The following is a 257,174-nucleotide window of genomic DNA, read 5'->3' as shown; positions in this document are numbered from 1 at the left end:
AAAATTTTACAATCAGAATGGTCCTACACAGGTACCTGTTCAGGCTTTTCCTTTATGGGTGCAAATTCGAGATTTATTAGTTGATACTACGGAAGCGGATTTGTGGAGGGGTGAAATCTCTGACGAAGGTAGTGATCAGGAAGCTATCCCTTTCGCTAGTACCTCTAGAACATATTTGGGTGCCGTTCCTTCCGCACCTGTTTTAGATGAAGAACTTGTGACTGAGCACCCTAGGGAACCTGAATATGCAGAAGTCGGCACTGAGGAAGATGAGAGTGATTTTGAGGATGCCATTGCTGATATCTATAGGAGTACAGAAATTAGACAAAATCCAGTGCCACAAAACACTCTTATGGCTCCAAATAATTTGCTTTGATCTCCCCGCCGCTGCTGGGCTAGTCCGCGGCAGAGATTGCAGCGCCCCCTCATTTCCAGTGGATGGGGGGACTGTCTATTCTGAGAAGCGGTGAGTTGACAGGCCCAGGACCAGAATCCAAGTCTTTGACCCCCCCCATTTCTAGTGTTCTCCTTTAATAGACCTTTCCCTGCAGCCCCCACAAGCCCCCCATCCCTGCCTATTCCCTGAGAGACAACAAGGAAGACAAATGAGTGTGACCCCTGTCCTGACTTTCTTCTGCATGCCTGGTGGGAAGATTATGGTCCAAGTTATTATCAAAAATAATAAAAATAATAGCAAATGGAAGTATTGTGAAGTATTTATTAAGTGCAAAGCAGATCGCCAAGAAATATCTCTGTTCATATTACGCATGTGTGCGTATGCGTGTATTGATTGACTGATATATTTATTGAGCACCTAATATCTCTGGGCCCTGGGAACACAGCGATGAACACAGCAGACAAAAATCCCTGCCTCGTGGAGCTGACCTTCTTGTGGAACATTTTGATATTGGCTAATTTAGGATCCTTCCAATTTTCAGTTGCAAAAATCCAGAGACAAATATCTCTGGTTCCTCCTCTGTCTGCACCTCTGATTGTTTATCTAGGAAAAAGTTTGGAACTATCCTAGGACAGTAACCGCCAGTCACGTGTGGCTTTCGACCATTTGAAATGTCGCTGATCCAAATTGAGGTTTGGGGCAAGTGTGAAATACCTCAGGGGTTTCAAAGATTTAGCAAAGGAATTGTCCACACTCTTGGCATAATCTTCTAGGCGGATTGCATGACTATTTTGTAAATATTGAGTTAAATCAATGGGCTGTAACAGGACTCTTACACCCAGGAACCCAAGGGGAGGTACTGGTCATGGGGGGGGTGGGTAGCCCTGACACTCCAGGGGCCACTGAAATGACCCAAACTGGCCAATCCTCAGCCTGCATCCCGTGCCTTGCCTCTCATTCAGAGACCCCAATAAAGCTGGTCGTCAGTAGTATATTTTTTGATTACAGCATTATGGATGCTACTTGTCTAAATTTTCTGATTTTGTTCACCTTTTGAGTCAACTTGTGTTACTTGTATGACCATGAGAAACAACAAAGCAGTATTTCTCTTTTTCTTTTTTAAAGATTTATTTATTTATGCATACAAGGGCTGGGGTGTAGGCCAGAGGTGTGGGGGTGAGAGGATTCACCAGAGACAGTGGGGAGCAGAACAGATGGATCTACTGAAACACTCTGCTGTGGGGAGCAGCCGGGAGACAGGAGAGGTCTGCTGCGCCATGTGGGTAGCTCCCTGGCTGGGGATCGAACTTGTGCTGCAGTGGCTGGTGATAGCTTGATAGTGCTGAGACTTTAACCCCTGCACCACTGGGGAAGCCCCCCAAAGCGGTATTTCTTGCAAACACTTTCCCCATAAGCGTTTCTCCCAGCTGAGCTCTGCTAAGGTCGGCAGAGCCTGCAGCCCCAGGTTATACACAAGAAGCTAAGGCTGTGGGTTTGGAGGTGCTGTTCAAGGACAGATTCTTGACTTCTGGACACAGGGAGCTGGCGTGGGAGGGGGGTGGGTGTTACTGTATGAGAATTGAAGCATCTGAGACAGGCAGGTATGAGTCACCAGAGATAAGGCCCCATTATGGGCAACTTCCTGCTGAGGAAACGAAACCTAAGGCGTAGCAGAGACGCAGAGACGAGGGTGGAGGGCACAGCCAGCATGAACAACGCTTACTCCACTACAACAAAGCAGTGATTAGCAGGAAGGAAGGGTGATTGCGGAAAGGAGCCGGTGTACGGTTGCGAGGGCGGAACAAGGCTTGGCGGCGAGCAAGCCGTAGTAGACGCAGATGTTGCCGCACGCAGGTCTACACCTGAAAACTTCACCATGTTATAAACCAGTGTGACTTCAGTTTTAAAAAAAAGGAAATGGGTGATGTGAAGTTGGAGGTCCAGCATTGATGGGGGAACCCCAGTGTCCTCAGCTTCGTGCAGAGGTCCCCCAGCTGAACCAGAGGTGAATCTTAGTGTACAGTTGACCTTGAACAAGGCTTTGACTGCAAGGTGCTCTTACAGGAGGATTCTTTTCTGTCCCTGGGCTCCGCCTTCCAGATTCCACCGACCAGCTGTGTGAGCCAGGGGTGCGGGGGGCCGGCTGCTGCAGGACCTGGGCTTGGGTGGATTTGGGGGAAGGGTTGAGGGGACACAGGAGGGGTGTCCAGAAACCAACTCCTTTTTGGACACCAAGGGATGACTGTAATTAAGTTGGGGGGTCAAAAGTTATTTGTGAATTCTCGACTGCCTGGGGTCCAGGTGTCTAACCCCCAAGGTGTTCAAGAGTCAGCTGCATGGCCATCTTGAAGCAGTGGGTGAGTGCTCCCCGGTGCCTCTCCCTGCACGTCCTGCACCATTGTTTGTGGGTGCCACCTCCCACCCCACCAGCTGCAAGCCCCAGGCCCCTCCCAAGCCTTCCTTCAGGTAGGCAGATGCTCAGGCTCTGGAGTCTGACAGCTTGGGCTTGCGCACCTGACTGATGTGGTGGCCCTGGGCAAGTCACTTAATGCCCGGGTAAGCAGCTCTCCTCTGTCAAGTGAGGCCACCACAATAGCTTGTGGGTCTGGGGAGGGTTTGATAAGCTAAAGCGGGGTGGGTACAGGCCAGCACTTGGCATCCAGCTCATCCTAAAAGAAGCTAGAACTGGGCCTCCCCGGTGGCGCAGTAGTTGAGTTCTGGGTTGCGAAGCTGGTTTGATCCCCGGCTGCTCCCCGGCCACCGGAGGAGGGTCCCGCAGGCCGCGCAGACCTCTCCTGCCGCCCACTGCGCCCCTCAGCAGTGTACTTCGGTCCTTCTGCCTGCTCTGCTCCCCGCTCTGGCTCTGGTGAATTCTCTCACCCTCCCGCACTTCTGACTGTACCCAGTGCATGTATAAATAAATAAATAAATCTTTTAAAAACGAAGAAGAAGAAGAAGAAACTCTTTAAAAAAAGAAGAAGAAGGGCCTCCCTGGTGGCGCAGTGGTTGAGCGTTGGGTTGCGAAGCTGCCCGCGGCCTCTGCAGCACCGGTTCGATCCCCGGCTGCTCCCCGGCCACCAGAGGAGGGTCCCACATGGCGCACAGACCTCTCCTGCCGCCCGCTGCTCCCCTCAGCAGTGTACCTCGGTCCTTCTGCCTGCTCTGCTCCCCGCTCTGGCTCTGGTGAATTCTCTCACCCTCCCGTGCTTCTGACTGTACCCAGTGCATGTATAAACAAAACAAAACAAACAAATAAATAAATAAAACATGCCTCTATATAAAAAAAAAAAAGAAGAAGAAGCAGCTAGAACTTATTTTGATGAGTGAAAAACATTGATGGGGTGGGGCGTTCCCTGGCCCCACCCTGGACTTGGGGCTGTGAGGTGGCAGGAGAGGGCCTCTCTCTGAGGTTTATTTGTAACGTGATGGGAGCCTGTGGGCTACCACCCCAGCCCGGGAGATCTGTCAGCAGTCCCTCGAGGAACGGGCCTCTCAACCATGGGCAGAGGAGTTTGTGAGCCTCAGCCCAGGGGACCCGGACATTCCTGGCATTCCATGCAAGGGCCCAGGAGTGAGAATGACTTGTGCCTTGGGGAACCCAGAAGAAATTCAGCCAGCAGCAGTGTGGAGGGGAGAGACATTACCGGGAAGCTGGAGAGGGTGTTGTCAACAAGGAGCTGTGGGTGTGCCCAAGCAGCCGCAGCTGGGGGTGTCTAAGCTTCCCTGCAGCCCCCACATCAGTGTGACCCTCAAGAGCCTGGTTCTGGCCTCTTACGGAATTAATTTGAACAAAATCAGAGCATATTAGCAGGAGACAGGCCTTTGCCACAGGCCTCATCCGATGGCATTTCCTCACACAGCACAGGCCTTGGGGTGCCCCAAAAAACTCACACTCACATACACTCACTTGGTAAGACCCACTTTCATTTGGGGTTCTCTCTCTCACACACACACCCCCCCACACACACTCCTGGTCAACCAGCTGGTCCCCAGCATCTCTGAAGATGCTAGTGAGCTTGACAAGATGGGGGGCAGCTCTCACCTCCAGACTCAGACCAGGCGCTTTGCCTGACAGGTCCCCTATTTACACGGTCTTGGCAAAGGCTGTGGGTTGTCACTCCCACACAGAGACCACACAGTGAGTGTGGAAGGATCACCTGCTCGCCCTGGGCCTCTCTCCATGAGGCCCGCTAGCCACAGGATTTGAGTTGGGCTTGGCCAGCTCCGGGCAGCTCATTGCACCCCCAGCACCATCACGAGCTCCGGGGCTTCTCCAGGCTCATGCTAAGGACCTTCTGTTCATGGGCTCGGCCCTCCCCGGGGGGGGGGGGGGGGGGGGGGGGGAGCAGCAGAGCAGAGTGGGAGGGGTGAGGAGTTAAAGGTGAGGAGGAAGCAGGTTCTGGTCTCCTGGGTGGGAGAGTGAGGGGAAGCAGCCGAAAAGGCAGGACAGGCCCTGTGAAGGTGGACGCCAAAGGGCCACTGCTGGACTCACGTGTCCCCTCTGCAGCTCCGCATGCGCCGGGGTGGGAGGAGACCGAGCTGCCGTAGCTCTGTGATGATGCAGGTGTACCCGAGGTGCCCTTCCAAGCTGATTTCCCTTCTCATGTCTCCTGCTTAAAAAAAAAAAATTCTTAATTCTTGCAGACAGAGTTTATTTCAGCCTGATGGGTTTGGAGTTTTTACAAAGGAATTTTACTGGCATTGCACTGAGTACAGAGGGGACTTCGGAAGAGCTGACTCCTGTGAGGACAGAGAAAGTCCTGAGCTTGGGCTCGCGTTGAGCCCAGCCGGACCACTGGCCAGCTTGTGGCCTTGGACTGGATGCTCAGGTTCTCTGTCCCTTCACATCCTCCCCTGTCAGGTGGGGGTGATGGTGACAGCCTCCCCCGCAGGGGCAGGGAGGATTCCGGGCCATGGTAAGTGACAAGCCAGTGTCCCTTGTGCCGGCGCAGCCTGCGCCAGGGAGCAGGCAGGGGCCACTCGCTGTGGCCATGGCCACTTTTCCCCGAAAATCCTGCTCCTTTACTAAATGCTCAGGGAGCGTCACCCCTGCCAGGGCTTGTGTCTGCGGACCTGCGGCGCTAGAGGCCTTTTGCTGGGTTGCGATGAGCCCCAGGGGGCTGGAGGTGGAAGGTAAACCTGACGCTTGCCACAGACAGAAGGGGGCAGGGCGCTGGGAGCAAAGGCCCAGAGCCCAGAAGGAACGAAACTGAAAGCGGGAAGGGCTGGCGCAGGAGGCTGGCCCGGCAGGACACTCCCTCTCCCGCCCGCTGGGGCCCGAGGAAGGCTCTGGGGTCCCAGAGCAGCCGGACTCCCAGGCGCGCGGGCGCCTCGGCCCCTCCCGGGACATGGATGTGTACAGCACCCCCGCCGCCGCGCTGGACCGCCTGGTGGCCGGCAGCCTGCAGCCGCCCCCCGAGTTCCTGCAGGACGCCCGGCGCGCGCTGGGCACCCTGGACGCGGTGCTGAGAGCGCACGGGGGCCGCCCGGGAGCCGCCGCCCGGACCTGGAAGGTGCTGAAAACCGTCAAGGTGGGCGCCCCGGGGCACAGGGCCCGTAGGGGGCCGGGTTGACCTCAGAGTCTCCATCTGTACCTGGAGCAGTCCGCGGAGAGGGCTGGAGACATGGAAATGAAGTCAGCGGGATGGGGAGGGTTTTATTGGCTCTTCTCGCTCATGCCTTTAACACTTCCCCGGCACACTTGCCCTGCCCCAGTGCTGCTCCAAGTGCCCTGAAAACTTACTGCTCCCAGAGGCACATGGGGAAACTGAGGCACGGAGAAAGTGTCATGTCCAAACTGGTAAGAGGTCCACCTGCGTCTGTGCTTGTAGTGACCGCCTCTCATCCATCCACTCATTGACTCACTCACTCACTCAAGCAAACAGACTGTGGGCCTTGCACTGTGCCTGACCCTGAAGGATGCGAAAGTAATAGCACTTGCTCTGTAGTAGCCAGGATGGCCAGTTTACTGAGGAATTACCCACAAATAATGGACAAGAGCTCATTACGCAGTATGCTCTCCCTTGGTCCTCACATTGAGCAAAATAGGATTGTTGTCCCTGTTTTATAGATGGGGAAACTGAGGCTGAGTGTGATGAAGTCATGGCCCCAGGCCCTTTTGGCTGGGCCAGTCTGTCATTTGAATATCTCACTGCCTCTGTGACCTCAGGATGCCCAGTGTCTCAGGGAGGAGACAAATCCTCAGCTACCGTGTCCCCAGGGCAAACCAAACTCGATGAGGGAGCCTGGTGGGGCAGGGGAACTTGGAGCTTATTGGGGAAGGGATGAAACCCCAGCATGGCAGAGTGCCAAAGGGCAGCTGGTGGGTGCCCAGAGCTGACCTGAGCTGGAGAGGGGGCCAGGAGGGCACACGTGTAACCCAGGCTACGTGGAAGCAGATTTCTGCCTTTGAGACGGACGGGGAATTTCTGCAGAGCAAGCATTTACGGGTCTCTAAAACCTCGGCATCCTTAGCTTCCCTAGAAACCTGCAACAGATGCCACGGTTGAATTTAGCTGATGGCCATCTGACCACTTGGGGCTTGGAAGGAAGACTGGCTAAGTGGGGAGATCTGTGGGTTCACATCCAGTCTGGAGGCGCTAGTCCCCCTGAAAGGACACTTGGAGCAATGGCTGAGTCCAGGGCTGCAGTGAAATCTCTGAGAAGAGCCTGCGGCTCTGGTTGGATCAGAAAGCAAAGAAGGGGTGACGGGAGTTATGGCCTAAGGACCTCCCTGGGGCTGGCGTGAATGGGCCCCAGTGTTGACCGCCAGTAATGTCGGTCAAGTGGGACAAGTAGGGGGTTCTTGGATTCCATCAAATATGAATTCAAGAGTCACCTTAGCCAGCACACCACAGGCTTATTAAGAAAAAGAGACACTTGCCTAGACACAGAGGGTGAAGGCTGCCTTCGTGAGGGGCTGGGGTGGTCTTTTATATTGTTCTTTCATGGAATTTCTCACTCTGTGGAATGTCTCACTCTGGGGTGGGGTTGGGTTGCTGTAAGGACCTTTAGTCATCTCTGCTTCCTCCTCACTCCCCACATTCTGGTTCCAGCCTTTTGAAATTTGCATGGTCAGTTACAGGACTGTTTACTCATCGGACCCTCACCTGGACCCTCACCTTGCTCGTCGTGGGGTGGGTAGTCCAGCCTGCAGGAGACAAGGTGTCTGGCTTTCCCAGCAGGGGGTTCCCTTCCACAACCTGTAGGTGTTTCTGATGCCACTGTCAACCCCAGGGGCACACAAAGAATCTTACCAGGGATGCAGCATAATTTTTAAAATTTCCAAGAATGTACTTGGAGCCAGTTTTGGTTGATCACGAAGAGAGGGTGTAGGGCATGCGATTCAGTGAATTAAGAATTAATCCTAAAGAGGGGATACAGTTTGGGGGTCAGGGTTTAATTCTGCCTATTCCTAAACTTTTAGGGTTTGTCTTTGTTATTTAAAAACTAGAGGGAATCCTACTACACAGACACTGTCAAGTGTTCTCTGGGGGGAAATCGCCCTTCACTTCACCATGTATGGGGGTGAAATGACATGTAGGCTGGAATTTCTGTTAAAACTACAGAAAGAGGAGACAGGGGAGTCAAACAACTGGAGCACAGGGGGAAAAAAACTTTAAAATTTCCTCTTCCTAGAAATTTTCATAATAGGGTTAGAAACTTTCATAATAAAAACTATTTTAAGTGAATTAATGGATGGGGAGAAAGCTAGAATATGGGTTTGGAAGCTGATCCCTGCGTTCAAATCCTTCTCCTGGGGTGACTTCTGCTGGGGTGGGTGGGGCCAGGAAGCGTGAGCAACCTCCTTGCCCTTGCCTGGTCAATTTGGTCAGAGCCTGGCTAGGAAAGCTAAGATGATTGTGTGCAAAGCCTCCGTCTCTGATCTTCCTCTGTGCTCTGGCCTGCCCGCCCCCCCACCCCTGCCTTGTTGGCAGCTCATAACGTGAAAGTGTCGGAGTCAAAGAACCAATTTGGAGTAATTGCCAAGCCCAGTTTGGTAGCAAGTGGCCTCTGCAGGGTTAATCCCATTTCTTCTCACTGGTTAAGCTACTGGGTTCACCCCTCTGAGCCTCACCCACATGTAACCGATGCAACCAGGAGATCTTGCCTACTGGAAGGGGATTACAGGTCTCAGACACTTGCCAGAGTGCCAGGCACAAAGCAGAAGTTCTGATAATGAGTTTTCTTCCCAAGTGCCCAGGCTAGAAGTGTTGCAGAAAGAAACACACAAGTTCATCGAATCTTATCAAGGTTGTGTCCTGATCCCAGGCAAAGGTCACAACGTGTTTTGCAAACCAGAATTTGTTTCACCCGCAATTTTTTTTAGTTAATTGCCAACCTTTAAAAGTCATGGGTTTATATCTGAAAATTGCCTTTCTCAAAAAGTCGGGCCCAGCCGTTCTGGGCCCACTTTCCTGCCTGGCTCCAAATCCCTGGAGTTGTGTGACCATACTCTCCACCCAGCCCATCTGCCTCAATCAAGTTGCCTGCCAGGCAGTGTGGGCACCAGGATTGGAGTGTGCAGGATTCTGAGTTTTGTTTTGTTTTGTTTTTTTGTTTGTTTCACAGGGAGGCTCCTCTGGCCGGGGCACAGCTCTGAGGGGCAGCTGTGATTCTGAACTTGTCATCTTCCTCGACTGCTTTAAGAGTTATGAGGACCAGGGGATTCACCGTGCAGAGATCCTCAATGAGATGCGGGCCCTGCTGGAATCCTGGTCGCAGGACCCCATCCCCGGTCTGAGCCTTGAGCTTCCTGATCAGGACATGCCCGGAGTCTTACAGTTCTGTCTCGCATCCACAAACTGTGAAAACCGGATGGATGTGAGCCTGGTGCTTGCTTTTGATGCCCTGGGTAAGGGGTGTCTGGCCCATTCCAGAATTGAGGGCCAGATCATTGGGAGAAAGACAGGGCTCCCACTTCTAAACCTGCCACCGACTTGCTGTGTGACCTGGCAACCCTCTCTGAGCTTCAGTTTCTTGTCAAAAACATACTGGGTTTGGATCAGACAAGGGCCAGGAAGGCCTGTGGTCCCACTGCCAAGGTGTTTGGCCCTGGTTTAAACACCCCTGGAGAATTGCCTTCAACCTCCTCCTCAAGCAGGGCTGCTCAGCCCTTCTGCGGATACCCCAAAAGCAAAGGCAACTAACTAAAAAAAAAAAAAAATGCAGGCAGCAGTGATCTGGAAACAAACCAGAATTCTGCAAAATCTTCTCTTATCTCAAAAACATTAATGTGGTGTTTGCATTCTCTGTTATAGACTCGTGCTTGATTGAATGCAATAATATGCCTCTGTGTCCTCATCTGTCCAATGAGTATAATCATAACAGGACAATAGAAATCTGTCTATACTGTTGAGTTGTTGGAAAGACTGTGTGTTAATACATGTAATGACGTTAGAACAGTGCCTGATAGGGCTATAGGAGTATTTGCTTTTCTCATTTCTGTTATTACTATTACCATTTTTCTATTATTATTATTATTAGTTACCATGATGCCCTCGGAGATAGCTATCTTGAGTTTATCCAGGGTTACAATATCCTAGCAGACAGCCCCACACCTGCAATCCCACCCTCTGGTTATGGATATCCAAATCATAATTTCTGCTACTGATTAGATAGTAACTATCCCAAACACTGGACATGTTTTAAATCATTAACTCCTAAAAGCAAACCTATGAGCTCTATACTATTTTATCTTCTGTTTTACCAACAGGGACACTAAGGCACATGCAGTCACTCTCCTGCAGTCACACAGCAAGTGATGTCAGGGACCTTCAAATAATAGAATTCACTTTCCCCAAGCCCTGCTGTGGGACGTGATGAAGGACACGTGTAATCTCAGCCAGTCCTGAGTTCTGCTTCTGCCCCTTCGTTGGCCAGCCTTGGGCAGAGCACCTTCATTTCCCCTGCTGTAAACTCCCAGGGTTTTGGCTGGAAGACACTGAGGGGGCTTGTGTGAAATGGCAGCATGGTGCCCGGCATGGATTAGAACTCAGAAAATCTGAGCAGCCACAGCACAGGAAGCAGAACCGCTTCCCTTGCAGTCCTCCAGCTTTGTCTTCTTCTCACGGGGCGGCGGTTCAGAAGTACCGTAGAACTGGCCGGAGGGAGGACTGGGGAGCAGAGAATGACCAGGTCCTCCCAACTCAGGAGGGAGCCTCTTTCCTGTTGAGCCGCCTTGGAACCTAGCGGGGCTTCTTTGGCCCAGTCCTGGGGCTGCCTGGCCTTTCAGGAGGAAGGGGCCCCCTGCAGACTGGAGCACAACCTTCCTCCCTGCCTCCTGACAAGCTCCAGGCTCTTCTCCCAGCCCCCAGTCCCAGGCTGGCAGAGTCCACTCTCCGAATCCCCCCGCTCCCTCCCAACGCCCCCAGCTGAGTCCAGCACCAACACTGCCCCCCATCCTGTGTGCTCAGCACCCTTCCTGACTCGCGGCTTCACACCCACAGGGCAGCTCAGCTCTGGTGCCAAACCTGAGCCCCGGGTCTACTCCCGCCTCCTCCTCAGTGGCTGCCAGGAAGGCGAGCACGCGGCCTGTTTCGCAGAGCTGAGGAGGAACTTCGTGAACACCCGCCCAGTCAAGCTGAAGGCCCTGATCCTGCTGGTGAAGCACTGGTACCGCCAGGTGAGGCCGCCAGAGGGTTTTGCTTTCAGGTATTTGGGACAGACAGAAGACACATGTGTCAAGGTAGAGGCACCAGGGGCTAATAGGGACGACAGAGCAAGAATCCACTGTGCTGCCTCCTCTTGGACCACCTGATGCCCTTCTCCTTGGGTACCAAACTGCTCATCTTTGCCAATCAGCCCTTCGACTGGGACCCCAGATCTGCCTTGCTTGTATCTGGGGGGTCGGTGACAGTCTCAGACAATGCCTGATTTCTCCCTGTCTGCTTCCCCGTCCTGGATGCTTTAATCTCATACCTCGCTTCGCTACACTACCCCCCCCCCAATTAGGAGCCAAGCACTTGCTGAACCTGGCACATGCAACACCAGATTGCTCTTGGAATACTAGGAACACAGCACCTCGTCCCAGGCTCAGCCTGTGGGTCCCTACGCTGGAGACTGAGCAATCCCGCAAAGTTCTTCAGAGACCTCGGGCTCTCCCCACCACCTTCATCCTCTGAGTTCCCTGCTCTGCCATCCTACAGGTGTGCCCGCCGGGGACAAGGAAGGAGCTGCTGCCCCCGGCCTATGCCCTGGAGCTGCTGACCATCTTTGCCTGGGAGCAGGGCTGCGGGAAAGACGCCTTCAGCCTGGCCCAAGGCTTCCGGACTGTCCTGGGCCTGATCCAGCAGTATCAGCACCTGTGTGTTTTCTGGACCCTCAACTATGGCTTTGAGGACCCAGCCATCAAGCAGTTCTTGCAGCGCCAGCTTGAGAGACCCAGGTGCCCCCTGGTACCCCGCCCCCCGGCCCCTGCCACTCTCCCATCCCTGGGCCATGGAGAGAATCTGCAATGACATGGTCATATCTACTGAGGGCTTGCACATGGGCCAAAGCCAAATCTTGCATGAGCACTTTCTAAATGGGTGGATTTAGCCCCAGATGCAAATTAAGATCACTGGGAGAGTTTTAAACATACAGCACTGTGGGTGTGAACATTTCAATGACATCTAACTAGTCTGAAGTGCACATTTTGGTGACTTTCTACAAAGTGAGAAGACACCTATGAAACCACAGCACATCAAGGCAGGGTACTGCCAGCCCCCGGGAGCTTCCCTTTTGCCTCTCCCAGTCAGTGGCATCCCACAGGTAGCCCAGCCTGATGATCAACATTATAGTTGGTCTGTTTTTAAATATTATTTAAATAGAATCACACCGTGTGTACATTTCTGTCTGGATGCTCCTCAACATTAGGTTCTTGAGATCTTTCCATGGAGTAGGGTGTCATTGACTCTCATTCTTTTTCATTGCTGAATAGTATTCCCTCGTGTGAATTTATCACGATATGTTTTCCATCACACTGCTGATGGACATCTGCGTTATTTCTACTCTGAGGCTATTACAGATAGGGTGGTTGTTGTGTGCGATGGTACACACATCATCTGAGGGTGTAACTCAGCATTCCCAGGGGTGGAGCCAGGTAGCTTGTGATTCTGATATGCAGCCAGAGCTGAGGACCCTTGCTCCAGTGTAATCTCCATAACAGTCCACCAGGCAGGCATTGAGTTTATCCCCATGTTGAAGATGAGAAAACTGAGGCTCACGTCACACAGCTGAAAAGTAACAGAGTTGGGACTGGACTTGACTCCAGCGTCCCTGAACTTGACCTTCTTGCTAACTGGAATCTTCTTGTCCTCTGGATTTTCAGGCCTGTGATCCTGGACCCAGCTGACCCCACGTGGGATGTGGGGAATGGGGTGACCTGGCACTGGCATGTGCTGGCCCAGGAGGCAGAGTCCTGCTGTGAGCTTCCAGGCTTTCTGCAGGCGGCTGGGGAACCCGTGCAGCCCTGGGAGGGGCCAGTGAGTGAGCCTTGGATTTTACGCCAGATGTGTATGCTCAGTGTTTCCTGAGCACCTACTATGTGCCGGGGCTGGGAGGTGTGGAACAGAAAGGGAAAAGTGGGGGCAGCAGGCATGCGGAACATCTGATCACCAATCCAGTCGCCTGCCTGGAGGAAGGAACACCTCTGTCTTTGTGCAGCTATTGTCTGCTTACCAAGCTGTTTCTGCACCACAGGGGACTTGGTCATCACTTAGCCCCGCTGCAGGGCCCCTTATCCTAGGGCGCCACTGGGCTAGCAGTGACCTTCCCATTTCTCTCTCTGAGCCTCGTCACCCTGACTGCACAGTGGGTGAGGTGTCAGGAGAGCAGACATGGAAATCTCTGCACTGTTTGTAGAAGACAGCGATTTCTAAAAACTTCCAGGGCCTCCCATCAGCCAGCCATCTGGGTTTGGACCACCCCATCCAGCGAGACCCAGCCCAGAGAATCCCTGAGGACAGCAGGAGCCTCAATGCTGTGTGCCCAAGGTCAGTGAGCCCGCAGCCTCCACGCCCAGCTCCCTGCCCCTTAGGGGCCTCCAGCATCACCCCTTCTCTGCCGGGGAGGGTCTTGGATCTTTCTCAAATCTCCGCCAAGGAGCTGGACCACTTTATCCAGGAACACCTGAAACCCAACCCCCAGTTCCAGAAACAGGTGGGCCAGGCCATTGATGTCATCTTACGTTGCCTCCAGAACTGTGCCCACAAGCCCTCGAGAGTCAGCAAGGTGAGTCGGGCAGGTGGGGACACTGATGGGACCCTGCGGGAGCCCCTGTGGGGAGGGAACAGGCCACAACAATGCAGCTGAGCTGAGGGCTGGCAGGGAAGTGGACACCACACAGGGATGATTTGCAGGCCAGAAGGTATATATTTAAGTGCCACCATTTTTTTAATGGTATAATCTTTTAAAATCACTATTACCAGGGCCTCCCCGGTGGCACAGTGGTTGAGCGCTGGGTTGCAAAGCTGCCCGCAGCCTCTGCAGTGCCAGTTTGATCCCCGGCGACCGGGTGGGGGGTCCCACATGGCACGCAGACCTCTCCTGCTGCCCGCTGCTCCCCTCAGCAGTGTACTTCCTCACTCTGCCTGTTCTACTCTCTGCTCTGGCTCTGGTGAATTCTCTCGCCCTCCCGCGCTTCTGACTGTACCCAGTGCTTGTATGAATAAATAAATAAATCTTTAAAAAAAAATCACTATTACCATAAGCACATCACCTTCCTCCTGGGCTTAAAATCCTCTGTGGTTTCATGGCTGGCCTTAAGGCCATGCGATTTTGACTCTGGTCTCTCAGACCTTGACCTATTCCACACTGGCCTCCAGGCTTCTTGAGCTGCCCAGCACACATCTGCCTTCAAGCCTCTCTTTCTGGAATGTTCTGCCCCCTTACACTTGGCTCTCCCCTCCCCTCCTTTAAGTCTGTGACCCACATCCCAAGCCCCTCAAGGCTCATCCTGGCTTGGAGGCCATCTCTACCGTGGACTTTCCATTCCCTGGCTCCCACCCCACCCCCAGACTAAACACACGCGTGCATGTGATGGGCTCACAGAGGCCTGACTGCTCAATTAAATTCACAAACTCCACTCCCCTCCCAGTCCCCTTATGGATCTGTTGGCCTCCTAGCACTTTCTGAGGGCCATTGCTTGCTAACCATCCCTCCCTCTGCTCCCCCTACCAGAATATAAGTTCCAGGAGAGCTTGTTACTTTCATCCACTGGCATATCTGGTACATGTAAGAGCTCCATGAATTCAGTTGAATGAATGAATGAGTGAATGAATGAATGGATTGAGAACCTATGCAGGTCCCATTTGGCCCTGGACTCTTAATCAGCAGTCTGTGTCCAGATGTGTGGTGAGTAGGTGCTGTAGATATTTGGCTGAAATCTTTGATCTCCACCCCCACCCCCAGCGCCGTCACCTGGGCTGCTGGTTGGTGTGACCAGCAGGCTGCCCAGGCCAGCTTGGGTCAGGAGGCAGGTGCAGGCTCTGTCTCTGCCTGCTTCTCCGGGTCAGAGGTCACAGGGCTCAAGAATCCTGACTCCCTGGTGCTCCCAGACAGGATATCAGCAAGAAAGCAGTGTCAAGGCTGCAGCTGGGGCAGGGTTGGGGGTGCTCAGAGCCCGACTCCTGGGCTCAGAGAGAGCCGGTGGTCTGAGATGTTCTTCCCTCTGCAGGGGGGCTCCTTCGGCCGGGGCACCGACCTCAGGGGTGGCTGTGATGCTGAACTCATCATCTTCCTCAACTGCTTCAAGGACTATAAGGATCAGGGCACCCATGGTGCAAAGATCCTGGCTGAGATGCGGGCACAGCTGGAATCTTGCTGGCAGGACCCAGTCCCGGGGCTGAGCCTCCAGTTCCCCGAGCAGAATGCACCCGAGGCTCTGCAGTTGCAGCTGGTGTCCTCCACCCTCGACAGCTGGGTGGATGTGAGCCTGCTGCCCGTCTTCGATGCCGTGGGTAAGGGCTGCCCAGCCTGTGCCGTGGACAGTAACAGGGACCCCAGGGAACCAGGGGCAATGAACGGGGTGCCTGCCATCTTCTCGGTGGTCCTAATTCCCCTACTTCCCCAAGCACTGAAAACTCTTGATTCACCAAAGTCGTCACCAACTCCTAACCATTCAGTGATTTTAACGTTATGGAAGTTTTAATTATGAAATGTTTCAATCATACAGAAAACCATCGACAGCATGCATACACCCGTGTACCCCAATCACAATTTAACCAATTTTAAGTGTTCTCCGTGTCTGCTTGGGATTTGTTTTTAAATTGTATGGCCCAATGTCCTTATTTCGAGAGGTTTACTTTTAGGTTAACTTTTTTAGTTAGCCAATCACACTTTTTGAGCTAAATCTCAGCGTAGTGATAATCTTCATAAATGCTGTGTACGTTTCTCCCTAAACGTACACAGGTCTAAATATTTTGTACTTTAAATTGCGACCGTATGGTATATTCTTTCATCCATAAATATTTGGAAGTGGGCTTCCAAAGGGGTGTTCTGGGATCTTGTTCCCTTGTTTGCTTTTGTCTTACTTCTCTTTTTCTATTTTGAATTGTAATCCGAAAATATACCGTATGTGGTGTCAGTTCTTTAGAATTGCTGAGCACTCCCCCGGGTGCTAATGACTGAAGAGATGTTGGCTGTCCCTTGCCCAACGTGGGTTTCTGCTTCCAGCCTTTCCATCTAGTTTGCTGCCTTCACATCTGCACCGCTGATTTTTTGCTTGCCTGATCTATCAGTTCTGAATGGGAAACCTGACAAACTCCCGCTTTGAATGGAGATGCGTCAGTTTCTCTCTGTAAAGTTTTGCTTTTAATGCTTTGAGGCTCCGTGATGGGGAACACGTCAGCACCTGGGGTGGGGAATGCTGCTGCTGTCTTCGACTGGAATTGTGCGCCAAGAGTGTTTCAATGTCCACAGGGCAGCTCAGGTCTGGCGCCAAACCTGAGCCCCGGGTCTACTCCCGCCTCCTCCTCAGCGGCTGCCAGGAAGGCGAGCACGCGGCCTGTTTCGCAGAGCTGCGGAGGAACTTCGTGAACACCCGCCCAGTCAAGCTGAAGGCCCTGATCCTGCTGGTGAAGCACTGGTACCGCCAGGTGAGGCTGCCATATCTGTGCTCCTCCCTGGATGCAGCTGTTATGGCGACTGCCTCGCCCAACGGCTCCTCCCCTGAGCAGATATCTTCCCTCGTTGGCATCTCATTGGCCATCCCAAGTGGAACGACTACCTCCTCCAGCTTCCATGTCTTTTCCAGACCAGCGAGAGCAGCTTTGCTCCTTCAAGTCCAAACTCTGCATTTCTTGTGGTTAAGCCTCACATTCCTCTCCAGCCAATGTGTTTCTCCGCTCTTCATACTGCTAATGCTCTGCCTGTCTTTTCCTTTGCTTGTGCTGTTCCTCCCAGCCACCATCTTCTTAATCCTGAGCATCCTTCGCCGTGCCCTCACTAAGCGCTCTGAATGCTGACGTGCTTTCATTCCTATTCCACAAACATCTGTCGGCTGGGCGCCCACTATTGCCGGCTGTTATGCTGGGTGTTAGGGTACCAAGATGAGCATATTGCCACCCCCGTTCCCATGCAGTGACCCTCATATAACATTTGGGATGAGACCCCAGGCAAAGGCCAAGTCTGAACTTCTTAGCCTCCTGTGCAACCTTAGGCAAGTCACGAACTCCTCTGGACCTCAGTTTATCTCCCCATAAAGTGAGAAGTATGAGCCAGGCCATCTCCAAGTTTTTGTTCTGTGGTTTTGCATCTTCTTCCTCCTCCAAGTGCTTAGTGCCACGTTTAGCACACAGTAGGTGTTCACCTCCACTGATTCTGTGCTTGGCCTCGGGTCACCTAGGTGGAAGCGCAGATCGGAGAGCAGCCGGCCTGTGCCACTCTGCCCCCCGCCTACGCCCTGGAGCTCCTGACCATCTTTGCCTGGGAGCAGGGCTGCAAGGAGAACGGTTTCAACATGGCCCAAGGCCTGAGGACCGTCCTGGGACTTATTCAGCAGCACCAGCAGCTCTGTGTCTACTGGACGGTCAACTATGGCTTTGAGGACCCAGCTCTGAGAACGAACCTCCTCGGCCAGCTTCGGAAACCCAGGTGCACACCTGCGTCCCCATCACCGCCTGCATCTCCTGGTCCCCCTGGATCACTGTGTCCAGGGGGTGTCCAGGGCGAGGTCTGGTCCTCCAACCCCCCTTTAACACTGCTTCCTCTGGACTCTTGCTAAGGAAGTGTGGGAGCAGCAGTCCCAAAGGCCAAGGCCAGTTTTATTAACACAATAAAAACCTTTTCTAGAATTATGAGATCACCCAAGAGCTTCCTGACCAAGGCAGCCAGGAGTTGGGGGGAGGGGGGCGTGGAAGGGAGGTGTCGTGCTGTGCCTGGGTGAGATCAGGCCGGCTAGAGGTTCTTTCCCAGCCTCCACACCCCTTCCCTGTCCCTCCCAAATCCCTGCCTCTTCACTGACCCCCACTTTCCCACCTGCCTGCCCATCCATTCTGCCTGCAGGCCGCTGATCCTGGACCCTGCCGACCCCACCTGGAACGTGGGGCAGGGGAACTGGGAGCGGCTGGCCCAGGAAGCGGCCACCCTGGAGACACAGGCCTGCGTTTTGAGTGGAGAGGGGATGCCCCTGCAGCCCTGGGACGTGCTGGTAAGAGCCGGGCAAAGGCCGCATCGTTGCGAGTCAGGACCAGCTCTGTGGGGCAAATCGCGTTCCAGAGCTGCCGGTGGGGTCCGGAAGTAGTGTTGTCCAGCTGAGGGAGGCCCTGATCTTGTTTGGCTCCCTCTCCTGCCCCCTTCGCCTGTAAACACTGCCCCAGCTCACCGCATACACACAAACCCCTGTCACAGGCCCTTCTTTAAGGGAACCCCACTTAAGACAATAGTCATTTGCAGCCCCAAAGGGGTATGATTTTACTGCCTTTGCTGTTTTGCAACAGCAGCTCATAACCAGTGTCTAACACTCAAGTCTATCTAGTGAGGCTTGGGCCTCGCCATCATCCCCATTCAAGAGGGGAAACTGAGGCTGTGTGTTGGTGGAGGAACTTGAACTGAGGTCTCTCTAATGCTGCCTACCTCAAGGACCTGCCAACCAGCTGAGCAGGAAGAGAGAGGGGAGATGGTGGGCATCTTGGCCTCGTAGCCTATCAAGAGCCAGGCCTGGACGCTCATAGGGAATCCCGTCTCGAGCTGGTCCCACCTGAATTCTCTCTGCAGCCGGCTCTTCTTTACCAAACCCCAGCCGGACACCTGGACAAGTTCATCTGTGAGTTTCTCCAGCCTAACCGCCAGTTCCTGACTCAGGTGAGCAAGGCTGTCGATACCATCTGCTCGTTCCTGCGGGAAAACTGCTTCCAGAATTCTCCCATCAAGGTGCTCAAGGTGGTCAAGGTGAGTCCCCAGAGGGATTGGGAGAGGTGGGTGGTGATCTCTCCCATGCCAGGCCCAGGCCTGACCCACTTCTGTGGCCTTTGCCATCACCAGCACGGGGCAAGCATGGAGGACCCACAGAATGTGGCTGTGGGTGGATGGCAGAGGGAGGGCCCAGTTGTGCCCAACAAGTCTCTTTGGGTCACGACAGTCAACTCAAAAGAAGCAACAAAATATTGCTATGTATTGGCTAACCTAAATGGAAAACCCTGGAATAAGGTCACCTTCAGGCACAGCTACATTCAGGAGCCCAAGCAGCATCATCAGGACCCAGCTTTCCCCCCCCAGCTCCTGGCTCTGCCTTCTGCCTAGGACAGGTCCTTTCCATATGATAGTCCTTGGCAATTCCAGGCTTCCAACAAGGGGAATTCTCTTTTCTCAAAATTCAAATACTAATCTGGGAATAGAGTCTCTTTGGCCTGTTTGGGTAACATACCCAGCCCTGAACCAATCACTGGGGCTAGTAGACAGCAAGCTCTAGCTGGCCAAGCCTGGGTTTTAGGGTACATTCAACCCTACATGGACTTCATTCCCCAAAGACCAGAATGCTGATTTCAGAAGGTGGAGAGGTGCTGAGCTTTACGAAAACTCACATTCTCCTCTCACCAGGTATGACCAGTCCCTGATTGGAGAGTCACAAGCAAGACCCACATCAGTTCTAGAAAGCATCAGCATAGTGGCAGCCAATGAGAAGCCCCAGGCCTGATGGTTTGCTGTGTGCCCCCAGGCTGATTCCCGACCCTCAGTGACCCTCGCCTGCCTCTTCCATAACACTTAGGGGGGTAGCCTGGCTCAACCATGGCTTCCCTTAGCATCACAGAGAGGCTTTAAAATAATAAATTGTTGCCCAAATCCCTCCCCAGGCTTATTAAATTATAATCTCAGGATTATATGAGCTGGGTCATTTTTTAAAAACTCTGGTGCAGACAGGCTTGAGAACCTCAGGCCTCAAAGAAACCTCTCAAATCCCCCCCAAACATGATGGAAGGAGAACTTTTGCGTTTGGCATGCCTTTTCCTCACTGTCATGCTATGTACTGGTTACACATGAAAGATGTAAGACAGCGAGGTTAGGTGACTGGCCCAAGGTCACACAGCAGGTTCCTAACCCAGAGCACGGACTCTGGTAGGAGGACAGCAGGCAGCGCTTCCAGGGTCACCCACCGCCTCGTCCTCCCCAGGGTGGGTCTTCAGCCAAAGGCACGGCTCTGCGAGGCCGCTCGGACGCCGACCTGGTGGTGTTCCTCAGCTGCTTCAGCAGCTACACTGAGCAAGGCGACAAGCGGGCGGAGGTCATCTCGGAGATCCGCACCCAGCTGGAGGCGTGTCAGCGGGAGCTGCAGTTGGAGGTGAAGTTCGAGATCTCCAAGTGGGAGAATCCCCGCGTGCTGAGCTTCTCGCTGACGTCCCGCACGCTGCTGGACCAGAGCGTGGACTTCGACGTGCTGCCGGCCTTTGACGCCCTCGGTGAGCCGCCCAGAGCCGGCCTGAGCCGGGGGAAGCAGGGGAGGCCGTGGGGACAGCTGGGCAGAGCTCCTGCAGCGCACGCCCAAGCACTGGCTCGCACTCTCGGCTGTGCCGGTGTGTTTCCGTGCTCCTTTCCTGCCAAGCGTCTGCAGCAAACGGCACATTTCCAGTTTACGCAAAGGTGCTGTTTGGGCGAGCAGTACCGCCGGGCTGGGCTCGAGTCACGTTCCCACCAGCACACGCGATGACCTCAAATGAGGGTCAAGGTCACTTCCCTGCCTAGCGCCCCAGTGTCTGGGGAGATGTGCCTTAATGCCCCTCCCCCAGCTCTGAGTACTTGGGGACCACCTCCCCCACCTGCCACAGATCCATCCCAATCATCCATTCAATAAACATACCTACCCTGTGCCCAGAGCTCTGCAGGCACCTGAGGCAAATGCTCTGGAACCACAGACACATCCCCTGGGAGGTACGCAGGCCTGGGTTGGGCCGGGAGAGTTTGCAGGGTGAGGAAATCCCATCTCTGAATGTGCTTGGTTCCTGGGTTCTGGAAAACAAGGAGCAAGAGAGACCTGAATCTGCAGTCGGGGGGTCAGCGAGTGTAGGGGGGCTGGGGGGAGGGTCACCCTTGAGCTGGATCCCACCAGGATGGCGATGGTGGTTCCCGCCACATACAGGCCCACTCCCTGGTGGACATGAGGACACCGGCTCCCCCTTTGTCAGAGATGAGTGCGGGTGGGGAGCGCTAGAGACAGGCCAGCTCCCTGCAGCCACTTTCTCCGCGATGGGTGAGCAGGTGGGTTGAAAGGGGGGAGGAGAATAAGATTCTCACCAGGGACCTCTCTGGTCTTGCATTCCACCCACAAACTCCTGTGCCCGCCTCCCCCCGCCCTGTACCCCGGGGTCCCAGGCCTCTGGAAAGGCCCAGGTAGGAGGGCTCAAGGCCCTTCTCAGTGGGCCCCGCGGCATTCTGGGAAAGGAAGCGCTGGTGACCTCCCCCTTTCGTCCCCAGGCCAGCTGCCCTCGGGCGCCAGGCCCAGCCCTCGCGTCTACGTGGACCTCATCCACAGCTACAACAACGCGGGCGAGTACTCCTGCTGCTTCACGGAGCTGCAGCGCGACTTCATCAGCTCCCGCCCCACCAAGCTCAAGAGTCTGATCCGGCTGGTCAAGCACTGGTACCGGCAGGTGGGCACCGGGATGGGCCACCCCACCAGTGGCCCGGGGCTCCGTCTCAAGCACTTTCCTGTCCAGGCTGTGGTGCTGGAGCAGAGAGAGGGCTGACTCCCGGCTGTGGGGCTTAGCTTTTCTTCTCTGTAAACGGAGTTGACATCACTACATCCAGGGAACGTGCCGGGCAAGGCCTCCAGTGGATGCTGGGGGTGGGCTTGCTGACTCCAGAAGGGTCCCTCCCGTGCCTCTTCATTGCCCATCTGGACCAACCTTCTTTCCGTTCTCCAGTGCAACAAGATGCCCAAAGGGAAGGGCTCCCTGCCGCCCCAGCATGGGCTGGAGCTCCTGACAGTGTACACCTGGGAGCAGGGCGGCCAGGACCCCCAGTTCAACATGGCTAAGGGCTTCCGCACAGTCCTGGAGCTGGTCAGCCAGTACCGCCAGCTCTGTGTCTACTGGACCGTCAACTACTCCGACGAGGACAAAACCATTGGAGATTTCCTGAAACAGCAGCTTCAGAAACCCAGGTTCGGGCCCACCCTCAAGGCCCTGGAGTCTCAGATCCAGTCACTCACCCCCTCCTGAGAGTATGGAGAGAGCAGAGACAGGAAAATCCTCTTTCTAGAACTGGGCTCCTTTCTAGAAGTGGTATCCCTAGCACCTGAGGGACAGGTACTCAGGTTCCCGGTCACTTATAAATAGGGTCACCAGATGAAATGCAAGACTCCGAGTTAAATTGAATGTCAGATAAATAATGAGCAATATTTTGGTATAAGTATGTCTCGTGCAGTATTTTGGATATACTTATGCTAAAAAAAAAAAAAACCTTACTCATTGTTTATCTGAAGTGCAGGTTTAACTGGGCATTCTCTATTTGTGTTTGTTCAATCTGGCAACCCTACCTGCCATCCCACCCCACCCCCACCCCCAGGTAATTAAGCGTGTCTCATTCTTTGGGATCCTGCCTATTTCTGCAAGGGTACAGAGATGACAGAGGTGCTTTGACAAGTTCCTAAGGCATCGCCACTTCTTATTATGGGTATTCTGGGAGCTATTATAGGTAGTAGCTCCTGAGGGTGATACGTTGGAAAAGACACTGACTCTTCTTGGCTCAGATGAAAAAAGTAGTCTAATCAGTTAGTGACATCTGTGGATGCTGGAGGTAGGGTGATTGAACTGGTGCTGTGATCAATTAACCATACCTGGACTGAGTTCTGTGGCTGATTAGTAACGTCTACCTTGGATGCAAGAGGGAGACATGTCCATGTGTGACTTATTTTCTATCCCTCACCTTGAGGGTGTGCCTGGAGCACAGAGGAGCCTCTCAGCCCTGCCCTGCCTCCTGTAGTGTTGCGTGAGGGAAGAGAAAGCGCCAACTGACCCCATAGGTGGATACCTAGAAGTTATCTGGGAAAGACTGACCCTGGTTGGAAATTGCAGGCCCATCATCCTGGATCCGGCTGACCCAACAGGCAACCTGGGCCACAACGCCCGCTGGGACCTGCTGGCCAAGGAAGCTGCAGTCTGCGCCTCTGCCCTGTGCTGCATGGACAGGGATGGCACCCCCATTGAGCCATGGCCAGTGAAGGTGAGAGACTTGTGTTACAACAGGGAGTACCTTTTGGGAGTGTCGGGGCAAAGTGTGATCAGGGGAGGGCCTGGTTCATCTCACAAGGGCAGGGCCCAACCATGGCCCCTGATGTGCTTCCATACTTCCTTGTGGCCTCAGCTTCTCCAGCTTAGGAGTAACCAGCATCTTCTATACCCCTCCCCCAGGCTGCTGTGTGAAGCCCAGAAAATCAACAGTCACACCAGATGAACAGATGGACATATGGACACCAGCCCTCATCATGGGGAGACTCAGGGTCACCTGCCGTGTGTGTGTGCACATGTATGTTTGTGGGGGGCTGAGCAAGAGAGATTCAGGGGACCTGCTTTCCTCCTCAATCCATTCTCCCAACTGCTGTCCCTACTACCCAGGCCTGCCCTCTCCTCCAGGCAGTCCACTCTGTTTACCTGGCCTGGATGAGCTTCACTGAACACCCTTTGTGTCAGATGGGCACTCCCCAGCCCACATACTCCCCTGCTCTCTGAGGTCTCTGAGGTCTGCACACTGGAGTCCAGACTCCCGAGGTTGACAGCCGCCTGCATTTTCAGCTTCTCCTATCATGCATGTGACTCTCTCTCTCTCTCTCTCTCTCTCTCTCTCTCTCGGAGATGACTCCTACCTCCCACATGGCACCCAAAACCCTGGCGAGAATGTCCTCCTCATCCTCACCTCTCCCTCCCACACCAACACACACCCTCCCTTCTGCTGAAACCCATCCCCACCTCCCAGTGGCCTCTTCCCCAATTGAAGAGCTTTTTACAGGATGGTAGAGTTTCCATCTCATTTGTCAGCCACAATCAGTTGGTGTGGCTGCTGGAGCCCTGTGTTCTGAAGGATTCCAAAGAATGGAGGCTTAGTTGAGAAGCGCAACCTAATCAGTTGGTGACGTCTGCCATGGATGCAGGAAAGGACATTGATGGTCTGAGTGCCATGATCGACTATCAGTGGCTGGCCTGGATGCAGAAGGAGTGCTCACCAGTCTACAGTGTATGTCTAGATTACTGAGGACCACGCTGAGCTAAGCCACAAGCAGAAAAGCATGCCCAGAGCAGTAGCTTGGTCTGCCTTGAACAGACAGGGATTGGGGACATACATGCTACGTGAACCCTCTCCTTGCACACCTAATCAGATGCCGTTAGGTTGGAGACCTCCTTCCCTCCACCCTTCCTGTTGCACCCAGTCTGCACATTTTGATGCCTGGCCCTTTTCACCTTCCTGAATTTTTACTGCATTCCTGCCTTCTCTCCAACCTGCAGGAATGCCATGTGATTCTGCAGTCCTGAAGTCTAAACCTCAGCCAATGGCCAAATGCCAGTATTCAGCTTGTTTCTCTCTGCCCTCCAGAGGAAACCCACCAGGCCCATGCAGGCAGTGCTGCTGGCCTCCAGTCCAGCAGCAGTGCCCGTCTTAGCCAAGGCTCAGCACAGAGAGCAGAAGGTGCTCAAGGACAGACCAGAGGAGCACAAGGTGGGGGCCACTCGGGACTCTTGGTTTCAAGATTAGAGCACAGTGGCCCAATCAGAAGTCAGGAGGCTGCTGCTGCTTCTGCTAACACCCCTGCAGCTGCCCCTACTCCCTCACACCCACGAAGCTGGGGTCCAGACCTTGGCACATGCACTCCAGTGGCCACCAACATCTCAGGATTTGCCAGCTGCCAGCACTGCAGGACAGTGACAATTGCTGCCCTCCCTCAGCACTACCCAATGGCAGCTGGGAATCTGGCTAGTCTGGGAGTGGACAGTGCATCTCCCAGTCCCTGCAGCATAGGGGGGAGTAGATGTCCAGTGAGCACCGTGAGTACCTCTTGGGCAGAGGTATGCCCAGCAGCAGATCGGGCTCTGACCTGGGCATCGTGAGCCTTCGGTTCTCATGCCATGGGGACCAGGTGGCCTGTGCCCATTTGGTAACACCCATCCCCAACCCATGGACTCTAGGCCTTCCCTGGAAATGGCTGGAGGATTAGGATAAATGTGAAATGGTGGACAGCAGGATGGCTCAGGGTGTAGGGGTGAGGGGCGCTCGTCATGTGGGCGGGTAGACAGGAGGTTGTGCTGATCCCAGCAAGCCCCTCGATCTTTGACATCAGCCCCCTGAAGTGAGCAGAGGTGTTCCACTGTCACTTAGGGCCTCCTGATGTAGCCACACCCTTAGCTAGACGTCGGCTCCCCTAAGTTGTGTATGTGTAAGTCCATTATAGATTTCACAATTGCCCTAAAAATACCCACATGTGCTTTCCTCTGGAACGAGGCATAGGGAGGCTAAAATTCCTATGGAAAAATTTACGGATAAGAAAAACTAGGAAAATATGGCAAGGGGAGCCCCAGGGAGGGACCAGTCCTTAGCAGTGTTACGAAGAGCTAGGATGCCTCTGTGTTTGAGCAACGAGGCAGTGTCTCCTACACTGGCCAGGGGGTCAGCTAGTGCCCGACTCCAGGAGGAGAAATAACAAAGAATTAAATGAGACCAGAAACAGAGGGCCTTCCTGGGAGCAGGGGGCAAGGCAGTGTGTGGTCCCTCAACCAGCAGGCCGAGAAAAGTGAGCACCTCCTCCAGGATTGTGGCAAGACATAGAACTCCAAAGAAAGTGTGGACATAAATTTTTTTAATATAATTTTTTTAAGTCTTTTTGAGATATAATTCATGTGCCAGGAACATGACCCTTTCCAAGTGCACAAACTTGAGTGTTGTCAGCCTATCTCAAGGTTTCTATTTCATCTACTCACAAGACAAGCCACCCACAAGGTGCATCACCATGCTCATTCTAGAACATTTTCAGCACCCCCAAAAGAAACCTGAAACCCATCAGCAGTATCTCCATTCCCTCCAGCCCCCACTCCCCCTAATCCCTGGCAACCATATTTCTGTTTTCCCTAATAAAGTCATTTCATGTGATGGGATCACAGGCTAAGGAAGCCTTTGTGTCTGCTTCCATCACTCAGCTTCATGTTGTCAAGTTTCATCCGTGGTATAGCTGGTGCCAGGGCTTTGTTCCTTTTCATGACTGAGTAATATTCCATTGCATGGGTAGACTTCTTTCTATTTATCTATTCCTCCATTGACCAGCATTTGGGTTATTGCCACTTTTTGGCAATTGTAAATAATGCTGCTAGGATTTTGTGTGGGCTTATATTTTCATTGCCTTTGTCTTGGGTCTGTACCTAGGAGTGGACTTGCTGGGTCAGATGGCAACTCTCTGTTGAGCCTTTTTAGGCCCACCTCACTGCTTTTCACTGCACCCTTTGCACGCCTACCTGCAATGCATGGCCTTCCAGTTTCTCCCATCCTTGCAACACTCTATTTATTGTCCATCATTTTCATTATGGCTGTAGTGGGTGTGGAAGAAAGTTATATACTCTCAGAGGAATCAGGTCTGCTAAACACGGTCAGGAAAGAATGGGCCTTAGGAAGAAAGGGACTCTGACTCCCAGCCTGCGGGCTTAAGGGTTGAAGTTCCTGAAAATCTCCAATTCCCACATCCTCCCAAGCCTTCATTGCTGCAGAAATAGCCCTCCCACCTCATCCCTGCTAGAAGCTAGTGCCTGCCCCTTGTGCAAAGACCCTCTTGAGGCCTCTTTTCATGAGACCCCGCAAGATCTGAGCCTGCCTTTCCTCCCACCCACTAGGCCCGTGACTGGGGTTAAGTCCCGGCACCACCCAGCTGGGAATATGCTGGGCAATGGTTGGGGGAAGGAAGGGCCTGTGTCCCAAGTAGGCATAGGAGGCAGTCACGCATCCCAGCAGAAACCAGGGGGCGTGTGTAGATGTGGATATCAGGGCGCTGGTCTAGAGGCTGTGTGCAAGATCAGATGTGAGGGGCTCATTGACTGGGGAGCTCTCTCCTGGAATTTGGGGCTTCACACCTGAAAAAGTCCCCAGAAGACACAAGCCTGCAGCTAGGCAGGCTCTTTAAAGAATGGGTGCTGTGAGAGCTGAATGCACGGATCGCAGGGAGGCGGGAGTGCGAGGCAGGGGAGTGGCATGCTGGGTGGTCATGGTGCCCAGGGCCAGGAAGGTCACCAGTGATGCTGTCCCCTGGGAGAGCAGGGAGGCCCAGTCACAAGGAAGTTGCCAGTGGGAGACCTGCCTTGTGATCTCAGGTGGCCTCCGCCTTAGGAGACGTATCCCGGGGCTCCCTAGTAGCCCTGGGTGGTCAAACCACAAAGCAAATCATGGCGCACGAGACCAGGACCGGTCAGGCGGACACACGCTTCTTAAGGAGTTCTGACCAGCTCGGGGGCCGGTGTCCCTGGGGACAGACGTGCTGGGCCACCAGCCGGGAGCCACCTGAGCTGCCCCAGCAAAATACTTCGAGGACACTGGGGAACTTCCCCAAATCCAAAGTCCCTTTTCCAGCAGCTTCCCAGGAAACGGCCTATAACGCGTGACGGGGGAAAGGCTGGAAGAGCATCGTTAGCAGAACTGGATCCTGCCCAGCCCTTGCTGTGTGTCGCTGAGCAAGTCCCTGCCCTCTCTGGGTCTCTTTCCCTCCCTGTTCTCGCTGAGTCTGAGTTCCCCGCCTGCCTGGAAGTGGGGATGGGGAAAGAGCCCTTGAAGATGACCTCTGCCCTCTGCGCCCGGAAAATGCTACTTATGCATGAAATACGTTTGTAGCGCCTGCCCCCTGCTAAGCCCTTTGGGGGACCTTTTCATCTCCCTATCAACCCTCCAGGGTTGTCCTAACTACTGCTGGGGACATCGAGGCACCAAAAGGGCAGCTGGCATGCTCGAGGACACGGGTCTGGCACATGCCCGAAGGCTGCATATCTAATCCCGGGTCCCTTGGCATCAACCCAGCAATCAGATGAGCCACACCTTAGATGAGGAAGTCAGCTGGGAGCCCTTGAGTTTCAGTTTCTCGGCTCTCAGCTCGGGTTGCTCAATTCTCTTCCTCCTGCTCTGCCACCCACGGACACTCAGCAGCCCACGGAGCTATGGCATCCTGGGGGCTCCAGGAGATCTCAATGCCTACTTACGAACTAGATCAGTTCATCCGCTTTGTCCTGAGGCCTCACAAAAACTGTGAGACAAAGCTCGACTTGATTGTGGAAAGACTCTGCACCTTCCTGCAGGAAGCCAAGGAGCTGCGCCTGGAGAGACATGTAGCCACAGTGAGTGGTGGGCTGGGCCGGGCTTGTGGGGCCCAGGAGATCATTATGCCGCTGGAAGGCAGAGCTATTTGGTGCAAAGCGCCCACTGTGTGTGGGCCCTGGGCATACGAGACGTCAGCTCATCCTCCCCATGCCGGAGCAGATGACAGCATGTGGTGTAGCTTAGGAGCACCGGCTGGGGAGCCGGTCTGCCCCGAGGACTGTGTGACCTGGGGCAGGCTGCTCAACCTCTCTGTGCCTCAGCCTCTGAATCCATAAAACGGCAGAGGAATAACACCCCCTCAGAGCACTATGAGACAGGCATGTAATGTTCTTAGCACAGGGCCTGGTACCTAGTGCTCCACAGATGGGCTCTAATAACTCACTATTAGGGTTTTTGTCCTTTGCATATTACAAAGGAGTAAACTGAGGCCAGAGGATTTCTGTAAAACTCCCTAAGTCTGCTCTGTGGTTTCTCAACAGCAGTTAGAAGGTTTTGGTGCTATGCGCACAATCCCAAGATTGAGATGGAAGATTCTAGAGCTTTGGGGAGGCCAGGGCGCCAGGAAGGTGCCAGGACCCTAGGGAGGGGAGGGCATCGAGATCCCTACCCACACCCCATGTTCTCCAGCGCTGGTGCCCCACTTCTCTGCAGTCACTGTGCTTTCTGATGTCTGCCTTACACACACTCTTTGCCCCAGAGCCTCGCCTACAGACACCCGGACACTGGGCAGCCCCTGTCCCAGCCCCGATGGGGAAACTGAGGCCTGGGGAAACTATTTAGTAGCTGGCACCAGACCTGGCACTGAGGCCCAGGGAAGCTGCTGGGAGTACACACCCCTACTTGCTGCACCACCTGGCTCTCCTATTAACTACTTTTTTCTAGTTAAAGTAAAAAATACAGAAAGAAAAGTGGACAGAAGTAATCAGCTAGCCTGATAGGTTACCATGAAGGACAAATTGTGTACCTCACACCCGAACTAAGAAACAAAACGTTCCCCGTCCCCAAGGAGAGTCCCCGTGGCCGCCTCCAGTCACTGTCACAGCCCCAGGCAGCCACTCTCCTGGCCTCTAACAGTAGAGATGATTCGTTTCATCTGTTCTTTAAACTTGATATAAATATAAAGTGACCAACTATCCCGGTTCCCTCAGGACCAGAGAGTTTTCAGGACAAGGGGCCTTCAGTGCAAAAACTGGTTATGCCCCAGGTAAACCAGAGGGTTGTTCGCCCGATATGCACGAAATTATACACCTTGTGAGTTTAGTATGATTCCTGTGACTCATCACACCCCTACCCTTGTTGTTAGTGTGAACACACTCTGGTTGTGTAGCATTGTGTGTTGTGAACACACTCTAGTTTGTGTTGCATTGCATGGTGTGAATATATTCTGATTGTGTAGCATTGCATTGTATCAACACATTCTGGCTGTGTAGCATTGTGTGGTGTGAACACACTCTGGTTGTGTTGTGTTGTGTTGTGTGGTGTGGTGTGAACACATTCTGATTGTGTATCATTGCATTGTATCAACACATTCTGGCTGTGTAGCATTGTGTGGTGTGAACACACTCTGGCTGTGTTGTGTTGTGTGGTGTGGTGTGAACACATTCTGATTGTGTAGCATTGCATTGTATCAACACATTCTGCTGTGTAGCATTTTGTGGCATGAGCACATTGGTTGTGTTGCATTGTGTGATGTGAATACACCACACTTGTCCATGCTCTTGTTGATGGCCATTTCAGTTGCCTCCAGCTTGAAGCTTGTATGGAAAATGCTGCTAGGAGCACCCAATTTGGGTCTTCGGGTAGACAAATTGATACCTGCCAAGACTGGTGACACTTGTGACCTTTGTTTGCATTGAGAATGCTACCACCTGCCCAGGTACCCTGTGACCCTAGGCGTCCAGAGTCTCACATCTGCGTCTCTGTTGCTGGCAGGGCGGTTCCTATGGCCGGAAAACAGTCTTGAGGGGCAACTCCGATGGCACCCTTGTCATCTTTGCCAGTGATTTTACACAATTCCAGGATCTGAAGAAAAATCAAAATGAAATCCTTAACAAAATCCAGAAGCAGCTGGAAATATGTCTATTAGACAAGCTGCTGGCAGCTAACATGATGATCCAGAGACGCTACAACAGACTCACCATCCAGCTGTCCACAGAACACCAGGATATCACTTTTGAGGTGCTGCCTGCCTTTAACCCTTTAGGTGAGCACTCCTGGGTAAGTGCAATGGGTAGAGAGCTGGCAGGAAGCAAAGCCAAAGAAAGAGGTGGAGGCCTCCATGTGGGTCCTCTGGGCTGGGGCCGGTAGTGCCACTGTGCTTTCCGGAGTGGATGACCCTAGACCTCATGAGAGGAGGCCTCTGCTACCCTGGGCTTCCTCTTTTCTCCACAACGTCTCCCTCCTCTCTTAATTGGCTTTGGAAGGATTGCTCTAGACTCTAGCGCAGAGCCTCTCAAACTGTGACACGCACAAGAATCACCTGGGAAACTTGTACGTGCAAGTGCTGATTCAGAGGTGGGAGCAGGACCCAAGATTCTGTATTTCTAACCAGACCCATGATAATGATGATGTTGGCCCATGCACCACACTTGAGGATGAAGACCAGGTTGGTTAGAGGGAGAGAATGGGGCAAAATCTGGGAAAAGTTCAGCGAGGTTAGGTATTCGGAGTCTACCTACTACCAAGGTCAATGTCAAGGCAAGGACCCTTCATGAGTGATTGTCACCAGAGTTTGAAGGGTGCCTCACCCACTTTCTATCTCTCCAAGGCCTCCCCACCGCCTGGGCTCCCTGTCTTAGCAAAAATCCCCACCATCCCATCTATTACTTAAAGCTGGCTCAGATGTCTTACACCCCATCTCCTTGCCCAGCAACCTGTCACTAAGACCTGCCAGTTCTGCCTAATATAACAGGTGCCTTGGCTTTCTTGTTCTTTTTCTTCTGCAGTCCCTAGTACTATGTTCATGGTCAATAATAGTTGTTGATAGATGGATGGACGGATGGATGGATGGACGGACTGACAGATGGGTGGATGATTGGCTGTCTGGCTGGATGGTTGGATAGATTGATAAGATTCAGTATAGTTACAACTTAGTTTCAAGCGCAGATACTCATATATCACAAACTTAAATTCTAGAGCCGAAATTCAAGCCTTTGTTAAACAAATGGGCAAACTAAAGAAAAGGAACATTCCTGGGCCCACAGCCAATTCCTGACATAAATAAAATAAATTCCTGACAGGCCAGAGTTCTCCAAGGCAGACACACACACACATACCTTCAGGAGTCTCGTTCACAGAAAGGTGACCCAATTCAGAGGAAAATGCGCCTGTTCACAAAGCAGGCAACCCTGAGGTCTTATCCTGGTCCCATTACTCATGCACTTCTGCTAGCTATAAGATTAGACTAGAAAAAGTTATCTAGCAGGGTCTTTAGGACACTAAGGGTTGAGGGTGCAGGCTTGTCGCAAACAAGGGGAAAATCAAGGCGAAGAGACACAGTGTCACGCAGAATTAGAAAATCCTCTTCTCTCCTGTCCTCCAGCACACGGGCCAGAGTGCCCTCTGCTGGGGTGACCCCATTATGCCAGGATGGTGTGAGAACAAATCAGCCGCACATTCCAAACTAAGATTCCTTTTCTAAAAGAAACAATGATGAGCACTTCCTGAGAAAAAGCCGTCTCCCAGGGATATCTCAAGTTGTTTTCCACAGGAAATATTAGCCTCCCTAACCTGGACTTTCTGCAATGGGTCCAAGCTGACCTCCTTCAACTCTCCCTGTGTCTCTCTCTATGGCTATCTGCCCCCACTGCTTCCTCTCCGGGGTCTTCCACCAAAGCGGGATGCTTCTGTTTTCCCAGATTTCCTGGCATTTCAGTTTCCTTGTCTATAAATTAGCGATGACAATCACCCTAAGCGCAGAAGTGTCCAGTGAGGCTCACGTATTTCTCTGGACCTGCAGAGATTAAACAGTGCCTGGCAGAGAGTAAGCACTGAGTAAAAGTTGGCTGTATCGTTACCATTACTGAGGAAGCTAGAATGTTCCCTCAACCTTCCTGCACGCCAAGTGCCCAGAACCGTGCCTGGCTGATAGCAGGAAGTCAGTAAATACTCGTCAGTTAAATGAAAGGTAAGGTGGCTGCTGTCTCCTGGCTGTTTGTCTAAATGTGTTTCTAAACGGAGCTCAGCTAGCAAAGGTAGAGGCCCTTTGATTGAATTCTATAAACTTGATGTCTTTTTCCTCACCCCACACCAGCCATTCTTGCACTGAAAGGGTATCAGAATCACCTGAGGAACTTAGTAAAAACTACAGACACCCAAGTTCTCTCTACTTGGGGACCAGATCTCCTACGAGTTAATCTGGAACTCGGAGGCCCAGGCTCACAGGCATGAGGCCTCCTGGGCTGTGTGCAGCAGGATCCAATAGGCACCCCAGTGTGAGAACCACTGCTCTGCATTACCTGCCCCCTCCAAGGGGGGGTGCCCCTGCCCACTGGCCTCCATCCAGCCTCCAACGCCATGTCTGCACCTGGCTTCTATGCCTCCAAGAGCCCGTCTCCCTGACTTGAAATAGGTTGTTCACTGGGTGGGCTCAACAGCAGACTCGATAGCATATAACACATAAACTTCAGTTTCTTCCGGATGTCTGCCAGTCGCGCTTTTTAAAAAGCCATTTTCTCCCTACTGACCCCTTTTTCATCTGTAATTGTGTTTTCACCTCCACACTGGGTCCTGTGATCCCGTCTGAGGCTGTCCCGATCCTGTAACTGCCACGCTTATGACCTATAGGGCAAGCTACCCGCAGCCTTTATGTCAACACACCAAGCCTCTTACAGCTAGGCCGCTGACGTGTGCAGTCCAGCCATGATCACCGTCACGACCGGCTTCCCCAGGCCAGGTGACACGACACCCAAAGTTCTGGCTTCTCCTTCACACCAGGCGCCAGTGACAAGCCCAGCCCTGGGATCTACAGAGACCTCATACGTTCCTTGAATGAGACGAGAGCCAGCCCAGGGGAGTTCTCCGCCTGTTTCACAGAACTCCAGCGGAAGTTTTTTGACAACCGTCCTCAAAAACTGAAGGACCTCATCCTCTTGATAAAGCACTGGTGGCATCAAAAGGTGATTTGCAAATTGTCCGTCTAGTCTGTTGCCCTGTCCTTTCCCTGGAGGTCATTTACACCTAGTCAAGTGCAACAGGTTAACTGTACAGCTCGACACATTTTTGTTAAAGGTTTATTTTATTTATCCATGCATACAAGAACTGGGGTATAGGCCAGAGGTGTTGGGGCGAGGAGGGTGTGGGTAAGAGGATTCACCAGAGACAGGGCAGGGAGCAGAAGAGGCAGATGGACTGGAATCCACTGCTGAGGGGAGCAGCGGGGAGACAGCAGAGGTCTGCTGCGCCATGTGGGTAGCTCCCTGGCCATGTGGGTCAGCTCCCTGCCTGGAGAGCAAACTTGTGCTGTGGTATCTGGTGATAGCTTCATAGTGCTGAGACTTAACCCCTGCGCCACCAGGGAGGCCCTCAATGTATTTTTTTTATATCTTCTCAAGCAACACCCAGATCAAGTCTGGCCACATTTCCTGCATGAAACCCACTTCTAGGTGATACTCCCTCAAACAAACCACTGTCCTCACGTCCATCACCTCGAATTAGTTTTGCAAGTTTTTAAATGTAACGTCAGTGGTTCCATACTGTTTGTAGTTATGTCTGTCATCTTTTGCTTGACAGTATATCTGAAATGTTTGTCCATGTGATTTTTTAATTTGTTTTGTTATATCCTTTGTATTAATATGCCTTGTATTTATCTGTTCCAAGGCTGATGGACATTCAGGTCATTTCCAAATTGGACTATTATGAATCAGGTTCCTCTGGTTAGTGTCCTTTTTTGATGAATTTGAGCATCGTTTCTCTGGGATAAATAGACTGGCATGGAACTACAGGGTGTAAGGTACATGAACATGTATGTATATATACACACACACGGCACATATAGTCTATGTGTTTTTGTGTAACATAATGAATATACATGGAATATGCATTTTTTTTAACTTTGGCAAACATTGCCAAACGGTTTCTCCAAAGAACTGTTCTAAATGACACTCCCGTCTGCAACTTACAAGCGTTTGGGATGCTCCAAGCCTTGCAAGTGGTAGGGGGTCAACTTTCAGGTCTGGTGCCATGTTAATTGCTGGTGGGGGACATCGGCTTCCTATAGACTTCTGGATTCTTGATTTCAGATCCCTGGCACGGGGGAAGCTGGGTCCTCAAATCAACCATCGCCTTTTTCTTTTCTCATAGTGCCAGAAAAAGTTAAATAATTCATCCCTGCAGCCCATATATGCGCTGGAGCTGCTTACGATCTACACCTGGGAACAGGGGAGCGGAGCAGAGAACTTTAGCATAGAGGAAGGACTCAGAAGTGTGCTGAGGCTCATGGAGCAGCAGGAGAAGCTGTGTGTCTACTGGACGGTCAACTACAACTTCGAGGATGAGACTGTCCGGAACATGCTGCTGAGGCAGCTCCACTCGCCGAGGTACCAAGCTTCCCACAGCCCTTTCTCTACATAGCCCTTCATCAGCGGACCCCCAAGAACAGGATGAGAATGAGAGCTCACCCTGGCTTCCCCAGCCGGGGCGCGCCAGCAGAGGTGTGCCTGGAAGGCGGGAAGCCTGCTGGGCCCCTTCCCATTCCCAAGCACGGCACATTTTGTCCCCCAAACAAACACTCAAGAAGTGCTTCCTCTTGAATACTAGTTAAGAATTAAAAAGTATCACTTACTAATATCTAATGAAACATGAATAGATTCCAAATGACTGGAAGAAATTAGAATCAAAAGTCTACATACTATATAACTTCTTTATTTGACATTCTGGAAAATGTAAAACTATCTGAATAAAAAGAAAGTAGGTCTGACTACAAGGTGGCAGCCTGAGGACTTTTGGGGGAGGGTAATGGACTTGATAAAATTGTTCTGTATCTTGATGATGGTAATGGTTACATGACTTAATACATTTGTCAAATCTCATAGAATTATGCAACATAAAGATTGAATTTTGTTGTTAACAAATTTAAAGTAAATTTGAAAAAAATTAAAATATCTTCCAAAATTTAAAAAAAAAAAAAAAGAAGTGCTTCCTCTTAAGGAAGGAAGGGGCTACCAGAGAAGGAGGTGAGACTTAACCAAGGCTCTTACAGTTAGCCCGCTAATGTGTGCTGTCTGTGTAGCAGGGAGACACTATTTTATTCCATTAGTCACGGGACATCTCTGCGAAGCACAGAACACAGGGCCCCGGGACCAGGGAGGCGAGAGGCTTAGACAAAGCTCCTCAGCCATCGGGAGGAACCACAGCAGCTAAAATCCAGGTTGCCTAGTCTAGACCCCAAAACTGATTTCTTCTCCCGCAAGCTGCCCTACTGATCTGCTTTTGAACTGAATGGAACCCACAGGCCAGTCATCTTGGATCCAACTGACCCAACCAATAATTTGAGCCAAGATAAGACATGCTGGCAACTGCTAAAAACAGAAGCCCAGTGCTGGTTGTCTTCTCTCACCCCGCATGAGTCCCATGGGTCATCTTGGAATGTTCTGGTGAGTGGGCTTTCCCAATATTGCGGTGATGCTGCAGGGAGGGCCCTCCTGATGCCCAGACTACCATCTCCCCACGATCACCGTGTGTTTCCCGTGGCTGCTGCGGGCACGTATCATGCACTGGGTGACTTAAAGTGAGGGGATTTTTATTCGCTCACAGTTCTGGGGAATAGAAGTCCAAGATCAAGATGTCTACAGGGATCTCCATCCCCTGATGTAGTGGGTTGAATAGTGTCTCCACAAATTCATGTCCACCTGAATCCTCCAAACATGACCTCTTCTGGAAGAAGGTTCTCGCAGGCATACTAAGTTAAGATGGGATCATTCTGAATTAGCATGAACCCTGCATCCAGCGACGAGTGTCATGATAAAAAGACACCCAGGGGAGTGCCTGTGGTTGCAGGGGTGCAGTGCCTCTCAGCCAAGGCCAGCCCAGGAATACTGGAGCCACCAGGAACTGGAAGAGCAGGGAAGATCCTCTGCCAGCCCCTTCAGAGAGAGCAGGCCCTGCTGACACCCTGGCTTTGAACTTCTAGTCTCCAGAACAGGGAGATAATGAATGTCAGTTACAATTTGCTGTGATAGTTCTGAGAGACCAGCGTCTCTGGGCATGGTGTGATTGACCTTGAGAAAGGGGTGGATGTGACACTCCGCAATCTAAAATACTTAGGGGAAAATAAGGAAGGAACGGATGAGCAGGAGAAGCTGAAGGGAAGGGGCTGATGATGCTGTGACTGGAAGCAGAAATCAGAAAGCAGCTTGGAGTCTGGGCATTTTATGAACCCATTGGGAGAAGCCAGGTGGAGAGTAGGAGGGTGGAGAGTAGGGAGGGAGGGGTGGAGAGCAGGAGAGAGAGGCTAGAGAGGGCCAGGCAGGGATCGTTCACCTTGGAGTTCTTCCTCCTCCCCAGCCAGGAGCCCTCTCCGAGACCCCAGGCCACCTTCTAGATCGCTACATCAAGGACTTTCTCCAGCCCAACAAAGATTTCATTGAACAGCTCCATAAAGCTGTTATGATCATCTGTACATTCCTTAAAGAAAACTGCTTTCGACATTCAACTACAAAGGTTCTGAAGGCCGTCAAGGTAAGCACTGGCACCTGACCCGCTGTCAGGGAGCCTGCGGTCACTATGCCTCTAGGACGCTCACCTCCCTCAGAAGCTTGAGGCAGGGTCTCTCCACATCACCTTCTCCTCCGGGTCTTCTCATCTAAGGACACTAGTCACTGGATTTAGAGCCCTCTGATCCCTGACTTAATTAAACCAACAAAGATACTTTTTCCAAATAAAGTGGCATTCCCATGTTCCTGGAGGACATCCTTCTAGGGGTCACCATCCGCAGCTCTTCAGAGTCTAGGCCCAGTGTGCACACTGGACCCACGAGTGACCTCTTTCTCTTTTCAATGACTGGAGCCAGAGGCAGCCCAGCCCCGAGGTAGCAACTGGGTCATCCTGGTCCATGACTCAGCAGACGTGCTTCCCTTTACCCGCGGGTCATCAACCAGATAACCTGTGCCCACCCTCACAGGATCAGGGGAGGACCACGCTGACAGGTGTGCAGAAACATCGGCCCTGACGCCAGCCCAGCCCCATGAGCGTGCTGTGCTGAGATGGGGCTGGGGGTGGTCCCGACACCCCACAGCAATCTGCAAAAGGAAAACAAGGTTGAGCTCTTGGCTGTGGTGGAAGCCATGTCCTCTCCTTCCTGAGACTCCTGTTAACAAGATAATAACTAGGAAAAGGCACAACGACACTCGGAGAAGAAAATCGGGAGAGAGATGTCTCCAAGCTGCTGTGGCCCTGGCGCAGGCTGCAAGCTGGAGAGGGCGGTCTCCTGGGGAAGGTGCCAGCTCGGGGCTCGGGGCTCTAGACCAGCACTCACAGACCAGCTGCAGATGGACTGGGCTGAGCGGGGAGGCCTGGAGGATCTGCACACAGCAGGCCCTTAAACGACTCAGTTTTGTGCAACATCACTTCATTTTAACATTGATGAAAAATAAGAAATCCCGACCAACATTGACTGAAACCAGATTGGTTATTCGATTTCTTGGTTTCCTTCTATGGCGTTTGGCTTAAAGTCAGTTTCCAAGACCATATGGATGAGCTAAGCGAGGATTCCTGTGCAGGAGACAAGCCCTCCCCTTGCCGCCAGCCCTTGTAGGCAGGCATTTACCGCGTGGTCAGCGTTCTCTCCACAGTAGCTCGGTGAGCTTTCTAGGGGGTGGCCATGGCAACAAGAGTGAGGGTTGGTACCCAGGGCAAAGCCCCCCCATTGCAGGGACTTGGGGGGCTGGTGGGCAGAGCACAGGTGCCAGAGGCTCGAGTCTACGAAATGCTCATCTCAGCTTTGCTTTCTCCCCTAGGGTGGCTCCGCGGCCAAAGGCACAGCTCTGAAAAATGGCTCTGATGCCGACCTGGTGGTGTTCCTCAGTTCACTCCGAAGCTACACTGCCCAAAAACACCAGAGAAGGGACATCATCGATGAAATCCGTAAACAGCTGGAAATCTGTAAGGAGGAGAAGCAGTTGGAAGTGAAATTTGAGATTTCAAAATGGCAGTTTCCCCGGGTGCTGAGCTTTTCTCTGAAATCCAAAGAACTCAAGGAAAGTGTTGACTTCGATGTGCTGCCTGCATTTAACCCACTAGGTAAGGCTCCCCAGACCTTTGATTCTGGAGGAGGAAGGGCTTAGGAGCACGACTTAGTCAGGGGCCGTGGGTCCAGGGTCCCAGCAGGCGGCCTGACACCTGTATGCTTTTCATTCTCATGTCCGGGTCCTGCGGCTGGCCCCTGCATCTTCCACTCCCATGGGATCATTATAATACCTGTTAAAGAATGGGGTACCCTGAGTTCCGTCCACGTCTATAAATTAAATGTCTTAAGGATTAAGGGAGGAAATTCAAGAACATATTCTGGGAAGAACTCTGAGACAAAGACAGGAAATCAGGTGTTTACTTACAAACATAGGCAAATAATCTCTTTTAAAAATTTAATTCGTGGGGCCTCCCTGGTGGCACAGCGGTTGAGCACTGGGTTGTGAAGCTGCCCGCAGCCTCTGTAGCGCCGGTTTGATCCCCCACTGCTCCCCAGCCACCAGAGGAGGGTCCCACATGGCGCACAGACCTCTCCTGCCGCCCGCTGCTCCCCTCAGCAGTGTACTTCGGTCCTTCTGCCTGCTCTGCTCCCCGCTCTGGCTCTGGTGAATTCTCTCACCCTCCTGCGCTTCTCACTGTACCTAGTGCTTGTATAAATAAATAAATAAATCTTTAAAAAATAAATAAATAAAATAAATAAAGATTTAATTCATGGGCGGTAGCTACATGATTCTCATTAGGAGAAATCAAGGCTATGGGAATTTTCCAAATCAAATCAAGAAGACTGGCACCTTTCCTCGGAATGGTTCTGTCTCTGGGAGAGGAAGTAACAGTATATAGATTGGAGGTTGGCTAAGCTTTTTGGTAAAAGGCAAGATGGTAATTTTTTTCAGCTTTGAGAACCACAATTTCTCTGTCACACCTGCTCAATTCTGCCAATGTAAGCTAAAAGCGACTATAGATAATACATTGACAAATGGGCATGATTGTGTTCTGATAAAACTTTATTTACAAAAACAAGCAGTGGGCCAGATTTAGCTTGGGAGGCCATAGTATACAAACTCCAGGTTAGCTCTAACCAAAAAGTCTTTCCGTGATAAATGGAAGTGTATCACATCTGTGTCCTGTGTCTATGGAGAGCTAGAAATGCAGCTAATGTAACAGAAGTAAATTTCAAATTTTACTTCCTTTTAATTAACTTGAATGCAAATAGCCATATTAACAGGTGGCTACCACCTGCCAGTTACACGTCCATGTTACAGTATAGTTCTACAGAATACTTTAGTAATACCGGCGGTACTCACATAACCCATACATCTTTCAACATTGCTTACTCTGGAGATGTTCCCAGCATCTTAGATATCAGTATTTCAAATACTGATAGAATTCAAAGTAATGCCCCAGAGTTAAATGAGAGTTGTCCAAAATGTCTTGAAATCTGTTGCTTTCTATGCATATTAAGCCATAAAGTAAAGGGGCTCCCTGGTGGTGCAAGGGGTTAAGGACAGCACTGTGAAGCTATCCGCAGCCTCTGTAGCATGAGTTCAATCCCCAGCTGGCCAGGGAGCTACCCACATGGCACAGCAGACTTCTCCTGTCTCCCCTCAGTAGTGTATTTCAGTCAATCTGCATGTTCTGTTCCCCACTCTGTCTTTGGTGAATTCTCTCACCCCCCGTACCTCTTGCCTATACCCCAGTTCTTGTATGCATAAATAAATAAATCTTTAAAAAATAGACATAATGTAAATATCTCCCTCTTGCTAGGTCAAGTGAAATCTGGGTGGAGACCTGACCCCAGCATCTATGCTGAGCTCATTCGCCTGTGTGAATCCTCGAAAGTCCCAGGGGGTGAATTTTCCACCTGTTTCACAGAGCTGCAGCGTGACTTTATTGCACAGCGGCCCATCAAACTGAAAGATTTAGTACGTCTGGTGAAGCACTGGTACAAGCTGGTATGTTGACTCTTGGCCTAGCTATCCAGGAAGTATTTTTATCAATGTTCTGTGACCATCACTTACTGAGTGCAGAGCTCTGCATGCCCACACCCTCCCATGCCAGGGCCTGGGTCACCATCGGGCATGTGCTGCTCCCCCATCCTGCGTATCTCTGTGCAGTTCCCCTCACAAACCCCATTAAGTTGGGACAGGTGTAGAGTGCCCTATTGTTAAAGCACCTTTTTGAGATTTTTTTTTTTTTTTGACTTTGCTCTAACACCCAAAGAATTCTGCAGAATTCAAATAGTCCTGCCTACCCAGGGCAGGTGAGGTTGAGATTTATGTGCCCAGCGTTGCCGTTATGGCTGGTCTGCTGCTCGGGGGCTACAGTGAACAGGCCCTGCACTCTCCCAAAAAGCAGGTAGAATCTGCAGGCTTCCAGTGGGGCAGGCTGGCATTTCCCAGATCGGCTTGTCTCACTTCACTTCTGTCAACTGTCTCGCACTTGGGGTAGTTTCTGAGTATCTTCTTCATTACAAATACCCAGAGCAGTTTCAGCTCTTTCCTCAGATTTTCCTTTCTGAGTCTTGCTCCGAAGCCTGAGTAGGAGACAGAGCATGTGGTTTCCTGGCCAGGGAAATTGCTCTACCTCAGTCCCAGGGGGCCGGATGGCACAACCTCGAGGAAGTCACTGCAACCCCAAATCCTCAGGTCTTCCTCTAGAATGGTGAACTCTGGATGTTGGGAGAATCAAGAATGATAGGGGTGAGATGCTTGGCCCTGCAGCTGCAATAGCATGCAGAGGGATTTTAGTATAGTCACGTGCTGGCTTACAGCATCCCTTCAATGACAGATCATGTCTGTGAGGACAGTCCCCAAACTCCTGTTGCCTGTTGAGGCCATGGCCCTTGCAATGTGGCAGTAGCTTTCCACAGCTTATATTTCCCGCCTCTGTGGCCAACATCATTTTCCTTTTGCTGGATTTAATCTTGTGTGGCTTTGTTCCCTGTGGCCCTAAGGAGGGTATAAGCACACGAGAGCTAATGTCTGCACGGTGACAAAATTGCATAAGGAACGCATTTCCCCAAACCTGTCTCAGATACATGAGCAGTGTCATCTGACGTCCCCCTCTTCCCTCAGTGTGAGAGAAAGCTGAAGCGAATGGGATCCCTGCCCCCAAAGTATGCCTTGGAGCTGCTCACCATCTATGCCTGGGAGCACGGCAGTGGGGAGGACAATTTTGACACCGCTGAAGGTTTCCGGACGGTCCTGGAGTTGGTCATGAAATATCGGGAGCTCTGCATCTTCTGGACTGTCAATTACAACTTCCAGAATGAGACTGTGAGGAACTTCCTGCTGGCCCAGATCCAGAAAACCAGGTGCTCCAACCCCAGACCCCTCCCCTTCACCTGATTCCCTCCAGCACCACCTCAGCGACCTGGATTCTCCTCCCTTGGGCATGATTCATTATCCTTGTGTGAAGATGAGGGAGGGACGTGCTCGCCCACAGAACTTCCCACAGCCTCGGGAGGCAGGAAAAAATGTCATCCAGAAGCAACAGAGAAGGAGGGAGCCCGGGATCAGGCCTCTGAGTTGCTTTCATTTTTCTGGGTTGGGAAGAAAAGTGGATTTGTTAGCAGGTCTAGGAGTGAGAGTGGGAAGTGGGTCCCTGAGAAAGATCTACCATTCATGGTTGGTTTATCCTGCAGGGGTTATTATCTCCCTGTCAGGCCTCAACCCCACAAAACCTTTATCCTTCAAGAATACGCAGGAATCTAGTGTATCTGCTCAGCATCACAGGCAGGGGACAAAAGCTACAGACAGAAAGAAAAGGGAAGCGAGGGGCCTCCCTGGAGGGCTGGGGGTTAAGTCTCAGCGTTGTCTCCTCTAGGGCCTGAGTTTGATCCCCAGCCAGGGAGCTGACCCACATGGCGCGGCAGACCTCTCCTGTCTCGCCCGCTGCTCCCCTCAGCAGTGTATTTCCTCTGTCTGCCTGTTCTGCTCCCCACTCTGTCTCTGGTGAATCCTCTCACCCCACACCTCTGGCCTACACCCCAGATCTTCTATGCAAAAATATACCCAGTTGCTCTCAGCTGGAGAAGCTGACCCCACTATGCCTCCGGGTGTGCTATAAGTAACAGCTTTCAAACATTTTTTTGACAAATATAATTTGGCTCTAGGAAGTTACTTCAAACTGCACTAGTACATTGGAATGACTGGCGCCTAAGGAATAAGGCCATGTCTTATTGCTGAGAGTAGGGGTCCCCCAATCTGAAGCCGTTGGTTGTGAAAGGCATGCCTCTAATGCCTCTAACCACTCCTTTAGGCCTGTGATCTTGGACCCAGCTGAACCCACCGGCGACGTGGGTGGAGGAAATCGCTGGTGTTGGCGTCTCTTGGCACAAGAAGCTAAGGAATGGCTGTCCTTTCTCTGCTTCAAAGATGGGACTGGAAACACAATACGCCCCTGGCTCATACCAGTAAGAGTCACTTGAAGGAGGGGTCTTCGGGAGAGGGCCCCGGGACAGGCTTCAATCAAAGCGCTTCCCCAGCTGGAGCAACTTGAAATTCGTTCAGTCACAAACTGAAGAAAGTCTAATTCACAGGAGCCTAAAGGGTTGTTTTCTCCTGCCAATTGCAAGCCGATTGGGGGGCCAGACCTCCCACAACAGCTGCCCCATAGTGCTTTCCTGGAGCAGGTGTCTCCACCCCGGGGGCTAGTGACGCATGGGGCTGGAGCCCACGGGCTTGCCATAAGATCCGGTGTTCATGACCCCTGGATCTCCCCCTGCTGTTCTTTCTGCCTGGACTGTGACCTCCCCCTGGAGACATGCTAGTTGCTTTCAGTTTCACGAGGACTGAAGTCAGTGACTGAAGAGGGTGGAGCCTCATCAGAAGGACCTGGGGTGGGGAGGGGGGGTGCCCTCCTTGGCGAACAATCTCTGGGGGTGTTTTTCTGGCTGTCTCCTGGGGAGGGGTGTGACTGGCACCTGGTGGGCAGAGATCAGGGACGCTGCTCAACATCCTCAGTGCCCAGGGCAACCTCACCACCATGCGCTGCTGTCCTGCCCAGAACTGTCATGTTGCCATGGTTACTAAAAGGGGCTCCAGAAAGGAAGGGCGTGGAGGAGACAAGTGTGGACCAGTGGGTCAGCAGCCGAGAGCGTCTGCCCACCTGGCCAGGCTCCTCATCCCTCCTCCTTGATCTTATGACAAGCCTGCTCTTTAGGTACCTGAGGGTACCTCCAGGTACCTGCCACCAGGCACCCCTGGCTCTCCTTCGAGGCTCTGTGGAAACTGGGCTCCTCAGATCTCGCACTAGTGACTTTGGGGGTCAGATCGTCTTAAGCGTGGGGGGCTGTCCCAGCCCTTCAGGATGCTGAGGGGGTGCCCAGTCGAGACAATTAAAAACCTCTCAAGACATTGATTGCTTCATGTCCCATGAGGGCAAAATGGTCCCAAGGGTGAGAATCCCTGCTTTAAAGCACCCCCCAGCCACCCCCACACAAACCCACACAATGTGGGATTGCCTCAAATTATCAAGGTCTGTACTACCAACAAGTACCAAAAATCGTCTCTGGTAATAGTTACTCTCCCAAATACACTTATTCCCTTTAAATTTTCCCTGAGCCTTTCAGCCAATAGTCTGAACTGCTCAGGGAATGTCTTGTTCTCACACGAATCTCTCTTTCCAGACAGTGCAGACACCAGGAAGTTGTGGAGCTCAGATGCAGCCTGTTGTCCACGAGATGGTGTCATTCAGAAGCAGGTCCCTGGTGTGAGACGGCCGGAGGACGCTGCTCCATGTCTTCGGCAGGTGCCTTCGAAGAGCCATAGGCCGTGCGAAGAGGGACCCTGGCCCATTCTTCCCGGCCAGTCCCTGCGACTCCTTCTTTGACTCCTCTTCTACCAGGACTGCCAAGTCCTTCATAAAGTCTGGCCGTGTTGAGCTCACCCCCTGCAAGTGACCTTGTGAAATGCCTTCACTCCCACCCAGCCTGCCGAGCCCACGGCGCTGCCAACCTTACTGAATGTTTCCTGCTTCCTTTCAGCTTCCTTTTCCTTCACTCCCAGCAGAAGGCTCTCTCCACAGTGCCCCAGTGAAGCCTTTTGCCTGCTCCTGGGCTCCCCAAATTCTGCGATCTTGCTCCCCCAACCCTCCACCTCTCCCTCTTTTCTCTTTCTGTCCGTACACAAAACTCAGTCTGCCCCTGCAGAGTGGACGGTCTCCCAAGCCAGTGGGAGCCAACCCCTTCTCACACCTTCAAAGCTCTCCGAAGCCAGACCTGCTAACCCTCCAGCGGCTCGGATTAGGCTCCTCTGTGTTACCCTTTTCCTGCTGAGCCTACTTTACCCCCCTCTGCGCATGAGTATCTTCTCCCCCATTCTGAAGGCTTTGTCCTCCGACTTGAAGGTCTAAGCATTTTAACCTCAAATGTCCACTTGCTGTTTTATTGCTGTGCATAGACCACTTGCCGCATAATAAAGATGATCGCTGGTGTTTGTCTCCAGTTCCTAACACAGAGATTCAATTCCCCACTGGCGTGCCTTTGTATGCCTGCGCCCTTGGATTGTCTCAAGGGAGGGGTTGGTGATGCCAGAAAGACAAAGAGAGATGGCGAGCATGTGATTAAAGGCTTGAAACTTGCAGCCTCATCCCTCAACCTCCCATGAAAAGAGGAGGCAAGAGATTGAGTTTCAAACCGTATTTTATTTTATTTTAGATTTATTTATTTATTTATACAAGCACTGGGTACAGTCAGAAGCGCGGGAGGGGGAGAGGATTCACCAGAGCCAGAGCGGGAAACAGAACAGGAAGAGTGATGAAGTACACTGCTGAGGGGAGCAGTGGGCGCAACAGGAGAGTTCTGCGCGCCATGTGGGATCCTCACTGGTGGCCGGGGATCAAACCGGTGCTGCAGAGGCTGTGGGCAGCTTCACAGCCCAGCACTCAACCGCTGCGCCACCAGAGGAGGCCCTCAAACCATATTTTAAATGAAATGGGTGTATGCTCACTGTGCAAGCAGGTCAACCCACTTGCAGTGGGGTAGCTCCCCACCCATGGTCTGTGCCCCGTGCCCACCCCATGGGCGCTCTGGGGCACCACCCACACAAGGCTCTGTTTTCCTGCTCACACCCTCCTGCTTCTTCTCCCCACATCTCCCTCATTCTGTGCCTCATCTGTTCTCCTGTCTTTGCAGCCCTGCTCTGGCTGCCACCTTGTGGCACTCAAGAGAATCAACCAGCTCGAGCAAGAAGTGGGAGATGGTGAGATGGGCTGATGCGGGTTATGGGAGGGAGGTTTGTTTTGAATCGTGATCCCTGCACAAAGCCTCTTGGAGCAATCCATTGTTCCCATGCTCTTCTCTAACTACTCCTAGGAGGAGAGAAGGAAAAGCCAACAAATGACTGACAAAAATTCTTTTAATTTGGCTTCCCACACTGTAGGCACAGGTAGATCGCTGAACTGGTCCGCTGTAGTATTTCCGAAATCATTCTATGCTCTGTATTCAAGAAACAAATCTTTCTCATTAGATTTCACCACTAGGAACTCAAGTCTTTGCGTTCTGTGGGCATCCCCACTTCCAAGAAGACCCTATTAAGTGGTTAATGCAGGGAATCTCAAAAATAAATGGAACCGTGTTCGTGCATCCCAGCACAACATTGTTATGAGAATAACGCTACCCAAAGCGATGGATGGGATGATTACAACCCCTAGCAAAATCCCAATGGAATTTTTACAGAAATGAAAAATTCATCTTAAATTTCTATGGAATTTGGAGGAACTCAGAATAACCAACATAAAGTTTAAAAAAGAATGGAGTTGGAGAATTCACATTTGCCAATTCTGAAACTTGGTACAAAGCCACAATAATCACCAAGTGTGGTATGTGCACAAGAATAAACATAGAGACCCATAGACTGACGTTGAGAGCGCAGGCATAAACCTTCACCTCTACCGTCAAAGGACTTTCATCAGGGTGCCAGGCTCACCTGTGGGGGGAATGGTCAATAAGTGGTGCTGAGAAAATTAGATATTCACATAAAGGGATGAAGTTGGACTCTTTATGCCATATGCAAAGATGAACTCAACATGGAGCTAAAATGTCCGCACCACAACTATAAAACTGTTATAAGAAAGTAGGGAGAAATCTGCATGACCTTGGATTTAGCAAATTTTTTTTTATAATGAAACCAAAAGCACAGGAAACAAAAGACAAAATAGATAAATTGGACTTCATTAAGACTGAAAAGTACAGAGCATAGAATGATTTTGGCGTGCAAGGACACTTGCAAGCAAGGGCAAAGGAAACCCACAGAAACCTCTGGCCAGCCATATATCTGATGAGAGCTGAAAAACCAGAATAGACTCCTACAACTCAACACCAGAAAGACCAAGCCAAGGGGGAATAGGCAACGGTCAAAAACAGACATTTCTCCAAAGAAAGTATAAGCACATGACCAGATGCTCAACATCATTCATCATTAGAGAAATGCAAATCAGAATTAGATGAGATACCACTTACACCCCCATCCGGGGAGCTGGCATTTTTTTTTATAGAAAGTAGCAGCTGTTGGATAGGATGTGAAGAAATGAGAACTCCCCTTCACAGGTGGATGGTAAGGGGGGGCAGCCACAGTGGAAAGTCTGGCAGTTCCTCAAGACGTTGCACATGGGATTTCCACGTAACTCAGCACCCCCACTTCTGGGGACAGGCCCAAGAGAGCTGAAAGCAGGTGCGCAAACAAATACTTGTTTGTGAGTATTCATAGGGGTACAATTCACCTTGGCCAGAAGGTGGGAAGAACCTAAGGTCATGAGCAGTGATCTGGGTCCAAGACCTTTGGATTAGGCCAAAAAGTAATTAAGAAATCATCGAACAATCGAGAACTTGTCCTGATAACAGGATCCGATGATTACAGTGTTTTTTGCCCAAGAATAGAATCGGTAATTAATTATGTATCTCCAAGAGTGGTTTAAGTTTTTTTTTAACACTTATTAACTCTTTTCTTTAACTATTTACTTTGTCTTTCTTCTTTGTTGCTATAAAAAGCCCTCACCTTGTCTCTCCTGCTCAGGACATATTGTAGATTTCTACCTGAATCTGTATACTCCAAATTGCAATTCTTTGATCCCACACAAACACACCTCTGAATGGCCTCCTGAATCCTTAGGTTAACAAAGTTTACGAGGGCTGAGGAAAGAAATGTTGAGCAGTTGTTATAGGACAGGGAGAGGGGCAGCCCAAACCCCGCAACCCTGCCTATTCTACATGGGTTCTGCCATCCGCCGCATCAACACAAAACATAGGACACTTTAATGGGAAGGAACTTTAATAAAACTAGGAAACAATACAGGTAAGGCAAAGAATCTAGTTTCTAAATGAAGCACCCAAAGTTACCCATCCCCTCGTGGGTAAAACTCCATCCAAATGGGATTGGCCCAGAACAAGGCCCCAAAGCCTGCCACAAGTCTAAAGCATCTTCCAGTGGGGACCCACAGAAAAGGGTCACAAACAACCGGACAAGCTCGGAAGCAAAAGAGCAAAATCAACATCAAGATAAAAGCTGCCATGGTCACCTCCCCACGGGTCTCACCCACATCTGTGTCACCCAGTCCACGACCAAAAGACAAGCGCAGTTTCTTCACGTGTCTCTAGGCTCCATGCGCCTCCTCCAGGTCTCCTTCTGGCTCCATCCTGCTTCCTTCCTTCCTCAGTCTCTTCTGCAGCTTCTCCTCTTCCTGCTCAGCTCCACCCTCCCTTGGGTGGGGCAGGGAACCTCCCCCTTTCCTGGGGACCACCCTGTTACACAGTGACTGCGTATTACACAGAATGTGATGACGAAGAAGGTTTGGAAGCAGAGGTGAGGGCTCCACCATATTGTGAGTGTAATTACGTGTAATTGCACACTTACAACAACCTATTAACCCAGCCCTTGGGTGCCAGTTAAAATGAAGATTGCAGTCTCCTTCTATCATGATTTCGAAGCAGTGATGAGTGAAAGTGGTATTTTTTGAAGTAGCTCCAACATGCAAAATGTGATCCAATCTGTGACTTCTCGTGATGCCACAGTCACACACACACACACACACACACTCACACACTTACCCCTGTGGTTGGTTACCTGTGAGAACAGTGAAAGGAAACCCCACATTTCAGTAAAGGGGTAATGAGAAGATAATTGCCATCCACCCCCCACCCAAGTCCAAGGAGTCTGCAGACCCCAGGTGAAGAACCACTGTTTAGAGTCCCCGGGCCCACCCAATATTCAACGAAGCACTCACCTATGCCCCTCCTTCTTTCTCCAGACCCAGCTTCACTTTGCCACAGAATGTTGAAACCTTTGCCTCCGTCGAGATTTCTCCAGTGAAGATCACTGTCATCGGCAAGTTTCTGTTTAAGCCTCGAGTTGGTGGTCACCTCCTCCCTGAAGCACCCCCTGGCTGGTGGGCCTGTACCTGATGCCTCCCCTGTCTTCCCTCCCTGCACTGACCTTCCCACCCTGGGCTGCACCAGCCTTCCTCCAGGCAGTGGGCTGTGGTAAAATTTGTCACTTCCAAGTTGAGGCCACAGGAGTTGGTGGTGAGAGGCAGAGAGAACTGCTCCACCGCCTCTTCCCCACAGCGACCCTGGGGCCACCTGCTCTAAATGCAGAAGGACTCCCCAAACCCCCCCAAAAAAAGCCTCCAGGTGGGTGAGAAGCAAGACTGTGGGTTTAGCCACTGCAACTCCAGCGTGTCTGCTGTGACACCTGGTGCAGGTTCCCTGACACGCTCACATCCAAATGAGAAGACAGCAACGCACCTGGTAGAAGGTAAACTGTTGGGAAAACTAAAAAAGTCTCTCGATCAAAAAAAGAAAAAAAGCAGCTGACAGTTACTGGATTGTTTGAACCAGGTGCTGTCCTAGGGACTCAGCATCCGTCCAGTCACTCAGTCCTCGTGCTCCACCCCTGTGGACAGGCAGCTAGTAGCCTCATTCCTGTTTTAAAATGGAGAAAATGGAGGCACAGAGACATGAAGTAACGTGGCGACAATCGCACAGCGAGGATGGGGTGAAGCCGGATTTCGACTCAAGCAGCCAGACTTCAGGCCCCACCTGTCCCTCCCTTACCTGAAACGGGCACGTGCAGGAGCCACTGAAATGCTGCCACTGAAGCGCGCAAGGCACAGTGAGTGTTCCCAGGGGAAGGGCACAGGGGCGTGTCGGGGCACAGAGAGTCCCACCACCCCTCAGCCGGGTAACTGTCATACACAGAACAGTGGTGCCCAGCGAGGCCACACCCTGCTGCCCACACGCTGTAACTATGACACCTTCTGTGGCAAAAGGAGTTTTGGAGATGTGCTTGAGTTCAGGATCTCGAGGTGGGGAGATGATGATGCCCATGTGTGCCCAAAGTCAACACAAGGGTCCTGAGGAGAGGAGGCCGGAGGGCCGGGGGAGGGAACATGAGGCAATGCCCGCCGAGAGGTTGGAAGCTGCTGGCTTTGAAGATGGAGGACGGGCCCCCAGCCCGTGGCCTTTAGAAGGTGGAAAAGGTCAGGGGACAGAGTCCACCTTGAAGGCTCCAAAATGAAGGCAGACCCCCCCCAACCCCTGGATTCTAGAAGTTCTGATCTTCAGTGCTGTAGATTAGTCAGCCTCTGTTGTTGGAGCCACCAGTTTACGGTAATTATCACAGTGGCCAGAGGAGACCCCTGCAGTGGCCCTGGGCCGTTTTCTTCTGGGCTTCTGTTGCTTCTTCTATAGAATGAGGAAATGATCCATTTTTCCCTTGCCTGTGGGGAGACTTAAACAAGAGAAAGAATGTGAAAAGACTTTCAGATTAACCTAGAGATAAGGATTGGATTATCAGTCCATTTTGGCAATGCCTTGACCTCTTTCACTGCCTGTAAGCTTTGGAGGCAAGAGCTGCCCCTCCCCCTCCCTCCTGTCCCTCCCCTCTGTACTGCAGGTCTCCCTGTATGTCCTCTCTGGCCTCCCCCTGCACCTAGGTTCTCGATGAACAACAGATGGCTGGCAGGTGTCAGTGGGTTGGCCAGAACCCAGGCTGGGAGGCTGGAGATAGAACCAGAAAGTCGCATCAGGAAAGACAACAGCTGGTGCTGACCACTTCCTCATCGCAGGGGTACCCTGTCTACCTGGCCAGATGGAGTCCCCCAAATAGGCTGTTAACCATTAAGGGCACAGGGAAAGCTTTGAAAGCTAAGGTGACCCAAGTCAACTCTCCCCCAGCTCACCTTCCTTTATAGAACTCTTGCATGTTGATATTGATTAATGTTAACTCTTGATGTTGCTTACATGCTTGAGGAACCAACACAAGGATGATTGACAGGTGCAATCATCCCTGTGTTGGTTCCTCAAGCATTTTAAGCAACATTAAGGAGATGCCTGCACTACTGGCGGCCTGCCCCTTCCCCTTGTTCCCACAACCCACCCAACCCCAGGGAATGGGCCTGGGTTGGTCTAAATCAATCCCAGCATCCTGTACCCTCTTGCCAATGATTGGTTCAAGGTGGGTATGTGACCCAGTTCTGGCCAATAAAGCATAAAGGGACGTCTACGAAAGGATTCTGGGAAGACTGTCTTCCTATTAAGAGTCAGATGGGCAAGGAAAACACCTCCTTTTCTCTTCTTTCTCCCCTCCTGCTCTGTGCACTCTTGTCTGCTACTGTGATTTCTGAAACATCGGCTGTCATCTCGTGATCTTGGGCTGACAATGCTAAAGTTGTAATATCAACATGTCTAGGGAGAGAAAAGAGGAGGCTAGAAGAGACTCGATAGCTGGGATGGCTAATTTTATGTTCCTTGAGACATTTGGTCAAATACCACATTGCTGTGAAAGTATATTTAGATGTGGATTAGGATTTAAATTAGTGGGTTTCAAGTATGCGGATTGACCTCCATGATGAGGATGGGCCTCATCTAATCAGTTGAAGGCCTCAGAGAAAAAGACTGACATCTCCTAAGGAAGAAGGAATTCCATCTCCAGGCTGGCTTCCAACTTAAGCTGCAACATCAACCCTTCTTTAGTCTTTCGCTTGCCCTGCAGATTTCACCCTTGCCAGCCTTCACTATCACATGAGCCAATTTCTTAAAATAAACGGATTGAGTAATAAACTAATTAAATCTACACACACACACACACTCACTCACACACACACACACACACACACAATTGGTTCCATTTCCCAGAAGACTCCTAACCCAATGGCTTTAATGGACTGCTGACCTAGGAACTTCTCCTTAATGAAAGCCTAAATCATTGGTGAAACCACTCTTAGTTGGATTTTCTGTTACTTGCAGCCCAAAGCACCCTAACCTGCTTATCCATTCTATTGCTGCATGAAAATCCACCAAAACACGATGACTAAATGCAACAGCCAGGTATTATTTCTTATAAATCTCTGGGTCAGGTGAGCAGTCTGCAGATCGTGGCTGAGTCCTCTCAGGCACCTGCCTGGGTCGGTGAGGTTTGGCTAAGCTGATGACCTGAGATCACCTCCCCTCCCTACTACATGCAGGATTTTTTTCCTTTGAGATCTATGGAGGATACTGGGGGAACAGTCATCAAAATCTGCACAAGGTTTGTAGATTTATGATATATTTTTAATATCCTGATTTTGATCATTGTACCATAGTTAGGCAGAGGAATTCCTTTGTATTGGGAAAGTATTGACATTTTTAGGAAGAATGTATGTATGTGCTTGGCGCAAGAGAGAGAAGGATAAAGCCAATATGGTAAAGTGTTAACATTTGCAGAATCTGGGAAAAGGTATACAGGAATTCACTGCATTCTTGGCAACTTCTCTTGAAGCCCTAAATTAATTTAAAATAAAAAATTAAACAAAAAAAAAAAAAAAGGAAAAAGGAGCCAGGATTCAAGCTGGTTTTGGCTGATGCAAATGCCTGACGTGTTTGGGAGCCCAGGGTTGGAATACCCGTTCCCAGGAGCCCAAGGTCATCTCAGGCCAGTCACGGCCCCTAGTACAGGGACCAGTGCCTCCCCCACTCAGGTGGGTGGGGATTTATCCGAAAGTCCCTGTAACCCCACACCCTCCGGCACCCACCCAGAGAACCCGGTGCTAGTGCCCTTATTCAGCAAACACTCCCTCCTCTTTGTAACTTTGGGGGAATTTGGGTTTTCATGGGCAGGATTTTCTTGAAGCTGTGTGCCCACGTGAAGGCAAAACAGGACATGGCTCTGCCCAGCTGCACCATTTAGTAGCTGTATGACCTTGAGCCTGTGACTTGGGTGTTCTGTGCCCCGGTTTCCTCGCCTGCAAAAGAAGAATGACAATAATGTGTATTAAAAAAACACACTATTTAAATGATTGAAATATGTATAAAGAGGGGAGCACAGGGCCTGGCACAGGGACAATGCTCTGGGCCCCAACTCTCCTCATGACACCATCATCACCAAGATGAACAGGATTTCTGCCAAGAGAGTCACATCAAGTCCAGTTTGAGCCCTTGCAGTACCGAGCACTTAGTAGCTGCTTAAGTTAGTTACTTGTCCTTCCCATCTCAGGGTGTGCAGTGCTAACGGCCACATCCTGCATCAGGTGAATGCAAGGGTAACAGGAGGAAGGCAGGTGACACATTTGGGCTCCTGCTGGCCACAGTGACCAGCTGAATGGCCAGGGAAAAAATTACCTGGAAAACACATCAAGAATGACTACCATTAAAAAAAAGAATAGAAAATGACAAGAGTTGGTGAGGAAGCAGAGAAATTGGAGCCCTTGAGCATGGTTGGTAGGAATGCAAATGTGCAGCTGCTGTAGAAATAGTCTGCCCCCTCTAAACCTTAAGGGCTGAACCCCCAGATTGTGTGAGCCAGCCCAGCCATAACAGGATGCCCAAGTCTGGGTGGTGCAAGCAGCAGAACTTCATTCTCTCAGTGCAACGGCTGGAAGTCTGAGACCACGGTGCCAGCCTGGTTGTGCTCTGGTGAGGGCTCTCTTCCTGCCTTTCAGACATCCACCTGCTCCCTGTGTCCTCCGTGGAGCTTCCTCAATGTGTGAGGGAAGCAAGGGAGGTGAGAGACACCCTGTCTCTTCCCTGCTTTGAAGCCACCGGTCCTGTCTGGTGAAGACTTCAGCTTATGGACTGGAGGGGGACAAAATTCTGTCCATAGCACCATGAGGCTCGCATTTTCATATCTGGGTCTATTCAGGAAAGTCCAGAAAGCAGGGTCTTGAAGAGGTATTTGCACACTCGCGTCCATAGCGGCACCAGGCACAACAGCCAAGAGGAAGAAGCAACCTGAGTGTCTGCTGCTGGATGAATGGATCAACACAATGTGGTCTGTGCATACAATGGAGTCTTTCTCAGCCTTAAAAAGAAAGGACATTCTGACCCGTGCTGCCACTTAGGTGTACTTTGAGTATATTAGGCTAAGTGAAATAAACAAACCACAAAAATGCAAACGCTGTACAATTCCATTTATATGAGGCTCTTAGAGAAGTCAGATTCATAGAAACAGAAAGTAGGAGGGGGAATTGCCCAGCACTGAGGCGAAAGGGAATAAGGAGTTCTGTGCAATGCGCACAGTGTTTTACAAGAAGAGCGAGCCCTGGAGGTTGGCTGCACAACGGTGTGATTATACTTAACACTGCTGAACTGTACACTGTAAATGGCAACTTCTATAGGATGTGTTTTTACTCCAATAAAAGTAATAAACAAATAAAAATGAATTACCGCCAATATTAGAGCAATGGTGCCAATAGGCCACCAGGGGGCGATGTGCACCTGCTCCCATTTTATTCGGCGCTTCCCGCCTCCTGCCGCCAGGGATGGCTCCTAGAGGGTGAGCCCCAGAGCGGCCCCGCACTGCCTCCCCCCATGTCCGACCCTGAGTTCCCTCTCTGGGTCCTGCCCTCAGAGTTGGAGCCAGTGAGGCGCTCCCAGGGGGAGTGTGTCCACCCCCCCTCCTGGCACCCCTTGGCCTCGGGATCACCCAGGGGCTGCAGACGAGGGAAAGCTGGCAAGGGCCCTCTGCCCTGCCACCCAGAGACAAGAGGGCACCACCACGCAAATGGGTCAGAAACCTCTCACCCGAGCACAGGGGCTTCAAGGCGCGCCAGACCTGCCGTTCTCCATCTTAGCCACTCCGTGTTCATTCTGACCTCCCGAGCCTCCGTTTCCTCATCTGTCAAATCTGTAACTATACTCGGAAGCATCGGAATGGCTTCATAAAGTCCCTGACTCCTAGGGAGCCCTCACTAAAGGGGCTACCATTCCAAGCAGGCCCGGGGTGCCCCCACCTCCTGTGCTTTCTGCTCAGCATCCACTCCCCACCTTGCACTTTCTCTTAGGAATCCTCTTTTGAAGACCCCCATGATCATCTGGCCCCGGGGTCAGTGATTAAACCAGGTAGGCTGTCCTGGCTTGCAGGTAACAGAAACACAGTCACGCCACCTCGAGGGGATGTGTCCCGTGGAATCCCCGGGAAAATTGAACAGAGATGGCCGAGATGATGAAGCTCAGGTACAGGGGGGGGATTTAAAATCAGGAGGATCACAGAGCTGAGAAAATCCCCGTGAGCCTCACACACAGCTTAAATCAGTGTGCTCGGGCCCAGATTTGATGTGTAACTCAGAGATCTAGCAAGAGGCGGAATCATCTGCTCCAAGCTCCACTTAATTTCGTTGCACTGATGGACTCTGCTGGTGTGCTCTCCGGCGGCAGGGCAGAGCACGGGCGCACACATCCTGGGATTCTTTTTCTATGGCTTGTGCTGGCATCTGAGACAGGGCCCCAGAGAAATGGGGGGGGGGATTCCTTAAAGGACAAAGGTCTTCCCCCTCCTTGGGGTCCCTTTCTCCCAGGATGCCTCGAGGGCAGAGCTGTGCACTCCCCTGTGTCCCAGCCTCGTTGAGAGGGGTCCTTGGGGCCACAGCCCGGGATGCCTTTCGTTATCCCTGAACCAGCACCAAGGCCACCTGGAGCAGGGGGAGGTGCAAAGAATCTGGGGTTCAAATCCCACCCCTGCCACTGACCCCCTATGGGAACTCGGGCACGCTGCTTAACCTCTTTGAGTTTCAGGAGTTTTTTCCCATCTGTAAAATGAGGACAACATTACCTGCCGTGTGAGGCAGCTGTGAAGAGTAGTATTATGTAAGTGACTGGCCCACGCCGGGCCAAGACACGATAACCATTATTCAGTAGGTAGAAGTCACAGCACACAGCAGCGAATCAGACACAGCCCTGACCCCAGGCTGTCTCACTCTAGCAGGGACAATTCCCCTGACGTGGCTCATCATAGACAGGGGGTCACAGCAATTGTGGGCGAAGAAGCGTAAAGACGGGATGGAGTTCAGGGAAGGCTTCCCAGAGGAGGTGCCATTTAGGCAGCCCTTAAATAGCCTGGAGTCTTGGATTCTTCTTTCCAACTGGCCGTTCGCGTCCCTCATAACCTTGAGCCAGCGTCTTCCCCACCCCCGGGCCCCAGATCTCCTGCAGCAAGGTTGTTCACTCCCAGCGCTGAATCTTTGGGGTCACTGCCTCCTTTGAAAAGCAGCTGCAGAAAGCAGGAGCTCTTCTTCCCAGAAAGATGCACAGACACGTAAGTTTGTCTGTGATGGGCAGGAGGGTTCGCCGTCGGCGGACCCCGGCCTGAAACGGGGAGCTTAGTGATCCAACTGGATCCCATCTTCGGCGTCTCTCTCTGTAGCCCGCCGCAGGCAGGCGCGAGCAAGCAGAACGTTGACCCAGTCTGGAAGAGTCCACCCGGCTGCAGGCGGCAGGACGGGGCGGGGGCCGGAGGCGAGGTTGCTCCAGCTGGCTGGGGCACCGCAGTTCGGTTCTGGAAAAGCGCTGCTGAGCAGGCTGCCCTGACCCCTCTAGTTCGTCACCATCTGCCCTGGGAGGAAAGAGAGCGTGGGCCGCTGTGGGCAGCCTCCCAAGCAGACCGCTGACCCCCGCCGGCCGCCCAGGCTGGAGTGTCTGGGCTCATCCCTCATCTTCCCTAATCTAAACACCACGGGCCCGGGTGGTCCATCCCCCGCCCAGCTGCGTGTCCTCAGCTGTTCAGCCTGCGAGGGGGGGAGAGCAGCCCCCCATTAACACTTGAGCTGCTGCCACCCCCTGCCTCCTTTCCATCCACCAACCCTCACCCAGCATCTATTGAGCACCTACTGTTTGCAGACATCTGCAGACGAGATGGCAAGGACCTACCCGTACCCTCCTCCAGGGTCTCAGTCTCCAGGCCCAAGCCCCTGGGAAGCAGAATGTTGTCAGGGGCTCCCTCACCTGGAGCCTGGGCCCTGGGGGGAGTGGGCTCTGGGCGGGACACTGCTCTAAGCTGCTGTGCCAGCCGGGGCCCACTTATCCTCGCTGGGCCTCTGCCTTCCCATAGGTAGACTTCAGACTCTAATTTCATGTTGGTTCTGGCACGGGCCTTGCCAGTGTCACCTCGCCCGACAGAATGGCGGGAGGCGGAAAGAAGAGGACCACAGAGTCCTTTAAGGTTTTCTTGAGACAATCTCTGGATTTCATTCAAGCATTTATTGAGCACCTACTGCGCGCTGGCCTGGAACGGACAGCTGAAAAGGTGTCTGGGATTCAAAGATGACTGGGATGCAAGCAGGCGACGCCGCGCTCCACGCCTGGCGTCCAGTTTGGGGTCTGGAGACCTCGTGGGGTCCCAGGAGGGCCTAGCTGAGGGTTTGGGGGAGCCGGGGCTCGCGCGCCCGCGCCAGGCAGCGCCGCTTCGGGCGATGAGTCTCCTCCTCTTCCTTCCCCGCCCCTCCCCCTCCCGAGCGTGGCGCGGCCGCCTCCCCCCGCGGGATCCCGGGCCGCCTGCTCGCGCGGCCGTCGGTCGGGGGGGCGGTCTGTCCGGCGCGCGGAGCCCGGCTGCGGGCGGGTGGCGGGGCCCGGAGGGAAGGGCGCGGAGGCGGGACCGCGGCTCCCTCCCACTCCGGGGGGGCCGAGAGGCGGCGGCGCCGAGGCTTGAGCCCGAGAAGGAGCCGAGCGGAGGAGAGGCGGTGAGCGAGCGGGGCGCAGGGGGACCCCACCCCCGGCTGCCTGGGAGGGGGGTGGGCGCCGCGCGCCCTGGGGAGGTCTGCGCTGGCGAGGGCGGCGCTCGCCCCGGGCCGGAGGCGGGAGGGTCCCGCTCCCCTCCGCCTCTCCGCGACGCGACCCCCGAGGGGCCGCAGAGCCGCGCATCCGCGCCCGCCGGCGCATCCCTGCGCCCCGCATCCCCCCGCGCGCGGGCCGGGGAAGCGCCGGGGTCGCCGAGGAGCGGCTGGCGCGGAGTCTCGGGGAGCCGCGTCCCCAGCCCCGGCCCTGCCTCCAGGCCGGCCCGAGGGATCGCGGCGGGGGGACCCCCCGCAGCCCCCCTGCCTGCCCCCCCTTCGGTTCCCCATTGTTCTCCACGCTCGCTCTCCCGGGAAGGGGGAGGGGGTGCTGCGCTCTCCTCTTAAAGGGCCCTCTCCCCTCTGTCTCCCGCAGGTCTCGAGCACGGGTGGGGTGGGGCGTGCCCGCGGGCCCCCGCCCCTCTCGGCCCCCGCCCGGCTCCGCAGCCGCAGCCCGCGCCGGCCGGCCGGGGACACCGCCGCGCCCTCCCCCGGCGCGCTCCGGCCCCCCAGGCCTTCCAGGACCCCGCGGAGCAGGGAGGAGCGGGCCGCGGGGCACCGGGACGCCCCCTTCTGCAGGAGCCGTCGGGGGGCGGACCCGCGGCCCGCGAGCGCCCCGCTGGAGCCAAGCTCTGGGTCCAGGACGCAGCAGCCGGGGCGCAGAGGGCCGCGGGGCGCCGCAGAGGGCGGCAGGCGCGGGCGGCCCTGGGTGACAGGCCCGCCCCGCTGGGAAGGACAGCGGCCAAGAGCTGACCCAGAGTGGGGGGCCGCCTGGACTCCCGCACCTGCACGAGGGAACCCAGGAATTTAGAGCAACACTAGCCGGGTCGGAAGACAGACAGCGCCTTCCCAGACCAGCGCCCTTCGTCTGAGACAGCTCTGCGGGAGGGTCCCTGAAGACGCCAGCCAGGCTCCTGGGCTGAGGCCTCTGGGCCGCCCGAGACTAAGTGGGACCTGGAGGAGGCCCTGCGGGCCCGCGCCTCTGGGGAGAGAGGAAGTTCCCTGCCTGCCTCCAGGCCCAGGACGGGGCTGGGCCCCGCCGCTGGGCCCTGGCTCCCGGGGCAGCCGCGGCCATGTCTCGGCCGGGCCAGGGGGTGATGCTGCCAGGGAGCGGGCTGGGCTTCCCGCCGCAGAACGTGGCCCGGGTGGTGGTGTGGGAGTGGCTGAACGAGCACAGCCGCTGGCGGCCCTACACGGCCACCGTGTGCCACCACATCGAGAACGTGCTCAAGGAGGACGCCCGCGGCTCGGTGGTCCTGGGGCAGGTGGATGCCCAGCTGGTGCCCTACATCATCGACCTGCAGTCCATGCACCAGTTTCGCCAGGACACAGGTGAGCAGACTTGGCACACACACCCCCACAACCCCACGCCCCGCCTTGCCCCGGACTTGGCCAGCCAGACACCCCTGCTCACCACTGCACCTGCACCTCCTGTGGGGTGCAGAAACCCCCCGTCTCCCTGAGGAGGGAGCCTGAATGGCAGGAAGGCCGGTCTGCTTTCAGCCAGCCTCCCTCTCCTCTAGCCCCCACTCCCGAAAGGGCTGGTCTAGACTCCAGTTCAGGACTCGAGTTCCAGTCCAGCCTCCTATTCATGCAGGATCCTGGGCAAGATTCACCCCCTCTCCAATCCTCAGTTTCCTCATCTGTACAACGGGCGGATCAGGGCCTCTCGCAGATGGGAAAGGATTGGCTGAAAGTGCGCCCGCTCAGCCCAGGAGCCGGAAAAGCCTTAGCCCTCGCTTACCTTACTCCAAGGGTTTTCCGTGCACTTCCTCCTTTGATTTTCTCCTAGCAGTCCCTGGCAACCTGGCTTTTTATTGCATGGTTGTGACTAGCCCCGTTTCACAGATGAAGAAGCTGAGTCTCCCAGCAGCTGAGTGTTTTAAACTCAGAGCTGGGATTCAAGTCCAGGCCCTTGAATTCCAGAGCCAGAGCTCTCCATGGCATCCAATACTGACTCCAAGTGTCGGTGGTGTTGGGGTGGTGTGTGGGGGTGCTAAAGACGGGGGTGGGGTGTCGGTGGTGTTGATGGTGGGGGCGGGGTGGTGATGATGGAAAGTGTCAGTGGTGACTTGTCGGTGGTGGTACTGACTGGGATTAGTTGGGGGTGCTGCTGATCGTTGAGGCCTTGGGGGTGTGGTGATGCGACAGTGGTGATGTAGAGAGTGATGGTGGTTGTGTGATAGGTGAGGACGGTGTTAAACATGGTGAGGTCCATGCTCAGCACTTTTGTTCTGGAGTTTGGCAGTTGGGGGTGCTGCTGATCGTTGCGGCCTTGGGGGTGTGGTGATGCGATGGTGGTGTGTAGAGAATGATGGTGGTTGTGCGATAGGTGAGGACGGTGTTAAATATGGTGAGGTCCATGCTCAGCACTTTTGTTCTGGGGTTTGGACACCCCCCAGAGTCGTTGTTGACTAGTGGTCTCTGTGGCAAGCATGGTGGGCAGTGGGGGAGGATGAGGCCCAGTCTCATGGAAGCTGCCAGAAAGTCCTTGGCATGTCCGATGATGGGGATTTGGGGAGCCCCCCAAATCTGGGGCAGAACACTTTCCTTCTCTCCAGAGCAGTGCTATCCAGTATGGTAGCCACTGACTCCATGTGGCTATTTACATCTACGTTAAAATTTAAGTAAAATGTACAGTTCAGTTCCATAGTCCCTCCAGCCACATTCAGGTGCTCTGTGGCCACCTGTGTTTCTGGCTACCACACTGGACAGGGTAGAACCAGAACATTGCCATCCATGCAGAAAGATCTAGCCGATAGCTCTGCTCTCGACTATTGCTGGCCCCTACAGAGATGTCACCAAGGGTGGAAGCTTGAGCAAATTTGAAACAAATGGTTTGTTGATGGTACTTCTCTGTCCATCTATGTTTTCATAACTCTGGGCATTGACTGTACTCATGGGAGGTGTCTGTCACTCACGCGCGCCATCACATCACCTCCTGTTAACCCCGCGCTGAGTGTCAGATCCTGTGCAAAGATACTACAAAGGGCAAGACAGATGGGGCCATAGTAGAGTCCTCCCCCAGGGGTACGCCGGGAGTCCTGGTGTAGCTAGGGAGCAAGAAGACACATAACCACACGTCAGAGAACATGAACCACACCTGGCCTGGGGGTGGTCATGGGAGGCTCATTCAAGGAAGTGATGTTTAAACCCAGATCTGAAGGCTGCTGGAGGGTGGAATGGAGTTCCAAGCAGAGGAGCAGCCAGTGCAAAGGCCCTGTGGTGGAAAATAGCAGAGTACATTCAAGTCTGTTGTGTTTGAGTGCAATGAACAAAGGGAAGGCAGTGCAAGGTGAATTTGGAGTGGGGGCCTGACATACAGGCTTAGGCAGTCCTGAAAAGGGCTTTGGAGTATATCATAAGCGTAGATGTCCTCACCGCGCCCGTGCGCCTTCTCCCAGAGAGGCGTGCGTCCCCGAGAGCGGGCTGAGGAGGTTAGGCTTCCTCCAGCCCCTCTGGTTTATCCCAGATCTTCTCTGGTGGAAGGCAGGGGTCCAATAGCAGAAGGAGGTGGGGGCCCTCCTTGGTTTCACATTCGCCATCCTGCAGGTTGGGATAGTGCTGGGTGGTGCCCAGCTTGGGGGGCCCTTCGGAGCTGGGGCAGCCCTACCCAAGACCACCACACTGACCACCTTGCCTCCCTTTGCTCTTCCTAGCATGCCCACTTGGGTTCCTTGCTCTCCACACTCCCTCTACCCCTCCCTTTCAGCAGGTTCCTAACTCCCCATGGTACCATCTTTATGGTTCAGCCTCCCTAGATCGCCCAGTTCAGCTTCAGCCACCCCCTTCACCCTCCCCTGAGCTACTCACTCCACACTTGCCTATTTGCCGGCAAAGGGAAAAAACACTCATTTCCCATTGGACTCCTGAGGGCCTGCCAAGACCCCCCAGTGGGAGCTGAGGACTGGAAACCCATGGGGCTGGGGGAGAGTAGACCTGGATGCCAGGAAACTGCAGGAGGGAGGAGGCTAGAAGCTTCCCACTAGACACTCCATACTGCGTCCCCCTCTGCTCCCGGGGGCAGTACAGTGTCAAGAAAGGACAGCTCGTTCTCACTGTGATGGCCCAGGCGGTGTCCTTACCTCTCCAGGCCTCAGTTTCCACATTTATGAAATGGGCGTGAGAACATCACCTGCAGCAGGGTTGTCCCTCTGATGGAGAGAACCAAGTCGGTGATTTTAATCCCACCAGCCTTGAGCAGTCATCCACCATGTGCCTGGCATGTGCCTAACTCTGCCGGTACAGGAGAGATGAGCAGCAGATCTCAACTCTTGAAAAAAGTAAGACACAGACACACACACACACACAACACTAAAAACAATATAAAACTGTAAAACCCAAAACTCTCCTGTATGTCCTGAAATGAACACTTCACGTAGATTTTCTAGTTGTAAAATTCTCGGTAAGTTCATCAAAGTTGAACTCTCATTTGGGGGGGAGGGGAGGTAGCAGCGTGCCCCCGCTATACTGGTGCCCTCACAGAGGAGCTGGCAGTGCAGTCAGAGAGTAACTACTTCAGCTCTGGGCCCTGAGTTCTCTGTTGTAACTGCTGGCGGAAGCAGCCACAGACCATAGGCCATGAGTGAACGAGACTGAGCTCTGATGGCACTTGTGGGACTGAGCTGAATTTCATACCATTTTCCGGGGTCATGAGATAGTCTTTTTTTCCCAACTACTTAAAAATGTGAATGTAAACTGTAAAAACCCTTCTGCGCTGGTGAGCTGTGCAAGCTCAGGCAGTGGGTGGGTTGGGCGACCCTCGCCCTGCCAGGTTGTCAGCCTGCCCACGGGGAAGCGCTGGCGCCACACACACCCGGCCTGGCAACACCGGGAACACCCACGTGTGGCGTATGCAAGGCGCGGTGTGGTATGTACACACGGCCCGGCCCCACACCCACCGCTGGCACCAAATGCCCCAGGTGCCGGCCACAGAAGCAGCTCAGACCCCAGGCAGAGGCCAGGCCCCGTCCCCTGGGGGCTGCTGTTTGTTCAGCCGGTGCCTGCTCCCCTCCCGCTGCTGGGCTATTTGCACGGATCCCCACAGGGGGCCAGGTCCTCTTTGAAGTCCAGAGTGTGGACTGGAAACTGGAGCTGCCCTATGTGGAGGGGGGCTGCTGTGACCCTGAACCCCTGAACCCCGTGATGTCAGACAGTGGTATCCCAGGTCAGGCTGAGGGCAGGGGAAGGGCTAGAGGTAGGCAAGGGACAACGGGGTACGCTCTGCACAGCCTCTGCGCTGTATTTTCGGGACCCTTCTTGCCACACCACATGCTGTTTCCTTTTTCTCGAGCTGTCCCCACCACAAGCAAATCAGGATCTCACAAAGGGGAAGCCAAGCCTAAGGGGTGGCCCAGGTAGGCACAGCAGCTGGGCCAGGAACCCTCAGGGGCCTTGGGGGCAAAGGGTCAGCTCCCAGCAGCAGAGAGGGATAGGTCTGGGAAATGCTTTTTGCCCCCCCCAACCCCCGCCAGGCCACAACTTCCCTGGGGTCATGTGACCACCCTGCCTTTGCCTCACCTAATTATCCCCACTGTCCCCAGAGCTGCAGAGAGATGGGACACAATGTCACTTCTCAGGCACTTCCAGATTCTTCCTTGGATGCCCGTGGCGGGGGGCAGAGGTGAGGGCTACTTTCTGATCGTCTGGTGTCCCCCAGGTTCCTCCCCCTGGACTGCCAGGGGAGACTCTGGCTGCCCTTTGCCCATTCTGTAGATGGGACACAGATGCACGCCAGGCTGACACTAACCACAACTGCTGTCCCCAGGCCGAAGCTTGGCTGTGCCTGGCGCTACCAAACTGGCAGGCTGGAGTGACAGGTGGCGACTAGTTCCAGCATCTCCCAAGCCTGTATCCCTTCTCTGGGCAACAGGAATGCATCCATGGTGCCCTCCTACTGGGAAGGTCCTGTCTGAGCCTCTCTTAGGCTCCTGGAGGTTGGGGGGGCCACCCAGAGGGAGCAGCAGCCCCCTCCAGGGAGAGCACTTCCAGAATTTAGGCTGCCAAGCAGGTCACTGCGCAGGCCCAGAGAGGGTGAGTGACTTGCTCAAGATCACACAGCCAGTTACTCCCAAGCAGGAAGCCAGTCCTCCAGATGGGTCTAGGAGATGGAGAACACAGTGACGGTCGAGGCCCAGAGAGCATCCCCTCCCCCTTCTCCCTCATGAGCCGTGATGAGGCTCCTTGTCAGAGTCTGTAGCATGGAGGGAACAGCTCGTGCAACCCCAGAGGCCTCCAGGGCCAGCTCCCCGGTTACAGGACCCGTTGGGACCCTCTCCTAGCCAACCTGGGAGGCCCCTGGGGCTGATGCAGGTGTGAGAAGAGGAAATGTGTTTGGGAAGGGCGGGGTCCATCCAAGATGGCAGCCGGTCCCCCACTACCGCGGTCGCGCTGCCCGCATTTCCACCATCCAGACCACCCCTTTGGCCTCTGGCAACTGGTCCGGCTCCATGAGCGTCTTCAGATACCATAAATTCATCACCGCTTTTATATGATGGTCAATGGTGCCGCACAGTACTAGGCCCTGGACTGGGTCCTGGGGACTCAGAGAGAAGGACCAGATCCTTGCCAAATTGGTTTCTGAGTCCAGAGGAGTTAAAAGGCAAATATAGATCATGGGAATAGTCGTTGAACCCTTGAACTTCATGGCCTCATGAAGCCAGCAAATATAGATCTGAATTCTAGCTCGGTCCTCTTCTGGCTGTGTGACCATGGGCAAGCCCCTTAACCTCTCTGAGCCTCAGATTCCTGCTCTGTAAAATGGGAATAAGAACTGTCCCTCCTGAGCAGGTTGTTGGGAGGATTCAATGAGACAGTGCAGGTAAAAGCATGAATATTCCTTCGCACATAGTTAGCACTCATGCTATGCAAATAAGAAAAAGATGTGACTGCCTCATAGGGAAGTACAGGCTGCCTTCAGTGAGGTGAGGTGGGCAGTGTGTGCCTGTGGGGTCTGAGAGGGAGGACTTCCTGGAGGAGGGGTCCTCCTAGAGTCCGCATGGTTTGGAGAAAGAGAACAGTGGGAGGAACGCTACTAGGTGGAAGGAACAGCATCAGCCAAGGCCTGGAATAGAAGTATATGCCGAGACCCCAGGCCTGGGTGGGAAAGGAAGGTTGTGACAGGAAGGGGGAGGTAGGGAGGGGTATGGAAGTCTCTTGGGGCCCACCAGACCTGGTTGGGCTGCCAGCTGCTACCCTTTAGCAGCTGGCCCCCAGGGGACCCAGAACCATGCTGCAGGACCAACCTCATTAATCTTAGGTCCTCAGAGGCCAGAGCTGGAGCAGGCACGGTGGCTGGGTGGTTGCTGATACAGGCACTTCCTTACAGCCTGTCTGTGCTCCCTCCAGCCAGCCAGCCAGCATCCCCCCTTGCTACACACAGCAAAACCAAGGCTCAGAGTGTGGGTGCCACTTGCCCAAGCTGGGGAAAGATGGCTCAGTGTTCAGATCCGCTCTGAGCTCTAGCCTGCCTCCTGCCTCCAGGTCTCGAGGCCCAGCACCTTGGACAGTACCACTGCGCCTCCCCTGCGGGGCTGGGGGGATCCTCCCCACACCCTGTTGCCCACCTCCCATCTCCTGCCCCTTCTCCGCTCTCCACCTTTCCTGCTCCCTCCCAGCCCCCCAGCCTCCTCCTCCCTAGGGATGCGGGAGGTGGCAGTAGCTGTGAGGGGGGAGGGGTGGGGGTTGCAATGGGGGAGGTGACAGGGAGGGTGATGAGAACTGCGGCAAGGGAGGGGCGTGGGGAGACGGGGGTGGGGGGACCATCAGAGCTCTGCAGAAGGGTGGAGAGGGGCATCACCAAAAGGGCCGTGACGGGGAGGGTCGTAACTGCTATCATGGGGAAGGGGAGGGGAGCAGTGATGGGCGTGGGGGGGCTTTGAGGGAGGGGACGAAGAAGGTGATAAGGGGTGAAGGGGGAGTCATGGGGTTCAATGGGGCAGTCACAGAGGCAGCTGGAGGATAATGAGTGGCCAGGATAGAAGGTGCGGTGATGGGGCAGGACCAGTCACATTTAGGTCGTGAGCACTGGCCCTGCGTCCCTCCTCAGTGTGGAGCTCTCAGGGTAAGGAGGAAGCCCAGGGCCCCTCCCACCTCCCACCCACTCATCTGGGTCTCCCCTGGCCTCCCCCTTGCAGCACACCCCAGGGGGTCCTTTCGGGACAGGCTCCATGCCTGCCAGCCTCGAAGTTGACATAGATACCCCCACTCGACCCTGCTGCCTTCCTGATTCCGCCTGAGGACATGGGACCCAAAACCTGGAAACAGGGGAGCCTGGTGGGTGAGGCCCAGGCTTCAGGTTCCTTCCTAGCATCTCTCTGGTAATTGTGGGGGCAGGAGGCTGCCATGTGATCTTGGGTAAACGACACTCCCTCTCTGAGCTTCAGTGTTCTTCTCTGGAATTTGTCCACACCAACAGTACCTGTCTGCTGGGCCTGCGATCAATAGTCGTGCATTCATTCAGCAGGAATTTGATGAACACCTACTGTGTGCCAGGTGCTCTCTTGGGCACTAGGGAAGGAGCAGTGACCAGGACTGACACAAACCCCTGCCTCAAGGCCCTTCTATTCTGGTGGGGCGTGATGGGAGGCCAGGCACCAAGGAGGCCCCGATATAGGGCTGTTTCTGACCTTGATGCCCCAGGAGCTGCCAGGCTGGGGGGCTGAGTCTCTGCCCTGTCCTGGGTGGCTGTGTCCTTACTCTGCCATCCTGGCCAAGAGCCTCTCCCACTCTGGGCACCTCCTCTCGTTCCTCTGGCGCTGCTCCAGGCTGCCACCTCCACCTGCCTGGGCAGTAGTGGCAGCCAGTGTCAGGGTACGGGAGGGAGTCTGGCATGGGGCCCAGGAGCTGAACACCCTGAAATGCAGAACAAAGGACGAGACAATCAAAGGAGGCAGCGCTGGCCGCCAGGATCGTCCTGCCAGCAGCCGCGGCCTGGCCACCTCTCTGATGACAGGCCGGGCCACCGCCGTGCCCAGCCTTTGTCCTCGCTTCCTCCCTCTGCACCAAGGGAAGCTTAGAGTTCACCTGAAATTGCACCATTATGGAGTCTGCCCCAGCTTCCTCTCTTCTAGGGAACAAAGGTTCATTCATCCAAGGTGCGGTCACCTGGTGCTATGGAAATTAAGTCTAGGGGACCAGGGTCTCAGCCTCTAACTTGAGGGTGATCTAAGACAAGTCCCTGTCTCTCTCTGGGGCCCAGGTTCTCCTCCCTAGACAGAGGCTGGAAAGTCAGATGCTTACAGGACCTGGGCGGTTAGGAGACGTGTGTGCAGTGACTGGGGAGGCAAAGGGTTTTAACTGTCCTGTTCTCTAGCACCTGGGACCCAGTAGGTGCTCAATAAGTGCTTGAAAGCATGAGTTGAGGGGCTTTTGCTTCTGCTAACTGTGGTCAAGGAGGCCAGTCCTTCCACATCTTTGGCTATTTAGGGGTTTTTGAAATCCAGACTTGAGTGAGTCCACTCCAGTTTTTATTTGTCATTTTTGGTCCAATAGTTTGTTTGCTTTGTATAGTTCATCTGTGTGTTTGCCTTCTTTAAATACTACGTATGACCGCTTCAATTTTTAAATTTTCATCTACTTCTTTAATGATTTCATTCTACTTCTTTAATGTAAGCAGCATGTGAACCAAACAAAATCACATCTACCACTAATCTGCCGTCTCCGACCTTGTCATTTGTCACAGTTAGTGAGGTTCATGTGCATGTGGCCGTTCATTCATTCGTTCATTCATTCATTCATTCATTCATTCAGCTAGCATTTTTTAAGTGCCTGCCCTCTGTGCTCCTGGCTGTGGAGAGTTGCGAAGGTGGCTGAAAGCAAGCTGAACCTTTGAGAAACACTCAGGCTGTAGGGAGCAGACACTGAGCGAGCTATGATGTGCTTCCTTGGGGGTACCCCCGCTGCAAGGGGGTATATAGAGGTGAGCCCATGCGTGGTCTGTTCAGAGAATAGAAGTTTGGTGTGGCTTGAGTCTGAGCTGTGCAGACAGCTTGTGATGGGCCCCAAAGATGAGTTAAAGAGCTTGGACTGCTTCCTGCAGCCACCAGGGAGCTACTGGCAGGTGTTGAACAGGGAACTGATGTGGTTCGCGAGAGGGCTGCCGTGTGAGAATACGCTACAGAACACAAAGTGTGGGTGCTGGGACAGGGGACCGGGCAGCAGAAAAGGTGGCTTTGACCTGTGTGGTGGTGGTGGAAATTGGGAGTTCAAATCTGACTGGGTTAAATCCAGACTTAGTAGGTTAGAGGCTGTGTGACTTGGGCACATCACTCTCCCTCTGCGCCTCAGCATTGCACGAGGCAATGGTAACCACATCTGCTCTCGAATATTGTGTGCACTGAGAGCTGCAGATGTGCGGCACGTAGAGCAGCTCTGTGGGCATCTACCTTGATCACACCCACTTCACAGGTGAGGACGGAGAGGCCTGCAAAGGCCAGGTCAGTTGTCCCAGCCAACCCAGGGCTCCAGGAGAGGAGAGACTGTCTTTCTCTTCTGCTCCCTAGCTGCCCCCACCCTGCCACGGACCAGCACAGCAGTAGACGATGAGGCCACCTCAGGGTTGAGAGAAGCGTGCAGGGTGGTCAGGGCGTCGGCGAAAGAAATGACAAACAGACACACTTCAAGAGTGAAAATCTGAGTGTAATTTTGTTTGAGTTTGTGACCAGTATATGTATGTTTTCCAAAAGCACAGGAATGAATATCAAAGAAATTAGCTTGCTCCTGGGCTCAGTCTATCACCATCAGGGAGGTGATCTACATAACAAGCAATGACCATTATAGAAGAAAGGAGGAAGTTTAGAAAGACAGATAAGGGATTAAAGTTTGTAGTTCTAGAAAGACGGGATAAGATTTTTAGCATTCTTGTAGTGGTTCTTGGTGGTCGTTCTCTTTTGATAAGCTTCTGCCTTTTCAGGGAACTTCCGCTGCACTTCCTCTGCTTCAGGCTGTTCTCCCGCCGCGCGCTGGTTGCCCAGCCGGATCTAGGGACCTTGGCGAAAGCCATTCCTAAAGATCACTGCGGGGGGAGGTGCAGCAGGTAGGGTTTTGCTGTTCTTCCCCTGCGCGCTGGTTGCCCAGCCGGACCTAGGGCCGGTTAGCCCTAAAGGTCACTGCAGGGGGAGGTGCAGCACCACCCCAGCATTTCCCACTCTTGCTGCTGTGCCCTGGGATCTGAACCCCAGTGTGCTGGAAGCCAGGGGACCGGGAAGCCCCCAATCGCAGCCCATACAGTGGCCCAGCCAGCCGCCAGCTGCGGGAGCTCCCGGGAAAGGGCCTTTCAGAGCCCATTCAAAGGTGCGAGCCTCTCTGAGAGCCGAGCAAGCCTCAGCCTTCCTCAGGCCTGGAGACCCCCTCCCTCCCTCCCTCTCTCCACAGCCCTGGCTGCCCACAGGCCCAGGAGAGCTTGGGCCGGCCTCAAACGTGCAGAAACCGCTAATGGGGCTGCGGCTTAGCTTGACGAGTCCCCGGGGAGAGTTTGGAGGGAAACAAAACACTGCAGGATGGTTGATCCAGGGCAGGAGGGGCAGGCGCCCGAGTTCACAGCTGCAGTGGGGGATGCTGGCCCATTGCTCCCTCTGCCAGACCTCACGTCATCCCAAGGAGCCTCAGTTTCCCCATCTGCCCATCAGGGCTAATAATAGTGCTTAGAACCCCTAGGGCTGCAGCGTGGACCAGAGTATGTGGGTAAGCCCTGCTTGTGGCAGCTGGCACCCCGAGGCAGGCATTTGATGAATGCAGGGGGTGGGTATTGCTACAGCCCATGGATCAGCCAGACAATCAGAAGAAGGGAGTGGGTCAGGTTAAGGGAGGGGGCTGCCATTCTGGAAGGTCTGAGGTTTGAACCGTGTTCTGTGCCTGTGTAACCTCCATGTCTCAGTTTCCTCGGGAACGTGGGTTGGAATCCAGGTAGCCTGGGGTGGGTCAGACTGGACCGCTTACTTGCAGATGGCCGTGGAGCTGATCCTGAACTGATCCCCGCCTCATGGGGCTGTTGTGGGGTTCACATGAGCCTGGGGCTTGGAAGTGTATTCTCTGAGTGTGAACCACCTTGTTTTTATGGTGACCTCTGGATGGGGGGGAGTTAGTGAAGGCCCTCAGGGGGCCTGGCGTTCCATGGGCTCTCGACTCGTGCTCGGCCCACCGCCCAACCCAGTCACAGGACAGTGGGGCACCCCCACCTACAGGATGTCCCATGACTGCCTCTCATGGCCCCCCTTCCTGTCTGGGTGCCCCCAACTGAGATCACTTCCCTCCGGGAAGCCACCCCCAGAGGGGGCCCGGCCCAGCCCAGGGAGGAAACTTTTGGAGGCTGAAGGGCAGGTAGGGGCTCAGGGTCCTGTCCTCTCTGCATGGGGTCAGCTTCGTCAGGCCCCAAACTGGGGGCTGAGACACCCACACAACTCACCACCAGGCCAAAGGGAGAAGGAGAGGTCAGGTCAATACCACCTTCTCGGGGTGGAAAACTCGCGGTGAAGCAACAGAGGGTAGTGAGTTCCCCGTCACTGGAGGCATCCAACACGGCATCACCACTTGGCTGAGTTGAATCCATTAGGATCAGCCCACCTGACCTTTCCTTTACTCCACTAATGGAGCCTTCTGTTCCCAGCCCCCCAAGATTTCACTTCTCTGGGTCTCAGTTGCCTCATCAGTAAAGTGGGAATAAACCCGGTGCCCCTGGGAGAAAGCAAGCGCGGATAAAGTGAGCCAGTGTCAGGAATGTGCAGCGTGCAGCCCCGGCTCGCGGGTGCTCCCCAAACGCATCTCCGCTCCTATTGCTGCTGCCGTGTCCCCGCTTTCTCCTCTCGGCTCAGGCCTGTCTGCCAGACTCACTTCTCGGTCTTGAGGTCTCTAGGTCTTGTTTCTTTGTGTCTCTCCAGCTCTTTGTCTCTGCCCGAGCTCTCCGTCCATCTGCCTCAGATTTCCCATTTTGACCTTGGCCTCTCTGACCGTCTCTGTGCCTCCCGCCCCCTCGCCTCCAGCCCTCTCTCCCATCGTCTCTGCCCCAGGCCTGAACCGGTCATCACATCACCGGCTGCAGTGGCTGTGGCCGCCCCACACCAGGTTTCAGCCCCCTCCCGCCCTCCTGCTGACATTTGGCCGATCCCCTTAACTCAGCTGGAACAACATTGGAATTTTTCAACCAAACCTTCTTAAGCAACTAAAAGGGCGGGCGGGCGGGGTGGGGGCAGACAACAAAAGCAGACACACAGAAACAGACCCGGCGACGGTATGTGCTTGACACAGGTCCCCAGCTGCCATGGGGACGCAGACTGGTGGCCGGGGCAGCTGGGTGCCCTGGAGTCGGCGAGGGGGCGGCCCACCAAGGACACCCGGCAGCATGGGCTGATGAGAAAGACCAGCCGTATCTCGGGGCACCAGTCTGAGTTCTTTCCCATCTCCCAGGCTGAAGAACCTCCAGCCCCATCTTAGACCCATTGTTCTGGCTGAAAATCTAGGCCAAGGCCGCTGGAGAGAGGGAGTGTTTCCGTTGTGGCGCCCTTAGAAATCTCGAGATCGCAGCTCAGGCAAGTCACCAGGGAACCAGCTGGTCCCCCTCGGCCTGGTCCACTGCCAGCGTGAGCCAGAGGGGTGGACAAACGGGCAGGCGGGCAGTGGCAGCGCTGCGGGGTGCAGGCCCCAGCAGGGAGGACGGCCGCTGCCCTAATTACTCCGGCTCTCCAGGTTCCAATCTCGTTTGAAAAGGACTCCAGGGACGCAGCCTTTAATAACTACCAGTAAACAGGCAGGAAAATCGATACCTGGTAAATAGAGCCCTGGAGAGAGGGATGCCTGGGCTGGCTGGCCCTGACCTGGCTGGAAGACGGTCCCAGAGTCCTTTGCTGCAAAACTGGCCAACACTGACCTTTGGAGTCCTATACCCTGCTCCCCGGACCCCGAGCACACTCTGGCTCCTGCTGCAGTCCCCACGCCCGCTCCATCAAGACTGACCCCTCCTCTCTGCCTCCCTGCTCTGAGCCCTGGCCTGTGCCAAGTAGGTTGCAGTTTCAGTTGCAGGCTCTGTGCCTGGTGCTGGGAACAGACATGACTCTGACCTGGTCCTTGTCTACTTGAAAGTCATCAACTAATGAGGGAGACGGAGAACAAAAGCAAATAATGTAATGACAGTCAAGGGTAGATTTGCAATAAAAAGCTGCTATGTCCGCCATAGCAAAGAATAGAAAAAGCCCTTCCTGGAAGAGGTGGGCATATGGAGGGTTTTGTTGGATGAGTAGGAGTTTGCCAGTTGAAGAAGGGCTAGGAGAGAGTGCATGTGGGTCACGTATGTAATAGTAACAATCGTCTTGGCTAACCGTCCTCGAACACTTACTATGGACAAGTCCTCTGCTAAGCACCTATGACACACATTACCTTGCTTGGTTCCACAATAACTGGGGGGCAGGGGTAGGTTTTAATAGTCCCATTTCACAGATGAAGACACTGAGGCTATGTGTGGAGCCAGAATTTGCCCATGACCTGTGAGGCTTCTGAGTTGTCTCTCTCAGCCTCTTTACACCTCCCACTCGACCACTCGACCCTGCCCTGCCCGGCACAGGACTTGGCTCGCAGGGGTGGGTAAATGAAACGGGTCCTCCGACCCCACCCCTTCCCAGCCAGGGATTGCACCTGCCAGGTAACACTGCGCTTTAGCTTCATCAGGAGGCCAGTGGCACATCAGACCTGAAGACCATCAAGCCCTCATTTTGCAGAAGGGGAAACTGAGGTCCAGGGGAGAGGAAAGCCGCGCTCCGGGGCAGAGCAGAAACAGGATCTGAGATTTCCCTCAACCTCGTCCCCTCTCAGGGCTGCCATGAAGAACACTGTTGTCAGGGAAAAAAATCAATATGCACACACTCAATTAAAATGATAAATCAGGCATCAGAATGAGGCCGCCCCGGAGACCCCGGGGGGAGTCTTCACATGATTGACGGAGCATGACGGGAGCCCAGGGCCCAGCCACTCTGCTCTCTCACATCACAGCAACAGCAACCCTGACTTCCCTGTCTCGGGGTCTTGCACTGACCAGGCGGAGGTGGCCTGCAGCCAGTGGGTCTGTGACACAGAGCCGGCAGGGGACAGACTCCTTGAGCCCTAAAGAGGAGCCCAAGTAAAGAACAGTCAGGTGTGTGGTCAGGGAGAGGAGTCCAGGGTTGGGGGGGCCACCCATGGCAGGTCCCTACCCATCTTGCTGCTGATCCCTGGGCTGGGCACCCTGGCGGGGGCGGGGGGACAAAGTGCCACAAAGTGACGGGGGTGGGGCACAGGGGGCCAAGCAGTAAGGGACACAGCAGGAAGGAAGGGCCCGCATTCCTGGGCCGGTGGGCTGGCAGCCCCAATGGCAGGGGGCAGAGAATAAGAAAGTGGCAGATTAGTTTAGCATGTCAGGGAGCTTCGAGCACCAAGATGGGAACTAAAGCCAGGGAAGAGGATGGCACTGGAGGGTGGCACCTTAGACGGGGGGTCTGAGAAGATTCCAAAGAGGTGGCATTGCAGAGACCGGGGAGAGAGGCTGAGACGGTGAGAACCTAATTCTCATCCTGTGTTCTGGGAGAGGCATGGTGGCTTCCAGGTGAGGAAACTGCCCGTGCAAGGCCTGGAGGCGGGGATGTCTGGGGTGGTGAGGGGCGGCCGGAGGTCAGGCTGGCTGAGCACAGGGAGTGGTGGGGACTGTGTAGACGACGTGGAAAGTTGGGCTGAGGATGTTGGCTTTTCCTCCAGGTGAGCAGGGCACCCTGGGAGGATTCTGAGCAGCAGGATGTGATGGGACTTGCTCTGAATAGGCTCCTCTGGCCGGGGAACAGACTGAGGGCAGGGGTGGGAGCAGAGACCAGTCAGGAGTTTCCTGCAACGGGCCCGGCGGGAGAGGTGCCGTGGACCCATGGCTTAGACCAGCAGAACAGTGCGGGGGGGAGGGGAAAGGTGTGGAGTGTATACCTTACCGAGAGATTGGCATTGGGTCTGAAGGGCTGGACGCGAGCATCTGGAAGGGTGGCACCCCGGGGTGGGAAGGGCTCTGGCAGGGGCAGGTGTGGCTGGGAAGAGGAGGCTTGCTTGGGCAGAGCTGAGTGTGAGCCGCCCGTGAGATCTCCGGGGCAGGTGCCTGATACCGCTGGAGTCACGAGTCTGGCTCTGGGCGGAGAAGACTCCCCACCCTGGAGGATGGGCAGGGGAGCCCAGCGAACCCAGCAAAAGAATCCCCGCACCCCGTCCCACGCAGAGCTGGCCAAGCCTCTGAGAAGTCCTGAAACCTTGGCCATGGGTTGTCCTGATTACCCGGAGTTGCCTGGAGCCTTGCTGTTGGGGGGCGGCTAGAACCTGGGGGATCGCGCAGCCGCAGGGGCAAGCAGAGCCTCCGTGTCCTTGTTTTCACAACACGGGCATGACCCCCACCTGGCTGGGGTCACCACATGGCTCTGAACTTGATGTTTAATGAGCGCTCAGCGTGGAGCCCCCCACAGGGCAGCCGGCCAGCAGATGTCCGTCAGGAAGGAGCCTCCACCAGGTGAATGAGGAAGCGAATAAGTGGGCGGAGGCGCGGGCCGTGTGGGGGATAAGCAAGAGGCGTGGAAGAGTTTTAAAAAGCCCGATCCCACATGGGTCAGCGTCTGTTGCATCCACTCACGCTGGAGCAAACATGTGTTGAACACCGACTGTGTGCAGGCGCCGGGGCTGTGGCAGTGAATGAAACAGAGCCCCTGCCTCGCGGCGGTGACAGTCCAGTGGGGGAGCCAGGCAGACAACAAGAGGCGCAGGTGAATTATCAAACACGCCAGCCGGAGGAGGCAGAGCGGGGAAGGAGCGCAGGTCAAGGAGGGCTCGGGGGCGGGAGCACATCTTTAGACAGTGTGGTCGCGAAAGGAGTGACTGGGTGCACGAGTAAAGGAGTCAGTGCGGAGCAAGAAGAAGTAAAGGCATGAATGAATGAACGAAAAGCCCCAGTGGAGGCTGCAGGCCCTGGTGGGCGAGCTGAGCGGAGACGCTGGCGTGCATGAGGAGGGGTGGCTGAAGGCGTGAGCTGAGGGTTCACTACCCGGGTGAAGTGGTGAATGGCTGCGCCGTGGAACTAGTGCACGATTAAGATCCTCGGTAATGGGCTGATGCAGGAATTAGCGACGGGGCGACCTCCGGACAGTCGGCGGGAGACTGCATGCTGCCCTGTCACGGTCCCCCGTCCCCCAGGGCCCTCCTGACCCCTGCGCAGTGGCAGCGCCTGCCTCGCCTGCGCCCGGGCTCCCGGCCACCTCGGTGCGCCCCCGCCTTGGCTGACCCTCCAGCCCCTCCCCACCCTCACCCCGGCCTGCGCTGACCCTCGCCTGTCCCGCCCCGGGGCCCCCTCCCGCGTGCACCCCTCGGGGCTGACCCTCTGCCCTTGTGCCCGCAGGCACCATGCGGCCCGTGCGGCGCAACTTCTACGACCCGTCGTCGGCGCCCGGCAAGGGCATCGTGTGGGAGTGGGAGAGTGACGGGGGCGCGTGGACGGCCTACGACATGGACATCTGCATCACCATCCAGAACGCCTACGAGAAGCAGCACCCGTGGCTCGACCTCTCGTCGCTGGGCTTCTGCTACCTCATCTACTTCAACAGCATGTCCCAGATGAACCGCCAGACGCGCCGGCGGCGCCGCCTGCGCCGGCGCCTGGACCTCGCCTACCCGCTCACGGTCGGCTCCATCCCCAAGTCGCAGTCGTGGCCCGTGGGCGCCAACTCGGGCCAGCCCTGCTCGTGCCAGCAGTGCCTGCTGGTCAACAGCACGCGCGCCGCCTCCAACGCCATCCTGGCCTCGCAGCGCCGCAAGGCGCCCCCCGCGCCCGCGCAGCCGCTCCCGCCGCCGCCCGGGGGGCCCCCCGGGGCGCTGGCCGTGCGCCCCAGCGCCACCTTCGCGGGCACCGCGCTCTGGGCGGCGCCCGCCGCCGTGGGCCCCGCCGAGCCTGCGCCGCCCGCCGGGGCGCCCCCGCGGAGCTCGAGCAACCCCAGCGGCGCGCCCACCCCCGGGCAGAACAACCTCAACCGGCCGGGACCCCAGCGCACCACCACCGGGAGCGCACGCGCCGCCATCCCGCCGGGGTAAGAAGGGCCGGGGGCGCAGGGGTGGCTGCCCCGCAGCGGAGAATGAGAATCCTGTCTAGTCTCCATTAAGCCTCACTCTGTGCCATACACTAAGCACCTTGGCGCGTGCCGGTCTTGTAGATCCCGGCTAAGGCCCCTGTGGTCCACCGGCACCCTCCCCAATGCACGGGCGAGGAGACTGGTCAGGGAGGTTGGCCGAGCCCCGCATCACACAGTCCACAAGTGGTGGGGCCGCTGCATCTGTTGCCATGGAGGGGGGTCATGTTGATTTGCTCGACTCTGCCTGCGGCACCTCATTCCTCACCCTAACTAATTCTAGAGTGCCTCTGGCACAGGTGGGGAGGCTGAGGTTGGGAGAGGTTGCCCTGGGGGAGAACAGGGATCAGAACCCCCACCTGTAGGATTCCAGAGGCTGAGCTGGGTTGCCTTTGGGTCTTTAGCGGGTTTTTCAGTCCGCCTCTGCGCGGGCTGGACAGGAGCGCTGGTCCACAGGAATCCCCCCATCGGCCGTGCCCCAGCCGTCACCCCCGCGGCCCTCCCGGGGTGAGCTGGCATAGTGGCAAGAGGGTGGCAGCAGAGAGGTCAGCACGCATGAGCCAGCCCCTGTGTGCACTGGAGCCGCCCTTCTTGGAATTTCTTTGATGAAGGGATTTTCCCAGCAGGACTTCATGGGGCAGGGGACCTGGTCACACAGATTTTGAAAATCCCTCAGGGAGGATGTAGGCCCCAGGACAGGGCCCCTGTCGCTGCCTGCCCTGGAGCCCAGGCTCAACAGAGGACCAGAGAGCAGCCACGAGGGGGAGGGGCAAAGACCGGGACCTTGGGCTAGACCAGAAGGGAAAAATCCAGGTGGGCATGTGCCAGGACCTGGGAGTGATTGTGATGACCTGAGACCAGCCCAGGTTAGAGCTGACACGGCTTTTGAGGGCCCCCTCCGGGAAGGATGGGAAGGGCCCCTGAACGAGGCTGTCTGCCTTCTGTTCCTTTGAGAGGCTGAGTCCCCTTCACTGAGCCTCAGTTTTGTCACCTGTCAGACAGGAATAGACACCCATTGCGGTGACGTCGTGCATGTCCCAGGGGTCATCAGTAGCAGTTAGGACTATGTCCTCCAGGAGGACGTTGGTGTGGGGTTTGGCATTCTGGAATTTTCCATGGAAAGGACTACGGAGGCCGCCACCTGCCTGCCTTCCCCACCCTTCCCCCTTTCCGCAGGCCCTTCCTCTCAGGGGGGCCCAGTGCCAGCATAGACGAGACCCCAGGGGTCCAGGAAGGCTCTGGGGCACGGGGCGTGTTCATTGTGGCTCCTTGCAGACAGAACCTGGCTGTGGCTCCCCGGTGAAGAGGGAGGGTAGAGGGCTCAGGAGTGACAGGAAGAGTTGAACGTCAAGCTGGAGTGGAGGGCGCAGGGCCAGGAAAGCTCCAGTGACCTCTGCAGTGAGAATTCCAGAACCTTCTGTCTGGGCTGTATTATTGTAACCCGATAATGAATTATGAAATCAGGAGCTTGTAACCAGAATTTTCTTGGCATGGGGTGGGATGGGATGGGATGGGATGGACTGGAACACATTGTAATAGAATGGAATGAAATGGCTGGAATAGGAAAGAAAATATTGGCGCGTATAAGACATGGGAATGGTCAGAACTGTTCCGCGAACTGTTAGAGCATTTCGATGTGTGTTTAATAGGTTGCCAGATGAAATGAATTTCTTAGTCACTGATAACATTTGTGGGAGCCTTTTTCGGGCAGACGGAATTACTCAGCTTTTATTGCTCAATGTGATTCCCCAAATACATACTGTGGGTGCGTGGTCACAGAGCAGTCGGGCCCAGACTGCTGGGGAGACAGACATTAAGCAAGGCGGCGAGTCAATGAGCATGACCTGGAGCATGGGACGCACTGGGTGCTGGTCAGGGCAGCATGGCCAGGAGGGAGTCGGGTGTCAGGACAGACCCCTCTGGGGGGCGTCTAAAAAAAAGGTTGTTTCCGGCAGAGAGAACAGCATGTGCAACTTCAGTGAGACTCGAAGGACATGGCACTTTCAGGGAAGGGCTGGGGGTGAGGAAGGCTGGAGCATGAGGGCCAGTGGAGCGTAGTAGGATGAGGGGACGGGTGCCCAAGTGCCAGGGGTGGAGGTGGGAAGGCCCAGCGGGTCCTGGAGACCACCCAGGGATGGAAGTTCCTGCTGGAACCCTAGGGGCTGAGGCGTTTCCAGGTAGGAGTAGGGAACCAGATTGTGGGCCCCCGGGGTGCCTGGCTTGGTGCAGCTGGCAGTGGGGAGCTATAGAGTGTGTCTGAGCTCAAGCGGGCTGTGGGGAGAAGAAGGACTTCTCCCTGGGGTGTTGAGCATGAAGCACGTTGTCCTCTGACCGGCCCCAGCCGCTTCTTCCCAGGCAGGTGCCCCCTCCTGGTTTATAGCGTTTTCCCTGGAAGCCATATCGGCCCCTCTCTGAGTCCAGGCATTGGTTGTGAGTCTCTGAGTCCAGGCATTGGTCTGGAAAGGGGGTTTGGGAGACTGACAAGGACTCTTTCACCCCCTCCCCAGCCACGCAGACTCTGCCCCGTCTCAGCTCTCAAGTCTCCCCACCAGACAGGCCTGTGTGGAAGCCCCCGATACACCCCTCCAAGGAACCCCACCAAAAATATCACAGGCTCAGAGCAGGGTGGGCTCAGGACCCCGGATGCTGCTGCAAGGTTAGGAGGCTGGAGGAAGAAGAGATGGGGTGGCCAGCCCCACGTCCTCCAGGCTGAAGCTCCCCACCGCTGAGACAGCAGCCAGGCAGCCAGGCCCCCCTGCCTTGGTCCACTGCTCCGGCCCTCTTGGAGTCTTCTGCTCTGGGTGCAGGCCTGTCGGCCTGCTCGGGCGGCCCCGCACTGGCGGCTTAGACAGCAAACGTTTATTCTCTCAGAGTTTCGAGACTGGGAGTCCGAGACCAAGGTCGGCAGGGCTGGTGTCTGCTGAGGCCGCCACCTCCTCCCCCTGAGGCTCGCCAGCTGCCCTGGGTGCCGGTGTCACCACTTCCTCTTTCCAAGGACACCTGTCACCTTGGGCAGGGCCCACCCTCATGACCTCGCTGTAATGTGGTCGCCTCTGCAGAGATGCTGTCTCCGAGCTGTCTGAGCGCTGGGCTTGACACCTGCCACCTGTGAGTCCCGGGGGACACAGCTCACCCCCTGCAGAGTCTGTTTCTTGCTTTCCATCCCCCTCCCTCTGGGGTCTCTCGGGCTGTCCCTCCTGCCTTCCCCTTTCCCTCTCTCTTCCCAGACCCCTTCTCTCCACGGGCGCTCTGTCCCTGCGGGGCGCAGCCGGACTCACGGTCCATCCTGCCTCTGCTCCAGTTGGGCCGCCTTGGGTGCCCTGCTTCTTCCTGCCTCAGTCTACCCATCCACCAAACGGAGCTAAAACCACCCCCACTCCTGCAGGCCTCAGGCCTGATGGGGTCTCAGATGATCAGTCAGGGGGGAGCAGTCTCTGCAGCCCGCTCCCACCTCCCTCCTCCCATCCTCATCTCTGCCCCGACCGGGAAGAGCAGGGAGGCCGAGAGAGGGCCACAGAGCTGCCCAAGGTCACACAGCCTCTGGGCCAGAGTGGCCTCTGGCCGGGGATTTTTTCCACCCGCCCCTGTGACCGAGCGGGGAGCCAGCTGGCAGCCCGGGCCCGGGGACATGCAGGGGTGGGGAGGACCCACCCCGTCTCCCGAGAGGTCAGCGTCCAGGACTTGGGAACACAGCTGTGGGGCAGATGAGCCAGTCTGAGAGTTTCCACCCTGCGTGGTGGGGGCGGGTGGGGTGACTGCAGGCGGGTTCCATCGCTGAGAGCTCGCTCTGCCCTCGGGCTCCGTTCCCAGCTTGTGCAGCGTGGCCTCAATTCTCAGAAGCCCAAGGTGGCAGGGCCTATTGCCCCATTGTTCACTGGAGGAAACTGAGGCCCTGAAGTACGGACACTTGCTCAAGGCCACACAACTGAAGCTGATTCAAAACCCCCAATCCACCCGCACGTTGGGGCGTCCCACCCCATGCCTGCCATGCTGTTGCACAGCCCCAGAGACCCAGCCCTGTTTCCAAAGGGTGTCGGGAGCCAGGGAGCAGACGGGCCAGCACAGGCTGAGCTCAGGCCCAGTGTAGGGAGCCGCCATCTCCTCTCCCTGTGTGACCCCGGCAGAGCTCATTGGGAGCTCCGGTCCTCAGTTTCTGCACCTCTGAAGTGGAGCTGGCCCCACAGGTCACAATCCAGCATCAGGTCAGATAGTATCATGTCTGCATATTCAAGCACCATCGACCCCCAGCAGTCACCCGGGGTGGGGGGGTGAGTAGGGGGTGGGCACCTGCCACCCCTCCTGTCCCAGGCAGCTTTGCCCATTGCAGTCGAGGTGCATCTCTCTGAGTTTCCTATGTCTGGTCCCTGGTGCGCCTGACAGCCCCTTCCTGTTTACTGGCACTAGTTGGTTCCTGCTTTTGCCAACTTCTTGTTTATTTCTTTGGCTTCCATTCTCTCGGGCTGTTAGTGCTCCCTTCTGGGCTCGTGGGCGCTCTTTTTGCACTGAGGGTGTTAACCTTCATCGGCCATGTTTCCCCAGCTTGCTGCGCCCTTCACCTCAGAGCCCGCGTTCGTCTGTTTCTTTCATCCATGAATCCATAGATATTAAAAAACTGCTGTGTGCCAAGGACTGTGTGGGGACCTGGGCAGAGAGCAATGAACAAAACAGGTCACCCCTGGTCCCAGACCCCAGACCCCCAGCCCAGCTCCCCCCTGGAGCGCCCATTCTAGCCAGAGACCCACAGTAAAGGAAGAAATCCATTCTAGAATGTGAATGTGAGTCGTCACGGCTGTGGATGAAACCTAAAGCAGGAAGGGGTTTTAGGGCGTGAGGAGAAGGCTGTCGTTTTAAATAAAGAGGTCAGAAAGGCCGCTGAGAATAGGACATGTGAGCCAAGATGGAAGGAGCTGGAGAAGTAAGCCGCACGGGGAGCTGGGGAGCAGCTTTCCAGGCAGAGGGAACAGCTTGTGCTAAGGCCCTGCGGCAGGAGTGGGGCTGGGGTGTTAGAGGAGGCAGGTGTGGCTGGGGGTGTAGGGGTGAGTGCAGGGAGAGGAGGCCAGGAATGAAACGGGGCCAGTCCTCCAGGGCCCGGGGCTGTGCGGAGGACTCTGGCTTCACGCTGAGTGAGCTGGGAACCCGTGGGACTGTGGGCTGGAGAGAGGCTGGTGTGACTCTGTTTTAACAGGTTTGCCCTGGAATTTAGAACTGGCTGCAGGTGGGACTGAGGCCGAGGACGGGGTGGCGGGGGGGGGGGGGGGGGTGCTCAGCTTTGATGTGGTGACAGTGTTAGGGTGTTTTCCTTCGTTGTTTTAATTTCTAGCAGTGATTTTACATTTTTACTATAAAGAATCCACATTTTGTTTCTCCAGTTCTTGAATAGGCATCACATTTAAAGGCTCCAAGAATAATAGAGTGCTGAGTCTCCCCCTCGCCGTGTCCCGGCCCTGGCCGCTGGCCTGCCACCCCTTTCCTGGCCTGGCCTGTGTGCGTTGCCCCACACCACCCTCCTCGCTGCAAGGTCAAACCAAACACCCCACCCCCACCCCTCAGAGCCCAAGCACTTCCTGCCCTGCTCCCTGGGAGGCCGCGCCGCACACTCCTGCCTGCACGTGGCTGCCCAGGCGTGGGAACACAGCCCGGCCCTCGCCTGACAGAGTGGGCTGGGGGACTGGGGTGTCGGGGGTGGAGGAGAGTGATGCTGGGCCCCAAATGGCAAGCCCCCCTCAAAATGTCTCTCTAGGGGATTGTGTACCCTTTGATCCCGTGGAGTGGGTGGGGCAGGGGCGAGAGGTTCCATCTGACAAAGGAAGAAAACTGAGGCCCAGAGAACCCAGTGGCTTGCCCAGACGGATGGGGGTGCTGGAGCCAGGAGAGGGGAAGTGAGAGGGCCCCCCTGGGCAGTGCCCGTGAGGGGCTGTGGGTTCTGCCGAGGCCCGGGGGCACCAGTCTCCTGGAGCAGGTTGCAGTGTCCTCCGCCTTTGGGGTTCCACTGAGGGGACAGGGATGGGAGTTGGTTGGCCCCGGACTGGTTCCTCAGGCTGTGTGGGCCTGGGGCTCAGATCCAGGTGCATGGGCACTGAAAGTCGGGGAGGGGAACTTGCCCAGGGAGCACTCCCCTCCCCCCCCCCACCGTTCCACTTCCTCCCCCTGTGACTGGGCACCCTCACTTCTGCCCCCTCACCCACTTGGACTCACTCAAATGAGTGAGGCTTGAGGTCTCCCAAGGGGCTGCTGGGTAGCTGCCAGGTGTCCTGAGGGGACCTGAGGCTAGTGGGGGACTTGGAATACCTTGTGAGAGCATGTGACCTGCCTGGGGCTATTGGGGGGATGATTAGGGCCCCCCAAGGGGAAACTCAGCAGCCCTAAGGGGAGGGTCAGTGTGGCTTCCTGCTCCTCTGGGGTCCTGAGTCCCCTTGATGCCAGCACAGAAAGGACTCCCAGAGCCAGCAAACCAGCCCCTGGCACAAGCTGCCCAGGGCTGAGGCCTCCTCAGAGCAGAGAGGCCTTGAAGGTTGGTTCCACTTCAGGTGGCTCCACAGATCCGCCTGGTGGGGCCTGCCCAGCCTCTGACTCAGAAACTCCAGGACCCGGTGCCAGCTGCCCTCTCGGCTCCTGAGCACCTTGAATGAAGTCACTTCCCCTCTGTGGGGCCTCAGTCCCGCCATCTGCAAAAGAAGTGACAAATAAATTTCATCTCATGGGCCATCTCTGCTTGGATGATAGGAACTTCGTGCAGCACTGTGTTGAGGAGGATTCTGAAGTTGCATCTTGGCTTAGTCGAGGGAGCACTGGGATTGATTGAACATGCCTGCCCTGGGCGCTGGGCCGTAGGACAACATGCGTGCCAGGTATTTGCCATCCCGCTCCATCCTCAGGTCCTGGAGCTCATTTGGCGTCAGAAACGCCGTTCTGAGGACACCAGGCCCCCTCTGAGGAGACACAGGGCGGGTAAACCAGCTTCTTATTTGGTTCAGCTTCATCCAGACTGAGAACCCATGTGCACCGTCTCACTCTCAAACCTAAGGTCAGGAGGCTGGGTCAGACTTATTTCCAGAAGTTCACAATCTGGTGGAAAAGATAGGAGTGCAACCACGCAACTAGAAAGCAAAACAGAAAATGCCTGTGTTCTCATAAAAAAAAAAACCAAAGATAAACAGTCCCTTGGAAGTGAAAAGGACTGGATATGAATTCACTTGAGATAAATCAGAAAAGACTGGATGGAGAAGTGACCTTTGAATCTCGCTTCAAAGGGCGGAATAGACAGTATGGGCTGGCAGGGGGAAGAGTGTGGCAAAGGTACCCAGGACAGGAAAGGGCAGGGAACAGTGTGAGGAACAACAAATAGGAAAATCAACAAAAACAACAAATAGGAAAATCTCTCCTATGTTACCTCCACCTGCCTTCCAGCAGGTGAACACGGCCTTCCAGCCAGAGCGGGTACAGGGTGTCTTGGTTTGCCCCTCTTTGTCAGGAAGGAGAGCTCAAGACTCCATCCCTCTTCCTCAGACTAAAGCTGGGGAGTTTTTTCTGTCAGAGCCTCCTGCCTCAGCCTCCAAACCACAGTGGGGGAACACGGTTTAGCGTGGAATGAAATGGCCAAGAGCACAAACTCTGGAATCCAACTATCTGGGCATATATCCTGGCTCCATTATTCCTTGGCAAGTGACTTCACCTCTCTGTGCCTCAGTTTCCCTCCCCAAAGATGGGCCATTAGGGACTTGCTGGGGGTCCCCTGGCATACCGCGAGCAGCAGGAGTGACTGACCACCGAGAGAGCATGTCTCGGCTCTCTGTGGTACATGTCACAGGACAGCTTCCAGGAAACGTGGGGACCCCAAAACCCTGCTGTGCAACTGCTGCCTCCAGTTGGATGGAGAACATTTCTGGGGCATCTCTTTGAGAACATTTGCTGGGGCCATTCCCACAGGATGCCCAGTTAGTATGCTCACTTGGGAATGGATACCTGCACCGTGGGAGGCCAGGGGCCCTGTCTTCCTGCCTGCATTCCCACACCCGTGTCTGTTTGGCGTCTACTGTGTGTATACTCGTGTTGATGTTGGTGGTCAAGGAAGGTCTCTATGGAGAGGTGACATTGCAGTAGGGATCTAAATGGGCCATTCTGCATTTGCGGGGGAAAGACTTTGGGGCAGAGGGCACAGCAGGTGCAAAGGTCTAGAAAGGAGGCCATACTCAGCATGTAAGAGCAACAGCAGATGTGTCCGGTTTAGAGAGATGGAGGGGGAAGGAGATGAGGTCACAGGGGCAGGAAGGACCAGATTGCACAGGACCTAGTCATGCCAAAGACTTAATGCTATTAGGTCATAATGTGTGCTTTGACCAAAAAAAAATAATAGGGGCAAAGGCAGAGCCTTCGCTAGAGCAAAGGTAGGGAAGGTCTCTCTGATAAGGTAAATAACCTTTGAGCAGAGGCCTGTGCTAAGTGAGGGTGTAGAACATAAGGATATTTGGGAAAGGCATTAGCAGGTGCAAAGGCCCTGGGGTAGGAATGTGCCTGGCATGTTTGAGGAACATCAGGGGCAGAATGGTGGGGGGTGAGCACAGGGGAAAGGAAGTTCAAGGGCTGGAGCCGCTATCCCACAGGGTAAGGAGGTGGGGTTCTATTCTGAGTGAGGTGGAAGTCATGGGTCTGAGGGCAGAGGGGAAGGTGGTCTGAGGTGGGGGTGCGAAAGGCAGCAGAAAGAACAGCATTGCAGTGGGCCCATCCTTGCACTGAGGTTGCAAGGCCTGGCTTCTGGTCCGAGAGGGCTTCAAGGATTCCTTAGACATGCTGCCAGGCTGGGCCCTGAGAAGGCTGAGCAGAGGGTAAAGGCCGGCCCCCCTTCCGGGAGGTCTGCGGGCAGCAGCCGCTTGTCCAGGGCAGGAGGATGTTCTCACTGATTCGGAGGAAACAGCATGAGCCACATCAAAAGGGGGCCTGGGTGGCTCCCACGCTCAGGCATCGTGAGAACCCTGCTACCCCAGGTTCTCGCAGGGGGCCTGCAGGTTGAAAGAAGCTGTCCCCCAGCTCCCGGATAAATAGAAAACAAGCCCAGTCACACCCCCTGCAAACCCCCCCCCCCCAGGTGTGAGTCTGACTTTTGTAATACAAGACTCTGTGGCTTCTAAAGGGTGCCAGAAATTAAAAAGAACAGAGATCTAAAATCTTCCTTTTCTGAGGTTCCCCCAGAGTCATGAGCTGGAGCAGACTTTGGACACCATATATACCCGGGGTAGCATCTGTCCTTACTGATAGGTAGAGGGAATCTGGAGAGAGCTATGCTGAGGATCCTGCTCGGCTTGAGGGTGCTGTGATGGATTAGTGATGTCTGAACAGGTAGGCGACAAAAAGTGGTGGTATGCACACTGAATATTCTTCTTTCCACCCATTTTACAAGGAGCCCTGGAGAGAAGGAGGAACATTTTCTTCTTGTGAGAGAGAAGGGAAGGAAAGGGATAGGGGAGACCTAAGTATGTGAAGACCTTCCCAGTGTGTCTGCACCAGAGGTGGTGGGAGGAGGAGAAGCTTGAGCTACAGACCTCTAGCTTTCCAATAAAATTGTGGGGAAGGTGATATTTGTGTGGTGATGCCACCCAGAAAGTTCCTGGAGGCTTATGACTGACCCCAAGAAGGCTCAGCCCCCATCTCTTGGGTCCCAGCAGACTGCTAGGAGAAACTCAAGACATCTGCACCCATACCCCTGCACCAACTGTGGGTTTTGATCCTTGAATTCCTTCAACCTTCACAAGACTTTATCCCTGTTAGAGATGGGGAAACCGAGGCACAACACCCTTCCCCCCACACCTCACCTGATTGGTCTGGGGGACCCCATGGTACCTCCCTCTTGTGGCATTTCCCTAGGAGCAGTGTTCAGTGACTCCAAGTCACCAAGAGTTTAAGGAACCCCAGTATCTGCTCCAGACACCTTGTCCCCAGGGCCTCAAAGTGGTTTGGGGCGGTGTCCTGGGTGGCCTGGTGTGAGTCAGCATGTCTGCCTGTGTCCCTGCCTGAGGGTGGCTGGGTGCCTGTGAGGGCCGGGGTGCATTTCCGAGTTTGCATGCTGCCCCGCCACGGCACTATGTCTGGGAGGGGCAGCTGTGGCCAGGCCATCACTCTGCATGAACTGGTGCCTCTTGACCACATGAGTGTCCTTACACAGCGTGTGCGTGCATGTGTGTGTGTTCCCTGGAGTGTGTGCACGTTTGTGTTTTGCACAAACGCAGCATGCTCCCCGAGCGTCATGTGTCTCCACCTGTATCAGTGTAAGGACTTCCTGGTGGTATTGTGGGTACATGTGCTGCTGCATGTTCCCAGGCGAGGGTGTCTGTGTGTCTGTGCAGTGAGTGTGTTGGGGGAGGGGTGTGCCTACTCGTGCATGCTCTCCGTGCCTGTTCGTGTGTATCTGTGTACTTGTGTGTGTGCATATCCACACGGCACATATTCTGGGAGTGGGGTAGTTCTGCACCCAGAGCAGCAGCACCCAAGCCTGTCAAGTGTACCATTTGCTTGACGGCACCTCTCAGCCAGCTCCCTGGGCCAGGTGTGACCGCCAGATCAGGTGACCAGCTGCCCTGGCCCATCTCCGAACTTAGCAGCCAGCACGGAGGCTGTTGCAGCTCCTCTCCTGCGGTCATTGTCCCAGCCCTTCCTGCACCCCCTCCTGGTACGCCCCAGGTGCCTCAGTTTCCCCAGGCACCAGCATAAGCACGCCCTGAAGTCACACAAGCTCGGGCGGGGTAGGGGGGGTTGCAGGGAGCCAGACAGACCACAGCCTCTCCAGCGCTCCCACCAGCCCCGGGCGAGGGGCGCCATCCCCGTTTTGCAGACGAGGAACGGATGGGGACAGGCTGGCAGGCTCACCGGAGCTTCGCATGCAGCAGTTACCTGGTTCCCTCTCCACGAGGGAGAGACGTCCACCCCGACCCCATGAGCTGGGGGGGAGAATACTCAGCCAGGACGATGGATAGTGCTGACAGTGGATAGGGTCTTTACTGAGTACCAGGACCTGCACTGCCCCCTGGACGTGCAGAAGCTCACTGACTCCTCACAGCACACAAGGGAGGTGCCGCGTGACCCCCATTTTACAGATGGGGAGCAGGCTGTGATGATGAGCCCACTGCTGATGCTTGAGCTGGGATGAGAAAGCAGCTCCACTGAGCCCAAAGGCCAGAGCTCTTTGGGGGCTGAAGCGGGGGAAGGGAAACCAGGGCAGATTTTCCTGGGTCTCTGGCTTTGGAAAGCCGGGATGTAACACCACGAGCCCGATTCCTCCTGCCGAGCTGGTCAGAGGCTGTACGTGCTGGTTTATGTCCTGAACTTCCAAGCGGGAGTGTTTATAACATTTGATTCCTGGCTGCTTCTTCCCCGGGGTCCCTTCTGGGGGTGCGTCCTCTTCACCCGGGTGCAGGGCGTAAACTCTGAGAATGGCTGAGCGGCTAAGGTTTGGGTTCAGGCACAGTGGCCCCTGAAAGGGAGCAGCTGGGTGGGTGTGCTCACTAGGGGGTGGGGAGGGTCACGACTCAGTCTAGGGGTCCATTCGTCTTAACCAGGATGGGGTCCGGTCATACCCCTCAATCGAAGGATGTCACAGGAGGACAGCTCCCTGTGATGACGGAGACGAGGGGTCATTCTAGATGACAGAGATGGACACAAGGTCCGAGTATGCCCAGGAACCAGAGCCAGAAGGCCAACCAGCGTCCCCCAATCTTCTGGTTGGGGGGCTGGCGTCCAGCTGCAGCCTCTTCTCTTCTCCCCTCAGGGTCCCCGCACTTCCGGTGAAGAACTTGAGTGGGACGGGGCCGGTGCATCCCGCCCTGGCAGGTGAGGTCCAGTTCGGGACAGGGAGAAGGGCGGCTGCCGCAGGCCGGCTACTGGGCTTCAGCCGCGGTGGGGCTGAGTGGGAGGACCAGGAGCACCTGAGGGTCCCTGGATTCCAGGCTCCAGGTGCCAGGTGGGCACCCCGACCCCTGACTGCCGCCTCGCCCACAGGGATGACCGGGATCCTGCTGTGCGCGGCGGGTCTACCCGTGTGCCTCACGCGGGCCCCCAAGCCCATCCTGCACCCGCCGCCCGTCAGCAAGAGTGACGTCAAACCCGTGCCAGGCGTGCCTGGGGTGTGCCGCAAGACCAAGAAGAAGCACCTCAAGAAGAGTAGGCCCTCAGCACCCCGCCCCGCCCCTAACCCCCTGACCTCTGACCCCAGCGCCTCAGACCCCTCAGCTCATTTCTTCTTTAGGACTTAGGACCCCACCTTCTCCTGCTCTCAGCTCCCCAGCACCCTTGACCCCACGGCCCCCAACCCTCTGACCCCTGACCCCCTCCTACATCGCATCCCCAGGGGTATCCTCTGAGTGCCCTCAAGCCCGCCCCGCGTTGTCCTTGCAGGTAAGAACCCCGAGGATGTGGTTCGAAGGTACATGCAGAAGGTGAAGAACCCCCCGGATGAGGTGAGCGGGAGGGCGGGTGCAGACGGCCCCTCCGCGCCCGCGCCCCTCCCAGCCTGCTCCGGCTCTTCTCCCCTTTGTGACTTGGCCTTTCCGCGTCCTTTTTGATGCTCAGAAAGGCTGCCTTGAGTGGAGCCGGGCGCATCCATCTTTTGATGATGGGCGGCGTTTGGACCTTATTTCACCCATGCTTTGCACCCGCTGGGTTTAAGTTTGGCTTTTGATGGTGAAGCCTTTAATCCCTCTGGAGCGGGTGTGAGGGAGCAGCTCTTCCCTGCCTTGCACCTGGATTCCGAATATGGGGTGGTCTGCTCCCCTAGGGGGCCTGGCGACCCCTCGTCCCAGGCCCTCAGTCTCCCCTGTGTGCCCCCAGGACTGCACCATCTGCATGGAGCGGCTGGTCACCGCCTCGGGCTACGAGGGTGTGCTTCGGCACAAGGGCGTGCGGCCTGAGCTCGTGGGGCGCCTGGGCCGCTGCGGCCACATGTACCACCTGCTGTGCCTCGTGGCCATGTACTCCAATGGCAACAAGGTGGGTCAGGTGGGGGGGAGCAGGCAGGGGCACTGGGCAGGGCGGGGACCCCTGGGGACCTCACTGTGGGCCACCCCTGCCCCAGGACGGCAGCCTGCAATGCCCCACGTGCAAGGCCATCTACGGGGAGAAGACGGGCACTCAGCCCCCCGGGAAGATGGAGTTCCACCTCATCCCCCACTCGCTGCCCGGCTTCGCCGACACCCAGACCATCCGCATCGTCTACGACATCCCCACAGGCATCCAGGTGGGCCTCCGACCCCAGAACGCCTCTGAAACCTCCAGAGCCTCCCCCCACCCGTTTGTGACTCACGCTCCTGCTGCCCCTCCTCCTAGGGCCCAGAGCACCCCAATCCAGGCAAGAAGTTCACCGCAAGAGGCTTCCCACGCCACTGCTATCTACCCAACAACGAGAAGGGCCGGAAGGTGGGTGCCCGACCCTGTGGGCACTTGGGGTGCGGGAGCCCCAGCCACTGTAGCCTAGCCTTGTGGTCCCCCGGGCCCCCAATCCCCGCTCTCCCCTCCCTCCCAACACCCGCATGGACTATAACCCCCTAACCCTGCCCGCGGGGCTGAGGTCAAGATCTTGATCCCATTGTATAAAGAAGCAAAGCCTCAGAGAGGGCAGGTAACTTGTGCCGGGTCACACACGAGTGTGTGGGGCATGGACTGAATCCAAGCAGCCCGGCCGCTCACCACCACGCTGGATTTTGTTTGGCTTTTTGTTTTTTCAAGAAAAGTCAGACATCCAGATTCTCATGTGAAATTTCAAATTTTTGAATATTGCCAAGGAAGTTGCAAAGTGGCCATTCAGAGCGGGTTGCCTTCCAAAGGCAACACTATCCAGGGCCACGAGTTTGAGAACCCTTTTTACACCCCAAAAGAAACAGGCAGCTAACTTGGAAAGGTCTGGGGGAACCCCCAGGGCGTCAGTATAGGGAAGAAAATGACAGAGCCTCAGGAAAGCCTGCCCCACTTAGCAGGTACCTCAGACCCACTTGGCCGGAAGTGAGTGGAGGGTTCAGGTGTGGGCGGGGCGGAGGGCTCAGGTGTGGGCGGGGCTGCCAGTGACCCCGCCCCCCCACAGGTGCTGAGGCTGCTCATCACGGCCTGGGAGCGGAGACTCATCTTCACCATAGGCACGTCCAACACCACGGGCGAGTCGGACACCGTGGTGTGGAACGAGATCCACCACAAGACCGAGTTTGGCTCCAACCTCACGGGCCACGGCTACCCGGACGCTAGCTACCTGGACAACGTGCTGGCGGAGCTCACAGCCCAGGGCGTGTCCGAGGCCTCCGCCAAGGCCTGAGAGGCCCCAGGCCGCCCGCCTTCCCTCCTGCTTTGCCCCTGGTCCGGCACACGCGTCCCTCTGCCAGGCGTGCCCTGGTGGCCCAGGTTCAGGCCTGAGGAGGATCCTGCAGAAAGAGCCAGAAGCAATCCGGGATTCGGCTGGTGGCAGCTGGGCGGCGGCGGGACAGCAGGAGAGCAGCACGGCCGGCTCCGACCATCGCTCCCTGACAGGGCCGCAGAGGGCACCGGAAACCACAGCAACCTCCCTACAAAAGACAGAGCCCCACCCCTCACACAAACACACGTGTCCTGTTGAACACATGCACGCACACCCACGTGCCTCTACTTACCCCCAACTGGGGGGAAGAGACAGAAGGACCCTGCGAGCTCTGTGTGGATCCCCATCTGTGTCTCTCTCCCCTCTGCACAGGCTTGTCTGCAGCAGGAGGATTCGGGTCAAGCACTTAGGAGCCTGCCGGGGCTGCGGGGGTGAAGGGGGCACTTGGGAAGCTCAGTCTGCTCCCATCTCTGCCACCCTTCTCTGCACCCACTGCTGGGTCGCTGTGGGGTGGATTATTCATTTGGCAGTTTTGCAAAGGGGTGGGCCAGAAAGAGGAGGTCCCCCTCATGTCTATCTTATTTTGTGCTTGTATCTTCATCTTTCTGGGACCCTGACCTCCTTCTTCCCCCTCCCATCCCCAGCCTTAAGTCTGCCCCAGCTAAAGGCACTGTTCTCCTTTCTGCCCACTCCATCCTCTCTACCGAACTGCTCTGTGTCCAGGTCCGGAGATGAGCTCCTGGCTCCGGGGCCACGGAGGAGGCCTAGCTCCGGCCAGCAGGTGTAAAAAGCAGACTGGACAGCAAAGAGTCCACTTCCCTCTCCTTGCAGGGGGCAGTGGGGTGGCTGCGAGCTTGGCCAACCAGGGGCCTGTTGCCCAGGCAACTCACCAGCTCCGCCTCTGTTGATTGGCTGCAGTGGTAGAAGTCAGCCAAGATTTAAAGGGATGCCAGCGATTGCTCTTTTTGAAAACCTACCAGTCCCACTGTGGGTGGAGAAATAAACGGTCTTTCTCCTCCTCACTCGGTTTTTCCTGCCGGTGGGGGGCGGGGGCTGCTGGTGGCTCAGTGCTGGGAGGGGAGCCTTCATTTTGCCTGGAATGAATGGACATTTTGCAACAAAATGACACCTCGGGACCCCTGCACCCCTCAGCCTTGGACCGCTATACGAGGAGGGTCCTCATCATTCTCTTATCCCAAGACAGACCCATCCTGGTCCCCAAGAGGGAAGAGGTAGGACCTTTCCAGCATGGCCACAGGGCAATGCCCATAGCCACTCCCTGGTACAGTGAATAGGAAAGAGGAATTCAGGCTGGGAGTTGAGCCTGCAGGAAAATATGGAGGAACTGGGAGGCACCGTGACCACTTTCTGGAAACTTCGGAGCCCCAGCCTGACCTCAGTGGGGAGGACCAGGGTCTGTCTAGGGAGAGATGGAGCTGGAGACAGGTCCCAGGATCCGCCACAAGCCCTACATCACCCTCTGCATCTCCCCAGAATGCGCGGGCATGTGGCGGATGCTGCGGCTCCAGGCGACCCCTGCTGGCCATGCTCGGGGTAGCTCCGTGTCCTCCGTCCACCTTCTCCACAGCCAGGCCAACTTCAGCCTCCCTCCCACCCTCTCTAGTCACACAAAGCCGGAAATGAGTGCTTGGAGGCCCTTCTAGTTCTGCCAGTGGGTGTTCCCCAACTTTGTATCCTCTGTGATTCATTCTCAAAAATCTCACCTCAAACCCTGACATGAAATCGCCCCGCCTGGTGACCCTCATATTGCTCCACATCCGCTGAGGAACTTGTTGAAAACCCTAACCCCTGCCCCCAATTCCCTCAGACTCTGATTCAGTAGCTCTGGGTGGGCCCAGGAATCTTTGCTTCTAGCGGAAACCCCAGGGCAGGGGCTCTGGACCACAGTCTAAGAAACCCCACCCTGGCTCCCAGAGCGACCTGTGGAACCCAGCTTGAAAACCACACATCCATCTAGACGCACTCCTTCCTCATTTTATACAGGGGAAACCGAGATCCAAAGAAAGGGAAGGAGCCTTGCCCAAAGTCTCCAGGCTTCAAGGGCCTGAGTCGGGCACACAGGCCTCCCAGCCTCAATTCTTCCTAAAGGCATCTGATTCTGGGCGCTTGTGGCTGGGGCCCTGGGCCAAAGGGTTCAGAAGATTCAGTGAGGTTACAGGATTGGCAGACATGACAACAGGAAGGGCCGAGACTGTCTAGTGCCTATGGGCAACAAGGACACGTGGACATCAGAGATTCAGGTACAGCTGTATCCAGCAGCTCAGAGCCTGGCCAGCTCCTTGGTGTGGGTAGAGGTGTGAGGCAGAGGCCTCACCCTGAGCTCCATGAGGTGGGTTCCTTAACCCATCCTTTCCAGTCTGCCTCTGCCTAGATAGCGTGGCTTGTTCAGTGCAAGACTGGCTTCCTGCGGAAAGGTTTCCATGCCCCCAGTTCTGGGATTTCTCCAGACGCCTCCAAGCCATAGTATCAATGAGGTACAGGAAAGTCACGAGGAGACTTCTGGGCCAGGGTACACTGAAAAAGGCCCACAGCCTTTTAACTCCTTCCAGGTTGATGCTGGCATGTTCTCAGGGCCTGAGGGGGCCTGGGGCTGCCTTCCTCAGCTCCTGCTTCTGGAATTCCTCGTGGGCTCTATCCAAGTCCTCAAGCACCTCCAACAGGCGGGCAGCTGCCTCTCTCTGCCGGGCCAGGACTTCAGGACAGACCCCTGCGAGGGAGACAAAGAGGGTGGCAGGGTCAGCAAGGCCAGGCCAGGCTCCAGATCTGCCTTGTGCCCTAAGAACCCTAAAATGTACCCCGGGTCCCCCCGGACACACACACCCTCTGGCCTGCTGGTGGACTGGAGATGAGGTGGGAAGCCAGAGGGGCAGGGTTGGCACGTGGTGGGGAGGTGTCAGAGAGGGTCCGTCTGCACCCCTTACCTTCCACGGCACTGCTGCCCTGCCCTGGGTCTGCCTCCAGAGTGTCCAGGCTGGAATCCTCTAGGAATTTCATCCTGGAAGTTAAGAGGGGAAGAGGCAAAGGCGGCCCCTGATTCCTAATCAGGGGCCCCTGCTCCTTGCCCCAGAGATTTTGCTCCTTGCAGTTTCCTGCTAGCCACTCCTGTCATGGTCAAACGTTTATTAAGTGCAAGGCACTATTCTAAGCCACTTACATGCATTTTCATCACAAAAAAACAACAACTTATCTGAGGGAGATACTTACTAGCTCCATTATACAGATGATCATCAAGACACAGAGAGGTAAAGCAACTTGCCTAAGGTCACACAGCATAATAGCAACCATTATCTTCGGTGGAAAGCTAACGATGTGGCCAAGCATCTACGCAGTGCTTTACCTGTGTTAGTTCATTTCATCCTCAGGACAAGCCCATGAGGTAGCTACCATTGTTACCCCCTTTTCCAGACAAGAAAACTGAGGTACAGAGAAGGGAAGCAACTTGCCCAAGATCACACAGCCACTAAGTGGCCAAACCAGGATTTGAACCCAGGCAGGCGGTTTCAGAACGGAAACTAGTCTGTCACCGAATGATGGTGATCCTAAGGCCAGGGGAGGGGGGGGATATGTCCGAGGTCTATGCCCGTGTCTCTGGAGTATTAAAAGAGTTACCAGGTATTAAAAGAACCCAAAATCCAGGTCTGGAGTAGGGCTCACCCAAGAAAGCGTTCCAGTCCTCGCCTTGGCCCGGGCTGGGCAGCTCAGCTAATGTGCTTGGGTAAAATGCACGTGGACACAGGAGCGGAGAAGAAGCGGGTGGGAGGTGGGAACCCACCTGATCTGATCGCGTCCCAGGAGCAGCTGCCGATACACCATCTGGGTCTCAGCATCAGGATCCAGTGGGTCACTCCAGTCCCCCAGCGTGACGGCTGAGTGTGTGCGGCTGCAGCCGGCAGCTGAGGGGGACACAGCCTCATCAGTGATCCCCCACTCCCCTTCCAGAGCCCCCTGCAACCACCAAGCCCTGCCCCATGCCTCCACCGTCACCTGACACTTTCATCGCTCCCTTCCATCCAGCAGGAGCCCCACCTCTTTCTCCCCGCCTCCCACAGTCCTAGATCCGACCCTCAGCCCTCTCCGTCTCACCTCCACGACTGCTTAGTCCAGTTGCTCTGCCTGAAACCCTTCCTTACCCCATTCCTGTCTCCAGCTTCAATAAAGCTTAACTCCCACTTATCTCAGGTCACATTTAAGCAGCACCTCCTCCAGGGAGCCCTCCTTGCTCTCCTACCCTAGGATGGAGTCAGAAGCATTCTCTGGAGCTTCAAAGGCTTCATCTTGGCACTCACAGCTCTGTATTACAATCGTCTGGCTATTCATTTGTCTCCCGTGAGAGCGAGCCTGCTAGCTGGCTGTGGACCCACAGATGCTTTAAAAAGAATCCCTCACACTAAACAGCACGGGGTGTGAGCAGGGCTCTGAAGACTGTGCAGCTCAACCCCCTTCATCCTCACAGCCACCCTCTTGCACAGTGGCCGAGGCAGTGGCACGGAGAGGTTGGCTGACTTGCCGGAGTTGCTCAGCCAGCCCCAGCAGGGCTGGGACACCCGCTGATGGACAGGTGGGGCGGGCGGAGCCTGACCCGGCCCTGCCCGCTCACCTGAGCGCTCCGCCCGGAGGCAGCAGGTCCAGCGCGCGCCTCGGAAGGCTCCGGGGTGACAGGCGGCCAGTTTGTCCGGGTTGGGGGCGCTGGCCTTGCGCAGGGCCGACAGCCACTGGTTGAGCTCGTTCACATTCTGCAGGGCGTGGGGGACGGTCAGGGTGGGGTGGAAGCCAGGGGACGCCCTCCGCCGCCCATCCTGGCGGCCTCACCTTGCACTGGAGGTAGGTGGTGTGCTGCACCCCCGCGCCGTCGCGCGTCACCACCTGCATCACATGCGGCAGCTGGAAGGCGCCCTCGTCCACGCGCTCCACGGCGCGGATGTTTGCCACCGGGATGAGGCAGCGCGTCTGGGAGAGAGGACTGTAGCTGCAGGGTGGCCTGGGGGGGCTGAGGCCTGGGGGGCGAGGGCGGAGGTGGGGACCATTCAACCCTGATGCTCTGTGCGCAGGCCCCTCCGCTGTCCCGCCCCGTCACCCAGCGAGTGCAGATTCCCTGGCATCGGTTCTGTCTTGGCAGCCACACCCCTTGGCGCTTGGGATGTGGCTCCCAGTCCTTCCCATTTCTCAACTTATTTACACATCACGACAAGTTCCTGGGGCCGGGCCTATTAGTCCTCCCAGTGTGCAGATAAGGAAACAGGCACCAGAGGACGAGCCGCTCTCCTGAGGTCCTCCTGCCGGCGGGGCCAGGCGGCTGCACTCCAGAAAATGAGTCCACACACCGTCTCCAGGGCCAGCTGGTGGTGTTACTGCTTATGGAGGCGCACGCCCAGAAGCAGGCAGGCCCCCCAGGAGTGCCTCAGTTTGTACCTTGGATGGCAGGCTGGCCAGAGCGGGTGAGCAGCGCCCGGCCCAGTGTTCTACTCTATAAATGTGTGACCAATGAATGCCCGGTGGTGCGGGCCTGTGCCATGAGCCTGCGGGCAGAACTGAGTTTTGTTTGCCTGCACAGGACACACCCAGGAAGTGGGCATGGCTCATGCCCTGGGCACATCTTCATACGGGGAAGGAGGGAGACTCCTTGCCCGTCCTGAAGGACATCTGATGGTCAGAGTGTGGGGGTGTCATCCTGGCCCCATTCTGAGCCCACACTGGCCCACAGTGTGGCTGGAGAGCTTGGACATGCTAAGTCCTTGCCCTGTCCTGGGCCTGGGTTCCTCCCGCGGATACACAGACACAGCGCCACGAGGGGGCCCCCACTGGGAGCCCCCCTCGGTGGGCTGAGCCCCACCTGACACTCAGGACTCTTGGAGTAGGTGAGGGTCTCCCCACTGAGCCAGAAGTAGCACTTCTTGAAGGCAAAGCGGGTGGCCAGGGTGGTGGGCTCCTCCTTGCGCTTCAGCAGGTAACCTTCTCGAACAGCCACTGAGGGTGGGACCAGGACCCTGGCTGGGCCCCCAGGCTCTGGGAAGAGGGGAGAGGGTAAAGTGAAGGCCTGCCATCCAGGCTCTGCCAGCCCTGCGGCGTGCCCGGCCTCTGGATGAGCATGACTCTCTGCTGCCCTAGAGGCAGGTGGAAGAGGAGGCAGCTTTGGACTTGACTCCCCCTTGGGGAATGGTATTGTTGAGGCCCCGAGGGAGGGGCACAGTGGGCACAAAGTGGACCCTGATCCCTCCCTCCAAGGTGGGATGTGCAGGCAGGGCAGCCAGCCAGCAGGGGGCACCACACCTTGACGTCAGTGCAGAGATAGTCCTGAATCTTGTAGCCCTCGGGGAGCCTGACAGTGCCCCTCCCCAGCACCCCTCGCCCCAAGACATGCCAGGGCTCCACATTTCAACAGGTCGCTCCTATGTGACTTGGACCCAGTTATCTCTACCTGGAGTTCAGGTGTGGTGGACTCAACCCCAACTTTAAATGGTCCCGTGGGCTCCACTGCACTCCAAATAGAAGTTAAAACCCTTCTAGGGGTCTAGAAGCCCCACACAATCCAACCCTCTCGCCTCTCCTCTGCTCCCCTTCATTCACTCTTCTTCACGTCCCCCCTTGCTGTTATTCTCTGTCCCCTCCCCAGCATATAATGTTTCTCTTCCCCGGGAGCCTCATGACTTGCTCTCTGTCCTCCTGCAGATCTTTAATGTCACCCTAGTGAGGCCATTCCTAGCCACCCTATCTAAGAATTTAACCTGCCACCCCACCCCTTTTTCTCCTTTGCACTTATCAGTCCCTAACACACTTCATGATTTGCTAATCATCTTGTTCCCACTAGAATAAAACGTTCTTGAGCATTTCTATCTGGCTCATTGCTGTTCCCCCTACACCTGGAACAGCACCTGTCAGTATTACACAGTAAGCATGTAACAGGTGTTTGCAGATTGCATTCACACCTTGCTACACTTCCACCCATATCCCCATGTTGACTGGATGGGGCCTGCAGGGCAGGGCCTGAGTCTTCTATCTCTGGGACCTAGCCAGGAGGCGTGAGGACATGTGAGCTGATTGACTAGCTGGCCCACAGGTCCAAAGTCTCAGTGCCAAGAGTGGGGGAGAGGCAGTGGAAGGTCAGGTTCTGAGAGCATAAACCAGGTGTGGCAGGGCCGAAGGAACTCACCCTCCTCCCCATCCAAGTCCACCAGCTGGTCCAGGAAGTCTCTCACCCGTGAGATACTCTGCAGCAGGAAAGGGTGGAGGGGAGCCATCCACAGCTCCTTGCCCTGGCCTAGCTGCTGGCCCAGGTTTCCAATGGTCTGCACGGCCTGCAGCAAAGGAGTGGGGAGTGCCAGAACCAAGGTTACTGCAGAGTGGGGAGAACTGGAACAGAGCCCCAGAATCCTGGCTTCCAGGTCAGTGCTCAACGCAAGAAAACTCCAAAGAGCACCTGCTTTGGCACCTCCCTGGTGGCACAAGGGGTTAAGCACAGCACTGTGTAGCTATCCGCAGCCACTGCAGCACAAGCTCAATCCCCCAGCTGGCCAGGGAGCTACACACAGGGCACAGCAGACCTCTCCTGTCTCACCCGCTGTTCCCCTCAGCAGTGAATTTCAGTCAGTCTGCCTGTTCTGCTCCCCACTCTGTCTCTGGTGGATCCTCTCACCCCCTGCACCTCTGGCCTGTATCCCAGTTCTTGTATGCATAAATAAATACATCTTAAACAGAAAAAGCAAATAGCACCTGCTTTGGCCAATCTTCCCTGTGGCCAGATCTGCAGTCCCAGTGTCCTTATTCTGTTCCCTTCCAAGCTCAATTCCCTGACTCGGTACCACCCAATCCCATCATGCACACTGGAAACCCACTTTACAAAGGATGGTCTAATTCAAACTGAAGCGTGCATGACTACTAGACTGCTTTCCTGACAGGCTAAGGATGTATTGAGGACCAAGGTTTCTCTGGGCCTCTCATTTGGTCTCTGGCGGGTCTAACACTCCTGCTCTGTTCCTACCACACTGTTCCCTGGCTAAGGGCCCCAGGACGTGAGCCTCCACGGCTGGCACCTTGGCAAGCAGAAGCAGTGAGCGACTGGTCTGGGGGTCTGCGTGCTGCTCCCGGAGGTCAAACAGCTTCGGCGTGAGGATGGCAGGCGCGAAGAACCGCAGAAAGAGAAAGCCACTGATGGCCAGGTACTTCACATCCTGTGAGAAGAGCAGCAAGTGAGAGGGGTCCCCAAGGCTCTCGCCAGAGAACCCCAGGGCGTGGGACTGTAGATTGGTGGTGCCAGGGGGAAAAAGGAAAGGGATGGGCGTGGCCCCTTGTTCCATCTGGAAAGCAGAGTAACAGTATCAACCCTAAGTCCACAACCAGATTTTAGCCAAACATCCTCAGAGTCTGCCTGGTGCCAAGCACTTGTTAAGAGCAGAGGCCGGGCCTCCCCGGTGGCTCAAGGGTTGAGCGCTGGGCTGCGAAGCTGCCCACAGCCTCTGCAGTGCCGGTTTGATACCCGGCCGCTGGCGAGGGTCCCACATGGCACAACAGATCTTCTCTGCCACGCCCACTGCTCCCCTCAGCAGTGTATTTCGTCAGTCTGCCTGTTCTGTTCCCCGCTCTGGCTCTGGTGAATCCTCTCACCCTCCTGCGCTTCTGACTGTACCCAGTGCTTGTATAAATAAATAAATAAATATTTAAAAAAAAAAAAAAAGAGCAGAGGCCTTAGAGGGAGACACCATCACTATCCCCATTTTACAGATGAGGAGGCAGAAGATCAGAGATGTTACTCAGCTGATGAGTGGAGGAAGCAGGATCCAAAGCCAGATCTATGATTCCTGATAATAACAACAGGCCGGATGCTTCTCTAGACTTTACTTATTTCATACTCACCCTAGGAGGTATATTTTCATTTTACAGAGGAGACAACCAAAGCCCAGAGAGGGAAGATCACTTGCTCCAGGTCACACAGCCATTACTGGCAGGGCCAAGATTTGAACCCAAGCAGTATTTGAACTCTGCTCTTTGCCACACTCTCCTGCATTCACCACCAGCCACCGTGTATCATCCATGGACTGTCGGGAACTCAGCCTGAACTATCACATTTGATTCTCAAACAATCCCAGAGGATAGGAGTTGTTATTCCCATTTTCCAGATGAGGAAACTGAGGCCCAGGCCCTGCCCTCAACAAGTTGTAGAGCACGATCCTTGCCCGGCGGGGCCCGGGCCGTGCCCAGCTGTAGGTAAGGCTGCCTTGCTCAGTTCTAGCTGAGGGGCCTCAGGGAGAGGGGTGCCTCCATCCAGGATGTAGCCAACTCCCCCACCAAACCACTCCCCACCCACCTTTCACACTCCTCTGGCTCTATTTAGCCGAGAACGCGCCACAGAGTTTATTTAGGATTGTGTTCACACATGAGACACTACCCTCCTCGGGGATGTGCCATCTTCCTAGGGCACCTCAGCCTTGACAGCGAGCCCTGCCAGCAGCATGCGCCTGGAATGGCCCAGAGGGAGGATGTCCATCCCCAGCCCTCCGGAAACTGAACGGCTCCCAGACCTTTGCCCCCTCATCCACCAGGCTCTGGATGATTTTGGCTTTCAGTGTGAGCTCATCCACTTCCTCCTTTCTTGAGGAGGAGGAACAGGTGTCAGAGAAAGGGGCTCCCCTGGCTTCCCCTGACCCCGCCTGACTTCCTGGGCCGAGAAAGTCCCTTCTTCCTCCCTGTGGCCTCTGACACTGTGGGGGCTGAGAACTGGGGCTCACCCCCACGGACCAGGCTATCTGGGAGCTGGCCTCCTCCTCCCTGCCACAGCTGTGTCCCACTTAACACCTCCGCCTGAGCCCGGGGTGAGAGCCCGGCGAAGTGGAGCAGAAATCAAGCCACTTCCCAGTTTGGCACCCAAGTTCACTCCCAGGAGGGAACTGAGGGGCAAAAGGACAGACCCCTGCTGGCAGCCTGGAGGCCACAACCCTCAGTCAAGGCTCTTTACCTTCCCTGGGCCTCAGTTTCCCAAATGGAAACAGAAAGCAGGGAGAGATGTGGCATAAATCAAGAGTTCTTGACCTGGGCTCTAGGGACCGGGCCACTAAACCTCCAACATTGAACAGGTCTTAGATCTTTCTGCAAAGTGCACCTCAACTGTGTATTTCTAGCATATCAGCGCTGTAACATTTAGCTTCACTTGTCACTTGTAAGCAAGGGCAACAGCCACATCAGAAAGTGTGTTCAGTGTTCAACCAGGATGTCTCAAACTAGTAACCCACAGGCCAGACTAGCCACAAATGTGTAGGGATTGGCTCAAAGTGTTGCGTTGGGTATTTTGGTGGGTTGGCTTTTTTTGGTGAACGTGTACCAAATTTTAAATATGAGCGACTTCACATAAACTCTGAAATGTTGATTTGAAAGAAAAAGATCTGGCAATACAGGGGCCCTCATTCCTGCATGGTATACTTGATAGCCTGGAGCTGCCCCCTTTAGCTGAGTTGTGGGAGTTCCAATTTGCCACAGTCCCCACCACTCCCTACTGCCCCACACCTCACCTGCTTTGTTCATTTCTCCACCTGCCTAAACCCTGCAGCACCCAAGTTTTTAACTTTTGAACCAATACTGATGAAGCACCAGCACATGCGGGGATTTATTTTTAGATTTTATTTTGGATGTCTAGTAGTAAGCACCTACTGTGTACCCCTACCTCTTTAGCTGGAATTTAAGAAGCATTCACTTTGTGCCAGACTCTATCATTTGGTGATGATCAGCATAGACGCAGGAGCCAGTCTACCTGGATGGCTACCTATCCTAGCACCACTTCTTGGGATCTAAGTTTCCTCCTCTACAATGGAATAATGCCAATTCCTATCTTATGGGGTGGATATGAAGACTAGATGAGAAGATAAATACCTCAAACTTTTAAAGTCATCCATGAACAGGGCTGATGTGCTATTAGCTTCTGCTGCCATGATTACTGTTACTGTTTTTAAAAAGATGATGGTGGGGCCTCCCTGGTGGCGTAGGTGGTTGAGCGCAGCACTGTGAAGCTGTCTGCAGCCTCTGCAGTGCCAGTTCGATCCCGGCCGGCTGCAGAGCAACCCACATGGCGTGACAGACCTCTCCTGTCTCGCCCGCTGCTCCCCTCAGCAGAGTATTTCATCAGCCTGCCTGTTCCGTTCCCTGCTCTGTCTCTGGTGAATCCCCTCACCCTCCCGCACATCTGGCCTGTATCCCGGTTCTTGTATAAATAAAATAAATCTTAAAAAAAATAAAAAAATTAAAAGATGATGATGATGATGATGATGATGATGATGATGATGATGACGATTATCATGGCACGGCCACTGGGTCCCAAACCCTGCCAGGAATGCTCTCTGCCAGCACACAGAGCACTTTAGCATGGGCAGCGCTGTCCTGCCTCTGCCCTCTCTGTATGACCTTGGACAACCCACTGCCCCCCCAGTCTTGGTTTCCCCACGCGCCCAGTGGGAGGGCCTGGCCCACCTTGTGCTCTGCCTGGGGGAAGCGCTCTGCCACGCGCTGGTGCAGCTGCTTGAAGATGAGGCGCATGGCGGGCGGGCAGCGCTCCACGGAGTCCACGATGGCATCCACAATGGGCTTCAGGTAGCCCGTCAGCAGCTCCAGGCTGGTCTCCCTCACGTGCTCCTCTGAGGGCGCGCCCTTGAAGGAGATTCTCCTGGAGGAGCCAGCAGAGCGGCTGTCTCAGAGCACGACAGCTGCCTGCTCGGAACCGCCACTGTCCCCCACGGAGCTCGGGCTCAGGTCTGTCCCACCCCCTCAAGCTCTCCTGCTGCCATTTCCAGGCTTCTTGCTGCCGCTGAAACCCCCCGAGCTTGCTCTCATCTCAGAGATTTTACACATACTGTTCCCTCTGCCTGGGACACTACTGTCCCTGCTGTCCCTACACGACAGCACCAATGTCACCTCTTCAAAGAGGTTGTCCTTCCCCAGTGGCTCATCATCACAGACCCCGGTTCAGTGCATGTTCAGCACAGACATGCCAGACGCACGCCCCTGCCTCCGGACCGCGCACCTGCTGCTCCCGCCGCCTGGGCCACTCTTCCACCAGAGTTCCGCACAACTCCCTCTCACCACCTTCAAATTTTTGCATACATGTCCTCTTCTCAGGGAGGCTGTCCCTTTGGCCACCCCAAGGCATAGTGCAAGCCCCTCCCCTGCTCCCGGCACTTTCCACACCTTCCCTTGCGTCACGCCACTGGCCACCTGCAATAACCTCTTCTTAATTCAGTGCATGTTCTTTTATTCCCTGCGCCACTTAGCGCTGCTGTCCGTGCCAGCCCCGCAGGACGTGCTCGGCCATTGTTTTGCTGAGTGGAGGATGAAATAGCACTTTTCCCTCTGCAGCTGTCTTGCTCCCCTTTTCTTGCTCCCATACAGAGCAAGGGTCTGGCTGGCCAGGCGCGGGGTGCCCGCCCCTTGCTCACCTGCTGCGGCCCAGGTCCATCTTGCACGGATCCAGCTCCATGTACTTCTTCTCCTCGAACACTCGGTTAATCACCGGCTTCAGGACCTCATGCAGGTAGGGCATGCCCACGAGCTGGGGGCAAAGGCACCACACAGGTCAGGGCCGAGGGTGAGGCCAGGTGTGCCCGTGAGCTGGGAGCAGGAGCACCACCCAGGGAGAGACGCCAGGGTGTGCCCGAGCACTGGGGTGGCGGGTCACTGCCGGGGTGCAAGTCAGGACAAGGCCAGTCCCCAGCACCCCAGCTTGGCGCCCCAGTGTTGCCTGAGGCCAGACAAGCTCCAGGGCCTGGAAGTCCAGAGAAGCAGTGGGAAGGACTCCCCCAAAGGAAGCGTCTGCCGGGCCCACCGCCACTTCCCTACTCACCTTCATAAACTGCTCCATTGACTTGGAGGCCAGGGAGTTCGAACGGAAGAGGGTGTTGGGGTCGGCTGGGAGGACAGAAGAAAGTGTTCGCTGCGATTTGACAGAGGAGGGGGGAGGGGGTGTGGTGCTGGATCCACTTCTCCCCACCCAGCGTGATTCTTCCAGCCTCAGGAAGCCAGGAGACCTGCAACCTCAAGTCTTTTCACAGTAGAGGCCCAGAGTGGTTAAGGGAGCTACCTGAGGTCACACGGCTCACAAGTAGCCAAACCAGGGCCTGACCTCAAGACTGAGTTCCCAGCCAGGTAGCGTTTCGTCCATGGGGACTCGCCCACCCACCGCACCCTCCCCCCGCACAGATGCTTGAGTCCCTGCCCTCTGCCTGAAACCATTTCTCCATTTCTCCCCACTTCTGCAGACCCATCCCTGGGGAGTGAGGTCTGGGGTCATGCAGGAGATGCTAGCAACTCACTGGTCCGTGCCACCTCACGCCGGGTGAGATAGTCCAGAAAGGGCAGGGTGAGGCCCTGGCCGAGAAAGAGCTTCACCAGCTTGGTGGCGAGGTCCTGGCGGCAGTCCCCCAAGGTCAGCTCCTCCAGCACTGCCAGGGGGCTCACAGCATCCTCCTGGATGAGGACAGGAGGTAGGAGAGGTGGCCTGGGGCCCTGGGACCCTAAAGCAGGGCTCCCCAAGGCAGGGGAGGCCATGATCCAGACACCCACACATCCAATGGTATCACCCGTCGCACACACCCACCTCTGCTGGCCCCAGCACGGACTCCGTGAGCAGCGCCCTGAGCGGCTGGTAGTACTGGGAGGGCAGGACTTGGTCCTCACTGAGACGCACCTTCAGCCGCAGGGCACCCAGGTTCCCCCTGGCGGGTCAGACCCCAGATGAAGAGCGTGAGTATGTATGGGCCCATGCAGATCTCCAAGGAACAGAGCATGAATGTTTGCAACATAAGATAGGTGTGGACAGGTGTGGACAGGTATGGGCAGGTGTGGACAGGTATGGCCAGAATGAACAGGTGCGTTCAGATGTTGACAGGTTTAAATGGAAATGGACAAGTGTAGACAGTGTAAAGCAGATGTGACCAGTGCGGAAAGACACAGCCGGGGTAAACAGACATGTGCAGGAACGGGCAGTGTGGACAGGTGTGGGAGCGGCGAGCTTGCCAACAAGTGTCAGCCAGCGTTACCTGCCGTGTTAGCACATGAATAAGGTGAGCGAGTTTGGAATCTGTAAAACCACACCGTGCGGTGGCACGTGGTAGCTTGCAGGCTAAGGGGAGCGCCCATGAGGACCTGCCCCCCAGGGGAAGACTGTACCCCACGGGCTCTAGCCTGACCTCCTCCCTCTGCACCCACATTTACCTTGAATCCTCCTCGGCTCTGGGGAAGGGCAGGAGGCGGAACCAGCCACTGGGGGGATTCTGCTGCAGGACCTGCGGGGAAAACTCCACCTGTGGGGAGCCGGGGGACACACAGCCTCAGCTGAGCCCTGCCCTGCTGGGCCGGGAGCTCAGACTGTCCAGGCACGGAAGAGTGGCAGAGGCCACCAGGCACCACGCATCCTCCCCCCCATGCCATGGCCACGATGGGATGCCACTCCCCCATCCCAAATTCTTAGCTCCTACGGGAGCACTGAGGACCTCCAAGGTTCATGGAGGTCGTAGCCTTTGTCACTGCTTTGTCCCTTTTGACAGCTGTATTGTATTCCACTGTCTGGATCGACACATTGTGTTTATTCATCTGTCGGGCATTTGGGTTGTTTCCTCTTTGGGCTATTATGGACGATGCTGCTGTGAACATACATGTAAATTTTTTCATATGAGCATTTTCACTTCTCTTGGGTACAAACCAGGGAGTGGAATGGCTGAGTCAAGTGGAAACCATTTGAGAAACTGCTAGGCTGTTTTCCAAAGCGGCCATTTTGCATCCCCAGCAGCCGTGAATAACCAAGCCTCCCTCTTTGTGCTCTAATCGTGCCTCATTTTAAAACAGTCAGCCCGAGTATACATCCGCTGCTGCTGAGAAACAGGAACAATCACACCTATTTTACCGATGGGGAAATTGAGGCTCCAAGAGAAAGCTCTTGAGCCCAGCACTTCCAGGAATAGGAGCTGAGGGAGTCTCTAGATTTGGAAAGACCATCACCCACATCCTGGCTCTGCCGCTTCTTAATGGCAGAGCCTTGGGAAAGCCACTTCCCCTCCTGAACCTGTTCACCTGTCTATAAAATGGAGCGAACAGCCCCACCCTCAAAGGGCGTCCACAAGGGTCATGTAAATGAGGCCAAGCTGGAGAAGTGCTCAGCTCATGGGCGTCCCGCCCCGGGCACTCTCATCCAAAAAGAAGAATCCAGGGCCTCCCCTGGTGGCGCAGGCGGTGGCGCACGGCACTGTGAAGCCTCTGCAGCGCGGGTTCGATCTGGGCTGGCCGGCAAGAACCCACCATGACGCGGCAGACCTCTCCTGTCTCGCCTGCTGCTCCCCTCAGCAGTGTGTTTCTGCTCCCCACTCTGTCTCCAGTGAATCCTCTCAACCCCCCCACCTTTGGCCTGCACCCCAGTTCTTTCATGCATAAATGACTAAAATAAATCTTTAAAAAATAATAAAATCAAAAAGAAGAATCCAGGTTTACCCCGTGACCTGAGGCAGGCTCCTGCGCCCTCGAGAGCCTCAGTGGCCGCAATGCACCCATGGGAGATGACACCCTCCCCTCGCCTGGCCGAGGGGCCTGACGAGGAAACCTCACATCCAGCTTCTAAGGTGGTGCCACCATCCCCCACTTGGAGGCAGCGGGAGCCAGAGGGGACGTGGGGACGCGCTCACCATGCCCAGGAAGTCGTTCTTGCCCACCATGTCCCAGTCCCAGAGCTCCACGCGCAGTGGACCCGCGCCGCCCGGCGCCTCCCGCAGCTCCAGCACCTCGTCCCAGTGTGGGAAGCGGGTCTTCTTGATGGTCTGGGGGAAAAGGGAAAGAGAGTGAGCGATGTTGGGGACCCCTACCCCTGGGCCCCCCGCTGCCCCACAGCTCTACTCCCGGCCACTCACCGAAGTGTCCAAGCTCTGGTTGCCCCAAAAGACACGGGCAAACGGGTCCGATGTGCCCGAGAGGTCGCGGGGGGCCAGGTCCCTAGAGACAGGGGAGGAAAGGAGTAGGGGGACACTGGACTCTCAAGGACCAAGACCCAAGGGGGCGAGGGTCATCCACTCGAATGATGCTGGTTCCCAAAGCAATGAACTCCACTGGGGGGGCCAGCAAGGGGTGCCCCTCCCCTCCCCATGCCCACGCAGACCCAATATCTTCCTTTTGACAAACTTCCCTGTGAGGAGCCACCCTGTTCTCCAGATAAGGAGACTGAGGCCGAGAAAGGTCAACCCTGCATCACAAAGACAGCAGATGAAGGTGCAGTGAGGGGGGGGGGTCCTTGGGTTCCCTGTAACCCCTGGATGGGACACAGGAAGCCTGGCTCTTCATTCATTGGTTGGGTGACGCGGAAGTCACCTCAAATCCCCGAGCCTCAGCTTCCTCATGTGGAAAACGGGAGTAGTAACAGACCAACCTCGCAGAGCCAAGCGTCAAATGAGACGATATGTGCAAATGGCTGAACAGAGCAGCCGGTGAGTGCTCGGCTCATTCATTCATTCATTCAACAAACACTCATGTCTACTCCCTGTCTAAGTAAAGGCATGCAGGGAGCCCCTGCCTCCGGTTGTCATGACAACCCAGAAGTCTTACTCCAATTAGCCCACATTTCCCTCCTTCCTGAGGTCCCCCAAATCCAGGGACACCTCCCCTAGGGATGCTTACTTCCTTCTCCTGCTCCTCTCCCACCCCTGCTGGCATCCAAAACCTTCTTTGGTTTCCTAGGAGTCAACCCAGTTGCTAAGCGACAGCAATCAGTTCCTCTCCTGCTTAAAAGGATCCAGCATAGCCTTGTGGCTGGGGAGAAGCTCATGAGGAGCCCCTGTCCCTTTTGCTGAGTCCTTTCACCTGTCCCCTGTTTCCCTGGGACTCCTTCATGTAGACTCCAGGAAGCCCCAGCTGAAGTCAAGACTGGGGGACAGAAATCTGGAAGTGGTGGGAGAAGCACAGAGAGGGTAAGAAAGAGTTTTAAGGTCACACAGCAAGCTGGAAAAAGAGGTCCTCTGCCTAAAAATGATGGTCAGAGAAGTAAGGTATGACAAAATGGCGGAAAGTCAAGATGGGAAATGAGCAGGAAAGAAGAGATGAAGTATTTAAGGGAGCAGAAGGATGAGGGAGCTGAGGAAATGAGGATTGCAGAGTGATAATCAGACAGGAGAGAAGAGCAACATCTCTCTCCAGGAGCAGGTGCCCCTGGAGGGTTATTTTTTCTGGCCCTGCATCTGACTTCCTTCTGATGTTTCTTTGGAGTAGGACGTACCACACACACCCCACTCCCACTGAGTCATGAGTCCACCTGACTCAGGTCATGACCCTCCCCCACTCCAGGAATGGCATGTGGATCCAGTCTGACCAAGTAGTCAACACAGTTGGTTCAGAGATGGACATGTGCCCCAGACTGAGCCAGTAAGAGTTGGTCCCAGAACATTGGTTAGAAATGGTAAGAGACAGAAATTCTTTTTCAGTTGGAGCTGCCATGTAGGCAGGATAGCACCCTGAGCCTGCTGGGGCCATTTTGCCTCCAACTGGGGAAAGATCACCTGAGAATAAAGCTAGCAAAATAGACAGCCAAGGAATCTATTTCAATAGATTTCTGATGTCACTGTTTGAGCACCTAGATCCAGCCATACCTGAAACCACTGTCATTCATATGAACCAATCTACTTGAGCCCGTGTTAACTGGGTATCCACTAGCTATAATTTGATTGCTACTTCTCCATACTCATCTGTCTGGCCATCCTGAGTGTGGTTTTTGGTTGCTTGTCACTGGGGACCTCACAAGAATTTTACTTGTGCTTTGCCCTCCCTCCCCACTGCCTGAATTTGCAAATGGATGAGTTTGAACTGTTTGCCTACAAGGAATTCTGGTGGTGAATCCAGAAGTGCCTCAGGAGTGAGGAGGCCCCTATGGCCAAGGCAGCTGGGGGTACCCAGATGATTCCTGCTTACTCAGACCACCCTCCACACCACCCTCAGGCTGACATACCTGGCCTGAAGCACATGGCAGCGAAGGCAACGGCCCCGCCCATCCTCCAGCATCTGCACAGACAGACAGATCTCACCCTGCACCTCTGCATCTGGGTCCACACGGCTCAGGTTGATCCAGCTATCAATTCCTGGAGGGCACAGGTGCCAACATTTAAACACCTACCATATACTAGGTGTTGTGTTAGCTTGAAAATTCAGTTAACATTAAAAATGTATTAAGTTTTATGCTAACTTTTCATGGTAGGCTTCTGAGGTAAGTACTAATAATTATCCCCATTTCCAAATGAGAAAAATGAGGCACGGCCAGGGAAGAAATTTGCCCAGTAAATGGCAGAAAAAGGATTTGAACACAGGGAGTCCAGTTTCAGGGTCAATGCCTCTAACCACATGCTATCACCCCCCTCACCTGACACCCTGATATATAAAATAGTCCATCACTTAGGCCCTCCAATCTCTCCCCCCGCCCTTTTAAGGACTATGTCCTTGATCTTCTGCAATTTCACCACACTGTGTCCACATAAGGATATTTGTTTATCCTTCTTAATACAGAAATACAGGTTGTGTTTCTATTTATGGAATCATGTCCTTTCTTGAGTTTTGAAAAATTCCCAGTTATCAATTTTTTAAAGCATTTCCTCTTCCCAATACTTATTATTTTGTCTCTCCAATTTTTCCTATTCTCTCCTTCCAGGGCACCAGTTAAATGGCCGTAAGACCTTATCAATTTTATTGTACATCTCTAAACTTCTGTTTCATATGTTCCTTCTTTTAAGTCTGAATAATTTCTTCAGATCTCTCCTCCAGTTCACTAATTCGCACTTCAGCTCTGCTAAATGGCATGCTGTTGATCTCAGCTACTTAGTTTTCAATTTCGACAAGAATACTTTGTATCTGTAAGTGTTTGATTTGGTCATTTTCCAGGTCTGTCTATTTTTTTAACACATAGCTTTAACTCATTCTGGTTATTTCTGGCTCTTTCGAAAAACTACTTCTTTTATTTATTTTAACTATTTCATTCTTTTTTGAAAATCCTATGTTTATTGCCATGCTATTTACAATAGCCAAGACATGGAAACAACCCAAATGCCCCAAAATAAACGAATGGTATATTTACACAATGGAATATTACTCAGCGATCAAAACCGACAAATTCATGACATTTGTGGCAACATGGGTGGAGCTGCAAGGGATTATGCTAGCCAAAATAAGTCAGGAGGAAAAAGATAAATATCAGATGGTCTCACTTATATGCGGAATATAGAGAAGCCAAACAAAAAGTCAAGAAAAAGTAAAAACTTGCAAGCCGACCATAGGCCTGAGGTTTACAGCAAGGGAGGGGTAGGGAGGGGAGTCAAAACAGAGGAGGGATGAACACAAGGGACTATGGTGATGGTTCCCTGGTGGCAAGGTGGTTAGGGAACTATGAGGACTACAATGATGTAAGAAAAAATATTTAATAATAAAAAAATCTGTATAATACAATTACAAAATCTAACATCTTTGTGGGTCTAAATCTGATTGATGGTTATTGTTTCTGCTCATGGTGGCTGGTTTCCTTGTGTGTGTGGTTACCTTTGTGAAGTCAGGTTTGTTTAATCTTACTCCGTGGGGAATATATTGCTAATAGGAGAATGTGTACCCCTAGGGAGGAGTTGGGGTGCTTATTCTGGGACCCTTTGAGAGGCTTAGCCTAATGAGGTATTCTCAGGTTCAGTGATACCTCCCCAGCCCCTGCACCAAGACAGTCTCTCTCGGTGAACTGTAAAATGGATATTAACACTCTTCTCAGGGAAATCCTTCCTCATTTCTGGCAGGGTGGTGCTCACCTGTTAGGTTTGAGTTCATGATTGTTGGGTGGAGGGAAGAATATTGAGGGAATTTCCTTAACTACAGCAACTTTAACCATGTATTAGAAATTCCATCTAATTCAGGATCTTTCTCATGGCAAGAAGACTTCATAAGGATCTAGTCCCCCTGCTGCTGGCAAGGGAGGTTCTCTCTTAATCTCCTCTTTTATCCCCAAGTCCAGGATGCCTGATTATTCCAACAGATTCCTGATTAATCTCCCGCATCTACTCCTGTCCACTGTGATCCAGTATCCACAAGGGTCTTCTGAAAATTCATCTAATCTCCCTGTAGGGTAAGGAAAAATATCAGGCTTTTCTGCCCTCCCGCCATCAGGATAGATGAGGGAACCCTGTGATCCTGAATGCATGCCTGATGGCGGGCACCTGAAGTGGGTACACCTGGGCTAAGACTGGGCTTTTTAAGGGCGGCGTTACGGGGACACCAATAGAAGCCAAGAAGCCGAAAAAGAAGCCGATGAGAGAAGCCAAGAAGCAGAAGCAGAGAACGCCAGAGAGCCCAGAGAGAGTGAGGATTTGCTGGGGGCCGGGAGGATTGCCAGCCTCCTGGCCCCCCAGCACCCCTGCCTGCCATATGCCTGGTGAACCCCAATAAAAGACCTGCAAAAGCCACTGAGGACTCTGACTCCTCCTTTACCTGGTCTGCATGGGATCAGAAAACCTGCACTGTGCCCATTCCTGTCCCTACACTCCCCAATAATATGGCTCCAGTCTCTTCACTGTTTTGCTAAGGAACAATCAGTGGCTCCCCAGTGCTTCCAGAACAAAGTCCAGATTCTGCCCCGACATCTACAACCCTATCTAGTCAACCCCTACCAAGTGCTTCATCTGGATTGGCCCACGGCTGACCCAGGAAGAGAATCCATTTGGGCACGCCTTCAAGGATCAGTTCACCCTCCTCCCTCCAGGAGACCTTCCTTGGCCACACTAGTCCTCACTGCCCTCTTCTCATCCACTGTCATGCCAGTGACATTCCACACACCTCCATCCCCACATTTCTGTCCTCTTTAAAGAAAAATAGAAAGGAGCTGAATGGCGTTAGTAAAAACAATTAAAAATAGAAAGAAGGCACATGATCAGTTTCCTTCTTTGCTTGCTCTCTCCTGTGTGAGTATGTTTTGCTTTTCCATCTAGTCCATAAGCTCCTTGAAGCAGGGCCTCCAACTTCACTTAATCCATCCCTGTGGGTGGATGTTTGAGGTGTTTTGGGTACAGTCCAGACAGGTTAAGAATACAGACCTCAGAGGCAGGCACAGTTGGGCTTGACTCTTCAGCTTCTAAAAAGGACAAGTCACCTTACCTCTCCCAGCCTCACTTCCCATGAGCAGTAAATTTGATGTCATCCTAGTACACACTTCACTTGGGATTGGGAAGACCAAATGCAAAGCCCCGTAGCATCACACCTGGCACTTAGTGAGCCCTCACCAAATGGAAGTGATAGTTACAATGATTAGCACGTAGTAGGTTTTCAACAAATTCCCACTGATGAAGAAATATATTATTTAGTAGATGCTGTGGAGACAATAAATAGCTATCTACACAAAAAGTTCAATCCCTACTCCATGTCTTGTATCTGGAAAAATTGCAAAAATATCAAAGACTTAAATGTCTTAACTCCTTGTACCACCAGGGAGACCCATCAAAGACTTAAATGTAAAAAAAAAAAAAAAAAAAAAAGCCTATTTAATTGCTAGAAGGAATCGTGAAAAAAAAATTGTCTTGCCCTTAGAATTGGGAAGGTCTTTAGGTGTCACATAAAATCAAGAGCCAAAATAATTAAATACATAAAGATGAAGTTAACTACAGAAAAATAAGCAAATGCATACATGCAGACATGATAAGCAACTTCAAAATATAAGTGAGAAAGGGAGAAAAATAAATATTTGCAGTTTATATAGCAAAGGTAATTTCTCTAACATGTAAAGAGCTTTTACAAATCAATAAAAAGACCCCAAAAAGGGAGGGGGGAATGTATATAGAATATAAATAGACAACAGACAAAAAAGGTATGAAATAACTCTTAATTATATGAACTAAATCTCACTCAGAGAGAAATACAAAGTGACCTATACCTATCAGATCAAGATCAAACAGTTTAGTAATGTGGGTCAACTGTTACCTCCTTCGTGGAGGACGTTCTTGCAGTAACTATCAAGTGTGCTAATCTGGGTACTCTGTGATCCCGGAAAACCACCTCTAGGAATTTATTGGACAGATTGATATAACTTGCATGTGTGTAAAAGCACAATCACATAAGTGCAGCATTGTTCAAACTAGAAAAAGTTGCAAACAAACCCAGGTGCCCACCATTAGGGAACTCGCCAAATAACTGGTGGTGCATCCACACAATGGAGGGCCATGAAGTATGACAGAGATCAAAGAACATGGAAACAGTTAGGGCACCAAGATGGAAAGCGCTGCAAGATCTGTGGTGAAATAAAAAACAAAACAAAACAGGGAACAGAAAGGCACATGCAACAGGCTGTTGTTCCTGCAGGTGGATAAAAGCACATGTCGTTGCCAGGCTAAGAGCTCACGTTCTGGGGTGACAGCATCTCGGTTCAAATCCTGGTGGCTCCACTGAATAATTGCATAATCCTGGACAGGTCATTGAACCCCGTAGCCCCAGTGTGCTCACCCACAGAGTGAGCATAACAAGAGCACCTTCCCCATGGGGTTATTAGAATACGTGAGCTGATACACATAAATGTTCACCATAGCAACACTATATAAAGTGTTTGCACTATCACTGTTGTTATTTGCTTGCTCAAGTCTGAAGTGTCTCTAGAAAAATAAACAGACAACCTAGGGGCAAGTATGAAGCAGCTGGGGGAAGCGGAAGCCGGTGCCTCTGGAACGAGGCAGATGAATTAACTGCTCAATAAATGAACTAATAAAAATAAAAAACGGGGCCTCCCTGGTGGCGCAGGTGGTTGAGCACAGCACCTTGAAGCTGTCTGCAGCCTCTGCAGCGCGGGTTCCATCCCTGCTGGCCAGGGAGATTCCCACATGGCGCGGCAGACCTCTCCTGTCTTCCCGCTGCTCCCCTCAGCAGTGTACTTCAGTCAGTCTGCCTGTTCTGTCCCCCGCTCTGTCTCTAGTGAATCCTCTCATCCCCCACACCTCTGGCCTGTACCCCAGTTCTTGTATGAATGAATAAATCAATCTTTAGGAAAAAAATTATAATGAGGGCCTCCCCGGTGGCACAGCGGTTGAGCACTGGGTTGCGAAGCTGCCCGCAGCCTCTGCAGCACTGGTTCGTTCCCCAGCTGCTCCCCGGCCACCGGAGGAGGGTCCCACATGGCGCGCAGACCTCTCCTGCCGCCCGCTGCTCCCCTCAGCAGTGTACTTCGGTCCTTCTGCCTGCTCTGCTCCCCGCTCTGGCTCTGGTGAATTCTCTCTCGCTCCCGTGCTTCTGACTGTACCCAGTGCTTGTATAAATAAATAAATAAGTAATCTTTTTAAAAAAATGAAAATTGAAAATGAAAACCACCACCCAAGCTGGGGCTCTGGGTCCCCCATGTGCCTCCTGCACGCCACACCCCACCTCCACCCGCTTGGGAGCTGGCGCCCCTCACCCACCTCTGGGGTCTGCGGTAATTGCCTCCCTGCTCAGCGAGATCTTGCCGATGACGTCATCGTGCCTGCAGGAGGTGGGCAGGTGAGGCAGCAGGTGAGCGTGCAAGTCCGGGTGCTCTGGCCCCCCGTGGAGTAGGGGGGCAGGCATCCGGGGCTGGCTGGGCGCAGGCCTTTCCCCACCTCCCCTCAGGTGCCCGGGCTGGGGTCCTCAGCACACACACCCCACCGTATCCTGGTCCAGCACGTAGAGGGTCAGATGGTGGAAGCCCAGCTCCAGGTGCACCGTGTACTCCTCCCCCCAGAAGGGACTCAGGCTCCGCCAGACGGTTGCCGTCCTGCAGAAGGGGGGACGGGGGTGGGGGGCTGAGGCCACACAGGCGGGTGACAGACACACCCAGATGCAGACACACACACACCCAGAGGCCCCCATCAAGCATGGCGACACACACAAGCAGGAACAGGAAATCCACACTGAGAGCACATACAGCCAGGGACACCCCCCCCCCCAGGAACCCGGGACACAGACACACAAGTACCTTGACACTTATACAACCAGGACACAGACACACACAGGGGCCTCCATGCTCCCTCTTCCTGAGGGAGACACCCCAAGACAGGGACACTCACAGACCCACCAGGGAAAGCCGAGACACAGAGACACTGTCACCAATGCACAGGCACCCTCAGAAGCTTCTAGAAACACACACCTATGTTTTTGTATATCTGGTCATGTGCAGACACACACTGGGAAACAGGCATGTCCACACAGACTGAAAAATGCCTGGAACACGGTGACACACAGGAAGACCCAGGGACACTCACGTACACAAACGGCTGATATGCACGTGCGTGCACACACATAGAGAGTAACTGACAGCACACACGACTCCTTTCATTCATTCATTCACTCCATAAACACACCCCAACTATGTGCTGAACCTGCCGGCTGCGGGGAATCCAAGAGGAAGTCCCCCTCAGCAGATGTGCCCGGTGGGAGAAGTCCACCCTGGGGTGGGTCAGGCGCCCCTGTGGGGGCAGGGGCGGGGTAAGAGGGGAGAGGGGAGGCTTCTAGCAGGGCCTGCCAAGGCAAAGCGGGGGAGGCTGAGGGCAGGTGTTCCCGATGGCTGCAACAGCCTGTGTCCAGGCCTGGAGCAGGGAGAAGTTGGGGAGGTTGAGGAGCAGGAAAGCGCTGGGTGGGGAGGGGGCATGTGAGGGGACCATGAGGTCAGCAGGGGTCAGAGCTCCCAGTGAGTTGGGGTGAGTTAGGGGCCAGGACAAGCCCAGAATCAGGGTCTCCATCCGGACACCCTGCAGAGGCACCTCCTGTTACCCACAGGAAACAAAGCACCTGCTCTGCCCGGAGAAGACACACCCAAGTAGGTGGCTGCAAAATTTGGTTCGCACACCAGCTACTCTTCCTCTTTCCTTTCACCACGCTCCTCCCCAGCAAAGAGCGTGCGCACACACACCCCCATGCACACACGCTGTCCTCTCCAGCCAGCCCAGGACGCACCCCCAGATTTCTTACCAAACACCACGACCTCCCACCCCAGCCTCTCCCCACTGGAAGCCCCAACAGATTCCCCAACCCCCAAGATGCTCCGAGCCCAGACAGGGGGAGACGGCAGCCTGGGGTCACACAGAAAATGAACCTGCAGGTTGGGGGCAGCATTTCAGACATGGTGGGGGCAGCACGGGCACAGGAGACAATCGGGAGGGAGGGAGGCGGTGGGAATGCTGCAGGCTGACCCTCCCCCAGGCGGGCTCCCGGCGCCCAGCCCCCAGCCCATCTGGACCAGAACCATCACTGGGAGGATCCGCCATCACGCCGTCGCCATGGGAACAAGGCTTTAGCTGCCCGCCCACTAGCCCCCTCCGGCCTGCGGGGGCTGAGAGCTGTCCCTGGGTCTGTGGGGGCGGGAGCCAAGTGCGGCCAGCCCAGGGTGCCCCCCCGGAGACTCAAACACCAAACATCCTCATATGTGTTCATGAGTCTCTGTGGGCCCAAATAAGCAGTTACGGGGGCACACGCATGTTCAGGGTAGCCCATGTGCATACACACACACACACACACACACACACACACACGCTCCCCTGGTACACGTGGTGAGTCCGGGGGCCTGCACACCCACAGGGACATGCACATATGGTCACAGCCACTCACACAGCCTCCCAGCACCCCTAAGCACACTCACAAGCAGACCTAGTCTGCACAGTGCGCGCACACGCGCACACACACACACACACACACACACACACACACACACCGGTGCCCGCAGCACCCAGCAGGCCTGGAGGCAGCCAGCCCAGCCAAGCGTGAGATGCCTGCCCCCGGGGAGGCCACTGTGGGTGGCACGGGCTGGCAGCCGCTGAGTCAGCCACAGGGACATCAGGGGGCACTAGGTAGGGCTGGATGGGAGAGGCGCACAGCCCGGCCGTCCCTCCCCAGAGAGGCCAGGACACAGCGCCCGGCTAGGACCACAAGTCCACCCTCAGGACAGCCCCCCCACAGCTCCTCTCGAGCCTGGACTCCCCAGGCCTCGAAGGAGCCCCTCCCCTTCCGTTGGCCGCCCCCTCCTCACCTGGCCACCACCTCGTCGTCCACTTTCATTATGCAGTAGGGGTCACTGCTCCCTGACCTGCGGAAGGAGGAGGTTTGGGAGGGAGTTGGGAGGGCAGCCGTGGGTGGGGGTCATTATACAAATCAGAGCAACTGAGGCCCAGAGATGGGAGGGGACGTGCCGGGGTCCCGGGGCAAGCCCAGCTCAGCAGGCTGTGGGGGACCAGCAGGGAGTGTCCCGGCTGCAGGCCTGACCCACCACACTTTGGGCGTCTGTCCAGAAACAGAACCTGGAGGCAGGAAGCTCAGTCCTGGCCCCAAGGGGCTTGGCAGGAGCAAGCAGAGCACGCATGGGGGTCACTCTGGCTTTGTACTGTTTAGCACTCGCCACTCTCTCTGGGCCTCAGTTTCTCTGCTTGTGAACTGGGCAGAAACCCCCACCGCAGTGGGAGACTAGACCTCAAAACTCAGCCAAGAGGGGCGAGGAGCTGCATCCCCTTCAGCGGCCAAGTGCCTACAGCTCCATCCCCCACTTCCTGAAAAGAGCCCCTCTCAAGCCCCGGCTGGCGGCTAGACCCCCTTCCTCTGTCCCTGGCACGGGCCTCCCGGTCTTACACCCATCTCAGCCCAGCCTCAGGGCATTTGCACTCGCTGTTGTAGCTGCCTGAGACACTCTGTCCCTCCCCGTGTTATTACTGGCTTCCTCCTGTCATTCCACCGTCAGCGTGAAAGTCACCCTCCGCGAGGAGGTCCTGACTAGCGCATGCTCAGTCCTCTGAGCACCCCGAATGCTCCCAGTTTCCCCCTGTGTTTAACATGTCTTCCCCGGTAAGCTCCTTGGTGAAGGAACGGAATCCCCCACTGCCCCCCGAATCTGGCAGTCAAGATCCGTGTCGATGGGGCTCAGCACACATGCTCTTACCCGGTGCCACCTCCGTCCCAGCTCACCTCCCTCCCAGTGCCCCCAGCACCCCCGCCCCCACCTCTCCCCACCACCCCCTCTCAATTCAACTTCTCACCAACCACAAAAGCCTCGGAGCCTCCAGGAAGGGGGTCGTCGGCGCCGCAGCTGACTCCAGCCTGAGGCTTGTCTGTGGGATGAGCCCTCCCTTGTGCCTCAGTTTCCACTCTGGATCCCCCCCTCCATCCCCTGTGTCTGCTGCTCTGATGCCTCCATTTTCCCCTTGGGCTCCACTCCCCAGCACTTCAGACCGTGGTGTCCTGCATCCCCACGCTACCGCCTGGATGCCCCTCTGAGCCTCCTCTTCTAGTGTCCTCTTCAGTTTCCCCTTAGGGAGCCACCCCAAACCCTTTGGGTAACCCTGGGGCTTCGGTTTCCCCCTCCAGACCATACCCCCCCCCGATGCCTGTGGCTGGGCACCCCCCTTCATAGTCTCATTTCTCTCTCTGAATTCTCTGTCCCTGTGCTTTTAGGTCAACCGCCCATCTTCAGTATCCCCAACTGCAGATGTGGGGGCGGTTGGCTGGGATCCCATCAGCCAAGGGCGGGAGAGACACCCTCTCCTGCTGCCCCTGCCTGACCCCCTGGCCCCTCCAGGGAGCCACACTCAGCACATTGGCGCTGGGCTCTGACGCACAAGCGCCTTATCAGGCTCCTATCAGGTAGGGGCGGCAGTGGCAGGGGGTGGGGGGCAGGTGGGGCGGGGTGGGGGGGTGGCCCCTGCACATGCTTGATCTCGCCGGGCCTGTGGCCTCTCCCACGGCCCCTGCCCCAACTCAAGCATGGGAGAGCAGGTCCTCTGGTCATCGCCTGCCCAGTCTGGGCTTTGCATGGGAGCACCAGGGTTCAAGCCCGGTGGTGTGACCTTGGGCAGGTGGCTCTGCCTCTCTGGCTTCAGTTTTCCCATCTGTGGAAGGGAACTGCTCCTAGAACCATGTCAAGCGGTGAGCGCAGGCCCTGGCCCATAGTCAGCCGTCAGTGACTTACAGCTGCTATTATTACTAACAGCAACAACTCTAAAGCGGTTGGCTGCCGCCACTGAGCCCGGTCAAAAGCCCCTCCAACCCGGCAAGGCATCAGGAGGACTGTGGGTCCTTTTCTTTAGGAGAGGGGAGAGAACACACACCGCGTGAGAGCCCTCAAAGAAGAGAGCCAACTGCTAGGGAAACTGAGGCAGGGTGGCTGGCTCCCCAGCTGGGCTTTCACCCTCGCACTCACACGTGGTCCACCTCCGAGCTCACCCAGGCTGGGGATGGACGAGGAGGAGGGTGGCCAAGAGACACGGGAGCCAGGCAAGACTCAACGCCCTCCTAGGAGAGGGGTGTCCGGGCCCAGGGGCACAGCTGCCAGTCCCTCAGGGCCTCACCCAGGACCCAGGGCCGGGCAGTGACACGGAAACAGGGTTTCCAGAAGGATCCCAATCAAGCCTCCAGCAGCTGCCGGGACAGTGCACTCCTTGCCCCGAACTCTCACCCTGGGGGCTCTGAGAGGCCATCGCAGCAGAGGGAGCCGGGGCTCGCCAGCGCGGGTGCTGCCGGAGCACCGTAAACCCTCCGCTTTCAGTCTAGGTGCATGGTTGCAGGGACCTGATGAGGTGGGGGGGGGGTTTCACTGCCCTGAGCAGCTCCCCCAGCCCAGCTGCAGCGTTGTGGGGTGGGGGGGCTCATGACATCAAAGGCAGGATACTCCGCACACTCCTCGCTGGAGCCCACGGTGGGGGGAGAGGCAATGCTAAGCCCAACCTCAACCTGAGCAGAGGCTCAGTCTGTTCCTGCTCACCTGGGCCCAGGGGAAACCCTAACAGGTTCTCCACCCTCACGGCTGCAGGGGGCGTGGAGACTCCTGTCCAGAGTTCCCAGTGCCCAGACGGGAAATCGTACCCCACGAGGACCAGGTTCAAGGTCACGCAGCTGATGTTCTGCCAAGGATCCCATACCTGCCCCAGGTGCTGATGCCCTCAGAGCCCCTGTGGGCTCTAGGCCAAGCAGAAGGACCCCTCCCACCATCCTGCAGAGTCAGCAACTGCTGACTCAGCGTTGGGGAGGTTGTGGGGGGGGGACACAGCAAGGACCTGTACCCAGGGGTGCCCAAGGCTTCTCTGGTAACAGCTCACCTGGCTGAGGAGGGGGCTGCTGGGGGCAGTGGGCTCTTCAAGAAGCTCAGAGTCCAGGGAACACCCAAACTGGGGAGCTCAAGTTCTAGGTCAACAGAATCTTGGTCTCCCCTTGGGCTGATGGGTGCACAGTTAAATGCCAGCTGCACACAGAGAGATGCTGAGGCTACCGGGATACCCCTGGCCCTGGGTGTTGGGGGTTCCTACTGGGGTTCTCTTGACAGGCACCCACACAGGCCTGAATAAACCCCACCTCCAACACCTGCCAGGACTAAGAAAAGCCCTCCCCCATCACAGCCCCTCCCCAGCTCTGACACAATCCCCCCCTCCAAGGCCAGCTTCAGCCCCGGAGGACCCCTTTGGGCACCTCCCAGGAACAAAGACCTCCCCCTGGGCGCCCCCTCCCACCAGGGCAGCGGTGGACTTGGGGCCTCTCTCCCGTGAAGACGGATCTGCTCCAGCGGCGGATCTTGAATGAGCCCCCCCAGCCCACTTCATCCTCAGGGAATGGGAGACCCGCGCCCATCCCACCCGGCTCCCCCTCGCTCGCCCCGGGGGTACTCACACGTCCTTAGCCGGCAGCGCCCGGGCCTCCACCACGCGGACATTCAGGGAGCTGCTCTTGGCCATGGCGCCCGGCCCCAAACTTTCGGAACAGGAGGGCGCCCCGGCTCCGAGGCTGGACCGCAGGGCGGGGGGACCTCTACATGTCACCAGCTGCGAGCCCCGCGCCCTGCCCGGCGTCCCGGCTCCGGCCCCAGACGCGGGTCGCTGGGCTGGAGGTTTCCGAAGGAGGCGAAAGGAGGTGTCCGGGCAGGGGGTGCGCGCTCGGGCTCCACAGGTAGGAGCGCGCGGAGCGGGCAGAGCGCGCCGGGGACGCAGCCACCCTCGCTCCCGCCTGGAGGTCCCGGTGGGCGGGCGGGGCGGGCCGGGGCGGGAGGGACGGCCCAGGGCCCTCCCCACAATCCCGCCTCCCGGGGGGTCCCCCGCCCCCCGCCCGGGGCCGCCTCGCGCGCCCCTGCCGGCACCCCAACCTCGCGCGCGGGAGCGCCCGGCCGCGGGGACCCGGGCGCGGCTGGGACGGCCGGCCGGGGGCGGCCCCGGCCAGGCTGGGCGTGGCCGCTGGCGCCGGGTGAGTTGGCACCGGGCTCGGCGTGTCACCTGCCGGCGCTTCTCCAACACCTGCGCGCGCTCCGGCGCTCCCGCCCGTCCCGGGCGCGGTCTCCCGGGGGCCGGAGGGGCGTCGCTGGAGGGTCCCGCACCCCCGGGGGGCTGCTCCGCTTGAAGGGAGGGGCCCCGAACATCCCCTTCCACCTCCTTTTGGTTTCCAATTCAACCCAGACTGTGCGCGCGGCGGCGCCCACGTCACGGGCTGGCACTGCGGGGGAGGAAGCCGGGCGCGGGGGCGGGGAAGGCGGGGAGACAGCAGCACCCCGAGATCCGTCATCCGCAGGGCCTGAGCACCCCCTGCGCGCCGCCCGGATCGTCGCCCTCATGGTCACAGGCTCAGTGCTACATAGTATTGGGGCGCTATCCCCATCTGGTGGATACAGAAACTGAGGCCAGAGCAGCCTGATGGCTGGAGGAGGCCTCGCAGCCAAGCGCGGGCTCCCCTTCCTGGGGGGAAGCTCGGCTCTGCGCTGGTAGCTGTGTGGCACGGGCCAGTCGCTTACCCTCTCTGGGCCTCTGTTCTCCTCTGTTCGGTGGGAATAACTAGAATCTCACAGGGTTGTGTGAGACCAGGTGAGCTAACCTGGATACCAGGGAGCAGATACAGGTCTCTGGACAGTGACAGGCATGTAAGAAGCTTTCAAAACCGGTTTGATATGATTTGTGTCCTTCAAGGCATAGCTCAAATGTCCCTTCTCCCAGGAAGTCTTTCAGGATGCCCTCCTAGCCCAGGCAAAGGGTTTTTTCTCCTTTTTCTCTGCTCCTGCAGCTCCAGGTTTGTACATTTTATTTTTATTTTAAATGAGATAATGTGACCGGAAGGAAGATACTTACAGGGAAGATACTTACGTGTGCTGTTTCTCCTCTTAGGCTCCTTGTTTACCTACCTATGAGTTCTTAGAAGGGCTGGTGCCTTGCCTGACTCACCCTGGTCAGCCCGGGTCAGCACCAATGGGAAGGCCCCTGCCGGATGAGCAGGGGACCAACACCCAGACTGGCAGGACAGGGAGGGCCCAACCCAGGGTTAAGCCCATGATCTGCTTCCCAGTATCCCTCGACTTCCCACCCAGCACCCAGCCAGGCTGGGGAAAGATCCAGAACCCTGGAATTCTCTCCCCGACTCATCCCTACCTGGTGAGTCTTCCAGTTTCCAAAGAATGGGCCTCGGTTACCCCATCTGGGAAATAGGTCTAGCAGAACTGGCCCCAAGACTTAGCAGTACTATGGGCTCCTTCAGGGGGAATTGAGGGGTGATTCAGCATTGGATCCAGAACAGCGGTAACTCCAAAGGAAAAAAGTCCCCTCTAGTCAGCCCAGATTCTTGCTAGATCAGTCACCCTGATCCACCTGGATTTCTACAGCTGTCCAGGCCTCTCCCCTCCCCCCAACGCACCTGGATGGAGCTTTTGACTGGACTTTTTCTTCTGAGATCCTACAGAGACCTCAAATAGGCTATCCAGTCTCCCAGAGTCCCTTAATGGAATCCGGGGGGAGTGGGGGACCAGTCCGCAGGCCACCTGGGATGCCAGCCAAGCAGCCACCTAGCCTTCTCAGCCAATCTTCTGGAGCTGAGCAGGAAGTCACATTCCCAGACAGCCCTTCCCAGGCCCCCGGGGAGGTACAGAGGTTGTTGACTTTGCCAGCCAAGCCTCAAGGGAGCCAGGTCTGTCACCTGTCCAATATCCGGTGTCTGACCCCACAATTCACACAAGGCTGTGATCATAGTCCCCAAACTTTCCAAATGCCTTGGCCGCTTCCTGTTGTTCTGAGAAGTTTTGACCTGAAACTGGCAAAAGGTATAGGTCTCCCAGGACAACCCCCATCAAAGGGGGAAGGTGACCCAGTGAGGAGTACGACAGGCTGGCCACCAGCTAGAAGGGAGGCTTGTGGGGCCTGGGCTCTCATGGGGGAGGGCTCTCACCCTTGCCTGGGGTTGTGAGAATTAACCAGAACAGTCTGTGAGGCACGGACATCATTCCTGGCACATAGTAGGTGCTCATGAATGGTTTGCTCCTTCTCCTCTCACTTACTCTGAGCTCCTTAAAGATCATCTTGGGCCTCCCCGGTGGCGCAGCGGTTGAGGGCTGGGCTGCGAAGCTGCCCGAAAGCCTCTGCTGGTTCGATCCCCGGCCACCGGGGGGAGTATCCCACATGGCACGCAGACCTCTCTTGCCACCCGCTGCTCCCCTCAGCAGTGTACTTCGTCAGTCTGCCTGCTCTGCTCTCCCCTCTGGCTCTGGTGAATTCTCTCACCCTCCCGCACTTCTGACTATACCTAGTGCTTGTATAAATAAATAAATAAATCTTAAAAAAAAAAAAAAAGATCATCTTGCTGACTTCCTGCATGGTCTAACAGCCATGGGATGCACACAGCAGGTGTTTTATAAGTGGGAGGGGATGTTGACCTCAGAGTTTAAAAGCAGAGGTTTTAGAATCCAGCCAACCTGAGACTGAATCCTGGCACATACACTTACTGTTGGGTAATCCTGGGCAAGTGAATTATCCCATCTGTGCCTCCGTTACCACCTCTGTAAACTGGGGATAATAATAGCACCCACCTCATAAGATGGGTGTGAGAATGGGATGCAATAAATATTAGGCACTGGCAGACTGGCACAGCAAGCACTCAGTAAGTGTAGTGGCCATCACAAGACACCCCAGACCTACCATTGGGCCTGACGCTGAACCCCACTGGCAGGTTTAGCCCTGAGACTGGGTCCTGAGGACCGGCGTGGAGTGCCAGGCCCAGCCCTGAATTCCAGGCATGGATGAAATGATCACACGTCAGCGGCCAGTGCCGCTCCGGATTGCTGAGCTGGAGGAATCCGGGAGTTCACATCCCCACTGAGAAATCTGATAGGGAGATTTTAAGATCGGGCCCCACTGACCAAGATTGGTTGTGTCCCTCTTTCTTCAGAGAAGCCTGGTCCTGGGGCCTGGGGGAGCTCACAAGCCCAGAGTCGAGTCTGCTTCTGCAGGCTCCCAAGAGCCCGTCGTGCCCTTTCCAGCTCCCTGCCCAGCAGTGTCCCTGGGGAACTTGAAATCAACTGCGGTGGGAAAATTAAACTCTGGGAATTGGCGAGCATTACAAATCGGGGTTGGGGTCATCAGTTAACAGCACACCTCTGGACCAGGGGCTCCCTGGCCACATAGCCCTCTGACCCACTCCTGAATTCAACGCTCTTTGCCCTCTCGGTTCCTTCCCTCTGGAAAGTCTATTTCTTTTTTTTTTTTTTAAGATTTATTTATTTATGCATACAAGAGCCAGGGTACAGGCTAGCGGTGCAGGGGGTGAGAGGATCCACCAGAGGCAGAGTGGGGAACAGAAGTACACTGCTGAGGCGAGCAGCGGGCAAGACAGGAGAGGTCTGCATTGCCACGTGGGTTGCTCCCTGGCCGGCCAGGGATCGAACTCGTGCTGCAGAGGCTGCGGATTTCTTCATAGTGCGGTACTTAACCCCTTGCACCACCAGGGAGGCCCGAAAGTCTGTTTCTTTTCCCATCTATTTACTTGTTTGAGTCCTACTGATACAATTAAATAAAGATGGTGAGGGGAGGGGTGCAGTGAAATAGCTAATGAAAAGGATGCTCACAAAAACTAGGTACAGGTAGGAAAAAATGCCAAAAAAAAAAAAAAAAAAAGATGGGAAAAACACCATATGCTAATACAACCGTATGTACACATGACCTGCTATCATAGCATATTATGCATGGGTTTTTTTATGCAGCAGCTATGTATTGGGCACCTACTGTGTACCAGTCAGTGGGCATCCAGTGAAGTATAACACACCCCAGCCTGCTCTTATGGGGCTTTCAGTAGGTGGGGAAACAGACGTAAGTAACGCGCAGTTAAAGAACATATTCTCAGAGGTAGGAAGTGACAGGAAGACGGGAAAGCGGGCATGGGGAGAGCTGGAGCTGGAAAGCTTTCTCAGACACAACGTGATGTGATTCTCCTCAAATCAGAAAATAATCCGCGCTTCCTCTGGCCTCCTGAAGTACCGCTGCCCGCGCCCTCCCAGCCTCCCAGAAGCCCTGGAAGACAGCTGGGCAGACAAAGACAGCCCCCACCCCCCCACCCGCCCCGTGGCACTGCCTGGTGACCTTGGGCTCTTGTTCTCTTGTTTTGTGGTGATTTACATGCTCGTCTTATCTCCTAAATGTCAGGGACAATGTCTGATTCATGCCGCCCTCCCACACTGCTTGGCACATAAGACAGATTCAAAACACACTCTCGGGTTAAATAGAATCCAGTTCCCCGAGAGGGCTGGGAGCCGGCCTCGCTCTTGTGATAAGTCGAATTACTTCTGACTTCCCTTCTCCCGCTGGTGCCTAGGACAGCAGCTTAATCACAGCGACTTCTCATCTCCCCAATACATCTCTGCCCCCAAACCAGAGGTGAGCACCAGCTCATTCCTCAGACTGGTGGGTTTAGACCTCAGTTTCCCCTGCTGGAAAGGAAGAGGCAACAACATCCCTTCAGGGGCCAAGACTGGGGCAAAGCAGACAGGTCTGGCCCAGGTTGGGACTAGGGAGCATGTTCTTTGTCTCGGGGAACACAAAGCCCTATTTGTACCGCTGGGCACGATTCTGGGCAGGGAGCCACGTGGGACAGGAGGCAGCGGTGGGAGGATCGGGCAGGATTTCCAAAAACCCCCTCTTGCAGGCTGGCTGCCGAGGAAGCAGGACCTGATAAGTCCCCTCCTCCTGTGGCCTGCAAACAAGGCGTCCATCTGTTTGTCCACACCCCTACTTCCTCCTTCCTCAGCCTTACTCCCCCAGACGCCCCACCTCCCGCCCCACCTGGGAATGGAGAAGTAGGAAAAGGGAAGTCGCCAGAGTGTGCAACGTGGAGAGAGTGGATATTTCCAGACCTGTGGGTTTGTGGCCAGGGGCAAGCCTACCTGAGATGTATGCCCGGCTGATCTCAGCAGTTTCAGGGTGTGGGGACTGAGATAGGCAGAGACTGGGCCCTCTGCCTCAGCAGCATGGCAGAGGGTCCGAGAGCAGCACCCCCATTTAACACAGGAACACTGAGTCCTGCGGGTGGGCTGGCTGGCCACAACTTTCTGGAGACCAGTGCTGGTGTAGAACTTCCCAGCCGTGAGTAGCTCCAGGGCAGGGCTGGGTTGAGTTCTCACCATGTAAAGAAACCCCAGGGCCCATCATTTCTCAGCCTGTGTCCACAGAAGAGTCACTTAACTCCCCTGGGCCTCGGTTTCCTCCTCTTCAAGTTGCAGCAAGGAGAACTTTGACCCCATGCAGTCCTGACCTACCCCATGATACTTGAACACTGCACAACCTACAAACCTTTGTTCTCTTCTTGGAAGAGAGGCCTCAGGGCCTTTGCACATGCTGTTCCCACTACTTGGAATACTGCTCTGCTCGCCCCTCCTCATCTTTTGGATGTAGACTCACATGTCTCTTCCTCAGAAAGGCATCTCTCCCCCATCCTTGCTTCCCAAACCTTTCCTCCTATCAGCATGGAATGACATTTACAGGGTTATGCGATTTCTCTGGTTTTCCCTTTAGCCTGCAAACCTGGGTCTTCAGCATCTAGATTAGCACCTGGCACATAATAAGTGCTCAATAAATACTTGCAAGAAAGATCCCTGGGTTAGCAACTAAGAGGAGAAAGATGCACACCAGCTTCAAAATGATGGTATCTCTGGGGAGGAGACCTAATGGCTTGACGATATCTGGAGCAGTGTGGTTAAGAGGGTAGGAACTGGGCCTCCCCGGTGGCGCAGCGGTTGAGCGCTGGGTTGCGAAGCTGCCCGCAGTCTCTGCAGCGCCGGTTCGCTCCCCGGCCGCCTGGAGAGGGTCCCACATGGCGTGCAGACCTCTCCTGCTGTCCGCAGCTTCTCCTCAGCAGTGTACTTCGTCACTCTGCCTGTTCTACTCTCTGCTCTGTCTCTGGTGAATTCTCTCACCCTCCCGTGCTTCTGACTGTACCCAGTGTTTGTATAAATAAATAAATAAATAAATCTTAAAAAAAAATAAATATTTAAAAAAAAAAGAGGGTAGGAACTACATCCAGATGGCCTAAGTTCAAATTCCCCTTAGACTTGACACCAAAAACACAATCCATAAAGGGAAAAGTGGTAAGTTGGACTCACCAAAATGTAAAACTTTGCTCTGCCAAAGGCCATATAAAGAGGATTAAAAAGTAAGCTACAGGGCCTCCCCTGGTGGCGCAGCAGTTGAGTGCTGGGCTGCGAGGCTGCCCGCGGCCTCTGCAGCGTCGGTTCCTTCCCCAGCCGCTGGCGAGGGTCCCACACACACACACACACACAAAGGAAGCTACAGAATGGGAGAAAATATCCCACCGAGGACTATCTGGAATATCTAGATATAGATCTAGAGTATAGTGATATGTATTCTCAAAACCCAGCAGTTTAAAAACAATCCAATTAGAACATAGGCAACATAGATTACCGAACAGGATCTGCAGGTGGCAAATAAGCCTTTGCAAAGCTGGTCATCATCATCAGCCCTTAGAGAAATGCAAAGCAAAATCACAGCGAGAGAGAGCTCACAGCACACCTATCAGAACAGCTACAACAAAAGAACAATGAAGATAACAAGGAACTGGATCCCTCAGACTTTGCTGGTGGGACTGTAGAATGGTACATTCTGGAAAAGAATATGGCAGTTTTTTTAAAAAAACTAAACACATCCTTACCATGTGGCCCATCAAGTCTCTTGGATATTTATCTCAGAGATATAAAACTTATTTTCAGAGCAAAGTGAGCCTTCATAGTGGCTTTATTCGTAATAATCCAAATCTAGAAATAGCCCAAATATTCTGACACCTAAGTGGTGAAACAAACTGTGGTATGTCCATGTCATAAAAATAAACTGTGGTATGTCCATGTCGTGGGCTGCTACACAGTAACCCAAAAAATGAGCCCCAGAGACATGGCAGACGCCGAGTGAACCATGCCGATCTCAGTGGTTGTACACTGTATTGCTCCAGTGGTCTAACAACCTGGCAAAACTATGCAGAGGGGAAAGAACCCAAAGGTTGCCCTGGGTGAGGGAGGCAGGAGGAAGGGCGGTGGCTGTGGCCTTGGCAGCCCAAGGGTTCCTTGTGATCGGTGTTCTGTGTCTTGACTTGTGTTCCCAGGAATCTACTTGTGATAAAAGTGCATAGAGCTAAACACACACACGAGTGCATATAAAACTGAAATGTGAGTAAGGTCAGCGGATGGTTATCAGTGCCAATTTCCTGCTTGTGAGGTTGGCTGTCGTGCAAGACGCTGCCAGGGGCGTAGCATGGGGACAGTGTGGGGTCATACAGTATGACACCCCAGCCTGCTAGGTGGCAGTATTATTTCTTCAACTGCCCGTGAATCTACCATTACCTCTAAACAAAAAGCAACCCACACAACGACACATCTATTACAATGAACTTTTTCCTTCTTGTTAGTGTTTGCTTTTTAGAACGACTTTAAAAAATCAAACAGGCTGACGATACCAACCATCGGTGAGGATATGGAGCAATCAGAACTCACCTATGTCGCTGGTGTGAATATAAACATAGTACAGCCACTTTGAAGAACAGCGTGCACACTGTTTTAGACAAACATCCACCCGCTTTATGACCCAGCAATCCTACTCCTCCATGTTTACACCCAGCTTATGTTCACATAAAACTCCGCGCGTGAATTCCAGCTCTGCTTACTGAGGCCAGAGCCTGTTGAAGGTGGATGGACACACCGGAGTATGTGACATCGCCACGCAAAAGACCAACTGATGAGACGCGAGACAGCAGTGAGAGTCACATGCATGGTGCTAGGTGGCAAAGTCAGAGAGCGATCAGTGATTGCCAGGGTAGGGGTGGAGGAAAGGGTGGATTTCACTGGGACACGAGGACTTTTGCGGGAGAGGCCTATGTTCTCCACCCCGTGACGGCGGTCACACCACGTGATGCATTTGCCAAAACCCGTAGAACCGTAGGTGATTAAAAAAAGGAATTTTACTTCATGTAAAGTATACCTCGGTCCTCTAAAAACTGATACAAAATTATGTCTTGTGTCTTCACATGAATGTATGTAGAAATAATGTGTGCAATTTAATGCAATAGCTTCCAAGAGAAAATGTACATTATTTTAGCTCGGCTTTTTTTTTTTTTTTTTTTTTTGAAATATGTTCTAATGCAATGCTTGGGGGTTGTTTTAAGCAATGTAGGCATTGGAAGTAATTACAATGTTTTTAAAGTGTTACCCTAGGATAGGAAAATATATTTCTTTACATAAAAAAATAAATCATACAAATACAAAAATGATCCATGACAAGATGTGGAGTTTTCGTCATTTCCGGGTAGAGGACCCGGGGGTAGTTGTTAATTACTGAGGCTGCTCTTCCCTGGTGCACCCCCCGCCCCTAGGTTTGTGGTAAGGATTAGGTTAGATACATGCAGAGTGAGGAGAGGATCTGGTCCTCAATAGTGACTCAAACCAGCCCCTCCCCAACCCCACCCTCCCAATCCAGATCATGGGCCCCTCCCAGTGGCCCTTGGTGCTCAGCCCAGCCCCAGCCCCAGCAAGAGGGAGGAGCCCCTCAAAAGGCTGGACTCTAGCAGGACCTCAGCATCTCACCCACCCAGGTGTCAGACTCCTCCCAGGACCTGGCAAACAGCGGGTGCCCAATAGTTACTCTTTTTAGTAGACAACTGTACACATAGCCATATAGCGACGCCCCATCCTGCCAGCCAGGAAGAGCTTTGGCCAGCACCAAATTCTTGGCCCAAGCACCGACATCTTCTCCGGTGCACCCCAGTTCCTAGAGGGGGCACAGAGGGGCACAGAGGCTGTTGCCCTCTCCACAGTCCCCTCCCTTCCCTGCCAGAGTGGATTCCCAAGCCTCATCCAGGCAACGGAATGCTGTGTTGGTGGTTGCCTGGGCAACCCAGGCTGCCAGCCTGTGGCTGCCTTCAGGAGTACTGGGAGCTGCCGCCACCTCAGCGGAACCCGGGCCTCCTCGCTTGTGCAAAACTCCAGTTGGTGGAGAGAAAAGCCGGGGCAATCCCCCGGACGATGGCAGTGTCCTGGGAGGAATATTTCCGACTGGCCTTGCAAGCGAAACTGTGAGTGAGAGGCAGAGCTGGGACAGCAGGAGCTGGTCGGAGGGCTCACCCCGACACCCCGGGCCCTGGCCTCTTTGGACCGCTCCTGGTGGACGGTTATTAGGCCCCCACTTCACAGTGGGAGACACTGAGGCTCAAGGAGAAATGGTGGCTTCCCCCAGGTGCCGGGGATTAGGGCAGAGCTGGGTCAACAGCCCAGGTCTCTAACTGGTGCTCATCTCCACCCCCAGCTGACACCCCGGAGAGTCAGTCCTTCACCCCCGCCCCCCGCAAACTCTGTACATCAGACGAGTGGCAGCAGCTTGCCCTGTGTCGGCTGGGGTTGGTGGCGCCACCGCGGGTCCCAAGCGCAGTCCCAGAATCTGTGAGATGAGAGGACTCCTTTGGGCCAGAGTGGGAGCACCTTGCTGCGTGGGTCTTCGTGCATGCCTTCTGTCCCCGCGCCCCTGACCCTGGGGGCCACGTCCAGCCCCTTTTCTGACGCCAGCACCCAGCCTCCTCCCGGGCCCCTCCATCTCATGCTCAACTTGGCCATAGCAAGGAACTGGTCTCCCACATCCCAGATGTGCTCCCCCCAAGACTTCCGTGGCAACATCCTTCCAGCTCCAGGTCTGGATTATCGCTGAGCCCCGTCACTCGCCTCCTGATGCTGCCCAGCTCCCTCTATTGCCCTTGCTCCCCAGAGGGACCCTCCTCTGCTCAAAGCCCTTCCATGGCTCCTACCTGACTCAGTCAAGGCCAAAGTCCGCCTCTGCCAGGCCCCACCACAAGCTGACCCTCACAGCCTCTGGGACTCCATCCCCATCTCTCCTTCTCCCTCCCTCCCCTCCAGCTCTCCCACCTCCTCTCTCCTCCCGTGCACCCAGCTCCTCTCGGGCCTTGGCATTGGCGGTTCCCTCAGCCTAGAATCTCTTCCCTGCAATGTTATTCTTCTTTTTCCTTCAAGTCCCCGGTGAAATGCCACCTCCTCAGAGAAACCTTTCAGCCTCTCTTTCAGTCAAAGATTTCCTTTGGTCACCTTAGCACCTTCCATGCCCCAGAACCATTATTCTTTATTTCTATCCCATGGGGATACAAGGATTTTTGTGTCTTGTTCACCCCTGCACCCAGAACAGTGCCTTGTGCTCAGGGTGACTTCTGGGGTCACTCCAGGCACTAGCAGGAGTTTGGGGGGCCTTGACTTTTGCTACCTTCACCACCACCTCCTCCTTGAGCCCCCCAGAAAGACACTGGAGCAGGATGTGGGCCACTTCCCACCCGTGCTGGGACTGCTGGAGAAAAGGCGGGAGCTGGAAGATGCAGACCGGGCCTTGCGGGCCCAGAAGGAGGTGAGCTCTCACTGAGTCCCTGAGACTCTTGGGATCCCAGACAAAATAATAATAATAATAATGGCAGTGAACAGGGAGATCAGAAGTGATGGAGCCAACTTGTTAACTACAAGGTCTGAGACAGGTCATTTCACCCTTCTCAGCCTTGGTTTCCTCAGCCTTGGTTTTCCTCAAATGGGTAGCAAATGAGATCAGTTGTTGGTGTAAATAATTGTGTATTGAGCACCTACAATGTGCTGAGATCTAGCAGTCTCACCACAATCCTAGCCCTCATGGGGCTCATGGACTAGAGAAGACAAACAACTGGCCTGGGAGACTGCTGGGGGGTAAACACTGAGCAGGAACTGTGGGAGCCCAGAAGAAGTTCCTAACTCCACATGGGGTAGTCAAGGAGGGCTACCTGGAGGAAGCGGTGACTTAGAGATTGCTGAATGGGAGGTCAACAGCAAAGGGAGATGGGCCAGGAGGGAGAAAAGGGCAGAGGGACCAGCATGCACAAAACCTGAAAGATAAGGACAAAGCACATGTGGTCAAGGGGCTGGAGTGAGGATGACAGGGAAGAGAAGGCAAGAGGAGACCAGAAGGAAAGGCAAGGACCTGACAAACAGGAGCTGCAGGGGGCCGGGAGGCCTTCCTCAAAGGGTAGGGAGAGCCGTGTGTGGATTTGAGCAGGGGTGCAGCAACAGATCAGGGGCAACAGAGGCTTGAGGTTAAGTGTGAGCCCGAAAGGATTTGGATGAGTCGACTCTTCAACATTGACACCCACTCCTCACCCCCCAGGTGTTCCAGACCACCAAGGCAGCCCTGAAACTGTGCTGGCAGCAGTTGGAGCAGAAGGAGCAGGAGCTGAAGGGGTCCTTTGTCCGATTTGACAAGTTTCTGCAGGTGGGTGCAGACTACTGGGAGGCAGGTCACTCGAGCGGCAAAATCACAGCCCCATAGAGGCCAGACAGATCACATAAATATAAAAAGTGCACTTACGAAAAGGGGGTGTCTGGGAAACAAGGATGCACTGCTCCAAGCATTTGACTTTAAAAAGTAGAGGGAGACAGGCCTCCTCGGTGGTGCAAGGGATTAAGTCTCAACACTGTGAAGCTCTCGCCAGCTACAGCAGCAGGAGTTCAATCCCAGCCAGGGAGCTGACCCACAGGGTGCAGCAGACCTCTCCAGTGCAGCCCTCAGCTCCCCTTAGCAGTATATTTTAGTGGCTCTGCCTGTTCTGCTCCCCACTTACCTCCCGCACCTCTGGCCTGTACCCCAGCTCTTACATGCATAAATAAATAAGATAAATCTTTAAAATAAATAAATAAAAAGTAGAGGGTCACAAGGGAGAGGATGCGACCAGGAGCAGAGTCTGCTGAATTTGCCCCAGAGCCAACCGTTTGCCGCCCTTAGAGAAATTTTGGGGCGGTCTGCAAGCTGTGAGTCCCGCAAGCTCCCATGTCCTGGGGGGTCGTCGCCTCCTCTCCTTGTCCACTCCCTAGGACGCCGAGGCCCGTCGTGGCCGCGCGCTGCGGAGGGCGGCGGAGGAGCGGCACCGCGCGGGCCGCCAGGAGGCCGAGGCGCTGCGGCTGCGGGCCCAGCTCGCCGAGCTGCAGCGGGAGCGCACGCGGCTGCAGCGCCGGCAGCAGCGCCTGGAGCCCTGCGCGCACCTGCTGGAGCAAGCGCTGGAGCAGCTGCCGGAGGTGAGAGGCCTGCGGCAGGTACCGGGCTGATCGCCGCCCTTGCGCGGCGCCGAGGGGCTCAGGCCAGCTTGGGAAGGGCACGCTACTGGGCCGCTGTGTGCCAGGAGCCACCACCTATTGAGCATTTACTGCACCACGGACAGGCGTGCTCTTGAATTACCTCCACGGCGCGGTGAATGGGACCCGTTATTATCAAGCCCATTTTACAGATGGAGAAACTGAGCCTGGGAAAGTAACTGGCTCAGGGACGCACAGTCAGGCAGGTGGGAGAGAGAGGGAGGAGCCAGGCACTCAGGGAGTATCAGTTGAATGAACAAGAAATTAACGTTAATAACAGGCAGTGAGGCTTGGCGTATGCAGAGGTGGAGGGGAGCCCCAGTAATCCCCATATCTGGGGGGGAAGGGGGAGGCTGTACGATGCCCCCGTTTCACACTCAGCTGAGGCACCGCAGGCCAGGCCGAGTGGGGGCTGGAGGTTCGAGCGAGCACACCCTCCAGTTCCAGGAGGTCTCGGAGCTGGTGGCACGCTTCGAAGGCCTGGCCGACACGCTAGCGGCTCTGAGGACCACAGAGTGCCAACAGCTGGCACAGCTGGAGGAGGCGCGCACACGGCTGCAGCGGCTCCAGGATGCCTGGCAGGACGAGCTGCTTCGGCAGGGGCAGCGGCGGGCGCAGCTACTGGAGCGCCTGGAGGCTGCGCGGGAGAACACGTTGCACTGGGTACACTCGGCAGGCGGAGGTGGGCCCCGAGTCCCTGCCCGGAGCCCCATTCCAGTCCTGCGCTGGCAGTGGAGGAGCGCAGGATGGCTAAGAGCAGCTGGGGTACACTAATGGGAGATTCCAGCACAGTCTCCCCAGATTCACTGCCCTGTCTCCCCCAGAGCATCAGGAATGCCCACCCCCTGCGGTCTCCCTGCCAGAACCCACCAGCATCCGGTGGGGAATGAGGCCCCAGAGCCCTCTGACCAGCGTATACCTTAATAAGGGGGTGGGGTGCTCCCCAGGAATCCAAGTGGATTCAGATCCAGAACACAGCAGCTGAGAAGACCCTGCTCCTGGGACGGACCCGGATGTGGGCACTCAACATGTTCCAGCTGGTGTGCCAGCATCAGAGGCAGCCACTGGCCCTGGACCCGGAGGACACTGAGGTCAGCTGGAGCAGGTGAGGCCCCTTTTCATGTCATCTCCAGCCCCCGAACCTTCTGGAACATCATGGTGCCTGAGATCCCACCTTCTCTGGAGTAGGCACGACCTTCTGAGGTCAGAGCCCAGGAACGGGCTGCATGGCCGCGGGGCCCTCCTGCCTGGTGGTCCTGGCTCGTCTGGAGCCTGTCTGCTGTGTGGTCAGGACGACGGGCTCTGTATAGTGGTGCCAGCCTTTCTACCAAGGTCCACAGCACTAACCAACCGCAATATCAGAGCAAAATCAGGAGGTGCAGGATCACTTTTAATGAGTCCCTGACTCTCACCTCCAACCGTGCACAGGCTGAGGCCCCCCTCTGGAGGGCCGGGTTGTGGGGCCTTTCATTCTGCACTGCAGGGCCACCAAACGTCGCTGTGGGCCAGCGTGCTGGCTTTTATTTCTGTTTGCAAGGTCATAGAACACATGTCATAGGTTGACAACTGCGGAAGTTTCTGCCTTCAGACGCTTCCGTTATGTTTCAGTGGGTACCCACTGCACGCCCCTCTGAGCAGTTGAGGAAACCAGTTGGAGGTACCCCTCCCCTTTGCACCCCTGTCCTGCACCCAACAGGCAGGGCCCGACCCACGGCCACAAACTGGGTCCGCAGAGCCTACCCTCAAACCATGTCCCGAGTTGGTGGGGTTTGGAGAGGCTACCCTGCTCCACATGTGGCCCAGAGACCCTGCAGTTCACGCAACTCTGGGGGACACAGCCTCCACACAACCAGATGTCAGTCCCTTCTCAACAACCCCTTCTCCTGACTCTGGCCTAGGACTCACTCCCTGCAGGCAGAGTTCATTTTCAGGGCACTTATTCAGAGTTCAGTTCATTTTCAGGGCACTTATTTTTCCAGGGATCCCCTATACGAGCTATTTTCTTCTATTTTCAGTGGGGAGTTTCCCTCTCAGATTGTAGTTCAGTGACGAACGTGGAAGGAAAGCCCACAGGTAAAGCTCGCCAAGTTCCAGCCTCCGCAGTGGGCCGATGGGTGCTCACGGAGCGCATGTCAATAAGCTAATTAAGACAAAATAAAGGCGGGCTTCCCGTGGCGAAGATGGCAGCAGGTCGTCCATCAAGTATGACTGATCCAATTAAAAGGGAAAAAAATGGTGTAAATGAAAAATGCTAATTTAATTATACAGGTGATGGTGATCTGCTACTGAATTGGGGAGGGTCGGACTGAGGCTTTGAGAACCCAGAACGGTGTAGGCTGGGTTCACTGTCCCTGGGACCCCTTTTATGGGGTCTCTACCCCCCACCACTGCTTGGCAGCCCCCTCTCCCTGGTGTTGGGGGGTGGGGAGCTGAGCAGGCTCAGGGCCTGGCTGTGACTTTGGCCGTGTCGGTAACTCCCCAGGTGAAGCTGTTCATCCTGGACCTCACCTCCATGCTGGCCAGCCTTGGTCAGGCCGAGCCCGCCACCTCCAGCTCCTAGCACTGCGCAGGTGAGCAGTTGGTTAGTGGGGGGCCCTTGAGGGCTCTGCCCCTGGAAGACAGTGGCCACATCTCCTTTGGGGTGAGGGTTGCGTGGCTCTCCCCACACGCGGTTCCCCACCTGGACTGCGATGGGGATACACGAGGCACAGGAGAGGACAGTGGGCCCTTGAACAACACTGGGGTCTGGGATCTGACCCCCGGGTATCCAAAGGCCAGGCAGGATTTAAGTATCCACAGGTCCAAGTCCTCAGACTCAACCAACCGACATCCAAGGTCAGTCAAATCTGTGAATGCAGACCCCAAGGTACCAAATAAACCGTGTATGTGGACCCCACAGTTCAAACTCACTACTGGGGCTTGCCCTTGGCCTCCCAAGTAGGGGCGGGGAGCACGGACAGGCTGACCTCTGGTGTGCAGTGCGGCAGAGCTAACCCCTCTCAGTCCGGTCCCCCAGCCCTCAGTCCTCTCCAGTCGCCAGTGGTCCTAGCAGGAGGCAGGGGAACTGACCACCAGCTTCTGACTTGTCACCTCAGGTTGGTGACCTGTCCCGTGGGCCTCATTTTCCTCATCTGTGAAATGGAGACAGCAGCAGAGCCCACCCTCGGGGCCGGGGTGGGGTCATACCAGACTCACTCACAGGCCCCGACCTGGTCTGGCCCTTTGGACGCCTGAGCGGACCGTGCTCCTGGCCCATGAGATGTGCTCAATAAAGGTTTATTACATTATAAATACATCACGGAGCCGAGGCACCCAGGTTTAGAGTGGTGACCGTGACCTCTGAACCCGGAAACAGCGCCGAGTTCCCGCCCTGCCTTGGCCCGCAGGCCTTGCTGGTAGCTTCTGACAACTGCATGACCCTGCGCAGTGTCTTGGGCGGAGGCAGCCACCGCCTTCCTGGGCCACACAGCGTCACTTTCCATGGCTGCAGCTCCCACAGGGAGCTCCCGGATCAGCACAGGCCAGGCAGGGACGCTTGGCCACACGGGAGTCGAGGCTGGGTCCCTCCTCACATCTTCTTCCTCATCTTGCCCTTCTTGGAGTGGGCCCCCCGGCCGAAGGCCCCCGCTGCAGCTCCTGGACCCGGCGGCGGTTGCGGACAGAGAGCTGCTTGAGGCCTCCGCGCTGCAGGAAGCGCATCTTCTGGGCCCGCCGCCGCTGCTTCAGGATTTGCTGCTTGGTCTTCAGCTCGGAGCGCACGTGGCCAGAGGGGGCGGCCGGACTGCGGGACTGGGCTGCACCTGCCAGGACAGGGATTTGGGGTGCTCAGCCTTGCCCAGCGGCCTCTGGAGGCTCCCCTGCCCCACTCCCATTAGTGTTCACTGCCCGGGCCTGGCATCTGGCACACGGAGGTGTCTGCAGGAGCTCGGGCAGTCTACCGGTCAGTAGGTGTGGGCCACAGGCCAGGGCTGCGGGGCTTCAGATCCCGGCTGTGCCCTCTGGGAACTAAGGCAAGTCATAACTTCTCTGAGCCGCAATTTCCCACTCTGTGAATCATGAGTAACAGCACCTACCTCGTGGGCCCAGGGAGAGCAAAGGAACTATATGAGCAGTGCTTCGAGCAGGTGCCACCTCCCAAGCGCAGCCGTTATGTTACAAATCACTCAACTGCAGACCCAGCAGTGAGCACACAGACCCCACTCCCTGTCTCCCTCACGCTCAGGCTCTTAGATGAAAAAAGGCTATAGCTGAACCTTTCTCGGGCAGGGCCAGGAAAGGCATTTGTCCAATCACTCAGCAAAGTGGCAGCAGCAGAGGGCACCTACCAGGCGCCCTGGCCGCTCCCTAAGCCCAGGGTCACCCTCCTGTCCCATCACCCTCGCTGCCCAGCTCCTCCCCACCCACAAGTGACCTCTGCAGGACTCCCTCAGGGAGGGCTACTGAGTCGGCCCCAGGTGAGACTCTTGTCTGGAGCCTGGGAGCCTAACAAGGACCCATCACTCCAAGGCGCACAAAGCGCAGGGGACAACAACTGCTCTCCCCGCAGCTGAAGGTGGATTAAGGCCAAGGGAGGCAGGGACAGTCTGCAGACAGGGACTCTGGGGGAGGGGCACAAAGGAGAGAGAAGGGCAGAGGCAAACCAAGAGCCCGAGACTGGGAGAGGCGCAGGTGGAGACAAGGCGGCGATGAGCAGCGGGTGGGGCAGGGCTCCAAGGCCACCTGAGCCCAGACGCGGAGATGGGGCAGAGACAAAGATGGAGAGAAACAGGGCTGCAGAGCGGCAGAGAAGGGCAGAGGCAGAGGCAGAGGCAGACGGGAGACAGGAGAAAAGCCACCGGCAGGCAGGAGAGCAGAGAAGCCGCAGGAGGAAGATGAGGCTCAGAGACACGGGAGGGGAGAGCCCAGTCCCGAGGGTGGGATGGGGTGGCAGGTCATGGGGTGACTCCGGGCCAGGCCCTCTCCTTGTGAGTCTCCTCCCAGGCCACGCGTGGGCAAGCGGAAGCCCTCAGCCCGCTCCCCCGCGGCGGAGGGGGTGGGCAGGGCCGGCTCCTGTCCCCCGCCCCGAGCACTGACTTAGGGCCGCGGCCCCGGCCTGGCCGCCCTGCACGAGCTCTGGCAGAGCCGGGCTCCAGGGCCACCTGCGCCCTTCCCGGGCCGCGGGAGCCAGGCCGGGGGAGAGGACCGAGGCCAGGACCACCGTGCAGCGGGGAAGAGCCCCGGGAGGAGCCCCGCGGGCGCTCACCTGGGCCTCGGCCCCACCTCCCACCTCTCCGGGCGGGGCCCCGCTGGTGAGCCGGCCCCTCGTCCTCCGAGTCGCGATCGTCAATTTTCTGTTTCTGCTTCCACTTCTGGTAGCTGGCGGCGGCGTTAAGGAGGCAGCGTGCAGCCCCGGACGGCCCTGCCACCCCGGCCAGCAGGGACGGCCCCACCCGGCGGGGAGGGGCAGCCCCAGCGGGCCAGGCCCCGGCCCGAACCCCACCCAGTTAGTACCCTGGCCCCGCCCCGCCCCTCCGGATACAGGTCCCGCTTGTAGGAGCTGCTGATGTAGCGGCCACTCTCGGTCTTGATCTTCTTCTTGTCCTCCTGTCCCGACTGCCCCACAAACCGCTTCTTCTTCCGGTCCCTGCGGGAGAGGGTGGAAGGCCCCACGGAGGCGTGAGCAGGAGGCCTGCTTCCCCCCAGGGCCCTCTCAGTGCTTGATGGAGAATTCTGAAGCGCCAGGCCCTCGCCCGCCTCCTCCCTCCCTGCAGCCAGGTCTCCAAGGCAGCGGGTCAGGGGTCAGCTCCGCAAAGGACTGGGTCAGGGACCGGCCCCCGGAGGGTTCTGGGGCTCTGGGCTGAATCCCATCACCTCCCTAGAATCAGTCTAGGTGGGCACAAGGGTCAGACGAGTCAGCAAGAGGACGGGCGCAGTCAAGATCCCGGTTGTGGTGATCACACCAAGGGGACAGACAGACAGGCAGGGGTCATAATTCGTGCTGTGCAGGATGAACTGGGGGGTCACGTTTCTTGGGGCGTCAGATGGGCTGAGGGAAGGAGGGACTCGTGCCTGTCCCGTGGGCCGAGCGAGGGGCACAGCAGTCCCAGCTTGCTGCTCACTCACCACTTGAGCTGCTGCCGCGTCCTGGTCAGGTTCTGGCCTTCGTCCCCCATCAGGTCCAGGACCGCGCCCGCCACCTGCTGCTCAAAGGCACCCCCGTCCCCACCGACGCTCAGGCTGCGGAGGTAAAGTAGGGACATATGATGGGGCTGGTGGGCCCATGAGACCCACCTGCCCCACCCTGGGCTCAGCGGCCACTCACCCCCGCTCGCTGTCGAAGTCCTTGGGCCGGTAGGGGACGTAGAATTCCTGGTCCCGCTGGCGGGCCCCTTCCCTCCGCCTCTTGGCATCCCGCTCAAGTCCTGGCTGTTGCCGCTTGCGGCCCACGACCTCTGTGAAGATGTCCTGACAGACCCAGGCCCAGGGGTGACTGTCACCCCTACAGCCCCTGGGGAGCCCACAGGGCCGCCCCACTCCGCAGCCTACCCAGAGCCGAGGGCCAGAGTTTCCAGGAGTAAAAGCTGTGTGTTGCCATGCACAGTCTCATCTGCACACGCAGCCCCCCACCTCCACTTCAAGCCCAGCAGAAGCAGGACTGGAGGAGGCCTGGGTGAGGGGGGGGCAAGATGTGTCCAGCCCCTGCTCAGTCCAGTGTGACCAAGGCTGTGTGACCAAGGCCCAGCCCTGCCCCTCTCCGGGCTGGCCTTGCCCTAGAGAACATGAACCAGACCAGGGGGTTTCCACTGCACTTGTGGGCTGAGCTTTCTACCCGGTCAAATGTGAGAGGAACATGGCGGGCGAGCAGGCCCAGGGCCTGGCCCACGAGGTGATGGGGACACCTCTGTGGTTGGCATCCCAGCCTTCCCATGCTGAGGCCCCATGTAGGCCGCTGCCCTCCCCCGCTCTGCCTCTTTCTGCCTGCCTGGGACCTCGGGCTAAGACAGACAGTGACGATGACAGTGCCAGAGGCACCCCTGGGCCCACCCCCATCATTCTGAAAATGACCAGTGCACTCAGTGGCAAAAACCAACCTGAGCAGAGGAGAGGTTGCCCAGTCTGCATCTGTCCCCTGGGTTTGGGGACCTGCTTGCCTCCCAAGGGACCTGACACCCCAGACACTGCCGAGAATGTTAGGTCACACACAGTGCCCGTACCCCAGATTCTGAGCCCTGGGTTTTAGACAAGGGGCAGGACAAGGGCTGTGCCCCCTCCTGCAGACAGGGAGGCTGAAGGTCAGTGGCCAGGGTGGACTGGCTCACTGCATCCCCCAACCCCAGGCGCCGACACCACCAGGGTCCTGAGCAGGAGCACGCACCTCCACACTCTCCCTCACAGCCGCCTCCTCCTCCTCCTGCTCGGGCTGCGTCTCCCGCGGGGCCGGGCAGCTCAGGGCTCGGCTGGTCAGGCCCTCTTGCCGGTCCTGCCGCCCCTGCTGGAAGCTGGCGATGGCCTTTCGGTCCTTCTGCCGCTTGGCTCGCATCACCTGGCTGCTCAGGTCCCGGCTGGAGGCGTTGATCTCAAAGATGGTCTGTGGAGAAGACACCCCAGCTCTTCACCCACTGATCCTCCCCAGTGCCATCGTCCCCACCTTGGCGGACTCTTTATACATTCCTCGCAAGGCCGTCTCCTCTGTGAGGCAGGTACTCTCGTACCCGTATTTCACAGCGAGAAAGGGAGGCCCGGAGTGGGCCAGTAACCTGCCCAAGGTCACGCAGCTGGGGGAAGCCAGGGCTAAGACTTCAGCCCCGGTTCACCAGGGCTCGGAAGCAGAACACCCTCCAGCTCCCCTTTCCTGATACTGGCAGGCTGGGCCGGCCTGGGTAGTTCTCACCTCACTTTTGTGTATCCCACCCAGAGGCACCAGGTGGGGTGTCCAGTGGGAGGCTCAAGGTGATCTAAAGTCAGCTCCTCAGGCCTCTATCAGGCCCTGGCGGGTCACCTGCTTCCGTGAGCCTCAGTCTACCCATCTGTGGTGGTGGGAAATGACTGCCACACGGGGTCCTGCTGTGGACCAGTGGGGATGGTTCCAGAACAAGGGGCATCTCTGGAGATGCTTGCAGAGCCGGGGATGCAGGTGAAGAACCTGCAGGCTCAGCTGGAAACTTCTGCTGGGAGTCAGGAGCAGCATTTGAGCATGACCCCGTCACCCCGCTCCAGCAGCCTGGCCGCCCCCACTCACCGCCCGCGAGCGGTAGTTCTTGATGCTGTCTACCAGCCTCAGCCGCTGCAGCTCCTTCTCCTCGAAGCGTGAGCCTGGTGGACAGGGAGGTGTCAGGCCAGGGGCAGCTATGCAGGGCCTGCCTGTGGCCCTTCCCCACCCCGGCTGCGACTCACTGAAGAGGGGGTGCAGGCCCAGCTCTGCCAGGTCCAGCTCCTTGGCCCTCTTGATGGACTCGGGTGAGGGCGCCGGCCGAGAGCGCACGTACTGCTGCTGGGCGTTGTCGGCCACGCGGCCCAGGCCTCGCAGCTCCAGCGAGTTCTCCAGCGTGGTCCGCAGGCCGCAGTCCTCGTCGTCCACCACGCCCTGCGGCACGCGGCCCAGCACTCCGTCCCCGCCCGGTGCGCCTGCCGGCCCACAAACGACCAAACAGAGAAACGGTCACCATGGAGCAGCTCTCGGACTGGCCCAGCACGTCCACCTTAGACGGCAGCTTCATGTGAGCGCTGCCTGGCCTGTCGGTTCCTGTCTCCTGTGGCCACCTTTGCACACGAGGGCAGGGAACGGGCCCACCTACAGCCTGGAGTCTCAAATAGTGACTGCGTGGCCTTTGAGAAAAACCGTTCTCACGGAGACCAGTGACTCTGCAACACCCCCATTTTACAGACAGGAAATGGAGGCCCAGAAGAGGCTCCTCCTCACCCTGTTCTGTCCTGCCTGTTTCCAAACTGCCCCTGGCACAAGCGCCCCAGAGCTCTGGGAAGCCCCGGCTGGCTGGTAGTCACTACCACAGCCAATGTGGTACGGTGAGGGCCAGGCATCAGGCGGCGGGGTGCCATGCCCTGTGCTCACTCCCTGCCGGGGCGGCCCCCTCAGCAATGGGCTCCCCCTCCCTGCTGTGGGCAAGTAACTTGATTCAGTTTGTTGAGCAACCCTCCCAGGTGGCCATGGCCACACGAGAGGACTGGCATTGAGGACCTTACAATCCCACCCGCCCACCCTGAAGGAGAGTTCTGTGCGCACAGCCTGACCCTCCTTGCTCTCTCTCCCTGCGCTGGTCTCCCCGAAAACTCAGTCTCAAGTTGACGACTTCAAGGGCTGGGCAGGTGCATGGACAAGAGAAGCAGGCTGGTGGGGGATGCAGTGAACCTGGGGTCCACCTAGTGAGGGTGCCATGGTGTAGTATGGCCTTAACAGTTACCCCGGAAAAAGCATGCTCACCCGGGCCGTGACCGCCTGCCTTCTGACAAAAGGCAGGAACACAGATTTTTATGTAAGATACTGAATTTAAAATACAGGGGTCAAATCCAGCCCTACCTCTTCCCACAGCAGGACACTTCATCCCCTAGGCCCATACCGTAGACTCGAGGGGGACCCCAGCCCTGCCCCAGCCTCCACGCACCTGAGGGCTCCTCGTGGGGGCGGGCAAGGGTGAGGGCACGGCCCAGGAACAGGTGCAGGTCCAGCAGGTAGGGAACCTCGTCGGGGGCCACCAAGGAGTAGGCTGTGCCACTTCGACCAGCCCGGGCCACACGGCCTGCGGGAGCAAACAGTGGTCAAGATGGAGCAAACACAAGTCCTGAGGCCAACACAAGTCCCATTTCCTGAACCCCAAAGGTATGAGTCAAGCCAAGGCCATGCCTCAAAGAGGAGCCCCCACAAAGGGGGAAGGCACACTGACAGTCACCAGGTTCCTGCACCTGGGACTTGGGAAGTTTGCAGGAGTAAAGACAAAGCACTGCACAGTGTCAGTATCAAAGTCTTCAGCAGCCCCACTTTGGGAATTCTCCCCAAAGAAATAACCAAGTTTACAGATTCACACACAGGGATGTCTGCTAGGATCTGTCTGAACAGCCCCAAGTTGGAAACCACCTAAAGGCTTAAGGACAAAGGGCTGGTTAAGGTAATTATCTGATGGCCCCACCATGGGAATTATACAGCTGAGGGCAGGGGCCAGCCAAGTGGCCCAGCAGCCAAATTCGGCCCTCCACCTGTTTGTGTAAATAAAGTTTTATTGGCACATGATCATGCTCATTTGTTTACATACTGTCTAGGACAACAGCAGTGATCAGCAAAACTCTGGTCCCAAAGCCACAATACTATCCAGGCCTTTTCAGCAACAATCTGCTGACCCGTCGTAGAATTATGACACTGAATGGTGAATGGAAACACGCCTGATGCACAGACGCAGGACAGGAAAGAACGTCCAGTGAGGCTCCAATTCTGTGACAAGTGAATCCACACGTGGCCTTACATTTTGGCCTGTTTCTGCTTCTTGCACAAAATATCACCACATTTGGAAGTGGCCTAATGACACTGGTGGTCACATCATGCATGAGTAATTCCCTTTGGGGGTTCTGGGGACCCCTCAAGGAATGTGCAAAGTCAGCCTTCCCAGAACAATGGGAACTTGGAAACAGCAAGAAGTGACCAACAGAAAGGTGGACCCAAGCCGGAGACCCAGATGAGGCCTCCTGTGCAGCCGGACTAAGGTCAAGGCCCAGGCCACCAGGGAAGCCAGCATCTCCTCCTTCACTGCTGTTCAGTCTATGCAGATGGATGCAAACAAAGTTGCGGGGCCCCTGGCACACAGGGTGACGTCAGAGGGAGTGTGACACAGCTAACCCGAGTGATCTGGGAGGGCTGAGGGGCAGGTGGGGCTGACCATGCAGTGACAAGGTAGGGAGCCCAGAAGTCCAGTGGCAGCAGATGTGGCGGGACACAGAGGGCTGGGTGTGGCGTTTGAAGGCTGCACAGGCGCTGACAAGATGGCTTCAGGGAGAGGGCTTCAGGGGGGAGGGGACTGAAGAGTCATGTCATCAAGGATCCGGGAAGTGGAGGGGCTGCCCACCAGAATCCTGCCTGTGCCCTCAAGATGAGAGAAGCACCCCCTTCTGGCAGCCCAGACACCCTCTTACCCACGCGGTGCAGAAAAAGCTTGCCCTTGGCGGGGAAGCTGTAGTTGATGACGTTGTCTAGCAGCGGGATGTCCAGGCCCCGGGCTGCCAGGTCGGTCACGATGAGGGCAGAGCACTTGCCATGTGTGAACTTGGCCAGGTTGATCTTGCGGGCCGTCTGGTCCAGGGCGCTGTAGATGTGGGCGCAGCTCACCCGCTGGGTTGTCAGCAGCTGCCCGGAGAGAAGAAGGAGGTGGGGAGGTGAGGAGGAGGCTGGCAGGAGAGGCGGCCAGGCCTTGGGGGGCCAGGGAGGGGGTCAGGTAGAACACAGGTTCTCAGGTCTCAGCCAGAAGCCCTGCTGTGCTGGGCACCCCAGTTTGTTATCTTCACCAGTACAAACAGGGCTTATGGGACCCCCTGCCTCACTGTGGGGTTAATGCAGAGATGCCAACACAGGCAGGGGCTGCGAGTGCCACCCAGGATACAAGCCTCCTCCTGACCGTCACTAACAAGCTGTGTGACCTCGGGCAAGTCACCTAACACCTCGGTGCTTCTGCTTTCTTCACCCTAGAACGGGGAGAACAGCCCCTGCTCGGCAACTTTGCTAGGAGGCTAAAAAAGTCAGCGCACACACGGGCTGAGAAAGGCCCAGGGCACAGGCGCACAGGCAGGCGAACTGCTATTTCAAAATCTCTATTTTGATCTTACTCATCCATGACCCTGGCAGCTGCAGAGGAGGCACCGTTAATGCAAGTCAAGTAAGCGAAACCCAGCGAGCCTTGAACTTAGCCCCAGACCGGGAAGGGGCCCGGTGGCCTTCAGGGCCCAGGACATCCCCTTGCTGTGGCTGAGGGACACGGGTACACACGTGAGGAAAAGCTCCTCAGACCGCCTGCCTGGGCCAGGACATGCACTCAGCTCACTGCAAGCAGGGAGCACTCGATTAAAAACGTGAAGCACAGGACACTGAAAATCTACGGAAGAGGAAAGGAGAGCAGGCCAGGAGCTACTTCAAAATAACCTGGGTGGAAGGAGGAACCGAATCAAGGTGGGCTATGACCTGATAACCGAGTAGCTGGCGGTCCTTTACCTACTTTGCGGCCTTCAGTATGTGTTGAACTTTTTTTAAGTAAAAGTTGGGAGCACGGGCCAGCCCGTGTCCCGCTCTGGTGCTGCCCCCTGGTGGCCATGCAGGGAACCGCAGCTGCAAGCTGGTGCCACACCCCCGCCCCCCACCACACACCTGGCGTCAGGGCCCCTCACCTCACTGAGGTACTCGGCATGGTGCTTTGTGGCCACAAACACCACTGTCTGGTCCTGCGGCCGCACCACATTGCGCAGCAGGTGAAGCAGCACGGCAGCCTTGGTGTCCTCACGCACAAGGAAGAAGGAGGTCTGTGGGGAGAGGGGCCCCTGTGTTTGTACCTCGGGGCCCACCTGACAGGCGGCCTGGAAAGGGGCAGGGGCGTAGGCCTCACCTTGAGCTGCTCGTTGAGTTTGGCATCCACATCTAGTCGGATGAGCACAGGTTCTGTGAGGCCTGTGGTGGGCATGGGGTGGGTAGAGGAGTCAGGAGACAGGGCCCCCCAATTCCTCCTCAAGTCCCTGCATGGCTCCCCTGCCCACTCACCTGCCCGGGCAAACTCCACCAGCAGTTTGGGCAGAGTGGCGGAGAACAGGACTGTCTGGTGGCCCCCCGGGAGGCGCGCGATGATTTCCTGCAGTTGCTCTGCGAACCCCATTTCAAAGAGCCTGGAGTGCAAAGGGCAGAGGTGAAGGGCAGGGCTGTGTCAGGGCAGGGGCTTCCTTCTAGTGAGTTCCAAACCCTCCATCCTGCCCCAAGGACACCGTCTGCCACATGGACTTGTGTTGGCCTCACCTGTTTCTTTAATTCAGCCCTTTTCTCTCTATTTGACAACGTTCCCTAAGCAGTGATGACCTTGAGCACTTGAGCCGGTTCCCAGGTATGTTTCTTACGAATTCATATTGACCCTCACCCTGTGCCGGCCCCGGATCTGAGGAGCTCACAGACATCAGTGAGTCTGTCCCCACCGCACCTGAGAGGTGCCTGCTAGGCTAGCCCCACGCTGGGCCCAGAAACCCTGGGTCATTGGCCCAAAGTCACAGGGCTTTGACTCTGCCCTCCTGGCTCCAGACTGCTCTCAACTGGGTGGGTGTTATTATTTTCTTCAGTATTCCTGGATGTAAGATAAACTAAAAATGACTGGTCCTGGGAGCTCCAGAGATCAGCTCCAGGACTGCCCGAGGTTCATGGCCCACATTTGTGGCTTCCATCTTGGCCACATAGGTCTCCCCTGGGCAACTTCACACCCCCCACCCCCTCAGGTGCACCGAGTGTACATGCTGCCTTACCTGTCGGCCTCATCGAACACCACGTACTCCACGCTCTGCAGCTTCAGGTTCATCTCCACAGCCACATGCACCAAGCGCCCAGGCGTGGCAATGATTCTGGAAAGGGGTGTGCAGGCCAGGTCACCCCTGGCCCACGGCCACCAACCACAGCCCCCCTCTTCTGCCCAGTTGTTGGTCGCCTGGAAAGGGCCCCAGAGTACCATCCCCCATCCACAGACTCACATGTCGGGATTTTCGTGCAGGGCCGCAAACTGGTCTTCCATTCTAGGGGGAAAAAGTGTCCCTTTAGTGCCTCTCCCTTCTCATACCCAAATGCCCAGGAGTCCCCACACCTTGCCCTCAGGCTTAGAACTGGGGAAAGGTTATTACTGCCATACTAAGAAAAGGCATTGCCTTGATAAGACAGACAAGTTCAAACGTATAAAAAATTTGCTACAACGAAGAATTCCCCCATGAGCAACAAGGCTGCCTTTGGCCCACAGCGCCACCCAGCAGCCGCCCACCCTGGAACTGCTGCCTGCTCCACCAGGAGTCCGGGCTTCCCCTGGAATCTGAGCTTGCACCCCCTAACTTTAGTCCTCCTCGGAAACACGCCCGGGACACCTGGAGGAGCCAAAAGTCTGGGCCAGGCTGAGCCCAGGATAGCACTTCTAACAATCACAAGCTACAGAATTAGTAAAATGGGCAAAAGAGCACTGAAAAAGAAAAATCAAGGGTGACCAGTGACAGTGACATTCTGAGAGAACAAGAAACTGGGGGAGGGGCAGTAAAGGCGCAGGAGCCGGGGTCCTGATCTCGGGTCTGGGCCAGCCATGGCCTGAGTCTTTTCATCCGTGAGACGGGAAGGCACCGCACATCAGCCAACGACACGCTTTGCAGATCTGAGCAGTCACAAACCACCCTCGAGTTTTGTGCCGTGGACTCTGAGACCACCACACTCGGGCTACCGAACCTCACAACTACGCGGCCCACTCGGGTGCCCTGGCACCACCCCAGACTTCTCCCAGGAGCGCCGGAGTCTTTGTCCAAGCGCACGTGGCAAGCTCTTTGGGAATTGTACTGCACGTTTCCCCGGTCAGTATCTGGATGTGCCAAGAAGCTGCTGGTGCTAGTAAGCCCGCAGGCCCGGTCTCCCTGGCCCGAGGCACAGGGTATGCCTGCATCAGGGGTGCGGGGGCTCTTACTTGTCCCCGCCCAGGATCAGGGCAGTCTTGAGGCCGGTGAACTTGCCCAGCTGTAGGGGGAGAGAGAGAGAGGATGAGGGAGATGACTCGGCCACTCATGCCCCCCAGCAGGTCCCAACTCAGCCCTGCCCTCCCCCGCCCGGCCTGACCCACCTCCTTGGTGAACTTCATGGTCTGCAGGGCCAGCTCCCGGGTGGGAGAAAGGACAAGAGCGCGGGCCCCGGTCTGGGCGCTGCGGGTCTTGAGCCGCTCAAACATGGGGATGAGGAAGCAGGCCGTCTTGCCGCTGCCCGTGCGGGCCATGGCCACCACGTCCTTGCCGTCCAGGATCACCGGGATGGTCTGGAGAGGGTTGAGTGGGGGAGGAAGAGGGTGAGTCCTGCACCCAAGTACTTGAGGCCTGTGATCCAGAGCTTCGAGGCCTTGAGGAATGGGCCAACTAGGGAGTCCCACTGCAGGGAACTGAGCACCCTCTTGCTAAAGCTGCCCGTACAGCCTCCGGGATGCACCACCCCCTGCTCTGTGCCGGGACGGAACGTCCTTCAGGCAGAGGCTGACCCTGTCTAGTCCTCCGCCTCAGGCCCCCAGAAAAACCTGGTCTCTCTCAGCTAAAGACTTGATGATAACAATCCTGGGTGATACTGGGGTGCCTGCAGGGTACTTGCTGGGGCTCAGCAGTGGGCAGCCTCCAGGAGACTCAATGGCAGAGGCCCAGAGTCAAGGTCTGCTCTGCTGGGGCCAACTTTTTCCACCTATGAAATGGGCAAGTTTGTGGGACTTCGCCAGAGCAGGGTGGGGGGGTCACAGATGTGCCAGCGGGACACGGGGTGCTGCTGCTTGCCCCACCCCACCCAGGAGCCCCCCGCCGTACCTTCCTCTGGATGGGCGTGGGCACCTTGTAGCCCTTCTTCATGATGCCTTTGAATACTGGATAGCTCAAGCCTAGGAGAGACAGGGGAATGGCCAGGGAGGTGGGGAGTCCTCTGTACCCCCCTAGAAAACCACCCAGGCTGAATGTGAAGTGTCAACAAGCAAACAGCAAGAAAAAAAGGAACTTGATAGAGCAAAGTGGAGAGCTCCTGAGACTTAGAGGCAACTCTGCCAACAGCGATTCTGACTCGAACACTCTAGATGCCCCTGCTGCACCCCAATGCCCCCATGTCTGCTCACTCACCCATGGACTGGAAGCCGCCCGACTTCTTCTTCTTCTTGTTCTGGGCCCTCACCATCTCCCGCGTGTCCGGCTCCACGTCCGACATGCATTCTGAGGCGGGGAAGGCGGGCAAGGGTCTGCCAGGACCCGGCTGGGGGGAGAACAGAGTGGCAGGGTCACTCGAGGCCCCACCAGAACACGGGGGACTGAGGGCGCTGATGGGGGCATGTTGCCCATCAATCTCCCCAATTCAAGCTGCAGCCTCTCCTGCCAGATCATATGGCAGCTGCAAAGGCACCCCCTGGCTGGGCCAGGTTCAGAGTGGGCACCATGGCGGCTGCCGACCGGGTCTCAATCGCAGCTAGGGTGAGGGGTGCGATCTCCCCAAGCCTCTGTCTGCACATCTGGGAATTGGGGATGACAAGAGCCTAAACCTCCCATAATGCTGTGAAGACGAAATGGGAAGGGGTGGCCAGCACTGCCCACCGCCGGCCATCGCATCGCCACCCCACCTGTCAAGGCCCTGGAAACTTAAAGACTTTAGGGAGCCAATGAGAACACCCACCCGTGCGAGGAAATAGGCTTTTCCAGCTGCCCTGCCCCCAACCCAAGCCCCTCCCTGATCCCTCACCCCTCCCTGACTCAGGGCTCTCCGGCCTGGCTCAGAGCTGCCTTCCAGGGCCCCAACCCTGACGCCCCTTCCTGGGGAAGCTTCTCGCCCACAGGGCTTCAGAATGACAGCTAAACCTTCCCAGGCACTTACTACAAGCCGGGTGCCCCTGAGCTTCTGAGAAATGAACCCACTTAATCCTCAAAACAACCCTGTGCGCGGGCGCTGTTACTCTGTCCCTTTCACAGTTGAGAAGGAAACTAAGGCGCAGAGAGGCGAGGAGCCCTGTCCAGGCCACACAGCCAGCTCCGGGGGCTGGACATGAGCCCTGCTTCAGGGTCCATGCACTTGCCACTGTGACCCTCTGTGCGGGGCCCATCACCCCAAGGTCAAAGCTGCAGCCTACCCCGTGGAGTCGTGAGCTAAGAAGGGTTTTCACATTTAAAAAATTGTAAAATAACCAAACAAAAAAGACAATAACACTAGATAGCCCTGCAGAGCCTAAAGTCTTTACCATGTGGTCCTTTCCAGGAAAAGCTTGCCAACCCCTGCTCGGGACGCACCGGGGGCCCAACAATGTTTGCTGAATGAGTAGGCCATGTGGACACATGGATGAACCCTCTCTGCTGTCTTGGAGGCAAACCTGCCTTCTCTACATGTGGAAACTGAGGCACAGAGACATTAAGCAGCTTCTCCTTTGCCCGGCAGCCAGTACAGGGTCTGGGCGGATCTGCACAGAGTTTCCTTCTGCAAAGCCCTTAATCTGAAAGGCGTATGCGGCTGGTCTTCTGCACCCTCTGCTGTTCACCACCTTCTTCCACATTTATGGACACCGCTGGGTGCTGGGCGCTGACTCCGCTGGGGTGGAGACGCTGCGGAGTTCTGGCTCTGAAGGGAAGGTGCAGCCCTTTCCCCTGTAAGCGCCCACTCTTGCATCTACCTACCCTGAGCCTGCTCGGTGTCAGGCCAGGGCAGAGCACAGAGATGGGGTGGGGGTCATGGGTTACAGCTGTCCCCCGCTGCTCACAGGCCCGCCCCCCTCTCCCCATCTGTACACAGCTGGCACTCCGTGGTGCACGCGGAGCAGACCCCGGGGCCGGGATGGCAGCTGGCTCTCCCTCCCACACACCGAGACTGTGATCGAGCTCCTCCAGCCCCCTCGGCCTCAGCTTCTCCCTTGGAAAAACGGGGTGATCGTACTTAGGCCACAGGGTTGGGGTGCGGATTAAGGCAGGCGCGTAAAGCTCTGCGCACGACCGGGCCCGCAGGGAGCAGGCTCCGTCTAGGATTAGCTTCCCGGGGGTTTGGGGGCGTCACCGTCTGCAACCACGTGGCTCGGCCCCCCTCACTCAAGTTCCCAAGAATTCCCCAAACTCTCCAAGTCACACCGTCGGCGCCCACACTTTCCATTGGCCGGATGGGACGGGGGCCCGCCCCCTGGGCGGACGGTGGCCAATGAGGGGCGCAGGCTGCGCCGCCGGCCGGGAGGCCCCAGGCCCCGGCCCCAGCCCCGGGCCCCCGACCTCGCCCGCGGCCCGCGCCCCCGCCGCGCCCAGCCCGTCCCGGGCCGCGGCGCCCCGGCGGGCCCCACCCCCGCGCGGGGAGCCCGAGGCGCGGGGCGAGGGCCGGGCCCCCCGCGCGCACCGCCCCGCGCGCACCTTCTGGGCCCGCACGTCGTCCTCCGCCTGGACCTCGAACTCGCCGTCCTCCGAGTCGCTGCTGCGCGCCTGGGCGGCCGCGCCCCGGCGCCTCCGGAGCCCCTTCTTCTTCCTCCACTGGGCCATGGCCGCGCGAGACCGAGGGCCGGCCGCCGGGCGCGTGCCGGCCGCCATGCGGGCCCGGGCGCAGGGCAGCGGGAAGGGGCGGCGCCTGCGGGGACGCACCCACTGCGCGGCCGGGGGCGCCCCCTCTGCGCCGGGGCGCCCCCCCCTCCTGCCGCGCGCGGAGGCTTGGAACGCGCGCACACCCCCTCCGGGGCGCGGGGCGCCCGTCTCCGAGGCTTTGGGAAACTTGGGGGCGTCCGGAACGGGGCGTCCCCCCCGGGCGGGAATGGTTCCGGCCGCGCCCCGCCCGCCTGGCCGGTTGCTGTTTGATGCGCGCGCCGAGCGCACGTCGCCAAGGGCCGGCGCCCCGGCCAGCGCTCCCGCTCCGCGCGCGCCCTCGCCCGGCCCCGGCGCCCCGGCCCCGGCCTGGCTGCGGAGTGCGGGGCGCGGCTGAACGGGGGTCGCGGGTGCTGCGCGCGCCCTCGCGGGCCAGAGCGGACCTAGTGAGCGGAGGGCGCTGGGAGGTGAGCCCAGGTGCCCAGCCGGAATGCTCAGGTAGGAAATGAACCAGACTGCGGGGTCTCCTGCATCCACCGGGCTTTGACTCGGGGATCTGGGAACGTGGGGCGCTTGGGGGAGGGGGTGCGCGTGAGCCCCCATCGAAGAAGATGGCCAAGTGCACAGCTCTGGGCTCCGGTCTGTAGGTGTGACCCACACGTGTGACTCAGCTGTTGGAGCCACAGTCTGGTCGTCTGTGGAATGGACACGATCGAAGCTTCCTCGCGGGACTGTTGAGGCTCACAGGGGACGATGCCTGTGAAGCGCCTGGCTCCAGGTAGGCGAGGGCCCGCACCGCCTGTTATTCTTGCTCCTAAGTGAGCATGGTAGTTTGTTTTCTGGCTGGTAACAAATGGGGCAAAATGCCCCTTTGAGGACTCATTGAGGTACAGCTTGACCCTTTTGCCCTTGGCATGGGGACTTCTGGCCTCCCTGGCACTGCCATTGACAGAGGGGTGCCACCCTGACCCTCTTTCACAGGGATCCCTGGTGGTGGGGCCTGGCCAGCACAGGACACCCACTGTCCCCCTGGACCATGGGCAGCATGAAGACCCCCACGGAGCTGGCCGTCAGTGGGATGCAGACTCTCCACCCGCAGCACCGCTACCGGGTGAAGGCCAAGGCATCCTACGTGGACGAGACTCTGTTTGGCAGTCCTGCGGGCGCCCGGCTGGCCCCTCCAGACTTTGACCCACCGTGGGTAGAGAAAGTCAACAGAACCAAAGGCGTGGGCACAGAGACGTCACGGGCCTCAGGGGCCAACGGGAGCTGTGAGACCACCTCCTCCAGGGGCAGCACCCCGACCCTCACACCAAGGAAGAAGAACAAATACAGGTAAGGGGTAGGGAGATGCACGCCTGTACTCAGTGTGGCCACCTGGGTCCCTGTGACAGGCCTGCTGTTTACATGCTGTGTGACCTTGACCAAGCACCTTGACCTCTCTGAGCCATGGTTGCCTCGTGGAAAATGGGACCAATGATCCCTATTTAGTAGAGTTGTTGGGAGGATTAAATGAGATGAGGGAAGTACAGTTCTTGGCACAGTAACCTGATTCGTAGGAAGCTCTCAATAAACAGTAGTCATGGACTGATGGTGGAATGCCCATCCCCAAGGCGGGGCATCTGAGGCCCAGACAAGTCAGATAATCTGCTCAAGATCACAGAGCAGTTTGTGTGAGATTATTAATGTGGTTGATAGATGGGATTATTCCAAATGCTAGCAAATCATTTTGAAAATGGGTTTTGCTATGTTTTCATGAATTAGCTTGTTCATTAATCAAGTCTATTTGGATTGTTTCATCTTGGAGGGAGATGTCTAGTCGTGGGCCTGGGGAAGTCACCTATTTATTATTGTCAGTGGTTTGAACAAAGACACAGAAGGTGGGTGTGTTACTCAGTGAGGGCTGCTGTAACAAAATACCAGACGCTGGGGGCTTAGCCAATAGAAGTTTATTTTCTCACTGTTGGGAGCTTGGAAGTCCAAGGCCAGGGTGCCAGCGGATAGCTTCCTCCTCACTGTCCTCACGTTGTCTTTCCTCTGTTTTCTCTCCTGCTTCTTTGAATCGGACACCATTCCTATTTGGATTAGAGTCCCACCCTTACAACCTCATTTAATCTTAATTATCTCTTTAAAATTCAGCATGAATGAGGAGGGTGGGGTGGGCATACTGCCATAACAACTGGATGGTTAAATTTAGAATCCATTCTGAGGACAAACGTTGGATGAGGAAACCTGAGGGCAGGAATGGTGCCTGTAAAGGAGATAAATTTCGATAAAAGCAAAGACTCCATTACAATGTCAGGTTGTGGGCAATGCGCCTGACTGTTTCCATGCATCAGGGTCAGGTTGACATTAGCAGTACTGACACCTGCAACGTGCCTGAAAATACAGAGGTTGCATTAACAGAAGCACGGTGTCCATGACAAGGGAGGTGACTATCAAGCCGCTGCTCATCTAGAGGATGGATTTTGTTCTAGATGCCAACAAGTAGAACTTGTTGAATGAAGGGGTGCAGAAGAGGTAGAGATGTTATTGGTCAAAAACTTCCAGTGCCACACAGGCGCACCCTCTACTTGCCACTGAGTTGTTCAACTTCAGCCCACAGGCCTGCAGAGGGCTTGGCTGACCTGGTCACTCAGAAAAGTGGGTCAAACACTGAGGTTGTATTAATCTGAGCTCTTGGTTGCAAGTGCCAAAAAACTTAGTCACGCCGGCCTCAGCAGCAAAAGGACATTCGGGGTAGAGTGGCTTTAAAGCTGGAAGCCTGATTCCAGAAGATTCTAGGCAGAGGGAGCAGCAAGTGCAAAAGCTCTTGTGGTGTTGAAAGAACAGAAATCAAGTCTGTGTGCTGGAACAGAATGGCCAACGAGCTGCATGGGGCCTGTGAAGCCAGAGTGTCAGCCAGGGGAGGCCTTGGCTTCCAAAGGGGGAGAGGGGAAGTCATGAGGCAGATTGAGAGGCAATGGGCTCTCATTTTGTTTCTAAAAGATCAGCTCCCATACATACAATGGAATATGATTCAGCCACAAAAAAGAAAGCTACATGCTGCGTGAATGAACCTTGAAAACACGACTCTGCGTGAGAAGTCACAAAAGACCAGATTCCATTTGTATTCTAGATCCCTAGAAGAGGGGTTCAAATTGGTTGGGATTCTGTCTTGTTACCACTGCTTCCTCTTTCCTCCCCATGCCCCCGTACCTCCCACCCCCATTCCAGGTGAGGTGGCTGCCACCTGCTTTGCCCTTGTATCCTGCCAGCTTTCCAAGGCCAAGTGGCAAAACATTTCCCTCCTGTTATTTCAACAGAGGTCCTAAGGCAGATTCTCACTGGACGGAACAGGTTCAGTGGTCACTCCTAAGCCAATCAGAGTGGCCTGAAGGATGGAATGTGCAAATTGGCCAGGACTGGGCCCCACGCTGGGCAGTAGAGTCTGGACACTCTGTTCACTCCCCAGCTCACTGTTTCTGTCTTCTGCAGACTGATCAGCCACACGCCATCTTACTGTGATGAGTCTCTGTTTGGCTCCCGCCCCAAGGGCACCAGCTGGGAGGCCCCGTGGATGGCAAAAGCAGATGCTGCAAAACTCCACACCCTCTTCTGGACACCCCCAGCTACTCCTCGGGGCAGCCACTCGCCCCGCTCCAGGGAGACCCCAGTGAGAGCCATTCACCCCACTGGTCCCTCGAAGACTGGGCCCGGAGTGGCAGCAGACTCCCGGAGGTTGTCAGTGGGTGAGTTAAGCTCTCCGCGTCCTCTGAGGAGAGGGCGTTCCCATTCCCTCACCCACCTGAATGTCCCCAGCCCTGGTCACGCACCCACCAGTGCCCCAGAAAGTAGGCCTCCGGATCCCAGGCCGTCCCCATCGGGGGTGACCTTCCGGAACCCCCTGGTGACCCCCAGGCTTCGCCCAATCAGTGTTTCAGTGCCAGCTACACCCCGTCGAGGTGGGGCCACCCAGAAACCAAGGCCCCCTTGGAAATGAGCCTCATAGCCCTTTCTTCAGTCCTCTCCCCCATGCTGGGATCACAGTCAGGGGCGCCTCTGCGGAGGCACTGAAGAAACAGGGTAGGATCTGACCATCTCTAGATGCTCCCTGCTTCCCCTCACCCCATGTGGGCTTGAGGGCCGCCCCTGGAGATGCCCATTTCCATTCCCGTCTTAGCCAGCGGACGCATCAGTGCCAACCCGGGGGCCCACCGCCATCACATCTCCTTGTGCCAAGTGTGAATAAACTGTCTGATCGCCAGCCTGGAGGCTTCCTCCCTCCCTTCACGCCAAACTTCCTGCTCAGGACGTTTCCAGCTGAGTCTGGACTTTTCCCAGGCATAGAATGTGGACCACAGGGGTCTGGGTCATAGGTGGGTGGACATTGTTTTATCTTAATAGCCATGCATTTATTTTTATGTATGAAATATATCACTAGCTCATCAAAGCCATGATTTCTGCCGATTTCTTTTTCCCAAAGGGTAAGGAAAGAGAGGACAGACCAGGTTGGGTCTGGAGAACAAGGCTGGGTGGTACGGCAGGCAGCGCGAGGACGGGGTGGGCATCGGCAGTGGCAGCTGGAGATCGGGAATGCAGCGGTGCTGGCTGCTCCGGCTGAAACCACTGACGTGGGTCGGCTAGCTCTTCCTGAGCGCCAAGGCGGGCCATTGTGTCTCCTGCTTTGAAATCACATGTACACATTCCCCCGTTTCCACAAAACTTGGGCTTGGCACATAGAAGGGTTGAGAGGCTGGAAATCACACCTGCATTTGGGAAGCGCTGGGGCTGCCTTATTTCCTCAGGGCCTCATCCGCTGCCCAGCCCTGGGGTGAGTCCCTTATGGAAACCAGCACAGCCTTTGATGAGAGCAGTGGTACCCAGAATCCTAACACCCCATCCTGCGGGGCTGGGTGAGGGCATGGCCAGGGTCTCTCCTTGTCTCTGCTTCCCTTCTGCACCTCCAAGAAGAACCGGGGTTCTGGAGAGCCCAGCTGGAAGCCACATCATTGAGTTGGAGAAGGGGAGAGCAGGACGCTCAAGAGCTGTCAGGGAGAGACCACAGGGGGCCGGAACAGGGGCGCATGTGAACCCCCCGTGCTGGGCCAGAAGGGCGGGGCGGGGAGCGAGGGTTTATACTCCGGCCACAAACGCGCTTTGCATTTTCAACATGTAGATGTTTAAACTTCCTAGAACTTCAACGAAAAATTAGTTTCCTCCCTCCTTGATTTTACTAGAAACACCCAGCAAATATCTGCCTTTATCTAAACCTCACCCTTATGTTTAATATTCAAGGCCCAGATACACTTCTTTTCTCTGGACTATACTAAAAGAAAAGCAACATGCAGGCCAAGTAAGGTGGTAAGATTTTTCCAGAAAAGGCAGAAAGCCCTGATTTTTCACATGCCAGCAATGAATTTTAAAAGATAGTTTGTTCAACTACCTGGGCGCCAAATGAGCCCGGCTGAGGGCAGCCTGAGACCCAGTTCCTCCCGGACTTCTCTGCCTGCTCCTGGACCCCGTGTGCAGCTGTAACACGCACCCCTGGGCCCCGGCGTGCAGCGTAGCCACTGCAACCATGTGGCTTCCAGTCTGGGACTGGGGGGGCTGCAGCCCGGGGTCTGGATTCCCACCGACTCAAGGAAGGAATGGCTGCACGCCACACCGCGCTCTGCATGCTCCCCCCAGGGAAACATCTGCAAGCGTGGACACAACACGGCCAACAGCCCTGGGTGAAGTGAGGTTTATTTACAGGATGTGGTTTAAAATGCTTTCTAATTTTTGAAAAACTATAGAAGCTGGAGGGCAGGACCCCCCACCCCCCGCCCCTGCCGTGCGTGCGGCTCCCTGGCCTGCTCTGGGGGGGTGAGGTGAGGCGAGTGGGCTGCTGTGTCGGGGGCTCATTTCTTGCCCTTGCCCTTGCCCTTGCCCTTGCCCTTGCCCCGCTTCTTCCTCTTGGACCTGAGCATGGAGCGGACCAGGTAGCCCTTCCACACGGCCTGGATGAGGGTGGCTGCCCGCACCATGCGCACCATCTCCTGCTCGGCCTCCAGCCTCTTTTTGGAGTTCACGTCCCGCTCCGCCTGGATCTGCGCGAACTCTTCCACCAACACGCCGTGCCTCTGCTTCAGCTCCTGCAGCTGGACCTTCTCCTCCTTGTGGATGGTGTCCAGCTCCTCGTACTCCTCCTGGGGGGAGCGCAGGGTGGGGCCACCAGCAGAGAGCACCTCCCGCCGCCTTCCTCTGCAGGCGCCCCTTGGCCCACCGGTGAGCCCACCCCAGCAGTGGCACCTGCACTAAGCCTTTGTGCAGCCGGCCGGGGTGACGGCCGCAGCAGCAGTGAGGCTCACGGTGGGACCCGACCGAAACCCTGTCAGAAATGGGGGACAGAACACAGGCTGGTGTGGGGGGCAGACTGAGTTTCAAATCCTGGCTCAGCCACACCTCGAGGGGCTTCACCTTTCAAGCCTTATTTGTCATCTGGAATGGGGACGATTCCAAGTTTGGGGCTAGGGGCAGGGTGGGCACTGTTTCTAGGGTTGAATGACAGGAAGGGCACCATGTGTGGGTGTGGTGCAGGCATACAGGGGCACAGAAATGCAAGCTGCTGAGTTGTGGCTGTCCTGCAGCAACATCTCAGGTCACTGAGTCCCACAGTTCCCTGTGTCTAACCACAGCCTCTCCTGTGTCATCACACACACACCTCTCTCCATCCCTTCTTCCTGAATCTACTGGAAGTGAAGCACTTTTAGAGGGCACAGAAGTGAAGAGGCCAGTCTCCACTGCTGCAGAAGCCACCACTCTCATAGGGACCAGAGGAGCAGCACAGCCTCCAAGCCCTTCTCTGAACAGCACCCTGATTTTGGACTACAGGGAGGCTGGTGTCACCTCCAGGGCTCGCCAGGCTTCCCTGGCCCAGTGTCATTACCGAGCTGGGTGGAGACTGTACGGTTCCCTGAGCCCCAGATCCTGGGTGCAGGCACAAGGGGCCTCAATCCCCACCACGGACCCAGCACAGAATCATTGTCTCCATTGATTAGAGGAAGAAACAGGCTCAGGAAGGGCAAGGACTGCAGTTAAGGCCACACAGCTGGGAATGACACTGGAGTAGAACTTCCTAATGACATCATTTGGAGACATGGGCCCCAGCACCCGGCACCCCATAGAAACTTTCCAGGTGAGGGAGTGGTGGAGGCTTGCTCTTGGGGTGAGCCCTGGACTGGGGGTGGCTGTAGGCTGAGCAGGGAGGGCACCGGGAAGCATGGATGGAGACACTAGATGGACACTAGATGGAGCCAAGATCACGAGGCCAGTGTCAGGCACTTCCTGTGGCTCTCGGCTTCTGGCACCTTCCTTCCCACCTCTCTCTTCCAGCCCCAGGCTAGACAAACCCCTGAGTGTGGGAAGGGGCAGGGCCCTGTGGGGGGAGGGGGTTGGGGTGAGGGGTGGCATGTTCCAAGGTCTCTGGGGAGGTTCAGAACCCCACGTGTCCTTCCTAGAGTATCCTGGGAAACATGCTTGAGTGAGACTTGTGTATACAGCCATAAATACCTGCTTTTCACTCATCTCCGTGTCATACTTCTGGATCCAGTTCTGGATTTCTGTCTCTACTTTATATTTCTTCTAAAAAAAATTCAATTAATCATTGTTTAATGGAATAACAATAACATTAACAGTGCCGAGCGTTCTGCATCAGCAGGCCCCATGGGGTATGCTTTACCTACCTCACCTACTGAGTCCATCACCCAAGGCAAGTTTCTCCCCATTTCATAGATGAGGAAACAGCCTCAAACTTGCTAACTCACTTGCCCAGGGCCGCAGAGCCAATATGGGTGGTGGAATGTGTATTTGAAGATGGCAGCCTGCACAGGCAAATCCTCAGATTCTAGGTAGAGAGAGCAGCAGGTGCAAAGGCCCTGGGGTGGGAATAAGCTTGTGGTGTTAGAGAACAGAAATCAAGTCTGAGTGCTGGAGCAGAGTGCCAAGGGGCAGTATGGGCCTCGTGGAACCAGAGTGAGAGGCTCTCACGTGTGTGTGTGTGTGTGTGTGTGAGCGTGTGTGGGAGTTTTCTTCTGGGGGGTGGAGAGGAGCTTGAGATGCAATAGGAAGATGGGCTCTCATTTTGTTTCTAAAAGATGAGCTCCCACACATACAGTGGAATATTATTCAGCCACAAAAAGGAATGATAAATGCCAAGTGCGTGAACCTTGAATACATGATGCAGAGTGAGACTCAGTCATGAGTCTAGATTCCATGTATTCTAGATTCCATCTGTGTGAAGCATTCCAGCACAGGCAAATCCTCAGGGACAGAAAGCAGATTAGCAGTTCCCAGGGGCTGGGGAGAAACTGCTCAGTGGGTACAGGGTTTATTTTGAGCTGGAGAACATGTTTTGGGGCTAGACTGGGGTGCTGGTGCATAGCTTTGCCAAGTGTCAGTCAGCTGTTCACTGTACAATGGTTAATTGTATGTTCTGTGTGTTTCACCTTAATTAAATCAATCTGCTGCCTGATCCATACGGTTCACTTGGACACTTAAAAGGCTTCAGGGGATGGCGGTCCCCAAGAATGGCCCACGGGCATGTGTATGTGCATCTGTGCCTTTTTAGGGGGGAAGGCCCATGGGTTCCATTAGATGCTCAAAAGCATCATGACACCAAAATCTGGCACAAGTGTTAGAAAGGGTGCCCTATGTGAGGAAGGGGATTTGGGACAAGCTGGGTGCATGCTGGGCATGGATTTGGATTGAGATGATGGAAAAGGCAACTGAAAAAATATTGGGCACCCACTATCATCTCACTTAATTCTCATAACCATCCACAAACACCATCTTGATCACTTTCACTTAGAGATGTGAGCACTGAGACTGGAAGGGAGTTAAGTGATTTCCCTGAGGTTCATGAGCTGCTTCCTGTCCTTTGTATATTAGCCCCATGGGGCTCAGAGGAGCTAAGGTGCTTGCCCAAGCTCACAGAGTGGTGCCCCTTGGGACAGGGGTCTCTCTCCTCTCTGCCCCCAGTCCCTGGGCCAGTGTGTTGTGCCCTCCTTGGGTGCGTTGGGGGCTCCCCCAGGGAGCTGGAGCAGCCTGGCCCCAGCTGAGATGAGCTGGACCTCCTTGTGCCCCCTCCCCTCCCCTCCCCAGGGGCTCCCCAGCTCCCTCCTCCCCACTTCCCAGGGCACCTTTCTCAGCGCCTGCTCGGCCTCCCAGTTCTCTGCGAGCAGGTTGTTGAACTGGGACCGCAGCATCAGGAGCTCCTGCTGGATCTTGGCCACCCTGGCCTGCGAGGCCCGGAAGTCCGCCCTCTGCTGCTTCTCCGCCTCCTGCTTGGCGCGAAGGAGGCTGTTCTCTGAGAACTTGAGCACTTGATACAAGTGGTTTTTCAGTTCTCGGATCACGAAGCTGTCCTTCTCCAGCTGGGCCGGGAAGAGGAGAGGGCCTGTTAATCAAATACCTACACGATGATGCTCATCAGTCATGGGGGGGAGGTGAGGGGAGTTGTGGGACCGTGTGAGTGTTGTGATCTCATTGAATCCTACCGCACACCCCTTCCCCCCATTAGGATAGGGGGTTACAGAGGAGAGGGTCAAGTCATCTGTCTTGGGCTGGGGCGGGGTGGGAAGCCAGGTCTATCTGATCCACCCTGTATCTCCCGGCTGAGTGCAGAGTGCAGAACGCAGGCCACAGGACAGGGCTGGGACAGCGGTGACACTCGCAGGGCAGGCGTGTCCAGTTGGCCAAGATACTTGAAGGGGGGAAGAAGTGCGGGGGGCAAGGCTGCAGGCTCTCCGCGTGGGGCTGCAGAGCAGTCACAGCTTCGCTGGCAGACCCCCCACCACATGCCTGCTTGTGTCACCGCTAGTTTTATACTGCCGTCCAGTGACACGATGAAGTCAGCCCACCTGGACTCCAGATCTGTCTAAGTGGGGAGCTCCGTGCTGGTTTGGCCACCCAAAGGGGACCAGCAAAACCCTCTTTGTCCCTCGGTGACATCCCTTAATCTGGGGGTCCCCTCCCCTGCCTGGGCACCCGCAGCCTGCCACCCCCCACTCTACGGTAGTCACGGTACCCCCTTTTGTGCCAGGCTCCCTGTGGGTACCATGGACAGCCAGGGGACAAGGTCTGTGCTTTTTATGGGCCTTCAGACCCAATAAAATAATCTCATGGGTGTTTATCCACAAACTCTGGTGAATGCCTTAAAGGAGAAATTCCTTGGGCCTCCCTGGTGGCGCAGTGGTTGAGCACTGGGTTGCGAAGCTGCCCGCAGCCTCTGCAGTGCCGGTTCGATCCCTGGCCGCTGGGCGAGGGGTCCCACATGGCTCTCCTGCCGCGCCTGCTGCTCCCCTCAGCAGTGTACCTCATCAATCTGCCTGTTCTGCTCTCCCCCCTGGCTCTGGTGAATTCTCTCACCCTCTTGTGCTTCTGACTATACCCAGTGCTTGTATGAATAAATAAATAAATCTTAAAAAAAAAAAAAAAAGGAGAAATTCCTTGACACTATAAGGAGGGGCCTCCTGAGCCAGTGTGGGGAAAAGGGGGTGGCAAAGAACTTCAGAGAGCCTGGATCTCTCATGGACCATGCAGGGGATGACAATGAGGGCCTGTGCCCAGGATCAGCTCTCCTGGGAAAGGCTCAGAGCAGAGTGTTTCGCTGGGAAGGTGGCCTCAGGTATGGACACCTTGCGCAGGGTCTAGCCACTGGGGGTAGATAAAAACTTGACGGTTGTGTCTCCAAAGGGCAGGATGAGCCCCCTCCTCCCTGCTAGCTGGGTGAATGAAGCTGGAGCAGCGCTCAAGCTCCAAAGTTGTAGGTAAAGTTGTAGGTAAAGTTTTACTGGAATACGACCCCCTCATTCACAGATGGGCTACGGCTGCATTCACTACGATGGCGCAGCTGAGCTCAGGAGCTGTAACTAAGACCGCAGGACCCGCAAAGCTTAAGGATTTACTTACCCAACCCACTGCGGGAAAGTCAGACTACCCCTTGCCTGGAAGGCCCTGCCCTCCCTCTCCTGTTGGGCTCATCCCCTCTTATTCTTCACATCTTGGTTTCAATGTCCCTTGCCCTTTTGGATGAAGTTCAATTCTGTAATGCTCCCTTGCAGCATCCTGCACCTACCCTTCACTGCACTTCTCAAAATTGTGAACAAATCAGCCTTTTAAATACCTTCCTTCATCACCACAAATTCCATGGAGCTGGAAGAGCAAGGGCTTGTTTATAAAACCCAACACCTAATGAGTGCTCAGAACAATAGAAAACAACTACTTAAGTCCCTGAGGCAGAACCCTGCGGCTCCTCTGCGGGGCTCCTTCCCGTTTTACGAGTGTGGTGGGGTGATACCTCTTTGTCCCTGCTCTTCATGCTCTCCGCCAGCTCCTGCTCAAGCTCATCGATGATCTCTTGGTTCCTCCTGTTCCTCCTGCTGACGTCCTGTATGAACTGGGCCTTTTCCCGCGCCTCCGTGGGACTAGTGAGCAGTTTCTCAAACAGGAAGCCCCGGAGCTCAATCAGGCTGTCAATAAACTTCTGGGCCTCCGCACTGCGGCTCAGCACCTGCGTCTTCAAGAGCCTGGCAGCCTGGGGGTTATTGAGCAAGAGCCTCAAGATGTTCCTAGTGGAGTCTTTGATCTGCTGCGAGAGGGAGGAGACAGTGAGCCCCTGCGGGTCCAGGGAGGGGACGAGGTCCTGGGGCCACCCCTCCTCCTCCTCTTCCTCTTGCTGCATTTCTTCCTCCAGGTGCTCAAGATTGACCTGGAGGCTCTGGCAGAGCCCCTCGTGCTCTCTCAGTGCCTTCATGATGTCCTCTTTCAGCAGCCCCTCCAGAACATGGAACCTGGGGGGCACGTGGGACAGCAGGGTCACCAGCTCCACCTTGTGGATGGTCTCGTCCACCACAGACATGATCCTCTTGGCCTCAACGGTGGTGTGTTTGGTGTCAGAGAAGAGCAGGGGCTTGAGGTGGGCGGGTGGCTTTTTGGCTGGCTCTGCCGTCAGTCTGATCCTATTGATGTCGGGGCCTTGGTAGAGAGGGGCCACGGCGAGGACCTCCAGCCTGGCTTTCGGAGCCGTCATGGTGGCCTCTGTCGGCCCTGGCAGCTGGGGACTTTGGTGCACTCTCTGGTCTCCGTCGTCCCTGAGAAAAGAAGGGGTAAGCAGGTAGTGCGGCCGTGCTGGCATGGCTGTGGCATCAATAGTTGCTGTAGTACATCTTAGATTTGCTGCAGTGTTTACATGGGACCGCTCGCTGGAAAGCAGTTTTTAACTTAGTGACAAGGGCAGGAAAATCGAGTGTGGAATGGGCCAACCAGCAAGGACAGACATTCTAAGTGTTTAGATACAGCAAATCCATTAACAGGATGGGGGTGGGGGTCTCCCTGGTGGCACAAGTGGTTAAGCATCAGCACTAGGAAGCTATCCACAGCCACTGCAGCACAAGTTCAATCCCCAACCAGGGAGGTGACCCGCATGGCGCAGCAGACCTCTCCTGACTCGCCCGCTGCTCCCCTCAGCAGTGTATTTCGGTAGATTCTCCTGTTCTGCTCCCCACTCTGCCTCTGGTGAATCCTCTCACCCCCCACCTTTGGCTTACACCCCAGTTCTTGTATGCAAAAATAAATAAATCTTTAAAAAAAAAAAAAAAGAAAGAAAGAAAACCCATTATACGGGTGATGGAAGGGTTGAGAGGCCAACCAGGGGAGGGTGGAGCCACCCAGCGATTGTCAAAGGCAGGAAGCCATCACAGGAGGAAGTGGTAATCGGGGTGAGCTGGGGACTGGGGTCACCCAGGGGAAGCTGGAATTACCACCATTTCCTGTCTAAGAAGAGCGGCAGCCACTGCCGGAAAAGCCGTCTGAAGCAGAGGGGGGTATATTCTAGGTTCTTCCTTCTTTCTACCCTCTGATCTAACACTTGTGCCTCCTATTGGCCAAAGCCAGTGGGACATCACTGGCTAGGGCGCCTGGGTGGTGCAGCCTGTGGGAGCCCCAGGCTGAATCAGGGCACACCAAGACAGTCAGCTGCAGAGCTGACAGCCAGCATGACTGGCACCAGCACCACGCATTGGTACTAAGTTCTAAGGATGGATTTAAAAAATAGGAATGCAATTTTTTAAAGATATATTTTATTTATTTCTACATACAAGAGCTAGGGTGTAGGCCAGAGGTGTGGGGGGGGTGAGAGGATTCACCAGAGACAGATTAGGGAGCAGAACAGGCAGACTGATTGAAATACACTGCTAAGGGGAGCAGCGGGTGAGACAGGAGAGCTCTGCTGCACCCTGTGGGTCAGCTCCCTGGCCAGGGATCAAACTCCCACCACAGTGGCTGGCCATAGCTTGATAGTGCTGAGACTTAAACCCCTGTGCCACCAGGGAGGCACCACAGGAATGCAATGTTAAGAAACCTTTTTTGCGGGCCTCCCTGGTGGCACAAGGGGTTAAGCACCACACTATGAAGCAATCCGCAGCCTCTGCAGCACGAGTTTGATCCCCAACCAGCCAGGAAGAAACCCACATGGCGCAGCAGACCTCTCCTGTCTTGCCGCTGCTCCCCTCAGCAGTGTATTTCAGTCACTTTGCCTACTCTGTCTCTGGTGGATCCTCTCACCCCCCGCATCTCTGGCCTGTACCCCAGCTCTTGTAAGCATAAACAAATAAAAATCTTTAAAAAAGAAAGAAAGAAAGAAAGAAAGCTTTTTGCTACATGTGAGTCTGTCTCCTGGGTTGGATCATTAGATTGGTAGGAAAACTGTTAAAATGCAAACAAATAGAGTGATATAAACGTTTAATTCTTAGTTTTGGCAAATATACCACGGTTATGTAAGATGTTAACATAGAGAAGGAGGAACAAAGGGCATACGAGGATGGTGTATGTACTATCATTGCAACTTCTCTGTCAATGCATCGCTATTACAAAATAAAAAAACTTATTTAAGACTGTTGGAAAAAAAATCAGTGATGGGGCCTCCCCGGTGGCTCAGCGGTAGAGCGCTGGGTTGCGAAGCTGCCCGCAGCCTCTGCAGCACCGGTTCGATCCCCGGCTGCTCCCCGGCCACCAGAGGAGGGTCCCACATGGCGCGCAGACCTCTTCTGCCGCCCGCTGCTCCCCTCAGCAGTGTCCTTCGGTCCTTCTGCCTGCTCTGCTCTCCGCTCTGGCTCTGGTGAATTCTCTCACCCTCCCGCGCTTCTGACTGTACCCAGTGCTTGTATAAATAAATATAAATCTTTAAAAAAAAATCAACGATGGCATCAGAAATCAATAATTTGTGTTGCCCACAAGGCACCAGGACTGAGAGTACTAGCTTCCCAGCAGTCTCGCTTGGCTTCAACTCTGCTGGGGGACCCTGGGCTGGTTATCTAATCCCCTTAAGTCTGGGCTTCCTGAGCAGTGAAACAGGGATCCTCAGGCTTGCCGAAAGGTTTCTGGCACAGAGCCTAGACATACTAAATGCTCAAGAAATAAGAACTAGTATTATTGACCCAGAGAAGCTGAAATCCCAAGTCCAGCACTTCGGTGGCTTCCTAGTCTGAGTCTCTCCCATCCTGGCTGGAGATGTGGGCGTACTTGCGACTGTCTGCTGCCCAGGATTAGCTGGGCAGTCCAACAAACCGGGTCCAACATGGACCCCACCTCGTCCCCTCGACCTCTCACCCTGCTCCTTCTTTGTCCTTCGTCTTGATGATCAGCAATTTTGCCATCCTAACCATACACACCCCTCATCACCCCACACCTCCAATCTGCCACCCAGTGTACCAGGGTTCTCTCCTTGACAGCTCCCAGACCACTCCCCTCCCTGCCACTGAATAAGGGCCTTATCCTCTCTTGCCTGGATGACTGAAGAGCTTCCTAACTGGCCTGCTTACGTCTGCCCCTGCCCCTTTAGTCAGGTGCTCACGAGTCCCTGGGGCTTTAAGAGATGTGAGGGAGGGTTCTGTCTCCTTGGATTTATGCTCTGCTTTGGGGCATGAAGTTACATCCATGAAGGTTCAACAACTACAGAAGGAAGCGGAGAGAGTGGTATTCACAGACTAGGTTGAGCGTACCACCAGCCTTTAACAGCACAGTGGGGACTTTGGAGTTTATCTTGTAGGAAGCTGGGATCCATTTTAATATCAGAAAAAACAATTTTTGAGAAAGATCTGTCATAATGGATAATTTAGTGGGGACGAGATAGTGACAGGTAAATAGACTGGGATATTATAAAACTTCCACCTCGGGGCCTTTGCACTTGCTGTTTCTTTCCTTGAAATTCTTCCTTCTCCCCTTGCAAGTTTAATTCCTTATACTCAGAGTCAGCACAAGTGTCACTTCCTCAGGGAAGCTCTTCTGGACTTCCAGACTGGGTGAACTTCTTGTGATAGGTGTTCCTAAGGCCACTCCCCCTTGTGGGGAGTGGCACCACCCCCTTCCCAATCCCTTTCCCTCTTGCAGACCTGTACTGAAGAGCTAGAAATACTTATGCTCAGCGGCTCAGCCTCCTTTACAGCTAGGTGTGGCTTTACACACTTTAAGCCAATGACATAGAAAGAGAAATTTTCTAGGGGCTCTGGGGAAACTCATATCTTTCAGATACAAAAGACACATAGCTGACATCATCTCCTTTCCCTTGGGTTGGGCTTAGAGCCAGCACAGTGGCAGCCACTTTGTAAGAGGAAAGAAAAATTTAAGAGACTTGTAGGAATGCTGCTTCTGATGTCACAGAGCCACTGGACCTTCCAAGAGTCCATCATCTCCTACCCAGATGGCTGCAAAAGCCCCTCCTCCTTGCCCTGCTTATGCCCTCCTGCCCCACAGACCCTTCTCATCATAGGGGCCAGAGGGGGATCTTTAAAAATGTCAGCCCCTTTCACCCCTCTGCTCAAAACCCAGCTCACAAGAGCTGTTAAATTTTCAGGATGTTTGTGAGGTGGTTGTTAGAATGTTGGTTGTAAAATGAAATCAGTCATGGTGGACCTTTTTGCATTATGGAAATTGGCAACTGCTAAAAATCTGCTCCCACTAAACTAGTAGATAAACATTTGCCAGGATAGCACATGACCGCGGCTCCCCATCTCACTCAGAATAAAGCCCCTGTCCTTGCGATGACCTAGAAGCCTGCAGGATCTGCCCGCTGCTCACTCTCCATACTCAGCCCGCCTTCTTGCTGTTCCTTGAACTTGTGAAAAGTGCTCCAACTTCAGACAGGCCTCTGAGCTTGCACTGGCCATCCTGCCCACTCCCACCACTGAGTTCCCTCTGGAATGTTCCTCTAACATTTGCAAAGCTCGTTCCCTCACTCCCACCTCAGCTCGGATATCAGTGTGGTAAGGAGTGCTTCTTAGCATAAAACTGTCTCCTTGCCCTGCTAGTCCCCTCCTGGTCACATCTTCCAAGGTGAGGTATCACCCTCTGACCTCTTTCTCTGGACCTGCTCATCTATTCTCTGTCTCTCTCCCTTTCCTGAAAAATAAGCTATGATGAATGTAGGGGCTTATCTAGTCCGATCACCATGGTGTACCCAGCACTGGGAAGAAACCCCACATCATCCTGGGGCATGACCTGCTAAGCCACTTACAGGCGACCGCGTCACCGTGACGTTCACACTGTCTGTGGACATGAGAAATGTTTTAAAGAAAAGGTTATTAAGATTTGATAAGTGAAAGAGTTTTGAGTTTGGGGTGCCTGGGAGAGAATGACAGGGGACACCTGGGCAACTGGGAAAGGAAGTTTGGAAGGGGGAACCAAGAAATCAGTCTTAAAGGCGATGCGTTCCAGCTGCCATAGGCAGGCAGACAGGACAGGGATGTCTTGGTCTTCCCACAATCCAGTTCTCGAGGAACTCACCCTTTCTCCCACCGTGTAAAGTCTTAGTGGGGCTGCCGATCAGAGAGGGCTGCTTCCCCCCACCCCCAGCTCCTTTCACCCCCAGGTTCCGAAGAGTGACACAGGATAGGAAGTGGTAGGGGCAATTCGCGCCGGTGGTGGGTTCCTAAAGATCCCCCTACCAAGATCCCCAGAGCTTCCCGGCTCGCCTCCTTTCTTTCCTGGCACGGTCAGTTTCTGTTGCTTGCAATCAAAGAACCCTGCTGACACAATATTCTAGGCAGCGGACAACACAAGACAACAGAGGGGGCTCCCCTGGAGACCCTGGGGATGAGAGACAAATGCGAGGGAGAAGGAAATGATATCTGAAGCCCCAAAAGTTCGCTGGGCCAAAGAGTAAACAGAGAGAGGGCAGAGAATGAAAGAAACACCCAGAATGACTATGAACAGGGAAGAAAGGTAAAGTCTTAGTGGGGCTAAGGCTGGGTGCTAAAGATGCTTTGTTCCTGGGCCAGGGGAAATGGATCCAAAACCTAGAAGCCTCCAGGAGCTGGGGATGGAGGTGAGAAGGGCATTATCTCACATCTCTCTGATTCCTGCCCGCTTCTGGCAGCCCTGGTAGTCTCCTGAGTTCCTCAAGGCTTTTCCTGAAAACAGTATTTTAGGGATCGCGCGGCGCCTCCTCAGCCTCTCTGAGGATGAAGGATCTTTGCCCCACGCCACGGCCATAGGATGAACCTGAACAAAGTGTTTAATGAATGTATTCTCCCCACTGTCCCCCAAAGCTCTCAGGCATAAATCAAAAATGCCTGAATTCTTCAGAGATTGCAGCTGGAAATGCAACGTTATATAAAATGTTTCCAATTTGCCTTCAGCCAAATTACCTCTTTTGCTTTAAAGGGCACACTTGTTTTCTTTGATTATGATGACGCCCATCAGCTCTTGACAGCTCATTTGGGTGAACAAGAAAAAGCCAGCGGAACTAGGGTCAGGGGAAATGCATCTGACTCTGATGGCGAAAATCACTGGAGAGTCTCTTTTCCTGGAATTCTAATATGATCATTTCATGTCCTTTTTAATGCCACCAACCTTAATATTTAAATCATTTTCAACTTAAGCCTCTCCTTTTAAAATTCCTGCCCTGAGAGTGAAGCAAGATCGTTAATGGATGGGGAACTTTAATTGGATCTTCCTTTTATTTGTCATTAATTCTGCTGATGAACTTTACAAATGGAAATATATCTTTATCATGCAAATTATACCTCATCTTCCCGCACGTGGGTGTGCTGGAGATTTTATTACTTCTAATCTCAGAACATTTTTGGAAAAAAAAAAAAGATTTGCACTAAATGATATATTTTTCCCCCTGGGGAGAAAGGGAGGAAGAAAACTCAATACCTACAACTACCCACAAATCCAACACTGAGATGCAGAGAATTCGAAGGGTGTCGAACAAAACTGGAGTATGGGCATGAGTGGAGGGGGTGTCGTTTTAAGGATTTTTTAATATTTCACATGAATATTAATATTTTTAATATTAGCTGACCCTTGAGAACTTACCATGTGCCCAGCACTGTTTAAAGGCTTTGCACCTTAGAACTCCTTTATCCCTCACAGTGGTCTCAGGAGGGAGTTATTTTGATTACCTCCATTTTACAAATCAGGACAGGGAGGCAGAGAGAGGTCAGAAGTTTCCATTTGTTTACAGCTAGTGAGTGACGGAAGGGGAATTTCAGCCGGGGCCCCTGTCTCAGGAGCCTGCCCCCAAACCCACTATTCTGTTCAGTCTCTTGCTTTTCAGATTGACTTCTACCGTGGAGACAGCAGAACCATTCCCTGCTGTTCTGGTTTCAGTAAATCTTATCAAGGAGAGACCAGAGAAGAGACGTGCTTAAGATTCAATTCCTATAGCATTCGAGACTCTGCGGAAGTACACAAATAAACACTCATATTTGTTGTTTCCTGTAAAGTGTGTATTACACCTACGTGAACTAGCCCTGATCCCCCTTTCTTTCCACTGCCACATGGGTTTCCTGCTGTTCCCTGTTATGCCCAGGATTAGGCATGGATGCACCAAGCGAGCTGATGTCCCACCCCTTTCTCCTCTCTTAAATAAAGCTTCTCAAAAATCCCCGGGAGTGTGGATGATTAAATTTTTTTACAGTAAGCTTTGAATAATCTGTCATTGATTTATATATATATATATATATATATATATTTTAAAGATTTATTTATTTATGCATACAAGAACTGGGGTATAGGCCAGATGTGCAGGGGGTGAGAGGAGTTACCAGAGACAGAGTGGGGAGCAGAACAGGCAGACTGAAACACACTGCTGAGGGGAGCAGCAGGTGAGACAGGAGAGGTCTGCTGAGCCACTTGGGTCACCTCCCTCCCTGGCGGGCCGGGGATAATGTTTATATCAGTCACAAGCTTTGGGGTTCATTATCAACAAATTACCAAGACACATCTCGTTGCTGATCACGATGTGGGGACCACTGTGCTGCAGGAGGCTGCACTTCATGAAGCTGGGCTGCTGGGTGGAGTCCAGGCCCTCATCAGCGGTCACTCTAATTCCTCCTGGTCCACATCTCAGAGTTTGTGATTTCTGCCAAATCTATAGACTAAGCTGTACTATTATCAACTCACTTTTTGTCTTGCCTCTATACTTTCATTCTTAAGCACTTCTAATTAAAAAGGAAATTTTACATCCCCACTATAACCGAGAGTCTGTATTACTTTCCTCAAATAGAAGTAATGATGTCTGCATATTGACATTACTTCGCTCTAGCTAGATACTATTACCCAGAAAAAATGAGCCTGAGAGTAGATCTCTGTAGTTAAAAAGCAAGATTAGCAAATGGTAGGGAGATGCTAAAGATATACTAACAAAAAGAGAGAAGAGACAAATTATTAACATCAGGAAGGACTGAGAGACCATCTTTACGAAGTTTCTGGTTGTTGAAATGATAATAAGGGAATATGACGGACAATACCATGGCCACAAAGTTGATAACCTGATGAAATGGACCAATTCTTTGAAGGACATAATCTAGGCAAAATCATAGATAACCTGAATGGACATATACCTATTAAATAAATCTAATTAATGTTAATAATCTTCCAAAACAGAAAGGGCTAGATGATTTCACTGGTGATTTCTACCAAACATTTAAGGAATAAATTATACCAATTCTCTACAATTTCTTCAAGGGGCCAGAATTAAAAGGAATTCTTCCTAACTGGCTCTGTGAGTTTAGCATTACTCTATTATCAAATTGTCAAAGACATTACAAGAAAGGAAAACCAGAAGAACTTATGCAAAAATCCTCTACAAATAGTCAGGAATTAAATCCAATAATGTATAAAAAGAAATACACATCATGATCAAGTGGGATGTATCCCAGCTCCACAGGACTGGTTAAACATTCAAAACTCTATTAATGTAGTCTAGCATATCAACAAGAAAAAAATTATGATCACATCAATAGATGAAGGAGAAGTATTTGACAAAATCCAACACCAAGCAAACAAACAAAAACACCTTTGGTGGGCCTCCCTGGTGGCACAGGGGTTAAAATCTCAGCACTATCAAGCTATCACCAGCCACTGTGGCATGATTTCAATCCCCAGCCAGGGAGACAACCTACATGGCACAACAGACCTCTCCTGTCTCATCTGCTGCTCCTCTCAGCAGTGTATTTCAATGGCTCTGCCTGTACTGCTTCCCACTTTGTCTCTGGTGAATCCTTTCATCTCCTGCATCTCTGGCCTATACCCCAGTTCTTGTATGCATAGATAAATAAAAATAATTTAAAAAAAAGGCTTCAGCAAACTAGGAATAGAGTGGAACTTCCTTAACTTGATAAAGAACATCTACAAAAAATCTACTATCACCCCTGAGATTGGGAAGGCCAAGATGTTCCCTGTCACCACTCCTGTTCAACAGGAAGTCCTAGCTAATGCAATAAGACAAGAAAAAGAAGATATACAGAACAGATCCTAAGAAAGAAATAAAACTCTTTGTTCACAGATGACATGATTGTTTATGTAGGTAAATCCCATGAGAATCAACAAAAACACTTCTGGAATTAATCAACAATTATACCAAAGTTGTAGAATAGAAAATCAATATTATACTTAGTAACACCAAACTGAGGTTTTCTCATTGATGTAATTAGGAAAAACCTGCAAAGGGTCTTCAGCATAGATTTCAATGAAACGGGGAATCAATGTCAGTAACATTAGAGTCCTGTGTGCATTTCTCATCCCAACCAGCCACCACTGAGCCAACGAAATGCCCTCCCTCCCTTACTGCCCATCTTCCCTTGAAAATTCATAGCACATATTTCCCGAGACAATTTAGATCTTTCTGATTCTTAGCTGCAACTGAGGTTCTGTGCCTCCCTAGCTCCATCATTGGTACTTCCTAGACTTGACCAAAAAAGACTGCTTCAGCCTGGCTATGAGAGAATGAAGAAGAGTTTAGGCTGGGAAATAAGGTTGTGGATTAAGATAGCAGAGAGAAGGTTCACAAGGACGGAGCTCCTGATGGCTGGTTTTGTTTTCCACCCTAAAAAAATGGCAATTTCTAGTTGATTACAGATTGAATAAAACCAGGTGGTGGATTTCACAACTTGCACGGCTGATTTCATGTGCTTTTGACCATTCTGTTCTGTTTCCAAGAGGTAAAATTCCTGCCTCCCACACTCCTGGGATCTCAGGGCTCCGGCCTCATCCTTCCCCGTGTTCTTCTTAGGACACAAAGAAGTCCTTGAGGGGTGTGGGGTGCCTGGTTGCTGAGTTCCAATTCCACCTCCCACTTAATAGGTGGGTTAACAGGCGAGGTTTTGCCTTTGAAGCACTAGGCATTTCCCTTTCAGCCCCAGGAAGCTCCCTCTGGTCTGCAACTGCACATCTAACTTTCTCCGGAGTGGAAAGCAGGAGACTGGGAAGGGACAGAAAATATCCTATGAAGTCTGCCACCCCAGCAACCAGCACACAGAAAGTCCGCAGCAGATCGCTGTTGACTAAAGGAAGAGACGCCCTCCCCCTGCCCCCCTCCCGATTTACCAATAGGCCCATTTCCTCCCAGGGCGATCCAGTACAATAGGATAATGTAATAACACAAATGATGTTATGTCCTGAATTAGGACCGGAAAAAAGCTCCGTTTAATAATGAAATTGTGGGTCAAGATTTCGTTTCTAGGTTGTTCCCCACCCTTGTCTCCAGGCTTGGAATTTTAAAAGATTTAAATCTAATCTAATTTGGTTTTTCTCTTTTAGGTTTTAGTTGTTTTTTTTTCTACCACCCCTTTTGAACCATTACTCAATACTCTCGTCCTTTTTTGAAGACAAGTTTTAATTGTATTTAGTCGGCAAAAGAGTTCCAGGCAGAGACTACAACAGCAATCGCTGGAGGTATTAATAGCCGGGAACTCAACTGTGATGCCGGCTCGGGCCGCGGTTTCCATGTTATCCTGTGCTTTGGAGACAGAGGACACTGAAGAGTGACTGAGTTTAGGAGAGAATGTGCTTCTGGGGACAGACTGCCAAGCTGCTGGTCATAATGAACAACTGTCTACCAGCCCCTGGCCTCAGCCATGGCCCTGAGAAAATTCACCTGACCTTATGGGTCCTCATCTCTGAAGTGGAAATGAGCCTCTTGCACAGTGATTACGTTTGTGGGTTCTGGAGTCAGACACATTCGGAATTCAAGCCTGAGGATCATGGCTTCCTTGATGTGTGTTTCTGCAAGTCAATCAACTCTCTAAGCTTTGACTTCCTCGTCCGTAAAAGGGGGACAGTGACCCATACTCGGCAGGACAGCTGTGAGTGTGAAATGAGGTCCTGACTCAACGATGTCTGGTTTTTCTTACGACTTCAAAGGTAATTTAAAAACAACCAACACTCAGATGCATAAAATAGAAGATGAATTTTTCTCAACATAATATCCACAGTTTTGTGTTAAAGGATTTATAAAGAGCCAAAATGGATCCACTTTTTACTATTTGTTTTTAATTTTGCTGGTTTCTATACTACTCATGTTATTCTGTTAGGGATGGAGGATAATAGTGGTCCCTGAGGGTCCTTCCTGGTGGTGCAAGGGGTTAAGACGTGGCACTATGAAGCTATCCGCAGCTACCGCAGCACAAGTTCAATCCCTGACCAGGGAGGTGACCCACATGGCACAGCAGACCTCTCCTGTCTCGCCCACTACTCCCCTCAACAGTGTACTTTGGTGGGTCTGCCTGTTCTGCTCTCCACTCTGTCTCTGGTGAATCCTCTCACCCCCACCCTGCCCCGTCACCTCCGTCCCACCCACCTTCCTCTGGCCTACACCCCAGCTCTTGTACGCATAAATAAATAAATCTTTCTTTCTTTCTTTATTTATTATTTATACAAGCACTGGGTACAGTCAGAAGTGCGGGAGGGTGAGAGAATCCACCAGAGCCAGAGCGGGGATCAGAACAGGCAGACTGATGAAGTACACTGCTGAGGGGAGCAGCGGGCGGCAGGAGGTCTGAGCGCCATGTGGGACCCTTGCCCGGCAGCTGGGTATCAAACTGGCGCTGCAGAGGCTGTGGGCAGCTTTGCAACCCAGCGCTCAGCCACTGCGCCACCGGGGAGGCCAATAAATAAATAAATCTTTAAAAAAAAAAATAGTGGTCCCTGAAACCACTCACCACTTTTGAGCTACTTCCTCTTTACAAATGAATTCACTGTGATTTTTAATTATCTTTTGGTTACAGTATAACTTGATAAATATTTATTTCTGGTTATATACAACGATGGAAATATACAACCATGGGGAGTATCACTTCGGTTGTTTTCAGCAGAAGGATTTCCTCATAGTGAATGTACATTTTTTTCTAAAATAAACTCCCCCCACTTAAAAAGAAATATTTCGATCAGAATCTTATCCAATGCAAAACTATCTTCTTAAAACCCAAGGCTTGACCCTTTAGTGAGTGAAATCAATTTACCTGGAAAAGATGTAGCGTGTGCGAGGGGGCGCTGGTGCCGATGGCAGCATGGAATAAGTTCATTTGGGTTAAATGTGTGCTGGGGTGAGAAGGGAGATGCATTTCTTGTCTGATTTGTGGTTTAAAAAAAATTCCCATTATTCAAAGCCCCATGTTAGAGGCACCTGGTTGGGTGTGGCTGGAACCTGCTGCTGTTATTGGTGACGAAGAGCAAAGGCAGCCCTTCTCTGATGCACCGTATTTCAAAAGATGTTTTTTTTTTTTTTAAAGATTTGTTTTACTTATTTATGCATACAAAAGCTGGGGTGTAGGCCGGAGAGGTGTGGGGGGGGGTGAGAGGATTCACCAGAGACAGAGTGGGGAACAGAACAGGCAGATCTACTGAAATACACTGCTGAGGGGAGCAGCGGGCGAGACAGGAGAGGTCTGCTGCGCCATGTGGGTCACTTCCCCGGCCAGGGATTGAACTCATGTCACAGTGGCTGCTGATAGCTTGATCGTGCTGAGACCTAACCCCTGCATCACCTGTCGTGTGTGTGTGTGTGTGTGTGTGTGTGTAGGGCAACTGCCTTATATAAAAACATCATTCTAGAACAAGGTTTCTGAATCTTCGCACTATAAACATTCTGGCCAGATAACTCTCTGCAGGGCAGCTGTCCTGTGGCTTTAAGATATTGCCAGTAGCACATGGATGAATAACATCTGTTCACACCCCCACCAGTTCTGATCAGCTGGAGACAAAATGTCCCTGGATTACCAACTGTCCCTGCAGGGTGGAGGGTGGGGATGGCCCTGGTGGAGAACCACTGGTCTAAACCACAATGGCCTTGCTCCCACCACCAGTGTCCATCCAGGTTTAAAGCAAGACCAGCCCCAGTCCAGCCCAGTTCTACCTGATGAGCTGGCGTCTGTGCCCTCTAAAGCTCCCATCAGTTACAGAATCAACATCAGATGCCTAAGTCCTTTCAGGAGATTGGGGCGCAGGGTGCTGCCCTGCCAGGGGCTCTTGGAATGAGTCTGGGCATGTCCCTTATCTCTCTGGCATCTGGGATACACCTGTTCTAGCCACATCAACAGGGAACTGGGTGGTGCAGGGATGAGTTAATAGACAGGACAGATCTTTGGAGAGTTAAAAGCCCTCTTCAAAGGTGAGTGATTATACGTTGAAGGCTTGATCAGGGGGTACATCAGCGACATCAGCCTGAACTCTTCTCACCTAGAGAAAAGGGAAGCGTGGGAGGAATTTAGCAATTGAGCAGGCAGGGGACACTCACCCCTTTAACTTTTCACTGTCAATCAAGTGAAAACCACAAGCTCAAACCACGGCATTTCTGTCCGACCATCTATGCCCGGAATGCGTTCCGAAGGGATGCCAGGGCCTGCCCAGCCCAGAGGCAGGGAGCATGGGGCTGAGACTGCAGACTTTGTCACTGCTGCTCCCATTGAAAAGGCTGTCTGGGGCTTTCTGGGTGGAGGGTGACGTCTCGGAAAGGGAACGCGGATTAGACTCTTGCTGTTTACTCCCAACATTGTAATATTCAGACAAGGCATGAGCAGTGACCTCAGGACTCACCCTGTTCCACTCTGGCTTGGCTCGGTTATCCAGTTTCTAGTCTCCTTTCCTCTCAATCATTCTACTGGGGTTGGATGTTACCTTGATTCAACTGGTTAGAAAATTCTGCCAAAGGGCCTCCCTGGTGGCACAGGGGTTAAGTCTCAGCACTATGAAGCTATCCGCAGTCACTGTAGCACAAGTTCAATCCCCAGCCAGGGAGCTGACCCACATGGCGCAGCAGACCTCTCCTGTCTCCCCACTGCTCCCCTCAGCAGAGTATTTCAGTAGATCTGCCTGTTTTGCTCCCCACTCTGGTGAATCCTCTGGTAAATTCTCTCACCGCCTCCTCCCCATCCTGCACCTCTGGCCTACACCCCAGTTCTTTTATGCATAAATAAATAAAATAAATCTTTAAAAAAAAGAAGAAAATTCTGCCATGACAGCTTCCCTGGTTGCTCAAGAGGCTCAGAAGATGTTTTAAGCAGGGAGTGACCTGCAGCCCGGGGCATTGTGTGGAAGGGCTAGAAGGTGCAAGATGACGAGAGGGTTAGGTTTGGATGACTGTCCCAGTGGCTCTGGGAAGCGACGAGATGGACTCAACTAGGGACAGGGCAAGGAGTGGGCGGAATCAGTGGGATGAGGTGAGGGACTGGGTTTGGGGATGAAAGAGAGGGAGGAGCCAGGGATGTGCTCAGTGTTCCAATGGGGCTGTCAGCTGGGCTGTTGAGGGGTGAAGACCGGAAGAAAATTGGGAGTTGAGAGGTGTTTGCTGATGCTCCCCATTTGCCAAGCTTGAAACTATGGGGCTGGGTGTGCCCAGAGAGGGTGCCCCTTCCTAATTCCCACCAAGGCACCTAGGGAGATGAGCAGCTGCCTGGGCGGGACATCTGTGAGGACGATGAGCAGGAGAGGCTGGAGTAGACGTCAGCAAAGCCTGAGAAAGGAGACACAGACCGATGAGAGCTGTCACTACACGGCAGGTGCCTAATGCCACGGTGATGGTGGGGCGGCTGCATCCTCACTGTTGTGAGAAGATTCCTTCTCATTGGCTTCCACCCACCTGTCCTGCCTCTGTATCTCAGAGCCCCCACCCCTGCCCTCATTCTCTGGGCTGCAAACACACTGACCTTCTGGAAAGGCTCAGAATAGAGGGATCTTGACCCACAATGTTCCTTTCAGCAGAAAACCAACTCCCAATGCCTGGATTAGCAATTTGGCATCCTTCAAATCTCAGCCCAAAGTTTGGTACTCATAGCAGGTGTAATTCTCCAAACCCCCCTCCCCTCCAACACACACAGGTCTACTGAAGTGTAATTTACACCATAAAATTCACCAACTAAAAGTGTACAAGCCAATGACCTTTTGTAAATGTCCAAAAATATGCCACATCACCCCCAAATTTTCAACCGTTCCCCTAAATTCCCGAGAGTTACTTGTAAAAATATTTCTGTTCTTACCACATTTAACTTTTCTGGAGATTTCCTAGAAATGAAATCATAGATGTGGATTCAACCTGGGCTGACTCTGCCCACCAGAGACCTCTGATAATAATTTGGAGAGAGAGCTGGTTGTCACAACGGGGGAGAGTGCTCCTGGTGGGAGCACCTGGTGGGTTGAGGCTGGGGATGATGCCAAAGAAACATCATAGGGTGCACTGGGCTCCCCCACCCCATGACCACCACAAAGAATTATTCAGCCCAAATGCCAATAGTGCCACTATTGAGAAACCCCGAGTTAGCATAATGCTGTGTCTTCTGTGTCTTCTCTGCTTGTGTACACAGCCTTCTCTGCTTGTCTACACAGACCCTCAGAGCACGTACCAAGGGCCTGTGGCTGTCTCACTTCCCAGAATTCTAAGCTGCTCATCAGTTGTTGTCCCCCAAAGAGGGCTGTAACCCCGGCCGACTGGAGTTGCTGTCTCCTCCCATTCTCTTGCCACCAAGATCACGCTTTTGCCAACAATCCTCCAAAGCAAGTGAGCGCCATCAGCCAGAGACAGTGAAGCTATGGTTTTCATGGGCTTCCGGGCCTGATGGAATTCATGCCATAGAAACGGGGGAGTGGAACCGGAGAAGCCCTGGTAAATACCCCCGCACCTCCAAACACAGTAGTTTTCACCAGTAAATGTTCATTTTGTTGCGTTCCTCTAGTCAAGCTTCATTAGCCTAGACAATGTTCTCTGGTTTTATAGTTGCTTTTTTGGTTGTGGTAAAATATTGGTTACATAAAGTTTAGTATTGTGATCCTTTGTAAGTGTAATTTCCTGGCGGTGCAGGCAGTTAAACACAGCACTGTGAAGCTGTCTGCAGCCTCTGCAGTGTGGGTTTGATCCCAGCCGGCCAGGGAGATTCCCACATGGCGCCACAGACCTCTCCTGTGTGCCCACTGCTTCCCTCAGCAGTGTATTTTGGCCCTTCTGCCTGTTCTGCTCCCTGCTCCCTCTCTGGTGAATCCTCTTACCCTCCCGCGCATCTGGCCTGTACCCCGGTTCTTGTATGCATGAATAAATAAATCTTAAAAAAAAAAAATTACACTGAACCACCTCCAAAATTTTTTCATCATCCGAAGGGACACTCTGGACCTATTAAATAATAACTCCCTTTTCTCTCCTCCCAGAGGCTCCTGGTAAACACTATTCTGATTTGTCTGTGAATCTGACTATTCTAGATACATTATAAAAGTGGAATTATATAATATTTGTCCATTGCGTCTGGCTTATTTCACTTAGCATTATGTCTTGAAGGTCCATCTACGTTGTATCATGTATCAGAAGTTTGTTCCCCGTTAAGACTGAAATATTCTCCTGTCTGTATATGTTATGTTTCTCATCAGCAATGGACAGTAATTGCTTTTTTTTTTTTAAAGATTTATTTATTTTTATACAAGAATTGGGGTACAGGCCAGAGATGCAGGGGGTGAGAGGACCCACCAGAGACAGAGTGGGGAACAGAACAGGCAGATGGACCGAAGTACACTGTTGAGGGGAGCAGCGGGCAAGACAGGAGAGGTCTGTCCTGCCATGTGGGTTTCTCCCTGGCCGGCCAGGAATCGAACTTGTGCTGCAGTGGGCTGTGGATTTCTTCATAGGTTGCGTCTTAACCCCTGCACCACCAGGGAGGCCCAGTATGTGCTTTTTGAAGTGAGGATTTGTCGAACTCCTCAGTCCATCATTCTGGAAGCGAATCTCCACAGGTTTAACTTTACATTTATATTTGTGTATATGGGTTTGTGTGTGTATGCCTATTTAATGTTTTACATATGTTCTATGTGTTTTACTTGGTTAATGACTATCTTCTACATTCAACCCTAAGTTCCATTAGGGGAGAAATGAAGTTTCTTTAATTGAAGGCTCTATCTCCTATCTACTATCTGGTAGTAGGTTCTCAGCAAATACTCATTGAACATATAAATATTTAAGGTCTGGAACAAGATAACTCCCTGGGAGCTGTTAGAAGCAAGAAGAGTGGTGGGTGGAGTGTGCTGTAAGGAAAAAATGCTACGCTTTCCTGAGCACTTACTGTGTTGCTCCATGCCAACTCCATTGCTTTGTCTCACAATGAACCCTGTATCTTCAGTATATAAACAAAATTAAATTTTAAGGATGTCAATCAAGTCCTAAAGGTAAGACAAAACATTGTTGTAATGGGGCCTCCCTGGTGGCGCAGGGGTTAAGATGCAACCTATGAAGCAACCTACAGCCTCTGCAGCGAGTTCGATTCCCGGCGGGCCAGGGAGAAACCCACATGGCAGGACAGACCTCTCCTGTCTCGCCCACTGCTCCCCACAGCAGTGTACTTCAGTCCGTCTGCCTGTTCTGTTCCCCACTCTGTCTCTTGTGAATCCTCTCACCCCCTGCATCTCTGGCCTGTACCCCAATTCTTCTATAAAAATAAATAAATCTTAAAAAAAAATTGGTGTAATGAAAACTACAAAATCTGCACAAGTGGGGTGCCTTTCAGTGCATGCTCCCGTGGAACACAGCATGCACCCCAGGTGGAAGGATTCAGAAAGTCACCCCCACCACCGAGGAGAAATCAGTTGGTCCTGATGTGACCCCACTTGACCCACGTTTTAAGGATAGCAAAGTGGGATCCTGGAGATGGTGACGACGGTCAGTGTGGAGGCAGGGACACCCCAAGACGTCCAGTGGTTCTCGCAGGCGATTGAGGGGGGCACAAGGAGACAGGCCAGACCGGGGGGGGGGGGAGGGGGGTCCCCTGGGGCCGGGACGCGGCCGCTGACCGCTCGGGAAGGCCAGAGAGGGCCGGCCGCCGCCCCCCGCCCCCCGCCCCCGGCCCGTCCCCGCGGGTCACTCACCCGCTCCCGGGGGTCCCGGTTTTACTGTCCATAGTTACCTCGGCGGAGTCTCCGTTGCCAGGTGCGCGCCAAGCTCAGAGGCGGGCCCTGGGTCTCCTCCCGCCCCCGGGCCTCGGCGCTCTCCCCGCGCGTCTCCCCGGCGCGGCCAGTCGGAGGCCGCGTCGCCCGCGTCTCGGCCAATGGCCGGGCCCGCGGCGCCCCGGCGGGAGGGGGCGGGGCCTCCTCGCCCCGCCCCTTCCCGAGGAGGCAGGCCCGGAATCCCGCGTCGGCAGCGGGCGAGAAGCCGGGAAGGACGTGAGCGCTGTCCAATCAGAGCTCAGCACGGCTGCCCGGCGGCCAATAGCCGCGGCGGGGCGGGCCTGGCCGGGGCGGCGGCGGGGGCTGTGGGCGGCGGGCGGGCGAGCTGGCGCAGCTGCGCGGGCGGCGGCGGCGGCCGAAGTGGCGGCGGCTTCGGCGGCTGCAGCTCCTCCGGGCCGGGGCTTTGGCGGCGGCGCCGGCGGGCTGAGCTGCGCGGGGCGGAGCGGCGCGCGGGCCGGGCTGCTGGGGCGGTGCGTGTAAGAATCCGAGGGGTGCGAGCGACGGCCTGACGGAGAGGGCAGGGGTCAGGGGTCGGGGGGGCGGAGGGCGGGGTGGCGGCCGGGCGCCGGGGGCGGGGGGCGCTCCCAGCCGAGTCGCGTCGCGCTTCTCTCCCTCGCGCCCAGGCCGGGGCTTTGCGCCCCCTTCGCCTGCCTCCGACTTCTGGGGCGACCCCCACGCGGGGGCCCGGACCTGGGCGGGGAGCGCGTGGAACGGGACCCCGCTCTCCTCTCTCCCCGCTTCCTCCCTCTCCTGCTCGGCGACCTGCCGCCCTCAGGCGCCCCGCCGGAGGCCAGAGCCCGCCAGGCCGCTGGAGGGACAGGGCGGGGGGCGGACGGCGTGACCCTCCCCCTGGGACCTGTCCGCGGGGCGACCTCCCCGCCGGGGCCTCCGGAGAGAGGACAGGGGAGCAAAGTCGGGGGGCCGGGGCTCCTGCGCTCTGTGACCTTGGGCAAACCCCTCTGCCCCTGGGCCTCACTTTGCCCTCTCTGTAGAGTGCGGGCAGTGGTTGAGAGGCGGGCTCCCTGAGTGCAGGCCTGAGTTGAAGTCTGGGCTCCACCACTCCCTGCTGTTTACTTGTAGGAGGCAAGTTAAGTGGACCCCTCGAAGCCTCGGTTTCTTCACCTGTGAAGTGGGGATGTCAGCTAGATAGGATTTCTCTGCAGCAGCTCTGTGGACACTCTGAGCCACATATTGCTACCCTGGGGCGGGTCTCTCCTGTGCCTTGTAGATGTGCAATGCCTAGCTTGCCTGGCCTCTACTTAGCACACCTCCCCCCAGGTGTGACCATCAAAATATCTTCATTCCCCTGGGGGGCGAAATCACCCCAGTTGAAAGCCACAAAGCTAAGACAATGCATGCAAGCAGAGTTATATATGAAACAGTTAAACAAAAAACAAAAACCACTCCCCTTTATAACATAAAATTAAAAAATTTTCTTAATGATTTGGAAGGGTTAATAGAGCCCCCCTCCTTCAAAATAACTCTTCAAGAGAATGGCAAGTTGTTGATAATTGTCAATGCTGAGTGGTGGAATGCAAGGAATTTCATTTACACGTTCTCTTTACTTTTGAGTTGTGTTGGAAAATATCTGTGATAAAATGTTAAACAGAAAAGAAAAAGCACATAATTCTTAAGACAGCCTGATGATAGCATCTCATTTGGGATTTCCTCCTCTGTCTCCCCACTACTGATATTTGCAAAGCAAAAGAAATCCCCAGAACTGGAGGAAATGTCAAAAAAAATTCTTACAGGAAGTTTGCCCAGCAGAGAGCTACAGGCACAACAGCAAGCAGAGTGGGACTCACTCTTGCTGCTGTTTTCAGAAGGTACTGCCACACGGGAACCTGTCAAGAAGGAAATTGTCCCGGTGCCAGGTTGCCATTCACTGGGTTAGTTTGGAGGCAAAGTTGAGCCCAGAAGGCCATAGTTTAGGGAAGGTCCTGTTGCTGTTTCCAAGTTCAAAGGTCTGCCTTCAGATCTGCTGAGTCTTTGCTTTTCTTCTGGTCCTCTGCAGCGGAAATGGGAATGTGTATAAATAGGAACTGTAACAGGCGAGTCCTGAGGGTTTGGGATTGGGAGGTCAGAATGAGCACTTCTGCTATGCGACTGTGGAAGTTGTTTAAAAAATAACTTGTGTTCTTTTCGCCTTCCTCCTCAAACACCTAAATCTGGGAGAACAACATCTATAAAAGAGGGGTGTGGGCAGGTATGAATAACCCGGCACACTAACTCTTTACACGCATTTGGAGTCTAAATGCCAAGGATGCGACGTGGAGGGATTGTAGTGGCCTGGAACGGGTCTGCAGGCAAAGGGCAGAGTTTAGAGTGGTGGGTTCTTGGGCAAGTTACTTAACCTCTCTGAACCTAGAAAGTCTCTCTTTGTAACATAATAAATGTTACACAGGGCTTAATAATCTTACCTATCACGAAGTTGCAGTCAGCTTTTAAAATTGCTAGAAGAGCCCCTGGTTATGTCTTAAGTACCCACTGAGTATTAACCTCTGTTATCTGTAAGGTGGTATTTTACCTCAAGTCCCTAAAATCTTTAACAAAATCACAACACAAACAAGTATAAAGGAGGGCGGGGAGCAAAAGCTATTAATCATATCTCAGTCTCCAGGCATAGTGAATCTCCCCATTTTTTAGGGCTATTTTACTATAATATGCTTCTTTTCCTATTGAGATATATTCCACATACCATAAAATCCACCATTTTAAAGTGTGCAATTCAGTGGTTGGTTTTTAGCATATTCACAAAGGTCACTGCTAATTCCAGAACATTTTCATTGGTAGGGGTTGAATTTGAATAATTGTCTTTCTTTTTTTATCCTCTAAGCCCTAGAAGATGCCTCTAATGGCGGAGTTCCTGAGAAGCACCCGTGGGTCAGTGGCTTTGAAAGGGAGCCCAAGCCAGAGCTTATTTAAAGCCCTGGACATCACATCCTGAGGGCTGCAGGAGAGGAGAGCATGGCTGTGAGCTTAGATGACGACGTTCCCCTCATCCTGACCTTGGACGAGGGTGGCATTGCCCCTCTGGCTCCCTCCAACAGCCTGGGCCAAGAGGAGCTGCCGAGCAGAAGTAAGTGGTGGTATGAGCTGGGGTGGGGGCAGTTCAACTTTTCTCTTTCGGGGTGAGATTTGAGACCTTGGTGGTCTGAGAGTAGAGGCATCTATCCTAATGCCCGATCCCACACCTGAACTCCAAGTTCTGATACAGAAACTACTGTGAGCCTTGAGGTTCTAATCTTGTACCCACAATTTCTGGATGCTTCCAGGGACTGGCCTGCCTTCTTGGGGCCCTCGCTTCCCTCAGCACCTTGGCTCTCTTGTACCCGAGGCACCCTGGCTTTGTTGTGGATGCTCGGTGGGTACCTCAGGCAAACCTGCTCCTTGGCTAACTTCCCTGGCCTGCTCCATGTGAAGAGAAAAGAAAGCGATTTTAATGCCGGCCTTGGGCCTCTGAGAGTGTTCCAGTCCGAGCCTCTGGCAGGAGAGCTGCGTTGACTGCTTCTCCCTCACAAGCTCAGTCCCAGCACCCACAGGACAGCGGGCGGGGGCTGGCGTTTACCATGAACCATTGATTTGAGGGTTTGAGGTTTTGTTTGTCTTCCTCTAAACCAAAGCCTAGCACAGCGGGAACCCAAGAGAGGTGGCGAGCTTTAAATTTTTTAAATTTTAAGTGTGTTTCTGGCAGAATGAAAAGCCTTAAAAACCTTTCTGGTCCTTGTCCCGAAGCCATTTGCTTCATTTGCTCAGGCCTTGGGCTCAGGAGAGGCTCAAAATAACCTGCCTTTTATGGGGGTTCCTGAGACATGGTGCTCTAGGGTCTCCCTAGCAAGTCATGCTCCGCGCGCCAGCCAGCGTGCCTCAGCCAGGCAGAGATTTTGCTCTTGTTCAGGTAACAGGAGAAGATGTGGGTCCAGGAAAGTGGAGTCTGGCTCTCCCGTCGCCTTTGTCCAGAGAGGACACAGTTGTTTAGTGGGGAGCAAGGCAGACTCCCCTGGAAGCGATGAAGGAGAAGAGTCTCCTGTAGATGGGGCTGCAGTGGGGGGCCTGGTTCCCTACAAACTGGCTTCACCTTTTCTCCTTTTTTTACATGTTCACCCCCATGTAGGGTGGCAATGCTGGGTGTTCCAAGAGGGTTAAATTGTAGGCCAGATTTCCTGCTAAGCTCTGTTCGGAGTCAGAAAGCAGTGGCACTTCTTCTGTGCCCACTGTTGGCATGCCAAGTGTTTGGGCTCTGTCCTGCTGTTTTCAGTGAGATCCTTTTGCAAAGTTGGCAAAAGGATTATCCCTGCTTTGCTGAGAAATAAGCCTTGGGTCATAGAGGTTCAGTAACTTGGCTGAGCTCATACAGCCAAGCCAACGGTTGAGCAGACTTGAACCCAGGACTGTCTGAATCCAAAGTTCTTTCCCTCTTCATCGCCCCTGCTTCTGTCCTCCTCCTCTTTTCTTCACAAGCCCTTCATAAATGTGAGTGCTGATTTTGATGTGTATTATCTCATGATACAACCTCAAGAGAGAGTTATTATTATTGTCCATACTTATCAGCCTCAGAGAGGTTAAGTGACTTGTCTAAAGTCACACAGCTGGTAAGCAGCACTGCCTTGCTGACCTTCCTACTCATGCCCCGATGTAAGGTGCTTTGGGGATAGAAATGTCATTAAATGTGACAAGGTCTTGGGTTCCGAATAGATTAGATACCCCCTGGAGAGGGAAGCCATTCCATTCCATCTCTGTCCAGCAAGGGAATGGACTGGGAGGAGGGTGCTTGACATACTAAGGCATGGATCATTCTGGAAAGAGCCAGGCTCAAGATTCTAGTTTAGAATCCTGGGCATTGTCACGGGTACCACTTTCACATCTTCCAAAGCAGAGCTGATGGTGGGTGTTTGCTCTTGTGGGATCAAAATGGGAAGAGCACCCTAGTTCTATGTTAAATCAGATGTTAATGAGTAGGAAATAGGCCAGAGAGACAACGTAAATAATCTTGGCTAGGCTGCTGATGCCACTGTTCTTCTCTGGATGAAGTTGGTGGCTATTTCGATTTGTTGCTTAAGAGAAATGAAATGTAAAAGTGTAGAAGGTTGGAGCCTCCCTGGTGGCTCGAGGGGTTAAGACGCAACCTATGAAGCAATCTGCAGCCACTGCAGCCTGAGTTCGATCCCCGGCCAGGGAGTAACCCACATGGCACAGCAGACCTCTCCTGAGTCGCCCACTGCTCCCCTCAGCAGTGTATTTCAGTCAGTCTGCCTGTTCTGCTCCCCTCTCTGTCTCTGGTGACTCCTCTCACCCCCCCCCACACCTCTGGCCTGTACCCCACCTCTTGTACGCATAAAAATAAAATAAGGGGGCCTCCCCGGTGGCGCAGCATTTGAGCGCTGGGTTGCGAAGCTGCCCGCAGCCTCCACAGCGCTGGTTCAATCCCCAGCTGCTCCCCGGCCACCGGAGGAGGGTCCCACATGGCGCGCAGACCTCTCCTGCCGCCCGCTGCTCCCCTCAGCAGTGTACTTCGGTCCTTCTGCCTGCTCTGCTCCCCGCTCTGGCTCTGGTGAATTCTCTCACCCTCCCGCGCTTCTGACTGTACCCAGTGCTTATATAAATAAATAAATAAAAATCTTAAAAAAAAAAAAAAAGAAAAAAATAAGTTAAAAAAATAAATAAATAAAATAAATCTTAAAAAAAAAAGTGTAGAAGGTCCAGGGAAATTGTGCTTTCTGCACCTCACTCTCCTCCCTTGCCCCCTTACCAGGTCCTTTGCTAAAATCTTGAAGAACTAATGGATGTTCTCCACCAGGCCTGGCTGGGAGAATTGTCAGGGGGTCTCTGAGGAAAGAAGACGCTTTGGAGGAGCCCCCTCTGCTTTCCGTGAGGCCTTGGCTTTGGCTTCGTGCTTAGGTTTGGCATTTGCCTTCCACCCAAGTTCCCTGTGCTTGCCGTCAGCAGTCTGTCTGAAACACAAATCTGACCTAGTTATTTCCCCAGCTTAAAGTTCCTGGACCTTCCCATCCCCTGGAGGATGCAAGCTAAGCTCCTTGGTCAGCCTGGGGGCCCTGCATATGCCTTTATCTTCTTGCCCAACCGGTCCCATTTCTTGCCTTCCCCACAGTATCACATTGCTTCTAGTTTGAGAACCCCTGGGCATTCTTTCCAAGCCTCCCTGCCTTTCTGCCTGAGCTCTGCTGTGCAGAATGCCTTCTCCACACTCTTGTTTGCTCTGAGCTCCAGTTCTGTCTTGAAAGTCTTGCCCACAATCCCATCTCTTTGAAGCCTTTACTGAGCTCCCCTCCCCCCCCCCCTCCTGAGTGCTGATAGGGCTAATTACTTAGTCTCCTTTGCTGCTTTGGTATCTAGATTACACTTCCGGCCCCCCCCCACCGGTAGTTTCCTGTGTGGTGGCTGTGGACTGGGAGGAACCATCTGGTCACCTGGTGGCCCTGGATCACTTCATCTTTGTACCACCTACCTGGGTGACTAAATAGGCAGGGTCTCAACCTTGATGGGCCTAGTCAAGCTAGCTGCGTTACTGGGCCCTGGCTCTCTGAGGTGGGCAGCCTTGTCTCCCACCAATGATTTGAGTCTCATGTTGCCCAGCGCAGCTGACTGTGCTTGAGGCCACCATCACCATCCCCGGTTCTTGGCTGATATAAATGCTGGAGGATTTAAAGAGTTGGCAAAAGGCCCTCAACAGAGTTGTTAGTGACGTGGGCATGAGCTTCTGAGGACAAAGCCAGCTTCCGAGGGGTGCCCGCCCTGCCCCAGGTTGCTGTCTGAGCTATTATGTGCTCTTGGCCTTAGTCAGCTTGAGCTCTAGACTACAGGCGGGGGCTCCATCATCAGGAATTTACTGTTTCGTGGTTTTGGACACTCGCAGTGTGGAGATGTCAGCAGTTTGGTTTCCTCCAAGGCCTCTGTCCTTGGCTTGTGGGCGGCAGCATCTCCTGTGTCCTAAAGTGTGCTCCTTGCTCTGCACTTGAGTCCTTAGGACCCCAGGCAGATTGGCCTAGGGTCCCCCCATATGAATTCACTCTACTTTGATTACCTCTTAAAGATTACAGCTCCCCAAACCAGTCACATTCTGAGGGCTTCAACATGGAAATTTTAGCGTGGTAGGTTCAGCCCGTAATACTCCTGCCTGTTCCTCGGATGCAGGCACCCTGGAATCAGGTGGTGTGCCTCGGCCTCTCTGCTGGGGCTGGCCTGCACCGGGCATTCTCCCTGTAGGAAACTGGAGGCTTGGGAGCTTCCTTATAGGGGTAGGGATGTATTTTATCTAAGACTCAGATGTCTCTGGGTCTCTGGGCTGCAAGCATCGCTGCAGAAATGCTAATGAATGACTCATGGGCAGAAGATGTCAGGTTGATAACGGCAGCAGGTATGAGCAGAGGTATTTAAAGCCTGGAAATCAGAAATAACCTTGGCGACAGTCTCTGGGGCTGGCATTTGACTGTGAAGTTTAGAGGTGGCCCATCCGCATTGGACTTCAGGCCACGGTCTAGATGCCTCGTTCAGGGACTCAGAACACAGGGTCTGAACACTGCCCAACACACAGGGCTTTGCAGGGAGATGCTAGGTATATGCAGCTTTTGCTTCTCGTTGCCCTTATACCCAACAGCTGCCCAGGATGCCTCTTCTGGTGCAAAAAGAATCAGGGCAAATGGGGAGGGACTGAGGTTTGAGCAGGGTGTGGCCCATCAATGGGCTGCTTAGTGCTGGGCGGTTTGGGGTTTCCAGGGCATGAGAGACATAGGGACAAGGTCTGAGCAACTCCAGGGCAAATTTTCCATTGTGGGAATCGAAACACCTGTGGTTCTCTCCTTGGCCAAGTGTCCCTGGGGTATTTGCCAGAGTGAACCCCAAAGGACGCATGCAGCTCTTGTTACTTGTGGTACACCCCTGGGTGGTGGAGTGGGGAAGTGGGTGGGCTTGGGTCAAGCTGCAGGCTTCCAATTCTACCCGAGCATGGGACTCAGTGCCTCTGAGCCTCAGCCTCCCCATCGGGGTCTTGATAGCCTGTCCCACAGAGAGCCTCGGGGAGTTAGTTAGTGAGATCCCCTTTGTGTGGTCCCTGAGAAGTGCTGGCCTGTTGTCGGTGTTACTGTCATGACTGGTGTCAGTGGAGTCAGGCCGTTTCCTTGGAATTCCGTCGCACCAAAACGGGGGTCCTGAACCCGGGCCAGGATCCCAATCCTTTTTGCCTCCCCCCAGCATGGCAGGTGGCCACCGCTGCTCCAGGAAGCAGAGGCAACTAGACAGCTGGAGACCAAACAGCAATTAGACTTCACAGCCTCCCAGGGAGCTTGGGCATTTGGCTCCACTGGAGTCATTGCCGGGGCTTTCTTAGGGCTTCGCATAGGCAGAATGCGGGTGTCACCAGACCGGCGGAGGCACCAATTAAAATGAGCAAGCACCAGACATGCTGGGTTCCAGCCTCGTCCCCAAGATGGGAAGCCTTTCGCTTCCCAGGCCCTCTGAGTCTTCATGGGGGGACCCTGTCTGTTGCCTCGGGCCCCCCGCCATGAAATGCCATCTCTCCCCTCTGCATGAAAGCTGCTGCGTCCAAATGCTGGTGGTGGCAGCTGGGTGCAGGCTGAAGCGCCCGCCGCACTGCTCACTCCCCGTTGCTGCAGGGAGGTCTAAGTTCACATTCGCTCTGAGGGCGTTTCATGAGCCAGAACAGTCAACCAGCCTCCACGCGGAGGCGAGGCTCGTGGGTGGGCTCGATGGCTCCCAGCGTGGGGCCTCCCTGGCTTCTGGTGGCAGTGCCCATGCGGGCCTGCCTTGAATTACAGCACAGCAGCCCAGGGAGGAGACCCTGCTCTTCAGAGGCCAGGCCGAGGGACCTGGAGGGATGTTGGTCCCAAGACCATCCATCCCATACTCTAGCCCAGGAAGCCTGTGTGGAGCTCTCCTGTCTTACCCCTTTGCTGGGTGACTCCCCTGATTTGGACATTCCTGCCCCTTCCCTGCTCTCCCCTGCAGCCCAAGCTGAGTTAGGTCATTCACAGTGCAAATAACGGCTCTCGGATGCTGAGTCCACACCATGTGCTGGGCAGTGTCTAGAACCCCTGGATTGTGCTTTGCTTCTTTGTGGGTGTTCCCAGCAGATCCGGGTGATCAGTATATCCTCCAGCAGCAGCAAAACTCAGGGCCCAAGAGATTGAATTTCCCCAGGATTGGATGACTCGGAAGGGCCGTGGCATCCCCTGAACCCACCCGACTGAATTGCAGAACTCAGCCTAAGAGGGAAGGCACCGCCCACTCGCAGGGGAGAATGAGTTCACCTGCACCCTTGGGCTCTGTATCCCACCCTGGGAGCCAGCCCCAGGAAGACGACCCTGGCAGACCCAGGGGGCAGGAGGCAAAGTACGGGGAGGAGATGGGCCTTCAGCCTCCATCTTCTTTTCCAGAAGGAAGTTGGTTTCTATCTTTATCATAGTGCTTTCTTTTAAACAAAGCTTTTATTTTCTACCAGGCATGTTATTTTAAATCAGAGTTCCATACCTGGAGTTCTTTTCATAGTATAAAAATAGCAAAGCCAATGGGGTTCCGGGGTAAGTGGCGTTGGCTCTTCACCAAGAAACTAGAAGACAAGTAAAAAAAAACCTGACTGCACGGGCTGCCCGTGATTTCGCCCCCGCGGTGAGACCACAGCTTTCTCCTGCCGCCCGTCCTCCCCAGCGCTTCCTTCCCGGCTCCTTCTCTCCTTCCTCTGGCGGCTCACGTGGCTCTCCCTGCTGGAGGCCTGTTTCTTCCCATTCTTTCTTCTTATCTGCTTCCTATCCAACTTTGTCTTGTCTTCTCATTTCCTGGTTATTGGATCCGGGCTGTGAATTTCTTTTTCCAGCTTCAACTGGGGAGGTATAGGGATTAGATTCCTCCCTGGAGACTGGGAGGTATGTGGAAACTGCCAGAATGAACTATAGTGGAAAGACCAGCTTTGGCATTGTTCCCTCCTGTGTATCTCCCTGACCACATTCTGCACTTCCCAGGGCAGGAGGTCTGTATGGACCCAGGCTCAGTGCAGTTCCAGCCTCAAATGGCTGGACCACACCGGACCCATGAGCAGCGGGTGAGTCAGGAGAGGTCTGCTGCGCCATGTGGGTTGCTCCCTGGTCAGGGATTGAACTCGTGCTGCAGAGGCTGCGGATTGCTTCATGGTGTGGTGCTTAACCCCTTGCGCCACCAGGGAGGACTCTATGAGTATTTTCATGGGCTCACTGGGCCTGGGCGCAGGCAGGTCCCTCTGTATTATTAGAAACTCCCGCAGTGGACCAGGCCAGGAAGAAGCAGTTGGTGAAAGAAGAGCATGGCCAGATGAATTTGTTCTGCTGTGGCTGGCCGTGACCCCGCAGGCCTCCTATCCCAGTCTGTGGCCTTTTCAGCAGCAGCAGGGACCCCTCTCCTGACTTACTAAGATGCGGCTCCTGGCTGTATCCGGGAGATAAGTTTCTGCTGGCTCCCAGTGCATGGGTACAGCCCTAAATAAACAACTCATTCTAATTGAGGTTTGATGAGGAAGTTCTCAATCTGCTCAGCCAGGAAGCACAGGTCTGACTTTCTCTCTCCCTTAAGATAAAGCCTGAGCACTCATTTCCCCTCCCCAGGGAAAGGGAGAGTGGATTCATAAACACCCTCATGGGTGGCAGAATCAGCATGTCAGCACACAACCACAGGCAGGGGCTTTGGATTATGGGTTAAAAGACTAGTTGCAATAAAGTAAAAATCAAAATCAACAAGCAGCTATAGACCAGAGACACACTGCAGTGGGGGGCAGGGGGAGGAGAAGAGGGAGTAGGGTCAGAAAAAGGGGGTGCAATTGTATGGGGAATATAACCAAAGTGAAAATGCATATATTATGCAAAAATGAAAAATAATGTAAGAATTATATAAAATAAAATAATTTATTAAAAAACAAAATTTTTCATCTCTTTCCCCGCGTGTTTTAGCTGCAGGAGCAAGAGCGGCATTTCACGTGGCCTTTTGGCTTTTCTTCTAAGACCTGATTTCGGGGCTTTGTTTCTCTAGGGGAGAGTCTTGTCTCCTCGGTGGACTTGCGTGTGCATCTGGAACCCTTGCCTGTCTCCCCCCAGGAGCTCTCCTTGGGTCCCACCTCCTTCTCGTCCCCACGGTGGGAGAATCCTTTTTTTGAGTAAAGTCTGCCTCACGGCCATTCCCACCCTCTCCTGTTGGAGGCGGCAGGCGCTGTGACAGCGATCGGTTGCAAGCGTGTGTGCAGCGAGGTCTGTGTCCGTGGTTTATCCGCATAGCCCTTGCCCGGGAACACTCTTGAACTCCATTTCTCAGCTGGGCACTTTGAGGCGTGGAGAGGGCAGTGACCCAAAAGGCAGATGTTGGGGCAGGGGGGCTTATTTCATTCAGTTGTTCAGCAAATATCAGGGTGCTGTTGCGTACCAAACAGGCACCCGGGCAGATGTGTGGGGTGCCCTCATCACCAAGTCTGCCACCTCGGTTTGCAGGCCTTGCCCAGAGGGAGCATTGCTCCTCCTAGGTGCTACTGGCCTTCAAAGTTTCATTCACCTCCCCACGTTGTTAAAGAAACCGAACACTTAGGCCAGCCCACTCGGTGAGGGTGAAGCCAAAGTTCTTGGGTCAAATGAGACACTGAGTGTCTGCCCCTCCCTCTGGGCCTGGCCCCAGATGTCTGGCAGCAGCCCTGGCACTTTCCATGCCATGAGAAGTTTCGCCCCATTTATTGACGCCTGGCTGACTCCACCCCAGAAATCAGAACCAATGAGTCAAACAGCTTCAAGCATGGGGCTGCTCGTATGATCGCATGTATATAACAACTGCCCGTAGTTTTTCATTTACATCACTTGCACGGCCACGCCTCCCGGTGAGCCGCCCGCTCTGACATGGCTGCAACAGCTTCCTCCAGCGGCAGGCCTTTGTCCTCTTTCTCCTCAGAGCCCCCGCGCCCCCGGGCCACTCAGGACAGTGGCTGCAGGATGAGAGGCCTCACTCTCGCTCTCCACGTGCCGAGGCCCCTGGCCCTCCTCCACCTACGAGGGAGAGAGTCAATGAGTGTCTTAGGCACTGAATCAGGGTTGGCTTTGTGCCATGATGGATTCCTGAAGGTGGTGAGGAAATGGAATTTTGGTAGAGGAGTTTGGCAAAGCCACCTGGCATGGGTGGTTCATACCACTCCCTTCCTCCAGCTTCGGATGGGGCTTTTGTAAATCACAGTCTCTTCCCTAAGGCTTAACCTGTCTGGATTTCTTGCTGGCATGGCTGTGACGCCCTCTGAGGTGGCGAGGTTGGAGAGGGCAGGGAGGCGCGGAGCCCAGCCCAGTGTCACGCCTGGCTGGGTGCTGTTGTTTTGGGCGCCGAGGATTACACAATTGTGCCTCTGTCCAGAAGTACAAGTTCTGCAGAGCCAGGGCCCAAGTCCTTTCTACCCATACCCTGGGCATGTAATAAACACATGAAGTCACGCATCTGGAAGTGAGTCACCAGGTCCCAGAAACACAGGGTCACACGTGATGCTGTCTGTCATAGCTTGGCCAGTCCCCGGAGCCCCCTCCTGGGTGACATGGAGGGGCCTGGCCCATGCCTGCCCCTGAGCAGCCTGTTCCCCAGAGGCTTGGTTCTCTGCTTTAGTGCTTGCTCTCTCTGGGAGCCCACACAGTCCTGGAGTCCACACGGTCCCGTCGTCATGCTTTCAACGTGGGATGCCCCGTACCCACCTTCCCTCACGTCTGAGCCTCCCCCTGCCCCCCGCCCCCAGCTCTGCCATTCCACTTGTGGGCTGCCTTTTTCTCAGTAATCTCTCTTTTCGTTAGCTTGGGCTTTTTCCCTATTCTTTTAGCTTTGCTGAAAACCAGCTCGGGCAGAGCGGCTGTGCTCAGCGCGGCTAATGGCTTGGAGCGGCTCCAGGCTGCCGGGTGCATTGGCTTTCGCTCGTGGGTGGTCATGACGGGTGTGATGTCTTCTCTCTGTGACTCTCAAGGGCCCCCTCTTCTTGCGGGCTCGGCTGCCCACACTTGGCCGGCCTGCCTTGTCGTGTAGAGTCGTAGTTTTTACTGTGTGCCCAGGAGCCAGGCTGGCACCAGAGCCCGTCCAGCCTCCCAGCCAGTTGGCCGCTTGGTTTGGTGGCCTGTCATGTGGAGCCATTTGGAGGCCAGAGACTGTCCCAGGGGGTGTAGGGGCTTCCAGGTCTGGCGATGGGGGAGGGGGGCTGGGGAGACTCTCAGATGGTTAGAAGTGCGTGTGCTGGGAGTGGTGGCACTTGCCATGCTCTGCCTCATTCAGCCTTCATCTCCAGCAAGACTGGGGCTGACTTTCTGGCATCGTCTCTGGGTAGCCAGGCAACCTTGAACGAGCAGCTAAGCTTCGGTTTCTTCCTAGTTTTAGTTTCTTCGTCTGCAAAATGGGGGATGGCATGTCTCCATGCAGGGCTGACATGAAGATGAATGGGGAGGGTTAAGCTGTGATCTCAGGGTACCACCTCAATGAACAGAAATTTGCAAGTATCCAGGTTTCATTGTCAGCCAAGCAGCAGCGTCCCTTTCCCCAGCCAGTAACATAAGGACTCCTCGTTGAGGGTCTGTGCTCTTGTTCCCTTTGCTGGTGTCCTCTGGCTTCCCCTCAGAAGGATTATTAACGGCTTTTTAACCTTTTTTTTTTTTTTTTAGATTTATTTATGTATGCGTACATAACTGGGGTACAGGCCAGAGGTGTGGGGGGCGGGGAGGTGAGAGGATACACCAGAGACAGGGTGGGGAGCAGAACAGGCAGACTGACGAAATACACTGCTGAGGGGAGCAGTGGGTGAGTCAGGAGAGGTCTGCTGCACCATGTGGGTTGCTCCCTGGCCAGCTGGAGATTGATCTCGGCTGCAGTGGCTGCAGATAGCTTCATAGGTTGTGTCTTAACCCCTTGCGCCACCAGGGAGGTCCCTTTTAACCTTTCTTAAGGTGCCTGTAAGTGACCAAGGCGGGGACAATGTCAGCTTCCACGACCACCTTCCTGGGCACTGCAGAATGGCTCATGCAGCTCCATCTCCTGCCTCCTGCTTCGGACGGCTTCTGCTTAGTGTTTTTTGTTTGTGATGCGTCTTTGGGGCTGCCTTCCACACTCGGCAGAAAGGGAAACTGAGGAAAAAGGAAGCAGGGTCAGAGCCCAGTGCTGGGCCACTGACTGCAGGAGCAGCAGCAGCCAGGCTGGGTCCCTGAGAAGTGGCTGCAGCCATCTGCTCTCTGCAGGGTTCTAGGCTCCTCCCAGCTGGGGTAACCCCAGGCCTGTGTCCCGCCCACCTCCTCCCCTTTCCTGCTTATCTCCCGGGAACCTCTAGCAGCTGCAGAAGATCCAGATGCCTGGGTGTGGCCGAGTTTGTCTCTGCTGGGGTATTCCGGGTAGGGACGTTTGTCCTCGCTCAGTGAACACCATCCGCTGAGCCAGCAGGGCCTGGTGACCGGTGAGTCTCACGGCCAGACCTGGTCCTCCGGGCCCGCGTGCTTGCTGGCCTCTTGCAGGAGCCCGGGGAGGCCAGAATGTGGAGAAAAGTGCTTTTCATCTCCATGTGCTCCCGCGCGCAGCACAATTAGCATTTCTGATGCTTCCAAGTGAATATGGGACAGATGCTCACGCAGGTGCCGTGCTCTGCTCTGGGTAAACAGAGCGGAGTTTGTGTGTGTGCACGTGTGTGAAACGCGGGCCTTTGAGATGCGCGCTGTCCTTACAAATGTTTTTCCAAAGCCTCCGAAGCACTTTGTGCACCACAGGCTCTCAGGGGTGGGTGGGAGAGAAGGCCCTTTGCCTTGGAATCAACCTGTTACCACCGGAAAAGGGAGGACACTTGCAAGCCAGGCCTTGAAATTCTCAGACTACAGATGGAAAAATCAAGCCCTCCCACCTCACCAGGTTCCCTGCGGGACATGGGCCAGCTGCTCGTTCTCTCTCTGCTTGGGCAGAAGGGGTGTGGCGGGGAGGGCAGTGGCCAGGCACAGTCTCCTCTCCAAGGCAGATGAGAGGCTGGAAGTGACCTGGCCAGTCAGCTGCGCGCGCTCCCCTGGGGACGCCCCAGGCAGAAAACCTGCAGATGGGGTCCCGATGTTCGCCCAGATCAACCACCTTGCCTGTGTGGGCGTTTCCAAAAGGTTCACCTGCTCAAGTTGCTTGTCTGGTAGAACCCAGTAGTGGGGTCCAGGTGCCTTCAACTGGCTGACAGCCCACCCGCTGCTCGCACACCACAGCAGTTGGGGGGCAAGGGCGAGCCCTCAGGCTGCCTGGGCTGGAACCCTATTCTGGCTACTTCCTTGCTGCGTGACCTTGGGCACATCGCTGTGCCTCTCTGAACCTTAGTTCCCCTTCAGTGGCCTGAAGCTGGTAGCTGGTTCCCCAGACATTTTCAGACTTAGCAGCATTAGCAAAGGTAGGCCCCCTAAAAGGGGGTCTGGTGGTGCGTGCGAGCAGTGTGTGTTCTTCGCCTCCAGGACTGCCGCGTCTCTGGCTCTTTAAGCATCAGGGGTACTGAACCCTCCCTCAGTTTCCCAAGCACACCTGCTGTTTGCTTCTCTGTGCTTTATGTGTGATCTCTGTTTCTGGAATGTACCCCTCACCCCACTCCCACCCACCTGTGGACATGCCTTCAGCCTTCAGAAGTCAGCACCGGTGTGTCTCCCTGCCTCCGCCCAGCAGCCAGGGGAGGGGAGCTGCCACACTCTTCTCTAGGCCCTTGTGACTAACAAATGACTTCAGTGCTCTGGAATCACGCTGCTGCTTTCACCTTGGGATTGTAAGCGCCATGAGGCACCTACTGGATACCAGACATCATGGCTTGAACAAAATGATGCCTGGCATCCAGTAGGTGCTCAATAAATGTCTCCTCAATTAAGCCATGTTTGCTTACAGCCTTAGAAAGTTAGCCTTTTAAAATTTCACCTTTTTTCTCCTCAAAGTCATCACTTGATTTTTTTTGTAAGACCAGAGCTGCTCTCAAGGTCACGTTCACGGCCTCAGGATGCGAGTGCCCTGGGCAGTGCGCTGAGGACAGGACCCGCTCTCCTAGAGCACTAAGCTTGCTTCTGGCTCTTCTCCCCTGCTGTCACCCCTCCTGTCTTTCCATACTCTGCTTATAGCTGCCTCTCCCTACTTCTAACCATTTCCCCTTCCAGTTCAAGTCCCTTCCATGGCTGGCTTCATGTCTCTGCTGGGACTCCCTCTTGATTTGGCCACCGTCAGCTGGCTGGAAGCAAACTGGAGGAGGTACAGCACATTACCCCAGCTACTTCTGACTAAGCCCGCTCCTTCTAGAATACCGCTTGAACCCTGCCCCAGCATGGGTGACCCTTCCCTCCCCTAGCCTAAGCCTTTGGGAGAACAGGTTTTGGGTACGAGGCCAGCGATTCAGCCGGAGGACTCTGCGCCGGTTCTCGCCTTTCTGGAAGCCGGTCTATTTGCCCAGGTCTCTGCCTGGGTTTGGTGCCTTCATACTGTGCACTGAACGTGGGTCTGTCCCACGCGGTCTCGCTAGCGGTCATCACAAAGCACAGCCCCAAGGAGGACATGTGCACTCGACTTTCTTTGGCCATTTGGTTTCTTTGCCTGATTTTTATCTGGGGGCCTTTGCAGAGCCAGCCAGCTCGGCAGCAGCGAGGCACGGCTGCGCCTGTAAAACTCGTCTGTGTCTATCTAGTTTATTTTTCTGTCCTCCTCGAGCTTTCTCCCATGGAGTGGGGCTCTCAGCGACAACTGGCAAACGGGCGGGTGGCTGCTCGTTGTCATTCTGGTGGGCACGGGCTTCCGGAGGGCTCGGGGTACTTTGTGGGTATTTGTTTCTGTGATGCCTGGAGCCCAGCTGGCACCCATCCCAGTTAATGGATGAAGAAACTGAGGCTGTAGGGGTTAACGTCGGGAGCGGTGTTAACGTCGGGAGCAGGGGGAGGGTGCAGCTGGCAGTGGACTTGGGGGTCCAGGGCTATGGTTTGTCTTGAAGAGGGTACGCAGGGTGTGCGTTTGAGAAGACATGGTGCATGGAAGAGAATGAGATGAAAAGGAGAGAGGGTTGAATGGGGGCAGGGTCTTCAGCATAAACCTGCCCCCCAGCAGTCACCGCCTTGCTTTCCGAGCAGAGCTGCCACCCGGCAGGAGCTCACAGGCCTTCCATCTAAGCAACCTCCTAACCCTGTGCCCCAGGAGGGCCACCCCAGGAAGGCAAGTGGTTTACCCAGCCTTAGCTGACCCTGCACTCTCTGAATTGGGGGGAGGGATGTTGCAGAGCACGCCCCTCCTGCCTGCAGTTCCCTCTTCCCTGGTGCAACTTTATGGCTGGCATATGGAAAGTGTTTCTATTTACCCAGCTCTGCCAGGACCCGCTGCATGCTGTGCTCCAGCAACGGAAACCTTGGATTCCCCGCAGGGTCATCTCAGGGCTGCATGCAAAGCAGCCAGCTGTTTGCAGGGAGCGCCTGGGCCCTGTTACATCAGCATGGAGGAAGCGTCACCATCTGTGCAAACAGGTCATCCTGGTCTGTCTGCCTGTCCTCTGGACGGGAACTCTCCCGCTTTGAGTTAGAGCTTTTTGTTCTTTTATTTTCTGCCGCCTGTCAGTTCAACCGGTTTCTTTCAGTTCCTTCTCCACCTCCTGCCAGTGATTCAGTTCATCTCCCTGGGCTGATGGCCAGAATGTGGGGAGGGCAGGTGAGGGGTAGAGGTTGCGTAAATCTTCAGTCACCAAGGTTTGTGTACCTGAAAAGGCTGAGGGCTGGTTTTCATGTGAGCTCATCTGTCAGGCTCCAGGCGCGCAGAGCAGAATATTTCCCTTCCTGGAACTTTGCCCGCAGGCACAGATTGGGATCTTCTTGGTCACCGAGAATGTTCCTGGTCAGCTCCCTCTGGCCCTTTAAAACCTCCTGCAAGGGGAGAAGCTTGTCTGTGGAGAGGGCCAGAAAGAAGCTTCTTCCACCCCCTGTTCCCTCCACCTCCTGCTCCTTCTGCCCTCCCGAGGCCATCCTTTCCCCTCCGTCCCTCCTGTTCCCAGTCCAGCTGCCTCCCAAGAAAGGCCAAAATGCAGAGACCGGCCGTCATCTTCCTGGAGGAGGTTGTAGGGACCCGGCTCCCTGACTGCCCTGTCGTGAGGTCACCCCATCTCTTCCATCCGGGCCCTCGTGGTATGTTTTGACCTTGTCCTTCCAGCTCCCAGGAGAGCCCCCCATCCTGGGCGAGAAAGGTGCCCAAGTCTGAGGTTGCCCATAGATTCATTCACAGTCTTTAATTATCACCCATGTACGGGGGCCAGGCTGGGGTTGGGGGGCGCTGGAGAGGTCTATGTCAAAAGCCCACTGCACCTTTCATTGGCCAGTCATTTACCTGGAGGCCTGTGGTCTCCCAGGAAGTGCAGATCCACTCCAGGGGGGCAGGAGTAGACCAGGCCAGGGTATCGGGCAGGCGGGTACTACCGTCACTAGGGCTGAGGCTTGCCAGGCAGAGGCGGGGTCAGACCCAGGGGACGGGAGGCACACCTGCCCTGGGACTCCACCCGCCCCTGGGGCTTGGGTCCCCAGGAGTCAGGGCCTCGTGCCCGACACAGCCCCTCTGAACTTCAAGTCCCCAGTCTGTCTCACGCAGACTTGGACGCAGGCCCTTCGAGACACCTGCCTCCATGTTTCCCTCTTTATGACCTTAATTGCCCTTTGCCTTGAGAAGCTGCTGAGCATCTGAGCAAGTCATGTTCTGGAACAATAAAGCCCTTGGGAGTTGGAGCCTTTCCATTGCCTCTTTGGCCTTTCTCTCCTAGCACATGTGGGCGTCAGGGTTAGAGTAGAGCAGACGGAGGGAGCCCGCCCCAGGCGGTGCCGCCCCGCCTCTTGCCAGGCTCTGAAAGTGCCCTTGGACTTGGCAGCGGCCCCAAGGCCCAAGGGCTGTACATAAATGGAACAGTTGCCTTCCTCAAGGCCCTCTCAGTAATCCCTAAATGTGCCACCTGGCCCCTGAGCCTGCGCGGGGGGCTCTTTGCAGTCACCTGTGACTTTCTGGAAAAGCCCCGTGGTGTTCCTGGTCCCCTGGGCCTTTCAGCCCGCTCCTCATGCGACACAAGCACTCTGTCTTGCTTGGCCTTTGGGGCCTCATGAGCAAGCCAAGTTACGTTCTCTGAGACCGCATCAGGGAGGATGCTTAAAGCCCTGAACCGAGGCCATCCTGGGGGAGGAGAAGTCTTTGTTAGCCCCACCTTGTCCGAGTTCGCCTTTCTTTTTAAAGTCCTGCCCTGAATTGCTCTTACACAAAGTGGTCCCTCTCCAGCAAGTCCTTAAAAGAATGATGCGTGTGGAAAACACAGAGAAAATTACTGCCCTTGGGTGCTGGCTCCCTGGGTCTACCCCACCACACCCTGCGGGTTGCCCCTTGGGCCCCGCCCTCCTGTATGTGGAACCTTCCTGGCTTTCCCTTTACCTTGTTCACTCGTACACTGCCTCACGGTTCTGGGCTCGGCGGCCACCACAGTGAACAACTGTCCTGTCCTCATGGACCTGACACCCCAGGCAGGGAAACAGGCCCAGAGTCTATCAGTGCCCTGCCAGGCAGCTGCCTCTTGGAAGGGCGCATGGCAGGCCGAGAGGGAGAGAGCCACCTCACAGTCTCTCTGGATCTAAACCTACAGTTGCAATGAGGTGCACAGCAGCCAACCCAACTCCCTCCTCCCTGGTGAATAACCTTTCTTCAAACATCCCCGATGAATGTCCTCTTCGTGAGGCCTGGTGGAGATGGGGCCTCAGCAGAAAGGAGCCCTGAGAGGCAGGGGCTGCCCAGGTACCTCCAGTCCTCACCCAGGGCCCAGCACCTGGAGGCTGTCCTCCATCGCCGGGGATGCTGAGCAAGCGAGTAGAAGAATAAGGCCACTGTTGGCTTTAAAGTACTTTTATTACGCTTTTTTTTTTTTTTTTTTTGCTAACTTTCAGATCATAGTTTGAATAAAACAGCAAGGATGTGTGTCCCTAACTCTAACAGAATGTGGCATTCGCTTATTTCAGTATTTTGAATATGACCAAGTTGAAGGCCCTCTGTCCTGTGCACTGTTGGGAGCTCTGCTTGCTCAGCCTGGTCCGGTGCCTGCCTGTGGCTGCTACCCAGGAGTCACCTTTTGGCTTGTGCCTCCCTGGTCTGCCTGAGAAGGTGGGAAGGAGGCTTGACCTTCCTGTGTTTCTGCTGGGCCCATTTCAGAAATGGGCTCTGGGATCAGAGCTGGGCGTGCTGGCATTGGGGAGAGAAGGGCCTGAATTATTGAGTGCAAACTGCATCCAGATGTCCCATCTCTTTCTGTGATTCCATTTTAGCGATGGTCTATTTTTGGCCCTTTTAACGCTACCTTCTCACCCTTTTGGGTTTCAAGTTCTTGTGAGGCATGTTGCCAGCCCGCCTGGTTTGGTATCCCAGCCCTGCCTCTCATTAGCTCCGCAGCCTCCAAAATGCGCTTAGCCTTTCTGTCCTTAGTTTCTGTGATTGTGGTGGGGGTGGCAAGGATAATATTACCTTTTTTGTAGGATTGTTTTGAAAAATAAAATGGGCTGATCGGTATCATGTCCTCTGAAATGTCTCGTTACCTATTGCTATATAACAAACAGCCCCAAAACATAGTGCTTAAGACAGTAATACCATTTATATGGTCTGCAATTTGGAATGGGGTCTTCTCTGCTCCATGCGTTGGCACTGACTGGGATGGAGGATGGGTTGTTGAGATGGATTGTCACCTGACAGACCAGTTGCTAGAGGCTGTGGGCCAGGAGTGCAGCTGGACCGTGGACCACAGAGCTTGATTCTTCCCCACTGGCTTCTCCGACAGCTGCTTGAGCTTCCTCACGACATGGTGGCTGGGTGCCTAGAGCAAGTGTCCCAAGGGGAAAAGGTGGACTCTTTTCTATGACATCGACTTGGAAGTCAAAGGTGATACAATTAATAACTAATCAGAAGAAGTAAAAGAAAATGGGCCTCTCTGGTGGCCTAGGGGTTAAGTCTCAGCACTGTCACTGTGATGGCCTGAGTTTGATTTCTGGCCAGGGAGCTGACTCACATGGCACGGCAGACCTCTCCTGTCTCCCCGCTGCTCCCCTCGGCAGTAGATTTCAGTAGATCCAACCATTCTGCTCCCCACTCTGTCTCTGGTAAATCCTCTCACCTCCCTGCACCTCTGGCCTACACCCCAGTTTTTCTATGCCAAAATAAATAAAAATCTTACAGTAAAGAAATAATTCTTAAAAAAAAAAAAAAAAGATTTGAAGACATTTCAAGGAAGATCCGCAAATGGCAAATAAGTTTGTGGGAAGATACGCAGTTTATTTATTTTTTTTTAATGGGAAACGGTTCTTGTTTAGAATTAGCCAGCTGGACTCAGGTTAGAGGACCTCAAGGTTGTTGGCAGCATCAAAGCATTGTAGTCAGGAGCCAGTCAAACAGGGGACTTTGCTCCGTGGAGTCTGATCAGGGAGCTGACCTTGGCCTTGTCAGCGTCCCAGAGCTTCTCCACAGCCCGTGTGACCCGCTGCTTGTCCTTGACATCCACCGGGAACTCGTGTGTTGCTGCTCTGTCTCCTTCGAGGCTGACTCAGTGGTCGGGGGAGCCTGATGCCGTCATGAGGGTCAAGCTTGTTTCTCCTGGGGGTGCTCTTCCCAGGATATTTGGGGTGCCTCTGGAGCCACAGTGTCTTGGGCTGTTGAAAAGGGGTTGACATGAAGACCTTTTTCTTGTGGCTGTGGATGCCTTCCAGCCCCGCTCTCTTGGCCTTCAAAGCCTTTGCTTTGGTTTCACTTCCAGAGGGGCAGGGGCTTCCTTGTTTGCTTTTGGTGTGTCTTCATGAGACTCCACGCTCAACATTATTAGGCATCAGGAAAATGCAAGTGAAAGCGTTGCCTTGAAAAACAATTCAGTGCCCATCAATGCCTTTGAGAATGGTTATGATTAAAAAGATTGAACTTATGAGTTCTTGGTGAGGATGTGGAGGAACTGGAACCCTCTTATAATACTGGGAACCCTCATATACTACTGGGGGGATGTACTTCACTTTCTGAGGTGTACCAAGTAAGGGTTTGGGTGAGGGCGTGGAATTTCTCTTATTCTCTGTACAACATGGATGAATTTCAGAATCATGCTGCCGAGCGGAAGAGCCAAACCAAAAACACATTCTGCAGTTCTGTTCTATCAAATTCTAGGTGCTGCAGAATCAGCTAATAGTGACAGCGGATCTGTGACTGCCTGGGGATGGATAGGTAGGGGGCTTGCAGGGATGACAGATAAATTTTCTGGATGGTAGTGATGGTTTTACAAATGTGTACATATGTCAGAACATCAGCGCGTGCACTTGCAATGTGTTCAATTTATTGTATGTCAAACATACCTCAATGAATATGTTTGTAAAATTGGGTGGGAAGGAGCTTTGCAGATAGATGAGCCATTTGTCCCGTCTGGCAGTTCAAGGTCAGAAGAACCAGTTGTGACCCACCATCCCTGTGACCCCTGCTGGTTCCCCCCCTTTTCCTGTTCAATCGTGAGCTTTACACATTTGCTTCCTGCCAACTCTTTGATTCCAAACATTTGATTCTTTATCCTCCTTTAGAGTGTGGATTACAGGGAACCCAGCTCTCTTCCTAGATTCACTTCTTAAATTAACAAGTTGAGAGTCATTTCTTGGGCCATCGCTGCTCAGAAGAGACAGCCGAGTGTGTGACAAGCCCAACTCAGGCTTAAGTAGGAAAGGCTCTCCGCTAGCGTTGGAAACGCTAAGGGTGATTTCCTGCTCAGCTCTCAGGGCTGCGGCAGTGTGTTCCCTGTTACTGGTTTGTTCTCCACTGGCTTCCTTGTCAGGCAGGCTTTCCCTCCTGGAGCCAGCAGCAACAGGGAGCGAGCCCCCCCCCCCCCCCCGCTAACTAGCCCAGGGACGCTCCATCTCGGGTAGAACCACTCACCCACTTTTGCTGATCTGGGGCCATCGCCCTTGTCCGAACTGGTCCTGTCCAGGAGAGGTCGGGGGCTCTTATAGCGTCTGGGTCGCCTCCCTGGACAGCTGGGGTGGAATCAGCAGAGCCAAGGACTATGGATGGAGAGGAAGGACAGGTTGTTGCCCAGGGCAACAAACCGGGGTGGCGACCATGGGAGAAAAGGCTTGAGCGCCAGCAGAGAAGAGCAATGCTGGTTCCTGCACCACGGGCCCACCCAGCTGTTCCTGGTTTTTAACTGAGGGAACATTAACATGCTTGCAAAAGTCAGAAGTGTACAAAAAGATCATTCCCTCTGGCCGTCTCCAAACCCCTTGCAGGCAACCAATTTCACTGAGTTTTATTATCCTTCCTATTTCTTCTTGTAAAGATAAGCAGGTGTCTGTGTTTCCTTGCTCCTTCCCCATTGCACCCAAGAGATGGCATAGCTTTGTGTGCTCTTTGATTTGCTTGTTTTCACTTAACAAGATGAGGAAAACTGTTGCTAACTAGCCAGGCCAGCGCCTGCTGCGCTCAGGCCTGAGTGTGGCTGCGCAGGTGGTGAACGCGACCTATGAGCAGAGCGGGCACGGCAACGGTGTCTTTATCCTCTTAAGTCTGGTGGTGGGTGACCCTCTCCTCTTTCAATGCAGACGGAGGCAGCTATGCCATCCACGATGCCCAGGCTCCCAGCCCAAGCTCCGGGGACGAGGGCTTCCCCTCGAGCCCCACCGGACACAACTGGGAGATGAATTACCAAGAGGCAGCTGTCTACCTCCAGGTGAGTGTCTCCCCTTCAGGACCCCACTGCTCCTGGCACCGTGGGTGGAGGGGGTGGCGGGGGCTTTGCTTCCTGTCCCTGCTCTTTGTCCCTGGGCTGGAAAGCCAGCCTGGCGGTGCCTCCATGGCGGGATTGTGTGGGCTGGTCTCCGGCGCCCGCTTTGTGGCTCTGCCTGCCCCCAGGATTCCTGTCTGGCCCCCTGGCCTGTCCTGCCCTTCTCCCTCTTCTCGGGGGCACACTGGGAGCCAGCAATCGGGAGGGACTTGAGAGGGGGTGGTGGGTATTGGGGGTGGGCCCAGTGGTGGTCACCCCCTTCCTGTTGAGCTGGCTGCCACTGACTTCACCTTTGCTCTCTCACGTTTTCATTTTCTATGTAAGTAAAAGTAATATTACACGCGCATTACAGCAAGCTGAGGTACAACGGAGATGTGGGAAAAATCTGAGACACTCGCCATCCACATTGTGTTAAGAATGACACATGGGTCCCGGGGTGCCCGCCGCTGCACGGTCTGCCTTTCCCCGTGCTGTGTCAGTCACCGCGGCGTTTTTCTTAGGCTGTTAGAACTCTTACAAGAGCTTCAGTGACTTTATCATCATACCTGGCAAATGTAGCCTCGTTTACCCAACTATGCTGTGAAGGTGGAGCGTTCTCCCTCCACATGTTCCCTTTATCCTGCACTGTGTGTTTCCCCTGGTACAAAGTGTAATCCCAGGGCGGTCTGGAGCTGCCTCCAGAGCAGTAGTCTGGCTGTGGGGAGCCTGTGCTGGTGTGTCAATGTGTGCATGCCGGTGTGTCGGCGTGTGTGTGCCGGTGTATCAGCATGTTGTGCCGGTGTGTCGGCGTGTGTGTGCCGGTGTGTCAGCATGTGTGTGCTGGTGTTTTGGAGCGCGTGTGCTGGTGTATAGGCGCATGTGTGCCGGTGTGTCACCACGTGTGTGCTGGTGTGTCGGCATATGTGTGCTGGTATGCTCCGGTGTCCAGCCCCTCGCTGCTGTGAGGTGTCTGACGCCCTCCCTTTCCTCCTCCCAAATCTCACCTGTGGATTCACTCACCCCAGAGCCTCTGAGACAGCTCTGACGTAGGGTGGGCTTCACCCGGGAAGAGGAGAGCAGAGACCCGAGGTCACCCACTCCTGGCTGCCTCCTTATTCTTCCTCATCGGCTTCATGCTCTCGCCGGGCCCCGAGGCTGGAGCACCTCTGGGGTTCACATGGGTGGCAGGGGTGATACTTCGCTATGCCCTGTAGGGGGGGCAGCTCCTCCTCTGTCTCCTCAGGGGCGATTCCAAGCCCTGGTGTTCATCTCTGGGCCCCGCGTGGGTGGCTTCCTCTAGCCAGACCTTCATCCCTGGCAGTTTGCTCTAAGGAACTACCCAGGAACTACATTTTGCAGTCTTCCAGCCCAGGAGTTTCCCAGGCCGCCGTGTGTGCTCCCGGCCCTGGTGGCACGGAGCCCGGGACTGGGCTCACCCGCACCCCTCCTCTGGGCCGCTGAGACGTGTCTCCATGACAGAGTGGTACGGGGGGTTGTAGCACTGTCCCTACTGGGAAGCTCTGAAGCAAGGGGGTGCACCCGGGTACTGGCCAAGCGAGGACATGCTCGTGGGGGCTGCCAGCTGGGGCAGCGAAGCCTTGGAGCTGCTGAGGTGGGTGACCCTTCCCCTCTGCTGTGTTTTCTCAGGAAGGCGAGAATAACGACAAGTTTATCACCCACCCCAAGAATGCCAGAGCACTGGCGGCCTACCTCTTCGCACACAACCACCTCTTCTACCTGATGGAGCTGTCGACGGCCCTGCTCCTGCTGCTGCTCTCCCTGTGCGAGGCCCCCGCCGTGCCTGCGCTGCGGCTTGGCATTTACGTGAGTGCTCTGGCAGGAACATTTTGGAAGGGCAGACATAGCGAAGAGATTTAAAACAAGGCAGCCCTGGGAAGTGCTAGAGGTGGCAGGGAGTGGGCCTAGCTCGCCCTCTTGCCTGGGGTCCTGCTGGAGCCCTGACTTCAGCCGGTCTCGCTAGTTCTGCTCACAAGAAAACTCCAGGGTAAGCCGCCCTCTGAGTGCCTGACTCTGGCCCAGGGCCTGTGCCCTGGCTGCAGGTGGGTCGGGCACCTGGCTGGCTTGCAGTTGCACCGCTGGCTCCCACCTTGGGGTGGCAGCAGCTGTGGGGGAGGGGGGCAGGAAGGCAGGCAGTGTTGCCATGGCCACACCATCTGGTTGCAGGTCCACGCAACCCTGGAGCTGTTTGCCCTCATGGTGGTCGTGTTTGAACTCTGCATGAAGTTGCGGTGGCTGGGCCTCCACACCTTCATCCGGCACAAGCGGACCATGGTCAAGGTGACGTGTCCATCTCCGTATAGTGTCATCTCCCGTGTTGCCTTCAAGCCCGTACCTTCGGGGTACTTCCCAGGCTTGTGAGCGTGGCCCGTCCCCCCCAACGCTGTTGCACTGTGTCACGTGCTACACACGCCCCACGTGATTCAGAGCTTAGGGCGGGCATGGTCACCCTGAGAGAGGCATCTGATGGGCGCTGCTGTACACTCAGCTGGAAGAGAATGGGAACTAGGTCCTGGCAGCTGGGGTTCACACCCCGGGCTGTCCGGCCTCCAGGCCCATGCTGACCCGCAACCTGTGTCAGAGAGGCACTTTGCAGTGTAAAGTGTGCACCTGTATCGGGAGATGTACCCCAGAATCGGAGGGCACAACGGGCACAGTCCTCAGGGACCCCGCACTCCGAGTGAGGGGCTCCCGGGGCTCTCCTCTTGGGCTCATTGTCCTGGGGCCACATGTTTGTGCCAGCAGCTGCAGCCCCTCTGGGGGCTGCTTGATGTTGGAGATAGGAGAGGGCCGGCGAGAAGAGAAGGGCCAGAATGGGCAGTATCTAGCCGGCCCTTGCTTCGAGGTACTGAGGAGGGGCTGGGTGGGGGCTGACAGTGCCTGTGCCTGCCCCCCCCAGACCTCCGTGCTGGCGGTGCAGTTCGTTGAGGCCATCGTGGTGCTGGTACGGCAGACGTCCCATGTGCGGGTGACCCGGGCGCTGCGCTGCATCTTCCTGGTGGACTGTCGGTACTGCGGCGGCGTGCGGCGGTAAGGCCTGGGCAGGAGCCTCTCAGACAGTTGCTGCCGTGGCCTGGTTGCCCCCCTGGGCCGGTGGAGCAGGACCCAGTGAGTCAAGGACCTATCAGACCCTACACACTGGGAGGTTCTCAGCACACTCTCCGCCCTCTGCTGGCGGCCCCCCGGAGAGGGAGGTGTGCTGCACCCAAGGCGCGGGTTCCAGGGTCTCACCTGCAGCCTGCTGGGGCCGGCTTCGCTCTCTGATGCTGGTGTCTGCCTAAACACTGTGGCAGCTGCAGTGCCTTGGCCATGTCTGCGTGGCCCCAGCAGGCTCTCTTGATGCCACTGAGCCTGGGGGATGAACCTAAACCTTCGGCCTAGAGTTAAACTTACCTTGAAGACCCCATCTGGAAAATCTCCAGACTGGGGGGATGTTGGTGAGGGTGGACTAGGGGTCGGTTGTTGGCCCTACCCTCAAAGCTGGACACTGTCCTGGGATGAGGAGGCCCTGAAATGCCCCTGCTTCCCACACCTGCTGTGGGAACCATGGCCACGGCCATGCGCTTGGTGCCCTGCTGCTCCCCTACTTCTTTGGGCTCTGCTAGCACTGGAGGGGCTGTGCTGACCCACCCAGCTCGCCTTCACCCTCAGCGCAGTCTTCCAGGCAGACGGGAAGCCTGGCACAGGGGTGTTCAGTGTTTATGGGCTGGAGACCCCCACCACTATACCCCGTGGGGACCTCAGGCAGCGTGTCCTGGGGCCCCAACGCCTCACCCGCCTGCTGTCTTCCTCCCCAGCAACCTGCGGCAGATCTTCCAGTCCCTGCCGCCCTTCATGGACATCCTGCTGCTGCTGCTCTTCTTCATGATCATCTTCGCCATCCTCGGTGAGCCCCCCCAACCCGGGCCAAGGCCGTGTCTAGGTGCACATGTGCGGGTGTCGGAAGATGGACCTGGGCCGGTTTAGAAAGGTTTTGAAAGTGGTGTCAACCCCACCATAGGAAACGAGGTATTAGAAATAAAATGGAAGCTGCCTCTGTATCATTTCAGGCTCTCAGTCCCCCCATCCTCCACGGCCCCCTGTCCTCGTCTGATCGTTGCCATGTCTGTCTTTCTGATTTTAATTTATAGTCACGTTTCCTTCAGCAACAAATAGATGGCGTTGCTTCACACATCAGAAAGGTTTCTGTAAATGGTCACGTAGTAACTGCATCCCCTGCTGAGCAGCTCAACATTATGGTTTTAAAGCTTGTTCCCCTTGATACACGCAGATGCAGGCCACCAGCTCCCCCATCTTCCCACCCACCGCCTCAAGCTGATAGAATTTCCATGTGCTCCACGGGGGCCGACATCTCCTAAGGGTGGAGTTTCTCCCTTTTCCCATTCAAATCACAAGGACTCAGGGAACAGTCCATTCTGAGAAAGGGGACACTGAGTGGTATTTCTCCCCCTGGGCTGCAGGGAGCAGGGGATCAACGGGGTCCCTTTGAAATTGCTACTTGTCTATCATGTTCTCAGAACCAAAGATTGCAAACCAACAGTCTGGTTTTCAAACACAGCCTACAAATCGATTTAATTTGGCTTGAAAATGTTGAGTGAGTGTTTTAAAATTAGACACTTAACATAAAAATGCAGCTATCCAGCCTTGTTTAATAACAGACTTGAAGGTACTTGGGTCACTTTCTCAAATGACAGCATTTATCCGATGCCTACTAACATTTGCTCCCTTTATACAGAGCAGGTGTTCTCCAGAGTGCCACAGTCCCCACCACTCCCTATTGTCTCTCGGTACACTGTACTCATGTACATTTATTTGTCTAATCCTTTTGAGGGTGCTAGCAATCGATTTATTGTCCCCACCCTCAATGCTGGACACAGTGTGCTAGGATGAGATGACCCTGAAATGCCCCTGCAGCCCCCATCTGCTGTGGAAGCTGTGCCCACGGCCATGCGCTTGGCCTCCTGCTGCTCTTGCCTGGGGTTTGGGACCTCTGCTCTAATCCTCTTTCCATTCTGTTTTTCTGCCACCTTCCAGGTTTCTACTTATTTTCCCCTAATCCTTCAGACCCCGTAAGTAATCAACGTTGTCAGTTTCCTCCTTTATGTGAGGGCTTTCTCCTCAGGCCGGGGAACTGGACTGACCCTCCCTAGCCAGATTAGGCAAGGACACCCTGCCTGGCCTCTCGTCATGGCTTATGGCTCCTAAAAGTTCTGGACACCTAGACTTGAGCACTGAGGGAGTCTCTGTCCTGTCCTTAAGAGAGCCATTTCCAGAATCAGATTTGGAAAATAGGAACATTTGAGTGGAGAAGAGTGAAGCTGGTTGTTTAAACCCGATTCTCTGGGAGAACAGGACAACGTTGGCTGTTTCTGCTAGAAGCATCAAATTCAGGAAGGTGGAGCCCTGGACTCCACTTCTGCTTGTTTCTCTGCCATCCCTGGGGTTCCTTGGGAGGAGTTGGTGGGGTTCCTTGGGAGGCACTGGAGGGGTTCCATGGACAAGATGGTGGGTGGGAGGGGGAAGACTGGTGTGTGCCTCGCGGGCGCCAAGGCCCTCTTCCTCTTCCTCCCGCTCCCAGTACTTCAGCACCCTGGAGAACAGCATCATCAGTTTGTTTGTCCTCTTGACCACAGCCAAGTAAGTCTGGGCTCTGCTTTGGCTTCTGCCCTCTGCTAGTGTCCAGGGCCTCCTCTTTCCAGCCGAGAATGTTCCACATCTTTGTACAGGCAGGTGCTGGGGCCCTGCAAGGATGGGAGTGGTCTGGTGCTCTCAAAGCCGTGCCCTGAGAGTGGTGGGGGGGTGGGGGGGGCCAGGAAGGCAGGAGGTGTCCTTCAAAGAGATGGGGACAGGCAGACGGGGGCCCTAGAGTAACCCTCCGCAAATGCAGTTTTCCAGATGTGATGATGCCCTCCTATTCCCGGAACCCCTGGTCCTGTGTCTTCTTCATCGTGTACCTCTCCATTGAGCTGTACTTCATCATGAACCTGGTGAGTGGCCTTGCCTCGGGCTCTGGGGTGCAGAGTTGGGGGTCCCTGGTGTGGCATGGCAGGGAACTCCTCAACTGGTTCTCAGCCAAGCAGCCTCCTGGTTGGCGACACTGCCACTGCTGCTGCTGCCACCGTAGAAGCCAAGGCCTCGCTGCCACCTTTTCACTCCCCTGGCAGACACAGCAGCTATAGAGACTGGCCCTCGCTCCATCTCAGCTGGGCCTGGGCAGAGTGCTCTGTGCCTGAGGACGACCCCCATGAACACAAAAGCCCTGGGAGTCCAGAGATGAGTCTTAGTTTATAGATGAGGACACAGGGTCAGGCTGCCTGAGCGGCTACTCGGCTGCACAGCCTGGGCAGTCAATGAACCCGTCTGATTCCAGGGCCCTGCTCTGGTCACCTCCATCCTGCAGCACCCATGGCCTAGGAATGGCCTGTGTGTTTCCACCCCATTTGTCACGCCCACCGGAAAATCCAGCACAGAACCTATTCCTCTAGGAGACATGGCTCTCCATGCACCCGGAGACTGCGGAGGTGTTTGGGGGCAGGCTGGCCCCCAGGAACTTTCCTGATATCAGCAGGTCGCCCCTGGGGCCCCCCACATCAGCATCATCAGGGAGAGGCCCCCAGCAGGTCTTATTTGTATGCTCCCGTGAGCTTTCTCATACTGGTCGCCATGTCAGGCCTGGTACAGGCCTGTAAAATCTAAAAAAGTTGAAGTCTTAAATGCTAAAAGGGGAAAACAATTTTAAAGAATCTTTTTAAACTTTCTCAAAGCCAAAAGGAAGTACGTTGGCTCTCTCCTGTTCATATAAGAGCTCCTGCATGACTGCTGTTAGTTTAGAAACATAAATACCTACGATATGTAATTGACTTGCTTTAATTTGTGAGATATTTGCAGCTGTGGAATCTGGAATGGGGCTTGGCAAGGGACAGCCTGGGGCCCAAGCCCGACCCACTGTGCCTGTCTTTTATATAAAGTTTATTGGCACACGGCCACATCCAGCTGTTTATGCCTCATCCGTGGCTGATTTCCTGCCACAATTGCAGGGCTGGGTAGTTGCGACAGATACCATCTGGCCTTCAGAACCTAAAATATTTGCTCTCTGGCTCTTTAAGGAAAAGTTTGCTGACCCTGGGCCAACAGGGAAAAAAGAAAGGGTGGGGGACCGATGTGACAGGGTGGAAAGGACAAAAGAGTCTTCCTTCAGATATTCATAAAAGAAAGTGTTTCCAGAAAGGATTCTTTTGCCCTCTGCTTCCACCCTCTCAGTGCCCTCCGAGAGCACAGACTGTGTCCTGCAGGCTGGCTTTGGTGAGAGGTGGTTCCAGAATGTTGTGTCTGGTGCAGGCCGCCTCATTGCCCTGACTGTGGGGGCCGTGCCTGCTGCTGGCTCTCCAGGAGGGCGTGGGCAGAGGATGCAGCCCCAGTGTGGCTCCCTCTTGCTCTGAGGATGGACGCACAGACTCCGCGGCCCACTTGGGGAGCTGACTGGGCCTGAACCCGGCATTCCTCCCACCACTTCCTTCTTCTATGAAGCTGCCTGGCCAGGGGTGCGCAGTGGGTGGGAGCAGAGGGAGCTGGAAAGTGTAGACGCAGTGTCTCCTGTATCTGAAGCCAGGAAATGTATGCATGGCCACGAGCGCCCTTCCTCTCTGAGACTTGGAGACAAGCTCCCCACACCAGGAGGGCAGCCAGATGGTCTGTCCCAGCCCCCAAACCTCGGGGACACCCTGCCTGCAGGGGGCCAGTCTGTGCTTTCCCCTCACAGCTTCTGGCCGTGGTGTTCGACACCTTCAACGACGTCGAGAAACGCAAGTTCAAGTCTCTGCTGCTGCACAAGCGAACCGCCATCCAGCACGCCTACCGGCTGCTCGCCGGCCCCCGGGTAAGGAGCAGCGGCTGCGCGGGGGTAGGGCTGGGCCTGCTCTCCCTCCTCTGCCCTGAGCAGGCATGTGCTGGGCACCTGGCAGCCCATTGAACTGGGCATCAGAGTGGCCACCCCCAGGGAGGCGCTGCCAGGCTGGGCTGGGCTGCACCCCCATTGCTGCCCTCCTCTCCCCGCAGGAGCCCGGCGGCATCTCCTACAGGCGGTTTGAGGGCCTAATGCGCTTCTATAAGCCCCGGATGAGCGCAGGGGAGCGCTACCTTACCTTCAAGGCCCTGAATCAGAGCAACTCACCTCTGCTCAGGTAAGAGCAGGCCCCAAGGTTGGCTAGTGTGGCCGGAGATGGTCGGGCAGAGGGACTTGTTAGAGACTTTAGTTTTCTTCACAGAGACGAAAGTCCAACCCAAACTCAGTACAAGTCAACTTAAGAAAAGAGCATATTGGCTCATGAATGGACCGGCCCAGCACTCCCGCCCCCAACCAAGCGCAAGGCCAGGTTCTCCCACAGGAGCAGATGCATAGAGGGGACACCCCCACACCCCCCAGTACGCACCGGGGACCCCCACAGCAGTGTCGGTCTTCTGAATGGCTCATAACCAAAACCCTTCTCTTCGATTTGGAAAGCAGCAGCCGCTGGGGACAGGAGAGAGCCCGGGCTCCGTCCCGATGGTCCCGTTAAGTCTCTGTGAACGAGGCTCCATTTCTGTTGGTCTGTGGGTGATCAGAACCGGGGGGCTGCCTCTCCAGGGAGGTTGGGGTTGTCAGGGCACAGTCGGCTGATGCAACGTCTGTGGTACCTGGAGGGAGGAAGCGATTGATGACCCACAGGTGCCCTGCTGCGCTGGGGTCCCCTTAGAGGGTGCACAGGCAGGCACGTGAGCGCTGATACTTGGTGCCAGCGTGCTCACTGCTCTGCTTTGCATGTTGCTCGTGACAGCCTGAAGGACTTTTATGACATCTACGAAGTCGCAGCCTTGAAATGGAAGGTGGGTACTCTTGAGAGATGGGAGGGGTGGGCAGCCCCAGTCCCACAGGGTTTTGGAGGGCGGCATCTAGCCCTCCCTGCTGGGATTGCTCAGCCCTAGGCTAGGCACCCTGTACCTCAGGGCTCACTCCCTACCCCAGGGCCTCTGGCCTTGCATTTGCCTGCACATTCACCACATGGTGTCCTGGTTGAGAGCGCCAAACCTGTCACGTCCCGTTTTCACCTGTGGTGTCAGGCCAGTGACCGAGCCTCCCAGTGCTCGTCACACCGGGAACGCCACAGCGACCAGCCCCACCACAGTCGCTTTCAGGGTCATGTACAGGCAGAGCCATGCATGGCACATTCCGTGCTCAGTGAACACTGCTGGCGCCGCTGCTCCTAGAGTGAGTGTTTCCATTGTTCCCCACGTTAGCCGGGGGATCGGGAGCAGGGAAGGTGCACTGGCATCCCAGCCCCGAGGGCTGGGTGCTGGTCTGGTCCTAATGCCCTCTTTCACATGGCCCTGCCCTGGCCAGGCAAAGAAAAACAGAGAGCACTGGTTTGATGAGCTTCCCAGGACAGCGTTCCTCATCTTCAAAGGTAAGGCCCTCTGGTGGGCGCCTGGTGCTGGGCACACACAGAGGTTCTGGAGACCACAGATGAGCATTCAAATAGCATGCTCATGTGTGTGTGTGTAGAAAAGAAAAGTGTGGGCCTCCCTGGTGATGCAAGGGGTTAAGTCTCAGCACTATGAAGCTATCAGCAGCCACTGCATCATGACTTCGATCTTTGGCCAGGGAGCTACCCACATGGTGCAGCAGACCTCTCATGATTCTCCCGCTGCTCCCCTCAGCAGTGTATTTCAGTAGATCCGTCTGTTCTGCTCCCCGCTCCGACTGGTGAATCTTCTCACTCCCTTCCCCACACTTCTGGCCTGCATCCCAGCTCTTGTATGCATAAATAAATACACATTTTAAAAAAAAGAAAGAAACAGTGTGATTACCCTAGCGGGGAAATAAGTGTTGGACTAGGAAGGAAGCTTAAAAACCAAAGCAAAGATGCTTGTAGAATGAATATTCATTCTTTGAAGAAAATTTACAAAGCCCAACAATTAGAAGAAAACAAAAAATCATTACACAGAGATAACCACTGTCACTCTGCTGTGTTATTTTTCTGGGCATCTTTGAAACAGGATGACATCATACCCTCTGCCTTTTTATCTGATAATGGATTTTGGTTTCCCTCCTGATGGCATTGATGGCCTGATCTATGGGTCATGCTGGCGTGGTATAAAATTCAGATTTTAAATCGGGATGCCTGTATTTATTTATTTATTTACTTTACCAAATAGTTGCCTCTTCACTTAAGGCTGGTTTTGAAGCTCCACCTGGGAGCATGGGTAGCTCAGCACCATCATGGGAAGCTTCAGGTCAGGCTTCAGAGAAGGGTGAAGATGCTATGGTCACTCTGATTTCTCCCCGGCGAGGCCTCTGGGCACTCGACCTTAAAGGAGTGTCCACTCCACGGGCGACATCGTTCAAGTGGATGAGTAACGGCGCTTTCGCTTCCAGCAGCCGCCAGCTGACCTTGGCTCGGCTCCGTCCTGCCTCGGGTGCTGGGACCCCTCAAACCCCTCGTCGGCACTGTCCTGTACCGGGGCATCCCTCTGAGGTTGGGGGTCCCTTTTTATCTCCGGGCAGCAGCACCCTGGTTGCTGGCCCGGTGCAGTGCCAGGTAGGGGAAGGGCCGTGGCCTCTGAAGATGTCAGCACGAACCTTTCTTCTCTTCCAATAGGAATTAATATCCTCGTGAAGTCCAAGGCCTTCCAGTATTTCATGTGTGAGTATGAGAACTCAGCTCTGGCCCTTTCCTCCTACACCTCTCACTGTTCCAGAAGGCGGAGGCTCAAGAGCTGAGTCCCGGGGTCCCGCTGAGCCCGTGTAGAACAGAGAGCGCAGCGCGGCCCACGCGCCGTCGCCCGGTGGCACTGGTGCCCGCCACCTCCCGCCCGGGCTCACCGTCCCCTCCCCAGACCAGAGTTTCAGAAGCAAAATCCAGAACCATGGAGTGGTTGGTTGATAACGTCGCTTAAGTCTATTTTATTCGGTAGATTCCTCCTCGTCCCTTCCCCTCTTTCTCGAGGGGAGGAGCAGATGGCTTGCCCTTGAGTCTTGTTTCTTTCATTTCCCAGGAGGAGTAGTCACATCTAGAGTGGTGGCTGTTTTCATTTAAACTGACTTAAAAAAAAGGTTTCAGCCCCCCCCCCCCACCCCGGTAGCCACCTTCCGCGCTCAGCAGCCGCCTGGGCTAATGACTCCGGAAGGGGCGGCGTGGAGGAGCCCCGTCCACACAGTGGCATCTCTTGGGCAGTTGAGCTGATGCAGGGCTGGGCGGGGTCCAGTCCATCCACAGTGCTGTGGTTCCAGCGGGCGGGGAGCGCTGCTTAGAGACCCGGGTCGGACATGCCTGTGGGCTCCTTATTTGAAGTTGGCTGTTGTTTTTAGGCCTTTCCTCCGCCGGAGGTGGAATGTTCTTTTTTACGATAAACTATCGTGAGTCTATCCCGCGCTTTCTCACTCAAGCTCAGGACCACAGGGTTTTCCCTAACACCATCACTCTCACTTATCCAGAGTCCCCGCCTTAAAATCCTGATTTTCAAGTGTCCCAATACTTGAATTTTGGATTTTGTTCCTCTTTTACACCAACCTGAGCTAATCGGTGGAACTTACTGGAACTTCACTGTTATCTGAACAGTTTTTAGCAGCCCCTAGCTGTGTTCTCTGCAAAGCCGCTGGTGGCTGTAGCTCGTGGGACAGGCACTAGGTGGGGAGAAGCGTCTGGCCTGTGGGGGTGGGCAGCCCCGCTCCGCTGCATGCACCCCCCGCCCCCCACCCCTGGAACCGCCCCTGCCCGCACTCCCGCATCCCTCATGGGCCTGTCTTTCACAGACTTGGTGGTGGCCATCAACGGTGTCTGGGTCCTGGTGGAGACATTCATGCTGAAAGGTGAGCCCCGCCTGGGGGTCCGGCCGCCCCGTGTGCACTCCGCCCACCTCTTGAGCGGCTGCCTCTCCTCCCCGTGTAGGTGGGAACTTCTTCTCCAAGCACGTGCCCTGGAGTAACCTCGTCTTTCTCACGAGTAAGTTGCCACCACGGCTTTGCCGAGCTCGGGGCTCTTCTCTCTGGCTCTCGCGATGGAGCAGAAGCTGAGTCTGCCCCCCTTTCCCTGATTAAACTCTCTCAGGACGCCCGCTGCCGTCAGGGTCCAGTCTCCGCCTTTCCAGTCATAGGTGGTCCTTGCATGCCCGTGCCCGCCCCTGACCAGCGCCCTCCCCTCTCACCTCTGGGCCTTCGCGGGTGGTTTCTGTGCCCAGTGCCCTCGTCCCTTGCAGCCCCTGCCTCAGCTCCGCTGCCCAAGAGGCCTCAGTGTGCTGACGGGGGCTCCTCCAGAGCCCGCTCTCAAGTGCGGAGCTGGGGGTGACGCAGGGAGGACACTGAGCCAGGGCTGGGGTGGGGGGTGCTGCTCACTGCCGCCCTCCTCTTGCAGTCTACGGGGTGGAGCTGTTCCTGAAAGTGGCCGGCCTGGGTCCCGTGGAGTACCTGTCCTCCGGATGGAACCTGTAAGTGCAGAGCGGGTTCCTAGCCCTGTCTGAGAGCACATGCCCTGTGCCTGCGTTGCAGGAAGAAGGTTCAAGGCCTATGGCGGGGCCAAGGCCTCGGTCCCCATCGCAGGTCTGCCTGCCCTGGCTTTACCTCACTCCCAGGCCACCCACACTGTCCCTCTGGACATGAAACCAGGCAGAGAATAAACAAGTTAACATTCACAGAGCAGCGGCTGGGCAGAACAGGCAGCCCCGTACTTGCTGTTTTGGGGTTGCGATGTGTGTGGTAGAGGAGGGGTCCCTCTGTCTAAGCAGAGCTGCCCCATCTCCCTGCAGCCCTGCCCCTTCCTTAGTAACTTCATTCTGGTTGCCGGCCCTGGTTAGTCCATCGCAGAAAGGACCCTCAGGAGGGGATTTCCGAGCTTTTCTGCCCCATGGGTCAGAGCCCATGACCTCTGAGCTGTAGCGGGGGCCTGGCCCATCAACCTCAGGAACCCGACATGACAGGAATCCTCTCCCAGGCTGGCTGCAACGGGCACCATGGCGCTGTCTCTCTGGCCTGGCTGGTGGTGGGCCCTTGAGTGGCAGCCGGGACAGCAAGGCCACGAATGGGACCAGCCAGGAGGGTGGCCGGGTGTGCTGAATGAATGGCCGGCCCGTCCCTCTGCCACCAGGTTCGACTTCTCGGTCACGGCGTTCGCCTTCCTGGGACTGCTCGCTCTGGCCTTCAACATGGAGCCCTTCTACTTCATAGTGGTCCTGCGCCCCCTCCAGCTGCTGAGGTGAGTTGGACAGGCCGGGATGGGGAGGGGAGGCGGGCAGCGGGGAGGGCCTAGAAGGCCTTGGGGTGGGCTGGGAAGTGCCCAGCTGGAGCAAGGAGACTCACAAGCCTGGGGTCAGAGCCTGTCACTGTTTCCACCCTGCGGGCCCCTCACATCACCAGACCCTGGTCACCCTGACTGTGGACACGGCTCAGTTGAACTCGGCCCACGGTGGGGGCAGCTGCAGCCACAGACACATAGGCTCACAGTCATAAACCAGAGAGCCGCATCCTCTGAGGGCCAGGAGGGGCATTTCTGGGGACCGCTGCCAGAAATCCACAGGGCCCTGTGCAGATGGAGGTTGCTGTGTCTTCAGCAGCCGGGTTTTCCTCCTGAGGAGAGGTGGAGGTAGGAAGGCCGTGCAGACATGTCTCTCTGGAGAGCCTGCTGCCATGTGCCCCTGGAGGCGAGGTTGGGCCTGCCAGGCAAGGGTCTGGTCCCCTGACCCCTGCCTGCTGCTCCTGCTCCTCGTGGGCCTTCGCGTCTGTCCCCTCCCCGCGGGGGTGCCCCAGTGTCTTGAGCAAGGCCTTGCCACGATTCTCCGGCTGGCTTTGTAACCCGTGGAGAATAGACTGTCCTCACCTGAGTGAGGACTGAGAAGACACGTGCGGCCACCTGGCCCCATGTCCCAGGGCGAGTACCTGGGCGAGTGCCGGGCTGACTTGGGGGATGGAAGCAGGCCTAGGTGAATGAGCTGCGGGCCCTCAGCCCTTCTCGCTCACGGGGCTGTGGCCAGCCACACAGCAGCCACGGGTGATCTGGAGCCGACCCGGCCTTCTTCCTGTGCTCAGGTTGTTCAAACTGAAAACCCGTTACCGCAACGTGCTGGACACCATGTTTGAGCTGCTGCCCCGTATGGCCAGGTAAGGCCCTGCCTCTTGGCCCCCAGGGCCAGGCACTGCGGGGCTTGTGCCCCAGGAGGGTGGGGGCGCTGCTGGGGGCGGGGAGAGGAGGATTCCCGGAAGGGACTGCCCCGCAGGGTCGGCGGGGCTTCAAGGAGACCGGACTCTTGAGCACAGAGGTCTCCTCCAGCACTTGCTCCTCTGACCTGCCTGAGACACTGAGTAGGGAGGGCAGGGAGCTGTCAACTCACTTCTCACCTGTGTCTACATTCACAGGTAAGGGGTCACCTGTGAGTCTACCTTCACAGGTAAGGGGTGAATCTCAGGTAAAGGGGCATCTGTTAATAGAGTCCTGATCGAGCCATTTCTGACCCCAGACCTGAATCAGAGGCCCCTTCCCTGCAGGCACTTTCCAGTTGGTGCACCTGGCTAGGGGCATGCCTGTCCACAGTGAGCACAGAGGGTCCAGCAGGCCGGGGCTGCGCAGGAGCCGGTCCCTGCCTGGCCCTCAGTCACCCTGTCCCTTTTGACCCTCCTCCCCAGCCTGGGCCTGACCCTGCTCATCTTTTACTACTCCTTCGCCATCGTGGGCATGGAATGCTTCTGTGGGATCCTCTACCCCAACTGCTGCAAGTGAGTGTGCTCAGCCCACTGCCCGCAGCAGCTCATGTTCCGGAGGGCCTGAGCGCGCCCGGTACACACGCCTCTAGCCCTGGAAACCCCTGCCTGGCTGCAGGGAGGGGCCTGACGCAGGGGTAGTCTCTGAAGTGAGGACGCGAGCCCCCTGCATGGGCTGGGACTGCACTCCCATTGGGCCTTGATCTGCTCGCCCTTTGAGCTGAGGCCGGAGGCCCAAGTCCCAGCATCTGGGACCTGACGCATCAACAGGGTCCGCCTCTTAGGATAAGACAGACGCTAGGACGGCCCAGGGTGGGCTGGATTGCTGGGAGCACAGCCTCCTGACGGCTCCCTCTCTCCTCCTCCCTTCTTCCTGGGCCACCGCTGTGGAGGGCTCTGCCGTCACTTCACCCTGCAGTGTTCTCCCGCAAACCGGCCCTTGAGGCCTCAGCAACATTTGGAGTGTTGAGCTCAGCCTGGAACCAGACCCCAGAGGGGTGGGTCACATTTGAGGGTGCATCAGAATCACCAGGGGAACTGCTCAAAAGCACAAACTCCAGACCCCACCTCGTGTGTCTGAGACAGGCAAGAGCCTTCCTGACACGCTCCCTGGCGGCCCAGGAGCAGCCACAGAGACACTGGCATGGATTTTAAGAAATCAGCCATAAAGGGTTGGAAAGAGCAGCGAATAAGACCTGAGAGCAGGGTCAGCCGTTAGAACCCTCCCCAGGTGCTGCGGAGAGCCACGCCCCCTCCCTGGGGTGCTACCTCAGCCCTGGCCTCCAGGGCGAACGCCGGGGAGCCCTTGCCTTCTGTTCCCCTCCTCCCTAGCAGTGTCTCCCTTGGGTGCCTGAGGGGGGGCCTAGTTGGAGCAGAGAAATGCCGAGAGAGGTCAGCAAGGGGGGACAAGCTGGGGATTCCGACCAGCACCGGGCAGGGACCGGGCGGTGGCAGGGCAGAGCTTTGTGGGACATCCCTTGGTTTGCTTAACCCTCTTCCCTGCTGCGTACCCCCCCCCACCCCCGCCAGCTCGAGCACAGTAGCAGATTCCTACCGCTGGCTCAATCACACCGTGGGCAACAGGACCGTGGTGGAGGAAGGCTACTACTATCTCAATAATTTTGACAACATCCTGAACAGCTTTGGTGAGTGACATCATGGGCAGGCGCCCCGGGCCGGCTGCCTTTGTCGCGCAGGTCCCAGGTGTGGTGGGCGCAGCTGTGCGAGGCCTCCCCGTCCCAAGCCCCCGGCCACTCTTGGGGCCCTCTGGTCAGGATGGAGTGTGTGGTTTGTCTGCCTGAGAGGTGCAGTGTAGCCCAGATCCCAGGGTTCTCTCAGGACCCAGGTTTTAGTCCAATTGCTGCTATGTTTTCAGTATCAGGAGCAGAAGAGCTTGGTGCCTGTCGGGGGGCGGGGGGTACAGCCTGTACTATAGAAACAACTCCAGCCAAGGCGGGGTCAGCCGCTCAGCCTGCCCCAGTGCCTTTGCACGGCCCCAGCTCAGGTCCGTACAACTCTGCTCCTAACTCCCATGGAGGGGTGGAGGAGAAGGGCTGTGGCTCTACCAGACGCAGCTTCTCCAAGAGGAAGGGGGAGCCCCTCGTGGCATCCCAGATCCTCACCAAGTACCCCGTCCAGCCCTGCCCGGCACAGGTTATCGTGGCCAAGGGTCTGCCCTTTTGGTCACAGTGGCAGCAGGCCCTGTAAGCTGGGCATGCGGCAAGGGCCGTGGCTGATCTCTTGAGCTGATCTCTCGAAGCTGGCAGATGAGGGTGCCATCATTTAGGGGTGTGATACCCAGGATGGGGGAGAGAGGCCCCTTGAAACTGACTTGGGAAAGTGGGTCTGCCTGAGATGGTTCTCTTCTTCCTGTTGGCAGTGACCTTGTTCGAGCTCACAGTTGTCAACAACTGGTACATCATCATGGTAAGGACCTGCTCGGCTCCTGGGTGTCTTCCCACTATCCCGGGCAGCTCCAGGCCTCCCCTCCCCCAGTGTGGTACACTGCCCTTCCCATGCCCTGCGGGCTGTAGGTCTTGGGTCACAGGTTGGGGCTCCGCAGCGAGGTCACAGCGTGGACCTGACCCAGGAGCTTTGGGCCTGAGGATCCACCCCAGCCCTCTCCAAGTCTGCTGGACTTGGCTTTTGTCCCTGCACACGCCCTGGCAGCCAGAGATGCCGGTCGGCCTCTGGCCGCCACTCACCGCTAAGCGAGTGACTTCAGTCAGGAGCCTGGCCAGGGTTGCTGGTTTGGGGTATTTCCTATTCTCCAACCGCTTCCAAGTGCTGTGCCTCCTGGGGACACAGACCTGGGAGTGTCCAGGGCTTGTGCACCTGGAGGAATTTCTAGACCCAGGGGAGCAGGCCACCCTCCGCGTCTCCCTCAACCCATCGGAAAGGGCCAGGGCACAGGAGCCGCTGAGCAGATAGCAACCAGCCCCCCAGGCCTCCCTCACTGGCCCTTTCCCTGCCTCCAGGAAGGCGTCACCTCTCAGACCTCCCACTGGAGTCGCCTCTACTTCATGACCTTCTACATCGTGACCATGGTAGGCACCGGGAGCCCCGTCCTCCATGGTCCCCAGCTCCTGCTCACCGGGTGGTGGCTCAGGGGCCCGGGATCCAGGCTCGGAGGTGGGGCCACGGCCGCACCCTGCTCACTTTCGGTCTCTCTCCCTGCCGCCCCGTGCCCGCAGGTGGTGATGACCATCATCGTGGCCTTCATCCTCGAGGCCTTCGTCTTCCGCATGAACTTCAGCCGCAAGAACCAGGACTCGGAAGGTGAGCAGGGAGCTGGGGCGCACGCCGGGCGGCGGGCTGGCAGCTCAGCTGCTCTCTCTGCCTTCCTAGACCTCTCATTTGCACTGATTTCAAATGTCTAACGACAGAAAAACACCCGTGACATGTCACAGTTTAAGAAAGATCATGCGGTGGAGATGCTAATGTGAACACAGCGGCCTGTGCCCCAGAACCCCCCTCCCCACACCCCGGCCGCCTCTGCGGTTTCTGTCTCCACGTCTCTGAGTAACACGCTCACCTTGGTGTTCAAGGTGTGAGGGCTGTCAACCGCGTTGCCGAGCGGCCCTTCCCTGGGCCTTCATTCTTTCCAGATTCTTCATCAAAACTGTCCTGTACTTATTGCTGGTTTCCAAATCTCTATGGTATTAGGCTGCCTGAATGTTTTGGGGGACCCCCTCCAACCCTCGCTGTCCCCTGCAAGGGGCTGCCTGCCCGGCTCTCTGGGCCAGGGGGGCCCTGCGGTGGGAGGGCAGGGCCTGTGGGGCTGGCCCAGGTGTGTGCCCGCAGGGGCAGCAGGAGAGTGGCTGACCCCCACCCAGCCAGAGGGGGACCCCAGGCTCCTTCCCACGCTGCCCTCCCTCCTGCAGTTGACGGAGGCATCACCCTTGAGAAGGAGATCTCCAAAGACGAGCTGCTCGCCATCCTCAAGCCGTACCGGGAGGTGCGGGGAGCCGCCTCCGACGTCTCCCAGCTGCTCAAGATCCTGTCCCAGATGGAGAGATACGAGGTGAGGGGCAGCAGCCCGACCACGGGAGGGGGGCTGTAGCTGCCCGTCACCCCGCCCCTCAGCTCCTGGTGACACCTTTGGGTGGCACGGTGACGAAAGCCAGAGGAGCGGGTGAGGGCTCGGCCTGGCCCTGCAGCCTCTGCTGTTCTTCAGCAAAACACCGTGGTGTTCCTGGGGCGGAGATCAAGGACCAAAAGTGACCTGAGCCTGAAGATGTACCAGGAGGAGATTCAGGTGGGAGCGCCCAGGCCACCCTGCCCAGCCCCTGCCTGAGAGGCCCCCAGTGCTGGATGGGGCGCCCCCCGGCCCGAGTAAGGGTGGGAGGATTGCTGGGGAGATTTGAGACCACTCATTGGGCCCACTTGCAGCAGTGTCCCGGACTTGGGTTTGGGGGGGCCCTGGGGGGATGGGGGGCTCACCTTGAACCCAGACCCCGTTCCCCTGGTAGGCAGCACTCCTGTCTGGTCTCTGCCGCTGTGCTCTCTGCGGAGCCTTGTCTCCATTTCCTGCTCTGAGCCAGCTGTGCACGTCGCGTGCGTGGCAAGAGTCGGCCGGGCAGGGCCAGGGCAGGCACGCTGGGCTGGCGAGGACTCGCTCCTCAAAGAGCAGGCCTGTTTCAAGGTCCCTCCCACGCTCCCCAGTGGGCCTGCCACCCCGCTGTGCCCAGGTCTCTTAGGGTTTTTGACTATTTGCTTTTTCCATTCTAATTTAAGAGAAAGGAGAAGTCCCCCCCTCCCCCCTTTCTTTTCCCCACACAAAATCTCCCGGCCTTTCCTCATTAGCAGGTAAGGAAAAGATCTTGCAAAGCAACATGCGGGTTGGCCACCCTGCCTTGGGGCTTCCCTTCCTCGGGGGCCCGGGGCTTGGGGAGGGTCTCCTGTGCCAGCGCTGTGCCCGTGCTGTTCTCTGTGGAAAGAGGGGTCACCAGACCATGCCCAAAGGCACCCTGGGGGACTGGCATTCTCTGGAAACACGAGCCCTGGCCAGGGTTCCGGGGCAGATACAGTGGGAGAGACATGGGGCTAATAACCTCAGGACTGGGGGTTGCTGCCAGGCCTCCATGTCCCCCCGTAACAGGGGGCACACCTAGGGCATCTCGGTGCTTTTCCAACCTCTAAAGCTCTGCGACTCTGACTCTTTCAAAGCATAGGGGGTATTTCTAATCCCCTAGCCCCTTGGGGAACCCCGTCCTGCAGGTGTCACAGAAACGGTCCAGGCAGGTGGGCCATTTGATTTTTGCCAAAATGACTTCACAGCCCTAGTGGGGGCAGCAGAAGCACCGTGGACATCAGAGGGGCAGATGACTGCACCCCCTTTATATGAGTAGGGTGAGCACCCCATCTGCTCTCTGCTCTGAGTTCCTATTTTCTCAGCTGTAAAGAGGGCAGAGTCTACATTTAGGGTTTTTGACTGTTATCCCTGAGAAAGGATAACGTGGAGGGGACCGAGGGGTCCTCTTGGCAACTAAGGAATATTATGACTACCTGGGTCGCATTGAAGAATTTCTGAGCACACTTTCCAAGGAGGTTCACAGACCTCTGATTAAGAGGGCGAGATTTCACCATCAGTTTTCCAATTAGGGCCATGTTCAGAATTCCTAGCAGGCCTGGGGGTGCAGGGACTATTCGGTCCCAGTGGAGGGGGGGCTGCCAGCCCGGCTCTGTCCCAACACCTCCCCACTGCTGCCGGCCTCGGCTGGGAGGTCACAGACGCCCAGCCCGGGTGACCCGGGGACCTGGTCAGGCCGGGGCAGTGCAGGGCTGGCTGGGGGGATGCATGGCGGGATGCATGGCCCCCTCAGCACCCTGTCGGCTCTCTGCTGTAGGAGTGGTACGAGGAGCACGCCCGGAAGCAGGAGGAACAGCGACAGCTCAGCGGCAGTGGCTTCCCCGCCGCCAGGCAGCCCGCAGGCGGCCGCCAGCGCTCGCAGACCATCACCTAAGCCCCGCTGGAGAAAGCCATCTCTTCTATGCAATAACACGATAGTATTATTTTACTACGACGTATCGAGACCGTGTGTGTGCAGGTGTACACACACGTCCCTATATATGCACATATTTATATAGAGGAAGAGGGAATGACGGACAAGATGGCCTCAGTCTGTAACCCCCTGCCCGGTGTTCCCGAACCCCCGAAGTCAGTTGGTTTGCAGGGGCCCAGAGGGCTCCTGGGAGCCCTTGGTGGCATGGAAAGCTCCAGAAGGGCCCTTCCCCAGACCACTTGTGTAGGTCCTGCCAGCGCCGCAGGGCTTGCCTTCAAAGTGGGCCAGTCCCCCTCCCCCCGGCCGCTCCAGGCCGGCTTCCTGATGCCCCTTCTAGACCCACGTCCCAGCTGACAGCCTCCTCATTGCCCCCCAGACCCCCACATCATGGGGCCTCTGTGTCTTGCTTTAGGGACAGAACCACTTAGGAAGGAAAGGCCCCACATCTTTGGGGTATTTGCATCTCTATGATCATGTCACAGAATGTCCCCCACTTCGGGGGGACCCGTGCCTCGGGCTCAGGGGGGGAATAATCCAGGGGTGTGGTTCTACAGCGAGGTCAGTTCCCAGCCGGTTCTGGGCCGCAGAGACTGCCCGGGGCACAGGCCCTGGCCCTGTACACTTCTCATTTTTGGTTTTCGCTCTTGTTGCTAAAAAATCCTAAGATGGCCTGTGGCCTCTAGGCCCTGCGGAGGAGGAAAGCAGGCAAGAGCTGCCATTCTGGACTGATTCCTGGGAGGGGGCTTTCTCCCCAGAGTCCCCTTTCCTTGCGGTTTTCCTGTGGAGCAGGAGGGCCTTGGCTAAGTCGGGTTCTGCTCAAGAGCCCGGGCCCTGCACAGGCAGAAAAGATGAGAATGGAGCAGAGGGCATGTGCCCCTGAGGGCGTCCACAGCAGCCCCAGGCTGAGCCAGCCTGGCTGCCTGGCCCGGCACCCTTCACCTTGGCCATCGCCCTCCATGAAGTGGGCTTAGCAGAGGCAGGAGTGGGGCTCCTGCTCACCCCAAAGTCCTCGCTAGCGGGAGTGGTTGGTGCAGAAGTATGTTCTGGGGGGCCCTCAGTTAAGCGCATCTGAGGTCAGTGGGGTCGGGGCAGCGCTTGGGTCTCCAGCAGGCCATCAGGATGCCAGGCCCAGGGGGCGGTGGAGGCCGCAGCGGCAGGGTCAGAGCTGAGGTTGCTGGTTGCTGGGGTCGGCTCTCCAGGGCCGCAGACCTAGCACCGTGCAGGAGGCAGAGGTGGTGGAACGGCAGGGGATGCTGCCCCACTGGGCAGCCTGGTCCCACCCCAGCTCTCCAACTACCTCCCATGACAGGAAGGCGAGCGGGCAGAGGCCCCTCTCGCCCCGACCTTCACCCAGCAGGACAGGGTTGATCCCAGGAGCTCAGTACCTGGCCCTGGCTCTCCAGCCCCTCTCCGGGCCATCTGCAATCCCCGGAGGGGTGGCTCCCCCAAGTCCCTCACCCAGGGAGCAGTGGTGGTCACTTGTTTTAAAAGCACAGCCTTTTGGGAGGACCACTGAGATTCCCACAGGGGATCAGGAGCCTGACATTATCCTCTTGTCTGGAGGGCCGCTGGCCCTGGGGAATCGGCACCGAGCCCCAGGCCAGGCCCCTTCCCTTCCAGAGAGGCAGCTGTATTTGCACAACCCGGTGCCTTTCAGCTCTTGTGCAGTGAAATGGGTGGTGAGGACAGGGGCCAGTCCCCCGGGGGGCTGCGAACCTAGGGGGCACCAGGCCAGGCGGGGTTAGGCCAGTACCCCCAGCCCTGTGTGGGGAAGGCCTGGTCACAGCCAGGGCCGTGAGGGCCAAGGAGCAGTTGTACCCACAGGCCAGACTCCAGCCGGTGGGGGGCGCCCTCGTCCGTGAGATGAGGTCAGCTCTCCCCGTGGGGTCGCCAGGGGACCCTCCAGCTTGTACACAGGCCCGTGAAGCAGGGCTCGCCCAGGGCTGAGTCTGAGTGACACGAGACATCACCCCACTCTGACGCCCTCGCCGCCCACAGCAGAGCTGGAGGGGACCCCTAAGACCAGGAGACCTCCCCCACGCTGGGGGATGCCACCTCGCCCCTCCTCGCGCCCTCCCCCACCCCAGCCTTACTCCACACCGTGAGACAATCATTTCTAGGGACAGCGGGCGTGACACTGCAAGGTTTTGTACATTGGCGGTCGGTTGCCTAGAAAACCCAGTTTCCGGATTTCTGGCATATTAATAAAAGAGTCTCTGCTTTGTAAATGCGGCTGCTCTCTGGTCACTTCTGTCCACACCAGCCGGCGTCCCTCGCGCTGGGGGGAGGGGGGCGGTCCCATCCCGCCCCAGCCGCAGCCCCTCCCTCGGCACCTGGCCCAGGCGAGGAAGCACCAGGGGAGCCAGGCGCGTGTGTTTGCCTGAACTATTTAATGACGCTTGCACCGGAGAGAGGGGCTGGACTCCCGTCGCTACAGCGGACGGCGGCGGGGCAGACAGGCCCCAGAAGGCGCGTCGCCGGCCAGGCAGAAGGGCCCGGTTTTCCTCTCCCCGGAGCTTGCGGGCATTTTGGCCCTGGCCGGGCTCCCCCTGAGGTAGGCGCCAGGCGGCCACGCTGACCCCTGGCTTGCAGCTGGGGAAGCAGGGCCAGAGCTCAGGGGTCTGCCGAGTCGGTGGGCAGTTCTGGAGCCACGTGACTCCCCCTGCTGGTGACCGGGGCCCTCGGGTTAATGAAAATCTATTTGCCCTTCATTCCACCCGTTGGCTGCGGCATTCGACGTGCTGAGGAGCGAACCGAGAACCGGGCGCGCGCTGTGCACCGTGCAGCACGGGGCTCAGCCCTCGTCAGGCACACAAGGTGTTCTGACCTGGTCTGAATCACCCCGTCTGATGCCCGCTCCCTGGGGTGCAGCCACTTGTACCCTGAGGAAGGCAGAGGGCGTGGCTGTGGGGACAGGGCCTGTGCCTCCCGAGTTACCTCCAGCCCTGAACACTTGGGGGCTCTCCGTGCCTAGAAGGTACCCCATCATCCCCTCCACCCCGAGTCCTAACCCGGAGGCTCTGGTGATAATTCTGGGAAGGCTTAGCTGGTGTCCACAGCCAAGCCCAGCGTCCGGAGCCCCACGAAGGAGGCTTAGCTGTCGTCCCCGCGCACAGCGGCAGCCGGGAACCTTTGACATCAGTGCCGCCCCGCCAGGAGCCACACTGGCCACCGCCATGCGGCCCAGGGGGGCTCCGGGAAGGACCCCATCTTCCATCGGTCCTCTGGCCGCCTGCAGTGACACCTCCCGACCGCCAGGTGGACGTGGACACGGGCTTCTTCCCTCATTGGCTTTTCAAGTGAATCACCCTAAACTCGGTGAGCAGGGCCACGACCAGGAAGCTCAGGTAGAAGAGCAGCAGGCAGCAGCCGTAGATTTTGTTCAGCTGAAAGCACTGCAGCGGCACCGAGACCAGGGAGCAGACCAGGCTGAGGCCCAGGGCGCCGGCCAAGACCCACACCAACAGTCCATCGGGCTCCAGCTGGGGAGAGGGCACAGGTTAGTCAGGAGCCCTGGGCTAGGTTTTCTGGGTCCCCCCTCGGGATGGCAGGCCCACCTAGGCCCCAGACACACCCCTGATGTTCCACTCAAGCGGCAGAGAAAGGGGTCTGAGGTCGGTGGGTGCCTCCAGCTCCTGGGTGCTTCCCCCGCCTCCAGCCTGAAGGGGTCACAGTTCTCTACGGTCACAATCCAAACTCCAGTGGAGCAGGTGCACGCACGGATGCTCACCGCTCACTGCGAAACGCCTCCGAAAGAAGACGCGTGAAGGGCCGGACAGATGGATGAGGAGGCAAATGAGGCAAGTGTTAACAGGAGGGTCTAGCGAGGGGCTGTGGTGTTCACTGTCCAAGTCACCGAGCTGTTCTGGGTTTGCACGTTAATTGAACATGGGGGAGATCTCTATATGGGTGGGAGATCTCGTGGCCACACAGCTCCGTCTGTTTAGGGCTGCTTCTGTGCCAGGCACTGCGCTAAGGCCCTCGCCAGCATTATCTCCCTGTCCCAACAATAAGTGTCAGCTGGGGGCGACGGGGGCTCCACTTTACAGATGAGGAAACTGAGGCCCTCGCCAGCGCCGGCCCGGGAACACAGGCCTGACCCCATGACCTGGGGCTGAGGCCTGCCCAGCGAAGGAGGGAAGGAACAGGCAAGGAAAAGCTGGCGTGAAGAAAGGGCAACAGGAGCCAGAGTCAGACCAAAGGCAGCTCCTCTGTGGGAGAGGGGACCACAACCCCAGCTCCAGGACCCCAGGAGCGAGGAGCCGAGGAGGGGGTGATTCCAGGCTGTCGGGGTTTACATTCCATTGGGTTGAGTAGTGTCTCCCCAGATTTGCATCCATCCAGAACTTCAGCAGAACGTGACCTTATGTGGACACAGGGGCCTCAAGGTGAACTCACCCTGGATTTATGGTGGCCCCGAGTCCAGCGCCTGGTGTCCTTTGGAGTAAGAGGCGAGGGCCCAGAGAGACGGGGGAAGGTCACGTGAGATAGAGGCAGAGAGTGGGGTGGCCACCGGACAGGGTCACTCGGGAATGGACGCTAGAAGCTGCAGAAGCAAGGAAGGAGCCTCGCGGGACCCCGCAGGGGGCCATGTCCACGGAGACTTCGGACTTTTGGTCCCCAGGACTGTGGGGGGCTGCATTCTGGTGTTTTAAGCCACCTCGTTGGTGATCATTTACCATGGCAGCCCGAGAATATACTCAGTAGTATATCTCCTGTTCCTGTACTTATTTTTCAACAACCGCATGAATGTACCACATACATATGAAAGGACATGATAGATAAATGTGTCACGCGGTTGCTGAAAAATTCTCAACATAGACAAGAGTAGGCAGAAGTGGCAGGTCCCCTCCCTGCCTTCCCTCCCGACCCAGTGTGCATCCAACACACCGAGGACTCGCTGCCAGCTGCTCTGCCCATTTCACATGCTCCAGAGCCTCCCAAGCCCCCAACATGTCAAGTGCCCGTTACTATTGTCACCAGTCCACAGAGGAGGAAACTGAATAATTAGCCAGTGGCTGAAGCCAAATTCAAGTCCGAGCTCTAAACCAAGACCCTCTCCTGCCCCCCCAGACAGGCCAGTGCCATCGCGTGGGCACACACACATCCAGACCCGCCCGCCCAGCCACACGGAGGCGGATGGGACAATGGGCACCCCAGTCTTTCATCCACAGTACACCCCGGGCACCTTGTGCCAGGACGGGCCTGTGTCACCTGCAAGCCACAGCAGGAGCATTTACTAGACTCGGCACCGGGGCTGTGGAGGGACAGACACACGCATACTCCACCAGGAACCAGAGAAAGGAAGAAGCAGGCCCCAGGGTGTGTGTGTGTGTGGGGGGGGCAGCCCTCCCATCCCTACTTGGAGCTGTCTTAGAATGGGCAACGAGAGAGCCTATTAAACCCATGAAGAGCATCAACAGAATCTGCAAACTTTTCAAGCATTAAGTAGCTGTTTGCATCTGGGCTGGCTGCTGGGGAAGGCTGGCCTCCTGCGGCTAACTACAAGTCTGCCCTTGGGTCTATTCAAGAATGTCTTGGAAAAGAGGTAGATGCCATTGTCCCATTGTCAGCCTCCTGACCGCCCCCCCCCCCAGGCTGAACCCCTGGTGAGCTTCAAACCCACCCTGGACCACAGGCCCCTCCCAGCTTCATCTTTTCCGTGTGTCCCTGAATTCCAGGCCAGAGTCCTTCGGGACAGAGCTGTCAAGATGGGGGGAAAGGCGGACCTGAGGCTGCGGGTTGAGGCTGCCGTGCCCAGGTTTCTGCTCTGAGCAATAGTTAGAAACGGTTCCCCTAGCAGTCTTGATTTCTTCTCTAGAAGAACAGAATTCTCAGGCCACAGCAGGCTCACCCGCAGGCACACACGATCCCTGTGGGGTCCCCTGGGCGTCTGAGTTCCTGACCTTGCTAGAACAGGGCCCCCACCTTCATCAGTCCCCTGAGAGTTGACTTGAACGTGCAATTTCCAGCCCCACCCCAACCCCCTGGAATGCCTGGGTCTCATGCACTCCCAGGGAATTCTTGGGGGCCCCTGAAGTGGAACCTCTGCTCAGTGTTTCATAACCTTCACCAAATGTTCCCCTGGGAAGTCTGTAGCAGATGGTGACTTAATTCTCAGCCCTGCCTGGGGGCAGCGTCTGACAGGGCCCTTAACTTCCACCCAGGAAGCTGGGGAGGAAACTGAGGCCCGAGCTGTTGTACAATAGGAGGCTTATGTGACAGGACTAGACCCAAATCCAGGGCCTTTCTAGAAGCTGCCTCTCTGGTGCTCGGTGAACTTGGAAGGACACTTTTTTTCAACCCCATATGCAAAATATATTCCAGTCTACAAACCAGACTGTCAGTAATTCAGACAAGAGCGCTCCAAAGAAGTGCTGAGAAGGTGCTGAGCAGGGAGTGGCCTCGCGGCCCAGAGAACTGGAACCGGGCTGAGGATAGAAGAGGGAGGCCCCGAAAGAAGCATGCGGTCACTCACCTTGACCTCCACGTGGCCCCTGGAGATCTGGAGCAGGCAGCCCAGCCCCACGCCCACCAGGATATCTGCAGCTGCTCAGGAAGTTTGCAGAAACAGCGCCCTTAACTTCCACCACGCAGCCCACCCCGCCTACCAGATTCATTGCCTGGGCTTGAGATGCTACTGCAACCTTTAGGGTCCATGCCCTCCCGTCCCCCTCCCTCCAGTAAAAAAGGAGAACCCCATCTGGGGAGGTCCCATCCAAGTTTAGGGCCTCTGAGGTCAGTGCCAAGTGTATACTTTGCTCTCTATCTGTATGGATCGGATGAGGTGATGCACTGGTGAGTACTTGGGAGATGGAGAAACTGAGGCTGGGCGAGCTGAGCGCCCAGCCCCTTGGGGTCAGTGATGGAGATGGTCCAGGCCAACTCTGGGAGCTGTTCAAGGGACACTGGTCCAGGCACGCTCCCTCGTTCCCAGCTCAATCTGAGAGGTCAGGAGAGGCCTCAGCCTGAAGGCACAGCTCTCCATGGACATAAAATGCCACAGGAGTCTGGTCTGACCGGGCTGGGGCAGGGGGGGTTCCAAAGGGCATTGAAGTGCCAGCCTGCAGCCCAGGCTGTAGCCCTCCCCGCCAGGCCCTGTCCTTGTGGAGAGTGGGGCTTTTTACTATTGTAACTTTATTTCCCAACCAACAATGCCTGTGCCCTCCCAGGCTCTTGAGATCATCATCAGTCCTCACCCACCCACACTTGTCTGAATTTACAGAGATGGCTGAGGTTTAGAGAGTAATAGGTGGGTGTGGGCAAAATAAAGCCCACAGGCCAATGCGGCCACTGGCTGCTCTTACAAATAAAGTTTTATTGGTACAGCGTCTCACCCACTTGTGTATGTACTGTATTGCCAATGGCAGCTTTCACACTCAAGTACAGAGCTGAGCAAAAGCATGCCTAGGGCCCACAAAGCCCAAAATAGCTTCTCTCTGGCCCTTTAACAGTTACGGAGCATCGACAGACCTGGCATCTGACCTGGCACCTCTGACGTCTACCAGCGAGAGGGCACAGGTAAGCTATGCTACAAATACCAGGCCCTGGCATTGAGGGCTGTCTTACCAGGGGCCAACCACCCCCTCACAAAACCCTCATGAGGTCAGATCCCTCAACCCTCCCCCAATATACACACGAGGAGGAGGCTGTGGCTCAAGGAGCCTGTCACTTGCCCCCGCATTACTGAGAGGGCCAAGGGTGGCACGAGCAGCCCACAGCCCACGGGGACCATGGCCCCAGTGCGCAGGGGAGGATCCCCAGGAAGGATACTGAAGATGATGCCTCCGAAACAGGCTGAGAACGCCATCCGAGGGTAGCCCTGGCGGGCTAGCGTGAAGTCCGAGAAGGCATCTGTGTGGAATGAGAGTTCTTGAGTGGCACATGGGGTCCCCACCCTCCTTGCTGGGTTACTCCTTACCTACAGCCATTCAGTCAACAGACGCTGGTGATCCCCCACCAGGTCTGGCACTAGTTAGCTGAGTGCTATGGAGGACCAGGGCATTTGGCCAGACACAAGTCCCCCCTTAATTCTTTTTACCCCATGCTCTCCAAGTGGGGAAACTTTGTGGGTATGACATGCTACCACCGATTTTTTGCCCATGCCCATGAACTGCTAACACACACAGCACCTGCATGAATTTAAAAAACGTGCCCAAAAAGGTGAGTGGAAGGAAAGAGACTATAACGCCCCCAACCCCGTGTCTGGATACTCTTGGGCACTGTACGACCTGGCCAGTCCTGCCTGGCCACTGGAGAAGGCGGTATGTGTACGTAGGTGTGAGTAGCTGCACACGTCACACACCGATGGACACTGAATGTTCAGTGTGGCTGACTGCAGTGGACTCCATGCCTGCCTGAACCCCGGGGAGCTGCCAGTTGTCCACACGGCACAGAGTGGGCTTCCAGAGTCTCTTGGCCCAGGTGCCCTCTGGGCCATCTCACCCCAATGCCCACAGATGGTCACTCCAGAGTGACAGGGCACTGAGCCCTGGCTGAGGACGGACATCCTGGACACCCCTGCCCACCTGCCACTCTGGCTGGGGAAGCAAAGAGCTCACCCCAGAGCCCCACCCAGCCCCAATTCACCTCCAATGCTGTTCCCCCAGGCCAGCAGAGTGAGCCCCAGGACGGTGTTGCTCAGGTGGAAGACAACGCCCAGGGACCGCAGGATGCTCACCACCTCAGTGGCGGCTGCGTTGATCCACAGGGCGCTGGTCAGGAAGCCCAGGAGAGCAAAGAGCTGGGGAGGGAAGAGGGTGCTGAGGGGACCTAGCCGGACCCCAGAGGGCCATGGCTCAGCCCCTCTTCTACAAAGCCAGGCCCTAAGGGTACCTACCTGGGGAGGCTGCCATGAGCACACACGAGGTACGGATGCAAAGCCCTAGAGCCGGGCACCCAGCGAGTGCTCAGCAAAACCTGAGCTCAGCAGGACATGTTGTCAAGACAGCATTCACCAGAGCTTTCCAGGTTTCCGGCCAAACTGACCAAAGGCCACCCCATGACCACAAAAAGAAGCTCCACCCCCACTAGCAATCCCCTGAGCTCCCCACCATGCCCCGCCGGCCAGCACGCCGTGGCTTCCTGCCTCTAGATTTGCCGGTTCTGGCTCTTTTATCACTGGCTCTTTTCAGCATAATGTTTGCAAGGGGCATCCATGTGGGAAGCCTGTGTGGGGATTTCAAAGGCCAGTCAGCACGCCAGCAGAAAACCATGTCTCAAAATCATCTGTGGGTGGGACATTCAACCCCCTCTGAGTTGGTACCTCCATTTGGAGTTTCTAAAAATAAAAACTACATTTTTAAATCAGTCAATCAATCCTTATAATTTTAAGTAAACTTTCGAAGAAAAACTAAAATTGCTCAGAAATTCCTGCCTACAGGTGGAGAGAATAGAAAAAGGCACCCACAAATACCAGAAAGTTCCATCTCATAAACCCAGGTCTTCCCACAGTGTGTGGTGGAGGAGAGTCTGGCAGGTCTTCAAAAGGTAAATATACAGTTGACATTTGACTCTAAGGTTCCACTCCCAAGAACATACCTGAGAACATTCTGTGTACTCATTTCCATACACAGAACGTTTATACCATGTTCATGGCAGCATTATGCCTACCATCCAAGGAGGGGAGACAACCCAAATGTCCATCAATGAATAAACGGATAAACAAAGTGTGCTTGGTCATATAAAGGAATATTACTCAGCCATGAAAGGACCAATATACCAATTTGTGCCACAACATGGATAAGCTCTTAAAACATTTTGCTAAGAGAGAGAACTCAGCCACACAAGATTATGCAATGCGCAGAACAGGCAAATCTACTGGGGACAGAAGGCAGTTTGGCAGTGGCTGGGGGCCAGGGGAGGGGAGAGGTGGAGAAAAATTGTTAATGGGTACAGGGTTTCTTTTGAAGAATAATGAAATACTCTAAACTTGACTGTGAGGATGATTGCACAATTCTGAGAATATAATAAAACTACTGGATTATATACTTCACAAGGGTAAGCTGTATGCTATATGAATCACATCTCAGTAAAATACAGTAGTTATTTAAAAAACAAAAATGAGAGAGGAACTTGAGCAGGTAAAAGATCCTTCAAAGGTGGTTTCAAAGACTGGTCATTATAGAAAGTGGTTACTAGCCATGCTGTCTCCGAAGTATAGACAGGACATCTGTCTGAGAGCCCTCAGTGTCCCCGCTCCCAGCTGCGAAGCCCAGGATTCTTACCCAGTGAAGTCTGGGGGGTTCACTGTTGGATGTGGCAAAAAAGGTCACTGCAGCCAAGGCTGTGCCTGAGATCACCACCACGGCCCAAACGGGAAAGAGGCCACCTATCTCATAGACACAATCTGCGGAGAGACAAGAAAGGGAGACTGATGATCCTCTTCACAGCTTTGGCTTAACACCTCCTCCTGGAAGCCCTCCACCCCAGCATGGTTGGGACCCATTGGTAAAACCCACCTACACTTGATTGTTTGCATATAAGGAAGATACCTCCTGTGTGCCCAATCCTGTCCCAGGCACTTCAAGAAGGAGAGAAAAATGAAAGACACAGCCTCTGCCTTCAAGCTGGTCACATGGAAAAGAAAAGACAGATGGGTGAAAAACAGACCGTCTCCAGGAACCAGGATGGGAATGGCTGAGACTCTGCACCACCATTGCCCTCTGCCACTCCCGTGGCAGACATCACTAATCACTCCCAATGCTTCCGAGCTTCAAGGCATTATCCTCCAGACAAGCATCAGCAGTGGATGGCATGGATCCACAAGAACTATCCAGTCATGCTGGCCCGCTGACCCGAGTGCCCAGCACTTGCTCTCTTGATGGGCCACTCCTCATGCCAATCCATGAACAAGTTATGAAGGTTTCAGGGGCTTCTTATTAAAATACTAAAGGAAGGAAATCTGCAGGCAGAGCTAGCGTTCTCCACATACCACTAGTCAGGACAGGACTTGACGGTGGTGGGTGGGGAGATTTTTCCCCACCCAAGGATTGGGGGAGGGGGGTTTTTCCATGACTTGGACTCAGCCATGAAAACTTCTGTTTTATCTTGAGTCTGACTCAGTGGCTCTCAAATGTCAGTGGGCCTAAGACTCACACCTGGGACTGAATCTGCAAAATTGTGTGCCGATACCTAGGGGGGACTTTTGTCCTGCGGTGATGGTTTTGGGAGCTGATGCCCAGTGAGAGGCAGCCTATGCCCAGGGTCCATAGTGTTTGCCCAGCCTATGCTAGAGGAAGTTTAGGTGGTTCCTCTTGGGGGATGGGGTGGCCTGGGGATTCAGTGGAAGAGGGGAGAGATTGAGTGGGAAGTAACTGTGGGGACAGCTTCCCATATGGGTCAGTTAGGCATTTCTCAACAGGCCCACAGAAGGCCTCTGGTCACCCTGGAGGACAAGATAGAGGTCAGTTAAGGCCCCTGAGCCTTGAGAGGTCCATTAATATTACTTAGACAATGCAGATTATTTTGCTTTGAGAGCAGGAGGGCCCTGGAGGCTGGGAGAAGCTTGTGGTCTTGTCTAAATCCTTGGCTCTGCCCTAACTGAAGCAGAGCTAGTCTGTCTGAAGCTGCCCGTTTCCTAATCAAAAAAGCAGTCACTGGGCCTCCCTGGTGGCACAAAGGATTAAGCAGAGCACCGTGAAGCTATCCTGCAGGCACTGCAGCACAAGTTCGATCCCCAGGGAGCAACCCATGTGGCACAGCACAGACCTCTCCTGCCTCGCCCGCTGCTCCCCTCAGCAGTATATTTCAGTCAATCCGCCTGTTCTGCTCCCCACTCTGTTTCTGGTGAATCCTCTCACCCCCACACTCTGGCCTGACACCAGTTCTTGAATGCATAAATAAGTAAAATTTTTTTTAAAAAAAGCAATCACTGCTCTCCCTTTTATGACCTAGAAGAAGGTAGTTTGGGTTTCCCATCCAGTTCTGGGTTTATCAGTGAACATGCTAGGAGTCTCATCTTTATTCTCAAAGTAAAGATGAGGTCACCCCCTTTCTTGCCTGTCATGTGAAGTCTCCCCTTCTCTGTCCTTGAGGTCCCGGGTCTTAAAATGCAGGTAAATATTCCTGGTCTGCCCCATTATTTAGAATTTACAACCATGTAAATTCTCCATAGGTATGTGAGTAACTGATTGTTTTTCTTTTGCTAGCTTGTCTGGTGCTGTTTTAATTACTCGCAGGAGTACGGGATTCCTTTCACACCTCTGCAGGTGTGACCAGGCAGGCTTGGGCCAGGAATAGCAGAAAATAGTGGCTGGCGCAGAACCCCAGGGATCTCCCATGATGACAGGGGAGCCTGGACTTTTCCAAGAGGCACTAGGGAGCCATGGGGGGTTTGGGTGGAAGGGTGACCCAAAGTGTGAAAATACACTTTAGGCCACCTGGGGGTGGCCTAGGAAGGAGGCAAAGGGTTGGTAGGGAGGTTGGGAGAATCCACAGGCAGACAGGACACCCCCCCGCCCCTTTGAATCACAACAATCCTTTGTGCAGAGAATTGAATCTGGGGACTCTACACAGTGCTCAGCCCAGGAGGGGGTGACAATGCTTTAGACAGGATCAGCCTTTCCTGAGTGTGGACCTGCTACGACCAGATGCTGTTGGGGCCTGCGGACAGGACCCTGCCCTAGGGTCCCATCTCAGGAAAGGGGTCACACAGTTAGAGGAGAAAGTCTCCGCTGTGGGCTAACAGGTCTGTGACACCTCCCATACTAAAGGCCTTTGAGCAAAGGGGACTGGCTTGGGTCTAGACTGGAGTGTGTGTATGTGTATGTGCACATTGCCACCTCCACTTCCAGGTGATGCCCCCGGGTGAGGGGACGGAGCCCACTTCACTGAAGCAGCATGAGATACTCAGGTTAGACAACAGGAAGAAACCCGGGCCAGAGCAGGCCGAAAAGGAAAAGGACAGCCTGGGGCGGCAGGGGGCCCGCCAGGACACAAAGGAATGAAGCAGGCCCAGCCCAGGTGGCCAGTGTGCAGTGAGGGGCTGAAGGCTCAGCCATGGAGGGGAAAGTGGGGGGTCTTTTCAGCTTTCGTCTTCAGGAATGTGGCCCAGGTCTTCTTGAGATGCTCACACCTGGATTTGGATATGAAACATCCCAATTTTTGAATATGGGCTGATAAGCCAGAGGGCTGGACTGGGTGCCAGGGGCCCCAGTTTACAGCCTCCATCTACTGCCAGCTGAATGGAAGGCTCCGGCAGGAGGCTGGTGTCCTTTAGGGCACAGCACCAACAAAGTGCCTGCTGCATGTCAGGGCATGTGGGGAGTGGGCTGGGAGAGGGGGTACTCACAGGCGCCCGACTGCAGGGTCAGGACCAGGAACAGGGGACTGATGGCCAGGTGCAGGCAGTTGAGGGGCCGTTTCCAGTTCCTGTCTTCCTTGTCAGGGTCCACGACAGGGACTGTGAGGAGCAGCAGGAACTCCACGGGCAGCTGTCAAGAGTGGGAGACCGGAAGGTGCTTTGCTGCAGCCCGGACTGTGCAGGCCAGGGGCTGAGACCCTGCCTGAGGCCTGCCCTGCTGACACAAGCCCTAGGGGAGATTTGTGCCTTGCCTTCCCCAGCTGGGAGGGGCTGCCTGCATTCCGGGGACAGCCTGAAAACATCCTCCCACCCCCTGCTAGGTCCACTCTGCAAAGACTTGCGAAAGAAAGAAGAGGCTCCATCCCGCAGCCTCTGCAGGAATCTGCTGCCTGAGGGTGAACCAGCCTTTCCCCCACTCATGAGAAGGGGCCAGAGAAAGATTTTACTCTTGGGGGCCCAGCCTTTGCACCTCCAGTGTCTTCTTTAGAAATCAGGGATTAAACCCCAGGCTCTGCCCTCCCCTGGGCACAGGCAGCATTTCTTTAGGTCAAGATAACAAAGGAGGCCTCCCTGGTGGTGCAGGGGTTAGAGTCTCAGTGGTATCAAGCTATCTGCAGCCACTGCAGCACTGAGTTTGATGCCCAGCCAGGGAGCTACCCACATGGCGCAGCGGAGCTCTCCTGACTCACCTGCTGCTCCCCTCAGCAGTGAATTTCAATCTGCCAGTTCTGCTCCCCACGCTGTCTCTGGTGAATCCTCTCACCCCCTGCACCTCTGGCCTGCACCCCAGTTCTTCTACACATAATTAAATAAAATAAATCTTTAAAAAAATTCACTAAGACAACCACTCCGGAAAAAAGACTCTATCATTATCCCCCTTTTATAGGGGAGCGAACCAAGGCCTGGAGCAGCGCCACGACTTGTCCGAGCCCAGCGGCACTGTGGGCTGCAAATTTATTTAAGATTCTACTCTTGGCACTGAAAAAACCTAAGATGTAGACACGTTAGGTTTCCGGCTCCTCTCCAGGAGACAAGGGCGATGGATGAGGGGGGAGCCTGACATTATGGTCCGGTGGGTTTGAGGCAGCTGTAGCTGTGCCTCACGGGAGCCAGCCTGAGGCCCCGGCTCACAGGCCCACCTCAGATTTAGTCCCGGCAAAGGTGGGTAATCGAAGGACTAGCCTGGTTGTCACCCCCTACTCCAGCGCCAACACTTACCCTCACCCAGTCACAGGGGTCCTGCCTCCTCGGTCCATACAGATGCTCCCCAAGGCTAGCAGAGAAGCTCTATGACTCAGTTTCCCAATCAAGTCCCAGGATGTCTATTCTGACCCTGGCCACTTGCTCTCATTGAGCTGGAGAAGGTTGGGCGGCCGCTGTCCGTGGTCACGAAGCCAGGAGCCCAGCTCCAGGTCGCCCCTCGCCTTACCTTGAACACCTTGAGGACCCTCCAGGATGCCGATTTGTTCCTCCACGTCCGGTAATCCAGGGGGTTGAGGGACCGGGCCAGGATCTGGGCCGTAGTCTCCTGATGCAAGAACAGAGGCCGGTACTCTTCACCTGTGTTTGTAAGAGAAGGGACAGGTGTCCGAGGTTGCCACCACCTCCAGGAAGTCCTCTTTCTCCTCTCACCAGTCCTTTCCCTTGGGAAGGAGGAAAAGCCCAATGCCTGGCAGAGCACGGGCCACCGCCCCAGGGCTCAGCCACATACAGTGAGATGGGGTTGGTGTGCGGCCTCATTCTGTGGTCTGAATGGTCCCAGTCACCCACCTATCTACCAGCCCTGCCCGGGTTCCCCCCACCAGCTGGGCAGAGAGCTTGGACTCACCGTAATCATAGCTGTTGGTGTTGGAAGATACCCTTTCCTCCTCGGAATCCGAGAGCATCTCTGCAGGAGGGAGGCATGTTTCACACGGGCCCAGCTAGGGTACCCAGTCACCCACTCCCCTGTTCTCAGTTAGGGCACCCCAGCTCAGGGCGGGTATTGGGGGACAAGTATGCAGGTCCTGTGTATTTGGGGTTTCTCAACAATCACCATGCATACTTGGGGATTCTTATAGTGTGAGAAACCTAACTCATAAAATATTTTCAAATGAAATTCAAACAGTTTTTCTCTGTTCTGAACTTGAAACCTATCATATGTTTCTTTTCCAGCCTGAAACTTGACTTGGGAGTCTCTGGCATGCTTGTCAGCTTGAGAAGAGGGGCCTAAAAGGAATATGGCCTGGTTGGAATTGAGGAGTCAGTGCAGAGCGGGGCCCTAATTCTGTCTCTGTGCGACTTTGAGCCCTCTCCAGGTCTCATTTTGCCCTTTGTTTGTGCTTGGTGATCTGAGATGGTCAAAACAGCATAAGGGTCATGTGCACTGAACTTTGAAAGTTCAGCTGACAAAGTGGGGAGGGGAGGAAAAATCATGGCAGACTTCCTGTAGGGGTAGTCACAGGCACCTACGTAGGGCCCCAGGGATCTGAGAGGAAATGAGATATAGTTCCACCCTCTAGAATCACGGTCTAAGAGACAGACATACAAGCAAATTAATAACAGGATGGAGAGATAAAGGCTGTGCTGCAGTGAGTCAGAAAGCTTAGAAAGGAGACCTGGTTTCATAGAGCTCCCTAGCTCCTAAATTTTTCAAAAAGAAGGGCAAGCCAGGGAGAAGGGACAGCACCTGCAAAGGCCCAGAGAGAGCATCACGCGTCCAGGGATGTGCGGGTGGCTCCACACAGCTGGGGTGTGAGATTTGGGGCATGAAACACGTCTGGAGAAGAAAGCTGAGATCTAGCACAACAGCAAAAGATCAAGGGCACGTTTCTCAGGCTCCAACAGTGAAAGGGGCCAGCATATCAGAGGACCAAGTGAAGCAGACTGTGTGGAAGAATTCTGATGTCCTAACACCACCAGGTCTGCTACCCACCCCTTTCCATATATGGGGGAGACAGCAGAGAGTGTGGGGGCTGGGGCAAATTGGAGAACCACGCGTTGCCGAAGGGGGAAGCCTCATTGAGCTCAAATCGTCGTGCCAGAGGCCAGCCCTTCTGATGTTTCAAGAGAAGCCCAAATTTAGGGGTTTTATAACAAATCTTTTCCTTTTAAATCTTGGCCTAATTTTAAAAAGAATACGCTGGCCACACACACACAAAAACAACACTTGGTTACTAAGAGGTGATCAGCAGGTTTCCAGTTGTGGCCTCTGGCACTGTGGGTAGGGGATGGCCTTTGGGGCCTGGGGGACCTGATTTTGAGCCTCAGCTCTGCCTGGTGAGGACTTGATCTCCCTAAGTCTGATTCCTCATCCTTAAAAGGGGGGTCACACCAGCCCCCACCTTACCATCTCACCAGAGAGTCAGTGCTTTGGGTTTGTATTTGGTATCTGTGTGCATGTGTGTGTTATGTCTGTGTATTTGTGTACGTGCATTTATGTATGTGGGGGTGTGCTGGGTATGTGTGTGCATGCGTGGTATATGTGTGTATGTATCCGTGCACATGTGTATTTGCAATTACATGTGGGTATGTATTTTGTCTCTGTGTGTATGTGAGTCTGTGTTTGCATCCACTGTGCATGTGTGTGTGCATACATTTGTGTTTGTACGTGTTGTATATTGAATATGTTGTTTATGTAGCTGTGGCCGTGTGTGCTGTGTTTTATGGGTGTGCATGTGTCTGTACAGACGGATTTGGCCCCGAGGATAGTGGGGAGCATTACAGGCTCTGAGAGGGACTACTCTGGTCCTGCCTCAAGGAAGTAGGAGGGGGTGGAACGAGCATCCCCGACAGGCAGGGGACAGGCGCCACCAGCACCAGCAAAGCACAAAGGCCAGCGTCTGGTAGAAAGAGCAGAACGGGTGTGAGGAGGAGACAGGTGCTGGCCGTGGCCCGAGAGAGGTAGAGCAGCAGCGAGGGGCACAGAGGGTGCCCGCCCCGCTGTTCCCCTCCTGCTCCATTCAGACCCTACCTGGCGTGCCTGGCATGGAGTAGACCAGGGATGTCCTCCGCTGCCATCGGTAGATCCAGGTGCAGAGGACCACAGTGGCCACATAGAACGCATACAAGCCGAGGTAACCTGTAGGTGGCGCCGCAGGCCGTCACCAAGGGGCCCCCTGGCAGCAGGGCCCCAAGAACGGCCAGCGCTCTGGCCCGCCATGTTCGTGGGGGCTATTCTATGTGAGTCCAGCCGAATGGCAGGTCGAGGGCCATTTTCTGGAACCCCCAACCCCCTCGCCTGCCTTCCTGGCCATCTTCCCTTCTTGATGCCCCCTCTCAGCCTGGCACAGACAGAGGTCTCCAGGGGTTGGTGTGCTGCTCCGTGTCCAGGGCAGGATGGCACTAAACCCCCTGAGCTCTGGGGGGCCTGACAAGAAATCAAAAAGTAGTGAAGAGACTTCTTCCCTGCTCCCTCCCGCCTCTGGCAAGGCCTGTGACCCGCTATGACAGTTGCTGATGCTGGGTGGCACCAACTCCAGGGCTCAGCCCTCACCAGGCTCGTGACCCCAATCCCTGGTTTTATGGGGCTCTCACTGTTGCTGGTCCCTGGGTATCTCTGCATCGCAGTGTGCCTTGTAGGTTTCCAGAGCCCCCAGCAAGCTGACCCTCCATCTGTGCCCTTGGCCCATCTGAGTAGCCCGTGAGACACTGATGGGCAGCGAGGGGGCTGCTGAACTGCTGGTTAAGAGTCCAAGTTGTGGCTCTTCTCTAACTCACCCCTGGCTCTGCCCTGGCCCTGGGGTTATCAAGCCACAGGCCCCTGTGTTTAAGCTGGCTTAGCAGGCTTCCTGTTACTTAGAACTGAAGGTGACTGTGCCTGCTGGTCCCCACTCCTGTCCCCAGGATCATCCCACCCAGCTCCGCGACGGCTCACCCAGGGCCCAGGCCAGTGTGACCCTGCGGCAGTAGAGCACGGTGAAGGTCAGGAACACGGCCACCATGTAGAAGATGATGTCTCTGAGGAAGGGCCTGGAGGCGGCCGTGAAGGGGTGCAGGATGGCGATGCCCCCTGCCACCACGGTGGTGACCAGCACGCCTGCACCTGGAGGGCAGGACACCAGCTCAGCCCACGCCCACCCTCCCACTGCACCCCCCCAACTGCTGCCAGGGCCGCACCTACCGAACAGTGCCCCCAAGGCCAGGCCAGCTGTGCGAGGGTCCGAGAAAGCCACCAGGGCGCTGAAGATGTCAGGGGCCCCATTCCCAAATGCCAGGAAGGTGACGCCATGGGGAGCATGTCAAGGGGGGGGTCAGCACAGAGGTCCCCGCCTGCCCAGGCCTTTCCTGGGCCCTGAGCTGCCATCCTGTCTCTGACCACCTAGCCCCCGCCACCCCACAGGGACAAAGGATACAGCTACGTTGTGGGAGAGCTTGAGGGTGGTGGAGATGGCTGACAAGTTTGGGCAGAAACTACAGAGAAAAGGCAAAAAGTGAGTATTTCCACAGTGGAGGCCCTGCCCCCACACTGCCCCGTAAGCTGAGGGTCACCCAGATGTCAACCCTCTGAGCCTCCATTTCTCCATCTACAAGCTGGAGGGGACCCCAAGGCCAAACTCACAACTTTGCTGCAGTGACTCCCAGAATCAGGAACAGGTAAAGCAGCCAGAAAACCTGGGTGGGAGATGGAGAGGGAGGGAGGGTGACTCCCTGGCTGCGCGAGCCACCCCTCTCCCCAGCTCCCTGGGGTGGGACCTCACATAGAGGATGATGGCCAGAGGGAAGAGGTTGGGGGGGAAGTGACAGAAGATGCCTTCAAGGTAGTCCAGGTAGCCCCCGTGGCTGTGGCAGTCAGGGGTGGTCCGGATAAAGTTACAGCGCTCAGAGACATTCAGGCCACACACATCAAGACACTGCAGGAAGGGAGGAAGGGAGAGGTCAGGGGGACCAGACCAGGCCCATCTGCGATCTGAAGGTCGCCTCCTTCAGCCTGGTTGCTAAGTTCCCCATGCCCTCCAGGTGCCAACCGCACGCTTTAATTTTTAAAAACAAACACGTGCTTGAAATTAATGCAACGAATTTATAAATGTGCTTGCTGAGAATAAAAATGAATACAAAAACATACAACATTATTAGGTTCCTAAATTCCCCCTTCTCATCTCTACCCTCCATCACCTCACCTCTCTCTAGAGGTTCCACCATGATCACTCTGAAGTGTACCCTTACAGACATTTCTCAACTCAGTGATATCTGTGTCTACAGTCAGGCATGTTTTGGGCCTCCCCTGGTGGTGCAGGTGGTTGAGCGCAGTGCTGTGAAGCTGTCCGCAGCCTCCGCAGCGCAGGTTCGATCCCGGCCAGCCAGCGAGGGTCCCACATGGCGCAGCAGACCTCTCCTGTCTCGCCCATTGCTCCCGTCAGCAGTGTATTTCAGTCAGTCTGCCTGTTCTGTTCCCCACTCTGTCTCTGGTGAGTCCTCTCACCCTCCCATGAATCTGGCCTGTACCCCGGTTCTTGTATGAATAAATAAATAAATCTTTAAAAGAAAAATAAAGACAGGGACATGTTTTGAGAAATGCAGCATTCGGTGATTTGGTCACCGTGCAGGTGTCCCAGAGTATGACTGCATAGCCTGGACAGTGTAGCTTACTATGTACCTAGGCTATATCTAGGAAGTAGTCCACCCTTAACCGAAACATCGTTACGGGATGCATGACTATAGATCCCACAATATGGTTTGTTTTGTTTTGCAGAAATGGGTCCTCTCTAAATCTTGTTTCTATGATTTCTTTTACCATCTCACATACACGCCATCTGTTCTTATATTGAAACACGTGATAATGGAGAGGATGATAAAAATCCAAATATTCTGAGTGCTTTCCATAGACCAGACACTGTGCTAGGAGATGAAAATGTATCTTTGCACAACTACCTGGTGAGAAGGTCCTCACACGTATGACGAGAAGGCTAGGACCATGGACAAAGCTCCAGGGAGCATCAGGGTGGAAGCCAGGCAGTCTGAGACTCTAGCTCCCCAATTCCTACTCAGCACACTCCAGCTGCTCCCAACTCACTGTGGTCTTTTTTTTAAGACTTTTTTTTTTTTATTTATACAAGAGCTGGGGTAGAGGCCAGAGGTGTGAGAGGGTGAGAGGATTCACCAGAGACAGAAGGACTGAAATACACTGCTGAGGGGAGCAGCGGGCGAGACAGGAGAGGTCTGCTGCACCATGTGGGAATCTCCCTGGCCGGCTGGGAATCGAACCGGTGCTGCAGAGGCTGCGGACAGCTTCATAGCGCTGTGCTCAACCCGCTGCGCCACTGGGGAGGCCCTCACTGTGGTCTTTTTAACAGCTGTCTAGTATTTCATACATAATGGAGGTAATTTCCCTACTGGTAGGCATTTGGATGGGTCTAATTTTTCAGTATTACCAACCATGAATGTCCTTGCATGAGACTATGTGGTCACATGGAGTATTTTGTCAGAGAAAATTCTAGAAGTGAAAGTGCTGAGTTGGAGCATGTCCTAGCCCTAGTTCCTCCTGAAGCTATCAGAGACAAGGACTTAGAAGTAAGTAGTGCACTTGGGCAGGGCAAGCTGCCAATGAAGTCTTTGCTGAGATATCCCTTGGGTCAGCCCCCCTTAATTCCATTCATACACCAACTATCAGTGGGACCCGACTAATTCCCCAGCACTGCCTACCAAGCGTATGGATGGTTCTGGAAAAAGACAGCAACCAGAAATCAAAAGATTGATCAAAATGGTAGGACAAAGGGCATAGACAGGGCTCTGACTGTGTCTGCTGAGAAGGGAGAGGGGCTAAACAGGGCTGGATTTCCCCAAAATACCCTTTCCAGCGCGCTGCTCACACTCCGGCAGCAGTGGGGAGAGACCGGGACTAGCCTGCCTGATACGCTGCCAGAGCCCTGTTCAGGCCACAGGACGGAACCTCCTTGTTAAGTGACAAGTACCTGGTTCCCTGTGAAGCCAAGTGCTCTTTCCACGTGTTAAGGCCGTTTGGATTCTTCCTTGAACTGCCAGCTGCTCCCCCTGGAGTGTTTGCCTTTGCTGAGTGACAGAGGGCCACGCGCGCCCTGATCGATGGCTAGCAGCCCTTTGCCATGTCCTGGGTCTGCTCGAGCGATGCCCTCTGCCGTGGTGGGGCCCTTCCCCAACTTTTTGTTCAAAAGCTTTGTCAATACCACCTGATACCTATTAGGATGGCTACTTAAAACGCACACCAAACAAACAAAAAGCAGAAAACAGCAGTGCACCTACCGCTGGGCTGCTGGGCTGCTCTCCCGTCCCCTGTCTCCCACTGGCAACGGCGTGCAGAAATTGGCATGTCCTGGGATCCTGTTGCTGGGGATATAAAATAGTGTAGACATTTTAGAAGAGAGTATGGGGTCACCCCCACATTTTTTTTTTTTTTTTTGGCTAGAATGACCCTATGATCCTGTAAATCTGCTTCTGTGTTCTACCAAAAAGAATTGAAAGCAGGACCTCAAAGAGATCTCTGTACACCAAGGCCTGGTGGCCACCCAGGAGCCCATGCAGGATGGATGGGCGAACAAGGGGGCACATCCCCGCAAGGGAATAGAACTCAGCTTGAAAAAGGGAGAAAATGCAGGCCCTGCTGCCCCGTGGATGCCTCTTGGGAACACGGCGTGGAGTGGAACAGCCAGTCCTAGAAACACAATTCTGTTTAGCACTATTTATACGAGGACCTGGCATAGAGGGCTTCAGCAATCGAGAGCAGGATTATGGTGACCAGGAGCTGGGGGTAGGGGAGGAAATGAGGAACTCTTGCAACGGGTTAGGAGTTCGCATTTTCCTAGACATTCTAGAGATGGTTGGTGGTGATGGTCTGTGAAATAAGCCATTCTGCTCCTGTCCCAGGGCCTTTGCACCTGCTATCTCCCAGATCTTCCTTAACATTCAGTTTGCAGTCAAAACATCACCTCCTGAAGAGGCCTTCCTGATAGTCCAGGGCAAAGCAGCCAACCTTCCGCATCTTACCCCATCCCACCCTTGGTCTGTTTTCTGTATCCCTCTCTACCAGGTGAGATTATCCTGCTTATTGACTCATTTTTTACCCACGTCCCAGCTAAAATGTGAGCTCCAGGAGGGCAGGGGCTATATTTATCTGCTCCCTGTTAAGCCCCCAGTATGTGTACAGTGCCTTGCACACAGCAGGCATTCTGAGCGACTGTTGACCGAGTAACTACTCAAAAGGGTTCTAGGCAAGGAGTACGTGGCCTTTCCCAGTCTGCGGGCCAGTCTGATGGGAATTCCAGGAGCTCCCTGCGCCTGTCTGGGAGGCGCCGCATTAGAGGGAAGGGAATGCTCTGGGCATGAGGCACCTGAGCTCACACCCTGCCTGGGTCACTGCCTTGCCAGACACCTTCCCTCCAGGAACCTGAGAGATAAGCAATCACATCCACCTCAGGGGCCTGTGGAGGGCTCCTGGGCTCAGTTACTCAGATTATCTGACATAAGTCAAGACAAGCCCATTTTTCCTGCCCCCAAGGGGCATGCTCCACAAGGCAGAGTCAACTTTATAACCACAGAACCCACAAACCACTTTCTACTCTGTAAAATGGATGTACGGATGTAATTACCTATCTGTCTGCCTCCGTGCGGCTCCATAAAGTAGGCGTGGGAGCTAAACACCCTTAGCCCTTCAGTTCAAGTCCATTCTCCCACAGAGGGAAATCCAAGGCCAGAACCTGCAGCTGCAGCTAGAGGGGCAGCCTGAGCAGTCCCCCACCTTCGGTCTTTTACTCCTGATCCACTCTCCTCCCCTTACAGCACCAGCTGCAAGTCCCGGCAGCCTTCTCAATGGCCCGCAGCCTTCCTGCCTGGGGAGGAAGCCATCATGCCTCTCACCCCAGCTTCCACATGGCATATCCAAGTCCACAGCACCACCATCCCCCCAGCTACTAAGGCCAGAAACCTGGAGCCATCCTAGATTCCTCCCTTTCTCCCACCATGTCCCTCCATTGAATTCATCAGTAACTTCCATTCTTTGTGCTTCCAACTTCTATCCTAAACTCCACCTCTTCTTTCCTTTCTCCCACACCACATTCGCTCACCTGGACAGCTGCAGGAGCCTCCCCACTGGTCTCCCTGCTCCCTGCTCCCACCCTCACCCCTCTCAACCCATTCTCCCCAGAAAAGCCAGAAGAAATAAATCAGACTGTGACATATCTTTGCTAAAACCCAATCATCCCACTGTGATAAAACAAATCTCACCTCCTAGCCTCAACCTATAAGGCCTTTCATAATCTGGCCGCCACTCTCTGTCCTTATCTCTTAACCTCAATCTCATTTACCCTATTCCAGTCATTTTGGCCTCCTCACTGCTGGAGAAATATAGTTTACACCCTCCCTCTCACAACTGTTACCTCTTGACCCTATTATTATCACTTGATCCTATTCTTTGCAGAATGCTAAGCATCCTACCACCTGAATGTAGATGTTTACTTTGTTCTTTGTCCTCCCTGGAGACTGATAGCTCCAAGAGGGCAAGGATTTTTGTCTATATTGTTCCGAGAGTTCAGCTCAGTGCCTGGCAGGTAGTAGATGCTCAATAAATATTGGTTGCTTGGATTAAAACACCCCCACCTAATGTCAGTTTCCTGCCTGGATACTCACATCTACCACCGGGATCTGGTTCACACATGAGGCTGCAATCGGTGGATGAATGTGGACTGCTGTGGCCAGGCCCCTGGCCCCGGACACTGTCTCCGCCATGAGCAGCACATACAGCAGACTCACATACAGCCCTTGATGCAGATTCAGCCCTGAGCTGAATCTGAGCCCTCCACAGCCTGGCCTCACGGTCTGTTTCCCCTTCTGCATTGCTTTAGTTTCAAACATCTGGCAGGCTGGCAGCTGAGTGACCTGCAGGGTGGAGAGGAGGGACAGTGTCATGGCCCCAGGATCCTACAGAGTGCGAGAACTCCCTCCTCCCCAACCAAAGGAACAGGAATATAGAAACCCACATTCTGGAAGGGGGCTTGGTGGATGGACCCACCATTGGACCTACTAATTCAGTTTGCAGATCAGCTAGGCCCTTCTTTCTGAGACCTGAGTATCTCCATGGAAACTTAGGCCCCTCCCACCCAATCTTAGACCAGAATATCGGGACTAGAAGGGAGACTGATCCAGAGATTTTTATTCTTTTTTTTTTCTCGAAGATTTATTTTTATTTATTTATGCATACAAGACTGGGGTGTAGGCCAGAGGTGTGGGGGGCGAGAGGATTCACCAGAGACAGAGTGGGGAGCAGAACAGGAGGATCTACTGAAATACACTGCTGAGGGGAGCAGCAGGTGAGACAGGAGAGGTCTGTTGTGTCATGTGGGTCAGCTCCCTGGCCAGGGATCGAACTCATGCTGCAGTGGCTGGTGATAGCTTGATCGTGCAGAGACTTAACCCCTTGCGCAACCAGGGAGGCCCTGATCCAGAGATTCTCACCTGCAAGGGCCAGCTGGGTGAGAAAAATACAGATAGTGGGCATTAGTGGGGGCTGAATTAGCCCTCAAAGCAAAGAAAACTTCTTTGGGCCACCAGTTCGAAACTACTCAACAATGCTGTTGTTCTGTCCTTACAAGGGGCCAAGCACCTAACCCAGATGACCTCATGTAATGAGGAGGTGGGGCCGGGATGAGCCCTATTTCACAGGGGCCCAACTGGGGCACTGAGTCAGGTCCATGTCCTCACTCTTCGCCACTGGCCTTCTCATCTCCATTTGGTGCTCAGAACCATTCTGGCGACCTTATTGCCACCACTGCTTTTACAGAGGAGCAGAGTTCCAAGCATGCCCAGGGTGTTGGGGCAAGACAACCACAAAGCCAGCAGCTACCCTGAGGGCTCAGAAGGAAGAGAGTTGCTCAAAGCCCCATTTAGCTGCAGAGCAACAGCCAGATGCTGTGGATCACCTGCCTTCCCCCTCCACACCAGCTAAAACCAGCTTCATTTTTCTCCCAAAGAAAAGAAAGTGGAAAGAAAAAATCCTTGACCAAGTAATTTTCTCCTTTCAGCTCTTCCCTGGGTTGTAGATGAACACGCTGAATTTTTGCCACCAAAAAAAAAAAAAAAAAACAAAACAAAAAACCAACAACAAAAAACACAAAACAAGGTCCAGAAAACAACGTTATTTTTTGGTAACTCTTCGCAGAGTCATTTCACAACGTCCTGGCAGAGGCAGGGGGAGGAGGCTGGCAGGAGGAAGAGAAGGCGGGAGGGCAGAGGCCCGGCCCAGCCCTCTCGGCTCACCTGTTGACAGGTCCCCCCTCTTCTGTTGCACCCACGCTCCGGGTGTCCGGGCCCGTCTGCGCCCCCACGCGAGCGGCGCGCCCTGGGGGGTCCCTTCAGCGCTCGGAGCCCCTGCGGCCTCATCTGTAAGGCGGAGAAGCTGGTCGGTCAGAGCATACAAAAAGCGCTTAATAAATGCTTAATGCAGGCGCCAATACAACCACCGGCTGGACGGGCGCGCCCGTCTCGCTCTACGCGCCGCGGGCACCGGACCCGACCCGACCCGACCCGACCCGACCCGACCCGCCCGCCGCGCAGGGGCCCTCGCCGCGCGCCCGCGCTCCCCGCCGCGCCCCCGAGATCTGCAGAGCTGATAGGAAGGGCAGGGACAGGAAGCCGGGGCTGAAATCACAGGGGCGGCGGCACTTTCGAGGGGTGACCCGGGACGGCCAGGTGCTCGGCTCCCCAGCCCCGACCAGGGTCCTCCGGGCGCCCCAGGCGGAGACTCCCCTTACCTCCGGCGGGGCGTCCCGCCCGCCGACTCCGAGTCTCGACCCCGCGGGGCCTCGCGAACTCCCAGGTCCCCGCACCCCGGCCCTGACCGCCGGCCTTTAGCCCCGACGCGGCGGGCCCGGCGCTCAGCCAGCGCGGCGTCCGGGCTCTGCCGGGGGTCGGTCCGGGCGCGCCCTGCTGGCCCCGCCCCGGGCCCGCCCACACTACGCCCCGCCCCGCCGGCCCCGCCCACTCCGGCCCCCGCCCACTCCGGCCCCGCCCCCGGCCTTAAAGGCACAGGCTCCAGGTGCGGTCCGGAGGGGCTTCCCCACGAGCCACGCTCCTCCCAGCCCCCTGCTGCAGGTTCTGCTTTCGATGCTGAAGACAACGCAGAGATGACACCGCGTGGGAAGGCCGCAGAAGGTGGAACTGGCGGTGATAGGGGGTTATTTCCAGGGAGGGGTGGAAGGTGGCCTTTGGTGAAGCTGGTGATGGAGGGTCTTTGAGAAGCCCCCGGGGGTCGGCGCTGGCTCACCCCGCTGCTCGTCTGTCCTTCCTGACATGCCTCAGTTTGAGAGACCTCCTAATAGCATCAAGTATTTCCTTCTAGTAGCATCGCTTTTATTTTATTCTTTTTAAAGATTTATTTATTTAGGCATAGGAGAACCAGGGCACAGGCCAGAGGTGTGGGGTGGGGGGGGGTGTGTGAGATGATTCACTGGAAACAGAGTGGGGAGCAGAACAGGCGGATCTACTGAAATACACTGCTGAGGGGAGCAGCAGGCAAAATAGGAGAGGTCTGCTGCGCCATGTGGGTAGCTCCCTGGCTGGGATCAAACTCCTGCTGCAGAGACTGCAGACAGCTTCATAGTGCTGTGCTGAACTCCTTGTGCCACCAGGGAGACCCGATTCTGCTCCCTTCTGCCTGTCTTTCCCCAGCGTAGGGGAGGGCACTGGCTATGACCCATGTAACAGGCTGATGGTCCATCTCCTTCCTCCTGCTCCTGATCATGTCTTCATACACTGCCCTCTCTCCCGGACCTCCTCAGGACGGAGACCCACCTCTGACCTGGCATCCTGGTGCCCAAGGCCTCCCTCACTCCAGCCCTTAAGCACATTTTTCACTTTCTCTAAGACCCCTGCTTCCACCCACTCCTGCCTTCGGCCCAGAAACACCCTGGGACTTACATTCAGTCAACTTATGCTCCTTCTCAGCCCCTTCCTGAAATGCCAGCCCTTCCCTTCCCCTTGACAAGCTCTTGCCCTGGTGCTCAGCCCAGCTCACATGCCACCCTCCTCCCTGCTCCCTAAGTGCCCTTTCCCTCAGAGGTGCCTCTAGCCCACCCCCCACCCCACCCCCACCCCCACCCCGGGCCATGACATTGTGGTCCAGCGCATACATTTGGAATCTAGAGCTTGGGGTTCTTGTGTGACTCAGCCTCAGTTTCCATCCCTGTAAAATGGGGATAACAATGATCCTTTCCTCCTGGGGTCCTAGGGTTAAGCCCTGGGCCTCACACCTGGTGCCATGGATGGCATCGTTGCCATTTTATTCCATTTCCCTACAATGAAGTGACTTAGGACTCACATGCCTGTGTCCTCCAAGACTGGGAGGGCCTCACAGCACTACCCAGACCCAGCTGCTTCCCATCTTCAGGCAGTCAGCGCAGGGGCCAGCCTCCAGCAGCTAGTCTGTGTGTGGAATGACCGAAGTGAGCCAGTCAGCGCTGCCCACATCATGGCTGCTTGGGGAAGTAGCTCCAGAATTGCTGAGTTTGGGGCCAAAATTTCCTTTCTGACTCAAGGTCCCAGCCGGGGTGAGAACTCAAGCCACCGTCCTAAGTTAGCTGTGCAGGCAGACCATACTGGCCTGGGGCAGGGGCGGGAGGGGGGTGCTGTTGGATCTCAGGAGAATTACTGGAGACACAAAGGGGAAACAGATGGGGCCTGTTTGTACCTAAAACAGTCCCTGCTTCACCCCGCTCTTGCATGCATAAAGTCACCCAGACCCAGGTTCAAGTCCCAGCTCTGCCATTTATTTGCTACTTGGCCGTGGGCGAGTAGCCAATAAATCTTTTTGATCCTGGATTTCCTCACTCGGAAAATAAGGATTATAGCAGCACCTTTAAGGAACTCATAGGTCTGTGAATAGGACACACTGAAATTTTGTACCTAAAACCCAAAGCCCACCAACTGGTACTTGTAATTGCTGCATACATGGAAACTGGTGGTGTTCTCACTGTCATTCTCATTATCGCAGAGGAACTTGACAGTTTCTTTCCATGACCAGAGTGCTTTTGCAAGCGTGGTGAATGTTCCTACACGCTGGCCTGTCTGTTAGAAGTGTGGCAAGCTCCAAGCCCACAGAGTGACACATACAAGAAGTGCAAGGATTCTCTGTCTGCCCAGGGAAAGTGGGTCAAGGCAGGGAGCAGAGTGGCTACGGTGGGCAGACTAAGCCAATTTTCCAGAAAAAGGTTAAAACTCAGGAAAATGGTGCTGAGGTTTAAAGGTGGTGAGTGTAACTGCAAATCTAAGAGAAGGCTGGCTATTAAGAGATGCAAGCTTGGGCCTCCCTGGTGGTGCAAGGGGTTAAGACGCAACCTATGAAGCTATCTGCAGCCACTGCAGCACGAGTTCCGTCCCCAGCCAAGGAGCTACCCAAAGGCTCAGCAGACCTCTCCTGTCTTCCCTGCTGCTGCCCTCAGCAGTGTATTTCAATCTGCCTGTTCTACTCCCCATTCTGTGTCTGGTGAATCCTCTCACCCCTTCACACCTCTGGCCTGTACCCCAGTTCTTGTATGCAGAAATAAATAAAAATCTTTTTTAAAAAAGATACAAGCTTTCTGAACTGGGAGGAGGTGAGAGGAGAAAGGGCCAAGACATCTACGTCTTAAGTTTTTTTGTTATTATAAAGACAATAAAACCTCGAGATTATGTTTATTAGGTTGCAACTGGCCGTTGGGAGGGAAATAAACTAGTGCTATCAATTAAAAAAAATCTCATAGAGGGTGAAAATGTTGAATCCTTTCCTAGAAGAGAAGGATTTAACACTTGTATCAGTTGTCTATTGCTGCAAAACAACCATCCCCAAACTTAGAGACCTAACCCAACACATTTTCTTATCTGTCAGGCTGTTTGTGGGTCAAGAATTTCAATTAGGAGCTTTGACCTTGTCCCAGAACAGTATTAACATCTAGTTGGTTCTCTCGGGGAACACAGAGGCTGACTGTGGATGTTGGTCACTAACACTGATTGCTGAAGGTGTTTCTAAGTCATATGCTGAGGGAGACATCAGCAAAGAAATGTGAATACTGAGTTGAATTTTAAACTGATGTGAAATCTTGGCAGAGAACATTGTAACAAATGCCCTGAGAGCAAAACAAAAAATAGATTCCAGGAGGCCTCAGCTGGGCGGCTCTGATGCAGGTTGCTTGGTGGTGGCAGTCCACATGGCTGTGCAGGGAGGACCAGGAGCTGCCTGCACATTTCTCTTCCCCCGTGGAACCTCAGGCCCTCCCCATGTGATCCTTCACGTGGTCTCTGGGCTTCTTCAGAGCAAGCCAGCATTGGGCAATGAGAGGGCTCCCCTGGCAGTTAGGATCCAAGTGGGGGTACCTGTGCAGGGGTTCTCCAGAGCCAGCCAAAAGCGTGATTGCCTTTTATGACTTAGCTGTGGAAGTGACACTGCATCATGTAGTGTCACTTCCACCATAGTGACAAGTCCACCCAGATTGAAGGAGCAGAAACAGACTCTCAGTGGAGGCAAGGTTTTGCCATGACTATGTTTAGAGGATACAGTCCGCCACGGGGCCTTCCCCCAGAGGTGCCCAACTTGCATATTTAGGCCATTTGGTAAGCAGCAGAGGGAGCTGCATTTTGGGGGTAGGAGGAGAAAGGACCCTTAAACTCCATTGGATCGATGGATGACTACAGCATCACACATGGGCTGTCTCTGTCCTCAGCATCTTATGAACAAACCCCAAACCAGGGCCTTCCTGGTGGCCTCAGGGTTAAGTCCCAGTGCTATCACCACAACAACAGCCTGAGTTCGATCCCTGGCCAGGGAGCAACCCACATGGCGCAGCAGACCTCTCCTGTCTCCCCGCTGCTCCCCTCAGCAGTGTACTTCAGTGGCTCTGCCTGTTCTGCTCCCCACTCTGTCTCTGGTGAATCCTCTCACTCTCTGCACCTCTGGCCTACACTATCTAGTTCTTCTATGCATAAATAAATAAATCTTGAAAAAATAATAAAAACAAACATCTAAGTAATAAAAAGAAAGAAATAATAGCTAATTGTTCAAGACTGGAGTGGGAGGCTTGGCTCCTTCAGTAAACCTGTGGGGTAAGGGCTTTATTTCACAGAGGAGGGAAACTGAGGGAGATGGAGTGATCATTCCCGAGGTTACTACTGAGAAGTGGCAGAGATGGGGTTTGCAACCAGGCCTGTGTGACCCTAGAGAAGCCCTTCTGCAAGGGGGGCCGGCGTCCTACCTCTCTCGCAGGTCAGGCCAGAACTCCCCCAGCTCCCAGAATTCAGCGCCCCTATTCTGGTCACGGGGGCAGCTCCAGGACCTACGCAAGCACCTGGGGAAAGCGCGAGCAGAAGTGGTCAAGTGAGGGGAACTTCAAAGAGGAAAGAGCAGGAACCAGATCTTTCTGTCTTAATGGCAGAGGCACCACCCAGAGACTGAGAAGGTTTGGGGACCTGCGTCCCCCTGTAGCCTGCGCCAGTTTCCTTTTGCTCATGCCAGTCCTGGGCAAGCAGTCGCACCCACCCACTAACCCCCGGGGATGGGGTGCTCTCACCCCCCACGGCAGCCCAGGAACCAGCAGTCTGCCGCAGGTGCTTTCTTTCTTTTTTTTTTTTTTTTTTCTATTTGATTAAAGTTTATTTTTTTGCTAAAAAATTCAAAAAAATATTTACTGACCTTGTTAGTGTTTTGATAACATAGGATTCCCCCCGCAGGTACAGTCACCATGGTCTTCCGCCACCAAAAGTTGCCTTTATTTCTGCAGGACAGAATCCCCAAAGCAGAAGGTACATGCACGGCCCGTGTATGTCTAATGTCAACAGACTCTAGCAGATCCCGCCCTTAAAAAGCCTTAGCAAGAAACGCTGCCACCAGCAATGCCACATAGCCAATCTCCTGAACCCCTGCCCCTTGCATTTCCTTCTCCTGCTCACATTCTTTGGCTACTTTCCCATGGGGCCTTTGCCATCATCGTCATTGCCAAAACTGTTTGAGCAAATCCGATGAGATCGGCACACTAGGGTGCTTCCCAGTTAGGGTTCCCTGGTTATTGTGGGTGAGAATTAGGTTTTGGGACCAGCTCCAACCAGACTTGGGTTTGACCTTGAGGAAGTCATCTCTCCCCTTGGACTGTGGTTTCCCATTTTTATTTTTATTTTTTAAAGATTTATTTATTTCTGCATGCAAGAGCTGGGGTGCAGGCCAGAGGTGCAGGGGGGTGGGGTGAGAGGATTCACCAGAGGCAGAGTGGGGAGCAGAACAGGCGGACTCGTTGAAATCCACTGATGAGGGGAGCGGTGGGAGAGCCAGCAGAGGTCTGCTGTGCCATGTGGGTAGCTCCCTGACCGGGGATCGAACTCTTGCTGCAGTGGCTGCAGATAGCTTCATAGTGCTGAGACTTAACCCCTTGCACCACCAGGGAGGCTCCCTTTGGTTTCCCATCTTTAGAACCTCCACGCTATTAAGGATTTTGTGGTTCTCTTAGGCTGGGTGTGAAGATTAAATGAAGAGGGCCTCCCCTGGTGGCGCAGCGGTTGAGCACTGGGCTGCGAAGCTGCCCGCAGCCTCTGCAGCATGGGTTCGATCCCCAGCCGCCGGCAAGGGTTCCACATGGAGCGACAGACCTTTCCTGCTACGCCCGCTGCTCCCCTCAGCAGTGTATTTAGTCAATCCGCCTGTTCTGTTCCCCACTCTGGCTCTGATGAATTCTCTCACCCTCCCGCGCTTCTGACTGTACCCAGTGCTTGTATAAATGAATAAATAAATCTTAAAAAAAAAAAAAGATTAAATGAAGAAATGCAGGTCAGGTGCCTGCTCAGCAGGGGGTGTCAGACACCTTTATCTGGGGGGACTGGTCACATAGGAGCCACACCAATGAACATGGGTTGGGCGTGGGTAACAGGACACAAAGGGGGGGTAAATGGGAGGGTAAATAGCTGCATGCCCACCAGTATGGGGCACACCTGGTGCTGACTGGGACTAGCCTGAGCCGAGCCTGGTAGCGCTCTACCTGGGAGCCCTAGTTTTCCAGGCTTGCTGGCTACCTTGGATGGTGGAACCTCAAAAACAAACTCTGACGGGGACCTGGAAAGGGACCAGGGACCAGGGTAGTCAGAATAGGCCAGGATGCAAAGACATGAGGTCTGTCCCTTTATCTGAGGCTCCTGAGTGAGCTGAGGGCTTCAGGGAGGTGGCACCAGGGAACAGGGAGAGGCTCGCCTTTCTTCCTGACTTGCATCATCTGCCCCTGGGCACCATCCTCTGGACAAGCCCACATGGTGCCAGTGGCTGTTATCCCCCTTTTACTGGGGCTCAGAGGGATGAAGTCACTTTCCCAAGATCACAGAGCAGCAAATAATGGAGCTGGAATTGGAACCTGAGGCTGTCTGCTTCTGGCCATTGCCCTGTTCTCTAGCTGATGAGAATGGTAATTGTCCTTGCTGCCGACTGGTCAGTCCACAGAGGCACCTGGATGGATGGCCTTGACAACACAGTGTGCTTGGAAGTGTCAGTGCTGAGTGGGAACTTTATTGAGTGCACTAAGTTTCAGGTACTGGCCAAGCCTCTTATTTAATCTTCCTGGCAGCCCTGCAAGGTCAAGTCTGCAGGTGAGTACACTGAGGCACAGAATGATGGCATCCTTTTGTGCAGGGAGCGCCAGGGAGTAGGGGAGGGAGTGTGGGCACAGCCCTAATCTCTCCCAGGCTGGGTTCTGTATCTTCTTTCTAAGGGAGGCAGAGGGCAAATGGGCTTGTGGTTGGGGATTGCTGCAATGCACCCCCTGGTGGTAGGCACTGAGGGCAGTGCCCACCGTGCTCTTCTCACATTGCCTAATTGTGTGCAAGTTAGCCAGCCTGCTTCAGCCTCAGTTTC

General features: G+C 55.1%; 10 protein-coding genes across 18 annotated transcripts; 6 read left to right on the top strand and 4 right to left on the bottom strand.

Annotated features, from left to right (window-relative positions):
- The first annotated feature begins 5,745 nt into the window (after window positions 1–5,745).
- On the top strand, window positions 5,746–25,918 carry OAS3 (2'-5'-oligoadenylate synthetase 3). The gene is made up of 16 exons (XM_037511129.2): window positions 5,746–5,928; window positions 8,969–9,251; window positions 10,846–11,021; window positions 11,545–11,783; window positions 12,708–12,861; window positions 13,268–13,609; window positions 15,054–15,336; window positions 16,298–16,473; window positions 17,223–17,470; window positions 17,882–18,026; window positions 18,593–18,766; window positions 19,986–20,271; window positions 21,284–21,459; window positions 21,733–21,971; window positions 22,885–23,032; window positions 23,221–25,918. The coding sequence occupies exons 1-16, from the start codon at window positions 5,746–5,748 to the stop codon at window positions 23,230–23,232; spliced, it is 3,264 nt and encodes a 1,087-aa protein (XP_037367026.1). The 3' UTR covers window positions 23,233–25,918.
- Window positions 25,919–27,938: 2,020 nt separating this feature from the next.
- Window positions 27,939–44,742, top strand: OAS2 (2'-5'-oligoadenylate synthetase 2). Its single transcript, XM_037511536.2, has 11 exons — window positions 27,939–28,161; window positions 30,077–30,347; window positions 33,080–33,261; window positions 34,445–34,680; window positions 35,595–35,736; window positions 36,647–36,820; window positions 38,098–38,380; window positions 40,091–40,278; window positions 41,401–41,639; window positions 42,587–42,740; window positions 43,956–44,742. The coding sequence occupies exons 1-11, from the start codon at window positions 27,985–27,987 to the stop codon at window positions 44,040–44,042; spliced, it is 2,133 nt and encodes a 710-aa protein (XP_037367433.1). The 5' UTR covers window positions 27,939–27,984; the 3' UTR covers window positions 44,043–44,742.
- Window positions 44,743–58,383: 13,641 nt separating this feature from the next.
- Window positions 58,384–90,802, top strand: DTX1 (deltex E3 ubiquitin ligase 1). Its single transcript, XM_037511128.2, has 9 exons — window positions 58,384–58,672; window positions 74,718–75,402; window positions 87,197–87,258; window positions 87,427–87,588; window positions 87,823–87,884; window positions 88,255–88,413; window positions 88,499–88,660; window positions 88,750–88,839; window positions 89,501–90,802. Exons 1-9 carry the CDS (start codon window positions 58,414–58,416, stop codon window positions 89,723–89,725), a joined length of 1,866 nt encoding a protein of 621 aa, XP_037367025.1. The 5' UTR covers window positions 58,384–58,413; the 3' UTR covers window positions 89,726–90,802.
- A 602-nt stretch (window positions 90,803–91,404) lies between these two features.
- Window positions 91,405–119,689, bottom strand: RASAL1 (RAS protein activator like 1). 2 transcript variants are annotated; one of them, XM_037511125.1, is made up of 21 exons: window positions 119,378–119,689; window positions 115,761–115,817; window positions 113,400–113,513; window positions 113,182–113,243; window positions 107,733–107,862; window positions 105,652–105,733; window positions 105,430–105,561; window positions 103,970–104,058; window positions 103,353–103,470; window positions 103,069–103,222; window positions 102,600–102,664; window positions 102,196–102,308; window positions 101,234–101,426; window positions 97,813–97,950; window positions 96,933–97,077; window positions 95,616–95,788; window positions 94,595–94,732; window positions 94,383–94,518; window positions 93,558–93,678; window positions 92,707–92,780; window positions 91,405–92,492 (listed from the first exon to the last, which is right to left on the bottom strand). In XM_037511125.1, exons 1-21 carry the CDS (start codon window positions 119,440–119,442, stop codon window positions 92,353–92,355), a joined length of 2,439 nt encoding a protein of 812 aa, XP_037367022.1. In that variant the 5' UTR covers window positions 119,443–119,689; the 3' UTR covers window positions 91,405–92,352. The 2 variants fall into 2 exon arrangements, with proteins under 2 accessions (XP_037367022.1, XP_037367023.1); XM_037511126.2 differs by lacking the exon at window positions 113,400–113,513 and having other exon boundaries at window positions 119,378–119,622.
- Window positions 119,690–129,023: 9,334 nt separating this feature from the next.
- Window positions 129,024–134,720, top strand: CFAP73 (cilia and flagella associated protein 73). Its single transcript, XM_037511124.2, has 7 exons — window positions 129,024–129,073; window positions 130,296–130,401; window positions 131,182–131,286; window positions 131,886–132,086; window positions 132,585–132,806; window positions 133,091–133,234; window positions 134,626–134,720. Exons 1-7 carry the CDS (start codon window positions 129,024–129,026, stop codon window positions 134,701–134,703), a joined length of 906 nt encoding a protein of 301 aa, XP_037367021.1. The 3' UTR covers window positions 134,704–134,720.
- On the bottom strand, window positions 134,094–150,389 carry DDX54 (DEAD-box helicase 54). The gene is made up of 20 exons (XM_037511123.2): window positions 150,216–150,389; window positions 147,969–148,098; window positions 147,666–147,736; window positions 146,948–147,136; window positions 146,795–146,844; window positions 145,833–145,874; window positions 145,611–145,706; window positions 144,868–144,989; window positions 144,716–144,777; window positions 144,501–144,632; window positions 143,259–143,469; window positions 141,743–141,877; window positions 140,517–140,747; window positions 140,362–140,435; window positions 139,498–139,710; window positions 138,445–138,587; window positions 138,246–138,359; window positions 137,662–137,766; window positions 137,386–137,498; window positions 134,094–135,943 (listed from the first exon to the last, which is right to left on the bottom strand). The coding sequence occupies exons 1-20, from the start codon at window positions 150,387–150,389 to the stop codon at window positions 135,726–135,728; spliced, it is 2,625 nt and encodes an 874-aa protein (XP_037367020.1). The 3' UTR covers window positions 134,094–135,725.
- A 641-nt stretch (window positions 150,390–151,030) lies between these two features.
- On the top strand, window positions 151,031–154,958 carry RITA1 (RBPJ interacting and tubulin associated 1). 2 transcript variants are annotated; one of them, XM_037511121.2, is made up of 3 exons: window positions 151,031–151,155; window positions 151,359–151,712; window positions 153,855–154,958. In XM_037511121.2, exons 2-3 carry the CDS (start codon window positions 151,414–151,416, stop codon window positions 154,357–154,359), a joined length of 804 nt encoding a protein of 267 aa, XP_037367018.1. In that variant the 5' UTR covers window positions 151,031–151,155; window positions 151,359–151,413; the 3' UTR covers window positions 154,360–154,958. The 2 variants fall into 2 exon arrangements, with proteins under 2 accessions (XP_037367018.1, XP_037367017.1); XM_037511120.2 differs by lacking the exon at window positions 151,031–151,155 and having other exon boundaries at window positions 151,366–151,712; window positions 153,855–154,108; window positions 154,540–154,958.
- Window positions 154,959–155,920: 962 nt separating this feature from the next.
- On the bottom strand, window positions 155,921–180,126 carry IQCD (IQ motif containing D). 4 transcript variants are annotated; one of them, XM_037511118.2, is made up of 5 exons: window positions 180,053–180,126; window positions 161,698–162,490; window positions 159,539–159,772; window positions 157,911–157,982; window positions 155,921–156,547 (listed from the first exon to the last, which is right to left on the bottom strand). In XM_037511118.2, exons 2-5 carry the CDS (start codon window positions 162,427–162,429, stop codon window positions 156,260–156,262), a joined length of 1,326 nt encoding a protein of 441 aa, XP_037367015.1. In that variant the 5' UTR covers window positions 162,430–162,490; window positions 180,053–180,126; the 3' UTR covers window positions 155,921–156,259. The 4 variants fall into 4 exon arrangements, with proteins under 4 accessions (XP_037367015.1, XP_037367016.1, XP_037367013.1 ...); XM_037511119.2 differs by lacking the exon at window positions 180,053–180,126 and adding an exon at window positions 175,716–175,765; XM_037511116.2 differs by lacking the exon at window positions 180,053–180,126 and adding an exon at window positions 174,143–174,475.
- A 395-nt stretch (window positions 180,127–180,521) lies between these two features.
- On the top strand, window positions 180,522–224,083 carry TPCN1 (two pore segment channel 1). Of its 2 annotated transcripts, none has more exons than XM_037511115.2 (28): window positions 180,522–180,562; window positions 182,929–183,171; window positions 203,669–203,796; window positions 205,477–205,653; window positions 206,014–206,127; window positions 206,747–206,877; window positions 207,645–207,733; window positions 208,882–208,916; window positions 209,426–209,484; window positions 209,735–209,834; window positions 211,607–211,723; window positions 211,903–212,027; window positions 212,661–212,709; window positions 213,224–213,287; window positions 214,482–214,526; window positions 215,636–215,692; window positions 215,772–215,825; window positions 216,234–216,306; window positions 216,963–217,070; window positions 217,901–217,972; window positions 218,495–218,584; window positions 219,599–219,714; window positions 220,449–220,495; window positions 221,047–221,115; window positions 221,263–221,347; window positions 221,953–222,092; window positions 222,246–222,326; window positions 223,918–224,083. In XM_037511115.2, exons 2-28 carry the CDS (start codon window positions 183,060–183,062, stop codon window positions 224,032–224,034), a joined length of 2,454 nt encoding a protein of 817 aa, XP_037367012.1. In that variant the 5' UTR covers window positions 180,522–180,562; window positions 182,929–183,059; the 3' UTR covers window positions 224,035–224,083. The 2 variants fall into 2 exon arrangements, with proteins under 2 accessions (XP_037367012.1, XP_037367011.1); XM_037511114.2 differs by having other exon boundaries at window positions 180,525–180,568.
- A 2,357-nt stretch (window positions 224,084–226,440) lies between these two features.
- SLC8B1 (solute carrier family 8 member B1) lies at window positions 226,441–249,686 on the bottom strand. 3 transcript variants are annotated; one of them, XM_054695317.1, is made up of 17 exons: window positions 249,578–249,686; window positions 247,952–248,200; window positions 245,573–245,656; window positions 243,055–243,207; window positions 242,916–242,968; window positions 242,711–242,767; window positions 242,478–242,584; window positions 242,232–242,399; window positions 241,329–241,436; window positions 239,205–239,264; window positions 238,806–238,936; window positions 237,365–237,506; window positions 234,300–234,421; window positions 232,663–232,816; window positions 231,847–231,927; window positions 230,552–230,616; window positions 226,441–227,555 (listed from the first exon to the last, which is right to left on the bottom strand). In XM_054695317.1, exons 2-17 carry the CDS (start codon window positions 248,174–248,176, stop codon window positions 227,358–227,360), a joined length of 1,908 nt encoding a protein of 635 aa, XP_054551292.1. In that variant the 5' UTR covers window positions 248,177–248,200; window positions 249,578–249,686; the 3' UTR covers window positions 226,441–227,357. The 3 variants fall into 3 exon arrangements, with proteins under 3 accessions (XP_054551292.1, XP_054551293.1, XP_054551294.1); XM_054695319.1 differs by lacking the exon at window positions 226,441–227,555 and adding an exon at window positions 228,062–228,619; XM_054695318.1 differs by lacking the exon at window positions 243,055–243,207.
- Window positions 249,687–257,174: the final 7,488 nt, after the last annotated feature.

Source organism: Talpa occidentalis, unplaced genomic scaffold, assembly GCF_014898055.3.
Source record: "Talpa occidentalis isolate TD23 unplaced genomic scaffold, MPIMG_talOcc4v2.1 talOcc4.14, whole genome shotgun sequence".
In the NCBI taxonomy this organism is placed as follows: domain Eukaryota; kingdom Metazoa; phylum Chordata; class Mammalia; order Eulipotyphla; family Talpidae; genus Talpa; species Talpa occidentalis.
Note: the sequence above shows the minus strand (reverse complement) of the source record. Positions and strands in the feature narration are given on the sequence as shown.

Coding starts and splice junctions, on each gene's coding strand:
- OAS3 (XM_037511129.2), top strand. CDS start 5,746: ATGGATGTGTACAGCACCCCCGCCGCCGCGCTGGACCGCCTGGTGGCC. Junction 13,610..15,053: donor AGCCCTCGAGAGTCAGCAAG/GTGAGTCGGGCA, acceptor TTCCCTCTGCAG/GGGGGCTCCTTCGGCCGGGG. Junction 16,474..17,222: donor TGAAGCACTGGTACCGCCAG/GTGAGGCTGCCA, acceptor CGGGTCACCTAG/GTGGAAGCGCAGATCGGAGA.
- OAS2 (XM_037511536.2), top strand. CDS start 27,985: ATGGCATCCTGGGGGCTCCAGGAGATCTCAATGCCTACTTACGAACTA. Junction 30,348..33,079: donor GCCTGCCTTTAACCCTTTAG/GTGAGCACTCCT, acceptor CCTTCACACCAG/GCGCCAGTGACAAGCCCAGC. Junction 41,640..42,586: donor GCCCAGATCCAGAAAACCAG/GTGCTCCAACCC, acceptor CCACTCCTTTAG/GCCTGTGATCTTGGACCCAG.
- DTX1 (XM_037511128.2), top strand. CDS start 58,414: ATGTCTCGGCCGGGCCAGGGGGTGATGCTGCCAGGGAGCGGGCTGGGC. Junction 87,589..87,822: donor GAAGAAGCACCTCAAGAAGA/GTAGGCCCTCAG, acceptor TTGTCCTTGCAG/GTAAGAACCCCGAGGATGTG. Junction 88,840..89,500: donor ACAACGAGAAGGGCCGGAAG/GTGGGTGCCCGA, acceptor GCCCCCCCACAG/GTGCTGAGGCTGCTCATCAC.
- RASAL1 (XM_037511125.1), bottom strand. CDS start 119,442: ATGGCCAAGAGCAGCTCCCTGAATGTCCGCGTGGTGGAGGCCCGGGCG. Junction 104,059..105,429: donor AGAACGACTTCCTGGGCATG/GTGAGCGCGTCC, acceptor GGCTCCCCACAG/GTGGAGTTTTCCCCGCAGGT. Junction 95,789..96,932: donor GGACTTGGATGGGGAGGAGG/GTGAGTTCCTTC, acceptor CCCTCTTCCCAG/AGCCTGGGGGCCCAGCCAGG.
- CFAP73 (XM_037511124.2), top strand. CDS start 129,024: ATGGCAGTGTCCTGGGAGGAATATTTCCGACTGGCCTTGCAAGCGAAA. Junction 132,807..133,090: donor GGGAGAACACGTTGCACTGG/GTACACTCGGCA, acceptor GGTGCTCCCCAG/GAATCCAAGTGGATTCAGAT. Junction 133,235..134,625: donor TGGACCCGGAGGACACTGAG/GTCAGCTGGAGC, acceptor GTAACTCCCCAG/GTGAAGCTGTTCATCCTGGA.
- DDX54 (XM_037511123.2), bottom strand. CDS start 150,389: ATGGCGGCCGGCACGCGCCCGGCGGCCGGCCCTCGGTCTCGCGCGGCC. Junction 147,737..147,968: donor GGGCGGCTTCCAGTCCATGG/GTGAGTGAGCAG, acceptor TGTCTCTCCTAG/GCTTGAGCTATCCAGTATTC. Junction 141,878..143,258: donor GCTTTTTCTGCACCGCGTGG/GTAAGAGGGTGT, acceptor TTGCTCCCGCAG/GCCGTGTGGCCCGGGCTGGT.
- RITA1 (XM_037511121.2), top strand. CDS start 151,414: ATGGGCAGCATGAAGACCCCCACGGAGCTGGCCGTCAGTGGGATGCAG. Junction 151,713..153,854: donor AGGAAGAAGAACAAATACAG/GTAAGGGGTAGG, acceptor TGTCTTCTGCAG/ACTGATCAGCCACACGCCAT.
- IQCD (XM_037511116.2), bottom strand. CDS start 174,192: ATGCTGCCATCGGCACCAGCGCCCCCTCGCACACGCTACATCTTTTCC. Junction 159,773..161,697: donor TGAAGAGCAGGGACAAAGAG/GTATCACCCCAC, acceptor TTCCCGGCCCAG/CTGGAGAAGGACAGCTTCGT. Junction 157,983..159,538: donor CCGAGCAGGCGCTGAGAAAG/GTGCCCTGGGAA, acceptor AATTTTTTTTAG/AAGAAATATAAAGTAGAGAC.
- TPCN1 (XM_037511115.2), top strand. CDS start 183,060: ATGGCTGTGAGCTTAGATGACGACGTTCCCCTCATCCTGACCTTGGAC. Junction 208,917..209,425: donor CCCCTAATCCTTCAGACCCC/GTAAGTAATCAA, acceptor TCCCGCTCCCAG/TACTTCAGCACCCTGGAGAA. Junction 212,028..212,660: donor AGCAACTCACCTCTGCTCAG/GTAAGAGCAGGC, acceptor TGCTCGTGACAG/CCTGAAGGACTTTTATGACA.
- SLC8B1 (XM_054695317.1), bottom strand. CDS start 248,176: ATGTTTGAAACTAAAGCAATGCAGAAGGGGAAACAGACCGTGAGGCCA. Junction 243,208..245,572: donor AGCAGCCCAGCAGCCCAGCG/GTAGGTGCACTG, acceptor CCCTTCCTGCAG/TGTCTTGATGTGTGTGGCCT. Junction 241,437..242,231: donor CACACTGGCCTGGGCCCTGG/GTGAGCCGTCGC, acceptor CGCCACCTACAG/GTTACCTCGGCTTGTATGCG.